The 287,090-nt window shown below is 32.7% G+C and overlaps 4 protein-coding genes across 8 annotated transcripts; 3 read left to right on the top strand and 1 right to left on the bottom strand.

Annotated features, from left to right (window-relative positions):
• Positions 1 to 20,187: 20,187 nt before the first annotated feature.
• LOC118190829 (putative G protein-coupled receptor 173) lies at positions 20,188 to 20,958 on the top strand. Its single transcript, XM_035361610.2, has one exon. The coding sequence runs from the start codon at positions 20,188 to 20,190 to the stop codon at positions 20,956 to 20,958; it is 771 nt and encodes a 256-aa protein (XP_035217501.1).
• Positions 20,959 to 45,557: 24,599 nt separating this feature from the next.
• Positions 45,558 to 63,577, bottom strand: Manf (mesencephalic astrocyte-derived neurotrophic factor). The gene is made up of 4 exons (XM_035361609.2): positions 63,281 to 63,577; positions 51,770 to 51,894; positions 47,456 to 47,597; positions 45,558 to 46,117 (listed from the first exon to the last, which is right to left on the bottom strand). Exons 1-4 carry the CDS (start codon positions 63,372 to 63,374, stop codon positions 45,951 to 45,953), a joined length of 528 nt encoding a protein of 175 aa, XP_035217500.1. The 5' UTR covers positions 63,375 to 63,577; the 3' UTR covers positions 45,558 to 45,950.
• A 422-nt stretch (positions 63,578 to 63,999) lies between these two features.
• LOC118190830 (nephrocystin-1-like) lies at positions 64,000 to 193,880 on the top strand. 5 transcript variants are annotated; one of them, XM_085808277.1, is made up of 22 exons: positions 64,003 to 64,160; positions 74,464 to 74,545; positions 76,551 to 76,645; positions 86,246 to 86,315; positions 90,210 to 90,240; positions 90,328 to 90,352; positions 93,110 to 93,152; positions 93,362 to 93,449; positions 101,204 to 101,298; positions 110,274 to 110,349; positions 136,922 to 136,974; positions 141,693 to 141,767; positions 145,083 to 145,152; positions 160,193 to 160,230; positions 160,342 to 160,421; positions 160,682 to 160,746; positions 161,001 to 161,100; positions 171,038 to 171,147; positions 172,226 to 172,299; positions 184,572 to 184,616; positions 188,077 to 188,193; positions 192,545 to 193,880. In XM_085808277.1, the coding sequence occupies exons 1-22, from the start codon at positions 64,099 to 64,101 to the stop codon at positions 192,680 to 192,682; spliced, it is 1,632 nt and encodes a 543-aa protein (XP_085664403.1). In that variant the 5' UTR covers positions 64,003 to 64,098; the 3' UTR covers positions 192,683 to 193,880. The 5 variants fall into 5 exon arrangements, with proteins under 5 accessions (XP_085664406.1, XP_085664407.1, XP_085664403.1 ...); XM_085808278.1 differs by having other exon boundaries at positions 64,004 to 64,160; positions 74,464 to 74,539; XM_085808279.1 differs by having other exon boundaries at positions 64,021 to 64,160; positions 74,380 to 74,545.
• Positions 193,881 to 230,175: 36,295 nt separating this feature from the next.
• On the top strand, positions 230,176 to 286,760 carry mtm (phosphatidylinositol-3-phosphate phosphatase). The gene is made up of 14 exons (XM_035370648.2): positions 230,176 to 230,614; positions 244,010 to 244,091; positions 249,497 to 249,594; positions 250,540 to 250,752; positions 250,847 to 250,930; positions 259,098 to 259,172; positions 265,844 to 265,918; positions 271,050 to 271,238; positions 271,347 to 271,631; positions 272,027 to 272,134; positions 274,133 to 274,225; positions 274,313 to 274,426; positions 279,265 to 279,444; positions 286,128 to 286,760. The coding sequence occupies exons 1-14, from the start codon at positions 230,384 to 230,386 to the stop codon at positions 286,257 to 286,259; spliced, it is 1,959 nt and encodes a 652-aa protein (XP_035226539.1). The 5' UTR covers positions 230,176 to 230,383; the 3' UTR covers positions 286,260 to 286,760.
• The last annotated feature ends 330 nt before the right edge of the window (positions 286,761 to 287,090 follow it).

Below are 287,090 nucleotides of genomic sequence, written 5' to 3'. Positions count from 1 at the left end.
AGCCCATCTAGCAGGCGTAGCCTGCCATATATGGCTATGAGGCGACAGGCCAATCCAACAACAAACGAACGTTAAATAAAGAAACATAACAAAATAAATGGTTAAATAACGCAATATAACAAACTTAATAAACATATCGTAATAAGTTCAAATCATACATCACACAAAGCGAACATAAAAACTCAAAAGAAAAAACGGGTTATAAAATAAATAAAATCACAACACGCAAAACATACACATACATCCCAAGCAATCTGTATGAAATCAATATATAGAGATATCGTTCCGTTTCTGTGGTCTTTCCTAAGTTTTAAATCTTTATAAGTTTTACTTTCAATTATTTGTTTGTAGAGTCATTAGTTTAATTGGAAGCAAACAAAATAAAAAACATGCAACCGCCTTCGCCGGGAATCGAACCACGGACCTCTGGAATACCGGCCCAGCGTGCTACCGTTACACCACGAAGGCACGCTAGGAAAGTGGGAGAAATACTTTTAATTTTTCAAATTTTTTTTTTATATTATCAAAATTCATCTTAAATTTATAAGATTACTTCAATCATATATGTTTTCAACATGATTTTCTGTTTTGTTATATCTCGATACCAATGTTCTTCTCATTCACAATTTGCCTAGTATCTCTTGCGGATTTTCTAAATAATTTATAGTTACTAAAAAAATCTTTAAACTTTGTAAATTTACATTTTCTTCTGCTACTTCCAGTCAGGCAACAGTCCTCGAAGTGCTTTGAATCACCGAATTTATTACAAACTTTAGATATATCATTTTCCTAGATGCGAAACCTTTTTAAGTAAGCAGGGAACCTTCTATGCGCAGTGAGAATTTAATTGACATCTACATCTCCTAAAATTCTCATTTTTGTTTTAATTTTTTAACAACTTGGATAATTTTTGTTTCTTTCAGAGAGATCATACAGATTTTCCAAGTGTTTAGTAAGCTTGTCTTGTATAGTACATGTCTTCTTTTTCGAATCTTGAATAGAAACCTTTTTGGTCCCAGCCCCCAGGGTAGCATCTTTTGCTAGTGTGTCCGCTCTCTCATTCCCATAAAAACCAGCGCGAGCTTTAATCCAATGTAAATTCCAAATATGCTTCTTTCGTAGTTCTAAATATATCTGCTTAATTTCATCAACAAATTTATTCTTTTGAAAAGGGTGGGAGAGCGCCATAAGTGCAGATAAGACATCTGAGTATAGATTAATGTAATACTCCACGGATAATTTCTTGATCCAATATAAAGCTTTTTTAATTGCCAGAAATTCTGCTTGGTAAACTGAATTTCCTGGTTTTAGAGTAAACATTTTACAATTAGTTTCAATAAAATACAATAAAATTCAATATAAACACAACGAAGGCACAGCCGACGCTCTCCTCAAACCCTGATCCGTTTGTATAAATTTCAATTTCTTCAGTTTAAATATAGTCTTTATCGTAGGATATACCGTAAGATTCGCTAGTGTGGCTTGAACCCAGATCATGCTCTAAGAAAGCCTCGCTGGTAATTGCTTTATCGTCATGCACTATTTTATGTTTTATATTATATCTCAGAAAGAATTTGTCATAAGTAAATTTAAATTGTAGGGAGAGGGGCGGTATACCATCCAGTAGGCATGCATCTTTTGTCGGGATTAAATAATCCTGTAATTGTAAGTGCCCAGGCCTTCTGCAATGAGTCCAATTTCTGCCTTGTCTTGACCAGCTCCCCTGCTCGGTCACCCCATGTGCCAATGCCGTAAGGAATTTTCGGTATAATAACATTCCTGTAAATATCTCTCAGGGTAGAGCTTTTGTTAGAGAGAGTGATCCAAGTAAAAGTACTTTTATAATAATTTAAAATTGTTTCTATATTATTTGCATTGACTTAAATTGCTGTATAATATTCAACTTATCGTTGATCACTACACCCAGATATTTAAACATATTCACAAATTTTATTCTTTTTTTACTTCCTTGTAGGAAGTAAAAAGGAAGTATTGTAATCGCGAAAAGTTTCAGGCAGCATATTTCAACGAAAATATCCATTTTGACCGCTATCGAATGCAATTTAACGATGTTTTTGCGTGATATCTGTACGTAAGGGCAGAATAAAATACTCTTTTCCTTCAAAAAAATTATAAAACTGCTTTAAAATTAATTCTGAAGAGAATTTTTCGTGGCGTCTGTACGAATGTATGTACGTACGTGCGTACGTACGTATCTCGCATAACTCAAAAACGAGTAGCCTCAGAACGTTGAAATTTTGTATATAGGACTGCTATAACATGTAGATGTGCACCTCGTATTTTGGTTGCAATCGACCGCACCAAACGTATATAAATATATTTATATATATATCCACTCTGTTACCCGGCTCAGTGATCTCAGTTTCTTTACTCTTATATGTTTGTAAATTGTACATTTTTTGCTTTAAAAATGATTGAATTATGTTGTTTTTATCTTCCGGTTAAGGATTTTATGCCTTTAATAAATCTGTGTGCAATATTTTTGGAATTATCAGCAATTTTAAAGTTGTTTAATTTCCGCTAATCCTTTTTTAATGGCGGTCATTGATGTTTACATTTGAAACAGGAGACTAGTGGATTTGTTGCCAATCTAGAGAAACTTAGCTTCGCAACAACAAAGATAACGCCTTCATTTATTATTTAAATCATGCTTAATCCTTTCTGGAATTTTTTCGAGGAAATAAGCGTTTAAGATTTACTTCGTAATTTTTAATATAGATATTTTGAGTTTTTATGTATTTTTGCCTTCTCGCGAAGTGAGAACTGAATTAATTAAATGAGAAATAGTCAATCGTCTGTGAAAAACTGTTTCTTTTTTGTTTTGTTTGCTTAATTTCTTTTATACATAATTCTAGCTTTATTATAGTATTTGAATAGAACATGTGGCAACGATTAGATAATTCTATTCTTTAAATGATATAAATTTTGTGCATTATGAGTTATAATATGAACGAAATATATAAGTTAACTGTTATATAATTATTGGATTATATAACAGTTAACTTAATTTCCGTTATAAAATTATTATATAAGTTAACTGTTATATAATTATTAATACTGTTAAGTGAATCTAGCGCCAGAGTGTCGCTATGGTAAACAAATACTAGAGTGAATTTTAAAGAATGCATTTATTCCATTGTGGTTTATGCGCTGTCGGCGAAGTAGATTTAATTCAATCCAATAAGTTTAAATGAAATGCAAGAAAAAATGCGTATAATTTAATATTCCAATACAAGGAAGTCATATGGTGTACACATCAGATTTTTTTATCATATTTCAATGTAGGGATTCTAACTCTTTTCCTCTCCCCGGGAAAAACATATCATTTGTTTTCTCAATATTAAATTCTACAGGCTGGTTCTAAATTGTTTTTACAAACTGAGAGGGGTGATAGTACCCATTCAGACGAGCAATAATTACCATAGAACATAGGATCGCATTCCACTGTGAGAAACAGAAAAGAAGAATGTTAGAATTCCAACCTGAACTTACAACAGTAATGGGAAAGCAAATGAAGAGACCAAAAATTGCACAACCAGATTTATTGTTTAGTGAAAAACTCACAGAAAGTGCTCAAAATGCCGACCACGTGGGTCGTTGCACAGTTGACATCGGGGAAGGAATGACTGGTGCACTTTCGCGAAGATTCCTAATGTCGTGTTAATTTTGTCTACGGCAATAATGATTCTCACCACGAGATCTTCAGCTGAGTCCACTGGCGACTCGTACACTAATGATTTCATGTGTCTCCAGAAGAAAAGTCCAGTGAGTTGAGTCCGGTGAGCGAGGACGCCAAGCCACAGGTCCGCCACGTCCGATCCATCGTGCAGGATATGTGGCGTTTAAAAAGTTACGGACCGTGGTGGAAAAATATGCTGGGGCTCCATCGTGCATACACTACATGTCTCTCTGGATGGGGAGCGGAACAGCCTGCAATAAACTGGGAAGCACTTATTCCGAGAAGACACGGTATGTTTCGCTTGTCAAACGGTCTGGCATAATGTAAAAGCTTACCAGATAATCACCCAAGAAACCTGTCAAGATGTTCACGGAAAATTTCTGCTGGTGTTTACGAGTGGCATTGCAGTGGGGATTGCTGTCAGACCAAATGTGTTGATTGTGCACTTAGAAAAGGCCTTCTCTGATGAACGTTGCCCCATCACTAAATAATAATGACATTAATGCAGGAAAATCGTTATTCCTCATTTCAAGCATCCACTGCACAAAGTCTGCCCGTCAGGGATAATCATCTGTGTCCAAAGATTGTACATTTTGCACGTGATAGGGGTGTACGCTTTCCTCGTGTGAAATACGCCACACCATTTGGATGAGAAATACTCATTTTGTATGCCACCGCTCGCGAACTTGTGGAAGGAGCAGCTTCAAATTTAGTCAAAACTCGCTCTTCTATTTCTAGCGTTCGTGCATTTCTCGAATGTCCTGAATTGGTTTTCGAGATGGCAAAAGAACCTGTTTCTCGCAGTCTTCGATAAGCAGTGGAAAAGGTTGGATGACTTGAATTCCGACGTGTTGGAAACCGCTGTTTGTACAATCTTCGTGCTTCGCGTCCATTTTTTTTTTTTTTTTGTTTCGCAGTATGCGAGGTGAATATCTGCACAATTCCTCGTACGTGTACTCCGCCATAGCATTCACGAAAAGTTTCGGACCACGTTATCAAGGTAATGCTTGAAGCGATGATGTTGTGCAGTTTTCAAGGACACCGTTTCCTATGATAGGCTTTCTCCGGGCACTGATTGGCTTTCTCCGGATAGGTTTCTCCTTCCTAAGAGCAAAATTCTGCTTCTTCCCAGCACAAATTTGAATTCGGTTAATCCTTGATAATCTTATAAATAATATAGCAGTATGGTAGACAATAGACTTATAGTAGACAATTCTTGATAGACTTGGTAGTCTTATAATTTATAGAGACATTGGGTATTTTGGAAGCAGGAAAGATGAAAAATGAGCAACGCCTTCGCCGAGAATCGAGCCACGAACCTCTGGAATACGCGTCCAGCGTGCAGACCACCCCACCACGAAGGCGGGAGAAAGACATTATAAATTCTTGATATCCTTGTTCTTTTTGAATGCGTTTCAATTTTCCTCTTTTCTGCCTCTCATAGTGCAATACGATCCTATTTTCTATGGTAATCTTTGCTCGTCTGAATGGGTACTATCACCTCTCTTAGTTTGCAAAAACAATTTAGAATCACCCTGTATATTTTGCTCAGTATTTCACATCTTAAAAACATTTTCAAGCAAGTTAAAAGTAGCCTCTATTTTTTCCAGGGAGTCTCGTGTAATAGTTACCATAATATCATCAGCATAACAGGTAATATTGTATCAGGCACATTTTCTTGAAATAATCTGTTTGCTATGAGACCCAGAACAGGGAAGCACTACATGAGCCCTGGGAACAGCCTTTTACAATTTAATAATGAAGATTAATTGTATTGGAGTTGTCCAGAAAAATTAATACTCTATTTTCCAGATAATTTTTAATCGTATCAAATAGGTTTCATGAGATGCCAATTTCTTTTAATACAGAACGCAGAAAGAACCAGCTAATAGAGTCAAACGCCCCACGGACATCGAAAGGAAACCAAGACCACGTGTTTACTTTGTCGCTTTTCTCTGACTTGTTGGATTACATTGTATAATGCTAGATCGGTAGACATATTCTTTCGAAAGCCATATTGCTTTGAACTAATAATATTATTTTTTTGTTAAAAAATCTGCATGTCTTTTTGTAATAATTTCATCCAGAATTTTCGCATGGGTCTTTAATAAGCAAATGGGTTTATGTCCACCTGTAAATTTAGGAACAAGAATCAATTTTCCAATTTTCCAAATATCAGGAAAAATCATAAAACCATACATTTAAGTAAAGTAATATCTAAAAGATGTTGATTTCCCAAAGAGAATCTTAATTAAAATAGTCCCATTTCCATAGAGTCCAGGGGCAGAGCCATCTCTGAAGCTAGAAATAGCATCAAATATCTCTTCATAAGTAAACGCCTACTCTACCTCCTCGCCGTCTTCCGTAAAAATATTTCGATAATCAGGATCATTAGAATAATAGAGATCATTAGAATAATAGAGATCATTAGAATAATAGCCTCAGAGTGTCTTTAATAAACTTATCATAGAATTTTGTGGCAGACGTGGATAAACTACAATTATCCTTATACAAAATAACTTTTTCCTTTACTTTATTTGTGGCATATTTATAAAACTTATCATAACAAATCTTATTTTTATTGAACAAATAATTTCGAAAGTCTCTTTTTGTCCTTTTAATTGCTTTTTCAATACAGCTAAAACTCTTTTATTTTCCTTTGTAATCTTGTCTCCACGTCCAGAAATCTGAGAACTTTTCTGTGCAGCTTTTGTCCTTCGTCTTAACTTACCTAATTCAGGGTTTACCAGGTTGTCCTCTGACTTCCACTCGTTATTTTACGTCTCAAAAATTTATCCATGTTTATTTTGATCTTTTCTTCTAGCCTAAGGATCATATTATTCAAACTACCTCTATCTCTAACAGTAACGATTTCATTTTCAAATTGCATAATGTCCATTCTTAGTTTGTTAACAAATTTTTTCGTTCTAAAAGAATGGTAAGAATAAGAAAATTCATATAAATTAGTTAACTCTTTTTCCGTATTTAAATCAATATAAATATATCTATGGTCACTCAGGGTAGGTTCATGTAAAATATTCATTTCCACAGAATTAAAATCTATGCCCGGTTATAGAGTCTGTCTCTCTTGTTCCACATAAACTAGAATAGACGCTATAATGACCTGGAGAATTCCCGCACAGGCGTGCATAAAAACTACTGACTCGGACGAAGGGTAATTATAACCCTTTATTAATACAAACTAGTTAACAGAAAGGCACGGACTTCGTGCATTACAAAGACACCGTCAACTTGCGGTGGAAACTAAACGTAGAATATAATACAAGTCAAACCTGAGATAAATAGTGCAAGAGCGCACTTAAGTTTACGCCTAAGAGGTGGACTCACGGAAATCTAGCCGGCGTGATACTAATCTGATAAGGGCAAGAGGCTTACTAGCGTGATTGCGAAATAACAACGAAACGTGCGCTTGGCTAGCAAAACACGCTCTGGAATAAGCTGAGATATTCACACGTTTAAACAGCACTTCACTTAACTTTAAATTTGCATCCTGGCGAGGGAATGTGAGGGGAAGTTGAGACGTCTAGAACAGGTATCAAATTTAAAATAAATTTGTTATGCAAAATAAGGCAAACCCTACATTTTCCCTTACCAGAATTTAAATATCGCATAACAAGGCTTTAAAAGCCTGGATAAGATAGCTAAATTCTAAATCTACATGTGAGTTCACCTTTACAATCTTAATCTACATCTTAAGTAAATTTAAGGTTTTACAGATGGACAATGTGGCACATTTTTACAATACTTTCCTTCTTTAGAAATTCTTGTTACCTGGAAGGAAAAAAGTTTAGTACGTGCTTAAACATAACTTACACTTGCCACACTTTCAATATGTTTTGTTTTTCTTTTAACAGTTCAACCTTTCCTAAATTTACTCATTTCAATCTTTCTATCCACATTAAGACTCTCCCTTGCTCTCCAGCATTGTGTACCGTAAAATGCGAGCGTGCGTTATGTAAAACGAGTACAACACTTACCGACTACCCCACATTTACTTATTAGAATTAAACCAAATAGACCTAGACAGACACCCTACAATCAAATCTCAGCCTGAGGTGCTAACCCTAGTGAAAATTAGTGTTGTTAGGCTGGAGTGTTGTTAGTAATGTTAGGCTGGATAGCCTAACATTTTACTTTATATTCATTTTCAATTTATCTTAACTTTCTTTTAGTACTTTTGATAAGTAACATAGACTATTCTTTCATTCGAAGCACAATTTCAAGCATACAAAATACTTTAAATATTTAAGAATTCAAACATTTTTACATAATTAATTTCTTACTTTACTCCGCTGAAAATAAGCATAGATTAATTACATGCATGAATTTCTAACACTTTGAGTAACGAAGTTCGTTTTCTTGATATCATAGACACATTTTCCTACCACAGTCTCTGCGACCAAAGTTAACATTTCGTTCTAAATCTGCGAAGATTATTTGCTAAACTTTCTTGCTTCTTATAAACATTTAAAGCTACTTGCTTAATACAAAAATTTTTAATTACTTGCATAATGCGAAAACAACTCTTTTTGGCTTTTTGTTAAACACAAAATTGTAAGCTTCTTACTAAATACAAAATTGTAAACTTCTTACTAAATTACACGAACATTGTCCTCTTCCCGAAGCAAAACTGAAATAAATATTTTCAACCAACTTCATACTAGATTTTCAAATAAATATAAATAGAATAATTTTGACTTATCTTTTGTTTGGCGTATTCTGTCATCCTCTTTTTGACGAAGTCTTCGCACGATAGAACTTGATTTAGCTGTCTCACTCGGATCCGCTGCCGGGACTGGCCGTTTCCGTTGCTCTCCGTTGCCGGTTGTTTTCTTTTCATACATCTATCCTAAGCTGTTTTCTTTCGGCTTTGGTCTACTACTGCGTGCGCTGAACGCTTGCCGGCTGTGGCCGAAGAACCTCTTTGGACTGGCCGGAGAATTTTTGGCTGGACTTCCGTGGGATTTCCTCCGTTTCTTAGATATTTCGTTTTGTTCAACGGTTCCTCGTCTAATAGACGTTTCTTCTGTGGATCTTGAGTTGTTGACTTATTCTTGCCTTCCTTCCTTAGTAGCTGGCGTCGTGAGTTCTGCTGTTTCAGTTTCTTTTCCTCTCCATTTGCCTGCTTGTCGATCTTGTGCGAGGTCTAGTTTCCCCTTCTTTTTTCAGAGCCGTATTTCTCTTATGGGGTGTTTCTATTTTCCGCTTGTTCATATATTTAGGCTCTTGAAGTCGAAGCTTCTTTCCACTCGGCTCCAAGACTCTGTCTTCTTTCCTCTTTGTTCCTGAGCGAACGATTTGTGCTGTTGAGGGACCTTCTCCTATGTTTGAAGTCTCCTGCAAAATATCTTTAAAAATAGGCATCTCGTTATGATCATAGTATTTTTTCACTTGGTCCACATTGGCAGTGATATTGCCTTCCTTACTTCATTTTAAATATAAAACTGATCCACAAATACGTTCAATCACGTAGGAGCCTTCAAATCTGGGGAATAATTTTGATACTTTCTCGAGCGGGGCGCAAGACAATGCATGGTTCTTTTTCAATACTTTGTCCCCAGGTTTCAATCAAAAATACTTTTTCAATACTTTATCCCCAGCTTAAAATCTCTTCTTTTCTTATTATAATATAATGATTGTTTTTCTCTGACTAGATCTGAATTTTTGATTGCATCATTAATTAACTTTTCGATATTTTTTGTTTAAGTTCTGAATCCCTTTTCTGGACAAAAAAGAATTTATCTAAAGGGGTAATTATCTTCCTCCCCAGAAAGAGTTTACAAGGGGCCTTTTCCGTGGTATCATGCTTGGCCGTTCTGAGGGCATACGCCAATTCATTTACACAGTCATCCCAGAGTCAATGATAAGTTTTCACATAGCTCCGAATGATTTTAACTATGTTTCTGTTTACGCGCTAGGCAATATTTCATTGCGGTCTGTAAGGGACCATCTTAAGATGCCGGATGCCAAGCCCTGCACATAGCTCCTCGAAAATTTGACTAACGAATTGGGGCCGTTATCTGATATTACCCTAAGTGGTAAACCATATTTTACAATGTATTTATTTAGAAAAGAATCGGCTACAAGTTTCGCTGAGGCTCTTTTAAGGGGCACTATTTCTAACCATTTTGAGAAATGATCTACTATAACTAGTACATATCTATTTCTATTACTTTCACTTTTTGGAAATGGGCCTAGTAGATCTATTCCAATTAACTCATTAGGAAAAGTAGCTCTTATACTATTTAGATACTCTGCCGGGATAAAATTTACATCGTTAACCAACTGGCATGTATGGCAGTACCTAACGTAATCCGTTATCACTCTTTGAAGTTGCGGAGAAAAAAACCGCCTCGAGCACTCTTTGTACTGTTTTCCGAATGCCTTGAGGCCAACCAGCGGCCGAGCAGTAAAGTCGCTGAACACTGGTAGTTCGGTTTGAGGTTCGAATCCCGTAAACGGGCTGGCTGCATGGACGTTTTCGTGGTTTTCTCCATGTGTAACGTGTATACGAGCCCGTTTCCCTTAGAAAGTCCGCCCCGAAGGCATCCCTCACTTTAGGCAGATAGCCCTCGAGGCTTTGCCATAATCACATACACACCCGAATGCCTTGATGACCAGTAGTAGCTGTGTCATGCAGTTCGCATAAAATACTGAGTCGCAGCCTGGCTAGAATGACTAGCCTTATTTCACTATTCTCATTTGTTGTTTTAGTATAAAATAATAGTTTATCGACTATTTCATAGTTTGCTGTTCTATTCCTTATGGCCACTATATCTGGATGTTCAAAATTATCCGGGTCTTGCAAGTATGCATAAATATGCCTAATATTACCTAATATACTCTGGATCACTTTTTAACTCAGAGATAATTATTCCCCTGGAATCTAATACTTTTGATGTTAATATGGTGCATTTTATTTGTTTTCCTTCTTCGTCCAATTTTATTCGAGATAATGCGTCTACCACGATTTTCCTTCCCCGGTGTGTGTTTAATTATTAAGATGAATTCTTGAAGTTTTAATGCCCATCTTATGATTCGCGAACTTAAGTTTTTGCCGGAGTGCCTTACCAAAATAAACTCTGAACTTCTGCACCGCTTAACGTACGGCCAAGGTTTCTCTTTCCGTTGCAGTGTAATTACGTTGCGTTTGTGTCAGGGTTTTTTAAGAATACGCCACGGGCTGCTTATTCTGCGCCAAAACCGCACCTATAGCCAAATCCGAAACATCAGCCTAAATTTCGAGATTTTCATTCCCCTCCGGGAATTTTAAGACTGGCGCTTAAATTAGCGTAGTTTTTAGTCTTTCATAGTTTCAGTTTTAGTCAAATGCTGCGTTTGCAAGCGGAAAATAGAAACTGCTGACCACGAAAATCTTTTTTTTTTTTTTTTTTTTTTTTCTTTTCAATTGTAACAGCGGTTCGCCTATCTGTGCAAAGTCCTTTATAAATGTTCTATAATAGCTACATATGCCTAAGAAAGAAGAGAGCTTTTTGGCAGTGTTGGGCGGTGGATAATTCTTTATCGCAGTTACTTTCTGGTCTTGAGTTTCAATTCCGCGTTTTGAAATCTTATATCCTAAAAGTACTTCAGTTCTTATACCCTATAAGTACTTCAGTTCTTATACCCTATAAGTACTTCAGTTCTTATACCCTATAAGTACTTCAGTTCTTATACCCTATAAGTACTTCAGTTCTTCTGCCGCGAATTTACACTTATTCGCATTTATTTTTAGGCCTGCGTCTCTTAATAACGTAAAAAATTAGTTTAAATCTTTTAAGTGTTCATCAATATTTTCACTTGAAACAATTATATCGTCGAGATAAACAAACGTTGATTTCCCGAGGACAGGTCTTAATATAATATCCATGATACGTTGGAAAGTTGCCGGAGCTCAACATAAGCAAAAAAGCATTCTAAGGAAAGCATAAGTTCCTGATTTAGTGATGAATGCCGTTTTCGGCACATCCTCTGGTTTCATTGCTATTTGGAAATACTTTGAGGTAAGGTCTATGGTGGTCATGTACTTGGTGGATCTAATGTTTCTTATCACATCCTCAATTATAAGTAGAGGATAAACGGGGTATTTGTTTAAGCTTTTTAGCTACCTGTAGTCGATAGCTAGCCTCTAGGCTTTAAAATTTGAAGAAGGCAGATCATTTTTTTCCCTACACAGCACGACAGGACTCGCTTGAGAGCTGCTTATTGGCTTAATTATTTTATTTTCGATCATGTGCTTAATGTGGTTCTCAATTATTTTTTCTTTCACTCTATCATATCTATATGGCCTGGCCTTCACGGGCTCCTCACTTTTTAACTTAATTTCATGATGCGCTATCTGAGTGAGGCCAGGTGTTTCAGAAAATAAATCAGAGAAATGTCTTACCAGTTCTTGTAGTTTTCTTCTGTCTTCAGATTTCACATGTTCCAGGTTGAGGTCCGGAGGTTCCGCAGCTTCTACTTCCCGCGGCTTCATGTTGAGTTGCAAAGTTTCATTCTGAAAATTAATTTGGGCTCCCGCTGTTTTTAAAAAATCAGTTCTCAATATTACTAAAGTTTCTAGATTTCGCACTACAAAAAATATGGATTTTTTAACTTCATTCTTTATCTCCACATTAAACGTCGCTTTACCTATACATGCACAATGTTTGCCCTGCGCTGCAATAACTTTGATATTTTAGGCCTTAAATAACTTATAATTTTTTTAATTATTTCGAAAGAAGAATTCGGACAGAAAATTTGCCTGCGCTCCTGTATCGACCAAGGCCTGTGTTGGCACAATATTTAGTCGAATGTGAATCACAGGTAAGGCCAAATTTTTTATTATCACCATATTCAGTTGAACTTTTGAGGGATTTTTATTCGAATGGGGTGACTGTACCCCCTTATCAGCATCCATCCGTCCTGGTTTAAATCCTTCTTAACTGCCCCCTTTTTTGAACCTTGCGGCTTATTTTGGCGATCGCCTTTCTTTTTATCTTGAAATTTATTACCGCTATAAGATTTTCTCCCTTGTTCCGCATATGGCATAGAAAACTGTCCGTTTGGTGTTTGGCCAAAACATCTCGTACGCGTACTTTCTCCTACCCTCCTAGTCTCGAATTTCACCGCCAGCTCGAACAATTGTTTCTAGAGTGCTGCGGTTTCTTACTTCAATATATTCCTGAACTTGCGGCAATAGTCAAGGCAAGATAATTTGAATTAGTTCTTCGTCAGTCTTTTTACCATATAGTAAATTAGCGACTTGGACCTTACGTAAGATGAAGTTAGACAACTCTTCAATTTTAAATTGGTACTTGCCGTATAATTCGGCATCAAACCTAGCTCTATCGTTAACCACGGGGAAAGCTTTTACCAACGCGGCTTTAAAATTGTCGAACGTATAAGTGGGGCTTCCAATTTACCTCAATCGAAATTTTCCAATGTCTTTGAACCAGCTTAAATGCCTGTCCTCGTAAGGCGGTCGCTGCTTTCGTGATCTTCTGTATTTCAGGAACAGGGTAAAGTAAAAAATGATTATCTAAATTTTCTAGGAAGCTAGCGACCGACGTTCTTCCGTCAAATGTCACTGTGGGTTTCATGGAGGCCCTTATTGTTTCAACAAAATAACTAAAGCCTTCCATCATATTGCCAGGAGCCAGTGGAGTTTGCAATATCGATGGAGCTAATTCAGTTGCACCCTTGTTGCTAGCCATGAGTTCGGAAAAATTCGGGCGCCACTTGTAAAATCTGTCTCTGTTAGTCCACATAAACTAAATTAGATCCTACAATGAACCTGGCGAATTCCCGCACAGTCGTGAATTAAATACCAGCACAGAAGGGTGAAAATAATCCTTTATTAATTCAAACTAGTTAACAGAAAGGCACGGACTTCGTGCATTACAAAGACACCGTCAACTTGCGGTGGAAACTAAACGTAGAATATAATACAAGTCAAACCTGAAATAAATAGTGCAAGAGCGCACTTAAGTTTACGCCTAAGAAGTGGACTCACGGAAATCTAGCCGGCGTGATACTAATCTGATAAGGCCAAGAGGCTTACTAGCGTGACCGCGAAATAACAACGAAACGTGCGCTTGGCTAGCGAAACACGCTCTGAATAAGCTGAGATATTCACATGTTTAAATAGCACTTCACTTAACTTTAAATTTACATCCTGGCGAGAGAATGTGAGGGGAAGCTGAGAAGTCTAGAACAGGTATCAAACATAAAATAAATTTGTTATGCAAAATAAGGAAAATCCTACACGGTGACCCCAGTACCAAGTCGGTCCAGCCAATTCTCACAGGGAGGAGAAATTCGGAGGCAAGTCATCTTTATTGGAAAGTTTCAAATCATAAATCATAATAAAATTTAATACTAAAATACCTCTTTGTTCCAGTGCCGTGGCACCCCAGTTAAAATTCTTAGAATTAAAATCACCTAAAATTATAAAGTTAAAATTGTACAATTTTAAAACATTTTCTAAAGCATATAAATGTGTTTTCAAATTCTCCGCCGGTGAGAAATAAATCGAAATAATCCCAGAGTTATTTCGACCAATAGGCGTGGAGACAGCCACAATACAATCTTGTACCACGTCCACCACAAATTCAAGTTGTTTCTTAGTAATAATGACAGCTGTTCTATCCATTTTTGCATAGACAACTTTCCAAGTACCTCGAATATGTGCAATTTTATTTTGAATATAGTAGAGCTCTTGTAAAGTAATAACATCAGGAATTTTTTGACAATGGTATCAATTGCAGAGGGCCTACGAACAGCGGCAACACAGTGATTTAAATCGCAGTTTAAAATTTTCATAGATAAAAAGAGTTCAGAGATAAAAAGGATATAAATATATAAAAATATGAGTTCACTACTTTGTTGCAAATAGTTTATACTAAAATTTGTATAATGAGGTAAAAGCTTTTATAATTAAAATCACAAAATCATAATCTCTAAACCAATTATATACAAAATCTAGAATAGCTACTGTGTGTAAAAGATCAAAATGGCAGGTAAGGGCAAATTCTTCTTTTTATAAAAATTCATCGGAGTGCAGAAATGTAAATCGCAAACAAGGACAATAAGTTTAAATGTCCCAGCCGACCAAAATAAATAAAATATAAATGAACTTTATACATCAAGATATTCTTTAATAAATCTAATTTCTTCCAAATACACAGAACATTCCTTAGAAAGAGCCTCATGTTCCTCATTATATTTAGTATTGAAATGTAGATTATATTCTTTGCAATAAATACAGCGAAAAAAAATCGGAAAAACACTTAGAACGCAGGTGATTCTCTGCACACAGTCCACAAATGGTTGTGTTTTTACAAAATCTTCTAGTGTGCCCGAACGCCAAGCAGTTGGTGCATCGTTGAAGACGAATATATAATTTTCTAGAATAAGATTTTCAACCGATTGTTATTCTCTGATCCTCCAAAATAAAATTTTGCAACATGAACAACAAAATATTAAAATTTTGCAACATAAAATTTTTCAACTCTCATGCAGCATGAAAAACTCTACGCGATATTTCCTCTTTTGATACTTTCATTTGATACAATGGGCGAACACAGTCGGCACCATATGAACATTTCATTTTTAATGCTTCTGTAAATACTTCTCCTGAAAGAAAATTAGAAACATTGTAAATAATAACCTTAGGTCGTATAAATGCTCTACATTTTGTCTTTACAAGTTTTTTTCACATTCTTTTCTGCTCTTCAGTCTAACCACCAAAACCCCATTTTTCCTGCAAAAAGAACCTACAACACCAATTCCAATTTGTTTTGGATCAATATTATTTTTTACCTCATCATATACATCAGTATCTTCCTTCAGGGGCCTTAAGAAGATTTCTTTATTTCTCCAAAAATCGGAATCTTCATTCTTCCTATAATTGTATGTTTCACTTGATTATTCTTCACCTCTTCCTCTGCCATTGTCTCTTTCTCGTGATCTAACAAATCCCGAATCTCACAAACTTCTTTGCAATAAAATCCAGTTTGTCTTCCTTATGTAGATCTCTTTGCATTTCGGCATATTCCAAATTCTTTTGCATAATCCATTCTGTGATCTTGTTAATACCAAAACTCAAAATTAAACATTTAGAGACACTTTTTTTTTTTTTTTTTTTTTTTTTTTTTTTTTTTTTTTGTAAAAGCTTCTACCGCTATGTTAATATCACATATTGTATTAAAGATATCATCTTTTGGACAGTCATGTGCAAATTCTTTTTCACACTCAATAGTAGTATTCTTAGATTCAGACAGCTTATCGAGTAGGAAATGGGACAAATACAGCAATTCAATACATAAAGATAAAAATTTCAATCCAAAATTTAGTGTATAAAATTTTATAAATTCTGTAAAAATTAAATAAAATCTTTAAACGCAAACAATCACTGAAGTAGACATGGAGAAGTTAAAATTTGAAAATACTTGTAGAAATATACCCCTACATAAAAGTACAATAAAATTCAAAAGGCAAAAACTCCTCATACAGCTGCAAGACAACTTTCAAATGTAAATAAACGGTCTTCTCGAAAGGCTTAGCTTTGTTCGAAATTTCAGATGTTCATAAAAACATAAGAACAGTATGAAAATTCATGTAAATTAATTTGTAGGTAAATAAAACCATGTACAATCATAAAAAAAACTCTAAAAGTTATTTTCATAATACCTAAAACTCAAAATAACGTTGAAAAGTACTCAATCGCCGCCACGTTAAGGCTAGCTACACTTAAAAGTAAGATTACTTATAAAATTCAAAATAATGCTGTAGAGACATTAGGTATTTTTTGGAAGCAGGAGAGATGAAAAATGAGCAACGCCTTCGCCGGGAATCGAGCCACGGACCTCTGCAATACGCGCCCAGCGTGCAGACCACTACACTATGAAGGCATGCTAAGAAGGCGGGAGAAATACCTTATAATGCATATAAGAGTACGTAAAATAGATAAACATGCATCGGAACATCTAAAATTTAAGAAAGTAGCATTCAAAACACTGTATAAAAAGAGTCTAAACCAAAAATAAGCCGAAAAATAGAGCTCACCATCTTGCGTGTGGTCTTAAAAGTATAGTCCCTCTCTAATTTTGAGGTACAGCAACCAAGCCGGCGGTCCTAGGGTGTCTCACCCCTCTTCCCAAACATCAACCTCTGTAAAGGATTTCGACTTGCCGTGTACTTTGAGTGGCCCCTTGCCGCACAGATACTATATGCTTACAAACATCCATACCTTATCCGGGATTCGAACCCGGGCCCATTTTTACGGCAACTAACTACTACACCGGCTATGAACAAAATAGTGAATTGTGAATCGTGCGCGATTTAAAAGTATGTTCTGCTACAAGCCTTCTTCGAGTTTGAGAGAAATTCATTGGTTGATATCAGCGAAAGGTCGATTTAAAAAGAAGGGGGAGCCTCATCCTCTCATCATAAGAGTCTTCGATATCTCTTCACAATTAATAGAATTCACAAAAAAATGTTATAAGCTCAGCCTTAACACATAGAACTTTATTATTATTATAAATTTGTTAGCCCACGAAATTGAACCTGTGAATATGAAAATATTTATTCGAGCGTGTATTAACAAACTTTTCTTGTAGACTATAAACAATTAACTGGTAAGGCAATTCAAAGCAACGGATTGCTACACTAACTACTATTAGAATTCTCAACTGGCGTAAAATCCGACAGTAAATAAGTATGTAGCGAGTCTAAAATGTTCAGAGAATAGTCCGATATTACAAAAGAAGCACAGACAAGTGAGCATGCATACATTTAGACATCCAGTGACATGTCGAGCTTCGTAGTGTGCACCATTAGGTGGGCGTCAAAGTAAATCCGCTGTGGGTAGTCAAACACAGTCAGTGTGAGAAATAGTATCACAGAGCAATGGAGCAAATAAGGAGTACAATTTCTGTTACAAATTAGGCAAAATGACAATGGAGCTGCATAGGCAGAAGCCACGAGCAGAAAATATGTTTGCCACTAATTCAAACGTTTTCTCAACGAAAATGACCGAGGTTGAGTCCATATTCGGATAGGCCATCGACAAGCAGAATTCCAGACAAGACCGAGCGAGAACGCGGAAGCTTTCAGAGGATTGGTGACTGACTCCAACTGATAATCGCGAAAACTTATGTAACAAGACCCGAAGAAGGGTTCAATTACGAGGCACATAGGCTCAGTGCCTTTATCCCCACATCATCAAAGATTTATTATTATTATCAAAAGAGGGTTCCGCAAAGAGGTAAATTTAGTATCGAATTGTCAAAATAACAAATGATAAACAGCCTTCCACAGTGAAAAAAGGTAAAAACACTGAAGGACTTAATTTAAAAATTTTGAAGTCGGAAAAAGGCCCAGAATCAATTTTGAAGGGTTACATCATGAATTTTGAATAGATTATAAATTTCCTTGATCAACGGTCTTTATGATGTTAACAACACGAGAAAGGAACCACTTTACACAATACCCACATTGCCAGTGATTAAACAATGGGTGTCAATCCCACTTCGCTACATCCATATCCCTTTTTAAATTACCAAAATCACCTCAAATAACTCATCGTCCCGTCAGCTTTCAAATTATAAGCATCATCATTCCAAGTAAAGGTTTATTATAAAAACTTGTTATTAATACATCAACCTGACATTTAAACAAACTCAAACGTTTAACAGAAGCAGAACTCTGGTATTTGCGAGTAATTCAGAACACACGTCCAAATTAAATTAAATGCAAAATGTAAAATCAACACGCCCTACTAAACCTTAACTCGGCTATAAGCGTTCGCGAAGCAAACGCGGTTAGCTGAAGCTGAAAAAGTAAATGCAGTCAGTAGGAAACTTAAGTATTACAACAATCGATGCGGCCAAAGCGCTTTCTGTCGGAACCCTAGACCTCTGCGCCTATTCATATTTTAACTAATTTGCATTATTAATTTGCATGAACTAATTTATACAAAGGGCAACTTAAATTCTGATGGAAGCTGACAAAAACAGAATTGAAAGAAGAGGCAAAATATTAATATATTCTATTTAACGTTTTAGTAGTTTAAAATATAACTACTGTGTGATATTGTGATAGTGTACGAATATCTGTGAGGAAATATTTCAGCATTTTGTTTTATTTCTTGTGATGAGAATAAATTTTATAAACTTTTCATCAGAATTGTGCATTATATCTATTACGAACCACGTTATGAATTCAATCTATTACAAACGCAACAATATATATAATAAAACTCGAAGTAAAAAATAAAAATAAAACATTATTTCATATATATCTGTTACAGCCTAATAAGTTTCCGAAATGTAGAAGGAAATTTACAATGCACCTTACAAATGGTATTAAAACTCAGTAAATGTTTCCGAACAATTTTTCATAGCTTAAGCAAAATACTGGCGCTTGAAAATATTAAGCATGATACTGAAGAGGAAAAGGAAAACACAATGCTAAGGGAGGAAAAAAGACAAAGATAGGAGAAATTTTAAAGCAATCTTTAGTTCAAGAAGAAAAGCTAAACTGTTAGAAATAGGCCTTAAAAATTAAGTAGTTTTATTAGAATTACTATAAACTAATTTGTAAATTATTTTAAACTGTTTAATTATTTTTAGCATGTTTTGCTTGAATTTAAATTCGTAGAAAAATTTTTAATTGCATAAATGCTGAAACATTTAGAAAATTATACGTGAATCGAAATTTGATCTAAACAAAATATTCGTATATTTGTGCTCGAGAGCGCGTAGAATTTCAAATATTTTCACCTAAAAGATGTTGTGTTAGTTGTACAGAAGGCTTTTGTCATAAACATATTTGAATCGAATGAAATAAATTATTTGACCTTTTACCACAAACTTGTCCAACCATAGAAGTTCTTACAGATTTGACAACAAACATTTGAACTTATTAGCACTGATGCAAAATGCAAATAATTGAACTTTCTTTTCACATTAATTCTTTTGGCATAAAAGCACTGCTAACGCATTTATCTAGAAATGACAACCAGATGGCGCTCGCAAACCAATCTTCTCCTCTGAAATCTTCTCTCCGCATCATTCTCCCATTCCACTCCGTCCTCTCTCTGATATTCTCGAATATTTTAAAGAAAAATGCAAGAAGATGTGGACTTTTTAGAGCGCAATGCCACTTCAAAACCTGCCGGCCGATATTCGGGGCCCCTTACACTTTTCCAGTTCATTTCTTTGGGTTTAATAGTGGCTATCGGAAGCGCTGGCAATTCCCTCGTTATATATGCCTTCGGCCGATACCTGAAAATAAGAAGATCGCCGTATATGTTGATGTTCGGTTTTGTATCTCTGGATTTACTGCGTGTACTTGTGTGTTTTCCAATAATTTTTATTACGGTAGTTCATCCCATACAGTCTGATTACGGAACAGAGCTATGTCAATTTATAGCATTTGCCCATGTATTTTGTCTAATCGGAAATAATCTCAGTATCTTGGGAATGGCTGTGGATCGGTACATCGATAATAAACACCGTGCGTTATATCGCCGTAAGTGTCGCGGCTCCGTAGGAACTGCGTTACTTCTTATCGTGTGGGGTATGGCTTTCATTTTCGCTTTTCCTACAGTGTACAGTGTACATCCAAGACAATATCGACTAGAAGCTCAGTGTACGTATCCACATCATTATTTCTCCAAAGGTGCGGATACGCTAGGCTTAATGGTAAGCTTAGCAACAGCTTTCGTTTTTACTAATGTTATTTATGTGAAACTATTTCTATTCTTACGACTCCGAAGACGAATGAGACCTATAGTTTATGAGCCAGCTGTCAGTGAAAACTGGGGCTTTTATGATCCTCGAGGCGGTATCTCAGTTAGGAATAGGTGGCTAGCGAATTCACTGTCAGATACACCTATCGCTGTTGTAAGTCGAAGTGTTTTTCAAAGTCATACTTTACCGACTAATTACGAATTAGCATTATGGAGAAGCAAAAAACAGAAGGAAAATGAAAAACTGACAAAATTATGCCTCGCCATTCACATCATTTTCTCCGTTATGTGGCTACCTTACACAATTGTGTGTTTTTGTTTCGCTTTAATATATGAGAGGCCAAGAGTTGTTATTCCAGAGTGGGTTGAACTCAGCGCAACGTGGCTCACTTATTTGCAAGTAACAATCACTCCATTAGCATTCTTCTCTTTGTCAGGTTTGACAAAGAAAAATATTGGAACGAGGAGATTTTCGAGTGCACTTAGCAGTTCAACAACATGATTAAGAAAAGTAGAAATATTCAGAAGCAATGCCTTCTGTTAAATTTTATAAATATTTGGTATGAAGTCATTATGGCTATTGTAAATATTCAGACAGAAAATAGATACCCGAAGAATCGCAAAAGCATGTTATATGGCGTTATAAAATGTTAAAAGAAAGAAAAAGTATCCAATGTTAAAGAAAGAAAAGTTATGAATATGTTGTTACAGAGCTGAAAAACATATTCTATGCTCAATATCGTATAAGGTACTCTTTATTATGAGCATTAGTTACTTAGATATATGTATCTTGGGAGCATATTTGTATTCTATGAGTATACATCGATTTTTTTGGGCAGAAAGAGAATTTCCTCTTTTAATGATAGCTAAAGGATAATCCTTTTAAATTTGTAATTATATTATTTCTTATTTCAAGTATATGTGAAACTGATTATTAATAATCCATTTTACATATACTTTGCGTATCTAGGTTTTATATGTATTAACTGCTTTTATGGTTTCAAACACAATAATTGTAAGACAATGATATTATGAAAGATGATTAATGCTATTAACTTTAAAATTGGAGCATACTAAACTTCTGACCATACATTTCCATGTTTATGGCTAGAAACAATTCTAATATTAAAATAAATTTTCGCAAAATAGTCTTTAAAATTAAAAAGATAGATTATTTCTCATATTTTAGCACATACGTTAAATATCTTAGGAGCACATCTACGCATTTAAACTGTTTCCCATTTGCCAAGGATGAAAAACTTACTTCTTTTGCTCTTACCCATTTTTCAACAGCTAGACGTGATTTAAAGGGCATAAATCAGCTTCTTCGATCTTAATGAATGTTTTAATAATATTCTGTGACATCAACATAATCAAAGCAATATAGAATAATGCTTTTATAGCAAAGTCCATTTAACTTCTTTATCTCATCACTGTATACTAAACTTTCTTATGCATACGTATAAACAGAATTTCACATTTCGCTAATAAAAACTGTATACTAGAAAATTAAGACCTCCTTTTTTGCTAGATTTTTGTTCTAAAATTTCGTAGGATCTTATAAACAGGTATTTTGATAAATGAACTTGCAAAGTGTGGAGGAAGGAGTTTAATTATCATACTGTATTTTAGAATAATTAGACTGTTTACATACTAAATAATTCATGTAAGTATTCACTGTATACATAAAGGGCATAACTCCCACTAATTGTTACACCCACATCTAGATGAATGGTTTTAATTTAGGCATACATCCAGTAGACTAGTCAAAGATATGCTTGAAAATAAATACTAATTTTTTTCTGTACCACAGTAAAATATTGTCTTTAATTAGGTAACTTACCTTTCATTCTAACCAGAATAAAATGAATCCTAATCAGAATTATCTCATCAAATATTCACCTACAATTTTATTTCTTAAAATTTTTCCTAACTATGAAACGTGTTTTATATTTAAAGGAGTCTTATTTACTAGTAAGTATGGCAAGTCTTATTTTACAGTAGTTCTACTGTAAAATTTCGCTGTAGAAAGTGAAGGCGACGTAAAATTTCTGACTACATAATTTAGTGTAGACACTGTTATTCACTGTGCATTAAAATAAAAATATTACTAAAAAAAATACGTATTGCATGTACGTGGATAGAAATATGTTATTGCATTTAAAAAGATTTTTGTCTCTCGTTCAAATTTCATTTTGTAAAATAGTTTATTTCACATATTTCAGGCGTAATTCGCAATATTCGAGGATTTATATTTATCGTAAATGAATTAAATGCTTACTGCATAAATTTATTTGATCAAACACTTAGGTTCTACGAAACCGATTAAATATATTTTTGCTCCAAGGACAAATCTATATCGCATGTATTATTTTAATATTTAACTTTTGAAAATAATCTATCTTGAATACAATTCAAGATACATTATTTAATATAACATGCGAATTCTAACTCATCTGTTGTGGAGCTATGTAAATGTATTTAAAATAAATGATCTAATTATGCTTTAAACGCCCGGTATTATTGCTACAGTCCCTCCACTCGGATTAGTTTTAAAATATTAATGCAATCACGCTGTTTGTACTTGTTATATGAAGCTACTAGAAAGTGTCTTTAAACTGATCTAACATCTAATGAATATAGAAACTGAAAAGTAAAACTATAATAAATGCTATTTAAATATTTTGTCTTAATTTTTAAAGCTTTAAATAAAATTGTACATGGTTATATATATTTCAAACTTATTTTTAAGTCAATGCTTTTATCTTCTAGTTTCAAATAATAGACTTTTAATTTTGTGCTTGTTTATTTACAGAATATCTTGTAACATATCCTGTAATGCAAGGAAAATTTTGATTTAATCTAGGCACATACTTAATTTTTCCATCCTACAGTCAAATATTTCACTTGTTAAAAGTACTCTTACTCTTTTGAAATACTTTTCTTTGTCTACCTCGTTTATTTCCTATTTTATAGAAAGTTTAACTTCAGCAAAGAAGACACATAGCATAGTAGTTCAGACCCTAATAATTTTCGGGTAGAATACTAAACTTCGTTTTGAAAACAAATTTTAATTAAACATGATGTGTCTAGACTGGTAGATGTATCTAGACTGGATGTGGAAAACCGTCAACATTTGTATTTCGTAAGTAAAGGAAATATTAACCTTCCCCCTTTTTAAAAATTAACGAGAAACTATGAACTCGAGATTATTATACAATTCAATACTCTCTCTTTACCCATTTTTATAACATTCTTCATGCATATGAAGGGGGAAGAAAGCCTTATTACCCACATTTAATAAATATCTTCTTTCCCATATTTCCCTTAAAGAAATCTTTAATACTCCTTCCGATTTTAATTTATAATCTCCTTTGATAAAATTCTACCTTTCTATGAAACAGATGCCCTGGACTACGTGTAATGTCCGAGATCTTCTTATATTTGTTTTTCTATAGCTTTGCTTCTTTTATTTGACACAGTGATATGAATCCCTATAAATATCTCTCTTTTCCAAACAAGTATTAAACTGTTAAACCACCGACAGATTTTTACGATTAATTTAATTACATTCGTAAAAACGTGCATGAAAGGGATATTACTTGCATTTTATATAAATTGTGAAGCAAAAATGATAAAAAATTAATAATACTGGTATTAGATGCAGCTGTTAATTATATCAAATATTATGTTTTCATTACAAGAATAGTGTAAATTAAAATTGTTTATGAGCTCTTTTCCAAATACATGAATACTGCATATTCAGGATATTTTATTACGAATGAAGCACATTTTATTCAGTGAAAAAAAATAAGCTCAGTCATTATGCAAAATTTTTCTCGGCCTTTTTCGACTCTAGTACCCATGAACAAAAATTAATCTGCTTAGACATAGCATAATCAGTTTTTCCTCACTCAAGTTTTCTCATATTTTTCTCTACTACACCCAGAATTTTTCAAATTTTGAACGAAAAACAGTAGAAAGGCCATGAAATATTGATCTTTAAACTTTTGTATTCGGAAGAGCTCACAGAACATGGAACTGTATCATGTAAATTTATGAAAAATATAGTAATAATATTTCGTGATTATTTTATTCACCATTTAGTTGATGACTTAGGCTTTTCTTCTGATCAGATGCCTTCTGATTATCCCTTTGGGAGTATTATAAATGGTATGATCGTATTAATTTACTTACTTTATATTACTTGCTGTTTAAAATTATTAATTTCCTATTAGTAATCTAAATTTTACAATATGGCCATGTACTGAAATAGGAACAAGATCACAGACCTCCTAACTGCACCTTTAGATTTTGGCTTCCCTGTTGAAATAAAAAATTACCCGTGTAATTCTTTATTGGTTGTATGGGTTTTCAATGTATTATAACTATAATAATCTTTTTTCCTTGTATGACAATTTTCTGGCTGTATTTATTAATTTTATATTTGCGCAGTGTTATATATATTACTTAATACTAAGGTTAATATCTTTCTAATCTGATGTACAGTTTTTAGGCTTTTGCTATTTTTCACGTGTTCATTTTCCAAAATTTTATCCTGAACAATGCATTACGTCATTTTATTATAATATTTATTTATATCACATTCTATTGTAATATTTACATTTTATTTTTTCATTCTGTCACATACCTCAGAGTTAGTGAGCGGCTTTTAGCACAACTAGGTTTAAGTTTATCACTATTTTTAATTTTCATATATTTATTTACAATTTCTTTGAAAAGTATGTGTGTAGTCAAAATTATTACAGGATGTAATTACAGTAATTTTAAAAATATCATCTAAACCTAATTAAATTAACTCGAACCACTAGATGTACCTGGTGAGATTGCTACAATAGAAGTTTTTCTTGAACACGAATTTCTTATGAACTTTGCATATTTTATTAAGCATGAGTGCTGTACTCTAAAACGTACAATGAATCAATGTTTTCCGTTTCATCCTGTTCTAAAAAAATAATTTGTTGAGACAATGAACATTACTTAATAACTGACAACTGACTTCTAACTCAATTTTATATGAAAGCAAAGTTATCCTAATAAAGTATAATTTTTTTATGCAATATCAGATCATGTGTCAGTCCTTAAAGTTTTAGCTGTATGTTGAGCAATTATTAAATACATTTCTTTAATATTATTAAAAATATTAATGTATTTTGTAGTATTATATAACAACGTTTTTATTTTTAGCTTCGATGTAATATAGTGTATCAGGAATATTTAATAGAATAGGATGAAATAGAGCTTTGTGGAAGGTCATCAGGAAAGACGAACAAAAGTAAATAAATGAAATATAAAATAATTAAAATAATAAAATAAGAAATATTAAAATAATTAAAGTTAAATGAAATACGAAGAAGTAAGTAAAAAATAAAAAAATTCCGTATCTTCTCTTATTCCGGCTTATCCTTCTTCCAACTGGAACCGAAATGTCATTCAAGAACAGAAATAGTGTAGTTGGCCTAGGGCTGAATTTAAACCTTGAATATGCAATATAACACTGCTTCAAGGGATGATAAAACAAAGATCATTTATTTTCTACCGCATTAATGAAAAAAAGTAAAATGGTTAAAGCTTTACGAATGAGAACAGAGAAAATATACGAAAGAATGTGAGAGTATAGAAAAGAAATTTAGTGAAGAACATGAAAGAAATTTTTTAAAAAATTAAGTGTAGGTAAAATGGATGAAACAAAAAAAGAAGAGACACATTCTAACCACGATCACCTGCCGATATAATTCTAGCTGTAGATCAGAATGTAACAGGACAAAAAGGTGCCTCCGAATCCGAGGCCTGATCTGATTCTGAAAATAAACAAAGGGTTCTGTGGAATTCACCATTTTCATCCCCCATATTTGGTTATATCGTTCTGAAAGATCTGCAGGTGCTCTTTTCAATGGAAAATCAAAAGCGGTGAACGTTTCTAAGACGTTTATCTAAGTATTTCACTATGTTCCCGTTATAAATTGGAGCCCATTTAGGAATATAGGCAACGATTATCCTTTCCCGTTATGCTGTAACTCGGGATTAACTAAAGGCCCCGATAACGAATACATGACTAAAGTGATCTTTTTTAGTACTTTTGAGACCGAAAAATTTACTTTTCCTCAAACAAGCTTCGAGTTTTTTGTACTTCCTGGAGAATAAAGTTTTGATATGTGAATTTTTCTTTCCTTAAAAGTCTCAAATTCCACTCGTATTTAAGGTTTGCATATTACTAAAATAACATTTTGTGAGATAAAAAAATTGCCTGCTCAAATTGTGCTTCAGTTTTATGTAAGAAGTGTTACAGCCCATCTTATTAGGATCTGGTGCGCTCCGGTTAGAATTACAATTTATCTCAAAAACTGAGAAGTACCAGACCCCGTGTTAGTCGGGTTAGTCGTCCCAACACAAGTATGGCTCTAAATAGCTTAATTCTGAATAGTAAATATACATCAAAAGTAAGTAATATGGTTAACTGATGGAGGGAAAACATGCAAGAAGTATCTCCTTAAGCGGAATGATGCATTCGTGGAGGGCTTCCTACGGAAAATTACTCGTATTCACATTATGCATGACGAATTCTAACGAAAATCTCTAAGCAGCGAGTCCGTTCATTGGTATTTAAAGGCAGAATGAACTATTGGACAGTTTTGAGCAGTCCAGCTAGTGACAGACGAGTAAATAAGGTTTTCTGTGGAAATTTCGGTGTAAATCATAGAAAATGCGTGTAAACTTCATTTACTGTCTTACATTTGCAAATACTTTCAAAATGCTTTAGACGAAATTTAATCATTTTTGTGAAAATCAACAGATTAAAACACTTAATAAAAAATTATGAAGTTTTATGTCCAAGTAGATATTTATTTCATTGGAAGAGCAATTTTCTAACAATGAAACTGAATTTAAAGAACTGCAAGAACTCATTTTATTCGATGCTACTGTAGGGGCTGGAAGATTTTATTCGAAAACTGAAACGTAACACCAGCTTCTAATATGCCTAATTCACGTTGGAGAATCAGTATGCATCGAAGGACACTGAGCTTCAAATACTATTATCTTTCAGAAGTCCTTCAAGCTATCTTGCCTTTTCTGATCTGATGAGTCGTCCGAACCAGCACTGGCTTAGCAGGTAAGATCAATGAACAGTTGTAGTTCACCCTGCTTTCGATTACTAGACTCGCTTCATGGTCCCCATCCCAATAATGTGCATCATAAGTGAAAGCTAACTTTCGATAAAACAAATAGCCTTCTAAGCAAATTCATATCCAAAATTGTATTTACATATATGAAATCACAGATTTCTCAGAAACTGCGAATTATAAGCTTATGAATTTGTGTGGAACGATGCATAACGTAATCAGAGCTGTAGTTGCGATTTTCAGCGCCCGTGAACAACTGAAGATTACGCTCCCCCAACCTGTTTATCAAGAATGGAAAACATTTAATTCTAAATTTCGTTACATCAATTAGATGCCGCCTGGATGCTGCGCCCGGGGACAAATGTCTTCCTTGTATACCCCCCCCCCGCCATAGTTACGCCACTGAACACATAAATGCAGAGTGAAAAAAATTCAGGAGCATTGCATATAATATACAACTGTAGTATGAAACAATAAATATGGTAATGATACATTGCAAATAGAGTTCAGAAAAATCCTATAACTAAGAAAAAAAATTAAGGCTTATGAATGCAATATGACATATGATCTCTATGACTTGTACACATATATGACAATGTGTTTACATGTTGGCAGTAACATTGTTAAAACCAGTTTCGGAAATTAAGTTCCACTCCTCCAGCAACGCGGTCTTTCAGATTTGCTTTGGTTTATTGTAATACGGCAACGCACTTAAAGCCTTACGGAAAGGATACATTCGTGGACGACTTTCTAAGGGAAACAGGCTGATATACACGTTACACTGAGGAAATCCACAAAAACGCTCATGCAGCCAGCCTGTTCGACGGGTTTCGAACCTCGGACCAAACTATACATGCTCAGCGACTTTACCGATTAACCGCTGAGGGGCTTACATCTCCAGGAGAAGGATGTCTCAGCGCAACTGTTTTTCCACTGCAGTCCCGCAAGTTCTCTATCTGGCTAAGCTCAAGAGATTTTGCTGTCCATGGTATTCGCTCAGTGTCGAGGAAGTCGTCAACGAGGTTTGCTCGATATGGACGACTATTATAAGTAACGACTAAATAAAAAGTCAGATCCATATACGCTTCTGAAATGTCTTATATAACGTTTTAAGACCTCATCACAATATTTGTAGCTGGTCACAGATTTGCTGTTGAAAATGTGGAGGTGGGCACATCCATGGATCCTTATTCCTTCCCATACCTCACATCTGTAATACTGAAACGGTCTAAGAAAGATTTTGTATTCCTGACTCCTTCCAGATGTAAACACGTTTAGAATCAGATTCTAAACTAATCCTTGATTCATCAACAAAGAGAACATAGGACCACTAGTGTTTACTCTAGTTCTGATATTCTTTATATCAGTAAAGGTGATCCCTCTTTTCTTGTGAAGACAGTGAAATACACCCTTGGCTTTATGCCTTTCTGCTTACAAGCTTAATCAAAAAGGCCTTTATGGCAAAAAGATATTTTTCATTTCCGTATACAGTTTGACGTGATCCAACAGTTGTGGCGGGTGCAAGCTCTGAACTTAATCGCCAAACAGTAGACTTCCTGTTAAGACGGGTAGTTATTACCGGATATCGATGAAAAGCAAATGCTATTCGTTTACGACTTTGTCCAGACTTTCTTCGAACAGTTACTTCCGAAAACTGTTTCTATACAACAGTGACTGTCTGTGTTAAAATATACTCACATCTCACTGCATTCATGATTGTCTGTCCTGCTTCTGGCCTATGATTCGCCATTTCACAAGATTCTTCCAAATAATACTTCGGAACCGCAGCAAACCGTTTTGACTCCTTAAACATTGAAATCAGACGCTACATTGTAGGAATTCAATCACGCAGAGCGCTTAATTCACCGTCAGATGAAATAACGCCTTGATTCGAATATCAGAAACCGCTTGATCACTTCTGATCGGATAATGCTAATTAGGTTTATCTTTCACTCATTCCCCCCCAAAAAAATGGATTACATCGATTGGACATTTTATGGAATATCATATTATACCGTGCTATGTAACCTGCAAGGTAATTAGCACAATTTGCAAATATAAGAGGCAGGTCGATACCAAAGAAAAACAGGAAATACTCATAAAAAAGTAAATCAGTCATAGTTGAACAAAAGCTTTCACATGCTTCTAAGACTGGTAGTACTAAAATTTGTCTCACTAAAATTAATTTTTTTAAATATGATTTCCATTTATTTGCTTTATAAAATTGGATTCCTGTATCTAAGTGACTAAAGACGTGAAAAACTGGTAGTAGAACCTTGGTTCCACACCAGGAAGTTGAAAAGACCAGATCTGATTTTTCTCACATGTACAAGCACAGGTCAGTTTCCTTCACGAAAAGTCCTCTATGAAGACGTCTTTTCTCATGCACAGATAGCTCTAGCATATTTTTTTATAGTTAAATAATCCAACTCCTTTACAGTTTTTCCAACGAAACCCTTTGCAGTTTTAATTATCCATTACCTATAACTATGATCTCAAAGTGTATCTTGAAATAAACGTTTCGTCACCATGATGTACCAGTACAAAGTACCAGTTTTCAGACACTTAGAAACATTGGGCCTCTAGTAAGCAATTAGTACAGCACTTTTCTAAGTTATGAACTTCAGTTTCACTATACATAATTGCCAGCATCATATTTTAAAAAAAATTAAAACTAATCCGTAATTTTTTTATAGCAGACAAATTCACAACCTATCCCACAACTACTAACCAAGGGCGATTGAGATTTCATTTAAAAAAATCCTGAAAATAGCAGAGGTGGAGGATGTTAAATGCATACAAAGGCATTATGCTCAAACAATTTCATTAGAGAAGCAAAAAATGCAGTATTTTTTATTTATTAAAAAATTCATTCATGTTTTACATCAGGCTTAATTTTTGGAAACTTTTGCGTTAATAGTTTTCTGCGCTAACTGGAAAATATATTCGTCTGAAATATAAATCTGAAACTATTGTATGACATATATGATCAGTTTTATTTTCTGACAAAAACTAAGTATTTTGTCCTGGTTTCTTTTCCCGGCCCCTTGTTTTATTTGTTGATTCGTCTTAGCAGGAGTAAACTGAAATCGATATAAGACGTAATAGTGTTTACGAGTAAAACAATGTAAAAAACAATTTTGAATGAAAAGGAAAGTACAATTTGAAAAATAAAACAAGTGATTTTTCTTTAATTTCATACCCACTGCTTTGAAAAGAAAAATGTAAGCGACACGGCACGGCACGTGCTGTAGAGAAGCTGACATTCGAGAAAGGAAAATTCTCTTTAAATAAGCTGTCAATTATTTACTTCTGATTAAAATTTAATTTTTCCGTCACACAATAGGACCAACATACTGAAACGAAATGTAGCTTTAAATGCTCTAATTAGTTCATTAGAATCGAACTGGATTGTCAGTTACATTCTGATTTTTCTAAGAAAAGGACATTCCAATCCGTGAATATACTCGAACCCAATTCAGAAGTCAAACAACAAAAATCAGAGTTATATTTTCAAATTTTCCCAGGACTAGTTTCGATGGTTTTACCGAACCACCTTCCTCAGCTGCAAAAGCGCAAATGAACGAGATAGGATATAATGATTAGATTAGATAAGGTAAGATAAGAAAGCCTGGACGTAAAATAAGCTAGTGGCGCCATCTGTAGATGAAACCAGAACTAAAACATAATTTCTTTAAAGGCCGAAGGCAAACATGGATTGGAATTAGGATCGTTAACTAGAACAAAGTTTTTTTAAATGTAAAATGCCTCTAGAAAATCCAGTTCTCCAATAGAAGATTTTTTTTGAAAAATTTTGGCAGCAGAAAAACTGAAAGTGTGATTTTCGGACCAACAATGTTGGGCAACAGAAGACTTCTCTGTTTTCTTTTTTTCTAACATATATCTCATGTTCCTTGACGCGAAATTTTAAGGCTTTCTTACAGGGTGATCAGCGAATAAGCCCTGATTTCAAAATTAAATATCTCTACAACAAAGATCGATAGAATTATGCGGTAAACTGTATGTTTATTAGCAAAACTAAAAATGGTGTACAAAAGTTTAGAAAATTTAGTTACGAAAATTTTTAACAGAAGGCGCTCTGCGCTGAAAACTTTCTCTGAAAAAAAAAGTAAAAAGTCTCTGAGTAAGAAAAAAAAATAATAAAGTGAAGCAGCCTTTGCAATCAAATACAATTTTTTCAAAATTTTCACCGTTTGAAACAATGAGGTGGCGTAAACGAACAATGAAATTTGACATCACGTCTTGCAATGTCTCAACGGAAATGGAATCACATGCAACACTAATCAGCGTTTCAAGCTCATCTAGAGTAGCGGGATTGTTTCGATAGACAGAGTCTTTCAATGCGCCCCCACAGAAAGAAGTCACAAGGACTCAGATCGGGAAAATATGCAAGCCAAGTTATTCCTGTGTCAGTAAATTGCGGATAATTTAACCCAATTACTCTATTCCCAAAGTATTTATGAAGAAAGCGAAAAACTTTCATCTGTTCGATATGGTCGAGCCCCTTCTTGCATGACCAGTCACTTGGTCGATCCTCCAACGCTAGTTGAGTGCTGAAAATTTGTTCTAAAATTGTAACATAACGTTCAGTAGTTATCGTTTCTCGTACAAAAAAGGGTCCGATAATGCCTCTGGAGCACACCGCAGTCCATGCAGTAACTTTAAGCGAATGCAGTGCTTTCTCTTCACACAAATGAGGATTTTTGGAACCCAAAATCTCCAGTTTTGTTTATTAACGATTCCATTCAAATGAAAATGTGCCTCATCTGTGAACCAGATGCAGCTCACATCAAACCTGTCGTTGCCGATCATTGTTAGAATTTGATTCGCAAAGTCAACCCTTTGTTGCACAGCTTTTATGGGTATGGCCTGATGACTTTGGATTTTGTATGGAAATAGCCGTAGGCTAATTTTTAACTTTTTTTTTTTTTTTTTGCGTGCTTGTGTACTTCAAACCTGTCTCTGATGCACTCCGTCGGATGCTTTTCCTAGGATTTTGCTGAACAATTCCAGAAACTTTGGCTGCATTTTCAGGAGTGACTACAGTTTGCCTACGCCCAACATTTCCCTTTCGATCATCAGCCACGCTGCCAGTCAGTTCGAATTTCGCGAAGAGCATGCGAATGGTTTTCGCATCGGGTCCAACTGGAACATTGAATCGGTTTTGAAAACTGCCGTAGGACTGTGGTCTAATCGGTGAAATTCAAAAACCAAAAAAACACGTTGTTCAATGGAATACATTATTTCACTTTCTACGCTATCCTCTTTTCACTAGCCAACAGTCGTACAGAACGGCTTTAGAAAATTTAGTTACGAAAATTTTTAACAGAAGGCGCTCTGCGCATGCAAGATGCCTCGCAGTTCGGAGCTCTCTGATTTCGAGAAAGGTATAATTATCGGGTATCACAAATGTGGTCGATCCTTAAGGAACATATCTAGCAATCTGAAGTACCCAAAATCCACAGTGCCCTATGTGATTAAGAAGTGGAAGGTGAGCGGTGATTGTTGGAATGTGCCCCGAGTCGGTAGACCAAAGAAACTGGGAGATAGAAACCAACAAGTGCTGTCCAGAGAAATTCGAAAGAACTGCACCCAACCGATGGCCCTCATCAGCGAGGAGTTTCAACAGCCATCCGAGAGTATTGTTTCAATGAATACCATCCGTAAGAAAGCACATCTGCCGGTTCGGAGATATTCGCGAGTTTGTGTTTTAACATTACGGCGAAAAGGCCCGGACCCCCCCCCCTGGTGAGCCGCGATTGTCGAGCATGGGGAGGAAGGCCGAAACCCTGTTAGGCCACGTTTCAAATTTCAAGTCGATCGGACAAATGCTGTGTTGACTTCAAAAATTTTAGATTCTAGAGATACGATTATCACTGAACTGAAAGCTGATCCTGAATTTGGAAATATCTATGGGGCTATTATCGTCAGATGCAAAAAAATCATCAGAATTTACAATTTCTTTTAAAGAAAGATATCTTTTACTCGACATTTCCTGGAAAAAAGGAAAACAGCTTTGGGCTCAGGTAAATTATTAGAATTTTCATAAAGAAGCTTAAAGTCCATTATCATCACTTTCGGATGGTCAGACATCTCCTCTTCTCTACCTCGCTCTGTCTGCAGGTGTGCAGGCAATGAGTTTTCCAGGTTTTCCCAATTTTCCAGGTAGCAGCCCGAGATATGGGGGGTCAACGTTTGGCCCATTTCCGTGACCATTGGGGCGGCCCCCATCGAAATTTCGGTCGCTTGCGCCGGGGTCAAAAATTGAGCTACGAGAAAACGCTTGCGGGGGATTGTTCATGTGTCTCAATGGGAAGCACTGTGTGAGCGGTTTGAAATTCGGTGCAACGGTTATAGGGAATAGTCGCGGCCGAAATGTGTCAAATTTCGAAACTTTGACCCTATGAAAGTCGGGTCCTATTGGGCCTGGAGACAAACTTTTTTTTTTTTTTAAATTGATGTACTCTTCGAGAGCAACATTTTGGCTATTTCGGATTTTTAAATTTCGCGATAGGAATTTCTGGACCGAATTTGGGTCACTTTCGACTTCGAAGCACATTTTAAAGGCTATCGATATGTCATTGCGATTAGAGCGCCATCTGTTAACGATTTTCATAACTAAATTTTCTAAACTTTTGTACACCATTTTTAGAGTTTTGCTAATAAATGTACAGTTTACCGCCTAATTCTATCGATCTTTGTTGTAGAGATATTTAATTTTGAAATCAGGACTTATTCGCTGATCACCCTGTAGTTTGGCAAATGTAAATTAAACCACACTGGCAAGGAATCCTATAAATACCCCACACTGATTTTTGTTGTATAACTTAGGTTTTTGATTATAAATGTAAATTATTATATGTAATTTACATTTATAAATTGTAATATAAAATGTAAATGATAAAATTGGTATGTACGTATGTTGATTATAAATAACGCTGATTTTTGTTGTTTGACTTCTGAATTAGTATTTGTTCGGCGTGTTTATTGTCTTAAATACTCAAACCTTTTTCCCCATTCGAATCCTCGCTAAAGGTATGGTGTATTTAATTATGGCAAAGCACACTGGGCTATCTGCCTAAGGGGAAGGGATGTCTTCGTGGAGGACTTTCTAAGGGATACTGGCTCGTATACACGTTACACATAGGGAAAACCACGAAAACACCCATGCAGCCAGCCCGTTCGCGGGATTCGAACCTCGGACCGAACTACCAGTGTTCAGCGATTTTACCGCTCGGCTGCTGATGGGCGAATCCTCGCTAAAGAAATCTTTATTTAGCGCTTTAACTCAAAATTTTGAAAGATTCTGGCACCCGACAGAAGAGTTCATTAAAAAATAGTGAGATTATTGCAATTTCAGTGTCGTCTGAATGACCACCTCATAATATACTGTATTAAAGCAAACACAGAAATTTGCCACAATCTTCACATAATCGTTATGCTGCAGTGTCTTGAAAATTGTCGAAACTCTCGATAATTCTGGATATAGATAAGTTAGTATAAATAGGTCCTGGATGTTGAAAGCAATTGCTGCTATTATATATAAACGCCACGTCTTTCATATAAATCCTTTCTCTAACAGCTGAACTATTCAGTCACAGCTGTTGAATTTTTAACTTAAAATATGTCTTTTTTAATTGCTGAGATAGTAAATCTCAGGTTTCAAAATTTTAATTGCACATTCATCTCATAATGTAGATTTACATTATTTAAAAATGTTTAACATTATGCACTTTTTTTTCCGTTATTCTTATTTGAAGGGTTCGTGATACCAGAGTTTCGAAGGAGTAGAGAATCTTTCAGGATTCGAACTTGTGGAAATTTATGATTTGGCTCTAGTTTTTGAAAATTGAATTTATCCAAAGGAGTATTTAGAAAGAGTTGAAATCATTAGCCCATCATAATACAAAATTGTATGCAGGTCCCATAAAATATAAGGCTAAAGGGAGCAACAAAGCAACGTGGATGATATAATTTGAATAAGAGTTTTGAGCCCTATTAGAAACTTCATGAAATCTCCGATTTGAAGAATAAAAGAAATTTCATGAGCCAAACGTAACTGAATGGCAGAATAGACGCGAATATCCGCCCGTGTGAAGAAAAAAAAAAAATTCACAACCGTACTTCAATTAGAATTTCTTATCGATGATACATTTAAGATATATGAATTAAGGTATTTTATGATTTATTATGGAAGATTTAATATAAAATATTGCTATTGTTTACATAGTAATGAGTCCCATCAGTGGCCCGAGTACTTAAAAGACCACTGAATACTGGGATTTCTACCCCGGCTCCAATGCGTAATGCGAGTACGAACCATTTTCACTTAGAAACTCCTCCACACAGACATCCTTCTCTACTTAGGCATATAGTCAAGAACTATAGCATGCTATGGCATGCTTGAGTAATCTAGCCCAAACACGTGGTAGTAGGAAGTTAGCCTTTGAATAATCTAAATGATCCAATCCATACAATAAATTGGATACTGTTGTTACTCGTATTATTCTAGAACCTACTCTGCTTCAAAGCGCATGGATAAATTATCTTCCTGCTTTAATATTAATTAATGATCCCAAGATATGTTTAAACATACACTACCGAAGAACGATATCTTATATAATGAAATATATGGCAGTTTACTGATGTTACCAATTAGTTGCAAAATAAATAGTTATATATATATCATGTATAAAACAGCATAACTATTTCTTACATTTACATTTTGTTCCCGCTTATGCAATACTCACAAATTAACTCACATCTTTGAGTATAATATAATAAGGAAGTTGGTCTGGCAAGTTTCCAGATTTGATGGCACCGGGCACAAAACTTCCGATTAGTTTTGAAAGATGCGCTTCGCATTTACCCTTGAAAGTGCTATATTGATGTAATATCCTATATATATGTATAAGATTGATGTCCTATATATATGTAATCCTTAACTGTGCATGTTTGTATAATTTGCAGCTGAAGGTTTAACACTCAAAATCAGTATCCATTTCAGTTCAGTATGGTTAGGCATTTTGAAATGACAAGTATTTGAAATGGAGTCTGCAGCTTCAGGGGTATCTGAGAAGGATTTCTCAAGCGCAAAAGAGAATCGTAGGCCAGGAGGATAAAAGCATAAACAAACGAGAAAGTGTGACACTTAGACGAGTAAAAGAAAAGGAAACAGACTGTAGAACAAATTATCAAAAGTCACAAGAATTTACAATCATCCACATTATAAAAAGAATGCGTCGAAACGTTTTCGTTTTCTCTTTGTCTGCATCTTTATCAATTTCCAGCTACATTGTCTAAAAATACTTGGTAATTGTAAAATTAATATAAGTTAAAGAAATATCAAAACTGCTAAACCTTTTGGCGACCCCCTGCTGCAGATCCCGCGACGCCTATGGGGGGTCGCGACCCACAGTTTAAGAAACTCTGGTCTAAAAAAAGGATATCATGTAATGTTGACAATTTTATTACAAGTACTGCGTTAGCTAAATTTTTACATTAAAGAAATATCTATATAACCAAAACAATAAGAAGAAATAGGAAAGATTCCCAAGGAAGCTAAAGAATTAAAAGTTGGAGAAACGAAATGTTTTCGCAACGGTGAGGTACTTCTATATGCACATCATGAAAAAAAAAAAAGATTTCGAAGAGCCCAATTTTGTTAATTTCTATAGAGGCATTGACAGCGAATGTGACAGCAACTCAAAAACGCTATGGAAGAGAAAGACACAAAAAAAAAACCGCATATTATTAATTTATATAATAATCTTAGACGATTAGTGGTATAGACGATTTGACAAAATGTTATATACGTATCTGGATGAACTAAGTAAAGTACTGGAAAAAAGTCACCTTCAACATATTTTCAAGAATGGTATTAAATTCGTATTTGTTATATAAGGAAACTATGGGGGAAAAAAGCACTCCAATATACACTCCTTTACAAAAAAATCGAAGCACCAAGAAGGATTTTTGCGATCATGGCGAAATTTGGTATGCAAAAACACCTTGATCGAACATGCAAATGATCAAAGTTTCAAGGCGAATGAACAGAAATTACGATCATAGCGCGCACTTCTAGTGCGCAATTCACAGAGTATAAAACTAGTAACAGAAGCGGAAAATTTATCTCTTTTTGTTGCTACCATTGTAATTCCGCAAAGAAGACACTAAAGATACCATTAGGATAATATTGAAAACCTTACAGACAACTAAACAACTTCGAACGTAATCGCATTGTAGGGTTGCGTGAAGCTGGGTGGTCATACCGAGCAACATGCTGCCACCTGCAGCATACACACACTGCTGTGCAAAGATGTTGGCAGCAATTGTTGCTACAAGAAAATTGCCGACGAAATGAAGGCTCTGGAAGGCCAAGGAGCACAAATACGAGGCAAGATAAGAGGACTGTTCGTCAAGCCCGAACCGCCCCAACGGTATCATTGTCGGTTATTCAACGCATTACAGCCATGTCTATACCTCCCATTGTACCGTCCATCATCTCACGGAACTTGTCTGAGGCCTTTAAGATGTTCGCCTCTGACCTCACAACATCGGCGGAGTAGTCTGGAGTTTTGTCGCAGCCAATTATCACGGCTGCCATCAGACTGGCATCAGCGATGAATCACGCTTCACTCTTGAAGCAGAAGACCACCATATTCGTGCCTGGAGAGGACGGGGGCAGTGGTCCCGATCAGCCTTTGTTTTACAAAGGTATACAGCTACACTGACTACCAATAAGTATTTGGACACCTGTGATAGAAAAGAAAAACTAACTTTATTCAAAATCAATAGTTGGTAGAGCCTCCACGAGAGGTAATTACAGCGTGGACCCTCCGGGGCATACTTTCCACAAGTCTTTGTATGACAGCTAGTGGTGTTTTCTTCCACTCGGCTTGGAGAAGACATAGAAGTTCCTTCACCGATTTTGCACGGGTAGTGCACTCCTGAATTCGGCGATGCAACTCGTCCCAGAGGTTCTCGATAGAGTTCAGGTCTGGACTCTGGGCAGGCCAGTCCATTCGATGAACTCCATTGGCACCATACCAAGCCTTGGTTAACGTCGAAACATGACAACTGGCATTGTCGTCCTGAAAGTAACAGGGGTCCAACCCGTAAAACTGCCACAACGTAGGAAGCACATTGCTATTCAAAATAGTGCAGTAGGCATCGGAGTTGAGCTTACCATGCATGGGGACTAAGGGTCCCAGCCCATACCAGGAGAAACACCCCCAGACCATAATTCCACCTCCGCCGAACTTGACTGTTGCACAATGCATTCTGGCAGGAGACGTTCTCCAGGTAGACGCCAGACCCAGACCCTGCCATCCGAGCGGTAAAGGGTCAACCTTGATTCGTCACTCCAAAGAACCCGTTTCCACTGATCTACGGTCCAATTTCGATGTGCTTTGCACCACATTAACCGAGCAGCGCGGTTGGACTTTGTGATCAAAGGCTTATGGGCAGCAGGACGACCATGAAAACCAAGCAGATGTGCTTCCTTATGGATGGTATTCATTGAAACAATACTCCCGGATGCCTGTTGAAACTCCTCGCTGATGAGGGCTATCAGTTGGGTGCGGTTCTTCCGAATTTCTCTGGACAGCACTCGTCGGTCTCTATCTCCCAGTTTCGTTGGTCTGCCGACTCGGGGCACATTCCAACAATTATCACTCACCTTCCACTTCTTAATCATATAGGCCACTGTCGATTTTGGGTACTTCAAATCGCTAGATATGTCCCTTAAGGATCGGCCACATTTGTGATATCCGATAATTATACCTTTCTCGAAATCAGAGAGCTCCGAACTGCGAGGCATCTTGCATGCGACTAAAGCCGATGCTGTTTCCTACACGATATATACCGACGGAGTCCGTGACGTACCTTAGGACCGCAGATATTGTCATTTGCATAGGTGTCCAAATACTTATTGGTAGTCAGTGTATAATCCCTGGTGTGATGGTGAAGGGCGCTATTTCTTATGGCAGCAAGTCATCTTTAGTCATCCTCCGTACATCTTTAACAGCACAACGATTTGTTGATACCATCCTGCAGCCGGTTGCATTACCCTTCATGGCACGTCATCCTAGGGCCATTTTCCAACAAGATAATGCCAGGCCACATACCGCTCACATATCTCTGGACTGTCTCCGTGCAGTTGATACCCTTCCTTAGCCAACAAGGTCACCAGACCTTTCACCAATCGAGCTTGTTTGTGACATTGTAGGCCGCCAGATTCGGGCATCACAAAATATCGCAGATTTGGAGCGACAACTGAAGAACGCCTCGTAAAATGTGTCGCAGAATGACATTTGGAACGTCTACACTCCTTGCCTCGACGAATTCAAGTATGCATTGCCGCCAGGGGCGGTTCGATCAACTACTAATTTGAACACTCAATGGGTGATTATGAGCCGTGAACAGGTACTATGGGCTCGATTTTTTTAATCATATTATAATCTGCGTATGAGCTATACACATATTCAATTTCATCAAAAACAACCACTTCCTTCGTTGCGCTTTGATGTTTTTGCAAAGGAGTGTATATCAAATTTAATTTCTGAAATGGAATATGAATGGTTGCCAACAAGAGAAGATGAATTCAACATAAGTGGGAAAAAGACATACAGATCAGAAAAACTACCAGGATGCAATTTGAGGCGCTGCGTAGTCTGCAGCACCAAAAATAGTGCTATTAGAAGGTCTAAGATTAATTTGTGTAGCATGCAAAATACATTTGCATGCTACACAAATTAATGTAGACCTTCTTTGACAAGCATTTCTGCACATTTTAATGATATTTGCATCTAAAAGTTAAGCCTGAAATTCATTCTTTTACCAGCTGTCTCATTACTTTACTTTTACCTAAAATGGAATGGTAACTATAAAGTTGCGCATCGATGGAAACCGAGAGTTTTGAGATTATCAGCTTTGCAGCCTAGAGCTGTTGGCACATTTTGAGCGACACAGAAGCGCAAAATCGCTCCTTGGCACTTAAACAATTAAACCTCTGTTACAACAGAACTTTAACATACATGCACATCTCATGTTTGACACTATCAACCACCACTCGTGGCAATGAGACTTAATGTAACAGTCAATTTCAAAAGTTAACAAAGTCTAGTAGTCAATGACTACAGAATTGATTTAACATGAAGTTGGCTCAAAATTTTTCATCAGCGTAACAATTTAAATATCAGCAATAATAACTCAAAGCCGAAGAATTACGAACTTAATACAGCTGATGAAAACTTAGTAACATGGCTTCAAGAGGCTAAAACCCACTTTGTCTAGCAATCCAAAACACTCGACTTAAATACTCTGATTTGCTTTCTTGTGAGGAAATGGGAAGCACAAGTGATAGTAAAAGTCTAAATCATATAATAAGTGGTAAATTAAATAATAAACCTATAAACTGATGAAAAAGTGTGCTGTTACATGATTTCTGCTTTAAAATCCAATTAGGATATTTAAAAAATAAGAATACTACTTATGTTAAGAAAGTTGCATTTAAGGGGCCAAAAAATCGTGTGTTGCCCACGAGGCGCAGTTTGGCCATGCCTGTTACATAATGAATACAGTCTGAATATATTAAAAATTTAGTAAACAATTAAAATTTTAGTATGAATAAATATGTCCCACATTAAAATTTTAAAAATTAAGTAATTTTCCTATCTAACCTCTCTAATAGTATGCTTGGAAAAGTTCAGAGCTATGTTATGTCCAAAATGCATTACCCCAGATTTTTGTGATCTACATGGCATTCATTTTGTTTATGCCCAAAACATTTCTGGGCCAAAATTCTGAGCTTTGCTCAACTGCCCCAAAATTAAGTCGCCAATGGAGGAGATGTATATATAATTATAGATTCTATAATATTCTAAAGCATAAATTGCACACAACTAGCAACATTAAGCAATACTGTGTTACTAATCTTCAAATTACATGAAAATGAAGTCCAAAGCCAAATAAAAATGAACTCTTGCACTTCATTTTTATTTGGCCATCATCAGCTGAATGGAGGAGTGCTTTATAAAGTAGTAGTTACCCTGTATTAATTTCCTGATGAATGCACTAGATGCATAGGAAAACTCTTATATAACATAAATACAAGCCAGTTCGCCTAAGAAAGTAACATATGAAGGCATCCCGCTAGAGGCAAGTAACTCTTGCATTGGCTTATTAACCAACTATGTATTCATTCCTATTTGTTTACTTGTAAATCACAAACTGCCCAGTTTTATTAAGCTACTGAAAATGAAAAGTCCTGCAGAATGTATAACATTATATTAGACAAGAAGAAAGCAAAAGTTAAGGGTTATACTTTAGTTATTGCCACATGATAAATACAAGCATGTGCAATAGCAGTTATTGGCCACAAGAAATAATGAACCAAAAAAAAAAAAAAAAAAAAAAAAAAAGGACAAAATCAGTTACGAAATCAAATACTAGCCATTCTCTCAGAGCTTAAATTCAGAAATACTACAAGTAATGAAAATAAAAATATTAATGAAATCGATAAAGGAACTGCTTCCTTACACATCATTGGCAGTGATTTGCAAGACTTAGAGCAGGGATCACAAATTTGCAAAATCCATTATTATACAAAATAACTTAATTCCTTTTCAAATGAGTCATCTGAATTTTTGGAACCAATCTCTTCACCAGATGAGACAAAAATTTGCACTATTATTCAGTCAATTTAATTTCTTTTGGGCTTTTATTCTTTTAAATATCAGAAATCTGATCTTTCCAGTTTAATATCCTCTTAGGTAAAATTATAATTTCAAATGTCCAAAACATCCAGACCCCCACTGTACGTATTTAAGGATATCATATGAAGACAAAGTTTAAAATCGACAACACATATAAACAAAAATAACTTTATTGCGAGTATTTCTCAGCTAAGTCAAGTGCATTACTTTTTTTTAATTAAGTACGGTTTATTCCTACTTTTTATCTAGCCCTGAAACAAAGGCTTTGAAAAACTACCAAAATGTTGGAAAAAAATTATAGATTAGGATGGTGTGTAGTTTACATCAGCGGTTGTCAATCCCAAGAACTTCACGGAGCACTACATATATAATTTAATGTTTGATGAACCACTAATATGAATTAAAAAACCCTTTCAATCAGACCTTAGAAACATTAATACACAAAACCAATATTCAACTTCCCAATACATGTAAGTCTAATTTTCAATTTTAAATATAATTTTCGAAACATTTGGTGTTTGGCAGCATGCCTTTATGAAAATCAGGCTACTCCCTTATTATGAGTAACAATTAAAACACTATTAACATATCACTGATACACATATTTCGTTCACATTGAAAAATTATATGAAAAGTACAAAAATCTTACCTTCTTGTGCAGAAAGCTTCACATTTCCATATCACTGAAAAGGAACTTCCTGAAAAGCAAGTACAAACCGCCAAACACAAAGTAATATCAGTAAACTGAATGTGTTATGCCACCAATTTTTAATTATTGCAAACATAATAATCATCACTTACTTAGCAGTGGTGCCATCGATCAACAGTTAGACAAAAAAAAAAAAAAAAAAAACTTCCAGTGATGCAATTATAAACAAGAATGCAGATGGTTCTCGTAAAAATCCATCAAGTTGCCTATTGACACGGTGAAAAACTGTTAATAACGACTACAATAGCATACAATTGTAATTAAAAAGGAAAGAATTCCAATTTGTGCAATTATTGATAACAGCAGCATATCCATGGATGCCAACTCTCACTTTCAAATGTTGCTAGATACACCTGCTAAAGTAGCTAAAAAGTCACTAAATTCAGAAGGAATTTCACTAAAACTTATAATTCATATTATGTCTTGTTACTCGGCATTTTTTAAACTGAATTTTAATAAAAATATAAATAATGTCTCAATTTTTCTGCGGACCATTAAAACATTTTCACGGACCACCAGTGGTCCATGGACCATCGGTTGGAGACTGCTCATTTACACAACGATCTCCGAATGATTCTAGTAAATCACACTTCACTTTATTCAAGATTCTTGGCAGAAGTCAAAATCAATACATCACTAACTTCTAGAATTTGGTAATCGAGCTGACTGCAAGTTAAAATTATTTGAAACTTGTAAAAGTAGATATTTAGCAAACAAAAATTAATTTTAAGTAACATTGTGTACAGAAATGGATTATCAGCTTCAAAAAACAGACTCAAATGTTGCATAAATATTCTCTTGACTAATAAAAGTCTGGAGGGGGACTTAAACCCTTGATGAGCATAACGCAACTATTAAATTTCCATGGCCTTTTATTATTTAATTGCAAAATAATGTCTAAGTAAGCATTTTATTTATTTAGAATAAAATTTTACTTTTAATACAATGTATCCATAAGAGAGATTAAATATAAAAAATCATAAAATAGTCTGTCAATAAACAGGCTCTAAGAATCTGAAATAAAATACTAAACAAAACACCTAATTAATAAGTTTCAATAACAAAATATACTTATTTATACCTAGAATGTCTAATAGCATACAGAAAAAATTCTGAATATATAAAAAAAAAATATTTGATACATTTTTTGCAACAAATTCCAAGAGAACGTAGTTTTGGCGACTAAAATATTTTTTTTGGGGGGGGGAGGTTCTGTTACGACTATAGGAATTTAGCACGCTTTTTCAGAATTTTCTTTCAAAATCCAGTTCAAGTACAGACAGCAATTTTATAAAAAAGCTGATGAAGTATATGATAAAACACATAAATTATTAGAAAACAGCAATACACAAACAATGAAACATTTTTGTTCATTTACAAGTATGAATTAATAATTTTTAAATCAGTGTGACTAAAACACTGAAATATATAAATCTACTATATCTGGCAATGCAGAGCTGTTTAAGAGATTTAACAAAATTTCAAAATTTGGTACTTTTCCGTTTCGCCGGCGCAAACGATAAAGTCGCCAATAATGGTGCAACTGATGCCAAACGGAATATATTCGCTGGTAACCTTTTACGCCTCCTTTTAAAAACACAAATAGCTATTTCTTACCAGATTGATTGTTTCTTTCAATACTGGCATACAATTACAGAGAATATTTAAGATAATATTCTCTGTTTAATAAGGTAATTAAATTTTATGCTTTAAGACCATTCGCGGTAATTAAGTCAATTCGATGCAATCACACCGCTCAACCGAAGGCGAAAATATAGAAAAAAACAAAATCAAGAATTAAATTCATCCATTCTAATGAGAATGCACTAGCGAAGTAAAGCACTACGGTTTTACATAATTTCTGAGCAAACTATTAGTACGAATTGAAATAATTCTTGCTGAACCATGATAACATAGTAAATTCTTAATGTTATTTTACAAATTTATTGCCTTTATTTATTGGCTTTTTACAAAATCATAAACCATATAAAAATGTTTATGCCTTCAAAATAAAAAATTCTTAGAACTAACATTTGTTAATATTTTTTCTGTGTATACTGTATGTTGTCGCCAACAATGTCTGCTTGGCGAGATTTGCGCCGGCGAAACGGAAAAGTACCCAAAATTTGATCAGAAAGTTCGCAATATGTAATCAAATTTGTCAGAAATTTCTTCATGGGAAATAAACTTTGTTTTAAACAAATTTTTTACGATTATCTATAGAATATTAACACCTTATTTTTTACTATTATTTCTAGATTCATATATATTTTCAGAAAAACTGTTCGACGTTACAAAATTTTCTCCGTTAGCATAAAAATAATTATTATCCATAAAAGTTCAATTCCTATGTAGCCTTAAAAATAAGGGGAAATGAATCAAGCTTCTACTGAAATAAATTCTTTTTGTATAGGAATTTTAAAAAATTATAGAGATTTCGATATATTTGTCGCACATAGTACATTAAATGTTAAAAAAATTGACAACATGCACAAAAAAGTTAAAATGCAAATGAATATTCGGAAGAATTTATTTTATTATACAAGTCTCCAAAAATAAATTACATTTACACTGAAATGCCAACACATTCATTAAAGCGCAGAAATGATATGTACTAAAAATATAACAGGAGATGTAAATAAAGTTCATTTTTTGACTTCAAAAGATTTATATACTAAAAACTTCATAAGAAAAAATTCCAAACTTTAAATTAAATGTGGTTTTATGCATGCACTGAATAAGATTCTAAAATAATGAAATTTGATAACTGATGAATGAAATATAATGCTGACTATCAAAATTCATAAATTAACATACAATAAAATTTACATTTATATCTTTTTGAAAACTAAGTGAATTCAGTTTCCAAGAGCAATAATTCAATAACATAACTCAAAGCCATTAATTACAATTCCTCTCTAGAATATAAAGGTTTTAGTTCTTCTATCCTTCTAATGAAATCTGTTTTTTCAATACATCCTTCACAACGTTCATCCCAATCAGAAAGGATTTTCTTCAAGTCCCTCACTTTCAGCTTCTTAAGATCCACAGTTTTTAAATCAATTGTTTTCTCTAAAATGGGAGGGGGAAAATTCTTAAATAAGCAGAACTTTTTGAAAAATTTTAGTTCATATTTAAATCCACATATATTAATGCAATGCAATTCAAGTTCCATGCAGTTCAAGATATTAATTGGAAAACAGATTTTTATTACACTCACTCAGTAATTCAAATTAACATTTTTTCTACTTTATTTAAATGCAAAATTACAAAAATAAAAAAAAAAAAAAAACTTGCAGAATTTTATAAAATGACTTAATTAAAAACAGTATATGAAGCAAGGTAATTTTGGAATCCAACAGTAACCTGAAAAAGCATTTATCTCTTCTGATATGCAACATTCTTTCAATAGACTTATTAAAAAAAAAAAAAAAAAAAAACTTTTATCACATTTAGTTTAAAGAAATGTAGCATTTCATTATGTCATAAGATATAAGGATATGTATTTCTCTTAGAATGGAACGTCTTTGTTCAGAAATTTCAAAAGGTACTAAGATGCACAAATAAAAAAGCAATGTATATTTACAGTACTTTATACTGTGTGAAAACTACAATGAACATTTTAAGACAAACTTTATATTAAATTATGTCTTTTCAAAAGAACAAAGTAAACGTGCTTTCTAAGTACACAAACTTTTTGTAATACATGCAAAGGTATAACAAAATATTAGGCAGTATGACATTCTTAAAATCACAAATTAAAGCACAAAAATTACACTTTTGTAAAGCTGGAAAATTTACTCAGAAAATTTCTGAAAAAATACCTATAATTTTACAAAACATAAAGAGAACAATCACAAGGAGTTATAAAATCTGAAACAGCAATTTTGATTGTGATTTAATTTTGCTATTGATTAGCAAAGTTGTTTTATGAGAAAAACGAATTGCAAAAACTATCCAAAGCCAAGCTTTTCTTCACAAAGCCAATAAAAGCTGCATTAATAATTCTTCTCCTTTTACCTCATATAAATTAAGACTTGACTAAAGCACATATCAGATACTGTAGTGATTTTAATTTGATTTACAAGAAGCTATAAGCAATACAGTTATATTATTTCGTAAAGGTATTGTTTTTCCCACTGTAAAAGTCATCCCATTAGGTGGCCATAACATGGAACAAAAAGCTAGCTAAAAAAATCTATTTCTAGCTAAAAATCCCTTTATGACTATTACAGTATTCATAAAGTTATTTTAGAGTGATGATTCAATAATTAGAAATATAATTTTCATCAAAGAAAAATTCTTATACCTTGACCTATATAAACTTATAAAGTTAGAAAAGCTAATAAAAATCAAAAGGAATGACACTTTTAAAGAGTTGAATATATTTATAAAGTATTTGGTTCTCACCATAACGTAGATCACAAATTTGGACATCTTTCTTTTTCAATTTTTCACATACTTTATCAACAGGAAGTCCCCAACTCAGTGGCTTACTCATTTCTGTGACAATTTTTGTAGCAGATTCTTCAAGTCCACCAATATAATAACACTAAAGCAAATAAAAACATATATGCAGTTTTCAAATATTTTATGTTAATATTTTTAAGTTAGAAATGCATTTTTTAACATTACATCTCCAACATTTAAGCAGCATCAAAATATAGATCACAGAAAAAACATAGGCATGGTATAATTTTAATAGAAGATGAGCAAAGAATTATTGAACACAAAATGTAAAAACTTCGACTTTACATCTTCTCAACAGAATGTACAAATCTCAAGTTTTTCTAAAGAAATGCGATGCAAGTTTTTAATAAAACAGCGTATGTAATTTTTCAAAACTCTCATATATTTATTATACATAAAAGCATTTTCTCTCAAGGATAACCTCAAGATTCCTGATGAATCTCTGATAAAACAGTAATTATGATTAGTCAAAATAATGAACTCTCTCTCTTAATAATCACTTTTCTTAAGTACAAAGAAACATCAATTCGTGAATTCAGTTCACTACTGAAGGATTTAAATCAACCGAAATGTTTGTAAACTGAAACCATTTCCCACATAAAAATTGGATTCATTCAATCCTAGACCATAAATGATTACTTATATAAATTTTACAATAGTACTCTGAGTACAAGTTTTACAAACCCAAATTCTAGCCAAACATAAATGGACATAAGCAAAATTGGAAATCATTTAATATAAAAAAACAGGCAAAACCTTAGATTTAATTCAATAAAGCTAAATTAAGTTACAAAGAATTGGACAATATTAAATGGAAAATGATAAGGATGATACTGTTAAGATGCAAAACTCCTTTCCATAAAATCATCACATCAGGAAATTATCTCATGTTTTTTTAGGCGCGTCTCTAAGCACCATTTGACTGCCCAAGATGGAGTATGCCTGTTCAAAAAATAATCTATGTGATTAGTTGTTAAGTTTTAGGACATTTCTAAAGTGAGATATGGCTTTGCTATTCAAATTGCTCATATTCTAGATTGGTACTGCTTCAGCAGGAGATAATGTTAAGTGAAAATTTTGCATAAACATTGCAGATCACAGAACTAAGATAATTTTTCTTTTTCTTTCTTCTTTAGAAGACATTTCATCCACAATCACCTTTTGTTGCTGCTCCTGAAGTTAGTTTCCTGCTGGGCTTTTTTTTTTTAGTCCTCTGGCGACCTCTTCCCATATTCATTGTTAAATTTCCAGCTACAGAAGAAAAACACCCCAAATGTAAAAGTGCTCAGTCTCTGCCTGCAACTTAATCTGGACATAATTTTTTCCAGGTTCTCTATTCATGTTATTATAAGTTGATGCCAGGCTCTTATAATGAGAGTAAAGCACCAGGAACTATTAAAATGTCTCCAGACATCCCAGAGTGTTAATGATGTGGTATATACTATAACCTCAAGATAGCTTTGAAAACCTCATGTTGCCAACTTGAGTGCAACTCAAGACAAAATTCATCCTCCAAGGCATTTTTTTTTGTTTTGTTTAGGTAACTTGTGCATGAACCAATTTGCTCATGATCTGAAGTTCCACTGTATACATTGTGAGTACCTGATAAAATTAATAATACGAGAATTACTGTTAACATGCAAACATCTCTATACATGATTTTATACTTTGAAAAAATATAAAATATGCTATCCTAATAGCTGGTATTATAAAACTAAATATTTTGTTACCATACTTAAGAAGAGTCAAGAAAGATCCTGAAAAATAATATAATTGTTAACTATGACAAAACATGATAACTTCATCAAAAACTCCAGCTTTCCAGATCAAAATTACCAGTAACTTTCCTGCACTTAATTTCAAGGCCTGGATCAATTCAAAACAGCAAATTCAATAAAACATATATTCAAATATACACAAGGCCAATGCAGTCTCATTTTAATATACAAACTGGGGAAACATTATTATTGCAAAATATCTAACTCTAAACAACTATTTATTCAGTAAAATGGTAGCATATATGGAAACAGAGAAATCTATATTATTGCAAAAGTATTTTAATGACAGTTATTTAAGAGAAAGAATGGTTTAGTGAAATGTTTTCTAATGGAAACCAAATCATACATCTAAGTCGACTTAAAAAATTAACATTTTATGTTATGTTTATATAGGAGTCGCTGGTAACAAATATTAAATAGTGTTACATTAAGATTTAAATAAAATACTGTTCAATATACATATAAATAGGCACACTGCACAAAGGGAAAAAAAGAGGAGGAGGAGGAAAAAAGACACTTCCCTACATCTTTCACTCTACTTGGTCAATTTGACAAGATTTTAATAAATTTTCCATGTGTTAGAAGACAGATGCACAACGTTAGACTAACATACACTTGAGACAAAAGCAGATTTTTTTAACATGCCAATTTCATGCCTTTGCAGACACTAATGTTAGTTTTGTGTCTTTAATGCGGCAACAAAACAACTTTTAGAATGAGCAAAAAATTTACACGTGTAATAGGCTTATTAAAGAATGTTATTTACAGAAGAGATGTTTTATTTAAGATCCAAACCTATTTTCAAATATAAATGATACTTTATAATATGTTTATTAGTCTCTAGAGTCCCTGATGGGCTGGTAATGCAATAGTTAATTTTGAAGTGCAAGTGAAAATTTTGTGGTACCTTTGAACAAGAACAAAGACGCATTCATTGGGATTTCTAAAATATGTAATAAATTAAATTTCTAAGCCAAGAATATGAGCTGTGCACTTCATGATACAGCTTGTCTTTTTATGAGTATTTTTAATATTCTGCTGCTGTGATCACATGTTAATGAACTGTTAATTCTCAAGTTTTATGATCATATCAAAAAAATTAAAAATCCGACTTGTTCAATCTTTGAGACGTCAGTAATAACTTAAATCACGATTTTGTAAAATAGAATTTTGGATGTATGAAAATTTCTGACCAAATGAAATATGTAAAATAAATTTTTTATCTTGGAAAGGTACATCCTTGAATGCTAACTGGAAGGTAAGTCAAAAGTTTTGAAATACCTTTCTGTTTAACAAGCTGCTGCAATAAACTAAATATTGAATACGAAATATTGGTTGAAAAGTATTAGTAAGAGGAAGGTTATGATTATCATAACCAGTATAATTTTTTATACCGCTATAAAATTGTCAAATAGTATAACAAAATACATTATGTAATACATATGTTTTGAAATCAAAATATAAGGTCTTTTGTCTTCAGTTATGAGATTGCTCACTTGTCTTTTTAGGGCAAGTAATATTAAGATTGTTAGTAATTTATACATGTATTTTTAAATTTTGCCTTTCACTTTCGTAAAATATAATGCACACAGTAAACTTTCAAATTTGAATAATTTTAAAACATTTAAATTAACCTACCTAATGTTCAGTAATTATACAGTCTACAGTTGTTAATGGAAAGCATTATGGGCTCTATATATAAGCCTTTTCTTCTGTTTAGTATAGGAGTTATTACTTAGCTGTAGCAAGTACAGTCAGCTCTCGATTAACTGGTATAGTATCAGTAGTGACATCCATAATTAATCCAAAATCATGGTTAAAATTAGCACAGCTAAAAAAGCATAAGTCTGAGAAATAATCATTATACAAGGCTATTGAAAATGATGTGCAGTATTTCAACCTACAAGTTATGTATAGGTTCTATACATAACATTCTTACATGTTTTGATACCAAGTGGTATTTAAGATTAAATATGGCAATGCACACTACAGCTAATTGCTAATAGCTACCATCATGACAGACATATAAGGAAAACCATAAAAACTCTTATGTAGTTGAATAGTTCTCTCAATGACAACAGAGTCAAGAGCTAACTCCATTGTTTGGTAGTATTTTGGCCATAGATGATGCACTTCTTACGACAAAATATATCGTTTATCGTAATATATTATTTTTTCACTGGACTATATTATTTATTTTCTTTACTTAAAATATCACAGGCAAATTATTCCACAAATTGATTTTATTAACTTCAGCCTAAAGATGCATCTGCCTACATCATAACACACATCTATTTACTGAAAGATTAAAGCACCATAACTGATCAAATTGAAGAAAAGTTAATGCTTGACATTTTGAACAAAATCTAATGCTTGACATTTTGAAGAAAATCTAATGCTTGACATTTTGAAGAAAATCTAATGCAAGCTTTATTATAACTTCAATTATTCAATGCAAAAAATTTCTAATACTTACAAATCTGTTTTCAGATTTCTTAGCAGATAAACAGAACTCTCTGAACTTTGCCTCTATCTTTGGTGCTGAAGATTTCTCTGCATCCATTAAAGTATTTAATAGTTTGTTCAAAACACCAACACATACTAGAACAACAACATAAGTTAGATTTCTTTAGAAAATAATTCTAAAAATAAAACAATAAAAGAAGAAATTACATTTAAGGACTAAATAGTTTAAATGGTATGAATACACTAAGAAATACATATAAGAAATTATTTGCATAAACAATTGTCAAAAATGAGATTAAAAGATTTTGTGCTAGTTTTGCATCAAAGAAATAAAGAACACAGTCAAATACTGAAAATCTGCTGACCTATAATCAGCATAACCTCTTAAGATGTAAATAGTTTGTAGATTCAGGAAACCATAACATGGAGAATGAAATACCAAAAAAAAAAAAAAAACAGATATACTTATGAAATAATGTCATAATGGGAATATCTCCCAAATCATTGAGACCATGAATAGGTTTTTAAATATGGATGAGACTGGACATTTTTGGAAATGTTTGTCACAAAGACATTTGTACCACACAAAGAAAGTGCACCATCAGGGTTGAAAGAAGCTAAAGGTTAGGTTATTTAATTATAGCAAAGCCTAGAGGGCTATCTGCCTAAGGGAAGGGATGCCTTCATGGAGGACTTTCTAAAGGAAACTGGCTCGTATACACGTTACACATGGGGAAAACCACGAAAACACCCATGCAGCCAGCCAATTCGCGGGATTCGAACCTCGGACTGAACTACCAGTGTTCAGCGACTTTACCGCTCGGCGGCTGATGGGCGAAAGAAGCTAAAGAATATTTTAGCATGCAGCAGGAACGTACAAATGTAAACCAATGCTAATAGGTCAGAACACCAATCCCAGAATTCTTAAGGAAGTAAAATCCTTACTTATGACATACAGGAATAATAAAAGTTCCTGGTTCACGAAACAACTTACGACCGAATGGTTTATTGAACCTTTTGTTAAAGAGGCTAGAAGGTACTGTAACGATGCGGGATTACCATCAAATTGCAAGATTTTACTATTGTTAGACAAGTGCACTATACATCCAGATGCAACCATTTTAAGGTTGTCATGGCCCCTTTTCTTTGCCCCCTAATACTACATCATTGATCCAACCAATGGACCAGGACATAATACACAGTATTAAATATCACCATAAATTCAAGTTTCTAAAAAAATTCTTTCAAAAGACCATTCCATTTTATTTTGTGATTATTTATATATATATATATATATATATATATATATAAAACAATCAAAGACTGCATCTGTTTGTTAGCAGAATCATGGAATTCCTTTTCCCAAACAGCATCAGTAAATGGCTGGCATAATGGCAAACTTCTGTGTTTTATTGAAACCGAGAGCAATGATGGACAATTTTTTTGGATTTAGGGTCAATGCAGCAAAGGTTAAAAGAAGGGGAATTGGTTCTGTATTTGAAAGAACAAATGAGAAAACTTTGCAAGAAGATGATATCACTGAATGGACAATGTGTCCAGATGAACCAACACTGGTATACCAGATGACCAATAATTAAATTATTGGTTCTATTTTGAATTTGACACAGCAAGAAAACTATTCTGACACTAGCACAGATGGTGAATTTAATAGGAGTGAGAAAATAGCTTTTGATGAAAGTTTGGAACATGGTTAAAAATTTTAAAACAGAGCAACAAATTATGATTTTATACAATTAACAAAAAAGAATTTGCTCTGGAGCACCCTAAAGTTTTAAAACAAACCTCTATCAGAAAAATGTTTGAAACATGTAAAAAAATGAAATATTTTATGCTAAGTTAATAGCCCTTATTTTCATATGTCTTTATTACATATATCCTTAATGTCCTTATTTATTTTGCACTTTAGTCTAAATATTACAGTTCATCATTTCTATCCTGAAATACGCAAAATCCTACAATCTGCAAAACCTCCGAACCCAATTATTAAGGATTTCTGGTATTCTACCATATCAATTTATCAACTGTAAAGCTAACACCTTTGCTGATTGAATCACTCTCAGAATCACATGAAAACTTATTCATTAAACTATGAAATCATAATTAAGTTGCATACAATTAAATATTTTTAGCAACTTGAACATAGCCGATACATTTAATACACTAATATAATGTAATATAATATGGCAATGGCTCATATTTATGTTATGTAAAAGATCATCAAAGAGCCAACTTACTTAAACCTGGGTATAATTCACCAATTTATAGCATGAAAAGAACTGAAAATAATTTACTGCTCTTGCAATTTTTAAATGAGGCATAAGCAGATAAAAATAACATGATATTTTTAAGGCTCAAATTTTCATATTTTCTTAAGGCTCAAATACAGTACAAAGTCCGTAATCTGGATGTCCATTATAAGGAATAATCTATAATCTGGACCTTAAAGCCACAAACTTTTTTTTTTGTATGCTTTACGCATGCCCGTATACGCACTATACATTTACGCATGCGTGTTGGGAGGATGTGTCTCCAGATACGTTAAAAAATGCTTGGCATAATTTATGGCCAGTTGCCATATTTCATTGTGAGTACGATGAAGATGATAGCCGCGAATTTTAAGGTTTTCAGACATTGCAAACTAAAGGTGAAATTTTCCAGTTATTGGATTTTGTAAAGAAATGTGGAGAAGTGGTAATAAATGAAGATGATATAACAGAGGTTTTTCATTGCGACGACAATGCCCCAATCATCAATCAAATAACGGACAGCGAAATCTGTAGTATGGTTCTACATTCAGAAAATACCACTTCCGAATGGTGGAACTTTGTAACTGAACAAGAAATTATGTCTGTTTATAAAATTAAAGAGAAAGTATTAGTACAAAAAAAGAAGCAACTTAAACAACTTACATTGAAAGAAATGTTTAATAAAGTAAACAAATAAATATTAAGCTTTTTTTTCTTGTAAATTTTGATACCCTTTTGATCCTAATTGCTCTTTATTTCGTAAACTGTGGTTTAATATTTTTAATTGTATAATTTCTGCATGCCATCTTACAAGATTTAAATTGATGATCTAAAATCCGGAAAAACCCCTAATCCGGAATCGCTGAAGTCCTGATGAGTCCAGATTACGGACTTTGTACTGTACAAAACTTCCCATACCTATAATAACAACTTAATTAACTTCTGGTTAAATATCTCAATTCCTGCTTTTCTTCAGGACAGTCCCTTTCCCCTCCTTCCAATCTTTCTCAATTATCACCGTTTTAATATTCCGTTCCTTTTAATACCAAATTATTTTATTAAGTTACATTTACGCCTACAACAGATATAATTTTAACCTATTATGACTTATTAAAAACTGTATGTCAGGTTTTTTATTTGATAGTTTATCAAAATTTGAACTTAAATCAATTAAATGCATAATTATGTGAATATCTAAGTCTTTCACGGATCACTGCTTGACATTGAAAATGCAACACCAAGAAGAAGTGGTCAGAAATTTATGCAAATTTTAGAGTAGATGCATGTCACCGAGTTATGCGAAATGCACAGCTCTCTGATGCACGTGAAGTAAGATATAAGGAAAGGAACATGCAAAATGGGCAATATTCATGTTGTTACTTCTGCCAGACGAATTATTAAAGAAAGTTGGTTTTTGTCCCGGAGGATATATGTAACAGGAGAGAATGGCCAGGCCGGCATCAACGAAGGCACTTCCACCAGATAGACGATTTTACGAGGGGTATGGTGATTGGACTGAGAAGGGCGGGTTGGTCCTTACGTTAAATCGCAGCTGATACCCACATGGATGCGAGCACGGTGCATCGGCTACGGCAAACATGGTTGGAACAATGAAACGTGGGAAGAAGGAGGGGTGCACGTGCAGCCAGAGTGATGTCAGCACGCGTGGATCAATGCATATGCTGACAAGCTGTGGCAGTCCCGCAAGTCACTTGTACTGCGATTCTGCAGCATGTGCAAGAAACCCTGGATATTCCCGTGTCGACTAGAGCCATTCCCCCATCGATTGGTTGAACATGGCCTGCACTCCCGATGTCCGTTAAGACTGCCATTGACCCCACAGCATAGACGCCAATGTTTAGAATGGTGCCGGACTGGAGCGATGTGGATGACAGAATGGCGAAACGTTGTAGTCTCAGACGAGTTGCACTTCTGTTTATCCAGTGAAAGTCATCGCATAAGTGTGTGGCATCGACGTGGAGACAGATCTAATTTGACAGTAACTGTGGAATACTCCACCACACGACAACGTGGCATAATGGTTTGGGTTGCTATTGCCAACGATTCCAGGTCACCTCTAGTTCGTATTCAGGGCACTATGACAGCCCAACGATATTTGGATAATGTACTGCAGCCCGTGGCAATCCCCTACCTTCAGGGGCTTTCTAATGCAATTTTTCAGCAGGATAACGCCCGACCTCAAAGTGCTCGCATCTGCCACCATGCTCTGCAAGGTATACAGATGCTTCCTTGGCCACCATAATCCCCTAAACTGTCACTAATCGAACATGCGTGGGATGACATTGGATGCCATTTGCAGACTCTGCCCCTGCCTCACTCAGAAGATGAACTGTAGCAAATGGTTGAATGAGGGAGAGCCATCCCTTAGGACACCATTCGCACTCTTACTGCCTCTATGCCTAGACATGTTTCTTCGTACATCGCTGCCCGCTGTGGTCCTATATCCTCTACTGAGCCGACGTCATTCTCACTCTGTATTCTATTATTTTGAAATAAAGATCACTTACTGCTGCTTGCTGTCTAAATGAACCGCATTTTTTTCTACTTAGCACGATATTACTTGCGTAATCAGAACAGCTTGGTTTAATGATTTGTTTCTCTAACCATTCCGAAATCCGCTTATCAATTTCACACTGCCCTGCCGGGAGGGGGACATCGCAGTGCACTATGAACTGGAAGTTACTGCTTGCTGTCTAAATGAACCGCATTTTTTTCTACTTAACACGATATTACTTGCGTAATCAGAACAGCTTGGTTTAATGATTTGTTTCTCTAACCATTCCAAAATCTGCTTATCAATTTCACACTGCTCTGCCGGGAGGGGGACGTCGCGGTGCACTATGAACTGGAAGTTAATCTGTCAGCACTATCCTCATCTTCAGGGCAGATGTTTTTATTTTATTCGTTACTAAATGTAGTATTTCATCTCGATGTACTCCGTCTTTGATACGATTTAAATCAAATTCCTCATCATTATAAATATCACGAATACACATCAAATAGTTTTCTGGTTGCAATTTTCTAATTTCGACTATGAGTAATGATGCTTTACACGGACGCGTGTTGAAAGAAATGTTTAATAAAGTAAACAAATAAATATTAAGGTTTTTCTTTGTAAATTGTTATACCTTTAGTTCATAATTGCTCTTCATTTCATACCAGATTTAAGCTGATGATCTATAATCCGGAAAATCGATAATCCGAATCGCCGAAGTCCCGACGAGTCCGAATTAAGGACTTTTGACTATAATATACACAGACGTGATATGGTCAAATTTTGTGATAATTTCTATACACTTTAAAAATTATTATTTCTTTCGAATAACTTCTTGCTGGAACCAAGGAAGGCTAAGTTTTGTTTGACTGAAAACTGAATGGCATAGATAATTCTTTCAATAACATTGCACCAATAGTTAGTCTCTTTTTTTTAATAAATTTTGAAATTCTGAATCAACAAGTTTATTCTTTCGTAATCATTCTAAGAAATCAGACCAAAGATGTACATTCCAGAAATGCATTTAATTGTTTTCACGAAGTTTTAAGTGCTCATTTAAGTGGTTATAGTCATTAAGTTCAGAACCACTTAGTTTTACGTTGCTGAAACTGTTAAAAATTTAGCAACAAAAACAAAAAACAGAAATTTTTTCAGCAGAATTTAGCAGCTAAACCCTTTTAACTCTCATTGTTTGGCAAGATTCGACAAAAGTACACCTAAAAAAATCCATGTCCATTTTTGTCTTTCGGGAAAATGAAATTCGAAACCAGGTTATCCAGGACCATTTTCTATTAAGGCTTGAACAGTAATGGACTTTGGCATAATCTGGAATCATCAGGCACAGGCAAATGCATACCTACTACAGAAGGTGCAGATTTCACTAGTATTGCTTCTGTTTTTTCTAGCGGCTGCATTGAAGTTAAAGGTCATTTTCGGGTGAAAACACTTTCTAACTCTTTCTGATTATTAGATTATTCTGGTAATTTCAATGGTAGCCAAGACGTTGATGGACAACTAGTGCTAGTAACGTCAGCTGGGGTATTCCCTGGGCTTTGGAAAAACTTGAGTAATTTTAAAGTTCTGGTTTATTAAGGATTCCTCTTACTTTTTTTTTTTCTTCATTGCATTCCGATACTTTTTTTTTTTTTCCGTTTTTCTCCCAACATCTGAAGAAAAATGAAAACAGAAAAAGCAGAAGTAAAAATAAAAGTAGAAAATAACTATTACAAGAACTGTTACGTAAAACACTTCTTTTTAAAAACACTCGGAAAGTCACTGTTTGAAATATTTTACCTTGCTTCTGAAAAACTGAGTATATCTTAGATCATTGCTTGGAAAGTATATAAACTATTAGATCAATACCAAATAATTCAAGGAGGTGGTACTACTCTTTTGTTTATTAAAGTAAATCTCAAATTTAAAGTATGTATCTAAGACATAATGAAATAACCAAACATTTTCCTTCAGTTTTCCATATAACTAAAAATCAGAGAATGGCCTGTTTTTGATTTTAGAATACCTTGTATATTTATACTGCTTCAAATCTCAAATAGGTATATTTTAAATTCAGTGGTACTCCGTAAACATGTCAATCCTTTCTTCTTGAAAGGATAATAATTTTTAGTTTAAAAAACAAATGGTTCATGTAACAAAAACATTTTTCGAGTAATTATGATCAAATTGTTGCTTTTCTGAATTAAAAAGCTAGCTTAAGTTTAACAAATATGTAACTGCACTTAACTTTTTTATGTAGAATTTCAACAACAATCAGTCACCAAAAAAAATCACAAAAGACAAATGTTGCACAAATTACCACCATTGCAACAGTAGACACAAAATAAGGACTAAGCAATTTGTCAACTGAGTCTACAGCGCCGGCCTGTACCCTTACATACACGTACAAATCCATACATATACACACATATACATTTACAAGATCAGCTCAACTTACGTAAAAACTGCAAAAAGCATTAACTGATAAAAATCAAAGTGATATGAATAGTATATAGATCTTACGTATGAACTGCAGTTTTGCAATCTTTTGGAAGAAATGAAGCATCGCCAGTTGAAATTCTAAGCTATACCGTTTTCAACAATATAGCGGCATACATAAGAGTATTTTGCATATATCCCTAGATATCAACCCTACAGCATTTTTTAATCACAGTTTTAACCTTGTCATAAACAACGCTGCGAACAGTTTATTCAGTGCAAACTTATTAGATATCGACATTAATTTTGGCTAATCTTTGGAATATGATAACAGGTAGTTTGGCGACATTTTGGTAAGACGATAAAGGTTACTAGCTAGGACTTTAGCAGTGTACGTGGATAAAGTCAAGAGTATGCCGCAATGTCATTTTTGTGCAATTCTGGGATTCTTTTTTTAAGTGAAAATAGGTCGACGTGTACATGGATAACATGGATACCGTGTATGTGCAATTCTTAAAAACGCGGCAAGCAGTTTGTGATTCTCCACTTTCTCCCAATTTCGCACCTAATCTTCATCATGATTAAGCATTTTTGTTCCATAAAAGTTCTAGCATAAGCGTAATTCGTAGCAGACTGTTGAAAAAAATTTTGAGTAAAAAAAGCAAAAAAAACATGCCTTTACTTCGTGAAAACAAAAACTAGCAGGTTACTGTAGCAGGGTTGTTCGCCAAATTTTCACCAAAAAATTGCCAAGTTACCATAATCCAGAGATTAAACTTAATTTGTTTTTAATTTTAAGATAATAAATAGTGTTCAGCAACATATTTTTTTATCCAATGCATTTAGTATATTATTTCGCTTCGCTTGCAGTGTTACATTTTTATAGCATGTTGCTGTTGTTACTCATGCTCACTTGTCAGACCTACAGTCAGCCCAAGCCCACGAAATTCCTCGTGACAAGGAGCGCATGATATGCCTGCTATTGGCAACAGCCTTGAGCACCTTACAGGTGACAGTGTGACTAAGCTCATTTTCACCCCCAATTTTGATGGAGAGAATCCTGGGGGAAGGGACGAGTCTGAGCATCTCCCATCCTCTTCCCTTACCACCAACCTTTCGAGAGGACTTTCACCTCGCATATTTAGAGTGCCCCCATACCACACAGACACTATACATTTACAAACATCTATGCCTTCTCAGATATTCGAACCCGGCCCTTAAGCACCATAGTCGGCAACGCTAACCACTATACCAGTTGGGCAGCTTTTACAACATAAATGTATGTACAATTCAATAAATATGTTTGAGTGTGAGTTTTAACAAAGCAAGAAATGTTTGCATATTTAGACAAACTAAAAGATAAAATGTAATTTTTTTGGTTTTTCATATTATGTTAATAATACTTCCTTTTAAATGTTAACCATAAGCAAAAGACTGAGTATACTGCATAAAGGCGCTCGCTAGACATTTGCACGATGGCTCCGATTAGGCTTGGCGCAGGCCTACCAAGGGGTACTGTAAAGTAAATTTTAACCCAGGAAGTTTTTTATTAAGTAAGCACATTTTTTTAAATAAAATCTATTCACAGTACTTCCTAGTCAGATTAATGAAAAAAATGCTACTTTACGTCAGATCATCTTAAACAAGAACTGTCATCTACAACTGACAGATTTTTAAAAAATAACTATCTGATTGCAGAAATTCAAGACAGTTATTTTACCAAAAATTTATATCATCATAAAAAGCAGTGCATTATCAATCATAAGCTATTGCATTAAAATAAAAATATGATTATTTGTAAAAACTGCTGTTACAAAAATCAACATTTTAATAAAACCTTTGGCAACACATACGGGCACATTAATTATTTAACCTTAAAATTTTCACGCAATCTTATTCAGAATATTCATTCAACACAGTCTGCATGCAAAATGAAAGAAAACATTTCAGTTTATAATTTCCCCCTCAAAGTTTCACTTAATTTGGCTTATGTGTAAAATTCAAATGCACATATTATTTGATAAATTATCAAATACACCCATAACAGATTTCTAGATCTGCCAAACATTCTTAATTATACAAGTCAATGACTTAATATGAGTATTATAAAAAAAATAATTTGATAAAAACATCCAGATTGTCTTTGAACTGTTATGAAAAATTGAACATAATTTACAAATTTTGATTTATAAAAAGAACATCTATTAAGACCATGGTAATTCTGATCATAGCCCATTTTAAGAAGTCTAAATTTGCATGCTTTAGCAACGAAAACACCATGAGTTTACCTCATGCTACTAAAAAGGTGTTTTTTTTTTTTTTTTTTTTTCTTTGGGGAAGAAAGAATGGAGTATATAATATGCTGAGTTGACATATGAAAAAATGTCAAGACTCATGTGATGTAATATTAAAAGCATCAGTTTTAACTATTAAATTTTGGCTTTTTTTAAAATATTTTAAATGTTGTGCTTTACTAACATGAAAGTAACTTTAAGAAAAACATGCAGTTTATCCCTCCTGCCATCAAAGCTCTGATAACTACCAAATTCGGTAGTTACGTGGGCAGAAATGGCGGCATGTTTTTCCAGCTCAGTATTTAGGGTTACCATAAATAACAAGGTTATCATAATTTTTCATTTATCGCGCCAAAAAATTTCTCGCCAGAAAGGACTAATACTAAAGCTGTGCCAGAAAAAATTAGCATTATAATGACATAACACTCATTCTATCCCACACACACTTACTGTATCATTTTCCCAAAGCAGAAAATCAAACTGCAATCAAAACATGATCGTCACATTTCTTGCAATTAAGAGAAGGCATTCTAATTTTGAAGCTTCAAGTGACATCAAAAAGTTTTCTGAATGCAAGTTCAGATTCACAGTTTTACTGGAATTTAAGGTTATTTCATTTTCTTAAGATTTATCCCATTATATAACTGAAAAATTTATTAATAGATGAGTTTTAAGTAACTACATATTAAAATCTGTAAAGGTTTACTACAAGAAATTTATGCTTCCAGTTCTGAAAGTGTTAATATCCTAAAACATTCTTAGGTATGTCTTTATACCCTTTCGAAATGAGTTTTTAATATTGCAGGATACCATTAAATAATTTTAATAGTAGCAATAAATTATTACAAAATTTAAAAAGCATACAGTGACACCAATACTAGTTAAAACTATAAACAACAAACACAATTCAATCAAAAATAATTATCAAATTAATAATTTCTAAATCTTACCGCTCCATTGATAATAAAATAACTTCAAAGAAAACTCAAAAGATGTAGCGATACTGCAGGGCATGAAGTGAAGTGAGAATAAGTCCTTTGTTTACATTTTGAAAAAGCCCTTTAAATATCACATCTGTGGAGCACTTTAATAAAACTCCTTAAATATTAAAACGTCTACTTCTTCGATTAACTAACATGATATACCATCAGAAACAGAACAGACTACACTTTTTTATGCAATAATTAAAAAAATTATCATATATTGGTTTTACTGATCCTTTTGAGACAAAGTAAATATACATATTTTCCTTACTAAGCGATTAATTTTTTCCGATTCAATGTACCAAACGATCACAGTTAATTTGAATGACATTTCTGAAGCCTATGCAATCATGGCTCATGCTCATTTCGAAAAATGAGTTTTCCAGAAAGGGATCTGTTATTTATATAATCATATCTTATATCAGGCATTAATTATACGCTCATGTCCCTCCGTGTATGTGTGTGAGTATGGCAAAGCCTCGAGGGCTATCTGCCTAAGAGGAGGGATGCCTTCGTGGAGGACTTTCTAAGGGAAATACACGTTACACATGGGGAAAACCACGAAAACGCCCATGCAGCCAGCCCGTTCGCGGGATTCGAACCTCGGACCGAACTACCAGTGTTCAGCGACTTTACCGCTCGGCCGCTGGTGGGCCTCCCTCCGTGTAAAAAGGGTGTTTGTTACATATTTATAAAACATTAAGTAACGCCTCCTTCTAGAATAATAAACAGTTTTCAAGACATTTAAAAACTTTTCTATATCATTACACAATTAGGATAATAATTTAAAACATGGGAAATAAGTATACGTAAATGTCACGTTAATAAAAGTCAGAAAAGTAACACAACATAGATGTTTTAGGCCATAACATTTTTCTTTAAATGCATTACTGCAGTCTTGTAACGTTTCTTTCCTAGAGTTTCTATAACCAGCGCGTATGAAATATAAAACTAAAATAACTTCACCAACAATACTCCAGATAGTCTGATATTTAAAATAAATATAAAGTACATTATACGTCTCCTTACCTTCACATTCACCCTCTTTCAATGCTTTCGTCAGCAGAATCTGTATAAAGATTATCGGTAAAAAACATTCTAAAATATAAGTCAGTTTAGCCATTGTGGCACTTAAGAAAAATACGCTTCAAAACACTCAACCTTCAATAAATCAGAATAAAAGATACTTCTTGTTTTTTTTTTTTTTTTTTCTTGGGAACAAAAATATAAGAAACAGACCCAAACACATTCACCGGTAACAACTTAAATAACACGACACATTATTTAAAAACCAAAAACACGTAAAGTACGGACCAATGCCAGCTGTCGGAGCGCGATTGGTTTACAACAGAATGCCAGATCATTTACATTAATTCGAAAAAAAAAAGGAGGGGGGGACTCAGACTTGTCTTGAGTATTAATGCTTCCATTTCAAATATGTTGAAACAATAGCTATTATGAGCTCATATTTCTTCTTCGTTATTACAACAAATTTAATTTCTCCATCCCTTGCACAGCATTGCACGAAAAATTCTCAATTTTATATTTAAAGAGTATGTTAATACAGTATCCAGCATAATTCATGCAAGCATTAATTTTTATGTTCCATTCATTCAGCAGCTATTCTATCTTCAAAATGCAGTAGAATGTGAAATAAATATATTACATTGTACTATATGATAGACCGCAACAAAGAAAGTTCGACCCCTGAACCGTGACTTTACCTTTTGCTATCTTGTTATTTGGCAACGTGTTCTTTTTGTTTATATTTTAAATCGTACTTTTAAATCAGGATTTAGACTGGCAAATGTTAAGCAGTTTGTTTACCGATGTATTAAATATTAATCATGTCAGTGGTAAAGGAAGCACTTAAAGATGATGAAGCTTCATTTTCAAAAGAAAATAATGAGTAATTTAAGAGTTTTTATTTTCGTGAACAGTCGTTTGTTTATTCTAGCAGATTCTTCTGTTTCTTAAATTTTACAAGAATTTAATGTCTTCGCACCTCATCTCTAAAACTGTGCGAAGTGCATCATGTAGCACTGAATATCATATTATATGGTCTTGAACAATGGTTTACCTTTGAACAACCTTTCTTGCACATTTCTTTCACCATTGCTAGATGATCATTCACTTCCTTTCCAAAATTCGAAAAATGCATTTTTAATGTGTTTTATAAATTAAGGGAAAGTGTAGAAAATATTAATAATTACCAAAACTTGAATAAAGTATTTTTTTATATTCATAAAACGAAAATAAACCCTTAACATGTAAGCAAAAGATTGGCCGCATTCCAACCCCCTGAAATTATGAAATTCCTCCTGGTCTAAAACTAGCACGTATAAGTTGATCAACTGTTCTATTTGACAAGGTGAATAACTTCTAAGAAATGGCGAAACTACTCTGATATGCGCCCTCAAGTTGCCAAATTTCTTGCCAAACATTTTTGGCGAGAAACTCCACGCTGCCATATTGCTGTCTAAATTTTTTGTCTACGTTTCGAACTTTAAGCCTAAAATGTCTCCCAAAAACACGGTTTTCGCAAATGCAAAAACCACGTTTTGAACACACAATTTAAGCTAAAAATCCGAAACAAAAAACAAAATAAAATAACTAAAATAAATTTCAAACAAACAACAATAACGACAGAAATTCATACTAAAAAAACAATGAACATAACATTCTACAAAATAAGAACAAGAACAAAGTAAAATGCACTTACCATGAATTAATGCTTTTTCGAACGGCAGAAATACCAATTTCATACTGCCTTTAACATGCTGCCACGTAATCACTATCGTATTTATATGACAGCCAGACACACTATCCAGAAAATTCATACTATGGTTCACAAATAAATAAAATAACAAATAATCACAAATCCCTACTTCTAACATGCACAGCCACTAAAAATAATCTCTCAGACCCTCTTTCCACACCTCCAAATACCCATGCCCCTCAACAGGATGGCCACGACGATATTTCCTTTTGCCGAACTTCAATTCAACAACTTCCACCATTTTATCTTTTCCCCCTAGCTTGATGCAAACCAACTAACTCCAGCTAAAGATTTTTCAACATCAACAGGGTTGCCATACAACACGCAATCGTGCCAAAAACCAGCGCAGAACACATATAGCCACATTTGGTGAAATTAGGGCGTATATCAGAGTTGTACCGAAATGGCAATCGTTTATTTCTTAGTTTACATCACCCTTTCAAGCTTCAAATTAGGAAAAAAATATTCCAGCAAAATTTGGTAGTAAAGAAGAATAATAATCATAATTTGTATGTAAAAGCTTTCATGTCCTTTTTCAGCAGAATTTAGCTATTTTGCTATTCATGGAAGATAATTTGATAGTTAATTTTGAGTGATATTAGTATATTATGGAAAGGTAAAGTGTTCCTGCTATTGGAAAATATGTTTTGATTTTAATAATCTTTTGTGCTTTAATTTTTATCATTAGAAGGTATTGTGGTTAAATTTAATTTAATTTTACATTGATGGCATTATAAAAGATGTTTGTGAACTCAGCGATTAATAATATGCAATTAAGCTGCACTAATCGATCAACTCTGGGTAAAAATATATTTCAAGGTGCTCCTTGGCAATTTTTGGTGATTGGCCAGCAAACTGCTGTATCAAAATGGCCACTACACAAAACCCAAATAACAAGTCAAAGAATTGCACAAACTCGGTGTCCATGAACACATCGATCTATTTTTACTTCAAAAAACATCAGAGAATTGCACAAACTCGGCATTGCACACTCCCTTGACTTTGTCCATGTACACATCGATTTATTTTGACTTAAAAAGTCAAAGGAGCACCCAATTCTACACGAGAGCCAAACAAAACAATATATATAATCTCAATAAACTATGTTTTAAATCAAAAAGGAACTTTTTCTTATAGCATCTGAGCACTTACCTTATTTAGAAATTTCCATGTCTGCAGTTTGTGGCTCACAAAATTCCTTAACATCATCCAAAAACTTTCCTCAAACCATGTTCCCTTTCTAATGGAACATTATATGGTGAGCATTTGAGCCTTTCTTGCAAGAAATCCATTCAACCATACGAATTCCCTTTGTACAAATAGGACACTTATAATTACATCCAACAAAGTTACTTTTGTCCTCAACCACTTAAAAAAAACACCTCCTGCTCTCTTGTTTTATACCACCAGATACTCACTTTACCACCGGTAGCCATTTTATGATGTACAACAGGCAATATGTGATGTGCTTCCTAACTGACATCCAACAAATATTTTCCCATCAGTCAAATTCACTGCACTCACATCATAACAGGGTTTCTATAACATTCAACTACTCAAGTTACCATAAATGAAACAACAACTTTGCGATAATCCAAGGGGCACTCTTAAATATAAGTTAAACCAGCTCTGTGATATATGCCTAACACTAAGACGTTTAAGTAGAAAATACAGCAGTCATCGTAAGATTGCTCCACTTATATCAGAAATGTCATTGTAATTGTTCTGACTTGCTGAAGAACTTCTTGATTTTCTCTGCCAGGTGCTGTGTGAAATTCAGATGCTTCATAGTATACTAGATAGGATGTAATACCTATACTATACTGGAAAATAACATGTGCTAATTTAATATGACTACTGCTCTTAGTGTACTTTCTAACAAATTGAAAATGTAAACCATTAAAATGTGTAGAGAAGAATTATTATTAGTTACGTATAAAGTAATAATGAGGGTAAATATGAATAAGCAACATATCGTAATTTTTATATGGCACTCTAAGTTATGTGATGTGTCAAGCACAAGCATTATAACAATCACATTATACACAATGCACGTATAAATAATATGAATTATTATTGCAATATGCTCTATTATGAAAATAACAGTTTCATTCTCTCCATCAAATAACAATTTATTTTTGCTTAAAAATATCAGAGAATTGCACAAATTCAGCAATGTGCATATTAAACATTATATTATATCACAGAGATTGTGGTTTTTCTTTTTCTTTTTTTTTTTTTTTTTTTTTTCCAAGTTTGCTGTAGTGTTTTCTAGTAATTCTTTCTATGAGCTTTATCTATCACTGCAGTTCCTGCCATCTAGTTAGATTTAAAGCCGATGTTTACATTTGATGCAAAGGGGCACCCTTTAATAAAAAAGTACCAGAATTTTATGCCTTAATTAAAATAATTCTTACACTAGGAATGATATTTTTGGTCCCTCCTCCGATCTATATATTATATTCCAAATGGATATTTTTTGCTAGTGCAAAACTAGTTAATTACAGTTCAGTGAATTTTAAACATATAATTTTCTTTAATTTATTCTTTTGTTTTATAAAAGTAGTAATTCATATTTTTGAATTTCATATTTATTAGTCCAAAGGGCCAATTTGCCCAGAAGGACTATTAATTTCATATTGGCATTTTGTGTTGATTCACTATAAATGTCAGTTCACTTTTCAAATTGTTGCCACCAAATATTAGAGCCCTGTATTATATTTAAATAAATTGGAACTACTCTTATATGTGCCCTTTCAAATTTCTTGCCAAATATTTTCGACCAGAAACTCCACGGTAACATATTACTATCTAAATTTTTTGTGTACATTTCGAACTTTAAGAACGAACTCTAAAATGTCTCCAAAAACCCGGTTTTTTGCATATGCAAAAACCACGTTTTGAACACACAATTTCAGCTAAAAATCCTAAACAAAAACAAAAAATTTAGATAGCAAAAACATAAAGTTTCTAACCAAAAATATTTGATAAGAATCCATTTACACAGCAGTATGTTTTAACTTTAAAAAAATCTATGAATTGTACAATCTAGCCAGCGAAGAAATCTACGAACTACGCACACCTTGCTTTAATAAATTAACATAACAACAATAAATTGCAAAGAATACCATGTACACAGCATTCTGTTTAAACTTAACATCTAAGAATTGCACAATCTAGGCATTGCGCGCAAATCATCAAAATAAACTAAAGTAACTAAAATAAATTACAAATAATTCAAAAAACAACAATAACAACAGAAAGTCATAGTAAAAAACAATGAACATAACATTCTACAAAATAAAAACAATAAAATAAAATGCACTTGCCATAATCGATGCTTCTTCGAACAGCATAACATAGCTTTATCATGCCGCCACATACTCTCTATGGTATTTATATATGACAGCCAGACTCGCTATCCACAAAATTTATACTATGGTTCACAAATAAATGTTCAAAATCTTGTTTTCATAAATCCTTGTCAGATTTCCAGCCATCCAAAAAAAAATAGTTGCACAAGGCTCATTCCATTCTTTAATACACTGCATCAGCGTTTCTTTACTTCTATCATGCACAGCCACTAAAAATTATCTCCCAGACCCTCTTGCAACCACGTCTCTCATTGCAACATATACCATTTCAAAACACGCACGACACGAACCAACGAGCAATTAAACCGCTCCAGCAAAAGAGTTTCAAAGAGAGAGCAAAAGAGTTTCAAAGAGAGCAAAAGGGTTTCCATACAACACACAATCGGACCAAAACCCAGTGCAGAACACATATTGCCACATTTAGTGATCTTTTGGTACATATAAGAGTAGAGCCAAGAAATTAAATAATGAAGAATATGTATAAATGTATGTATGTTTCTTGCACTGATATAAAACAACGTACCTAGAGCAATCAAATTTTGAATAATGCAAGTTTCCACCTGAATATGGGCATCTGGAAGCCCAAATTTGGAATTTGTTTTATTATCTATTTCATATTTTGTAAAACTTTAATTAATTTTTTATTAACAGACTGAACGATTTCAAAGTGACACTGTACAGAAATAAAAATCATTTTTATCTCTAGCGCAAGAGACTGTATCGGAAATACTAAAGATAATGTTCAGATTTAAAATTATTTTGTGATATTGCTGTCGAACCGAATTTTATGGTTTAAGTGCGAAGAGCATGATATTTAATACATAAAGGTGACACACAAAGCATTAAAAAAAATGCCCCTTTGGGTGCAATGTAAAATCTGAAATCTTTCATATTTTATATTTTTTGTTTTAATATTTTATTCAGAATTTCTCACCTGTTTTACGTTTTGGTATCTGCTGTTCAATAATGTTTTTCTCCTTAAAATAATCTGTCAGCCTTTAATCATCCATATTAACTTAGCTCTTAGCTAAAAGTACGTTTTTTTTAATCCATCTGTCTGAAGAAACTTGTATATTTTTTCTTATATACAAGAAAATTAAAGTTTCTAAAAATGTCATAATTTGCATATTGGGAGATGTAGCATAAATGTAGGTCAGTTTCCTTTAAGTCTTCCAGCTGGTCAGCTGCAAATAGTACAATTGCTAAACTTAGGTTCAGATCCTAGTGAATGAGCTAGCTGCATGGGAATTTTTATGGAATATAAATATGAGCCAGTTTCTCTTAAAATAGCCTTCACCTAGGCATTCCTTCCATTAAGCAGCTAGCTCTTGCTTGCTTTGCCATAGTTAAAAAAATCTAATCTTTTAAGTCTTCTTCGAAATCATCCGTCTTTTAAACAGATATTCCTCTATATTTTAACTATGATCCATCAAACATTCGACCATTGCTACTTGTCTGAGGGAGTAACTTGTGTTATAGACACACCTTCACTGTTAATTTTTTTACTGAACTTATTTTTTATGCTGAGCAAATTATAATTGATGTAGAATTTGCATAATAGATTTTAAAAAGAAAAAAAAAAAAAAAAACTTTCTAATGATAAGTTTAAGGTAAAGATTTAGATGATGGTGGGGGGGGGGAGGATAGCAGCAAGTTGTATGTACAAAATATTCAGCATAAAAGTTGGCCACACATTTAAGATTAGATAATTTTATGCATATTTTGTAATTCTGATTCTTAAGTTGTTCTCTTATGTGTAAGTGATTCATGCATCATTTTGTTGGAGGGAAGGAAGGATTTCAGAAGAAAAAAAAAAAAAAAAAATGTTTCATGAGTCATTTGGAAGGAAAAGATGATGATCATGGGTTACATTTTGTGTTGTATCTTTGAGTGCATAGTTTCCCAATAAATTTGAAAAAGAGGAGATTTCTAGCAATACATTGACAAATTTTTTGAACTGGAAAGCTGTCATTTCCAATACATGTTGCAAGCAATATATGTCTCATGAATGTGTATCCACTCTATCTATGTTATGGGATCACATAAGTGAACACTTGTATACTATATTAGCCAAAACATAAAGCAAATTTTTTTCCTGAAAATATCCTTATGAAAACTGAACCTATTTCATACGCACAGCCTATCAGCTAAAAAGTGTATTAAAATAATTTATCTTTTACATTAGAAGGAAGCATATTTATGTAGTTTCTTCTCAAGTTTATTTATTTATACTATTTAATTATTTATTTTAAAAAACACTTTCAAAACATTAAATTCATATGTAGAAAGGTGTCTTAGAAAAAAGTCTTGAGTATCTAGAATGCCTTTAAAAATGTTGAATCATTTTAGACATCCCAAATTTGGGCCAACTTTTGATGCATCATGGTTCTAATATAAAAAAATTGTAAATTTTTTTTTCTGTCTTGTGTTATTCCTGCTAAATAAACTGCAGTTTTTAACATATTGTTTAATTTGTGGGCTTATGTGAACTTATTATGGTCAATAATCGTTCTAGCATTTTATGTGTATGTGCAAAAGTGTGCTGTGAATATTGCATAAACTTTAAAGAGTCTGAAGAGCTGTACTTCTCCAACCTGTAATTTTCACGAAAACCTTGAATGCGCCACTTTTTAACACTAAAGTTATTAAAATAAACCATTAATATACCACTAAATTATATATTTCTGAAAATATTAGTGTTGGGTATGAGAAATATTTATTTGAAAATTATCAGTATTTATTTAGCTGCTATAAAGAGAAGAATTCTGAATCTACCTCGGCACATCTGCTGCTTTTTCATGATCATTTTAAGTACTTTCTAATGTAAAAGTGAAAAAAAAAATAAGTAAATAAAAATCTGAAAGCTTTTAGATTTTATATTATGCTGCCCGGGGGGGCCTTTTTTTTTTTTTTTTTTTTTTTTTTTTTTTTTTTTTTTTTTTTTTTAACATTTTGTGTGTTACCTTTATTTATTAAATATCATGTTCTTTGCACTTAAACCATAAAATTAAATTCAACAACAATATCGCAAAATATTTAAAAAGTACATATCTTTAGAATTTCTGATACACAGTCTCGCGTGCTGGAGTTTAAAATGTCTCCGTATGGTGTTGCCATTGCTGGCTTTGAAACTATTGAGATTGTTAATAAAAAATTCATTAACATTTTACAAAATATGAAATCGATAATAAAACAAATTCTAAATTTGGGCAGGACTACGCTGTTCAAAATTTGGTGTCTTTAAGTAGAGTTGTTTTTTCACAATGCAAGAAACATACATACATTCATGCAGATTTCTTCATTATTTAATTTCTCTAAATATAATGCAGGGCTCTAATATCTGGTAGCAATACTTTGAAAAGTGAAACACCTTTTTATAGTGTACAATGCAAAATGCCAAAATGAAATTAATAACCCTTCTGGGCAAATTGCCCCTTTGAGCTACTTTGCTACTTTGAGCTTTTTACGGACAATTTTCACTTATTAATAATTTTCTTTAATTTTTTATGGTTTTCTGATTCAAATAAAATAGATAATAGGTGCATAATGAGTCAGAAAAAGCAAGCAAATATTTTGCATTTCTTTTGTAAAACTAAAGATAGAATCACTAATGAAAATACTATTACTTCATTTAACAGAGAGTTGATCAAAGCATCCACATTCCTCATCATGGTCAGACAGCATTAGAAAGAATTTTCAACCTGGAGGCGCAAAGAAAAAAAAAGCCAAAAATAACAAGAAAATGTGATTCAGACTAATTGAAATTTTGATTTATTCTGGAACCCAGTAATTAGCTGAATTCACTGCCTTTTGATATTATCTGTTCCCAGAGTTTATCTAATGAAACCTTCAAAACTCGACAAAAAAAATATGTCCAAAAAAATTGCGAAACTATGTAAAAATAAGTAGGCACCTTATATGGTTGCTTAAGATAAATCCCTATCAAAGGCTTTCTATCTGAAAGCACATCAAATATAGAAAAACAAAAGGCATATATGATTTGCTGCTGAAAAATAATCTGGAATTTCAAGAACTCTTGTCTGATTTGAATGGGTAGCCAAGCTTGTATACCTGGCAGATGGTTTTCCTCTGTTAACCGAACTAAACATATGCAAGGACAACTTAAGCATGTGGACAACTTAGAGTGCCATATAAGCAAGTACAAGTAAAATAGATGCTTTTCAAAAAATGTGAATGTGGCAAATGCTGTAGAAGGAAATCTACAAATTTGTATAAATTTTAATGAAAATATGTGAGAGAACGTTCTCAACCAACAGGTGGTATCCATTATTAAACAGCACTTCCAGTCACTGACAGAATGTTTTGGTTTTTATTACCAAAAGTTAGAAGATCCTAGGCATGGAAAAATGTGGATAATAGAGATTCATTTTCAGCAAACACTGAAGATAGCAAATTAAGCATGAATGAAAAAGAAGGGCAGATAAATCTGTCTTGCGAGACAGTTCAATAACTAAATTCTAGTCATCTTTATAAAGATTTCATTATTGCCTGTCTATAAAAAATGAATACCCATAACTGAGTGGAAAAGCTATGAAAATTTTAATTCAATTTTCAGCAATATATTTCTGCGGAAAGACATTTTTGTCTGTAACAGTTGTTAAAACTTGGTACAGGTCTCGGTTTGAAATAAACATGGCTCTTCGTCTTGCAGTGATATCACTCTAACCAAAAATCCGCAAACTGATTTCAAACGAACAGGAACAAATATCATGCTAAAAATGTGCAATATTTAAATAAACCTAAATTTTTCATTTTTTTAAATAATTACTCTATAACTCTGTTACCTTTAATGGGTGCATTTCACATTAATAAAATAAAAATTTTCTGATTATTATTATATAAACATAGTTACCATTTTTTCTAAACTCATTTTAGTTGTTCATCTAATACGAAATTGCAGATTTAGTGGTCCATGAAGTTCTAAAGGTTGGCAGCCGCTGGTTTAAATCATATTTTGGTCGTCAAGAAATTTAGCGAAAATTCTTGAATTTCATTTATCATTTTATGGCAAACATGTCACCACTGCCTTCACTGTTCAAAAATGTAAATTATACTAATTTTCTGACAAATATTTATAGTTTTGAAATGCCATAGACATTTTTATTCAATCTTGAGGCTGCAACTGCTAAAATTATGTCCATTCTTTAATTTCAATTATTAATATTTTTTTCCTATTTCTGGACATTTGATTTTTATTGCGTTGACTGCCCAACACGGAATAACTCGTATTAGCGCACTTCTTCTGGACGCCCAATATGAGTATCTTGTAGTTTCCTGACTTGCCATTTTTGTGCCGCTACGAGTTACTTGCTTACCGCTTGTTTTAGCTGTACTAAGGCAACAAGTCGAAGCATGTTGTACGAATCAACTCGTTGTGGGCTTCTGCAAAGAGCTTTGTCTAACAAAAGCCGACAACAAGATAATTCGTAGGACCCTTTTTTCTACAAAAAAAAAAAAAAAAAAAAATCAGCCTGTAAACTTTTTAATGATTGTTACGAATCATAATTAGTATTTTTAATAATATAATATGATTAAATCGATTTGGCTTCTCAGACCGGAATCTGAAAAGTGCCGTGGCAGTCAACGTGTTAAGTGTAAATCAAGAATTGGTCATTTAGCTGCCTGTTCATCATCAATGTGCCCAGGGAGCACCAGAGCTAGGTAAGGCCAATATTATACCTTCTAGAATATGATAGACAACTGCAAATTACCAGGCCTTCTCTGCGATATGATTCTGTGCCTATAGTATGGCAACCAGCTCACTTATTAGTATTAATCAATATATAATGGTTAAAACTTAACTGTGTTTAGAAATCATACATTTGAATAACCTTTTTTATAATTAATGAAAATAGTTTTAACTGAAATTATAGTTGATTTGTTTATCTTATTATTACCTGTAATATCAGAGCTAAAATTTGTATTACCTTTTCATTTGAAATGTTTCATTTTAGATAACCTGCTAAAAAATGGAATTTGAATAAAAACATTAATTGAACTGACTGATATTGCTTCATTTTCCATGAAAATTATTGCAGGTTTTCTACTGAAAGTGGATCTCAGATTACAGAATTAAGCATGAAAAATATCCATCAAGAAACTCCAGAGAATTATGTGAGTGTATGTAAACAAAATATAAATCTAAATATGCATATTGATGTCTTTAAATAAAATTTTTGGTGAATCATTAATGCTGTGCTCACTGTCAGCAAATTTAAACAGAATTCCTTGACTTTTATTGCCATTTTTCAACAGTAGTGTTACTTATATCATTACTATTACAAAACCTAACCTACACCAGCTTTCTGCAGATTTATTCTTACTTTTTCTAAGCATATGTTTTTTTAGCATTATATCATTGAGGTGTAAGGAAGTTAAAAAAGTTAACATTAAAAAAAAATCATAGTGTTCCTGAAGATGGAACACTATGATTTTAGCTATCTATTCACATATTACTGTTTGGCGGACAATATTACATATATCATCTGCAGAACAGAAACTGAGCAGAGGCATTTGCCATAATTAACTGAATAACTTCACAAATTAAAAACACTCCCATTGATGGCTTATACACTTTTTAAATATAATCTACAAAATATACTAGAAACTTCTTTTTGGTATTCCTGTGGTACATATATTCTGTAACATAAAATTTGAGGTTTTGCTTTTCATTTCTGTAGTGCGTAAAATTAGGTATTGTCGTAGCTGAAGTTTTTCCTGATCTAACTCAAATTCAGGAGTCCAGCAGAATCTTGCTAGTTCAAACTTGTAGAAATTAAAAAAGCTATGTAAATTACTGAAAATATCCTGGAAATAGTTTGTTCATGAGATTGCATACATTCAGATTTTATATCAGTTAGCTGAAATTTCATGTTATCCTGTTTAAATTAACTATTCACTGCTTCTTTATAAGTGCTAATCTATTTACTAATTTAAATATTACTGGAAGTACATGCTTTTCTTAGCATCTGTAGACTTAAATATTTGAGACAAGGAACATCAAAATGATTTCTACATCAGTTCAAATTTCAATTGTAATGAAAGTGCAGAATGTAATTAATCAGGAATTTTAAACCTGTGTACATTGCAGGTCAGTTTTAAAAATCTCAGAATTATGCCTTTCATGCTGTAGTCTGCATTAGATAATCTTTTTCATATTTTAAAGATATCTCAATCAAAATTTATAAAATTATTTTAGACCAAAAACAGTTTACTTCAGTGGCGTAGCGAGAGAGGGCAAGGGGGTGTATGATGCCCCAGGTGCCGCTCGCAGAGGTGCACCAAATGGTCTCCAAACAAGATTTTTCATCATATCACTTTGTTTTTTTGGGGGGATGGGGGCACCAAAAAGGTATTTTGCCCTGGGCGCCAGTTATGCTCACTACTCCACTGGTTTACTTTTGACAGAATGACTGAAAGCCATACCAAAACTTTAAGTAATATATTGTTGCCACCATTGACTAATTTGATTAGATAATTATACTCAAAGGTTACTCACCCTGCCAACTTGATACTGTGACACATGGTCGTCACTGTACCACATGTAAACCATATTACTGTGCCTCAGAGCTATACTATTTGCTAATGTATGCTCTGTCCATTCACACAATCCTGGTAGAATACTATTGAGCATCAGAGTGATACAACTACCAATCTTCAAGTCTAGTTACTATAGCTCCACAAGAGGCTATATTAAAATATAAGATTTAGAAATGGGCTGATTGTTACTATCATCTTTAAGCTGAGGCCGAAGCATATATGCATAGTATTTAGTTCTTGGCAGGTACACTGGCTGTATGAGGTTATAATAGTTTTTCATATGTGTTGCATAAAGTTATTCAAAACCAAACAGTCAATGATGAGGTATGAAAATTTTAACAGAAACCTTGCACAAAATAAACCCTTATTTAATATTTTATGAAAATAGAAGTATAAATAATTGTGCATGAACTAGAAAACATATCAAAATTTTTAAAAAGAAATTATCTTTCAAAAAACATTTTACATAATGTATAAGATTAAATTTTGTTAAAGGTCGGCATTTTTTTTTAATTTTAGATTTTCTATAATCTATCTGACTAATTTTAAGTTGCATATTTATTTAATTACCATGGTTTCTTTGTAGGGTTTTACTTGTCATACAGTGTGTGATTTTCCTGGAGAAGAAGAAGGAGATCTTGCTTTTGCTGAAGGAGAAATATTAACTGTACTTGGAATAAGGTGTGAATATTTTTTTACATTTGCCTTTTTTTGCATTAACACACCAGATATGAAGTTCATTAATGCATAGCCTACATACATTATTTGGTGTAAAATATGTATGGATGTGTCATAATTTTTGTAAATTTTATTATGTAAGTATCTAATTTTCATTCCAGTGAAAAAAAAAATGTTTTCTTGTATTAATGTGTATTTGAAAAAATTACGTTTTGGAATCTGTGGTAATCTCCTTTCTCAAGTGGAAGGCATGAAATTTCATATACGCCAAAAAATTGTAGCTGGTATGTAAGGTTATACCAAATAAATCATACAAATTTATTCCAGAAAAGGAATTGTAAATACAATAAATGTTAATGGAAATTTTCTAGAATCATGACAATACACTTCTATTATCTTTGAAAGTGAAATAAATGAGGCACAGTAAATTTCCCTTGTAACTGGCTCCCAGTTAATCAGCAATATCAAAATAACTTCACTTTGAATGGTCTAAATTGAAATTTGAAATTTAGGCCCATGAGTATGTAGTGGGCTAACAGTCTGAAGATTTAAATGTGGAAAACATTTGCATTGTATTTCTTCTGCCCAGTGTTACAAACAGTGTAACAAGAAAGTAGTTAAGTTCTGTTTCCTATAACCCTTTCAGGACGGGCGTCCCATATGCGCATTCCCTAAGAACGTCTCTTACAGCCGGGCGTCCCATCCACGCATCAGTAAAGATCGCATTCAGAGGACGGGTGATGCGTATATGCATTTTAAGGTGGAATGTTTTTCTGAAGGCCACTAGATGGCATCCTGTGTCCATTACATTTGAAATGAACACAGTTTTAGGTTCCTGACCTTGAGTTTGATATATTCTACTTTGGTATTTTACTCATCAGCTGTTCGAGGGTGGGGGGGGGGTGGAGGGAAAGCATAAACAGAGGTGGGCTCTTTAAATCGCTGCATGCTAATGAAAACATTCTCGTATCTGATTTATATCCAATCCTTTTTTTTATTCTATTTTTCCCTCTACTATGTACGGTCTTTTAGGGTTACTGTGTGGAGTTACTGTGCATTTTGCATTCCCTTCAGATATATTTCCGTTCCTTCTTTTTTTATTTAGGAAAGCCTCACCTCCAGTCTATTATGGAGGGAAGGTGCTATTTATCAGAGGAAGAATACCCTAGTATGGTTAGTGAACCATTTACTAACGCAAATGAGAATACTGATTCATTTTCTAAAGAGTTAAAAAGTGGTACTTTTTCTAAGAGTTACAAAGTGATACTTCTCTGTGCTTCGAGATTTACCACACTCGTTTTCATTTTAAATTTTGTTACTTCTTACTGTAAATAGTCTTTATTGGGTTCTTTTTATTAATTTTAAGCTTTATTGATGGATTTTATCAATTAAAACATTGGAATAATTTGAATAGCGCTTCCGAAAATTATTTTAGAAGATAAGCAATTTTTTAAGTATATTTTCATGTAAAATAAAGAAAAAATTGTTTTAAGGGCTAATTTTAACATATATAAGAGCTTAAGTAATAATCTAAAATGATACCAAAAATTACGATGCTAGAAGCGAAACTTTTGTTTTTCTGATTTTTGTTATAAAATTAGGCTTAGCGATGCAAAACCTACGTCCTGTATTGTGACTGCCTTCGATTCTCTTCCATCCCGCACGAGCATCTTAAACAAAGGTGCGCTGTCGCAAAAAGGTTAAACTTCTGAGTCGGTATAACTCTCAGGTTGATTATACCTTGACTTTGAATGGTGACAGTTTCAATTTGAAAGCAAGCAGGATAAGTCATTTGACAGTCTTTATGATTATTTGAAGTGCTTTTGGTATTAGAAAAAATGTATGTATTTTGTAAAAGTTTATTCTCATTTTAAAAAATTGAACACAAGATGCTTGGTTCCTCTACAAAGTTGCCTAAGGTAATTTAATTTCAAAGTTGGAACAAGAATGCTTTACAAATTGAAAAGTGAAGTGTTTGCATTTGTCCTTAATTAAAAAAGAAGTATGTATCAGTTTATAAAAATGTTTCTGATGCTAATGGATTAAAGGACGAGCATCACTATGAAGTCTATCAAAAAAAGTAGTGAAAAATATAAACCTTGTCAAAAAGGGGATTTTATTCACAGAATCTTACAGTATTCTTGTTATAGATAACATTAACAGGCATCGGTATTAGCATATATCCAGCTTATTGTATACATTATTTGCATAAATAAAAAATTTTAAATATTTATACTTTAATGATATTTTGTATGATTTGTAGAATTATGATTTTAAAGCAATAAAACTGCATGAGAATATAAATAACATAATATTTGCATTTGAAAACTTATAAATCACAATGTGCATATTTTTTTTCATTACAAAATATATAACAAAATTATAAATTAAAGAATGTTCCACACTAGTAAATTACAAAAGAATATCGGTAAGTGATATTAAAAGGGGGGAATCAGCCTCAAGTTATTCTAATTTATTTTTAACTGACCCCTCAAGGCCGGTTAAAAAACATCATAAGAATGCCAAATTTTAAAATTAAATATCTCAGTCAATTTTTGTTGTAAAATGTTCAATCTTTTTGTGTTTTATTTTATAATTATAAATTTACAGACCAAGAAATCATATAAAAAGTTGGATTTCATAATTTTTACAAAATTGATTTTTTAAGTTTAAAATGCATGAAATTTAAAAACATGAATATTTGTGCCATTTAAAATGTTTTTTATAAATGGAAATGTGTTTATGATCAACAGAAAATAAAAACTACATATGTATTTTAATGGATACTATGAATATGATTGTCATTTATTACTAACTTATAAATTTTTGTAGTGCTTTTGATTTGAACAATGTACTACTTTTAATATTATAGTGGCTATTTGAATGTTTATAAAGGGCAATCATATAATTGGTTATTGGAAAAAAATAATTCTTTAAACAGGAATGATGCATTTATTCTTATGTTTACCAACTATTCACAGTTCATTTTTACAGCTATTATCCTCCTAATGACTCAACTGAGTTAACTCAGGTGTACTGAACTAAATTATTTCTGCACACCCGAGTAAATACATTCAAGGATTTTTTTTTTCCACATATGACTACAACAGAATATATCCATTAAAGTTTTGAATTAAAATAAAGAATAAAAAAAAATTGGCCAAAAAAAGACTGCTTTCTGTTTTTTAATTGATCATTAAATGGTTAAAAGAATTATCACTGGAAAGATAATGAGTCAGTTAAAACAGCTCAGGAATCTTGTTTATTTGTCACCTTTGAAGGACTAGGCTTTTTGATTATATCAATATATTTGCAAGATGAAATTGCTCACTTGCTCAAGAGAAGTACATCTGATAAGATGACGTGTGATTTCAGAGCTGTGAGTTTTATATGTACGGAACTGGTCAATGATCACGTAAATTTAGAATTTTTAAGCAAATGCTAATGTAATATTCATAATGTATTATTTAAATTCAAAGTTATATAATTTCCATAGTCTGAGGAGACGAAAAATATATCGGAGGTGTCTGTAATGTTCAATGAATGAAATTAAAAAGCAAACAAAACAGAACATACAAACAAATTGCACTTACTGGCCTTCAAAATAAATACCATTAGCCCTAACAGACTTTTGGTAACATTCATAAAGCATTGAAAAATGTCTTCTAAAGGCCTCTTTGGGAATCAATTTAAGAACAACTGTCACATGTTCTTGGATGATGAACGCATGCACGAAATGTACACCTTTTATAACCAACCGTCTTCAAGCAAAGAGAAAGAAAGAAGTCAAGTTTTGTCATGGGTGAAACATTGTGTAAAATTGAAGTATTTCAACAGCTTCTACCTGCTAACCGAATTCCTACATGATTGGAATCCTTAGACACACCATACCTCAATGACACCCTAATTCAAAATTTATATCTGATAAAATCTATACCATATTTAAACTTTAAACGTGTTGTCACAGAACCTAATTTTCAAATAATTTTCATTTTAAATATACTAGCCCTTTAATTTTTCATTTACAACACACAAGCTTTTAAATTTTCATTTACGATACATGCTATCATAGTTATCTTGCTCATCTCCTGTGAGGAATCTTCCATTTTCATTCTTAATATCTTAATTCATTCTTAATATCTTAACTGGTTCTCCCCGTACAGTGTACAGGTTACTAATATTTGGCCACATCGTACGAGCAACAATATTTTCTCCGTTCTTGTTTTGATTTGCCCGTATTTTTAATTGACTGAGAGAGTCTTTAGTATTAACATATTTCAAGCAGCTTGTCCATGTCATTGAAAAGTATTCAAATTGTTTTTTTCCTTTGTTACCGAAGTCTGAAATACTTGGCATTGTTTGTTTTTGATATTTTTGTTATAATTGATGATAATACTTTATTGTTAGATGTTTCTGATGAGTTTGATACAAATTCAGAACTGTCTTGTAATATTCTGGATTATTCTTCAGCTGACTCATGTAGTGAGTTCAGCTTCGATGAAGATTTGATTTCTGCTAGAAATTTTATCGAAACTGATGTGGAAATCCACCTCCTCCATGTCCCCGGTTTACTTTTACTGGTATTCCAGCCATAAATGTACAATTTGATGATACTTTCGATGAGCTACAGTTTTATAAAACTTTTATTGCTTCTTGTCTAATGACTAAAATTGTAGAAGAAACAAATAGGTATGCGAAACAGTGCATCCAATCAAGCATTGCAGGAAAATTCTCAAGAGGTAAATTTTGGGAAGAAACGACTGTGGAAGAGATGCATATATTTTTTGCCCTGACTATACTCTAGGGAATTATAAAGAAGCCTGGAATAGATCAGTACTGAAACAAAAGACATTCCACATAAACACCCTTTTTTTCTCAAGTAATGTCTCATCATTGATTTCTTCTTTTGCAGTGGTACTTACATTTTTCTGATTATTCAGTATTTGATGCTCAAAATCATGAATGCCCAAAATTAGTGAAATTATGGCCAGTTTATAAATATCTGAATGAGAAGTTTCGTTCGACGGTGACACCTGAACATGATGTAACGATAGATGAAAGCCTTGTACTTTTCAAAGGAAGATTAGGGTGGAAGCAATTTATTCCTCTAAAAAGAGCAAGATTCAAAATAAAATGTTTTATGATGTGTGAATGCATTTCTGGTTATGTGTGTTCTATAACAATTTATACAGGTAAAAACATGATTTTGAACCCAGAGTTTTCTAATGTATGTATTTCCTTACACGTTGTTATGACAATGATGCAGCCTTTACTTCTGTCTTATAACTGATAGTTGCTATTCTTCACCGGAATTAGCTGACAAATTAATTTTGTGTCGAACGGATACATATGGCGCTCTGAACCTAAACAGAAAAGAAGTCCCAAAGGAAATGCAAATGAAGAAACTAAAAAGAGAAGAAATTATGGCATTTCAGAGAGGAAAAGTTACTGTGATGAAGTGGATGGACCAAAAAAATGTTTCATTACTGTCTACAATTCACAATACTGAAAGGGTATAAATCCAAGTCTGCTCTGAAATGAAACAGAAACCAAAAATTGTTATTGATTATAATAACACAATGGAAGGAGTAGACTGCATTAGAAAGAGAGAGAAAAAATGTTACTGAAAAAAATTTTTTCCACATTTTTGGTATTGCCATATGGAACTCATATGTCATCTATTGTAAGAAAGGAGGAAGAAAAATGCAGTTACAGTTCAAACTTGATCTTGTTGACAGAATTATTGAGACATATAATTCTGGAATGAATCTCAAATGTGGATGACCTGGTTCTGAGCCTAATCCTCTGAGACTGACAGAGAGACATGTAGTTCATAGATTTAATTATCTCTTCACTTATTTGTAGAGTGTAAATGGATATATTGTTTTCTATAGTCGATGCTAAATCGTCAGGCATTAAAATCAAGAGAAGGAAAATTTTTCTTTTTTCTGCATATTACTACAGATTTATCATGTGAACTGTTCATAGAGATTATTATTTTGTTTGTCAATATGTCCAAAATGTAGCCTTTTATGGTCTGTTCTTTATCATTGCTGTAGGGTTTTGCTCTGCTTGGTGTTATCTCCTGTTTTGATTGAGTGAGTCATACCGTGTTAATGCTAAATTGCCAGGCATTAATGCTAAGCTATCATCAAATAAATCAGGAACATTTCTTACCAACTTCCCCAACTCTTTGACTTCTGAATTAGTATTTGTTCGACATGTTATTGTGTCTTAATTCCCCAACTCTATTAGAAAATCCTTCAAGTTGAAGCTCATGGCTCTTCCTCTTTGTCCCTTATACAAATCCACCCCTCAAAGCATGCTTACCTGCTAATTTCTGACCATAAAAAGCTTATGCTTTTGCTCCTTAAATTACACAAATTCACACATCCTACATATTCAGAGTGTTTTGCTTGTGCTGTTATCATCTTTATTCCTGTAACATCAAATAATCTGTATATTTAAAATTTTTTCTAAAACACTTTTCTACCGAAAAGCTACGCTGTACCCCTGTGTCTAATAAGGTGTCTGACGGAATTCCTTTGAAGACAGTTTGGATATTTGGAAGGGAGATGTTATTAATTAGTACCAGATTTTTATTGAATGTGAGAGGAATTTTCCCTTATTTTTTTGGGGGGGCTGCCTTATCTTCCACAGCATCCCTATCTAGTTTAAAGTTCTCTGCATATCAACACTTGCTTTTCTTATCTTGGCAATCACTATTGGCAGATGAACGATTTTGCCAGCCACTAAACCTTTTTCTTCCATAAAATGTATGACCTCTTTTGGATACAGAGTTGAAAAGGTTTTAAAGTTTCCATTAAACCTTACACCAAACGCACGCTTATGTATATTTGCTGGCACAAGCCGTTTTTCATAATTCACAGCTAATTCAAAAAGTTGTTTTAACGTACCAGGGTTTCTCAATTCCACAGTGTTTTGGATATTAAAACAACCTGTGCTGTATTATTTCAGTAACTTCCAAATCAGGTTTTTCCCCAGTTAATAATTTTGCCACCTGGACACTTAATATAATTCTCACTTTCTGGTTCAGCTTCAGGTATTTTCCCATAGTCTTGTACCAATTCAATTCTTGACCTTGCAGTGGTGTGAGTGCTATGGTAACCTTTTGAAATTTTGTAACTAGGGATAGTAGAAAATTTCTAACTTTTTAATGAAAGTCAAAATGGAGTGTCTGCCATCAAAACTACTGGATGGTTTGTTTCATCAGTGCATGCATTGTGTCCAAAATATACCAAAATCCTTCCATTGGGCTTGTTGGTGTAGAAACTTGGAGTCTTAGGTTGTGGCAGGCTAAAATTTGCATCATTACCAGATATAGTTCTTAAAAGAGTTGGCTACAAAATATATTGATCTAAATGTATGAAAGCTTAAATCTTCATATTAAGCTTAGTCCTTCAGATCCTACGAGGGGCAAGCGAATTATCACTTCAGTCTGAATTAAGATGACAAACTCCTGTAAATGTTAAAATACATTTTTTATTAAATCTTTAAATTAAACATAAGGCTCACTTGTGTGTACAAGCAAAACTCCATCACTTACAGATATTTAAAAAAACATAAATTGGAATTCAGTTTCAAGTAACATAGTTGATCGCTACACAAAATTGTCTACTTAAGCTGGCTAAATATTTTAAATGGAGTGCTTTTAACGTCAGCTAGCAAAATGGTTAAAGCTAAAATAATCACTGGCAGAGCTGGTAGTTATTTCAGAATTATGGTTACTGGAAAATGTTGCTTTAGTCTTTATCAAGTGCTACTAACATAACTACTTTAAGAATACATAGAATGCATGAATTTATGTTTACATTTGCTTTAAGAATACACAAATATATATTTATTGCTCTCTTTCACCAGTCTTTCCTATGAGACCTTGTAATTGAATGCTTGAAAATTTTTGTATATTTCTTCTCTCTCAGCTTACGTATATCACATCACAGATCAAGCAGATGCTATAATCATTTCCCGCCATTATTGCTGTTTTGTGAAGAAATTTTTGCATTTTACATTCATCTTCCATGTAATTTTGCTTGATGCTTTGATCAGCTTGGTTTTTGGATTTGTGATGGAAAGTTCTATTTTATTTATAACATGTTATTTTACTTTTTTGTTTTCATAAATTTCTATTCATTAGGATGATATTCAGATCATTAAAGAGAAGAAAAAAGAACATTTTGAATAATGAAGTAATACACATCAACCGAAAACAGATTCCATGTCCAGATAAAAGTGGTCATCTTGCTCTGTGAAACTGCTGTTTGTACTGCTGTGAGCTACATATTTGTGGATGTCTTTAAACAATCACTGTAGATAAACAAAAAGGAATTGGTAATCTGTTGTTAAAATAACACTGCACAGCAAAAATTTATAGCTGTAGTTAAGCAAAAGGGAATGTAGATATTAGTCAAATCCTTGTTAACACATGAGAAATATAAATTTTCTATACCACTCACAGAGCAAACTCATTCTTGGAACTTCAAAAATGCATTTTCTCAAAATTTCCAAAAAGTTAGCAGGAATTGGCCAACTTAGTAGCATTTTTTGTCATGAAGGCCTGTCAAGTTCATTTTTGCCCCATATGTGTGATTTTTTTAGCTTTTCCATAATGTAAACACTGTTGACTTCAGAATCACAAGATCTACATTTCTATACAAGAAATAAACATTCGTATACAAAACATGTGGCTACAAATTTAATTGAAAAAAAAAAAAAAAAAAAAAAAAAGAAAATTATTGTAAATGCAAAATTTAAATATGTAAACAAATAGAATGTGCACAGTGTTACAATACAAAAAAAAATGGCAACAAGTAGATTTAAATAGTTACAGAAATTTGCAGCAGTATCATTGAGGTGTTCAGCATATCATTAAAAATTCTGCTGCTTGTAATCATTCTTCAGATGGAATTCCAACACATTATATAAAGTCTGAAAATTCAAAATTACATTATGTAGTAATTGCATACATGATTGAATTGTATTAAAGTAAATCAAAACTATTTTTTAAAAAAAGCAACTTAAGATGAGTTAGGTTTTGAACAATTTTAGATTGGCAGATATTTGGAATATGATAGTCATTCCTTTTGATTGTTAAATACACAAATATGACTGTCAGCTAAGTGCATTTTAATTCCAAGCTATGTACACTAATGTTTTTAATAATATTAAACTTCCAAAAACATAATGTCTGTATGAAACATATCTGTATGAATGTACTTCCTTGTAACATACAGTTGTTAAGAGTTGTGTTGACTGGAAAAGGTTTTTGGCTTTTAGTGTTAAGTTATGAAGCAAACTTATGAAGAAAATATACCATGTATCATTACAAAAAATAAATGCAAATACATGTACATATTTATGTTCATTATGCATTAAGTGTTTAGATTTAAAAAGATGCATGTATCATTTTTATTATTATTATTCTGTTCTTTGTATACAGTGTTTAGTTTTTAAAAAAGTAATCTCTTGTGTATTTTTTTTAAAAAGTTCTTATGTTCATTATATAATAAGTGTAGTTTTAGAAAACTAATCTGTTGTATTATTATTATTATTTATTTTATTATTCTTTTCATTATTACTCAGGGATGATGGTTGGTGGGAAGCAGAAAATGCAGATGGAAAAAGAGGGCTTGTGCCATCAAATTTTTTAAGTGTATGCTATTTTCTTATTCAAATTAATGGAAATTGGCTCGCAAAATAGCAAGCCTGTAATTAATATTAAATAAATTTTCTTTTCTTCTTCTAAGCTTTAAATTTAATAATGGGTACTTTAAATATCTTGAGATATATTATTAAATGCTCTATAATTTGTTGAGGTTATTTCATTGCGCACAGTTTTGTTCCAAAAGTGGTGTGTGCAAAGTACTCTTGATTTAGAAAAAAATATGATCCTACTTCATTTTTTAGAAATTTTACATTATTTTTATTTCATGAAATATATGTAGATTGAACTGAAAATTTATATATATGTGTGTGTGTATACTTTGGCTATTCAAGCATAAAAATTTTAGGCCAGTTTGGCATATATCCTGGATTGTTTTTATAAAAATTAGTGTATGCTGTATATAAGAGCACTGTGAAACATAAAAGTATTCACATCATCTGGATTCAAGGATGTGATTAATCGTAAAGTTTGGGAGGAGAAGGGGTTTGGGAGGAGAGAGTATTTTTCCTAAACCTTCATAAATTTTAACATACTTATTCATCCAAATTGCATACAAAAAAATTTGTACTTTAGAATATAAATTTATCTTACAGAGATAAATGCATTGCTCATCTTCATGTAATGGTTTTTTAAGTAGTTAATAGTGAAGAAATCTTTATTCTGTGCCTTTTTTTTTCCTCAGTTTAGGCAACAGTTATCTCCATTTTCTATCCAAATTTCTGTTGATCAATTGATGCAAGAAGTTTTTGTCATTCTTTGTTTTCTTGATGAGCGAAAAGAGCATATTTTTCATATATTTGGTTTTCATGTAAAAAATATGTAATCATTAGTATTTCCTATTCCATTATATCTGTATTTTCTGTTTTATTGTCTTCTAAAAAATCTTCATTTTCATTATCATTTCATCTGTTTCGTGTAACAAGTCACTGAGCTTTAAATAACCCTAGTCTAATACTATACCTACTATATCAGTACACAGCTGGTTTTTTTATAATTAGAATAAATAAAAATAAATAGTGCAGTAATTATTGTTGGGAACATGAAAAACCATGTTTAATAAATCTCTACTTGCATATGATGTGAAACAGGTAGATTTAGTACACTGTGGCGAATGTTGCGAATTAGGATACCTGCTGTGTGATGTCATTATGAAAGAAGTAGCATTGTTCCTATGCATTTGGGATATTGATAGTGTTAGCTAAAATGAAGTGCCTAAAAATTAAACTATGCTAAAAGTCTCACTCCTCCATTAAAACCCTCCAAGTGACATAATCAGCTTTATCCTGTCACGAGATTTTTTTTGTCTCTTGGTATATATTAGCTTATAATTTAAAATATTTAGGTTTCTTTCCTTCTTTAATTATGTTAGTATCATCTTGATGAGTGCAAGTTTGTGAAAACTGTGACTAAAATTAGTAATGATACAAATTTAGCTAATAAATGCTGTTTAAATACAAGTCTTCATGAACAGATCCAAAAAGCATGCCAAACAGACAGTTAAACTGCTTTTTTCTGATTGAAGATACTAATGGTCATCACAAATCATGTTCCTGAAGATGCAAAAATATCTACCACCACCAACTGGATTTATGAATATTATGAAAAATATTAACTGGTGCATTTGTAATGGCTGAATACAGAATGAAGACAAAAGAATTGTTCTACTTTACCAAATTACTTTGTCTCTTTAGGTGAACAACAGGAAAAATATTTGGTCAAAACTATAATGCTATTTAGAAATACCATAATGTATATACTAGCAATTTTCCCCCTAATCTGGGAACTCTGTGATTTCTACAAGTAAAGCATGTTTTTCAGTTAGATAGTTATAAATAAAAAGATACTGAAGAGGCAAACAGATATATTTCTGAGCAATAAGTTATTTATTTACATGAAATATAAAACATAAAATGTTTAATATGTTTCTTATTATTTGTTATCATCTTTATTAGTTATTTACAGGGTGATTCAAAACTATCTGGCAAAAATGCAAACATAGGTAGAGGGGAACCAAGATGAGCAGATTTTCTAATGGAATATGAGTACAGAAATGGCACATTGAAGTGGAATGGGTGCTGCTGAGTGATAGATAAAAACGTAATTTACTGGCATAAATCATCATTCTGTGTTCAGATTTCAAGCAGTATCTGTTGATACATGAGCATAGAGCTCTCCGACAATGATTTTATCCTTGCGGCTGCTCAAAGGAGGCACTCGAGAATTCTTCTCTGTACCTCCTTTGAGTAGCTCTTCCTTTTATCTGGTGTCCCATATATAAAATGCATGTCAGTGAGTTTTGCATTTGTATGACACTGAACGCTACTCAAAATAGGCTCAAGGAATAATGATTTATGTCAGCAGAATGTTTTTACCTGCTGTTCAGTGGTGCTATGTACCACTACAATGTGCCATTTCTGTACACATAGCTCATTGTAAAATTTTCTTATTTGTGTGGGGACAAACAGGATAGTGGTAAATGATGCTGGCTGTCATACTGAAGGCCCCAGGCTCAAATCCTAGAGAAGGCATGAATGTTTATAAGTGTATAGTGTCACTATGGTAAAGGAGCTCTCAAAATATGGGGCAAACTGAAAGTCCTCTTGAGAGGTTGGTGTTAGGGGAACAACAGTGGAAGACCCTTGGACCATTCTCTGGGATTTTCTCTTTCAAAATTGGGCCAGAAGTTTAACAGTGAGCTAGGTTCAGCAACACCTCAATCACCTCTGGTACTTCTGAGAGGCTGGCCTAGATTTTCATATGCCTTCTTATTTGGGTCCCCAATACCTGCCTTTTATTTTTGCTATAGGAGGAAACTCAAATAAGCAGATATTGTAATGTGTATGTAGAAATGTAGCATTTAGATGGTAGATAAATTCCAGAGTAGATAGTTACCAAATCACCAAATATTCAAGTCTATTAACCAGAAGCTATGCAACAGTAGATTATTCCTATACTTACAGGTGTGATATAGACAGATGAAGATATCATAGAACTCCTACAATAGAAGAAGCTGTAATACCTATACAGCATTGGCAGTGCCTGCGCATGCATTTTCCACACTGTGCATGAAACGAGCACGCACAATTCTGAGCATGCTCTAAAAACTGTTGAATTGAGTCTTTAGATTTAGTGTCAATGATTACCTCACACAATTCATTCTGCATGTGCAAAGTCATCATTACAGTTGACCTCTGAGACCTTTTTGTTTCCTACATATTTTCATGTATAATTTCTTCTTATTCTTTTAAAAATTTTAGGTCAAAAGTAAAACTAATAACACTGGTTCAATAATGAAAAAAGAACCTGCCTAATAGAATTATCAGAGATTTATCTAATTTCTGAAGAAGTCAAGGCAATAACTGTAGCTGTATGCCAAAAAATTATTCTTTGAAAATGGTGATCAAGAAAACATCAAGGAATGGTTGGAGGGTGATTTGACTGAGCCAGGCTTGCAGTACTTCAAACGGTGTAGATATAATTTCAAATGTCACAAGAACAAAAGAGGCAAAGAATGATACTAAAAATACAAACAAAGAAGATACTGACAATTAAATTATTCTCAAAATAGCAAAGACTTCTGTAGAAACTCCATTGTACTTCAAGCATTTGGGCTTGAACATTTCAGTAAAGAAGCATTTTGGGCAGCATTAGTTTTAAATTAATGCACCTGTAGAAACTCAATTCTCATGTTATGTATCCTGCATATTCATAATTACTTGAATACAGTGATAAATATTTCTATAGCCTCAATGACTAATTGATCTTATATTTTTCAATGTAAATTTCAAAGTACTTGGTAAATTGTATTTATAATTTAATTTTCGTGCATAGATTTGCATTAAGATGATAGATATTATGGATTTTTACTTTCTTAATTTGTAGGTTCCAGAACCAAGGAAAACTTTGATAGAGAGTAAGATATTTCATAGTTACATAAATTTTAATGTATTTGTTCATATTTCATTTCAGACTTAAGACAAACTATTTTATGTCTTTTTAGGTCTTTTGCAAAGTGATAAATCTCAGTAAGTGTATTTATGTAAGTTTAAGTGAAATTTAATTTAAAACGATTTATTTAAAATGTGAATATTAATTATCCTTTATGTAAGCATTGCATATTTAGATAAATGCTAATTATACAATAAATTCTGCCAATCTTTTATGTAAATTTGTGTGCTTTTATTTTTTAATTAGGTATTACCTAAGCAAACAAGTAATTATAACATATTTATGAAAATTTGAAAGTAAGTATAATTTGCATGTGTAATGTGCCTGCACAAGTGTACATGGGTGCATGTGTGCATGCGTGTGCTAAGAAATTACTGTTATTTTTAAAAACTCTGTAGTTCACAACATTGTAGTTAGATTTATGTCAATATTTATTTCATTTAGAGAATGTGTAATCATGAATATTATTTCTTAAAAATATCAAATAATTATTCACACTTTATGATCAGAAGTGCCTAGACAACTCTGTACTCTGTTTCTCCTTTAAAGAAGTGTAAAATTAATTTGGTACAGAGACTTTTTTTTTTTTTTTTTTTTTTTTTTTTTTTTTTTTGTCTGCGATTTAAATTGCTTCAGTGTTAAGAAGGCTATCCATGAACTTTTAAAATACTTTTTTTGGAACAACTTGCCTTCCTTCCAAGAGAGCACTGGTCCTTAATTTTACCATTTTGGGTATTGGGGCTTAACTCGCAATCATCTCTCAGATTCATGTCTGAGGTGTTTTATTGAGTTTTTGTCCAGACTTTGAGTAGGCCAGTCCATACTAGCATTGTGCTTTCATGTAGCCATGTTAAAATGAGAATGGTCTGAAGCTGAACTGTTGCAAGCATGAGTCTCTGGCAATCTGAACAGAAAATAAGGGGAATAAGAAATTCTACTCCAAGAAGCTCTTCCATCCTCTCAGGGGAAGCAGGCAATTCCTTATCTCGCTATGGAATGACAATTGAGAATGTCAGTGGGAGAGACAGAACAGATGAATCCATTATGAGTACTAGTTCTGGGAAGAGTACAGCTGATAGTTTTATATTTTCTAGATGAGCATCTAGTATGCGACTGTGACTTTCATGTGGGTAAAATATTTTGAAGATTTTTTCTGCTTCAAAATGGAGGTGCAACCGTTACACAAATAAACACTGTATGCATAAAGGATAAAATAAATGATACAGAAGTAATTTATTCATTGTTTTTGCATTTTGAAGATTGAATTCATTGTTGATAAGTTTATTTCATTCTTTGTAGAATGTATTTATTTATAGATTAGGTTATAGAACTATTCATAGGTTAGATTTAGTATGCAAAACGTTGTAGTTTAATAAGCAAAGTTAGACATTTTGTTCATCACATTAATCATGTATGTGATGATCTTGATCAGGTTAAGGAGTGTCCATCTTAGAGAATAAATGCTGGTCACTCAAAGAGAGGTAGAGAGCCTTGAGAGGGTTCACTGTACTTGAGAATTTAATGCATTGAGGAACCTCCTTCTATCATTCTAATGCAAGCTTCAGCACTATTGTAGCTCCTGTCTGTCAGCAGGCATAGTCAACTAAGTCAGTGTTGTACTGTAATAACCTGTGCACATTTCCTTTGCATGCTTACATCTGTAATGGAGTTTGACTTATGCAGTATAAATGATATGTCATAAACAAATTTTCTACTGTAGTTGTACCAGATCACTTTGCCAAAGTCATTAAACTGGCCTATATATCCCATGCAATTCATAAATTATACAGCATGGTTTATGAACTTGCCTACATCCTTTTATAACTATGTAAGCTTATCCTGTGTGTATATGGGTCTTGCACTAATTAGAATACAATATGAATACTTTGTCACATGTAGTATATTTGTCCTTATTCATTAATTCATTCATGTAATTATATTTGTGTATTTGAGCCTTCATTTATATTATTTGCACTGCCTTTCTGTGAAATTGCCTCACCTTCAAAACTTGTTTGAATGCAAAACAAAACTAATAGTGCTGAATGGTGTAATAAGACAGTAGTTTTAATATTTTTCTAAATTTAAAATATGGTCTAAAACTCAAATTGCTCACTGGCTACATCACGCTCTAAAGAGAGCTGATGGGACTTTTTTTTTTTTCTTTTCCAAAATGAAATTATTAGCAAAATTTTTAAAAATTTGATAACAGAATTAAAAAATATTTTTTGCTTAGTAAAATTTTGCTTAATAATAATTTTCAAAACATACACAAATAATAATAATAATATCACAAAAAAATTTCAAACTTAATTTTTTGTCTGAAATCTGAAGTTTGGTACCTGCAAGACATTTTTGTTTACTATGTTTTGTAATTCAAATATACTTAAAGTTAAATATTAAATATTTAGATATTAGTTTATTTAAAGTATTTTTAATATGTTTAATTAATCATTAAATAACTTTTCTGAGAACATTTCCCAAGTAGGTCAAAACCTGAGAATAAATAATGACAACTTAGTCTTTTTCTCTTATTTATTAAATTCTTCTTCAATGTATAATAAAAAAAATACATATGTATGTAAATAATTATAAACTCCTTTTATTTTTGATGCCTGATCGTGTTTCAGTTAGTTCAAAAGTTAGTATCCTTGGAGAGAAATTACTAGTTTTTTATACTGATCATAAAAGTAGACAGCATCTAAATCTAAACATAAGCGAGATTTTAGCTCCTTTCTGTTTCAGGCCATTTGCTGTCAGGGGTGGCAGTTTCAGTGGAGGGTGGTGTATGTTTAATATGCTTCTGTGTTAGATGATTATTTTTTCTCTTAATTAAGGAGGACCTCTTTTTGGAAACATCTAAGAAGTACTGACAGAGAAGTATGTTGTTTTATATTTTGCACGTTTTTAAATATTTTAACAATAAAGATTGTTGCATGAAATAATTTAGTTTTATTATTATTGTTATTATTATTATTATTATTATTATTGGGTTAAAGATGCTTATATTTTGCCATTAGCTAATTGCCTTTTATAATATAAGGGAAATAAATGCATGTATTCATTGATGAAAAAATATTTATGTGTAGGCTCAAGCTCTTGAAGCAGCTCTTAAGAATTCTGGTGCCTATCCTATTGGTTTCTGTTATTCAGTTCTTGCTCATTTGCTCAAAACAGGTTAAAGTCAGTTTTTCATTTTTTAATCTTAACTACTTGTGTAAATAATTTAAGGTGCACAATCTTATTTTCTGAGATTAATGCATATATATTGATATGTGTATTTTAGATGAACTTGGAAAAATTCTGATAGATTTTATGGATTATCATTTTAAAATAATTCCTTAAACCTAAAAATGGGGTTCATATGGCCCTTAAAAGTCCTTGAATTTTTGTGAAATGGGTTTTGTTCCTTAAAAAGTCTATAATTTTGCCCAAAATTTGCAAACAGTCCTTAATTTTGCTCAGCTGACACTTCACCCATTTTCTGTTGATTCTCTCTCTTGTGAATTAACATTTCAGATGAATATAGAATTCAATCCATTTGCCTTGTTGACGGAACCATCACAGATTGGCATTACAAAGAATGAGGAACAGTCAGCCACCCTAGAATGAAAGTTTCAGGGTGTTTGTTCTTTTAAACCAAATAGATATTATCAGCAAAAATACTGTCTTTGTTGAAAAATAGTTCTTGGATTTCGACTTTACAACTATGCTCAAATAATGTTTCTTATTTCTTTCACTATTGAATTCATTTTTCTACTTCCTCCTACATTTTCAGCTCTCCTTTCAAATGTATATGACATCCTTAAAAGAGTCTTGTACACTTTCCCCCAACCGGTTGCTAGTCACAAAAACTCACACTGCCCCACCAATCAATATAATGTTTGCAACTTCGGCTGCTCCCATTTCTTGACTCTTTCTTTCACAAGCATGCTAGATGAAACCACCACTGACTTCTGTACAATAATGGTTGACCTTGAAAATCTTTATTTTATGAACACTGGAAAATCCAATGACTGTTTCACTGAGTTTTGCTGTTGCTTGCTTAACCAATATCTATGCTATAAGAACTAAAAAAATAACATTCGGTAGGGCTAGGATAGCTGGCGGAAGCAGCCCATTAACAAGAACTCAAGGAATTTTTCAGTTTAACGGAGAACACCCCCCAGGGGAGATTGATTCAGGGGTTTTCTACCCTTATCACCAGACCTCTCAAGAAGATGTACAACCTAGCAGTATATTCAGTGCCCCCACTGCACAAAGATACTGTATGCTTATAAAATCCATACCTTCTGTTTGCCTAGGTCCAAGACTGTGGCATTCAGCCACCTACTACCAACCATTATAGCGATGTTTTTAAACTTATTTCTTATTTTATGTTAAATATTAGATTGTGTTTAATAATAATGCATTCTACATGTTTTTATTTTATTCTTAGAACTGTATTGTGAGAATAAAAGTGGTTACATAGATAATTTTTTCAATTCAACTTGTTCAGAGGTCCTAAATTTTGTTCATTGGTGGTCCTTAAAAATCCTTAATTTCCATTTAAAGAAATGTATACAAATCATGTAAAAAGGTAGTATAACTTTACCATTCATTTCCATTTCAGCACATGATAAAATTTTAAAATATGTACAAAATTTTCAAAGAATTTCATTCGAATCTTTCAAATTCTGATTCAAAGTCAAAATCCGCAAATAAATCCTGAAATTCTTTTTCAGTCATTAGTGAGTCATCATAAATTTCATCACAGCTAGTGCCATTATCGTCACTTAGACAGATTGCATCGTCTTCTGTGCCATCCAAGTGATTGAAAATGCAACAGTTTTTGAATGATTTAATTATTTCAGCTGGGATCATTTCCTAAGTGTCTTTTGCCCACTATGCAATTAAAGTTATGTCCGGCTTTCTAATACAATAGAAGTCCAGAAATTCGCAAAGAACCAGAGGTTCTGCGAATTTTAGGATTTTGCAGAGTTCAAGACAGAAAAGATAAATCATAATATTCAGACTAAGTGTGCAAAATAAATAAGGCATATTAGATACATTTAATTAGATTATTGTATACATTATTACAATAATTTATTATATGCATTAAATTATTATTACATATATAAATTGTTTATATTATATTATTCATTTACATTAGGCTCCTCTGTTTTTAAATCAGCATGAATCTGCTTCCCTTTTTCTCTCAGGAGCAGTCCTAAAATTGGTACCCCATCACTTCGCTGCTGCCATCACTTGTACAAGACGGCATTGATGTTTGCCGATTTTGCCTTATGTAAAGATTTCCAGTTTCGGATTCCGGTGTTAGAATCACGGTTGCTGTAAAATTTCAACAGCTTTTCTTTATTTTTCCGTATATCATACACAGGCCGTGTTGCAATTCCATACGATTCTGCTATAAACCGAGGTGTAGCACCTGCCTCCTCTTTTGCAGAATTTCCGCTTTTTGCATTATCGTCAATGCAACGTGTTTACATTTTCAACGTTGCAAGCAATAAAATCATGAGTGTGTTTGTTATCTGTCATTGTATTAAAAAGTGCTGAAATTTAAAATATTCTTAATTTATCCACAAAATATCCGGATAAAAATAACGACAGCACTAAACAATCTCGTGAAATAACAAAGCTCAGAAAGTAAAACAACGTAAATTGTGAACTTGAAAGAAGAGGTAAGTGAATCGTCTGTTTTTTTACCTTGATGCAGATTGGAGGGAAAAAAAACTTTTATCATGATATTAATAATTTGGTATTTCCTTGATGACTCATTGTTATTCGGTAATTATGACATCAATATCCCGTAAGTATTTTTTTTTTCGATATTTCGTACTCCATGTTGCGGTTTTCGGAACCTATAAACTGAATGTTTATATTTTGAGAGGCAACGCGGATTTCAGGTCTGCGGATTTTCGGTATTTGACTGTATTGTCACCTTTGGTTTTAGTAGGCAAATCAGGTTATAGCCATTCTGCCCAATAGTTGCACATATTCACTTTGAACGGCTTATTTATGCTGACACCCAGTCGTTGTAAAATGGATGTCAGCCCTCCTGGGATCATAGAGAGTGTTGTTTATGAACTTTCTGCATCCTTTTTTACAACATCTGAATGATGCGGTTGAAACATATCCCAAATTAAAAACGAAGGTTTTCCTAAAATTGCACCTACCTTTTTACACCATACATTTTGTAACCAATCAATCATAAGGGTTTCATCCATCCAACCATTTTTCTGGGCGTGAACAATAACACCTGCCGTAAATGCAGTATTTTTCGGTAATGTTTTTTCAAAAAAATTATGGGAGACAACTTATTGCAATTTGCTAAACAGGTGAGAACTACTACGAAACGAGTTTTCTTATGGCCATTTTTTTTTAACATGAATTGTTTTTTTCCCACCCTTTTTATCTATAGTGAAATTTTCAGGGAATTCAAAAGACATGGGGGGGGTTCATCCATGTTTCCTATTTGGGACATTTCAAAATTAGTTAATTTTCTTTTTTTAGTTATGTACTTTTGGAAGTTTATTAATTTATTTTCAAGTTGACTTGGCAATTTCTGTGAACTTTTGGTATGATGGCTTAAACATAGTCCAAATATTTTCATGAATCTCATGCAGCAATGTTGTGATGCAAAAAAAAAAAAAAAAAAGCATTATTTAGAGAAGCAAATGTTCCATCTTTTGCTAGTTACATGGCTCGCAAATGTATTGCAGTTCGAATTATGACATAACTTTGCCGTGTGTTGCCTAAAATCCAGTCACTTAAAGCTTTTCCAGTTCTGGGAAAGATGCCGATCCATGACGCAGGGCCTTTTTAGATTTAGGGGTTTTCTTTAATACAGGCACATTTTCCCTTTAGCCACAAATCATCTTCTGATTCACGCCGAACCTATGTGATGCAGTACAGTTGTTCGTACTTTCCACAAATGAAGCTACTTTGAGCTTGAATTTCACAGTGTAAGACATTAACTTTTGTTTTACACAACTCACTGCAGGGAGTGTGTGGCTCTGAAAGGAACCGTTTTTTTGTAGCTTCCATTAAATTAGACATTATGAAAAACAGGAAAAGTAAAAAAGCATGAGTATGATCAAGGTAAATAGACAGACATTCAGTATGGTTACAGTTACTGATTCAATGCAGTTATAATAATCAAAGAGTGCCTCACAGATATTGTACTGACTGAATTGCTCTGTGATGCCAGATAATGAAATGAAATGGGGGGAGGACTTTTCTAATAAACAGAAAATAAAATCAAAACAAATTTAATTTAAAAAAACTAATAAATAAAATGGAAAGAGTAAATAAAAATTTTGTGTTTTTTCTTTTGAGCGATTAATCAAGTTTGCCGATGTGTCATCAATCGGCAGCAGTTGATTTTTTTTTTTTTTTTTTTTTTTTTTTTAGGTTTTTGCATATAAATCAATTCCCTACTTCAAGGTTTGATTTTTTTCTTAAAATTGTCAACTTATATGCAGGTGTATACAGTAGTAAATATTCTAAATAGATTTTGAGAATAAAATATTGCAAAAATTATTTAATGACAGTAATTGTGCATGCAAAATTTCAACTTTTTGTCAGTGATTGTCGAATATTTTATAAATATATAGGGATGTAAACTAGCATAGATTTTCTACAGTTATTTCTAATTTTACAGTTGAAATTACATATATTATGTTAATTTATATACAGTAGAACTCCAATTATCCGAATCAATGGGGACCGGACCCCATTCGAATAATCAAAAGTTTTGATAATTGGATTTTTTCCAAAAAAAGGGGTCTACGTACACTTTTAATTAATTAATTACTGTATGTTGAAAATGGGAGAAAAAACTATTTTTAAAGTAAAAGTGGTTTTAATTAATGAAAATGCTAAGGCAACACTTTTACATACATGTTATATAGCATACTGTAGAGTACTTAAAAGTGCTGAAATTTATTGTTTGCTGAACATCTCAGTCAAAGTAAGCTGTTTGACTGTCTTCATCTGTTTTTGGGAAGTGAAGTCGCACATCCACTTGACAATAAGAAGTTGCATGTGGCCACACTCTTAATTTTTTTTTAAGTCTTAATTTTTTTATTAAATTCTGAAAGTGATTCAGATATTCAGAGCTTGGGTAATTGTAGTTGTACTTTATATATATAATACTATATTTATTAATAATCAGAATTTTTCTCATTGTTCTTTCAATTTCCTATTTTTATTGAAGAATAATAGTTTAAGTTTTTCATAAATATAACTTATTTATTCAATACTTTCAATGGGATTTAAGTATATGGATCATCTTCATATTTATTTACTTGTAATTTATTGGCATTTTATCTTAAGTCAGATAAAGACAGGAGGTTTTTCTACATTATAAAGATAAATGTTATGTAATTATAAATCAATAAACATGAAATTAATTGTTTGATGAAAAAGCATTTAATAAACAATATTTTATTTCTGAGAATATTTCAAAATAGAGGAGAGGTTTTACTGCTTGCAAAATAATTTCTTGCTGTAAAAGGGCTTTTCTTTAGGAAGAGATTAATCTTAATGTGTTAGGCCTTTATGCAGATATTTTTTAACCCCTTGGGTACATTTGACGTCTGAGACACATCATTCACTTCCCCCCCCTAGGAGCGGATGACGTGTCTAAGACGCCAAACCAAAAATTAAACTCTTGGGTACATTTGACATCTGAGAGATGTCATTCACTTGTTTTTCCTAGGAGCAGATGAACGTGTCTAAAACGTTATTTGAGGTTAAGCACAATTCTGTTCATTTCATTGTAGCTTCTATCAGTCATAATAGAAGAGGCAATTACAGTATTTTGGTGAACATTATTTGCGATACACTGCCTCATTATATCAAAAACAAGGAATATATTTTATGATAATGATAGCAAAAGTGACTTTTAGAAATCTAAAGAAGAAATGTTAAGTGATACTGAAATTGACAATTATAATGAAATACAAAGTGAAGGTGATGAAGACGATATTGAACTAGAAAATGATGACAATTGTAATATAATATCAAGGTTTTGAAGACGCACAAGACATCTATCGAGCAGTGATAGTGAATCTTCTCATGAACCAGAAAATGAAGACAATTGTAATATGAAACCAGGGTTTCGAAGACGCACAAGAGGTCTATCGAACAATGATAGTGAATCTTCTCATGACCAGTATCAGAGGAATGGATTTGTGAAGAAGAAGAAAATGTGGCCGATATAAAAAGTTTTTCTGAAATATCTGGAATTAATCCTTTGAGCCTGCGTAATAAATGAAGTAATGAATGAATGCGTCTTGAATGAAGATTTTTGAGACACTGTAGTAGAAGAGACAAATAGATATGCCAGACAAGTAATAGAAAAAGAAGGTTGTGTAACAAAAAGAAACCAAAGGTGGTTTCCTGTAAGTTCTGATGAAATGAAAGCTTATATTGCATTATGCATCTTGATGTTGCAAATGAAGAAGCCAAAAATGCATATGTATTGGTCAAAAAGATATGCAATAAGTACTCCAATTTTTGCCAGCACTATGCCATGCGATAGGTTTTTTTTATATTTCAGGCTTTCTACATTTTACGGATAATGAAAAGGAAAATAAAGATGACAGAATAAGAAAGATTAGAAATATAGTGGATTACCTAAATAATAAATTTTGTTGCCTTTATACTCCTGATAGTGAAGTAGCTATTGATGAATCACAACCAAAAATTATATCCATTCCAGATGCAAATATTTTCTCAAATAAATCCGTACCCAAGGGGTTAAGTCAACATATATCATTGGAATGGTTAATTTTATGCTGCATGCATTCCAGCTATGGAATAAAGCTTCTACAACAGATCTCTGCGTAAGTTCTTATACTGTATTTGTTAGTAAAGGCTTGGAGAAAATAATGACAAGGTATCTTTTAGACCTGGAAGACCACAACCCATGATCATCATGTATTTCTTTTATCCGTCAAGTGATATGAAAACATTAATGGGTTCTATTAGATTCAAATAACACACTGAATAAAGCTGAAACCAGGGATATATTTTTCACCTTTCCTCTGTGAGCCGGTGTTTAATACCTCTTTGTATTGCAAGAAGTAAAAACTTTTCAAGCAAGTAAATTCTGCTCTTCCTGCCACCACCCCTCTATTTAGCATTTTTCAGAGTAAAGAAAAACTAATGTGAATAAAAATGAAGTCATCTTTTTTAGCTTAGCTGAAATAGAAAATGTTTGGATTTATACAAATGAAAATATTTTTTGTTCAAGTTTAGTTCAGTGAAACAGATGGAAAGAATTTTGTGTAAATAAAAATTAATACTATTCTTTTAATTTAGTGGAAATGTAAGTGCATTGCATATATATGCAAATAAAAGGTAATTTTATGTTGTAAGTTTTTCAAAAAATGTGATAAATGAAGAAATGAAAATCTGTTTACATAAAATATGTGCTCAACTGCAGGGAGAGAAAGAGAGAGGGAATAAAACTTTTTGAATTTGTTTAGTATTTTGATGAGATCAGTCCATTTCAGTCTGGATATTTGGAATCTGGCATGCTACTGTAGCTTCCTTGTAATTCAGGCCAGGTTCGAATCCCAGTAAATGGGCTGGCTGCATTTGTAGTTTCATGGTTTTTCTGATGTGTAATATAAACACAGGCAGTCTACCTTAAGAAATTTCTCTACATAGGCATTTCTTACCTTAGGCAGATAGCCCTCAAGCAAACCAGCTGACTTTACAAAATTTTCAATGTAAAATTGCCTTTTCCATCTTATTGTAAATTATCACTTGTAATATAAATTATTACTTAAATTAGTCCTAAATGCTGATTAAAGCCCTGTATCAGATTAAATAGTTGCAATTAATTCATTTATGCAACCAAAAAAGTATAGTTTTAACATTTGTATAATTACATATTTTAAAATTATATTAAATTTCAGATTCGAATTTTACTATGGAATCTGCATTTAGACCCAAATTAAATGACACAGGACTTGCATTTGAAGATTTCTTTTGGGATACTCCTCCTAGGAATGTAAGTTAAATTTGATTTCTTCTAATATTTTGCTTCATTTTTCTCTTTGTATAAAAATGTCAGTGCATGTTTTACACATGACATACATATAATGTATTTCAATATTTCATAGATTTTTCTATAGTGTATTGTTATTTATATGCATAATTTGAACTCAACATTTTTACATTCTTGTAATGTCCTATAAGTACCCTATAAGTGCTATCATCTTTAATTTTCTGAGTTTCAGATTTTAATAGTTAGATTTCATTCAGAAGTCAAACAACAAAAATCAGCGTTATATTTTTCAAAATTTTCACAGGACTAGTTTCGATGGTTTTCCCAAACCACCATTCTCAGCTGTAAAACCGCAAATGAACAAGATAGGAAATAATGATTAGATAAGATATGAAAGCCTGGACAAGAATAAGCAAGTGGCACCATCTGTTGATGAAACCAGAACTAAAACATAATTTCTTTAAAGGCTGAAGGCAAAGATGAATTGGAATTAGGATCGTTAACTAGAACAGAAAGATTTTTTGAATGTGAAATGCCACTAGAAAATCCAGTTCTCCAATGGAAGATGTTTTTTGAATAATTTTGGAAGCAGAAAAATTGAAAGTGTGATTTTCGGACCAACAATGTTAAGCAACAGATGACTTCTGTGTTTCCTTTTTTCTAAGATATGCCTCATGTTCCTTGACGCGAAATTTTAAGGCTCTCTTAGTTTGGCCAATGTAAATTAAACCACACTGGCAAGGAATCCTATAAATACCCCAGGTATTCATATCCGGAATGGGGTCCTTGAGTAGGGAACTTGGAATTTTATTGATGGGAGAATAAACAACCCGAAAATTAAATTTCTGCAAAATATGTACAACTTTATAGCTAATTGATGAAAAGAAGGTAATGACAACAGAATTTTTATAATCTCCTAAAACAAGAGTGTGCCTTTTAGTGTGTTGAGATGAGAATTTTTTAACTGCTTGATTAATAACGTTGGGTGAAAATCCCCTGTCAATAGCTATTGCTTTTAAATAATTTGGTTCTTCATCAAGGGCTAGTTTGGAGGAGCAAATTTGAAGAGCACGGAAAACATAGGAATGAAATGAAGCTAACTTTTGTTTAGTCGGATGACATGATTTAAAGTGTGGTGGAAGGCAAACGGATGAAGGTTTACGGTAAACCGTAGTGCTGAAATTGGATGTGTTACGTGTAACCAGAATGTCGAGAAACGGGAGAGAATTGCAATTCTCAAGATGAAAAGTGAATTGAACAGCAGGATCAATAGAATTCATTGTTGAAAGAACTTTATTTAAATCATCTTTATTACCTTCAAACAGGGTAAAAGTATTGTCTACGTGACGGAACCATGCCGGGAAGTTTAAAATTTCAAACAATTTGGATTCATAATAATGGACGTACATATCAGCCAAAATGGGACTGAGGGGGCTTCCCATGACTAATCCCTCAGTTTGCTTGTAATATTTATTTTGGAAAACAAAATGTGTTTGTTTTAAACAGAGAGAAGTTAGCTCATGAATTTCGATGCAAGAAAAATGAAATTTGCAAAGTCTGGTTTCTAGACATCTTAATGCACCCTCCACTGGAACATTGGTGAATAATGATTTTACATCCAAAGAAACCATGAGTAAATTTCTAGGAGAAATGTTTTTAACCTTTTTACAAACTCTATTCAATTTTTTATGGTATAAATGTTATTGTCTAATAGAGTTGAAAATCTAGAAACTAAATATTTAGCTAATGGATATGAAGCAGTACCTAAATTTGATACAATAGGGCAGAAAGGAATACCACTTTTATGAATTTTGGAAAGAGCATATAATCTGGCACAATTCGCAACAGATGGGATAAGCGAATGTTTTAAGTTGCTTGAAATGATTTGTGAAAATTTGATCGCAGATTTTATTTTTGACAAGTCCGAAGGTAAAGGATCTTTAAGGATTAGATTATATGGTCCTTTGTTTAAGAGTTTAGTGACACCATCGATGTAAGTGTTCTTATCCATTACGACTATCTGTCCACCTTTGTCGGCCTTTAAAATGATAATATCCGGGTTAGAATGAATTTCGCGCACTGTCGCTCTTTCTCTCGCAGTTAGATTTGGTTTCAAAGGTTTATTATTGAATTTCACGTTATGAACGATAAGATGCCTAATCATTTCTTTCTGTGAATCTGAAAATTTACTGAACTTGAAAGTTTTTTCGATAGGAACCAGAATCTTTGGAATCGAGGGTTTACAGTTTTGTGAGAAGTTAAAATTATATTTTAGAATTCTCTCTTGTTCTTCTGAAAGACTAACATTAGAAATATTAACTATTGGTTTGATGTTTACAGTGGGAAGATTTTTTGAACTACTTTAACTGGAAGACTGTAAAAGACGTTTTTCGAATTTAACTGCAAGAGTATTTTTATGACGGTTAACTGCATTCTCCGTTCTAGACCAAGACTTTTGTTCAAGGGCAGTGAATTTTGGATATGAATTAGCGAGTTCCAGATTAAGCTTATAGAGTTCATGTTCAATTTTGGACAATTGTTGACGTGATGGACTTATGATAGACCGAAGTAAGGCAAGCTTACAATTTAACAGAATTCTTGAAACGCGACTGGAAGGTTTTTGATTAGATTTGATTTGAATAAAATTGGGGATCAATTTTTTACATTTAAGTAAAAAGTCAAGATGATTCAGGAATTTTTGCCATTTCAGGCGTAATTTAGTGAAACGATTAACGGATGAAGGCATGATAAACAACGCAGAAAATCAAACTAAATTAACTAAGCAATAATAAACCACACAACTTCTTTCAACAATGAATTCTATTGATCCTGCTATTCAGTTCACTTTTGAACTTAAGACTTGCAATTCTTTTCCATTTCTCGACATTCTGGTCACATGTAACACATCCAACTTCAGTACTATGGTTTACCGTAAACCTTCATCGGTTTCTCTTCCACCACACTTTAAATCATATCATCCAACTAAACAAAAGTTAGCTTCATTTTATTCCTATGTTTTCTGTGCTCTTCAAGTTTGCTCCTCCAAACTATCCCTTGATAAAGAACTAAATTATTTAAAAGCAATAGCTATTGACAGTGGCTTTTCACCCAACATTATTAATCAAGCAGTTAAAAAATTCTCATCTCAACACACTAAAAGGCACACTCTTGTTTTAGGAGATTATAAAAATTCTGTTGTCATTACCTTCTTCCCATCAATTAGCTATAAAGTTGCACATATTTTGCAGAAATTTAATTTTCAGGTTGTTTATTCTTCCATTAATAAAATTCTGAGTTCCCTACTCAAGGACCCCACTCTGGATATGAATACCTGGGGTATTTATAGGATTCCTTGCCAGTGTGGTTTAATTTACATTGGCCAAACTAAGAGAGCCTTAAAATTTCGCATCAAGGAACATGAGGCATATCTTAAAAAAAAAGGAAACACAGAAGTCGGCCAAACTAAGAGAGCCTTAAAATTTCGCGTCAAGGAACATGAGGCATATGTTAAAAAAAAGGAAACACAGAAGTCATCTGTTGCTCAACATTGTTGGTCCGAAAATCACACTTTCAATTTTTCTGCTGCCAAAATTATTCAAAAAACATCTTCTATTGGAGAACTGGATTTTCTAGAGGCATTTCACATTAAAAAAAAATCTTTCTGTTCTAGTTAACGATCGTAATTCCAATCCATCTTTGCTTTCGGCCTTTAAAGAAATTATGTTTTAGTTCTGGTTTCATCAACAGATGGCGCCACTTGCTTATTCTTGTCCAGGCTTTCTTATCTTATCTAGTCATTATTTCCTATCTTGTTCATTTGTGGTTTTACAGCTGAGGATGGTGGTTCGGTAAAACCATCGAAACTAGTCCTGTGAAAATTTTGAAAATATAACGCTGATTTTTGTTGTTTGACTTCTAAATTGTATTTGTTTGGCATGTTATTGTGTCTTAAGTTAGATTTAACTTTGGCTAACAGATGGCTAATGTTAGAATATTATCTGGCAGAGCTGTGCAAAAGAAAGTGAAACTATGAACATTGCTGCTATTCCTAAAGCATTCAAAACCCTCACCTAAAGTATATGTAATTCATTTGCATCCTGGTGAGGGCTAATGAAAAGGAGAATAGCATGAATCCAAATGATAAAAATTACTTAATTAACACGAAATTTCTTATAGAATTTAAACTATTTGAAAACAAAGGTCGTAGTGACCTTGGATTAGAATTTTATTTGTGAACCTAAGCACTTGTGCCAACCTTCTACAGAATCTCAGTTAGCGTTATTTCTTAGACTATTTAACATTTATCATTTCTTCAAACAAAAGTTTCACTCAGGACCTTTTCTTTGACTTACATTTCCATCCAGATTCCTGGGAGGAAACTTACTTTAGCAAAAATGTACCTTGAATCATACTGTATGTAAATACAAGAATCACCTTTTAAGGTTTTAAATCATTTTTACAGTTCTCCTTTTATTCCCTTAACATCTTTTTTCACCTCTGTCCAACTTTGTAGTGGGTGAATAAGTGTGTAACATTTGTAGTGTAATAGCAACTTCTACCTCTTAACTGAACTATACCAATTCAGAAGTCAAACAACAAAAATCAGTGTTATATTTTCAAATTTTCAAAAGATTAGTTTTCGATGGTTTTACCGAACCACCATCCACAGCTGCAAAAGCGCAAATGAATGAAATAAGATATAATGATTAGATAAGGTAAGAAAGCCTGACCAGAAGATAAGCTAGTGGCACCATCTGTTGATGAAACCAGAACTAAAACGTAATTTCTTTAAAGGCCGAAGGCAAAGATGGATTGGAATTAGAATCGTTAACTAGAACAGAAAGATTTTTTTTTAATGTGAAATGCCTCTAGAAAATCCAGTTATCGGTGCTGCTTTGGTAGACGGTTGCACGGATTTTTGGCGCGATTTTTACAGTTGTCAGCCATCTTGAAAAACGCTGTTTTTACGCATAGTAAAGTATTCGAAACTTAAAAAAAAAAAAAAAATATCGTTAAAAGTAATGGATTAATCTTTTGTTGAAAATGTTGTTTTTTAAGATGGCAGGCAAGTGTAAATAAATACATTTACTATGAGTATAAAATACTAAAGTAAGGCTATTTTTACTTTCATATAGCAAAAAAAAGAATAAAAGCACCGCTATAAAAAACATTGTGCCAACGTTTAATTAGATTAAAATATTACTGAAATTGAATATCGAATTAAAAACCATCCTACCAACTTTTAAAAGAATTAGAATATTATTAAATTCAAATACTTTAAAATATGTTATATAAAATATAATTAACATTAAAACATATGTGACAATAATTATCTCAGCAATTTTTGGAAATAGTGTATTAATTTTTTTAACAAAAATTGAAGTATACAATTATAAAATAAAAGAAAAATATGTATTTACATTTTTTGAGCAATTTAACCTCTTGTTTATTGATAAGTACCACAAAAAAATCGAAATCATAATTGAATCGGCTCTTTTAACCATCTTCATCTGTTATCCACATATCTCGCACTTCATTGAAGAAGCAATTAGCAAAGTTTCCTCCAAAAATTTAAAATAAATTTCCTCTGATGCTATTAACAATTTATAAATAAATCTTTGATTAGGAAAGACAGGTTGGCCAAAATAAGGTCTCAAAGGGCAATTTTTTTATTCCAATACCAATAATTCTTGGTAATTACCAATAACAACATTCATCTTCGAAACGAAGATATCCATTCCATTTGAAATCTGACGAATTCGAAGAGATGAATAATAAAATTTTAAAATGCCGTGGTAATGCACAAATATTCAGTAACCAATCAGGGAGCTGATTACATAACGCATAGAATTAAAATTATTTAAATAATCATTCATAGTAAAATCATTTTTAAAACAAATGCAAAATTAAATTGTATTTTAATATTTAACAGCCATAAATAATGTTTAAAACATTAGATTAAATTTATAGATATTAATAAAACCAATTACTTTTTAAGTAAGGTGACGTCATTAATTACATCATCAACAACATAAAATTTTATAAAATATTATAAACAACAAAATTTTTATTTCAAGTAAAAATGTAAAATTAAATTGACTTTTAATATTTAGAAGCCATAAATAATATTTAAAACACGGAAGTTATGCATAATAAAACGCATTATTTTTTAAATAAAATGACAACAAAGTATCGGTTACCATAAATAACCTATCCAGCAATGGGTTTACCATAAGTTGTATTACTCGCCAAAAGAAAAATCGCCAAAATCCATGCAACCGTCTACCAAAGTAGCACCCAGTTCTCCAATGGAAGATGTTTTTTGAATAATTTTGGCAGCAGGAAAATTGAAAGTGTGATTTTCGGACCAACAATGTTGAGCAACAGAAGACTTCTGTGTTTCCTTTTTTCTAACATATGCCTCATGTTCCTTGACGTGAAATTTTAAGGCTCTCTTAGTTTGGACAATGTAAATTAAACCACACTGGTAAGGAACCCTATAAATACCCCAGGAATTCATATCTGGAATGGGATGCTTGAGTATGGAACTTGGGATTTTATTGATGGGAGAATAAATGACTCGAAAGTTAAATTTCTGCAAATTATGTGCAACTTTATAGCTAATTGATGGAAAGAAGGGAATGACAGCAGAATTTTTTTAATCTCCTAAAACAAAATTGTGCCTTTTAGTGTGTTGAGATGAGTGTGTTTTTCTAGATGCATTTCACATTCAAAAATTTCTTTCTATTCTAGTTAACAATCCTAATTCCAATCCATCTTTGCTTTCGACCTTTAAAGAAATTATGTTTTAGTTCTGGTTTCATCAACAGATGGTGCCACTAGCTTATCTTCTGTCCAGGCTTTCTTATATTATCTAATCATTATATCTTATTTCATTAATTTCCACTTTTGCAGCTGAAGATGGTGGTTCGGTAAAACCAAAGAAACTAGTCCTGTGAAAATTTGAAAATATAACGCTGATTTTTGTTGTTTGACTTCTGAATTAGTATTTGTTCGGTGTGTTATTGTGTCTTAATTATGAAATGTACTAACTTTTCATTTTTCATTTACAATGCTTAAGCTTTTACAATACACGCTATCAAAGGAACATTTGTGCTTTCCATTAATTATTAACATCCATTATTCATGCATAATACTTACAAGGTGCTAAAATACAAAACATTTGATTTACTTACTATAAATGTAGAAAATGCATAAATGCACACTTATGTGCTATTATTTCAAAGTTAGCAATAATAGTGTGTGCATACCTCTTTTCTTCCCTTTTAAAATGCTTGATCCAGGGAACCATTTATTTCTATTATTTATAAGTTAGTACATAACAAATTTTTTAATATGTAGTGATAAAATCCTCATGTATAACTTCAAGAACCCATTTTTTTCACTTCTGTTTATAGCAGTTGATTAATTTCCTTTAATTGTTGATTATACCATTAAAATTTTTAATAGATTTCATAAAAAGAGTTAAAAAATTGCCTAAAACCTTTCTTTCCTCATGGTATACAAAACAGGCTTAAATTTATGGCCTAATATCTGTACGAAAGTTTCATCTGGGTAACAAAATATCAGAAATGAGGATCAAGAAACTTCTCTAAAGACTTCTGAGGATGCATTTTTTTTTTCAGCTACTGGACTAATTATTAAAATTTGGTACTTTGCCGTTTTGCCGGCTATAAAGTCGCTAGTAAAGGTACAGTTAATGCCAAACAGAATTTCCTCGCTGGTAACCTTTTACGCCTCACTTTCAAAATAAGTCACAGCCATTTCTTATCAGATTGATTGTTTATTTCAATACTGGCATACAGTTACATAGAATTTTTACCAGATAGTTCAATTTTATGCCCTAAGGCCATTTGCGGTAATAAGTCAATTAGGATGCAATCACACCGCTCACCTGAAGGCAAAAGTATAGAAAAGGCAAAGTCAAGTGTTAAATTCATCAATTCTAATGAGAATGCACTAGCGAAGTAAAGCACTGCGGTTTTACATAATTTCTGAGTAAGCTATTCGTACGAATTGATATCATTCTTGCATTTAAACTTATATTCCAAATTAAGATTCAACTTGAAATTAATGCAGATAATTACTGTGAGAATTAGATTTTTGTAACATAGTTTACGTGAGATGAGATCACTTGGGGTCAATTGATATGATCCGGAAAATCAGGATGTTGAACCATAAAAGCATAGTAAATTCTTAAATTAATGTCTTTTTACAAATTTATTGGCTTTTGACAAAATTTTAAATGATATTAAAATGTTTATGCCTTCAAAATAAAAAATTCTTAGAACTAACATTCGTTAAAATTTTTTATTTGTGTATATTGTATGTTGTCATCAATAAAGTCTGCTTGGCGAGATTTGCGCCGGCAAAATGGAAAAGTACCGAAAATTCTTATTCAGAAAAATCTAGAATGGTGCCTTGTTTTTCTAAAAAAATTAGTTAATAATATATTTAAGCTTTTTCAATAATAGCTTTTTGCAGTAATATTATATTTAATTTTTACTGTTGAAAAATGGTTATGAATGATATATTGTATTTACTTCAGTAAAAGTAACATTCTTTCAGTAAGTTTCTAGCATTTGAAATATATTTATTACAGGTCAGCTTTTTCAGCAGATTAAAAATGAGCAGAGCAATTTGCTGGATACTTATAATTTTTTTAATCTCTTACTTGGCAAAATTTTCCTAGGGCTATTAAATAAAATCTTATCAGATTTGGTTTGAACTTTTGGTTAAGCTAGCAGCAACCTAAAGGATTTTTTTTTAACGATCTCTGACTTATGCTTATTTCTCTATCCAAAAGTGTTAAGCATTTGAAATTACTGCCTCTTGAATGTCGTTGAAAATGTGTTATTTGTGTAATTGTAATGTTGTGGCTAAATGTTTCTTTCTTTGAAACTTCTAAATAAATGCTTTTCAGTATATTTATTCATTATAATAAATGCTTGTTGCAGTTGGCAATAAGACACACTGTGCTTCAGAAAATAATTCATTTAGTTGCCATACGACAAGTTATTCGTCCACCTCCAGGTAAATATATGTATATATATATCTTTTGGATGATTTTTATTAAACATACTTTCACTGGTAAGTTTACTATCTGAAGGAAATTTGTATAGCTATCAGTTTTGAATTAAATTAGAGTAGAAGCAGTGAACTGTATTTGAAGGGGAGTGAATATTTTTAGATTTTTCAGTTTCAGAAGTAACAGTATTTTTCAAATCTTGTTGCTCTGTATGACTCACTAACAATAAGGAAGCTAAATCTCTTGGCAGCTATCATTTTAATGCAAACTTTTGACCAAAGAATTAAATGTATGTTTTTAAAATGCCATCCTTAACACTGTCTTGAAGTTTAAAATTTTAATTTAAGTTAGTTTTCCTGAAGTAAATTCCATGTTAGCTATCATAATAAATTTTTGTACTTGATAGTGCTCAAGAAAGCCTTATTACTTGCATGATTGTAATGCTGAAATACCTCATTTAAATTGAAAAAAAGTAGAAATTTTGTATCATCTTTAATAGAAGTAGAATGAAAAATAAAAGTATTCAAGAGTTTTACAAACTTAAATTTGATTGTATGTATGCAAATGCATCTCAGAAAGTAGTTTTACAGTACCCGCCACATAGTAACCTCACAGGTTAATGAATTAACCTATTCCATGCAAATTTCCAGGGATCAAAATAATTAATACTAATCAGTAAAAAAAGGCCATTTATTAAACTCACTTCATTGCTTATTAAACTCAGATTGGCAAAAGATAATTCTTCAGTGCCAGAATATCGTACTTGTGCCTATCAAAGCATTTTATAGTTCATTTATCAATAATGCTGTAAAAGTAATGAGAAATTGTATACACCCGTATGTATTCGTTACTTTTGGTAGAATCGAGTACTAGTATGAAGCATCATATTGCCTTGAATCACGTGAGCGGCTGAGCCCTGTGGGAACTGAAGAAATTCAACCAATCAGAAAAGCAGTGCTGTGATAGGGACTTTTGTGTCACATTTCTGGGTAGAAATAATTCAATTTGTTTTGGCTGTTATTTTGTACACTGATATCAGTAAGTATTTAGTTTGCTATTGCTGTCAGGGCTTAATTTCTAAAATCAGAAGTGCGGAGCCCTATGGAAGGTCATCAAGAATGTAAGAAAAGATAAAAAATAAGTAAATAAATGAAATAAATATTACAATAATAATATAATTTGTAATTAAAATAATAAAAAAATAGTTATTAAAATAATAATAAATTAGTGATTAAAATAATGAATAATTAAAATAACGTAATAATTAGCAACTGAAATGTAAAATACTTGTCTTTACAGTTTTATTGAATTAAAATTCAATAAAACTGTAAAGACTAATTCAATAAAACTGTAAAGACAAATAAAAATTTAATAAATTCTTAAATTTATGATGAATAGTTAAATAGTAAAATAAAATACTAAACCTCGTCTTATTGCCTTAGTACCGTTTCATCCTTTGCAGTTTCATCTCCAGCTCAAAAAAGTGTCCTTTTGCCTTCCCCCACCAATTCCCTCTTTCCCGTTTCATCTGCCATTTAAAAAACAGGTGTTCACTTTACGATAAGACGAACACCTGTTTACTTCAATTAAAATGATTTAGAGGAGATGACTGCTTCTACTTAGCTTTTGATTTCTAATATTATATAATATTTTATGTAGACAATATATGCTGAGCAAGATAATGAATTTCAGACGTGTTCAAGAGGTGTGTATCTGAATGTAATAATATTTTTGATATATCGTATCCATTTTTTTAATTTCACGCATTTCTAAAGAAACAGAACCATGGTATCAACATTTGACAATGACCCACACACACACACAAAAAAAAAAAAAAAAAAAAAAATGTGTAATTAAGATTAATGTTATATTCTTTATTAAAAGTTATAGGTCCTCTTTAAATGCAACCATTCGTATTTTTAGATGATTTTACATGTGGGGGGTCTTAAAAGAGTGATGGTCACTACCAATGTTTGTTTGTGTTCTCAAAAATACAGGTAGGTGTCTTTTAGAAAGTCACCTCTTAGAGATGTCGTCAATAAATTATTCACTATAATTATTTTCTAATAGATAATGGAATTAATGTCAATTTTAAAAATGGCTCTTTATATTAGAGGTTTATGACTCTAATTTTTCTTTTGCAAGTAGCTGTTATGTAAGAATTGTTTTCTTATACGTTTTATTGTGAAAATCTGAAATATTTACTTTGAGACAGGCATACAGACACACACACACACAGGTAATAACAGTAAGTCCTATATACAGTCAAAAGTCTTTAATCCAGACTCGTCGGGACTTCAGCGATTCCGGATTATCGGTTTTTCCAGATTATAGATCATCAATTTAAATCTGGTAAGATGGCATGCAGAAATTATAAAATTAAAAATATGAAACCGTAATTTATAAAATAAAAAGCAATTATGATCTAAAGGGTATCAAAATTTACAAAAAAAAAAGCTTAATATTTATTTGTTTACTTTATTAAACATTTCTTTCAACGCGCGTACGTGTAAAGCATACATTACGCATAGTCGAAATTAGAAAATTGCAACCAGAAAACTATTTGATGTGTATTTGTGATATTTATAATGACGAGGAATTTGATTTAAATCGTATCAAAGACGGAGTACATCGAGATGAAATACTACTTTTAGTGTTAGCTTAAATCTCCGTTATCAATCTCAGGACGGCTAGGGATAAGTCGGGCTTTCACTTTTCATTCAATCGGGATAACTCTTGCATTTTATAAATGCTTTATTATTACAATAAATATATACATATATACATATCATTATGGAACATTCTTAACATCAATCCTATTCTCTTGCTTCCCGATTCTCGATTGATATCGTGCGCCCCCTATCGGCGGCTTTTCTACAATGCCATCTATCGCCTGATAACATTTGGTCATTCTGACCTGACAATCATCCCGATTGTTTGGAGTACAAATCAATTTTATAATTAATACAGTTTTCTACTTCGACTCTTATACATAATACTAAACATACATATTACTAATACACTAAGAAGAATACACATTATACTAAAATTTGATATGATAATAAACTTAGTAAAATATTTTCACATATTTTTATACATTAGCATAATAATCGAAAATTTTCTGTAAATCATTACTAAATACGTGATGTATATGAAATAACTCAAATTTTTTTTCAGTCCTAAAATGATTCAAAATGCACTAAAGTCTTTCAGCTAATGTTCAAAAGTTCAAAGTCAATTAATGTTCAAGAGTTCAAAGTTTATAAAGTTTTCTATCAGCAAACATACGTAGATAAGCACACACACAAAAAAAGGAAAGGTCTCACCTTAATCACAGAGTGGAGCACTTCCATCAGTCCTTACGAACAGATCTGATTGGATTCCGTCGAGGAATTAAGCTTGATAACTGGTCAGTATCTTCATCGTCGCCGTCGTCATCATCATCGTCAGAGCTGGGATCGCACCTCCATGGCTTCAGCTGGCTCACATGAACAATGGTAGTAAAGTAATGACCTCAATTCTTCGCTTCTAGTTGAGTTATTCTGTAGGTATCGCTAGGTAATATTTCTGTTATTATAAACGGCCCTCGATATTTCGGCAGTGTTTTGGTAGGTTGACCTGTAGACTTAAGAGCACATCTCATCACAACTATTTCTCCTTGCTCGAATATTAGTGTATGACACCTCTTCCCATTGAATCTCTTTTTCATTTTCACTTGCTGTTCCTCAATTCTTCCTCGCGCTTGCTCTTGGATTTCTCGTGGGTCTTTCCATGCATCTGAATCTTCATCTGCTAATTTCCTAAGTATTCCATCATTAAATCTGGGAGAATACCCATGTAGCATTTCAAATGGAGTCTTATTCATAGTTTTGTTTACCATGTTGTTAAGATTTCTTTCTGTCTCTTTTGTTTTTGAATCCCAATCTCTGTGTTGTTTATCCATCAAACTTGTCATTATCGTTCCTAAAATTGTTCTGTTGATGTGCTCTACCATACCATTGGCTTGGGGGTGTTTGGTAGAATTCAAAGTATGATGTATTTCGTTATCTGCACAATACTGCTTAAATTGGTGAGAAGTAAAACAAGATCCTCTATCATTTATTATTCTTTCCAGTAGTCCAAAATCATTAACAAAATTCTTCAAAGACTGTAAAACATTTTTAGCACTAGTATTCTTAACTGCAAAAATTCTCACGAACCTAGTTATGTTATCACTAATAGTTCTTGATTACCTCTCGAACTCTTTACGAAAGGACTCAAGTGATCCATGTGAACAATAGCAAATGGTCTTTTACCAGGTTTTATGGGATGTAATAGTCCTTGTTGCTTGCCACATGTCGCTTTATTCATAAGGCACTCAATACATGCTGATATGTGTCTTCGTTCATATCGTTTCATGCTTGGAAACCAATATAATTCCTTAATTTTGCTAACTGTTCTATCCACAGAAAAGTGACCAAAGAAATCATGAAATTTCACCACTACACTCTTCCTCATGCTTTTTGGAATCACATAGAGTAGTCTTTCCTTTCCGTCTACTACGGTTTTCCAAAACAGTCTATTCTTCTTAAACACGTAATTCATAATTACTTTTTCTCCTCAGCAGTTCGTTCCTCTTGTTTCTTTTTGAAAATTTCGATAATTCTTTTCAGGTCTTGGTCAGCATGTTGTATCATTAGTATTTCCTCTTCTTCGGTTAGGGACTGGCAAACTTCAAAATTTTCAGCTATTCTCGTCATCGTGTCATCAGCTTCTGATACAGGACCTCTTCTCAAAGCATCAATATGTGACAGTCTTTTTCCTGACCTATGCTTTATCTCAAAATCGTATTCTTGAATCAAACTACACCAATGAGCTATTTGAGGATTTGTAGTCTTCTTCGCATTCATATATATTAGAGCTTGACAGTCAGTAATAATTGTAAATCTTATGCCGATTAAGAACTGTCTTAACCTGTCCAACGTCCATACGATGGCCATTAACTCCAATTTGCTGGAATGATACTTTCTCTCTGCTTCTGTTGTTTTCTTACTGACGCAATAAACAAGATGCCATTTTTGATCTTCATCACGTTGCATTAGCATTCCACTCAAACCTTCTGCACTTTCATCAGAATGGACTTCAGTATCTGCATGCGGTTGATAGTGAGCTAATATGGGCTTATCAGTCAGTTGTTTCTTCAATAGTTCGAACGCCTTCTTTTGTTCTTGCTTCCACTCAAAGTCTCGATTCTTCTTTGTCAATCTGGTCAATGGTTCGCTCTTTAATGCATACTTCGGCACAAATCGTCTGAAAAATCCAGTCAGGCCCAAAAATCTTCGCGTTTCGTGCACATTCTTTGGTTCCGGAAATTCTGCTATGGCTTTTATTTTTCTAGATCCTGGTCTAATACCGTCTTCGTTTATAATAAAACCTAAGAAATCTACTTCTCTTTTCCCAAATTCACATTTAGATAATTTCAAGGTTAAATTTGCTTTTCGTAGGCATTCTAATACCTCCTTTAATTTGAAAATCATCTCTTCCCAAGATTTTGCAGGAATAAGTATATCATCCATATAACACAACACCTTAGTATTCAACAAGGGGCCTAGGACATATAACATTAGGCGCTGAAACTCAGCAGGAGCATTTACTAATCCAAATGTCATCCTTTCGAACTGTCCTGTTTCATCTGGAGTAATGAACGCCGTCTTCAATTTAGCTTCTTTACTTAAGGGTATTTGCAAATAGCCATGGGCTAAATCCAGAGTAGTGAAAATTTTGCATCCTCTTAAACATTCTAAAAGATCATCTATTCGAGGCAAAGGGAACTTATCCTTTATCGTCTGACTATTAAGTCTGCGGTAATCAATTACTAGTCTGTATTCCCCTGTTGTTTTCTTTACTAGTAACACTGGACTAGCGTAAGGCGATCTAGTTTCGGAAACTAACCCATTATCTTTTCATTCCTTAACAATTTCTTTTATTGCATTACGTTCAGCTGCATTCGTTTTGTATGGGCAAGAAGACACAGGCCTACTCCCGTCAATTTCTTTGATGTCCATTTTTATTACATTCGTGCAACCTAATTCATTTAAATTAAGAGCAAAGCAATCCCTAAATTCATTTACTAATTTTAAGATATCAGTTCTTTCACTATCTGTTGTTGCCTCATCAAATTTTATATCATCTGTCTTTATTCGGTGAATATTTTGAGAAATGGAAAATACATGGTTTTGTTCTTCATCTTTGTTTATATTGGGCTTGTCTATTTCCTTTAATTCCCAATCTTCTGTTATATCTATTACCCTGCTGATACACTGATTTTCTTTTAATCTGATGTTATTGTGTCTTATGTTCATAACTGGGACTGTTACCCTACCATTTGTAACCTCCATTACTGAATCCGGACTTCCATGCTTGCTTTGAAATAAAATCAGTCCATTATTTATATCTGGGGCTACAGAATGCACAAAGTTTATCGTGTTACTTATTTCTATTGGTTTCTCAGAATATAATTTAATGTGCTTATGCTCCATTTCGTTTATCAATTGCGTGAATGGAATTTTATTAGCATACCATATATTAAACGAATCCCCTATTTTCCCATAAACCAACATCTGATCGTTTAAAATATCTCTTCCAATAATTAGGTCATATGGCTGTACTTCATCGTTTACGATAAACAAATTCACGGTTGTTTGGATTTCGCCAATTCGAAGTGAAACATGAACTTTTCCCAAGGTCGTTGTAGATGCGTGATTTACGCTCCCGATTCCAAACAATTTTTTTGGTTTCCGGTAGCATTGGTAATCGTAATTTCGAAAAGACCGAAAATCTTAATATACTGACAATGCTTCTAGTATCAACCAAACATTCGATTGGTTCACTTTTGTTAATTATTGCTTTCTTCAAATACTTTGAAACGTCAGATAATCCATCTTGATTCATCGCGACACTATTTTGATCTTTCATTTTGTCATTCTTCATTCCTTCGCGACTCTCTGTCTGACGCGGGAGGCATTTGGCGTCACAAATCAAGCTAGAATGTGTATGCTTACATGTCATGCAGCGCTCTTTTGATTTACATAAGTGGACCACGTGAAATTTCTGGAAACAGAAAACATCTCGTGTTTCATTTTAAACTTTCTAATTTCTGTTCGCGTTTTTTATCACAATTTTCGGAACTGTGCTCAGAATTATTGCAAAAAATGCAAATTTTCTTAAATGTGCTCAGTGCAGTTGCGTTAGGAATTGAATCTTGCTGCTTCCCTTTAAACTTCTGAAATCTATTCCATTTTTCCGAAAATTTATTAACTGACAGTTTATAGTCTACGCTTTTAAGTGATTCATTATTTTCCCTTGTTTGTTGAAACATAAATGTTCGTTCTCGTGTTTCTATTTCTCTTCTAAGAAATTTTAATAATTCTGTTACATTCCAAGAATCGTCTTTTTCATGCTGTCTATAAAAATCTAGCACAATGGAATCTGGAATAAGTTTGGTTAGTAGTGGAAACAACAAACTTCCATATGAATTCAGTTCGAAACCAGGAGTTTGTAAACCCCGTACTTGGATTTCTATTGTATCGTATAACTCCCTTAACTGTTTCAAATACGAAGCTGATTTTACTGCACTTAAATTTAACAAATGGTTAATATTAGATCTGACAATAGTTTCTTTTTTCCCGTATCTTTCTTTAAGCAATTCAACTGCTAAATCATAATTATTTTCCAATACCAATAGTCCTTGAATACTAATTAAGGCTGGTCCTTTCAAGAAAGCTTTAAGATAATTATATTTATCTACTTTAGATAAGCGTTCGTTACTGTGAATCGCATTATCATACTGTGACCAAATTCCTGAAACTTCTCTAAATTACCCTCAAACGGTTCTACATGAAGTTTCGGCAAATTTATTCTTGGTTTGTCTGGTTCACTATTCGAAATAAATGAAGAATTATTCTTCAATGAAAAATCTCCCTTATTTCTATCTGAATTCTGAAGATAATTCTTAACTTTCGATTTCGCGTAGATGATACGTTCTCTGTATTCCTGATTATTCTCGAATTCTGTTTCCAGATCAGATACTTCAGGAATTAAATTCTCAATTTCTAGATCTAATTTAAATATCTGATCTGCTTTTTCTTGTAGATTCATATCACATTCTTTTAATGATTTTGTATCTACAATATCCTGTTCTAATAATTCACATATTCTGTTAATTACTACAATAAGTTAAGAGTTGTTAACCTTCTTAACGTTTTACGTTTCGTTTTTGCTTTATCTAAAGCTTTCTTTGTATTCTCATCCATAATATTACCTAATAATATAATTCTATACTTCTAAATTCTGTTAGAATTATTCTACAGTTCGCATGCATTCAAATCTTTAAAAATGAAACTTACCCCTTCTTCGACGTTCTTGGTACGCGAGTCATTCAATGCGTACTTACATCAATCATCGCGCTTCTGAAATGTTAGCTCATCTGAAATCTCCATTATCAATCTCTGGATGGCTAGGGGTAAGTCGGGCTTTCACTTTTCATTCAATTGGGATAACTCTTGCAGTTTATAAATGCTTTATTATTACAATAAATATATACATATATACATATCATTACGGAACATTCTTAACATCAATCCTATTCTCTCGCTTCCCGATTCTCGATTGATATCGTGCGCCCCCTATCGGCGGCTTTTCTACAATGCCATCTATCGGCTGATAACATTAGTAAGGAATTATAAGCCAAATAAAATAAAAACATCTGCCCTGAAGATAAGGATAGTGCTGACAGATCAACTTCCAGTTCATTGTGCGCTGTGACGTTTCCCCCCTTCCCGCAGAGCAGCGTGAAATAAACAGATTTCAGAATGGTTAAAGAAACAAAGGACATGCCTTTATCCATTTTTTGCAGCAATTCCACTTTTTGTTTGATGGACATTGAAATATGCTTTCGCTTTGTAGATCCTTTGGCGGCTCCAGAATCGGAAATTCTTTTTGACATAATCGAAAGTTCAAGCTTACTTTTATAAAATTGCTCTAACAGTCTGCAAAAAATAATAAGCCGGATCCAATTCGAAGATTAAGGAACAATGCAATCTGCACCATTAACTGAAATAGATAATTAGATAATTTTAACTTAGCTTATACCGTCCGCTATACATTAACCGTGCATGTGTAAACGCATTATGCATTTACACATGCGCAGAAAGTTTGTAGCTTTGAGGTCCGTATTAAAGACTTTTGACTGTATATAATAAAAAAATGCAAAGAATATTCTCTGTTACATTTTTATTTCAGCACAGCAGATTTAAATTATTTTGAAAATTAATATGATGTCTCTTTTTGAAAAATATTTAAAATGAAAATTTTCCTTTTCAAAACCTTTTCTCAACTTATATCATTTCGTACTTTGTTATAATAATAATGCATATGTACTCAATGAAATTCGTCCGAATACAAAGAATATCTTTGATTACATTTTTTATTTCAACACAATGGATGTAAATGATTAAAAAAAGCAATTCCTTTTTCAGAATATTTTTTAGCATAAATCATCCACTTTGTTCTTTTATGTGTGTAGGCCAAGCAGTAAAGTCGCTGAAATTTAGTAGTTCAGTCCAGGGTTTGAATCCCGGCGAACGGGCTGGCTGCACAGGCATTTTCATGGTTTTTCCTATGTGTAATGTGCATATGAGTCAGTTTCCCTTAAAAAGTCCTTCACAAAGGCATCCCTCTCCTTAGGCTGATAGCCCTAGTGTTCTTTGCCCTAACCGAATAAACCAAAACAAAAAAGAGTTAATTGATGGGGAAAGGCAACAACAAAACAAAGCACTTTTTTTTAGCTGGTGATGAAATGGTACTAAGCCTTTGAGATTAGGAGGACAGTGGACAAAAGCATTCTTCTGCAGGTGACAGGCGAGGAGAGAAAAATTGGACAAAACGTCATTTTAGAACAATAGTCTACATAACCAAATTTCTATCCATACTGTGGTAAACAGTACATTATCTGCTCATCCAGGGCCTAAATTTAGCTAATGCTCAGCTTAGTTCATAAGAAATTGCAATTTCAGCCATAGCCCCCAAACAAGACAATGTCTGGTATTTTATTTTATTACTTAGCTAGTCATTATTAAGTTAAGAATTAATTAAATTTTTATAAGTCTTTACATTTTCATTGAATTTCAACCATTATTGTTTAATAATTTAGTTCCTAATTATTTTATTATTGCAAAAGTTATTTTATTTATTAGCCCAAACGGCATTAGTCCAGTAGTGCTCTTAATTTTGTTTTTGCATTTTGTGTTGAAAATTTTATGTGTTGGTTCACTTTTCAAACTGTTGTCACCAAGCCCTGTATTATATTTAAAAAAAAATAAATAATGAAGAATCTGCAGAAATGTATATATGTTTCTCGCATTGTGATAAAATGACAGTACCTAGAGCCATCAAATTTTGAATAATGTACGTGTTCACCAAATATGGGCATCTGGGACCCCAAATTTGGAATTTATTTTATTATCTATTTCATATTTTGAGAAACTTTAACAAATATTTTATTAACAGACTCAACGATTTCAAAACAAGCAATGGCAACACTGTACAGAAAAAAAAAAAAAAAAAAAAGATTTTTATCTCCAGCGCATGAGACTGTGTATTGGAAATTCTAAAGATATGCTCATTTTTAAATTATTGGGCGATATTGCTGTTGAACTGAATTTTATGGTTTAAGTGCGAAGAACATGATATTTAATAGATAAAGGTTACCCACAAAACATTTTTAAAAAAATGCCCCTTTAGGCATAATGTTAAAATCTGAAAACAGAGATTTTTTTTTCCCCTTTCAATCCACCCTGATGGCCTTTCCGTAGGGCTCCAGTACTTCTAATTTTAAAAATTAAGACCGGACTACAACCAACAACTGTGAAAATAAAAGCCGAGTAAGGAAGATGGATATATATATGTATATGTACTTTATATCTAATTATAATTTATTTAATGTGTGTATATATATATATATACGTTTGGTAGTATTAATATTGCAATAAAAAAGGGAGGTGCACATGTATATGTTATAGCTGTCCCATATACAAGATTTCAATATTGTACAACAAATAATTTTTTTTATTATTATGCAAGATGTGTACATACATATGTACCAGGGTTCATACGGTCCTTAAAAGTCCTTAATTTTTTCAAAAATGATTTTTGGTCCTTAAAAGTCCTTAATTCTGGCCAAAATGAATAAACGGTCCTTAATTTTGCTCATTTGACATTTCTTATCATTTCTAATGATTGCCATTCTAAGTGTGAATTACGATTTCTCATGAATATGGAATTAAAATTACACGGCTCTTAACGAATCTGTTGGTGGATTTGCGTTGCAAATGGTTAAAAAAAAAAAAATTAGCTACCCGAACAAAAGTATTGGTGTCTGATTGGCTATTCACCCAATCTTTCAAAACAGGTGTTATCCATAAATTTAGGCAGATTGTGACAAAAGCGTGAAGCCGGAAGTTGTTTAAGAGGCGAAAGTGATGAAGAAGGTGCTCGAGAAAAAAAAAAGGGGGGGATTCTGAAAATATTTGCTAAAATTAGAGCAATCCCAACCTGGAAGGCCACAACCCTTCCGACGCCAATAGGAACGAGATGCTTGGAAAGTGCATTTTCAATAAACTGTGGCTTCATCAAGCTGACTACAAAGACTGGATATTGATGGATGGCAATCCTTAAATGTGCTCTTTGTCTGAAACAAATTGAAATTTCTAGAATGGGAGAGTAAGCGCTGAAAATTCACATGAAAATTAAGTTTCGTTTTATCATTTCAATTTGTTTTTACACTGTTTTGCTTAGCTTAATTTCTGTGTTTGTTTCAATTAAGCCATAAATTAATTTTTTATCACCTTCTACAAAGTTTATTCTCTTTTGCACATACTGTATGTATGGGATATCAGGATTATGAGTTTATTTCTGCAGAGGGTCTGTTATCGATTTCACGGGAAATCTGTTGGCTCCATTTCCATTTTAGGTCACCAAGGGCAAATTCGGTAATGCTAGCCGAGAAAATGTGAAGTTCGGAAATATGTTTTGAAGCTTCAATAGACAATTAAGTATTTGGTTTAAACCTATGTTGTTGATAGTAATGCATAATTTTTGCTAATGGCGATACAATTATTAGTTGAAAATAACTAATTAAAAATTTTTTAATATTTTTAAAGCTGAAAACAACTAATTAAACTAATTTTCATGAATTAACTAGACGCAAAATTAACTTTCATGAATTACTAAAGTTATTGGGTAGAAGTTTAACTGAAAATATACATTCTGTATTATATATACAGTAAGACCCCGCTTAACGCGGGGGATACGTTCCATCAAAGTAGAGCGTAATGCGAAACAGCGCTAAATGAGGCTATCTGTACATGTAAATATTGGGGTTAGGGGAAGATGGCTAGGAAATTGGTTAGGTATTAAATTTAAAAAGTATGTTTTTTTAATAAAAATAAAACCAAACATTTATTTCTTAAAGCCCAAATTAATACCACATTATTATTTCTTGCAAAAATAAAAACAAAATATAAATAACAAAACGAATATTCTTAAAAAAAAACAAATAAAATTCTCAGTCATATTTAGTTAGCCTTTCGCGTTTTCAGTGTTCTGCCTTTTTGTGACAAAAGCATCTAATGTTGTTTGCCTTTTTCTTTTGCGTTGTTCTCTTAAAAGTTCTTCATAAACGGATAGAGCATCTCTAACACCACGCCTTACTTTTGAGCTCCTGTCAAAATTCGGATCATTTTCAATGAATCGATCCAGTATTTCAGTTATGGTAGACAAACTCCTTTTTACAAACACCATCGAAAGTTCTTTTTGCTCTTCTTCTGAATCACTGCTGTCAACATTTTTGTTTTCTTCTTGTTCAGTTAATTCCTTGAGCTCATCATTAGAAAGACTAGCCGCTGCTTCTTGAATTATTTCTTCGACATCTTCCACATTTACCCCTTCAAAATATGTCTGTACAATACCGCACCAAACAAGAAATACAAGTACACTCTTTCAGATATGTATTTGAAACCTATCGCTGCATAATATTTCTGGGAATCCCCGTATGCTGCGAGCGATTTCGTGGAATCCCCGGGTTGAAATAAAAGAGCGCTAAACCGAAACAGCGTTAAGCGGGGTCTTACTGTATATATATATGTATATTATATATATATATATTTATACAGTACAAAGTCCGAGGTCTGGACTTGTCGGGACTTCGGCGATCCCAGATTTGAGATTTTTCCGGATATTAGATCATTTTAAATCTACTAAGATGGCACGTAGAAATTAGAAAATTGAAAATATGAAATCGTGATTTATGAAATAATGAAGCATTTATGATTTAAAGGGTATCAAAATTTACAGAAGAAAAGAGCTTAATATTTATATGTTTACTTTATTAAACATTTCTTTCAATGTGAGTTGTTTGATTTGTTTTCTCTGCTAATACTTTAGACTAATACTATAGACATATAATTTCTTGTTCAGTTCCCTGCTAAAAATGCCCCGTAGAAACCCATAAAATTTTTTTACGGGGAATTGGCCTACGGGTACCCGTACAGCTCTGCGGGTACCCGTAGGCCAAATCCCCGTAAAAACCCATAGACAGAAACCCGTACAACTGTACGGGTACCCGTAGGCCAAATCCCCGTAAAAACCCATAGAAAGAAACCCGTACAGTTGTACGGGTACCTGTAGGCCAAATCCCTGTAAAAACCCATAAAAAGAAACCCGTACGGGTACCCGTAGGCCAAATCCCCGTAAAAACCCATAAAAAGAAACCCGTACGGTTGTACGGGTACCCATAGGCCAAATACCCGTAAAAACCCATAGAAAGAAACCTGCATGGCTGTACGGGTACCTGTAGGCCAAATACCTGTAGACAGAAACCTGTACAATTGTACGGATACGAGTAGGCCAAATCTCTGTAGAAACCTGTAGAACTGTAGGCACTATAAACAAAATCCCAGTAAAAACCCATAGCCAAAAATCAGAACTTTATATGCATATCCATTGGCCAAATTTCCACAGGTATTCATATACAGAATCCCTATCAAAAACAATACACAAAAATAGAACTGTAAATCAAATTTCCATAAAAACATAAACCAGCAGAAGTACATAATTAGCACTGAAATGTACAGAACTAAATGGCTGAGAAAGCATGTAAAGTAATTTTAAATAAAATTCAATGCATATAAAAATTTTTAAATACCTAGAAGCCTACGAGATTCTCTTTACAAAATTTTAAACTACCTTTATATAATTTTGAAAATAAAATGAAGAGAAAGATAATAACCAAAGTCATGATTCACAACCATCGAATGATATATGTACATATATGTAAGAAAAATAAGGAATAAGCAAAAGATTAAGTTAGCAGCATAAAATTAATTTTCCTTCTCTATTCTAAAAACAATAATCTTTCTGCACTGCATCACTTCGAGATTAATTCATGTCATATGACTCTTACATAATTTGATGTTGTAAAAGGAACTAAAACTCAAACAGCCAATAGTAATTTTATAGCAGTATTAACTATCAAATACGAGTAAAAATGCATCGAGAACCAAAATTAACTCGGTCTGAATTAAGATTTCACCCTTAACATAACGTATTTGCTTTTTACGCTTTGGCCTAGGTGGATTGCAGTCTGTCTGCTCCTTGTTTCTTACTACACATTTATCAAAAATGTTAATTTTTGGAATAGGCATAAATAATGTGCCAACTTGTTTGTGGTTGCAACATATTTGCTGAAAGAAAAGTTGAATTAAATCTACCTCGAATGCCAAATTTCTTATTCATTGTGGATTGGAGTTTCAACATCTCTAAGCCGTCAAATTTCTTGCTGTTCATTACGGATTCAGCTGCTATATATATATATATATATATATATATATATATACATATCATTCCATATATATACATATCATTTCATTTGATGGTTGCGAATCGTTACTTTGACTGTATATATATTATTGATTTCATTACAAATATATACATATAGTATCTCACTGCATATATTTGTATTTTAGTTCTTTAATTGGGAAATTAAACAATTGTATTTAATCACATCAGCTTGTTTAACAATTTGATACCTAATGAGAAATGTATTGCCAAAGGATGGTACTTTCTAGCATCTGCTTAAATTTTAAGTTACCTACAATGCACTAAACCAAATTTAAAAAAAAAAAAAAAAAAAAAAAAATTAGAAGAAACCCAGATTTTCAGGAAAAGAAACATTATTAACAAGCAAGCAAAAAGAATACGGGACTTGCAAATTAGAAACTTAACATAGAGTTCAAATTTAGCATACTTGCTATCCCCTTAAGGCTCGATTACCACTGATAGTAACACCCTACAGCTTATTATGACACGCATACACATAGATGTTTTGTGTGGAAGAAAGGATGAATTCTAGAATATAATGTAGTGAAGAAATAATAATGGCTAATCTTTGGAATATGGTAACAGGTAGTTTGGCGACATTTTAGTAAGGCGATAAAAGTTACTAGCTAGGACTTTAGCAGTGTACATGGATAAAGTCAAGAGTGTGCGCAATGTCATTTTTGTGCAATTCTGGGATGTTTTTTTAAGTGAAAATAGGTCGACGTGTACATGGATGACACCCTGTATGTGCAATTCTTAAAAACGCGGCAAGCAGTTTGCGATTCTGCGCTGTCTCCGAATTTCGCACCTAATCTTCGTCATGATTAAGCATTTTTGTTCCATAAAAGTTCTAGTATAAGAGTAATTTGGCTAGCAGATTGTTGGAAAAAATTTTGAGTTAAAAAAAAAAAAATGCCAGTTGATCTTTGGATTATGGTAACTTGGCGATTTTTTGGCAAAAATTTGGCAACCAACTCTGCTACAGCAACCCTCTATTTTTTTTTTCCGCCGCCATTTTGTCTTCACGAAGTAAAGACATGTTTCTTTTCTTTTTATTTACTGAACACTTTTTCCAACAATCTACTAGCCAAATTACACTTATACTAGAAATTTTATCTAACAAAACTGCTTAATGATGACAAATATTCACTCCAAATTGGGAAAAAAGTGCACAATCGCAAAATCCTTGTGCGTTTTTCACAATAACACATACACATAAACCATGTACACGTCGACTTATTTTTACCTAAAAAACATCCCAGAATTGCACAAAAATGGCATTGCGCACACTCTTCACTATATCCATGTACACTGCTTTTTTCTCATAAATTAGAAAAATTTCACGAAAATGCATGACAATTTTCCGAATCTTTAAACCCGGTAAAAAGAACATATATGAAATTACCTGATCACGAAAAAGTATATACCCTTTCCAAATATGAACATTTCGACGTATAAAATAAATAAAATATCCAAAAACTTTTACCTCTAAATTATCTATTATATTATAAACGTCACCAACGAATTCCTACCGCAAACATTACAAATACTTAGTGTCAAATATTTAAATTATTTCCATGTACGTTTACTTCAACTAAAATGTATACCAAATTCCTACAAAGATAAAATTCACAAAATAACTATCATTTAATTAAAATATCACTAAACCATGTACACGTCGACTTATTTTTGCTTAAAAAAACATCCCAGAATTGCACAAAAATGGCATTGCGCACAATCTTCACTATATCCATGTACACTGCTTTTTTTTTCATAAATTAGAAAAATTTCACGAAAATGCATGACAATTTTCTGAATCTTTAAACCCGGTAAAAAGAACATATATGAAATTACCTTATTGCGAAAAAGTATATACCCTTTCCAAATATGAACATTTTGACGTATAAAATTATAACGTTGCGCGCCTCCAACTTGCACGCAACCAAGAGGTGACTGTGAAAACTTGTATAAAAGATAGAGTCTTGTAAAGGGTTTAAGACCCTTTTTATTCAACGTAATAAATTACAATTGCGTCCTCTTGACGCTTACAGACGGTGCCAACTTGGCAGTCAAATAAAAATACTAACCTGAAAAGAAAGTAAAGACAAGATTCTAACTACGAGGCTCTCTAAAATAACTAACTCACCGCGTTTTACAATTCCGCTGCTAATTCAGCAGACTTGAAGCTCACTGGAACAATTACCACTACTTCCCGCCAAGCACATAGGCCGCAATGTGGGGTTCTTCAATTCTCGCTATCTACCTCCGCGCTCGCTACGTAAAGATATCACACCGAACTCGTTTCCTCTCTATTTAAATCATACTACTTCCGCTGATAATTTGAATCCTTGCGCGTTCTACTCAAATTTACATATTCTGGCATTGGCAGTTCCAGGGGAAAGTAAGGCTTGACAGGAAAGATAGTTTAAACTTAAAATAAATGTTAGTTAAAATAAATATAAACCCTACAAAATAAATAAAATATCCAAAAACTTTTACCTTTAAATTATCTATTATATTATAAACGTCACCAACGAATTCATACCGCAAACATTACAAATACTTAGTGTCAAATATTTTAATTATTTCCATGCACGTTTACTTCAACTAAAACGTATACCAAATTCCTACAAACACAAATATCGTATCCATACATACGGTATCCATGTACACATCGATGTATTTTCACTTAAAAAAACATCCCAGAATTGCACAAAAATGTCATTGTGCACTCCTTTGACTTTATCCAGGTACACATCGACCTATTTTCACTTAAAAAGTCAAAAGAAAATTGACAAAAATCCATTTCTTTTTACTTTAGTAAAAAGTACCAAATAAATAAGTAGGTGATTATGCACTTTACCCGAAAAAATATATAAAAATACCATTTACCTATATATATTAATAATTTATTATTACACAAGGTTTTTCATATATCATCTCAAAGGAACATAAATTTAATTAAAGTGATGCATTATTGGATTAAATTTAGTCAGTGTTTTAGGTGTAAGTTATTTCGATTTCTATTGTAGAAAGAATACTTTAGAAAATGTATAGAAATATTATTTTGAACCATAAAAATTCTAAAGAGTAAAATTTAAAGTACTGAAAAGGTAGCTAATGTTTTTGACAGTAGATTATATAATATAAAAATACCTCATGCTGAGCATTTTCTGAAATTACAATGCCAAATGAAATTTATATAGTGCAGTATTTAGCAATAATAACTTTTTGTAAACAAATTTAGCTATATTCGCTTAATTGTAATGACAGTAATTTTAACTGCATTTGTATAAGGCTGTACAGAAGATTTATTTATATGGGTTTTCATCCGCAGAGAGCAACCGGATTCTCTGTGGAAGTGCTTCCGAAAATAATGTTTAAATATTAATCTAACTATATTTGAAAGCAATGCTATAACAGTGCCCTTATAAGACTCATGATCCGAAAAGCTTTGGTTTTAATTGTCTCGTAAAAACTTTCAATTACCTCTGTAAAATTCATACCCACGTAAAAATTACTACACCGAAGATTATACAGCAAAACGTTCCTAAAACAATCAACTCCACAATTCAAGATAATGGCAGTTTCCTGTAGTCTGACAAAACCATGAGTGATTTTTTAAGTCCTGTTATTTAATTATTGTCCTGACAAATGTGCCATTACCAGAGGTGGTCATTTAAGAAAATAATAACTATGAGGTTTCAACTTAATGTAATTTTTTTCAAATAAATAATTCACTTTTTATACTCCCAAAACTAGTACATTTAATATTACATAAATCTTATTCACAAATCTATTTCTATTTCAAAAGCAATTTATGAAAAACACATTTGAAATTTTCTTCATCAAACAAATAATAATGAAAATTAAAGTACGCATAAAAATGATTATATGTGTTTTAACAAAATAGCACAAAATATTTAATGCAAAAATGTGGTTCTAGTCTCATACTTGTAAAGAAAAATAGGAATAAAAGAAAAAACAATGTAAGCTACTATGATCATCTAAATTTTCACATAATTTTAGTAGTGGAAAAAAGATTCCTTAAGCTTGTATGTCTTGTCTACCCCATTCAATAAGTAATAAACACATTAAATATTTCAATGTTTATTTCATTAGTAAAACTTACCTTTTTTGCTCGCAAAATATAATTAGTACATTTTTTAAAACGTAAAAAACTATTCTTTTTGCTCGGCCACATCACATTAGTCGAAAAATTGAAAACTGAATCATGCAAGATCATTTTTAAGTAAGGTATGCTCAAATTTATTAGTACATAATATTCAAATGATAAAGCATTTACATGAACAAGCTTTAAAAAAGTATTTCTAAACTGTAATCAAAAAAATAAATTTTCCAAAATACAATTTCAGTAGAATGCAAAAACTATATTTCTGCATCTGATCACTGAACCAAATTATCAAGTCTGAAATTATAACTTTTCAGTCTTTAAGCACATTGTTTTTCAGGATAAAAGTAAAGATGGAAAATCAATTACACGCTCAGAAACTCCATTTCACAACCAGTCAGTTATCAGCAACGTTCTCTCAAACATTAGACACGATTACACGTGCATGGCTTTAGTGGTATATTCATAGTCAGTGCTGGTATTTTATTATTTATTATTAATTTCTAAACAGTAAAACATAGTAAAATTTGTAATACAGTAAAGCATAGTAAATAATATATTGCATTACTACAACCACGAAGAAAATAACACCACCATCGCACAACAATAACTAGGGCGGCGCCATATTGCTTGTTTGGGAAACTTCTGAGAGTGGGGGAGGGAGGGGGAATTTTTTTCTTCTTGTCAGCGTTAACAGAGAGAAAAGTTTTGCGATTTTGAATGAACTTGTTCGCGTTAAAGAGATGTTGGTTGATACCGGTGTTTATTTGTAATATCAGAAATGTAAGTGCTTATGTGTGTGTATTCAGAGAACCAACTCGTAGCAAAAACCACCTCCCTAAGACGACCGCCTCTGAAAGAGACCAGTATTTCTGAAAACATAAGTATACTTTGGCATTGAATATTCCCTCTGTAAGGCGACCATTCACAAAGAAAATTCTGCTAGTGTGGCTGGTCGCCTTAGAGAGATTCATTCCGTAGATGCAATCTCCCTAAGACGACCGCCTCTAAAAAATAACCGTATCTCTGAGAACATGAGTATATATTGGTATTGAGCATCACCTTTCTAAGGCGACCACTTTCAAAGATGAATTTTTATTTGCGGCTGGTTGCCTTAGAGAGACCTCGTTGTGTGTGGTGTATATGATTACTGTTATTGTTTCCGAAAAACAATTTTTAATCAAATAAATAAGCATATTTAGTAAAAACCCTCTCTAAAACGACCACCTGCGTTTCCAGGTTACTCTGATGGTCTTAAAGAGATCATATTTTCATTCTGTTAATTTTATTGTTTACAAGAAGTCTATTAACGTCAGATAAAAAAATAGCATAAACCCATATAAACCAACAGAAGATTTATTATTATATTGATACCAGTAAAAGTCAATATAAACCTATACAAACCAGTACAAAGTTCTGCCATTGATGTTTGTTGTATGGGTGTCAAGTGATACCAGTAAGAAAAACCCACAGAGATCAATAGAAACCAGTAAAAACCAGTAGAAAGTTTTACTGGTTTCTATGGGTCATTTTGAAACCAGTAAGAAAAACCCAGAGAGACCAACAGAAACCAGTAAAAGTCAATAGAAACCCATAAAAAGTTTTACTGGTTTCTATGGGGCATTTTTAGCAGGGTTATTAAGTTCCATTGTTCAAGTCCTGTAATTGCTGTGTCGAGAATTTCGAATAACTTGTCAATCAAAATTTTTTCTCGTTCAGTAACCTCTCTGTTACTTTCTTCACTATCGGTAGCTGTATTTTCTGGATTTAGAACCATACTACAGATTTCGCCCTCCATTAATTGATTGATGATTGGGCATTGTCATCGCAATGAAAAACTTCTGTTTAACTTCGCTAAATTCTGCCGCCTGGTGCGGCCATGCGAGCTCTCGCGCTGGTTCTGGCTTTATGTGAATAACAAATCAGTTATTCTTAATTCAAATAGCACTAAATATAATCGTTTGTCCTATGAGTATCATTAACAAAATCTATTTTTAGCATAAGGAAAGAAATTTCTGCTAAATCTCCCCTTGTCAACATTTTAGCGCATTAAACTTAAATCTGTAATTGGATAATACTCTATTATTTGGCGTCGCTGCATGATTCATCACTCAAGTTGTCATCCGTTGATAAACATGCGGTGATGAAAGCAAAATACAATAAATAATGATTCGCGATTTCGGCATCTAGGATATAAAATATTAGTTGGTATAAAATTAACAAATGTTTCAGTTTGAGACTATGCCAAGCAGATACGCAGCTGTGGAGTCAAGTTACTAATCACACAAATTTATACTAAAATAATTATTTCTTCAATAATGAGATATTTTATTTAGCGCCAAACTGAGATTAAGAATCGGGATTTCCGACATGTTTTTTTACGATGAGGAAAAAAATCTAATGTACGTGCATAAAGCATACCCCTTCCCTTCAAAAAAGCCCTAAAAAATTGGTTGGCGGTGGCTTTGAGGTCCGGATTTTAGATCATTCCAGATATTGCATGTCCAGATCTCGGACTTTGTACTGTATATATATATATATATACATCTTTCAAAATATAACTTACCAGTATGGATTCACTCTTTTAAAATAATTCTACTTTGATTAAACTTAGGAGATAATATAATCAATTAATCAATATTACTTAGGAAATAAATTATATATATATATATATATATATATATATATATATATATATAGTAAAAAATGTATATTTTCACTATTCAAGTATTCACTGTGACAAGTAATCTTATCTTGTCACATGAACAGGCCTCTGTGGAAAGGGGCTTCTCTGTAAATAAAGCAATTGAAATTGAAAATTTAAGTGACTCATCATACATTTTTCAATGCACAGTATTTGATTACATAAAATTTTCTGGGGGTGTTTTTAATATCGAAATTAATAAAAAAATGAGATCAGCAGCAGCTTCTGCAAGAAGTGGAGTTCGTTATTTAGAAGTTCAGTATTTAGAAGAACAAAAATCTTTAACTAAATCTGAAAATTCAAAGAGGAAAAGAAATATTATTGAAGAAGAAATTGATTATATGAAGCAGAAGAACAAATTTCTTCAAAGGGACATTAAAGATGTTAATGAAGAAGTAGATGCTTTAGCAGATGAAGCTGAGACCAGCAGGAACATTGATTTGTTTATCAAAGCAAATGAACTTAGAAGAATAGTTAAAGAAAAGGAAATAGACATAAATAAATTAGATGTTAAAATAGCTGAAAAGATTTCAGGTTTAAAAAAAGCACAAATGTTTTGTATCTCTTATTGTACAGTTTATTATTCTAGTATCTTTCAAAAAACCAAGGAAATAAGTTGTATGTTTACAAATCAGTTATTTTAATCTGCAAAATATTCTTACATTGTGATTATAATAGTAGTTGACTGTGTTTAAATAAATATCAAATAAGTTAAATAATAATCATGTAAATCTCTAAAATAGTGACTGTTATTAGTGTAAAATACACTTATACATGTTTTTCAAGAAATTATGTCCCTAATTTAATGTTATCTACTTCATAACTTGTAGGGAGTTAGTTTAATTTTCAAAATTGTTTTATGGTAAGTATTAAATTGAATTTAATAATAGTGCATAATACACACTTCTGTTAGTTTCTTAAAGTGAAATTACAAACCTGAAGTTGGTTGTATGGATAATTGCTTTATTCTATTCATTTCTTTGTTTGCTTATAGGTCCTTAATTTTTTCTTTGATGGTCCTTAAAAGTCCTTAATTTTCATGTAAGGAAATGTGTACAAACCCTGATGTACGTACATGTCATAAAAAATAACTTTTAAGTCCATTTAACAATCCATTTTTGGGATAAAAAATCCATTATTGTGTCCATACATACAAACGTCACCCAAAAAATAATCCGCATGGATTCGGTAATGGTCAAAAATGGATATTTTCATTGAAATATGATACCCAATATTTTTTTCGATTTTTGGCAGCTCTGCAAAGCATACAAGAGCTTTCTGTCTAAGGATGCCATAGTGGAGTACTTTCTAAGATAAATTGGCTCATATTCACATTACACATAACAAACTATGAAAAATCCTATGCAGTCAGCCTGTTCATCAGAATTTGGACCTGAATCAAACTATCTGGATCTGACGATCTTAGTTGCTCAATCACTGATAGGCTCTCTATTTTAAAATATAGCTCTTAGTCTTATTATAAATGTTATATACATTTTATATTTCTTGATTTTATTTATGATGCAAAACTGCAGTGGAAGCTTTTAAAGCAGAAGAGAAAAGAAAATTAGAAGTTAATCAAATATTGAGTATGCCTTTAATTGAAAATTACAATTTGGAAATTTTCATTTCTGGCAGTAATTTTGTTAATTTTTATCCTTATTCCTGATTTTCATTTATTATTCTGGATTTTTTCCATGATTTGGGTCACACTGGTATTAGCAAGCATTGCATAGCTTTCAGGTATTTATTTTGATGTACTTGCTATGCTGCAAGATTTTTTTATTTAATGAAAATACAAATGTCCTCTATCTTATGATATTATGCTGTTTAGTATTATCTAAAGTTGTAAATTATGTATTGCATTTTCTGCATGAAGAGACTAATAATGAAAAATTTTATGTACACTGCTGACCTCCCAAATTGCAACACCAAGAAAGACAAGAGATATCACAACAAAATTTTTTTAGTAAATAACATGTTGACCAAGTATCAAATGATTAAATTTATAGACTTCTGTGAAGTGTGGTTCCTTCCAGAGTCAGTAGTCAGAGTAGCCGCCATTGTTGGAGATCACCGCTGCCACATGCTTCGGCATTGATTCAAAGAGACTTTGTATGTGTTCTTGGGGTACAGCAGACCAAGCAACTTCCACACGTTGCCAAAGTTGATGTGGTGTGGCAGCTTGGGATGTAATCTGGGTCAATCGTTCAGCAACAATGGACCACGTTTTCTATCAGCAAAAGATCCGGAGAGCGAGCCGGCCAGGAAAGCAATTCAATCTGGCAATTGACAAAGAACCCTTGGACAATGCGTGCCACGTGTGGTCACGCATTATCTTGTTGAAATATGGCTGTGGGCAAGCCCTGAAGGTAAAGAAGGACAACTGGCTCCAACACCTTGGAGATGTAGCGCTGGCTGTTTAAAGTACCGGCAATGTGTACTAGTGGAGTGCGAGAGTGATATCTAATACCGCCCCATAATCTTGATAAGATAATCTTGACTCTCGGTAGGCCACTATGCTTCCTCTGTCAAACTCAGATACTTGATCAAACGATGATCACTGTTTACTACAAGGCATAATTGATCTTTTTTTCTTTTTTTAACCACAAGAAAAGCACAATTGCTGAACTTGAAATCGTTGAAAACTCCAAGCCTTAAATAGCACTTTGAAGTGGTACCACAGGCGCGTGTGATGTGCGTCTGCGCTGAAATTCTAATTATTTGCATATCTCAACTCCGCTAATGCATGTTGTGAATTTCATGTTATTTGCATGCTTCCTTTAAGGTGTTGCATTTGCAGTGGCCAGCAGTGTAGTACCTAAAATATAGATGAAAAAGGAATACATTTTCTGAAGTCACTTTTGAATTTCCATAGAACTGATGCTGTTTGTTAGGAAATTCTGTGATTATATTTTGTATGCACTGTATTTGAAGGGAAATTATCAATTGCCTTTATTACTTGGCATTGAATAATTTTATAAGGGGCACTGAATAATTTTGCATTTTTAATTTATTATTTTTTCTTATTAATTTGAAATTCTCATTTTAATTTATGAATTGAAATAAAGAATAACTCTTATAAAAATTTAGTGAAGAATTAAGCTGAGATATAGCAAAGAATCACTTTCACGACTAGCAGATATCAATATTTTGTGACTAATCAGTAAATTTGAAGTTGGTTTTTGGTAGACACTGAGTATTTTATGTACATTCTTTCCGGTGCAATTCCATACTTAATTTCCTAATACATGATTTTCTTCTACATATATTTCTAAAATGCACTTTAATTTGGTAGAGTCATCTAAAAAATTCATTTAATTAATTAGATTAACAAATATGCTTGGTTTGAGACATTAAGGATGTTCAGACAAAAGTTTAGCAAACCTGTGTACACTTTTGCATAGCCTTCCCTGTTATTCCAGTTCAGAGTGTGTTCAGTATTATAAGTGTATTGCAAAAGCATTCAGTAATTATTGAAAATAGAAAAATAAAACATTCTCATTGAAATACAGTAAAAGTTTGACTATCTATAAAGCTCAGGAAATGCCGAATTCCAGATATGTGAAAATTCTTAATAGTTGAGCATATCCAAAAGAGAATTCATGTTAGAAAAACCAAATCATTTGGGGAAAATTCTCCTGTAAAATTATAAAAACAATCAATCTTTGTTACCAACTTGAATGTCAAAAGCTTGCATTTGATATTATATATTATTTTGAATAAATGAATGTATTTCAGACATAAAAGCCGATGTATTTCGTAGGCCATAAACATGAAAGTAAAGCATTTGATCCAATTATGAAATCTCTCCGAACATGAAAGCTGGCGAAGATTTTGGCAATAGTTTAAACAAACATGCTGATCTTTATCAAGTTACATTATAAAGCGATACAAATTATTGGTGTAGCATGTAAAAAACTTAAATGACTTATTCATAATTTTTCACATTACATAACCATTGTTTATCCATGTCCATAATCGCATATCGTGGCTTTTGTTGATGCCGGATCCAGTAACTTAGAAAATATTCCACTTCATGCAATCTTAAATATTAATCACTTTTGGAAATGTGAGGAAAAATAGAACTTAATCCTTCTTAAACCAGCTTATCGAAAATTAATCGAATTTATATTAAAATGGAACAAACTTCATAATATTGTGTTGTCACATCATACTTATTCATTATTGGTGCTAAATCACCTTATCTGGCAACAGTGTATACATATTAATAACATTACAAGCTTTATAATACTGGTACATCTCTCTCATTTACTAAATGTTTCTTTGAAAATTTTTTTCCCTGAAATTCTGAAATTGTTGAATGCCAGATAGTCAGGCTTTTACAGCATATAGAAAATTCTGAAACATCTGATAGAAGTTTAATATATTTATTTAATCTGCTTTATTTCTTAGAATCTTAGAACTAGCATATTATTACTTAAGGATTTAGTAATCGTTTAAAAAAAATCTGATATTTTAGTATTATGATAGATGTATGATAATTATTTTTGCAATGAGTGTATTCTAAAATGTAATTTTTTTTTTAAACTTTTACCACTGAGTAGGCTATTATAACAACTGTTGTACTGTTTTTTGCATAGCAGTTAAACTGCATTTATTACTCCGTGATCTACTGCTAATTTACAAGAAAGGCTATTTAAAATGTATATTAGCAGTTTTTTGAAAAGCAGATTTTGAGGAACCATTTAATCACAAATAATAATGTGAAAATACTGTTATCTAAATTTAAAGAAAGCATGATGCACTGAATTTCTAGAAATATTTTTTTAATCTTTGAAATGAATATTTTTTTTTTTTTAATTAGGGATGCATGTAATTAGTCGACATGTGAGAATGTGCCATCATGATGGTCATAAGGTAAGCTTATTTATTTATTGCTTGTAGTAAGCTGTTATATCTTTTTAATAGAGTCTAACAGCTTCAAATAAAAGTTAAGTGTGTGTTTGTATATATATATATATATATATATATATATAATTTATTTCCTAAACAGTATTGATTAATTGATTATATTATCTCCTAAGTTTAATTAAAGTAGAATTATATATATATATATATATACAGTTCAGCATATATATTCATGTATGTATTCAGTTCAGCAAAATTTTCAGAAAATGTCAACAACATTTTCCAGCTACTAAAGTACAAATCTCACCAGCTTTCAAGTATCAAAAACCTCTTAGCAAATTGTTAATTAACCACCATGATCTAGCTTCTATTGATACTGCAAAGAGCTTACAAAAGACAACCCAAATGAATTTCATAAACATATCGGATAAAAGTTTACTATTGGGTGCCCCTTGTTTTTTGGCGATTCTTTTTTTATGCCAAGATCGGCACCAGGAAGGTACAATTTCATGATGGCCGCTACACAAAACCAAAATAAGAGGTCAAAGAATTGCACAAACTCTGTGTCCATGTATACATCAATCTATTATCACTTAGGAAAAAACATCCCAGAATTGCACAAACTAGGCATTGTGCACTGCCTTAAATTTGTCCATGTATACATCAATATATTTTCATTTAAATAAAATCAAGAAGCTAAAACAAAGTTAAAACTATCATGGTAACCAAAAGTGAGGTTTCATCGCCAAAATTTAAAATAAAGTGTCGTGAATCGAAGGGGCACCCAATTCTTCACTAGAGCCACATATCATTGCTGGCAATTTAACAATAGTTCAGAACCAGCTTTTAAGAAATTTAATGAAAAAAAGGAACAAAATTTAGACCAGTACTGAAAATTGACAAAAATCACGGTTTTAGAAGTTTGAAATCTTGAGTTCATAGTTAAAACTAGTTACAAATTAAATATTCTAAATTCTGCCTTTATGGCTTGGAAACAGGAAGTGTTAGAAGAAATGAAGCAAAGAGTTCGAAGGATTGAATTTAACAGCAATTTACCATGGAATTTTCTCAATCCTCTAATACAAGATTTGAAGTAAAAATTCGTGATCACCAAAATTGATAAAGCCACTAATAATTTCAGCATTATTTGAAAATTTTTTTGTCTTACTAGTTGATACTGAACTGAGTAATGCCATTACTTACAAACTTACCAATACACAAGAAAATGTCATTGCAAAAAAAAAATTAAAGCAATTCATAAGAAACTACAAGTTACACAACTATCTAACTACAATAGATTGGCAAATCTTTATGCTCTTCCTAAATTTCATAAATCACCATTCAAATTTAGATTTATAGCAAATGGTAGAAACAGTTATAAAAAGAATATAGATTACATATTTGCAATTAAACTTAAAAAATCTGTATTTTAATTCATCGTCAACTAGTTAACAAGCAACACAACCATTGTTGGATTATTTATAATAATGCTCCAGTTCTCAACAAATTTAAAAGTTTAGAAATCAGGAACGGTAACTGCTATTGCTTTGAAAACATTTATACTTCTCTACCATTGGACAAAATTTATACTAGTTTAATGCAACTCCCACAACTTTTTCCTGACATGCTAAGCATCATCTGAATTGAAAGGTGAGAAATTTACCTGCTTTGTGCATTATTTAATAACTGCATTAAATTCAATAATAAGATCCTTCAGCAGGTGAAAGGAATTCCAATGGGAGCAAACAGTTCTACACAAATATGTAACCTATTTCTTTTTGCTAATGAATATAAATTCCTGCTAAGTTTGAATAAGAATGAATTAAAGTTATTTGCGAATACATTTAGATACATTGATGATATTATAACTTTCAATAATAATTCTGCTTTTGAACACTTCAAAATATACCCAGATAGTTTAACACTTAATAAAACTAATACAAATCAAGATAATATTGAATACCTAGACCTGCTCATAATTAAACACAACAAAATTAAATTATATGATAAAAGGAGGACATTCCAGTTTGAAACTATTAAATAATGAATTGGAAATCTAATATCTCTAAAAAAGTAATAGGTAACACTTTTTATATCCAAATAATTAGAATCAAAAATATATGTGCTGAAATAGAAAACCTGAAGGAAGAAATAATAAAACTAATTAATGCTCAAGTTAATAACCAGGTCCCAACACAATTTATTAATTTCTATATCAAAAAGGCAGGCATTAACTTTTCTTTTTAATTTTGATAATATTACCTTAACTGGAGGGTAATGGAGGATTTTGAAGAGTTAAAGGATTATACTTGTAAATGTCAATTAATTATTTGTAAAAATGTATATTTAATCAATACTGGATTCTTTTCTTTTGCTATCGAAAGGCCAACTTTTTTCAAAAACATTTTTTCGGATTTATACTTCCTTAGCAATTTTCACATACAGATGCAGTTTAAAATTTGTTACACATTTTTACAATGCCTGAAAGTTAGCAACATTTTTGCACGCAAAACAAGCATTATACATTTTGCGTTACTTAAAGTTTACAGCGTAGGTTTTTACAATAGTTCTCATTGGTAGCAGCTTAACACTCAACTTTACATTGTATCCTCTATTGATACAGCTAGCAGTACAAACTACTCAACCTCACTTAGTTTTGCAATTGCTAATCCACTCTCAGGAATTCAAATGTGTAGCTCTAGGTAAATTAAATTAAAACTTGCTATTTACTCAGCCTTTTTAGTAATATTTATATATTTTGATAGATTGTATATAGTTTATTTTAGGTTTGCATGCATATTCATGTAAGGGAAGTTTTCAATAGGCAAGAGTTTCTAAATTACTTTGGTTTTTCTCTCTTAATTATTTTGACATTTAATTAATAGTTTAATTCCTAGTCATTTACTTGCTAAATTTCTCAAAATTCCTACTGGTTTAAATTTCTTTTTTAGTAATTCACAACATTTGGCTTTGCTTTTGGTTTTGAAATTTACTATACCCTTGCCTATATGGATGATGAAACACAAATTGAGTAATTGAAGAGTTAGGTTTGGAGGCAACTTTCCCTTGATAAGTCTGTCTCCTGCCTGCTCAACAATTATTCACTTATGTAATTTAATTTGGTCTTAAAAATTCATTAAAAATATTTTTCTCGATTAATTTTTTTGAAATATTATATTTTTCATGGTTTTAGACATGTGCACTTAACTTACTTATGCTCTTAGAATTTAAATTATATTGTAAATTACTTCGCAGCAATAATTAATCTTTTGTTTTTTTATTTTTGCAATAAAAATTTCTTAATTAAATTTTAATTTAAATTAGCTTTTTACAAATAGAGAATATTTGTTAAATTCAAATATATATATGCATGAAGAAATAACTTAATTTTAAGCCAAAATGACTATGGAAGCTTATGTCAAGTAGATATGGGCAGAAACTGGCACAGAATTGAAGAATAAACTGATTACAATAATATAATCATGACATTTGCATGTATATATGGCATGGGTAAATTCAGAAGTGAAGAATAAAGATTTAATTATGGCTTTAAATTGACTGAACCTACTAGATTATTAATAAATACAAAAAGGCTTCACAGTTATTTTCTGGTAAATAATTAAGTCCATAGTAATTTTGGCTTAAAATTAATTTTTTCCCATACATTTATATACTTAAAATAAATTGATATTGGTGCACATTACAAAACCCATTTTCTCTTTGCATCTTCTTAAGTCGCAACCATCAAGCTGCTTCTACATATGTCTTTATGGTCGCATTTCAACCCAATGCTGTGTTTGAAGAGAGTATCAATATCATTTAGAGGATGCCATGTTTATACTATAACAAACAGGGCACAAACCACAGAAACACAGAAAAAAAAATCCTGTGTGTGTCTAAGAAGCAGTACTATATTTATTTTAAGGAGATGTAATTACAACTTCCGGCTTGTAAGCATACATGTAGTCTCTGCCATTTTCAAACTGCAACTGTTAAACTCAAATCTCTCAATTAATCCAGTCAACACTGCATTTAAAATAATGCATGAAAGCATGCTTAATTTTCCACCCTTCTTTAAATATTTCAACTAATGTGTTTCAAAATCTGAAATCTGGAATTGCAGGTATAACCTATGATTTTCTGTTATGTCCTTTTTGAATTTTGAGCTCCAATAGATAACCAGTATATTTCATAATGAAAATAGTAAGAATTATTAGAGATGACCCATACTTTAATATTTTTATTTGGTTCAGTTCATTATATCAAAAAACTTAAAAGGGATTCTGTATGTGTTGTCTTTATTAGAAGATAAAAAGTCCAAATTTATAATCAGAAATGTTGCACTCCCAAGTGCTTGGCAGTGCAACATTACATAACATGTTGCACTCGAGTTACTTGGGAGTGCAACCTCCCAAGCAACCCAACTCCTAGGAAATCGCATCCGAAGCAGACCTAGCAGCTATGGGTCTCACACCGGCTCTGGGTAACAGCCCCGATCAGGGGGACTTGCTGCAGAGTCAACCTCCAGAATGCTCACTTCTATGCACCACATTTTCCAACATCCAGAGGGTGTGGAATTCAGCAATGGGGTCATCCCATTTCGCTCGCCACTTCTAAGGGTTTGCTTAATTTTTATTATATTATTTTTGATTTGTGTATGCTTTAATCATTTTTAATGCTATTATTTCCTTGCCCAATAGACTAAGTCTTTTTAACTTTACTAACAGGTTCTTAGTAATATTCATACAGTTAAAACAAAATGGGATGCAAGAACTCCAAACTTATGGACATTTAATTCAAAGGTAAAAAGCTATAAAATTGTATTTGTATTTCTCATATGTAGCCTGTGCTTATTTCGCACCATTTATGATTAATCTGTCAAATTACTTTACATGATTCAAACTAATTTACTCATACATAGTAAATTATCATACTTCAGTTAACCATTATTTGCCTTACATGATTAAAATTGATTAAAATTAATTTACTTACACATAGCAAATATTCAGGTTTCTCCTATTATATGAAAAATGTTCCTTTCTGTTAAGTCTTTTGCTAAACCAAAATGAAGTAAAGGAACAGATTTGCAGCAAACAGTTCTAATTTTGAGATGATTCTTTTATCTGCAGGTAATGGAGGAATAATAGGTAGTTCTGCCTCTGTACCTATTAAAACCTGGGTGGCTGATTCTTTATCGCTGACAGCCCTTTGATTCTTTGTCGGGACAACTCAGCTCCCCCCTTGTCCCTCTATCGTCAATGAGATGGGGACCTTGTTTTCCGAGGTGTTTGTGATCATGATGAGAAGCTACATGGTTGTTTGCACTTAAATGACCTGTCACCGAATGTTTTGTGATAGTAACAGATATCACTGAATGGTTCTTGATTTGGATTGAGTACGATGATAGGGCAGCTGCGCCGTTGTCTGAATAAAATAGAAACTTATAACCTAAGTTCATTGATCTGTTTTTGTAAGCTTTCAGGGAGTCCTTTATTTACAATTGTGGACAAAAGAGTGACTGTTTCGTAAAAATTAGGATTTAATTCCAAAATTTTATCAGCCATTGTCGACATCTTCAACAAATCTTCACCTCAGAGATAATGCTACCGATAGAGGCTAGAGCCACAATGTTTTTATGAAGGTATCTGCTACATTGGAGCCTGCCAAATGACACATTTCACACAGCAGTTGAAATGGTTTTGGTCACTGATTTCTAGTTCAGTCTGTAATTTTTGAGTTTTTTTAGTCTTCGAGTCTTCATATAATGAAATTAATCTGCCCTTAATTGTTTGATATGTACCATCTTCAGGTAGACTTGTAGAGACATTAGGTTATTTCGAAGCAGGAAAGAAGAAAAATGAGCAACACCTTCGCCGGATTTTGAACCACCAGCTTCTCGAATATGTGTTGGGCCTACTGACCACTACACCACGAAGGCATGCTAAGAAAGCGGGAGAAATACCTTATAGACTAAGCAAATATCAGGCTCGATGGAACTTATCACATTATAATACTTTGTTTGGTCAACGGTTATTTTTGCATTTCTAAATTGTACTTTGAGTTGGAGGAATTATATTTTTGGTTCTGGTTTCCGAAAAAGAGGAGTATTGATGCTTAACCTGGTGACAATTGCAGTTGTTTCATTAACTTCAGTGTCTTTATTTTATCATCATTAGCCATAGCAGAATTAGGCGTAATGTTGCTTTTAGAAGTAAGCTTAACAGATTTACAATTATCATTATTCAATTTAGCTTTTTTTACATCTTAAGCTTTTCTTCAAATTCTGCTAAAGATTTACAACCATAAAGATTTATTTTGTGCAGTATCATTTATACCATTAATAACATTCTAGTAAAGCAGCATTTTCAGTACTATATTTAGAACACAAATTTTTAATTACTAGAAAGTATTCTCCCTTCTTTTCTTTAACCGAGCAGAGTTGATTACCACATCCATTTAATAGTAAATCCCAAAGTGCATTCTGCGAATTTACTTTTGTTTCACTTTCAATGAATAATTTTGCTTTTCCAGTTAAAAGATCACCGTAAAAACTAGATTTTGTAGTTTGTTTAGTTTTAAAAGATTTGACGCATTCTCAAAGTTTTCAATAGATTTATCAACCAATTGTATACATTACCATCAAAGATACAGTAGTTAATTCATATTGTGATGTAGAACAAAATTTTAAGTTTTAAATTTGACTTACCCATTTCTGAAGTATTTCAGTCACACATATGCTAAGAATTTTATACGTTTCAGATGAATAAAAACAATCAAACCATCAGTTCTTAATGCAATCCATGTAAGCACAGACTGCAAAATCGAATTTGTTACTCCATCCGCTGCCAAGCTCTAAAAAACTGTGGGGCTTCTTTAACTTAATCAAAAACTTGATGATGATGCAGTAAATCTATGTGATGAAAGCAACAGTACAGAAAGTATTCCTTAAATATTTCTACTAATGTGTTTCAAAATCTGAGAATAGGAGTAGCATCTATTGTGGTAAACTATGATTTTCTAGTGTTTTTTTTTTTTTTTTTTTTTTTTTTTTTAATTTTAAGTTCCAATAGAAGTCCAATATATTTTGCAATTAAAATAATAAGAATTATTAGAGATGACACTATAGTTTTATATTTATATTTGGTTTAAATTTATTACATCAAAAGACTGAAATTGTGCAGGTTTCAAAGAAAAGGATTCAAGATAGTTATAAGGAAATACAGTGATGCAGGAAATGATTCTATTTTTTACGTATCAAAGTTCAGTTGACTATCTGTACACCTCAACATTTACATTTTAGACTTTTCATTTGTATGTTTAAGATAGAAGCCTTAAAGTACAAAATATATTTAACTGTGTAGCTGCAGTCTTGTTTTTCTGTTATGCAGTTATTTGTATGTACTGAAAGCATCGTGCACTACTACTTAAACTTATTTGCTCTTTCCCTTTACAGTTATTCTCTTTGTATAGTCTTTGCGTAAAACAAACACTAAATTTTATATTGCTTTTCATCATTTTGCATTAACAAAAGTTCCAATTAGATTTCTTTTGGTCAGCGAAAATAAGTATTGCTGTTAGTCTGTCCCATTATTTCAAAGAAGATAAAGCTCTGTTTAACATCTTTCAAGTAACATGGAGGCTAACTGATAAGTTTTCATTCATCTTTCATAGGGTAAATGTATCAACGTTAGACCATGTATTAATAGTGTACAACCAATTTTCAGCATTAAGAGAGTGTCAATGTTGTTATACAATTACCTTTTCATATTGTGTATGAAATTTATCAACTGTGCTTGATAGAGCAGTATATGTTGTCTGTCTGCCCATAAGACATACTGAAACATTAGTGAAGATAGAAAAATTGGACCATTAATATTTGTTTAGATAACGCTGAAATATTTACAATAGATTTTTTGTTTAATTATTGCATGAATCAGGTATAAACTAGATTTAAATGTGAATTTTTTAATGGAGTATCGCCATAAAGCATTGAATGTTGTAGTTTTACCAAGTCTAACTTCCTTTGTGAATATGTCTTCGTACATATGTATGTATAACTTGTCTTGTAAATATGTGTTTGTACATATGTATGTATAGCTGTGTTCTTTTATTATAAGGTTTCAACTGAATCTTCTTTAGAAGAGGGTCAAATATTCATCAGAAGTGACAAGTGTTTTGCAACTTCAGGTAAATAAAACTGCTTCATGTATTCTTTCATTGTTGGAAAATTTACATAATCATCTTCTAATGGATATAAATATTAAAGGGTATAATTTCACCCCCCAAAAAAGCACTTTTGTGCAATTCTATGTTCAATTATTTTGAACCTTGTTTTAGAGAGTTTATCTCATGTCTTCTTTCTCATTTCATCATTATTGATGAAATAATTTCCAGATACTTTTTTTGCTAAAAATATCAGCTGAAGTAAATTAATACAATAATTTTATAACTTTGATCAGTGTCTAAGCTTTATGTTTGAAGCTTCTGTTTACAGTTGTCAAAAAACTATGACAAACACGCTGAAACAATCATCAACACAGCGTACAGGCTATCAGGGTGAAGACAGCTTCATGTCAAAGCACTAGAGTACAGCTCCCAACACTGTTCGTCATTCCCGGAACTTGATGTACTCTTGAGACTCTCCATGCTACAACTCGTGATGCACTCAACACACTCGATTGCCTCAATGTTGCACACTCGTGATAAACTGATGAGACACTCTCGTGATGCACTAACTTGCGAAACACTGGACAACCAACTTGACTCTTTAGACTGAGGATCAGCTTGATAGACTAAGTGAGATACACCCTCTCCACATACCAGCAGGATTTATATAGTTTTTGGCCTGCCTTCGAGAACATTGGGGAGCAACCCGGTAGGTATTCATTCTAGTAGGCTCTTCAGTTGTCTTGGCATATATGTCCAATTTTGTCGCCAAATGGGTGATTTCCAATGACTTCATATAACAGGTAGACGGCTCACCCACAGAGAATTCGTCTGCTAGGGTGTCTCCAACATATACCACGTGACTAAAGCTCTTGGCGCTCTTGGGGAGTGATAGCGTAGGCTGTTCATCGCCAGTTTGGCCCGCTTTTGATATGGCAGGTAGTGCTTTTTATTTCCGTCTCCTAGCAGTCAGCAGACAACGACCTCGAATTAGGTTTTTCGATTTTTTACAATTATATTTAGATATAACTTAACCCCTTTTTTCCTGAATATTTTATCTATATTTTTAATAATCGCTTTAAATTATTTGCACCATTGTTTAAGATGTTTAGGTTAAATAATTTTAGGAAGAAAATCTTAAATAAATAATAAAAAATTGAGATGGAAACTTTAATTTTGAATAACGTTAAAAAATTAATTGCACTACTGTTATAATATTTGAGAAGGTAAAAAAATCTCGTTTAATTTTAATGCATTGCATCCTAAAGAGAAAAAGAAAATCACATTGTATTATATGTATTTATGCCATTGATGAAATATATACTTACAGACTGTTGACTTTCAGCTGGAACTATAAACCGTTACTATCCAAACTTAATATAGTTTATGATACAAAAAGATAAATTATACTGAATTAATTAATTAAAATTATGTTTACTTAAATATATGAAAGTAAAATATTAAAGAAAAATATTTTACTTTCGTATATTTAGGTTTGTTAAGTCAGAAATAGTTTTTGGAAGAATTTCATTTACTTTTGTCCTCTCGGTGTTAGCAATAGTACTTGCATTATGGAAATGTACGATAGTAAAGAATTTTTTATTTTTAAAAAGATCTTTATTAAGTAATTGATTATGCCCATTTTATTAAGTTACTTGCATATTAAAGTGCTTATAAATTCAACAATGTCCAGAAAATAATTTCAAGCAAACTTGGAAGCTACTGCCTTAACTGTACATTAAATTTAGTAAGATTTCATATTTTGCAGATCAGCTGTAAAATGTACATTTACAAAATAAAATTTTCTTTCTGAATTATAAATTCAAACATGACAATACATATTCTATTTTATTCCTATATCACAATTAAATAAACACATTATGAAAATGTGCATTTAAATATAGTATTTACTATAAAGTAAGTGGCTTAATTACAAATAAACACTCAAAAATTAAGTAAAACAAAAATATACTACTTTGTATGAACACTAATCTTTTAAACGTGAGCAGGACGCACATTTTGAATAAAAAGTTTTCGCTCTTCACCAGCTGCAAAGGATCCAACTTGCATCTGATGAAGAAATAAAGCTTTTCATTTGAAAAGCATGTCCTGCTCATATTTAAAAGTTTGGTGTTGGTTGGCAATCTTAATTACTGATTTCCACACTCATGTGTCCACATGGGGGGATGAATACATCTCATTAACTATAACAAATATTTTATATTGAATATGTATCAAACGGTAACAAACTTCAACTCAGTATTATTAGGATCAAAACGATATTACAGTTAAAAATTCTCTCACTCTCCTTTTTTTTTTTTTTTTTTTTTCACATCACATTTTTTTCAATTACAATAAATTTCTAACAGCATCGTAGATGAGACAGAATTATAATCCAGATTATTTTTATTTTAATTGATTTTATAGAAAATAATGATACAGCATTGAGCTTTATAAAAGTAATCTGATTTTTAAAATAATGCTGTTTAACTGTTTATGTTCAATGTTGCATGAATCAAGATCTTCAGCTTTTTTTTTTAACAAAGTAAACATATCGCACAATCTTTTCTCAATAATTTAATGCTAATAACAGCATTTTTCTTTTTTTATCGCAGGCAGTAATTGTTTATGAAATCAAAATGCGTACGACTTGGTGAAAAAAAAGTTAACGCCAATTGGCGCAGCTTTCTATTTCAACGGAATACATGGAAAAAACATATAAAATTCAATTATTTGTAAAGGGTGATTCCAGTAAATAGTGTCACAGTATTTAATACATTTTGATGCTAATAATACATGCTGAAAATGTCATATACGGCGGCAATTTTCTTATACTATATGGCTGAAATTTTCCAACCAATTCAACAGAGATAGTAAAACGACAAAAATACTGAAAATAAAATAATAAATCATGCAGTTTTAACTTACCTATGAAAGGTTATAGGTCCTCCTTTCACGAAACTTTCTTTACATCCGTAGGCGCTGCAGCGAATAACCATTTTTACTTAAATTTTATGTGACCAAGCAGAGCAGCAGTCTTTCGTCCCATAGAAAGCAATGTAAAGTATTTCCGGACTTTCGGAATTCGCGCAGCAGTCTCGTGACACTAATGTTGGAACCGGTTGAAGGTTGCAATACGCTCTCTACCACTATATTATCTTGTTGGTGATTTCATGCTAGATCTGGCAACCCTAAACTTGCTTAGCTAGGAAGCTATCTTATCGCATGTTAGACATTTTGTAACACTGCCCCCTTCCAAGGACTGCACATTCTGAGCAGTTTATCCCTATTCAGAAGCCAAATTCAATACAAACAAAATTTACTAAAACAAACAAATAACATAACTAGAGTAACAAATATTTACACTATGTACAAGTTACATACACAAATTAATCACATAGCAATTTGAAATTATAAATTAAAGTTTGGAATAAATTTCAGTCTTCTGATTTTCATTAAGTTATACCTGGGTCAAATATTCTTTCACTGCAGTTCTCAGATGTATTTCTGTTTGGCATATCACAGTCTCAAGATTCAGTTCTTTCAGACTTTTTATCCGTAGGAAAATCTGAAACAGTTTGCTCACCACTCTGTAGTTTATTCACATCATGTGTACAGTTAACCTCAGTATTTTTAGCAGTAAGTACATGCTTATCCTCTATTTCCTGAAAACCAGTTCCTGTGTTAGCATCAAAGTTATGAATAATATCCTATCCTTTATACAGACAGAAGTATCTTGGTTTAGAATCCAGTTTATGTCTGTACAACTTGTATAATGAAACACACAGTTTGTGAAGTGTATGTATCTTCCTGTAATACTGGAATGCTCTGCTTAAGCTGTACATCAGCGTCTCCCATCTTTGCCTCACATGAATTTTCAGATGGTCAATACTTGCTAATTGCAACTTTACTTCACTATCAACATAACTTCACTATCAGTTTCTACAAATGTTAACTGTCGCATTTTCACTTTCTTCCACTTCTACTTCAGGCACTTGAGAATTAAAGCTTCTTTCCCATCTTTTTCTTCATCATTTTGTTCTCTTTCTTCAATCTTGTTAAATGTTTCATCCTTTATTTCTTAATCTTTCTTGGACACTTCACCAGCTACTTACTTCATTTCTTCATCCTTTGATTCTTCAGACACCACTATTTTGATTTTCACATCTTTTTATTTTGGCTCCAATTTTCTCTCTAAAATCCAGGATGTCGCTTTTAATCATCTTTTGCTTCACTATTCATGATTTAATGCCATATCTGGCAACCCTGCCTTCTCTTGCCATTTTCTGGCAACCCTAAACCTGCTTCGCGGGGAAGCTATCTTATCATGTGGTGGACATTTTGTAATAATATAATTCCATTTTTTTATCTCAGCAGCTTTTAGAGAGTAAAATTCCACAAAAGCCAATTCACCAGTCATACTATAAAAGCTAATACATCATTCCTTAAAGAAATGAAAACTGTTACTTGGTGTTGCATATGTTCCTTTTCAACATATTCCTCCAAAGTTCTCTGGATTTCATCTATGAATTTACTATTGTTTAGGCACACTGAAAAGAAAAATATTTTAATGTAAAACTACTATAATTGATGCAATCATCAATTTAAAAAAGCATCAGCAATTTAAAAAAAAATAGAAACACTTAGGTCCCAATCACGTTATCTTTTAGCTACGCTGGACTTGATGTCGAAAGGGGCAATTCTCAGAACCCGCACATTTCCAGGAAACCCAAGTATGCTAGGTTACCGTTTTCACTTACTACCAAGACTTGAACACCAAACAGCAATCGATTATTGCTCAGACTGGGATCATGTGATCCTTCAGAAGCAAAACCTTCGTCTGACTGGTTGATCTGTATGCAGGACAGAGCTCCAGCCGAGACATTTTCGGCGAAGTTTGAAAAAATCCCGCCTAGTCGCAACATCATTTCTCCATAGCTAGGCGGGACTTCGCTTCCAGCAGGGCTCTCTTTTCTAGGAATCCTCCCATTTAAACCAATGCTACCAGAATCTCAGTTCTCAGAAAAGTCCCGTCGAGCAGGGGCTGTCGCTACATGTGATAACCTCTTTAGAAATACTTATAAACTAGAATGAAGTGATTAAGTAATAAATATTTGCATTTTAAATATTCATTTAAATGGCCTCAGAATCATTCTAAAAATGTGTTGACATCCTCTGTAATGACTAAAATTTATTAAGGAATGTAGTTAATTATATTAAATAAAATATTTTATAATTAATTTTTTTCTGATGTTTCAGTTTGGAAAGATTTTAAAAAAACCTGAATGTAACTGACTATGTTGCTACTGGGTTGCCACGCTACCTGGAAAACCGGGAAAAGTCAGGGAATTTTAAAATTGACCAAAAAATTCAGGGAAAAGTCAGGGAATTTAAGTATTTTTGTCAAAATCTGGAAAAGTCAGGGAAGTTCATACAATGATCCCGCCAAAAAAAGCGATTTTTGCGCCGACGTCGGAAGAGATAACTTTTTTGACGAATTGCCTATCACGTGAGTGTCTGCTGGCATAGAGCCAATTTTCGCTGCTCCAATTTGATTGCCTTTTAGAAAGGCAAAGCAAGCAAGTTTCCCGCAACTTTTGGTTTCGAGTATTCTCGAGAATCGCATGTGCAGTGCATGAACTAAAGAAAGTACCTGTTCTCGTATAAAACAAAATGGGTTTAATCTTAGTATACGGTACCATGGAGGTTAGAATCAAAGAATATGTATTGTAAAGAAGGAAAACCTCTCTGCAACAGACGTGGCTCCGTTCCATCATAGAGGGAAACAGCTGTGCATGCGTGATATATCTGCCGCCAAAGCTGGAAACCGGTGTCGAAGTTCGAAGGTCACGTTATCAAGAGTTCATTAAATGAATATCCTTTAAAATTTCTTTAACCACTTGCGCTAAAAAGACGTGCCACGCACGTCGAGATGTTTTTGTCTCAAACTGCGAGCGACGTGAACACCACGTCGATAAGCATTTATCGCAAAAATGAAAATAACATGGTGCACACGTCGCCTAACAACGAGATTGTTTATTTCTCGAGTTACAGCTCTGGATTGCACTCGCAGATGCGGAGCGGCGTAACTGAGACACTTTACCACTTGCTATATTGTAGCGCACGGCACAAGAAAATATTTTTTGGCGCAAGTAAATTAATTCATAGGTTAGTAATTTTCAGGGGGGGGAGAACTACGAAAATCCGTTTTTAAAATTATTGCGAAAAATCCAAGAAGAAACGTCCTATGATAAAACGTTTCTTCTTGGATTTTTCGCAATAATTTAAAAACGGATTTTCGTAGCTTTCTTTTTGTCAAAGAACGTTTCTTCTTAACACGTTTCTCAATTTCCGGTACACATCGCGGAGAGGGAAATTCTGGCCGCCAGGTTCCGTCGCCAAATCCCTTGGCAAATTTTCCCTCCGCATTCTAGCGGCGTAATAGCATTTTACTTGTATGGAAAATTTTCTTCTTTACATAGACCAAAGAATTAGAGATTCTTTGCATAGACGTTTTTTGGTTAAAATAATCTCCATGTATGGATTTGGCGACATGATGATGCGCAGTAAACGGGTCATTTTGGTCTTGGCGACAACTTTCAAAATCGTGCCAAAGCCTTACCGTATACTAGAATTTTACCGCAAAATCTTTTAAAACTTTTCTTTTTAATAAATACCTTGCCATTTTGCAGTAAAATAAAAAATAGTAATCTGTCATCTAGGCTAACCATGTAATATAACTATATTCGCTAAAATATCGTTGACTATTCTAATTCAGTTTTTAAGTAATTATCTTTATTTTTGTTATTCGTATAATTTAATGATGCTTCTTCCCTCTAAATTTATTAATTATTAGTAAATAATATTTCTAAATTTCAGGAAATTTTCTCTGGCATAATCTTGAAATTAATTCTAGCAGTATGATGACATACCATCACGAAATTTAATGCACATATTTTTTTTCTTATGTATGCTGCGAACTAAATATAAAATACCTCAATTTATTATAATAGATTTCTTTGTTTCGTTTAGCTGCAGAATGTTTGCAAAAAAAGCCTTATTTTATTCCAGATTGGGAAGATTCTAATCTCAATCTTCAATGGAGAAAACAACAACTATTATAATTATATTTGTGTTTTCAAGTGTTAAGGTGCTTTTTAAGAACATACCTCACACAAATTAAATTTACCTAAAATCTAACCTAACTATTTAGCATTGCGTTGTGATTTATAAGGACCAGATTAGCCTCGTGTTGAACTGGTGATGATCATGAGTAATAATTAAACATACATTTGTTATCCAATGTATATATCTTAAATTTTATTAAGTTTCTTAAGTGGAAAAGTAAACAAAATTATCAAACAAAGTATACCAAGAATGATTAAGAATAAATGTCCTCTGGGATTTATTGAATAATTAAGTGAATTTGCTACACAATACAAGTAATACCATAATTTACCTCTTAGCATAGTCAACGTACATTACGCGGATAGACTGGAATTTTCTTGAAACGCACCTGGAAAACCTGGAAAAGTCAGGGAATTTCATTCTCCTGTTTGAGTGGCAACCCTGTTGCTAGAATTGTATTTTATAAAATAAAGCTTTTCAATATTACATTCCATTTTTCTTGAATTTCTAGTAACTTATTATTTGGACAGTAAACATATGTCCTTGTGTAAAAAAAAATTGTTTGAAATGTCTTTAACAGATATTATCTTTGGAAACATTATTGGATTTTATGCATTCACAGGAGTGTACAAAACACCATTTTATGTATGTAAAAAATATATAAAAGAGAATTAATTATTTTAAAATGTGTATTTGAATCATATTTTAGAAGCAATAATTATCAAAAACTGAATATGTATTATAACTTTATGTTTGTAGTGGCATGTTCATGTCTTTAGAGAATATATATGATTTCTTTGAGAAATGCACAGAATAAGTTCATATCTGCTTCACTGAATAGAAAATTCACCGTAAAATTTTAAAATTATATGGAATTAAAATTTAAACTAAAATATTAAAAATATGTATATATATCTGTATGCAGGTAAACAGCTTATCTGAGAAAGATAAACATTCTCCACAGCATCCGTCCAAGTAAATACATTCTGAGTGATCTTCAAAATTTATGAACAGTTTTGTTACTTTCCTAAACTGCTTGGCTGCCTCTTTGTTAAAAAGAGTTCAGCAGAAAAGTGGAGGATGAATTCTAAATTTCGATGTAATTCTAAACAAAACAATGTCTGCGTATTTTTCATTTACTAATTCCAACATCTGTTCCTTTTCACTTGCTGATAAGGCTTCACTTTTATACAGGATGATTCAGAATTCATCATCAATATTTGGTGGGGAGGTAGAGAATAGGAAAAGAAGGAGATTTCACATAGGAATGCATGGGCACATATGCCATGTAGTAGGGCAAAATGGCCCCAGTTCAATGATGGAAAGAACACATAAGAAGGAAGTAGTAAGAAAAAAACATTTATTATCTTACATGTAACATTTCTGTGCATCAGTTTTTACAGACTTACAAGAAGTGCTCGAACTTCTGACCGTGTGCTAGAATGCATCATTCACAACAGCATTGCATGGACAACCCGACCTTCTGGAATATGCCTGGCATTTACATGCATATCTGCAAGTTCATTCCATGTATACCAGTTGATATTACTTTTGCAAAGTCACCTAATCGAATGACTGGCTGGACATGTCAAACAGCTGTGCTTATGTATGGAAGTTGTGTACACACAGCGCCCTCTACTCCACCATGCGTTTGTCTGCACCCATGCTTTCCTATGTGAAATCTCCTTCTTTTCCTATTCCCTACCTCCCCACCAAATATTGATGATGAATTCTGAATCACCCTGTATTTTTATAATAAAATGCACAGTAGAAAACATGCTGACATCAATGCTTCACATTGTGCTTTAATTTGTTTAATTACAGTGCTTCTTTGCATTCATTGTATGATTTATTGAGATTTTATTAGCTGTTTTCAAGATCTTTCCAGTCTTGAACAGCTTCAGCAATGTTGCAATTATCCTTTTAGATCCAAAGTGACAGAAATCAGTTTCATACAAAATAAGACATCTACATTTCATTTGACAGCCATAGTAAGAATTTTAGACTGAATATTTTTCTCTGTTGCATCTTGATTCTCTTCTGTACAATTTGCATGAAAACTGGGAGGGATCGCATACTCAGCTCTGACGTACTTCAGATGGCATATTTAAACCAGTTCCACTGTATTCATTAAATTTGGTTAGTGCAAGATGGTAATTTTGAAATATTTTGATTTGAATAGCATGCTCAGTTACATTTGATGTATTTAAATCTTTGGCTAGTACATAAACAATGAGATAACTAAAAATTGTTTTTTAATTATTTTCTCATTTTTGCCATATTTACTGCATTACTGGATACAAAAATATGAATTTTACATTTAAATTTGTTTACAACTTTTTTAAGAGCATCAACAGCAGGGACAAGTAAATTTTCAGTTGTATGTAGTGTTAATGTGGTTCCAATAGTTTCTGCTAAATGTATCAGTTCACTTATATGGGATTAACTGTCTAGAATCATACACATTGTTTGATTATTTAAAGCATTATTTCATTTTTGTATTTGATCTTCATAAAAATTGTTTAATAATTTGCCACTTAAGCAGTACTCTTTTAGATAGGGGCTTATGTCCATTAATTTTATGAGATGAGACTTTAATAATGCAAAATACTGCATTTGTAGCATTAAAAAAATGACCAACTGGATTTAGATTTTTTGAGAAGATGGTGTTTTTACAACAGAGTATTAACTTATATACCCCATGTGTTTTGAATTTGTGCATTCATCATCAGATTTGTGTTTGAGTGTAAATGGTTAAGAAATTAGCCTACTTTCTTGCACTGTACTAGCATTGCTTGTTTAAACATTTCAAACAGTTTTACTCGGTAGAAAACTTCTTTTTTTTTAATTTAATCAGCAATTAAAATCTGTTTAAAAGCATTGCAGATTATGTTATTGTTTGACTTTTAACACATTTTCTGTCATTTAAAAGGAATGGGAATGAAACTGGTCTTAATTATTTTTTTAATCAGTAGATTAAAATCATGACTACCATGACACCTTGCATTATTTAGCAACTGAAAAGGTTTATGTGACCATTTCTCTTGGCCGAAAACTATCAAAGGAAAATCATTGTTACAGCATGCCAATTCCTGATAGTTTCCCTTCGATGACTAAAAAGTTTTTATTTTCATCTGTAGAAATTTAATAATTAATATTAACTTAATAGCTTTCTTTTCTGAATGAGCAGAATCATTTATATTTTCCACCATTTTTTTTTTTTTTTTAAGTTTCCGTAAGTGAAGTGTTTCATTTTTATTTAAGCATTTTCGATAAAGCATTGCAGTTTTTTGTTACAAAGCAGTACTCATTTAGAAGCACATAATGTTAAAAAAAATTCCTGCTGAATGAATGTAAATATGAAAATGAAGTGCTAGTTTGGAAATTTTAGAAAATTTTAAATTTCTACCCAGTGCTTTCAGAAAATTCACCATTGTTAATCAAAACTCTCTATTTAATAATATTTTGGATTATTTATAAAATATTAGCAGCTTTTTTCTGTCCTGTTGTGTATTTATACATGAGTAGATTCATATGTATTTTGCTGGGGAAAATTACTAATTAATAGTTAGAAAAATGAAAGGCTTCCATTCAGAGAACTCTTGTTAAGTGAGTGTACAGTGAAAAGCACTTTAAAGTCAGGAATTCTCGAAAAATGCATTGTGTTTTCCCAGAGCTGAACATGGATCTTCGATGAGCTAAACCGGTGTGATGCATTGGAACACAAAGAATATGTGGATCATGCTTAATAAAGGTTACTAGTCATTCAGCTTATTCCCAGTTATCCTATCCTAGTCAGGTGTCTTATTCTCTTTTTCTTGTATGGGTGCCAGACAGAGAAACCCAGAAGTTAAAGGAGTTAACATTAATTAAAAGTAAACTCAGGCTGACACAGGATATTTGGCATGCCAGATCAATATGATAATCATTGTGCCACTGAAGTACATGGGAAGTGTGTTAACTTTATTTAAGTTAGCATAATTATTGTCAGATTGATAAAACTGTAGTGTATATTCATGCTTTTTCAATGTTTTTATCAGTAACAGCAGTAGTACGTTTAAGCTTATCTTCAGTTGTAAATATCCCACCAGCGGTCAAATGATGAAGTTAGTTGAATACTGGTCATTCAAACCCTGGCAGTTTATCTTACCCCGATATCTATTTTTGTAATTTTATTCTTAAAAACAATTTACACCACTACTTGATTAATGATGTTTCATTCTAAGTATTTAAGGATCATATTTAGATGCAAGACAGAAAATGTTGTGAATTAAAAGTCAAGCATTTACTGAAAACTTAATAGAAATGCATAGCCTTGATTAACCTAAGATAGTAGACAACATAGAATGATACTGGTTTGTCAGTAATGGTTATAATGGCTGTAAGTAAGAATAGTAAATTGCTAACTTGCTTAGTTAATGGATGAAATTTCAGATAGCTGATACCTTTGTTGTTGAAAACTGGACAAGGCACCAGACTGATGTTTCACCAAATATATCATTCAAAAATTAAGTTCTTAATCGATATATCAAGTATTTCGCATTCTGTTGGCTGAATTCCTTCATTTGTTGTTCTACATCTGTAGTTTAACTTTTACAAAGAAAGAGATGTATACAAGTTGAGAAAGAGGCCTACTTCTACCCTCTTTTTTTATAGCCTTATTGATAATCAAAATCCTTCCTAGGCAATGTATAGCACCACTTCTTAAATTACTATCAACTACTAATTAGAATAAGATTTCGTATTACCGTAATTTTCAAAAGAAACACTGCAGCATTTACGTGTTTAAAACAAATTTTCAGCGGGTGCGCCGTTTCTACCCATGCGGCGCTTAAGGTGCACTGAAAAAATATTTCCTATGATATCATTGTGCGTAGTTTGAATGCCCTTGTTATTGTACATAGTTTGGATGACCTTATTATTGTACATAGATTGGTCCTGTTCCCACACAAAAGACCTCTACGAACTTTATTTTGTTTACATTCCTTCCCTTGAATGGACTTACGTGCCTTATTCACCCTAAACGGGATCTCAGAACAATAACATTCTTCCCTCTTTCAAATCAGCATTTTCATCAGTTTGAATAGTCTCTCTTCTCTGCCATTCGATGAATCTTCCAGGACCCATCCTCTCCCCACCCCTGCCTTTTCCATTGTAAATCTACTGCAGTTTTTTTTCAAAGGCGGACACCACCTGCATTGTAATAACGAATTCTGGCGTATTTCCCCTTCAGCATGAATCGATTTTTCTTGGAATTCTGCCAGACACATATCCCATCAGTTTGGGTACAAGTACTTGTTGGATACTTTTTAAGTAAGAAGGGAGTGGAAAGTTTTTGAAAATGGTACCTAAACAGCACAGAAGCTGTACTGCTGGTTTTAAGCTTAATGTAATTTCACGTGCTGAACAAATTAGAAATAAAGCAGCAGCTTGAGAGTTTGAAGTGGATGAGAGATGCACTCGACGTTAGAGAACTGAAAAAGAAGAACTTAAAAATATGCCACAACAGAAAAGAGCCAAAAGAAGTGGTACTGTAAGGTGGCCGAATCTAGAGGATGACCTTGCAAACTGGGTAAAGGAGCAACAAGGAAAGGGAATGGCAATTTGGATTGTAAAAATTTGCTTACAAGCCAAATTTATGGCAAAACAAATGAACATAAATGATTTCAAAGGAGGGCCTTGCTGAAAGAACGCCATTTACATGTGTGTTAGCTTGTGCCTCAAATGGTGACAAGCTAAAGCCAATGATCATTTTTAAAGGAACCCCATCTTGTGTTTGGCACGTTATAATCATCCTTGGTTTTGCGCCATAATCTCTCACTCACTTATTTTTAAAGGAAAAACTATTCCAAGGGGAGATTTTCCTAATGTTGAAATTATTTTTGCAAACTAGAATGGATGAATGTGCAAAACAATCATGAATGAGTGGCTACAAAAAGTTTGGCAGTGTCATAAGGGATCATTTTTCCAACCAAAAGGGTTATTGATAATGGATTCCATGTGTGCTCATTTACTTGAGTCAGTGAAAACCAGATGACAAAAACTGTCTACGACCGTAGCAATAATTAATGGTGGTTTGACAAAAATCTTACAACCATTAGATTTGTCAGGTAATAAATCCTTCAAAGCTGAAGTCCAAAAGTGGTGGGAGTGTTCGATGAGTGAAGGATTGCATACGTATACCAAAAGCGGAAAAATGCATAGAGCATCTTATGAAGAAGTTGCAAAGTGAGTAGGAAGTGCATGGAAATCAGTGAAAACATCGTCAATAATAGCAGCATTCAAAAAGCAAAAATTATATCCTCAGATAAAGAGACTGTAAACCAAGAGGATGAATGTGACGATCTGGAAGACTTGGACTTAGATCAGGATATACTAAATCTTTTTAATTCAGATAGTGAAGAATCAGATTTTGATGGCTTCATTTGATGTACAGTTTGCTGTAATTCCTTTGTAAGTAAAATTTAAAATTTTCTTTTGTCATCCAAATTTAATATCTCGTAGTTGCAACATTTTTTTATAACATAGTATGAGTATCACAAATATGGTTTTCTTTAGTGGGTATAAGTATATTCGAGAACATAAATATATTTTCAACATTTCTTACCTTTAATTTATTTTTGATTATACAGTCAAAAGTCTTTAATCCGGACACGTCGGGACTTCGACGATTCCGAATTATCGATTTTTCCGGATTATAGATCATAAGTTTAAATCTGGTAAGATGGCATGCAGAAATTATAAAATTAAAAATATGAAAGCGTAATTTATAAAATAATGAGCAATTATGATCTAAAGGGTATCAAAATTTACAAAAAAAGAAGCTTAATATTTATTTGTTTACTTTATTAAACATTTCTTTAAACGCGCGTATGCGTAAAGCATACCCTACGCATAGCCGGAATTACAAAATTGCAACCAGAAAACTATTTGATTTGTATTCGTGATATTTATAATGACGAGAAATTTGATTTAAATCATGTCAAAGACGGAGTACATCGAGATTAAATACTACATTTAATAAGGAATTATAAGCCGAATAAAATAAAAACATCTGCCCTAAAGATAACGATAGTGCTGACAGATCAACTTCCAGTTCATAGCGCGCCGCCACGTCTCCCCCCCCCCGCGCAGAGCAGCGTGAAATTGATAAACAGATGTCGGAACGGTTAGATAAACAAAGGATATGCCTTTATCCATTTTTATAGCAATTCGTTTTTTGTTTGATGGACATCGAAGCATACTTTCGTTTTCTAGATCCTTTGGGAGCTCCAGCATCGGAAATTCTATTTGACATCATCGAAAGTTCAAGTTTACTTTTATAAAATTGCTCTTACAGTCTGCAAAAAATAATAAGCCGGATCCAATTCGAAGATTAAGGAACAACGCAATCATCAACATTAACTGAAATAGATAATTATATAATTTTAGCTTATACCATCCGTTTTACATTAAACGCGCACGCAAAAACGTATTCTGCGCTTGCGCAGACACATATGCGCAGTCGTAAATGTCTTGCGTGCACGCGTAAAACGCCTATGCGCATGCGTCAACGCGGCGCATGCGCAGAAAGATTTTAGTTTTGAGGTCCGGATTATAGATCATTCCGGATTATGGGTGTCCGAATTAACGACTTTTGACTGTAGTTTCATATCATGCATTTTTATTAACTGATCTGTCATATATCAGGACATAGGTCAAGATTTTGCATCTATATGGTCCATGACGATGTCACATGTGATTTAATCTATTGCGGTGTTTATGCTGATGTGGCGTTTCTGCGTAATTTAAATTTTTTCCCCGCCGTTTTTTTCGAGTGCGGCCTTTCTTCCGGAAATTACAGTACTTATATATATGGAATTCATATAAAAGAGCATACATAATTTTGTTTTTGCATATACTCAAATATTGATCAAAACTGGATTTATTTCAGGTGTTTTCTTCGAATTGTGTATATCTCATAAAAAAGAGGTAAGTTCTGTGTCATTTGTCTTCTTGGAAGTTGTTCTTACCATATATATATATATATAATTTTACAGTTAAATATAGTGAAGTTATTTTTTTTCCCATTATGTATTACAGAATTCGGAAGTTGTAGAAATGAGTTGCGGATGGGCATATATGAATCTGTTTGATGATATGGGAAAACCTATTAATAGCAGGTATTAAACATTGTCATTTATCCTTTTTGAGGGGCTTTTATGATATGTTAAAATATGTTCACTAACATGATTGCATATGAAGAACAGATTAAACATGTTATAAACAAAAGAATGATATTGTTCCATTAATTCTGTAGAATAATATTCAGTGATCCAAAGTTAGAAAATTATATGTCAATAAAATTAGTACTGTCATTTAATAAGTCTAAAAATCAAAGAAATTTATAAAATATATCTTTCTTTCACATGTGAATTTGTAGGGCCAGAGTTTTGAAAGTGCACAATACTGTTCCTTTTGCGATCCACCACGAGACTTCTCATCCAGGTAAAAGAAATTTATATGTTTTTTGCACCAAATCAACTATGTATCACCTGCCTGAACTTCAGAATGTTATTTTGTAATTAATAGGCCTTTTTCTTTTGCATTAGAGAAGCTAATCTCAAATAGTTGCCATTGCCATAATACGTTGACTGATATCTGAGAATTGCATGGAAATGTGAATGGTTAATGAATTTCTGTAATTTCTGTGGTAGTTTTTTTGTATCATTTTCTATGTATCCTCATTTGAATTCTTGCAGAGCATCCAAGTGTGCTGAAGAAATTTAGAAACAGGAGAAAGCTTCCAAGATTGGTTGTTTCAATATTTAATCCAGAGCAAAGCCTTAATCATCAACTATGGTACACAGAATGCATTTTCTTAATAATTAGTAAATGTGTTTATTGCTTTTGTAAGTAAATATGGCTTATAACGTACGTGTGTACGCAACATATGGGAAGACTTCTGCCCTGTCGTTTTGCATTAGAAGTGTCTTTAATGAGGTGCTTGAGAATTAATTTTTTCATTGAAAACAATACAGTGTGTCAGCCATTATACATGTCCATTATAATCAACTCTGTGTTCAGATAGCCTGTATAACAATATTTATGCTCACTATATTGTCATATAACAGATTGTACTCAGTATATCAGTATATTTTAGCATGTCCCTTGGTCAGTAAATAATAATAATGATAAATAAAATAAAGTCACAAGAGCCCTGTGAATCAACAATCTCGATTAAACAATGTTTAAGCCAATATGTCAGCAACTTGTTCCTCTCCAAGTATCTGCTGTATAATAATTTATTTTTATAAAACTTTCTCTCATTTGAAAATGTGCACATTCACTAACTGCAATTAGCTCTGCTTCAGTTGTCAAAGTTGCAACAATTAACTGCCTTTAGCTAATCCATGATAAAGTTCCACCATTATACAATATCACATTATGTAATACCTTTAGTAAGAGAGTGTGCTGTGTATCTAAATGCATGTTTCACTTTGTCTTTCAAAGGGACTTTCAACATGAACTGAAAGAATGCCGACACGGTATCTGATCTTGTATCCAACATAAGGTACATTAAAGCTCTTAAAGTCTCTCTATCAGGAACATTTTTTTGGCTTATCTTCCTTTTTCTTTTCATTTGGACTATGCCTCAGGATGGGAACAGATACTGGTTTATAATCTTCCATCCCCAATTTTTGAAGAATTTTTCTTTCATAAGCTTGCTAACTACTTTTAATACAGAAGCTTATCTTCAAGATGCTTAATTTCAAGTCCAGGAATGCAAGTTTCATTGTGATTCTGAATTTCATCTTCAATTACCTGATGAATGTTTCAGATTCTTATAGATCTGTTGATGTGACAAAACCATCATCTACATATAAGCACAGAATTAGCTTTTTGCCATGTTTGTTTCCTGTATATAAGCTTAAATCAGCTTCAATTGTCTTAAAGCCAGACTGCAAAATAAGTCCTCAAAATATTTATTCCAGCAGCATGATGCCTTTTTTCAGGCAATGCAAATGGTGTTTTATCTTACAGACTTTTGTCAAAACTATCACGATATCCTTGCTACATGTATATGGATTCTTCAAGTCCATATAAGAATACTAAACAGACACAAACTGAGTAAGATTCATTTTCTTGTTACCTGCAATACTTAAAACTGAACAGAAAGTTCCCAGTTTTGTTACTGGGCTAAATATCTGATCATAATTAGCTCCATAATGTTGAGTAAAATATTTATGTAATAAATTTATGTACGCAGTATAATGTCATTTACTGATACATGTTTTGTGATGAGCGAACAATATTTATTTTATGCCCAAAATGTTAAATATTTCGTAAAGGCTACTTACTCAGTTTTTTTAAATTCCCAAGTAAATTACAAATACAAAGGTTGTGTGCAAATGGGTTAATTTAATGATTAGCCTAATGCACAAAAACCTTTAAGCAAAAAGTCTAGGCTTGAATCAATATATCCAGCAGAATTCCTTTTAAACTTATAAATTCATTTGCACAGCATAGCTTTAGCATCTTTTGTTTATTTTCTATGTTTCATTTTCCATCAGTGATATCATCTCTGAATCTATAACTTCATTGCAGTATACACCTTGTTTACTTTTGATTGCTTCTTAAGTACTAGGCTCTTCAGAATCAGCCATAAAATAAAAATTTCGTTATATATTTTCAAAATGCTTTGTTTTCTCAATTTAGCTATATTTCTTAAGTATCTTGACTGGGCATTATCTTCCAAATTAATATCTTCACATCCTTGTTCTTCAAAATCTTGCCCCAAGTACTCACTGTCATGAGTACAGGTGTGACAGTCCGTAGGTACTTTAGTCCTTCAGTTAAGCACTGTAGCAGATTTAGCATTACCCAGGGTGCATCACTTGGAGGCCTGCTACCTTACACCCCTCAGATTGGAGTCAAGGATTCAACTTGTTGCCCTCTGTGTCATCAGGGGGATATGGATGGTGATCACGTCAAGAACTGCCCGATTATTTTAAAGTTAATTACGGACAACTATATGGAGGCTAATTTTTATCCCTTGTTTTTACACTCATCATTTTATTGGGCTTCTCATCGACTAATGGCAGAAATGTTGAAGACAGGCGTAGGATAAAAAAAAAACTTTAGTCCTTCAAGGGATCACCCTCTTGGTGAGAGGGGGGGTCAGGATCCTGGGGCCCTGGTGATGTTCCTCCTTCCTTTCCTTCTTCCTCTTTTCCTCTTTTCCTTCCTCCTTTCCTTTTTACCTCCTGTCCTTATCTGTTCCTTTTTCATTTTTTCCCTCCCCGGTGGTTTCCTTTTTGGAGGTTGGGGCTCAAAATGAGATTCTGTAACATCCCTTTGTTTCTCACAGAGAGAAAACTGCCTATGCATATGCCATGTGTTGTGATCTTTTAAGAAAGGAGGGTTCTGGTAGTTGAGGGTGAGGTACTGTCTGTCCCCTATGCTCTGCTTTGGCCTCTGCTTCAGATCGATACAGATGTCACTTAACTATTCCTCCTAGTGTCAGTTGGCTGGTCACTAGCCCTTATTGTCAGTGGCTTGGGATTAAGCTTTCAGGAAAGTTGACTGCAGAGCATCAGATTACATATAGACCCAGTTAGCTGTGATGCATGCATCCCCATGTTGACTCTGTGATGGGTGAGCCATCAAGTCCAAATTTCTCTTATTTTGCAAACATGGCTCTTTCTAAAGCCTCTCAATTATTATTAAAACAAAAAAAGTCATTTAACTAATGTCAAGGAAACTTCTACCAATCTGTCACATAGGTTTCTTACTTTGTGCAACACAAAATGGTGAACTACTTAAAATGGCACCATTCCTAATAAACTAGTACAGTCAAAAGTCGTTAATTCGGACACCCATAATCCGGAATGATCTATAATTCGGACCTCAAAGCTAAAAACTTTCTGCGCATGCGCCGCGTTGACGCGTGCGCATAGGCGTTTAAGCGTGTGCGTAAGACCTTTACGACTGCTCATTTGCGTGTGCACAAGCGCAGAATACATTTTTGCTGTGCGTTTAATGTATAACGGACGGTATAAGCTAAAATTATCTAATTGTGTATTTTAGTTAATGTTGATGATTGCGTTGTTCCTTAATCTTCGAATTGGATCCGGCTTATTATTTTTTGCAGACTGTAAGAGCAATTTTATAAAAGTAAGCTTGAACTTTTGATTATGTCAAATAGAATTTCCGATATATATTTACTAATATGTAATTTGTATCTACAAAGCGAAAGTATGTTTTGAAATCCGAAATCTGTTTATCAATTTCATGCCGCGGATTGGAAGTTGATCTGTCAGCACTATCCTTATCTTCAAAGCAGATGTTTTTATTTTATTTGGCTTATAATTCCTTACTAAGTGTAGTATTTCATGTCGATGTACTCCGTGTTTGATATGATTTAAATCAAGTTCCTCGTCATTATAATTCGCTTCCGATAGTGAAGAAAGTGACCCAGAGGTTATTGAAAACGAAAACATTTCGATTGACAAATTAGTCGGTATTCTCAACACAGCAATTATAGGACTTGAACAGCAGAACTTTGTAACTAAACAAGAAATTATGTCTGTTTAATAGAATTAAAGAGAAAGTATTATCACATGAAACGAAGCAACTTACATTGAAAGAAATGTTTAATAAAGTAAACAAATAAATATTAAGCTTTTTTCTTTTTGTAAATTTTGATACCCTTTAGATCATAATTGTACTTTATTTCATAAATTACGGTTTCATATTTTTAATTTTGTAATTTCTGCATGCCATCTTACCAGATTTAAACTGATGATCTATAATCCGGAAAAATCGATAATCCGGAATCGCCGAAGTCCCGACGAGTCCGGATTAACGACTTTTGACTGTAAATGGAAAACCTACCTAAAACGCACACTTTTTCATAACTACATTAAATTTCAAAATCAACTTTTTAAACAAGTCAGAGGTCTTTCAATGGGGTCCCATTCCAGTACATCGCTGTGTAATACCTTTTTATTTATCAAAGAATTTAACTTCCAAAAAAATCTACAACAAGAATTAAATTACTACAAGCACACTTACAGATATATAGATGTAATTGTAATAAGATTGTATACTCCGAGATTTATCCAAATTGCCTTACACTTAATAAAACTAATAATTCACAAAATAGCATTGACTATCTTGATCTTCAAATTATTAACTACAAAAAAATTTTACTTTTTGACAAAACAAGAAACTTCAGTTTCAATACTAACAAATTAATAAATTGGAATTCCAACATATCCAAAAAAGTAATTAACAATACAATAATAAATCGAATACAACGTATTAAAAATATCTGCACAGACACGATAGATCTACAATGTGAAATTTTGCTTCTTATTAAAATTCTCAAAAATAATCTAATACCTAATCAATTTATTAACCATTGCCTTAAAAGAGCAGGCATTGAATACTCACTCTAAATCATTTAACTGATAGGGATATGATAATTTGTTCCTAAACCTGAGAAGGGAGTATAAGTTGGATGACTGTCAGTTGAAGGATTTGTACATAATGTAATTACAAAGCTGTATATAATGTAAAAAGCTAATTGTCTTTAGACTTATGCTGTTACTAAAAAAACGGGCCTATTTCATAATCTTTAGTCTGTCAAATAGCTCTTTGACAATGAAAATTCTTTTTTTTTTTTTTCCTAATTTCTTCCTCATTACAACACGACAATTAGCCAGAAATTAATTAATTTCCATTCACTAGTATATTCAAAATTTTAACAGATGGTTTCACTCACATGAGAACTCCACAACATACGTCTCTCAAGCATTCCTAGTCACTCCCTCTCCCATAAATTACTTCACACAAGTTTCTCTGCCTGAAATAATTCAAAGCCCCCGCTGCCGATAAAGAATTTCGGACACACAACTCTTCTGAGTAAGACGCGAAGAAAACACTTTGCCCACTTCCCACTAGAAAGAACATAAAGAACTTCCCACTAGAAAGACATAAAAGGCCAGAAAAAGCATTAATTAGCCACTAGAAAGTTAATTAATGCTTTTTTCTGGCCTTTTATATCTTCATGCACATTCCCTTTTCTTATGATATATATTTTTAATTTAAATTTTTATTTTTTGATTTGTTTGTGCAAAGATAGCATTATATTTCTTATATTTCGTAATTTTCTAATGTTTATTTCAATTACTTTGAGTTCTATTTCATAATGCCAATTTCCAATGTTTAATTTTTTACAAATAGTTTTTGCATTAAAATGCATAAACACGAGGGTGTTGGGGGACAATTACTCAAGTAATTTATCAATTTTACTGCATAAATTGCTTTTCACTCAAAATTGAATTAGCGAAAATGCTTAATCAGAATGAGTTCTTTGGTGCTCTGCATTGGTTCTTGATCCCTTCAATTCACGGAAATATTTGGCCTAACTTAAATTGCCAGTTTGGCATCACCTATTACTTGAGTAAAGGATGAAACACCTTCATATTTATTTCTTAATTATTGTTCATTGAACAGGAGTTGGTTTGTTCCCCTTGAAAAGTCAACTAATTTCCGATCAATAGCAATGATTACTTGCTTTTAATTTAATTTCTTTTTACAATTCAAATTTTGTTATTCATGATTTAATTCAAGTCCCCGTTAAACATTTTTAACAATTTACATTCAAGTTACTTTAAAACAATTTTCGGAATTAAACTTGCTAACTATGGATTCACTCTTTTTAGATAATTCTACAAAAATGAATCTTAGGAGATAATATAATCAATATTTCTTTAGTAAATAAATTATATATATATATATATATACACTGCTGGCCGTAAAATTCTACACTGGGAAGAAAAGTGAATACCAAATTTATTGTATGTATACAGTTTAGCTGGAGGAAGACAAAATTAAATTTGCAGGTAATTTGAGAAACTTGTGCTGAATTCAGTACACAGATCTGCCACATCTGGCAGTAACGAGCTGTAATCTGGCTGGGTATTGAGTCAAGCTGGTCTTGGATGACAGTAATGAGTATCCATACCATGCGGCTTCAGATCTATGTTAGAGTTCATCAGCTGTGGCTAGAGACAGACGATATGCTCTGAAACTGATTCAAAGAACCAATTCGCTTTACTGAGCAAGTGATCTCTGAACTAGCAAAAATGAAACAATAGTTCTTCAGCAGTTCATGGAGAGCTCTTGTTGGGAAGTGTGCCAAAAACTTAATTCCTCTTATGTAAACACTAATAGTCTTTCCTTTATTATTTGGAAACATCTCAGACCTTTTATTTGTGTGTGTGTGTGTGTATGTGTGCTTTTGGTTTGCTTATGTTCTGTCTGGTATTTAAAAAACAAATCACTAAACTTTCCACCACCCCTGTTTGCAATTGGATGGAGTCACCCCCCTCCCCACCTGACAGTGCAAGGAACTGTTTAAAGTGCATAGATTATAGGTGCTCAGTTCCTCCTTGGACTCCCAGCTGTTATCGCTCTGCTGCTGCTTCTCTAGTCACAGATCTTGGTCCTTTGGGGTCTTGATTATTTGCTCTTTCAATCTCTCTTTCTCTAGCTGCAGATCTGTTTCCTACAGAGTCTTCATTATTTTCTCTTTTCATCACTCAGACACTCCTGCTCTAGCCGCAAATCTGGCTCCTGCGGAGCCTTGGTTATTTGTTCTTTTCTTTTCCTCATAGCTCTTCCTTTGAATTTCATTCAATTCTTTAGGTATGACCTTTTATCTGCACTATTATCGCAACATTTATATAAAATAATAAATTATATAGAATAATAAATTATATTTTTATTTATTTACTTATTTTACTAATGTCTTGTAGTCAAAGGCTATAAATTTCTCTTTAATATTCTTTAGAATTAATATATATTTATAAACATAAATTTTTCTATCTGATATATTTTTTCAATGTTGCAGAACAAAATGCTGGCCCTACGGGCATGGAAAAACTTTGAGTGATATTTACTATCATTTTGCCAAATTAGCTAAAAAGGGAAAATGTCAGCATTATTAACAGACAATTTCCTAGTCTTTGGGATCTGTTTCCAATCTAAAAATTTATTTTAACACTGTCTTTTGTAGTAGCAACAAAATATTGATTACAGTAATAAAATTATGTAATCTATAACAAAACTGAGTTTAGTTTTCACTATTTTTTAAATTTTCTTAGCATTTTTTGTTCCAGAATTTTATTATTGTTTTATATAGAAAGGTGTATTTAGGAAATCTCAGAAGTGCAATTGAAAGGAATCAGTCCAGGGAGTGAGCACCTTTATTGTGTAAATTCCAATGATCCTTGTTTGATTCTTTCTGCTTTTCTCCCATGCTCTTGCTCTTGATCCGTGCCTGTTCTGAGCACATTCATTAAGGTCATTGTTAGTGAGTAGTGAATGATTAAAAAGAACTAATTTACTTCAAAGGAGTGGTTTTGCCCATTCGTAGTGGTGGCATGCCAGTTCCTCAGCAACAGCATCTCTTGTAGAAAAATGCAACAATGTACACCTTGAAGATAGGGCACAGCCATGGGCGTTAGCATGTTAGAAATGTAACAGCAGCTGTCCATATGATTGGCTTTGTGAGCAAGAGGTGGCTAGGATATGTACCCAGTGGCACTGTGTCTGTGTGAAATGACAAATACAGGCTTTAAATGTTCATTCTCCTCGGTGCCTCCACACTAAATGCATTCATCCTGATGCTGTATATAGAACTGGGATTTGTCAAAAAAGACAACATGGTGCAATTCCTGTGTCTAGTATTGTCAATCATTGCACCACTGTAAGTACTTCTATCCCTGCTGCCCTTTGTGCTACAGCAGTGATCACTGCACTGATTGTCCACACTGCTTCAGTCCATGTAGCAGTGTGCACTGTCCATGTAGACACTTGTCCTGCACATGAGCTGAGTTCTTGACTTAGAGCATGTGCCATGCCTATATGATCCCGCAAGGCCAAAGGGGAACCATGTCTGTCCTCTCAGCTATTTTCGGCTTAGACCATTGAGATCTTGCATGGCATTCACTATGGCTCTTCAAGGTCCATTGATTCCATACTCACTTAACAGTCATGTGATCCCAACCAATATAAGCAATGTCATGGAACAATAAACCTCAACCCTGATAGCCCACAATCCTGCTCCATTCGAATTCCAACACATGCTGGTAAGCGTTTCTCCCTACATGAGGCATAACATGACGTTTACACAACCAGTGTTCAAATACGATTTACAATTGAGAAACCTGCTGTGCATTCTTCCCATTTATACACAATTTAGATGGTGTTACTCATATCTGCACATGCATTCAAATTTGCATATCCTTTCATTCAAATTTGAAGTTTGTTGCATGCCATCTTTATGGTCAGTTTTGTGTAGATTAAATAAAATTGTAAAAGCTCCATATTCTGAAAACTTGACATTTCTGAAATTGAAACCAGTAAGAAAGAGGAGTATCTCGTTTATCTTTTTAAATAAAAATGATATTTGCAGTTTCCCATCTAACGTAAGAGATAGTTACCTATGTATATGTATGATGGGTAAATTAAAAAGGATTGTAAACAATCCAAATTCTACAAACCAAACTTTACTGAAGTAAAAATCAGTAGGGTGGAAAAGTATTTTTTTTTCTCTTTTTTACATGCAATCTTTTATCTAATAAAGTCGTCTTTATTGGCAAAATAAAATTTGGAAAAAAAAAAAGAAAAAAGAAAGAAATAGCGAGATATTTCCAGTGTATATACTGCTGAAGAATTTTACTATCATTGTTACTTTTTTCCAGTTTTTGATTACTATATGTAGGTAGGAAAATTTAGAATGAAATTCTGCAGCCAATATAGTGCATGGCATTAGAAGTGTGTTTTGTTCTTTATATTCATGATGTAAATATATATGGGAAAAAAAACTAATATTCAAAAACACAAACATTCTGTTAGGAAGTAAAATTGAAATTAATGTAAGCCAGGCGAACAGCAGATATTTTATTAATAAACTTGCTACTGAAAAATATAAAAATAATATTAATAAATATGGTTTGTGACCAGTTTAACTGATAAGCAGCATATGTTATAATTTAAAAGACAGAAGATAAATCTTATACGTTATGATTTGGCAAAATTTTATATGCTTCTATCTAATACAGGCTATTTTTTGTAAAGTAGCAGTACTACTTTCAGGCATAGATAGAATTTTTAACATAGTATTACTGTAATTTAAATACTTGAAAAAAATTAAGCTTTTCCTGAATTCTACATGGTGTTATATATCAATCATACTGGATTAATAAATAAAATATTTACGGTTATAAAACTTGTGGGCGAAGGAAATTGCCAAATGAAGATAAGATATCAACTAAAAAGACTTCTGCTCCAATTTTAGTTCTTAGTGTCATAGCATCATATCATAATTTTCTCACAAGTTGTACTGATTAATATGTTTAAACTTTATATTCTCAGAAAAAGAGTATTAAACTCCCTAAATTGAATTTTGGCTGCCTAAATTTGGGTTTGTTATTTGGAAATTCAAGGAAAATATTAACACTTTCTAAAAACATTGTTTACCTACCTTCCAAATTCAACAATTCAACATTAAATAATTTTATTCAGAAGAATTTTTTTTTCCAACTAGATGTAATTCTTTGCATGTAATGATTTTTCAGAGAGCCAGATGAAATTAGTTTGGAGTTCATAAGAATTTCTTTTATTTGTATTTTATATGCAAACTATTAATTTCTTGGCGTACCCTTGTATTTTCTTTTGTTCACCATTTTCTTAATGTGCTTCCTGTGTTTTTTCATTGTTTTAGCACATTGCCGACCTCATTGATTGGCCCAGTCTGTAGCATTCCTATACTGTCTTTGTACCGAGAAATTACTGCTGATGATCTGTTGGAAAGGCCTTCATCTGATAGTACTCGTATGTTTATTTTGATGTCTCTAATATAATGGTATTCCTTATTTTTTTGTGAGTGAATGTGTTTAAGATAAATACACTCTAGAAAAAAATATTTGATTTAATGTTTATCTTAAGTGCATACACACACAACTTTGGAATTAAAAACTGGCCGACAAACTTGCTGAGATGAATAATTCACCAAGGTATGTATGGAGATTACATAGGTATGAACATTCTCAAACTCTTCTAACATGCATTTATCTCACAAAAATATGTTCATCCTTTCAGTTTATCAACTTTTATTTGAAAGAAAAGTTTTACTGATTATCAAAAATGTCTTCTGTTCTTCAACTTATTCATCCAACTTCCCTTTACCGATCCTACACATTCCTCTGTAAGTTATCACAGATACATTTGGGTAATGAAAATGGCTTTATTTTGATCAATTGATTTTTGTCTCTCCATTTAAGAATTGCTTTTCATTGTGTTTTGGACATAGGTAGAATTGATTTATCTGTGTACACTCCTGCTAAAAAAATAAGCAACAAAGGGAAAGCATAGAATAAAACAAAACCAACCCAAGTAGTGAAATAACAGGAGTGGCAGATTTTTAAAATTTAGGTGTCTGTTGGTATGATTTAGGATCCACAGATTCTGCACCAGGTGGCAAAATGTGTACCACCAGTCCAGAATGTAATCTCAGACACAGAACAGCATTTGTACTATTGTACTAAGTCTAGTTTTAGGTTTTTGCAGTATGATACTCAATATGAAATAATTAAAGCATTGTTTAGAAAGCAATGTATTTACTATTTTCTATTTGAAGTCTAATTCTGCATTTCATATCATGGCTGTATATATGTAAATTTACTTAACTGTGTTTTATTAATAGTACATGCACATTTAACTGAAGAGTCATTCTGTTTTACAGCATTTCTGGTGGTTCAACAAGAATCAAGTTGCTGGATTTTAAGTTCTAGTCTGTGCTCGCTAATATGTTTAAGATAATTTTTTCTGTATAATGAGTAACCTATTCTAATTCTTATTTTATAAGTCTTCTATATCTCTTACTGATGATACATCATATAATTTTGTTTAGAGCAGATCATGTCACCGTATCTTGCCACTTTTTCTCGAATATTCAATGAAGTAGATTTTGCTGATATTCTTCGGGTAAGTGTATTATTAATAGCCATTTTGTGTAACAAGCTGTATTACATGTATCTGTTATTTAATTGTGAGCATTTTCATAACTGTGGGAAATGTTTAAGTAAGTTAATTTTCTTCTCAGAAGGCAACAGAGCAGAAATAAACATGCTTAGTGAGCTAAGACAAGACCTTATCCACAAGTCTGCTCTATTTCAACAATTTTATTCTCTAAATTGAATGCTTAAAAATTTTCAGTGAGATTCAAATATAAACAACTCGATGACCCACTGATATTTTGTCATATAAACAATTTTCATAGCATTTGTTGTATGAATAAAAACATTATCACTCTGAAATTGTTTGTTCCATATCCCCCTAGCTTATCAACCAATAGTCATTTGTCCTCCAAAGTACATATATAATGTTTCAATGTTTAATGAGCTCTGGTAAAGACTAGAGTTATTTGGCTACTGAAGTTCAAATTCCTTTCCTCGTGTTACATTACAGTAGTATGTTTCATGGCTTTCAGTAATTTCAAGGTCATTGCAATCCCCCCCCCCATATCTGAGATTAAGAGAATACCATTTTGACCAATAAGAGATGCAAATACAAGACCATTCTAGTTTGTAATTTGTAACAGGGTCTCAGAACAGATTTCTTTCTAATTTTGCTGTAACTTTACATAACCTTGAGTATAAAATCTAATATGTCAGTCATAAAATGTGAAAATTTTTTACTGTGCTTCACTTTTATTTTTTAATGTTTGCTAAAGGTTTTCAACAGCATATCAGATAAAACATTTGCCAGTTTGCCAGTTTAATGCAGCCTAAACTCATCTATTCTGTTTGATTGATCTGTTTGATTGATGTACACATTCACAAAAGACCAGTTCATTGTAAAAATGCTGCTCAATATCATTCAAATCAGAGCTTTTTTAAGCCAACTTTTCTACACTTTCAATACTACTCATGTCTTTCTATTTCTTTAATCGCAGTGCCTTGGAGGGCAGGTTAAATCCAACTCTTTGTTCAATATGTCTAGTGTAATGAACTTTCTTTTACTATGTAACAGTGTTCCTGCTAATTTTTTATTGCTCATACGCAACTTTATTTTGATCTTTGCAACTTTTTTTGCTACAATTATTGTTTCATTTGCTTCTATTTTTCACTCTTAGTTTCATGTTTAAATTAATTCTATCTTATTTACATTCATTATTTTCAAAAACACATATATTTTAAAAACTATTTATTAAGTATAAAAATTTATGCATTTAGAGGCTTGTAAACATAAAATATGTACCTGCACATAATTTAACTCTAATAGTAATAATGTTCAGTTTTATGAAAAACGGTGCTATCTTTGTAGAAGTGTATAAAAATTTCTCTTCTATTTTTTAAATTTAACCATTCAGCATATATACAATCCAAGTTTATTCTGTTTCTCCTACTAAAATATATTTTTTGTCTAAGTTGATCTTTCAAATGATTTCTTTGATTATCTTTTATTGAATTCATTAAACTGAAACATTGTTCAAACTAGAGGCCAAACATGTTCCACCAGTATTCTTTCAAGAAATCGTTCATTCTTTAATGAAAGCATTACCATGTCTGAAAAATTTGTCATCAATTTACGCTTAATTTTTTCACATGCCACAAGTTTAAAGTCATAATATTGTAATGCAATTGTTTTATCTGTTAATGTGTTACTGTATTTTGCATATAATTTTTCAACTAGTTCTATGCCATAATTGAAATCACATGCACTTAGTGCTATGAAATCAAATCCTGCCCATTCTTGTACTTCATTTTCAGAAATTATTTCTTCTAAATGAAAGCAAAGCAAATTTATAAAAATTTACATAGAATTAGTGTCAATTTCAATAGAGTACAAAGTCTGAAATCTGGATGTCCATTATCCGGAATGACCTCAAAGCCACAACCTTTTTTTTTTTTTTTTTTTTTTTTCTTTTTGTATGCTTTAGGCATGCGCATTTAATTTTTCCTTCCATAATAAAAACTTGTGGAGATTTTCATATAAAAATTCCGATTCTTAATTTCACTTAGGCGCTAAGTAAAATACCTTATTATAAAAAAACATTGTGTAAGCATAATTTGTGAGATTAATAATTTGGCTTCATAGCTGAGTGTCTGCATGACATTACATCTCAAACCGAAACATTCACCTATTTTATATCCCTGTTCCCAACCTGGCAAGTCATTATTTATTATATTTTGCTTCCATCACCGCACGTTTATCAATACATGACAGCTTCAGTAATAACTCATGCAGTGATGTCTAAACCTTTTTTTTTATATCAGTAATTGAACAACAAGTGTAAGGCAACCTTTTCTACTAACATTATGCTTGGTGATGATTATAGATTTTTAAATGCTCTAAGAAATGTTCACGAGGAAAAATTCAATAAAAATTTCTTTTTATATGCTAAAATTAGATTTTGTTAATGAAACTCATAGGCAAAATTATATAATTATCTATTTCAGTTAATGTTGCAGATTGCGTTGTTACTTAATCTTCTAATTGGATCCGTCTTTTTTTTTTGCAGACTGTTAGAGCAATTTTATAAAAGTAAGCTTGAACTTTTGATTATGTCAGAAAGAATTTCCGATTCTGAAGCTACCAAAGGATCTACAAAGCGAAAGCATGTTTCGATGTCCATCAAACAAAAAGTGAAATTGCTGCAAAAAATGGATAAAGGCATATCCTTTGATTCTCTAATCATTCCAAAATCTGTTTATCAATTTCACGCTGCTCTGCGAAGGGGGGGGGACGTCGCAGCACGCAATGAACTGGAAGTTGATCTGTCAGCAGTATCCTCATCTTCAGGGCAGATGTTTTTATTTTATTCGGCTTATAATTCCTTACTAAATGTAGTATTTCATCTCAATGTACTCTGTCTTTGATATGATTTAAATCAAATTCCTCATCATTATAAATGTCACGAATACACATCAAATAGTTTTCTGGTTGCAATTTTCTAATATCGACTATGCGAAATGTATGCTTTACGCATGCGCGCATTGAAAGAAATGTTTAATAAAGTAAACAAATAAATATAAAGCTTTTTATTTTAAAGTAAACAAATAAATATAAAGCTTTTTTTTTTTTTTTTTTTTTTTTTTTGGTAAATTTTGATACGCTTTAGATCATAATTGCTCTTTATTTCATAAATTACGGTTTCATATTTTTAATTTTATAATTTCTGCATGCCATCTTACCAGATTTAAACTGATGATGATGATCTATAATCCGGAAAAACTGATAATCCGGAATCACCGAAGTCCCGACGAGTGCATTTAGTGCTATTTTAATTAAGAATAACATATGTTATTAACCGTAAACCCAGAAGTGATGGCAGAATATGGCCACACTGGACAGCAGAATTTAGGAAGACAAAATTTTTGGAATTTGGGGAAGCACCGAGTGGCAAAATTAAGCAATGAGAAGTTTTTTATAATTTAGGGAAAGCACTGGAATCTAAAGTTTAGACATGGCAAAAATTTAGAACTTAGGAAGGTGCTTTGTAGCAGAATTTAGCAGGGCTGTGAAGTTGGACTCATTGAGTCAGAATCGGAGTCAGGTAGATTTTTGGGTAAAAGGAGTTGAAGTTGGAATCGCTAACAAACACGTCGACTTCGACTCCAGATTTTATTGAACAGTTTGAATTTGAAATGGATTTAAAGTGAATTGAAAAAAAAATTAATGAAAAACTGAGTTAATATTTTTATTTATGGATTATATACATTAATAAATATTTATTTTCTACTTTATTGACATATTAGTAAGTAAATATAAGGGAGCAAGATGGACGTGATATTTGCCATTAGTAATTAAACTGATTCATTTAGTTACTAATCTCATTGGTGAATTTAGGTAAGCAGCGAGAACTCCCAAAATTGATGCCATTCTTACGAAACAAGCAGAAAAAGGAGCAACGCAATGGAGAAGTACATATTTAATGATATAGGGGTTGTTAGGATTAAGATCGTTTTCAGAAAATGTAAATAACCCTAATATTTCACTAGCAGAAAACTGTGGAATGATCTTGCAAAACTGGAAACCCTTCTTTCAACACCATATATAGCCATAAATAAGCTACAGTCTGAAGAATTAACAGGAGACTAGAATGTTAGAAGATGTAGATAACCCTAATGTTTCACTAACAGAAAGACTGTGGAATGATCTTGCAGAATTGGAAACTCTTCTTTCTATGCCATATATAGCTACCAAAAAGCTACAGTCTGAAGAATTAACAAGATTCAAGACTGGAAGAATGTGATGTTTGTTCTTTCTGAAATGGATGGTTTATTGCAGAAGGAATCATTTCTTTAATGAAGAAAAGAGAAACTAGTTTGCTAGACAATAAGATCATGCTGGGTCCAATATATGTAGATCCAAATCGTTTGGATGACAAACAAATTAAAAAGGCAAAGAAAGCCATCTATGAACTTTCATTAAGAGTGAAATCATTATCAGAACAACTGGAGTATTCAAATCAGGACAGTCAGACTGCAGATATTGTAACTGAGTCTTTATCATTGTTTTCCACTGATGAATTAGATTTTGAAAAATATTTGGATAATTTTGAAAAGGCTAAGGCAAAGCGAATGAAAATAAATAACCAAGAGCCTTTAGATATAAAAATGAAAAAATACAAACAAGATTTATACACGACCTTTGAAGAAATAGATAAATATGATTGCTCTTGCAAGACACCTCTTTTAGAACTTATGAAAATCTATTCTGAAAAGTTAAAGGAAGTAGCCCTAACAGTAACAGCTTTTCTTCCTACTCAAGTCAATGTTGAAAGACTCTTCTCAGATCTGAAGTTTATCAAATCGCAACTATGGTCCTGTAACAAAGAGGATCTTGCCAAAGTTTTACTGTTTCTTAGAAATTACGAATGCCAGATTTTCCATTTCATAATAAAAGCTAATTAATATAAAAAATTTGCTATGCATCAATTTTTTTCTGTAGCATCTATTACTTCTATATTAAAAAAATAAGCTGTACCCATGTATATATGTTTACATATATACATGGGTACAGCTTATTTTTTTAGGAGTCAAAGTTGGAATCAAGAGTTGGAGTCATTAAAATTCCAGAAGTCGGAGTCGGTCATTTTCCCTACCAACTCCACAGCCCTGGAATTTAGAACCCGCAAAGACTGCACCAGGCGGTGCCTTGTGTCGGCCCTACATAAAGCCTTAAGTATATGTGGGAGTTTATTTAGTCAGCACTCAGATTAGTTTTAAGCATGTGCAAGAAATAAATGTAGGTATAGTAAATAACTAAACTAATACAATTCAGGCTTAATTCAGTACGCAATAGGAGCAAAACAAAATTTAGCAGAACAACTTGGCTTTCGTCGCCAATCTTGTGATACACAGCCAATAATATATAATGGATGCTATTAAGCTAGGCTAAAATTATCTTAACTGATTCTAAGGTGTTTCAGTTAATGTAGCAGGCTGCGCTGCTCCTTAATCTTCTAATTTGAGCCAGCTTATTATTTTTATATTACCTCGGTCTAATGGCTGAATGACAGAAGTAGTATTCGTAGAAAAAATACTAATTTAATGTTTTTCAGAAGGGTGTGCAGCACTCATTTTTCATTCCTCTGTCCCACTTCAAAAGGAAATTAGTAAAAATAGTGCTTGTAATCCATGAGTTCTTGTTATAGTAAGTTAAAGGTAAATTATTGACTCCTTTTAAACAGTGGGGTTTTCTACTCTTTCCAGTAACTACTGGCATCTTTTTAACTGTTGCTTCTATATTGTGCATTAAGAACACAGTAACTTGTTCTTTTAATTTCTTAAAAATCATCTGCTATTTCATCTTGCCTTTTATTTGCCCAGCGTCTTTTATTCATTTCTTAGATAAATGATGATCTGCTTCTTGCTTCTCACCATGTAGTTTCTGATAAACAATGCTATTTCGCTCTTTTCATCTTGTGAGACATCCATCAGTTGGTGCAAAATTTTCTCCAAGCATTTTAGTGAACCTATAGATTTTGTTGTCAAATCAGCTCTAGAAATTGGAAAATTTTTTAGTCTCATGGCTTGAAACCATTTTAGAAGAGGAGTTTCATCGTCTCTTATATTTTCGATTTTTTTTTTTTTTTTTTTTTTTTTTGTGCTATTGTGACATTTGCATTTTTACTAGCCCTTTAACAATTGAATTTCTTCATTTAAGTAAATTGCAAAATGCTGTTTGGGAAATTCCTGTTTTAAAAGCTGCTTCTCTTTAGCTGCATTATCAAACATACTGTTATGAATTTTATACTTAGATAGGTAATTTTAGCAGAGTTATAAGTAAAATTGTTGTATTTTTCTGTGTAATGTACCGCAAGACAAATTTTAAGAGAAAGCTGTGCCATAAAAATATGAATACAGGGGTGCGTGCATTTAACAATGAGTAAATGCGTATCTTAGTGATTTGTATTGAATTGAATAAATGTAACTGACAACTATGTTAGCTGTAAGTGTAATATTGCTCATATTGCTTTCCAGTAATTTTGAGAAGCAGGACGTACTAGAAATATCTCGCTGCCCATTGAAAACTATTTAAGGGTGAAGAGAGAGCATCTGATCACAGTTGTTTAGTTAGCTGCTGTTGTTATTGTTGCGAGTTCAGCATGAGATCGGATTAGCTTTTTCTTTAGATGCACTTTGCATTGCATTTTGTTTAATGTTCTTAGTAGTGTAGCTACTGAAAACACTTGTACAAAGATTTCTGGAGAAAATTCCACAGATCTGAAATATTTCTTTATATAATATTATTTCTTTCCTTATAAATTTTTTTTATTAACCTATTATGGAACTTGTGCACTTAATCTATTACGAACCCATATGCACGCAACAATATCATAATCTTTCAGATGTTTATCATTTTCTTTCAAGCATAAATCTTTTCATTTAGGTAATTTCAACATGTTAGAAGTCATGCACACAGAAAAAAAAAATTTCCAGTGGTTTATTGTCCAGAGTAAATTTAGTGTCATTTTTTTTTTTTTTTACTCCTGTTATTCACTTGTGTAGCTACTTTGTAAGATTCTCACTAGTGTAAATCTCAGTTACTGTAGAAAGTGACGAATCTTAAGAACTAGTTAGTGAATAATCGCTTAAGTTCGTGTGACAAAAAACAACAAGATGGAAGGGTAACTAACCCTTTATTATTCCAGTAAGATTTAACAAAACTCTGTCTTGGAGTGTACAATCAAAGCCGATACTTGGGCTTGAACTTAAGAGACTAAAAATTAAACTAAACCTAAGATTAACTAAAGAAGTATAGCTGAAGCTATAAAGATTCTGGACTAGTTGGCCCCTTAACTCTATTTGACTATGAAGCTTATCTATGAAGCTCTATTTGACTATGAAGCTGAATACGGCCTAGCATAATAACAGCTTTGAGAGAGAGGGTAGCCAAAAGACAGATGCACGTAAATCAAAAACTCTGATTCTCTCTCTCTAAGACTAAAGAACTTCGTGGTTAAATACTACTCTTCCTCATTATGTATTCAGATGTGATTCTAAAACTACATTCTGGCCGGAAGTAGTAAGTTGAAGTTAAGAATTTGACAGGAAAGGAACATTAAATTAAAATTTAACTGTTAATAAAATTAACATAATCCTTACAGCTTTAACACTTCCACTCCAAAATTTTTTCATTAATTCTACATCAATCAACATAGTTCTGACAGTTTTGTTTATTAGTAGGATTAAAAAGCTCAGCTGTTCCATTACTCTTTGGAGAATAAGCCATTGTAAGTTCATGTTTAATTCTCATTTTTCCAAAAAATTCTTTTATTCTTTTAGCTAAGAATTCGCTGCCATTATCACCACAAATTCTTTTTAGTTTCTTTCCTGTTTGTCTTTCTTTCTTTTTAAATGATAAGCTTTATTAAAGATTCTGGAGTTTCACTCTTTTTCTCAGTTGTAATCACAAATATGGAGTTACTGTAATCATCTACCACTGGTAGAAAATAACTTCCATCTATTGACTTCTCGATTGGTCCAGCTAAGTCTGTATGCCATAATTCTAAAATAGCTTCAGATTACTTGAATTTCACTCTTTTAGAAGTTCCTTTCATTTTTCTTAACGTGCATGGTTTGCAATTGTTTTTCTAATTGTACATTTTCTAATCAAGTGACTGATGAGTGGTACTTCACTTCTATTAATCTTTCATAGTTTAGGTGAGTTATTCTTTGATGCCACAGTACATCATTAACATTACTAATATTAACATCTTAGGTTTTCTTCAACTTCAGCAAATTTATTTATATTTCTGTCAGCTATATACAGACTGTTTCCATGTTTATTGATCATTTGTGCTTTAGTTTTGGTTAAAATTTACTTTTAAATTATGATCAACAATTTTTGGTACTGACAGTTTCATTTAAATTAGGTACTTGTAGAATATTTTCTACTCCCAAAAGGTTCTTATTTCTATCAGTTTGCATGTGAATCAAATTTATCATATTATATGCCATATTTTTTCTTTTATAATTTATGTTCACAAATTATTATATAAATCAGATTTATTTCTTAAAGAAATCAATAATATTCTTACATCAATGTTCTGTATGAAAATTATCAGCAAACCAGCTAGCATGCTCTCCTGCCAATTGTTAATGGTTTCTAAATGTTATATTTTCTAAACAACATCTACTTCGATAAGAAACATTAAAAATTAAGGCATAAAAAATACTTTATTAAAGAACAATTATCATAGCAAGAATATCACATTCTATTTATAAGATTCGCAACTGGTATCAGATACATTAGCTCAGTCTTTTACAATCATTAAAAAAATTAACATTGCCAAAATATTAAGACTTAAAATTATACTTTTATAAACAAATATCATTAGTGCTTCAATATCTCTCATCAACTACTTTTGAAGCATTGACTGATACCCAAATTTTTATGATATGAACTAAATGTGGGATATTTTCTTTTAGTTTTAGTGATACTCCCTTTATCTTATCTAGCATAACAGCTGCGTCATCAGAAGTAGACATAATCATTTTTATAAATCGATATTATTTTCCATATAAAATTATTTTATTACAGAAGCAATTGAAAAAGCATCACATAATTTTAATTGAGTTATTCCATCAAAAATAGTTTTTTACTGATTATTCTGTTGATATGTAAATTTTACATACAGTGTTCAGCATTTGGCTATTGAAATATCAATACTTTCGTTGAAAGTTAAAGTGTGAAAATTAGATGCCTTGAGTTTTTTTATCATGTCCGTTTTTGCCACAGAATTAATAATTTACAATAATATGAAAGCATAATTCTTAAGTCACCGATTTTCTGGAATTTTAACATATTTTGGCATATGATCATTTATATTCTAGGTAGAGTGCAACAAAATGTTCATTTTTTTTGCTAGTAATACACTATCAATCAGTATTTTCACTTCTCAAATGAATGTTTTACTTCATCTTTCATATGGGGGTCTCATTTAATAAACTTATTAATCTTGTTACCGAAGGATGCCTTGTTGCCAAGGGATGTTTGCTTCTTCATCTCATGGACATTTTTTTAAAGGCCAGGCACTTTATTTAATAGCTATCAGCCATGCACTACTGCAACGGAAGTATTGGCTATTTCATCATGGAAGCACCTAATAAAGTGGCCACTGTTGCCTCTATTAACGGACAGACACTTACAACCTTGCCTTCTCCAGATTCGAACCTGGGCCCATCAGGCCCACTGCCAAGGTCAGGGTCCACTGCCGGCTGGGCAGTGAGATTTACTATTTAACTACTGTTTAAAAAAATCCAATTTCCATTCAATCTGTCCATTTTTTCCCACTAACATGTTCATCACAATAGTAAATGCAAATAGCTCCATTTTTGTCACATATAAATATTTCTGTAATGGAATTTGTAATTTATTTTTATTTTGGGGAGTCTTTGTTTCAAATATTTCATTAACATGGTTGCTGCCAACTACGAGTTATCTCTTAGGTTGAAGTTTGTGTTTAGGGGCCAGCTACAAGTTAATTCGTAGAATGTTTTTGTTTTACCTATGCCACATACAATCAAACTCATAGTATTTTCATGTTCTTTGAAGATATTTGGCTTTGGGGATTAGGGGGAAAATCACAATTTCATGCAATCCAAGAGATTTATCATGATTAATAAAAGTATAAGTAATTATAAATTAAATAACATAGGAACTGTAAAAATAATCAAGCAACTTATAATCTGTTATAGTAATTGCTTGCTTTAAAAATAATCAGTCTGTTATAAGCAACCACCAACTAAGAATATACACGTAGTTGGCACTGTCATAAAACATTTTATTGCATGAGTTGCAAATGCTCACCTTATTCTTCAGTTAAATCCTGTTTTCTATTCTTGGCAAGAAAATACATTGTTGAAACAAAATTCTTGGACAGAATTTAAAAAAAAAGCCAATATACAAAATTTCAGCTTGGGAAATTAATCATCTAGCACAATCTACAAGTTTATTTTTTGTTCTAAATTAGAAATTTGGATATACAAAGTATTTTATCTCAAAGATATACACAATCATATTTCTTACATCACAATAAAAATATGCCAAGGTTCTAATAAAGAATTACTAGACCAAAATAAAAAAATTCAAGCCTTTAACTTGCTTCACACAACAAAATTTTCAATTTGGGACCCTAATACAAGAGTTCAAATTTCAAAATGGAAATACTCAAATATTACTTAATAAATCTACTTCTTTAATATAAGAGCTCAAATTTAGAATATCATACTATTAGTTGAATTTAGTAATAAGATGAAACATTTTCATAGAAAGCACTGTATTCATAAAAATGCTGCTACTTACGTGCCCTGCATTACTTTTCTTTTTAACCCCTTCCAGATGGCTGCCTGATCTACTAGCCTCTTGCTATGAGATTCAGTGCTGGGCTTCCATGATGTCTCCGCAGAACGGCAGGTCCTCGATCACTAACCCTAATTTTGCTAAAAAAAATCCATCAAAAATGCATTTTTATTCGGATTTACTCAAGTTTTTCAAATATTTCAAAAAATGCATTAATCTTTATGCTTGGTGACTTGCAGAATTAAATACTTATAAATTTTGAAGCTGTAATGATATATATATATAATCAAAGAGGAATTTTAAAACAAATGTTCAGTATGTTTTAAACTACAATTAAATTATTTAATGTGAAGCAACAAACGTACACATGGCACATCCACACATGCACATATATATTTACAATGTAATTTAAAATTTGTTTTCTCTGTAATATATTTTGAAGCATGGGTTCACGCAGAGTCCTTCATTACAATCTTTGCATTCAAAGTAAAATGATTTTCCCAAAGCTCGCTTCCTCTGCATAGCTTAGGAGCAAACAATGCATCTTCTCATTTTCTCCTGTTCTCATTAAGAATTAGAAAAAGCTTTTCTGAAAGGTGAAATGGCATTATAAATATCACCTTCCCTTTTTTCATCTTAACGGGAAAAAATCCCAAAAAACTTACATTCACACAAAAGACAGAATACCCTACATTACTTACGAAAAGAAGAAACTAAATAAAATTTCGACTTGCGCCAGATACTCTTCCCTCACAAAGCCACTCAAAAGAAACCAACAAAAATGCACATGCGTTGACTCAGCACTCTTGTTTACATTACTGAATCCTGCTATCAACCTTTCAGAATCAAATGAAACAGTCCAATGTCAAAATTCAGGCATCATAGTTCCCATTTATCTTGGTACCATAGACATAGGGCACCATTTGATAGAATTTAAAATATTTACATCTCATTCCATGTGGTTGTCACATATACATTATAGCAGTCTAGCCAGTCACTAATCCTTTGAAATCCAAATGTTACACCTGCCATTGATGAACTGAATGCTACCATGGCATATACAACACACCCATGCGGAAAGGGTTAAACACAAAGACTAGCTTCAATTTTCAATCTCAACAACCACTACCAGTTATCTTAAGACTAAAATTTCAGACAGACGTAATGAAGTTTTTAAAGAATTTCACCATATTAGTCAAGCATCGACATTTTTATTTTTAAACCATATATCACTTACAAAACTAAAACATTTTCAAGTAGCATAGCAATGCAAAGATTAACAATTAATGCTGTGTAACAATTTTATTAAAATTATTATTTGTCATTAGATTTAGGTTACCTTGAAAGTTTGTTACTTGGTGAAATAAAATTTATGTTTTATGCTGGATAACAAAACTTTTGTGAAGCAGAAGTAAATCTGTAATGTTACTTCTTTATTTTAGATACTATGGACAGAAAGGGTAAAGAGTGAAAAACTGAATGATCTTGTAAGTATTCAGACCCCTCCAACATATTTATGTAGGTTTTCTTTATATATATAATGTTGAAATGTGGCTGTAATTTTGATTTATTGTCTACTTAGTTTTGTTGGCTTATTGTTAAAAAAAAGTGTGTGGTACATTTTAAAAATTTTTACTTAAATTTTCATAAAGAAAAATTTTAATTTTAATTTTTGTTATAAAAGTTTATTATAAGATGCTGAAAAGATGGTGTTAGTTTTTGCCCTTAAATTGTAATAAAATATTTCTTTAAAAAAAATAAAAAGGAAAATCTTTTGTTATAAAATAAAGCCATATAACTGTCAATTAAATTTTTGCTTGGTAATTGTAGGACAGAACTACAAAGAAACAGACTCTGTTACTGTTGACTTGAAAAATTGAATGAGATACTTTGAAAAAATATTAAAAATGCTTCTTTCTAAAATGTTTGAGAAAGCAACTAGTTTCGTACTCGAAAGACAAAAACAGTATTGAAATTTACTGAATTCCCAATTATCATTAAGAAAATGATTTGTCTTTAAAGAAAGGATTAACATTGTAACAAATGGCCAGATTATTCAAACTTTAATCTCTATTCTTCTGTAGATTAAATTATTTCATTGTGGCAAAGAATGCTAAGGCTATCTGCCTAAGAAAAATGGATGCCTTCATGTGGGACATTCTAGTGGAACCTGGCTTTTATACATTTTACACTCTGAGAAAATAATGAAAATAACCATGCAGCTAGCCTGTTCACTTTGATTTAGATATAAGTCAAGCTACCAGTATTCAGCAATCTTATCCACTCAGTCATTCATTTTTCTCTATCTCAGCTGTGAGTTTCAAGGAAAGAGATTATGTAATAATTCAATAGATCTGACTCCAAATAGAAATGCTCTTTTTTAAGTGAATAATTTCATTATTCTTCAGGATTAATAGTTTTGTTCTTCTACTGTAGCATTACCCACATGGCAGTGGAAATAAAGGCAGAAATAAGACTAAAAACCTAGCAGCAGCATTTCAGTCACTCAGTAGCCAACTATTACCTTCAGTAGCTTGGTTCTAAGTACAACACTATTCTATTTAAAAGTCTTTAAAGTGCACGCTGTGCATCCTCCCGCTATGCCAAGCTGACAATAATATTTACATGAATATCCTGTTGCATCCCCCCTCTCTTGGAAGGAAGAAATCCATCAGAAATAAAAATTTAATCATATGAAATTAAACTAAGATGCTGTTACAAACTTCCAAATTTCTGAATAATAAAGTAATTACACTGGTCTCCTTAACATTCAAGAAGTAGTCCTTAAAGTGCAACTACCTACCTAACCATATCATTCTGTGTGAGTTTGACTTTCCTGAGTGTCCACATATAGTGAGATAACTTCCCATCTTGTCTTAACATGACAACACCAGTTTTAAATTCATGTGCCACATCGATAGGAGTTGCATAACAAACACTTTTAAAGGCAGTAGATAGACTTTACACCGCAATTGCCAAAAATTATTCAGCAAACCCTGACATATCAATACATCTTCAGTATGATATTTCTACTACAGCTAACTTCACTAAAATGTGAATGAGGCGGGGAAAGTCATGGTACGAGGGGCTTTCAAGATTTGGAAGTAAGAAGGATTTGAAGCTCAAAAATAACTATTTTGTTGAATTTAACCAAAGTGTATGAGAAACTTTTTGAAATAATATAAAATTATTTCTTACCGTTGTATACTGCTTTCTTTGTAAAAAATATTTATGCATTAAATAAAATTCCATTAAAATATTTTATGTTCAATAAAAGCATGCATTAAGAGGTACTGAGGTGTTAGTATTAAAGATTTTAATTGTTATTATTGGATCTGCAGCTGAAGAAGAAGGTTCTGTATTTAAACCTTTGAAATTTGTTCAGCAAATTTATGAATATTACGCTGATTCTTGTTGCTTTAACTCTTCCAATAATCATTATTTGGCATATTATTTTAACTCAAATCTTAATTAATTTAAATATTTTTAAAGTGTGTTTTCCTCAAAATGAAGTTTTTGTGATATTAGATTTTCAAAATGCTGCGTGCACTTTTAAATCCTTTTCAAAACAATTATAATTTGTAATTTAGATTCTTTTTTTATATATGTTAACAAAATTTATATTCATTTTAAAACGTGAATTTAAAAAAGGAATAAAAACTCAATTAATGGGTATTAAATAGTAAAATTTTGTCCAAAATTTTTATATACATAAAATTTATAGTCATTAAAAACTAATGTTTCATGCAGTTTACAAATAAATACTGAGTTCTGTTTGTAATGTATTTTTCAATAAAAATAAAGCGAAAGTAGCAAGAAATTTACAACATTAATAATGGAGCATTTTTTAGGGGGGATAATCTTAATTTTAAGAAAATGTTAAAATTGCAGTTAGGGAGAAATTTTTTACAAAGGTATTTGATATTTATATGCAAAATTTCATTCCTCTCTGCCAGAAAGTTTTAAAAAAGTATTTGAATGTTCACTCTCTCCTTAAGATCACTGAATGCTGGTAATTCAACCTGGTTTGATCTCAGGCGAATGGGCTGGCTGTGTGGTTGGTTTTCCCTGTGTGTATTTATTTTTGAAGTAATTTCAGTTTTGTTTTGTTTTTATTTATTTATTAGTATTTAATTCGAAGGTTTAATTGTAATGTGAATATCAGCCCGTTTCACTTAGAAAGTCCTTCACGAAGGTACCCCTCCTCTTAGGCAGATAGCCCTCGTTCATATAAAATATTCAAATAACCTAACTTAATCAGTTATTTAACCAGAACTCTGTATCTGTGAGCAATCATTTTGCAATATTTACTCTAGCAGTTTTTGAATGATTTATTTAGAAACATTATATTGCTACTTAAGCTATGGCAGATGTCTATGTAAATCACCACACTTTGATTGAAAGGAAAGGTTTGCATCATTATATTTTGCCTTTAGCAAAGCAGATTTGCCTTGTCAGCCTGCAGGAAAGAATGCCTTTGTGTAGAAACATTTAAGGAGAACTGAATATTTACACTCAAGGAAAATGCAAAACCATGAAAAATTCTTACAGCCAGCTCTTTCAATCCTGCAACTCAGAATTATTTTTAAGCAAAATTGTTTTTTAAATTTATTTAAACTTCTCCCTCCCTTCTGATGGTTTTGACTGCTTGTGATTTATTTATTTCCACAATTTAAAGTGATGAAATTTAAATTTATCTGGTATTTGATCTAAGATTTTATTTTATTTTATTTTAATCAGTATATTTAGCATCCAGATTATTGTATGGAAGTTTCTAGCATTGCTCAACATAACTTTGAAATTTTTTGTCGTGTTTTTATTTATTATATGGCAGATTAATGGAACTATAGTTTGTTGAGATTTGTATTTATTTAGAATGTTTTCTTCAGGAAGGAAGGTGATTACTGACTACGTTGTTTTTATTGATATCAGTATTTCTTTTGATAGAAAAAAAGTTCCTACAGGAAGAAGGTATTTCGAGAAATGTATATGAAAACAGTGTTTATCATGTCAAAGTGCTGCAACCTGGGAACATTTTCTGTGGAAAGATCTTTATTTGATCAAGTAAGAATAAAAATTGAATGTTCTTTATAATGCATTAATGAAACTTGCTCTTAAATTACGAGGGTAAGTTGAAAAATGAGTTTCCCCTGTCGATTGTGGTCAGAGTTGTGTATGAAAGTCAAAAAATAGAATGAGACATTAAAGATATGACATACCTTTATTTTTCCACATAGGTACCAAGTACATTGAGACATTTGTCATATCGCTTGATAAGCTTCAAAAAGCCTTCCAGGAAAAAATCAGGGCTTTGCATATGGAAGAAGCGTTGAACGGCTATGGGCGAAAGGCGACACAGCAGGAAAACACGCAAGTCACCGATACACCATTGGCTAGAGGTCGCTGCAAATCAAGCAGATGGCGCTGTTGCAGTGCCTGCACAAAGCGGAGACCAGCCTCTCATTTGAGCCCCAGTAGGTATGGAGAGAAGGTGCGTTTTGAATTTGTGGTCAAAGGAGGAAGTGAGAGCGGTTATCCACTATGAATGGGCATGTGGAGTATCAGGAACAGAAATTCATAACCACCTCGTGGAAGTCTATGGGCCAGGTGTGATGTCGAAGCAAATGGTGCGGAGATGGTGTCGCACTATCAGTGATGGACGTCAGCAAGTGGAGGACATACCGAGAGCTGGACGGGCACGCACGGCCACTACAGATGCAAATGTCAGGAAGGTGGATGACATGATTAGAGCGAACCAGTGTATCAGCATCGATGAAGTAGCAGAAGAACTTGAAATCTCACATGAGCGAGCTCAAAACATCATCCACGACATTCTTCGATACAGAAAAGTGTCAGCACGATGGGTGCCCCGACAATTGACCTCGACACACAAGGAACGACACATGGGGGTCAGCCTGGAACATCTCGTGCATTACCATGAAGATGGCCATGACTTTCCGTTTCGGATTGTGACGGGGGATGAAACGTGGGTCCACCATTTCACGCCAGAATTGAAGGCCACATCTATGGAGTGGAAATATCCGTCATCACTTGTCTGAAAGAAGTTCAAGACAACTCCCTCTGCAGGTAAAGTGCTCTTCACAGTTTTTTGGGATGCCCAAGGAGTTTTGTTGCTGGACATTTTGGAGGTTGGAACCATCAATGCTACGTGCTACTGTGACACCCTGTCGAAATTGAAAGAGGCGATTCGGAAAAAGCGGCCTGGTTTTCTCACATCTGGCGTTCTGCTGTTGGATGACAATGCCAGACCACATTCGGCGATGACAACGCAAAACCATATTGCAACTCTTGGTTGGGAGCGCCTACACCATCCGCCATACAGTCCTGATCTCGCACCAAGCGACTTCCATCTGTTTCCGGCTTTGAAGAAAAATCTCGGGGGAAGGCGCTTTGGAAGCAATACTGAAGTGAAACAAGCCGTTCAATGCTTCTTCCATATGCAAAGCCCTGATTTTTTCCTGGAGGGCTTTTTGAAGCTTATCAAGCGATATGACAAATGTCTCAACGTACTCGTACGAGAATAATAAAATAAAGGTATGTTATATCTTTAATGTCTCATTCTATTTTTTGACTTTCATACACAACTCTGACCACAGTCGACAGGGTAAACTTATTTTTCAACTTACCTACGTATATTGAGCCAAGTATTAAATATCTAGTTACTGAAAAATATAATAATTTTTAATTTTTAATTCATTCCTTTTTAATAAAATTGTTTGAAATTATTTACTACACATCACGTGTCATGTATCAGTTGAAATATAAGTAAATTTGGAAAAATCTTTAGTTTTTATTCATATTTTTAGACTTATTTTAAATTATATAGCACATATATTTCTGGAAACTGTTTTCTTCTTCTGCCAAAAATCCAGTAACTTCTGAGAAATTTAGAGTATGACACAGCATAAACTGCTTACAGTTTGAACTGGTATTTCCAGTTATGAAATGTGATTTCAGCTGAAGAAATTTACAACCAATTCTATTATAATGATAATTTCTCTTTAAAATGATGCTGAATAAAATTCACATTTGAAGAATTTTCTGTTGTTGTGTTTTTCTATAAAACGCTTTTGACAAAAATTAATTTTTATAGCTACAAAGGTGCTGTTAGTCTCAAACCGCACTTTTTTGCCCTTATCACTTTTAAAATGATGCCATCAAATATTATTACAATGATTTTTAAAGAAAAAATATAGTCGATATAAAAAAATATGGCAATACAAATAAAAGGATTCTGGCACCAAATGTTATTGCCATATATGATTTTTAAAGAAATAACGTAGAGAATATAAAAAATGTATGGCAACATTTAACAGTTTATAAGGAGTTCGAAACATATCCAACACAAAATACTTTTAAATTACACATGCCAGTTTGATGCTTTTGGGTGAAGCATAAGATATTTAATTTTTCTTTTACATTTAATCTGCCTGATACTGATTAACGAACTAACCCACTTAAAAGCAATAAATGCAGTTATCTCTTTTATTAATTATTAGTTGGATTTATTAAAAGCGTTACGTATATATATACACACAATCAGACAGAAAAAAACAATGCACCAACAAGATATAAAGCAAATTTGACACAAATTGATATGCATACAGGTTTTGATGTAAAATGCAAAATTTTACGTTTTGGCTGCCAATGAATGAATGGTTGTCGCCACAGCGCATCTGGCAGGGTATTTAAGAGGATAAATTACGATTCCAGGTCATAAATTCTTCATGAATTTCATTCCATGTACTTTGGTAGACAGTAACTATGCCTAACATACAGGTGCGCGAACGATATGCGCAGATGTCAGAATTTGAGAGAGGTCGTGTAGTTGGGCTCAAAGAATCTGGTTGATCTTATCGGTGAATAGCTCGACATATGAGCAGGAGCAATGCCACTATTAGATGATGTTGGCAGGAATGGGTGAACCATGGCAGCACATAGCATCAAGAAGGAAGCGGTAGGCCTAGAGAAACGACAGGAACGTGAAGACCGAGCAATACATTTGATGAATACATTTAATTCATCCATTTTCTATGCCTAGTTCCTTCTGTGTTGAAGACTTGCTGCCATTACATTAATTTCTTATTTCAAACTTGTTTATTATTATTTTGTGACTGTATTAGAAAATAAATCACTTTTGCATTCATTTATGTACGATTTTCAAGCAAAAATGTCACTCATTCTTAAATTTTGGACATGTGTATACAGCAGAAATGTTATTTAGAAATGAACAGAAAATTTCATCTCTTAGATTTTGTGAACTTTTCATCAAGGTGGAATCATTTTGTTGATCAATATATTAAAATAAATATTTAACATTTGTGAGTATATCTGTTTTCTAATTTCTTTTAATGCAACTCTTATACTGGTTGGTCATAAAAAAACTTCTTCGATATATGAACCCCTAGCAGCCTATCTGCTCAACCAGGCGAAATGAAATTTTATATATTGTTATTTGAAGGCATTGTGGTGATTTAAAACAATGGAACTCTCTCGGTTACAAGAACAGTAAAAAAAATTTAAATTTTTTAATAGTAGCACCTGCTTTTTCCTTTGCAATTGATCAATGCATTGAAAATCATAAATGATGTTGGAAGATACACCTATGACAAAAATTGCCAGCATAAAACAGTTTCTAAGAAGATCATTATAAAGGACTAATGACAACACAAGAGAGGAGGGAGGAACTGTTATTGGAATTCTTGTTGGAAGTCTTCAACATGCACACCTTTACAGACAATAACATATTGCATGCAGGAGATTGCTGACAACAATACTAAGCATAACATCGGAGGAATAATCTGTATAACTTAGCGTTTTGTATAACTTTGCATCTTTCAATTCTGCCAAATCTCATGGATTGATGTCCCAGTACCAGAAATCTATCAGAGTGAGGTCAGGAGATCGTGATTAGATGTGAAACTGCAAAGTTATTAGACAGGTCTGTATCTTGAAATGTCGCACACGTTGAAAGCTTGTAATTCTAATAAAAGTTTTTTCCAACTCTCCTCACTTGTGTTGTCATTGACCCTCTACTGTACTCTTCTTTGCAAATGTTTTATGCCAGTAATTTCCATCAAACATGTATCATTCCAATGTCGTTTATGTTTTTTCGATGCACTGATTAACTCGTGCAGCAAAAAAGTGGGTGTTTTCCATTAAGAAATTTTGGAATTTTTTCATTGTAATTATGATAGATTTATTGCTTTAAATTATCACAATCTCAAGGTCCACATTCAAATAGCAATATCTAATTTTTTTTGATTGGTTGAGCATGTAGCCCACTAGGGATTCATATATCAGGAAAGTTTTTTGATAACAACCCAGTACTTTTGTAACATTAGTGTAGATATATTAAATAAAAAACTAAACACTTGTAAATTTTAATTTTCAGGACCGAAGTACTGAAATCAGAAAGCTTATGAATATGTTTCAGGAATCTGGCCATAAAGCTATGGTTTTGTCACCTGCAATAGAATTCAAGCCATTGTCAATAACTGATTTTTCTGTAAATGTTATTCCTGAATTTTAATTGACTACAGTTTGAAATTTTATCTAGTTAGAACTATGCTTATTGCTTTCATTAAGAAATAAATTTGGGAATGTCATTAGGAATGAAAAAGGATCAAGCTCTGACACATTACATCAAGTAGATTCTAAATCCGAATGACTCCGTACATTCCTAAAAAAAAAAAAAAAAAAAAAAAAAAAAAAAAAAAAAAAACTGGGTTATATAGCAATAAAATTTTGGTGAAGCTCAGAGGTATTGTGCAATCAATGTTACCTCAAAGCTTCATGTTGATTTTATGAAGTGGTACAGGTGATTTTATTTCCCACACAAAACAACCAACTGCAAGGACATCTACCTTCAGATACACATAAATATCCATGAAGAGAACTTACATCTGATTATGCCTGAGATATATTGTAGTATTTTCTGCACTTCCGAACTTGAAAGAAAGTCATACCTCATGTGATGCTTGCTGTTCAAGTTTATAGTCATTTGAATAGGAAAGTATTTTTTCTCTGAAATAAAGTGCATACCTTTCTGCATACTTCAAATGATTAAAATAGAAATGTAAAGCAGCTTAACCATTCTTCTTAATAACTGATTTGGAATAAATAATCAAATCATGAATTGCTGCTGTTTGTATCTTGCTGGTGATAAGATCCTTAAAAATTATAATTTCTGGGGAAAAAAAAAAGCTATTTTTTGTTAAACTACAACCAACTTATTTTCATTGTAAATTATTTGAAAAATATTTGTTTCAATAAAATTCAATAACTTATTTTTTAACATTTTTCAGCAAACTGCCTTTTTTAAATATAGTTAATTTTATTATATTATGAACAATGTCTAAAATGTTAAATGCTTGTTTTGTCATACAGTTCTTCACACTGAGTTGCAGTATTATAACAAGTCACTCTTGGCAGAAAATATATCTATTACTTAAACACTTAAGCACAGAGTTTTTAACAAATACAGCAAGGGCAAAAACAGATTCATACACTATGGATACAAATTTTTAAGCCAATTTACTTTATGCAAATTAGCTTACAACTTTCAATGTGTGTCAAAGTATCAGAAAATTCAGATGCTTAAAACTAAGATATTTTCTGTAAATATGATAAACTAATGGAAAAATACTTGTTAAAACATCTAAAATGTTTAAAATTGTAAAGGAAAAAAGTATTCTTACCATTAAAATGCTTGTCTTCTTGTAAACAAATTTCTTTTTATAATGTCAGCAGTAACCATGGCATTATGTAATCCATCGTTTACTTTTGCTTGTTTTACAAGTTGCTTTTGTAAATATTTGGATATTTTTTGTATAAAAATGTGAATCAACTGAAATGCCAACTTAGAAATTTCAAAATCCTCATTATAGAATTGCTCAAAAATGGAAAATTTCAATATGACATGAAAAGGAATTCATCTTACTGTGCAATATATTGCAAATAATTTTAAAAAGATGGAAATTGTAGAAAGTACCTGTTGGTACTTTAAGTATCATTCTGAGAGAACATTGAAGCTAAGCAAGAGAAATGAATACATTTTGAAAACAGAATTACATTAAATCCTTTTTAAGTATTTCTGAAGTTGAAGAAACTTTATCGGAACTTCTTCAGCCTTTATTTCTTCAGCTTTATCGGAACTTCGGGAAACTACTCCCAATAAAAAGTTCATTCTAAAATAATTAAAAATTTGATTTGAAAAAAAGGTCTGGATATTATGCTAATAGTTAAACAGGAACCATTCATAAATAAAGCTAATATAATGAAGGTATTAGAATTTGCAAAAGAATTTATTAACAAGTTTTAAGATTTTGGCACCAAGTATTTTTTTTGAAGGAGGGTATAAAAGTAAAATTAACAATCAGCAAATCAGATGGGTGCAAGTTATTCAGAAGGAAATTTGGCAAAGACATGAAAAAAGAAAATATAGAAGCAATGGTAAAACACAGTGATAGAAATATACATCATAAAATTGTATTGTAAAAATATATTTACACACCATATTTTGAAAATTACCATAATGTGAAGGAATCATGGGAATGACCTGGAACTTATAGGAAATGCAAATCATTATAATTTCAGAGTGATAGCACAAATATAGGCTTCCCTCTAAACTGTTATGCTAGCCATAAAAATAGGGGACATTAGTAGAAAGGTTAAAAGCAGTATTTCATTATCTGTCAGCAGTAAATGTTTCATGACAAATCATTATACTTTATTGATGAACAAAGGGCCCAGTACGAGCAAGTATGCTGCTTCAATGGCAGCTAATGCTTGGTCTATAAGAAGGAGGATTTTTCTTTCCTAAACTTGCAGGTCATATTTTAAATAATTCCTTATCAGTGATGCATGTGGGGAAGTAGTGGGTTGGACAACCTGGCATTTGACCTTGAAATATTATGTGAGTTCAAGGTGACAATGATGGACCATGCAGCTTCATCTTCACAACTGGTGCAATTCAGGAGCACTGCAGCAAGTGCAATGTTTTAAGCTTCAACAGTTCGCCAGTTGCTGTGCCATGAATTGCATGCATGTATTTCCCTTGCACAAGATTCCCCTGATGTAAAACCATCAACGCCTGTGGCTACAATAGGCTTACCAAGAAAAGCACCTGGCATACCAATTGGTAAGAGATCTGATGGACTTTTTACTTTTCCAACGAATTTTGCTTCAGCTCAAATAGACATGATAGGGGTGAACACCATCTTCTGAAGTGCATGACCATTTTCTACCATGCATATGCAGTGCAAATATCTTTAATATGGTATGCATTAAAAACTACCAAATTGAGGGAATGAGAAAAACAGGCACCCAGACTGCTGAAGGAATTCCATCTCTCATTTTAGCTTGTTGCACTGTTGAATATCCCTGACGTTGTTGCAGTATCATCATAGCCTTGACCTCTCAAATATAAGCTGATTGATATGAAAGTACCTATAAAATGGCATTAGCCTAATCTTTGCATTTCGGCTTTATAAATAGGATTTGTAAAAATTTCCTTTCACGTTCTTCTACATGTCACACGCAAATAAATATTTGGTCTTGTGAAGAAATATCTGTAGTTTCATCAACTATAATTGAAAATGTTCGCTTCTTCAACAATCTTTCTGAATTGCAAGCATTTATGATTTCATTTTGTATTTTGGGGGAAATATACATTGTGTTATTGCATATTGCTGGATTCTAAATGAGTTTTTTAATATGCAGTTACCTGCATCAACTCAAAATCTGAGGATCTGATAGTTTCTTTCATTCTTACGAGATTTAGCCATTATCATAATTTATATTTATTTGCCCATGATCATGATGACCTTGGAATAGAAATCGATTTTTCCATAGAAGATCACTTATTTTGGTAATAATAAGCGTTCTGCCATTATCTTTTGCTTGATAAGTGCTGGCAACATGATTTATGGATTGTGTATGGTCTAGAATGATATTTTAAAAATTATCAGCAGACATATGGGATGCTCATGATATTTTTTTTTCTTTTCATGGTCAAGGAATTCCCGTTAGATTTTTTTTCCACTTGCGAAAAGACTCAATCACTAATAGTTATTCTAAAACTTAATTGACATATATATCCCTGGGCTAATATTGTGCAGCAGTTATAAAGACAACTGAGTATTTCTTCAGTTAATTTATGATTTGCAGAATCTTGTATATCAGATTTTTCATCCGAGGGAAGGAATTTAATTTCAACTAAACAGCAGATTTCTGAATTAGAATTGAAAGTACTTGTAATAGTAGAACTTTGTGGAGGAGTTCCACTTTCAGCTTGCTGTTGAGTCTTTGCATTCATCACTTAGTGCACGAAACGTCTTTGCTTGCATTTCATTTTTCAGTGCAGATTCGTGACAGTTAAGATAATTTAAGGGAGAATGTTGTCTGTTCTTTTTTATTTTTAAAATTAGGTGATCAGTTCGGATTCCTGACTGTCTCACTCTGCCTGGATTGCTCGATCAAAATATTAATGATGATTAAAATTCTTGAATATGGTTACTCTTCACTAAGTCTACAAGTTAAAAATAATTCGAAACTGGACACTAAGTCTAAACCAAACTACCACCTCATATTCAGAAATGTTGTAACCTGAATAGCAGGAAAGAATAGTCGATGTCATTTAATTAAGGATAGCACAGTAATATTTTCTTCAACAACAGATGGGACGAGAGAAATGGAAGCATTACTGAAGTAACAGAGCATAAGATTCTAGAGGAATCCAAATGCTGTTTGGTTTTTTTTTTTTTTTTTTTCCCAAAAGTTGTTTCGGCAAATGAGATCTTATATTCGGCTTGGGGCTTTACTCATAGGTTCGCTTCAAGACCCTAGCTAACTCTCCATAGTCCTGCAGTATATTTTAGATTAGGATGGGAATATGGTTAAAATTGACGCACCACATTTCTTCATGGAGCGTTCTTTTAATAAATATGAATAGTAACCAGGGGCGTAGCTAGAGGGGGGCAAGAGGGGGCATCTGTCCCCGGGCGCAGAATCCAAGGGGCGCCAAACTGATGTTATGACATTCTAGAATTAAATGTTTTCCCTTTTTGGCAAGCAGAAGGGGGCGCGAAATCTTCAGTTGTCCCTGGGCGCTGAAAACCCTAGCTACGACTCTGATAGTAACTTCCTTATCCACATTCAGCCATCTTTTGACATTCACTAGCTTGACCACTACGATACATATTCATCCACTGTTTAGTAATAATAGTGATAAGCGTGTGTAATCTTTTCCGATAAGCATAACCCAAAAGGCAACTCAAAAAGACTCCTTTCAGTAACCAAACTAGCAAAATAATGTCACATTTAGTTATTTTTTATACAACACAATTTTGGGTGGTGCATATGCAGGACGCTGGTTTCAAGGTTGTATCAGCTCTCTCAGTTTGTAGTCGTTTTCATTGCGCGGCATTTTTTTCCCCCGACTCATTTAAACAGAATTTATTTTTTGTCCGTGCGTGCTTACCAATGCCCTATTTTGCAGGCTCGTAGCCAGGGGTGCCTCAGACACCGAACCCCACCTATCGCCGAATACATTGTAGACTATTGTAAAAGTTATAGTATTTAAAAAAAAATTCTGATGGTTAAAAATTATAATCTTTTGTAAATATCAGAAACACTTTTTTTAACTATGTTGGCATAAATTTGATTGATTAGCAAGGATTTCACAGAAAGTTATAAGGCTTTGTGTTAGTTATAGAATCTAAAAGAATAATTAACGGCAAACAAGGCGCGAATCCAGCGGGGCCTGAAATTCTGATCTTCGGAAAAAAGGGGAGAGAATATCCTTTTGTTTCACGACACTTATAGGGACATAAAAATGTAGTCACTTCCAAAATTTCGAAAGGGTCCGTTGTCTTTCTCGTTTTCCTACTGTCTTGAAAAGAAAATTTAACATTATGAAATTTAGTTGGATCATTCATCAGGGAAAACAATATTTTAGAAGTGAAAGAGAAATCGTATTTACACAAGTTTTGGTTAGGTAATTTTTATTGCATTAAATCTCTTTCGACTTTAATTATGCCCATGAAAATAAAGTACAAACAGATTATTTTCATTTAAGCGAACAATGTAAGTTTCATTTGTTTTAGCTCGTCGAAATTTATTTTCTCCTCAGATTTTTGAAATATTTATTTTTCTTTTCTTTCCCTTCTTATGATTAAATCTTATCATATAGTTTCACGTCATAGATATTTAAAATATTAAGACTGTCCTTTGTTTACGTTGGTAAAGAGATCCCACAACGAAGGTTTTTAGAGTTAAAACTTCACTAAGTGTCATGCATGTTTCTTCTAAGCCTTTTATACGGAGCATGAATTTGCAGTAAATAGATTTGAATCAATAATTTAATTATAATAAAAGCAAGAAAAATATTTGTTTGAATACTCTGATGCGTAATAGTTAAGTGCATAGTAGTAAGGTCATGAATGACTGTATTTCTTCTGTATAGTTTAATGTTTTAAGGAAAATGATATGAATTTCGGGATCGAAATCAGAAAGAGCTATGAGTGTCAGTGGCATCATTAAGGGTATGCAAGGAATGCAGCCACATAGAGGCACAAGGCCTTAAAAGGCCCTTAAATATTCTGTTGAACTAGGTGTACAATATTGAAATTTTAAATTAGAAAGAAAATAAAAATACACTGGTTATTTTTGCTTCCATAAAAACATATTGTTACGAAATGTACAGGCGCGGTAAGATGGCTTCCCCGCAAAGCAGTTTTAGGGTTGCCATAAAATGGCAAGGGAAAGCAGGGTTGAAACATTTGGCGACAAAATTGGCAATATACCATGGACGGATGGAGAACATTTTGGAACGAATTCTTACCGGTTTAGCCTAGAATGTTCTTGAACACAAGCCGAAAGCTATATAAACCCTGCCGGTCCGCAGTCAGTGTGTGCCTCGTCTAGCGAGCTGATAGTCTGTCATTGAGCAAGTGTCTCCAAGTCTAGCGCCGAGTTGGTCGTCAAGTGCATCGAGAGAGTCTTTTAGTGTATCGTCGAGTTTTGTCTTAGACTATGCTGAGTCGAGAGCTATTATACTCTTGTGTATCGCCGAGTGCATCGCGAGTTGTCGCGTGGAGAGTCTCGAGAGTACGTGGAGCTCCTAGAACGACCGAGCATAGTCGGGAGCTGTACTCTGGTGCTTTGCAGTGAAGCTGTCTTCACCGTTATTGCCTCACAGTGGGAAAGCCTGTGTCGCTGATTGTTCCAGAGTGTTGATAGTAGATCTTCGACGACCGTGAAAGTGTTTTGGAGCTGTCCTGAGAATATTGGTAAATGAAGTGTGTTTCGATATTTCATTAAGTGCTGTCTTCGTTATTCACTCCAAATCCACACGAACCCCGTACGAACGTGAAGGAAGAAAACAACCTAACAACTGGTGTCAGAAGAAAAACGCAACAATATATATAATGTTCTGGTAGAAGCAAAAGCAGAAGTTTGTGTAGTTAGATATAAGGAAAGTATAACCACTTAAGCTGCTCTTATTTCAGCATCTTAAGCCTTCGTTTTTGTGTAGCTCGAGATGGGTCGTATCAGGAACTGCCTGAAAACAAAGCTGCACAATTGTCAATTGGAAGAAAATTCGAATATAAAACAAGTTGCATATTGTTCTCATTTCTTGCGACTGGAGCACTTTCAAATCGTAGATGATGAAAGCCTGTGACAAAAGCTGCTTATAGGAAGGGGTGAGAAATTAGGACCCTCTGTAATTCATTCGATGTCTATGTAAGGAGATCCAAAAATGTTTTTGTATTATTACCGCATGTCAAATATTTTCCCGTACTCGTTAAAGGAGTTAGTTAACAGGACACAATGTTAACTACATATCCGTTAAAGCTTTTGAAGTGTCGTTGAATAATTAAATTATTTACGTTCCTCTCATGTAATATAATATTGGATAAAATTTTAAAAATAAACACATAACATATTTTGAATTTATCCCATTTTTTCTTTTGTTTTGAAAATCTAACTTTTCCTTTCGACAGTTTCTACTCCCCCCTAATTACTGGAATTAACCGGTTAGTTAGTCCCCCCCCTAGTTACCAGTATAGCTGATTACGGAAATTTTGTGATGCACCGTAATTTCAATATTTATTTAAATATGTTTAATTTTATGAAAATGGCATAAGTTCTTTACTAAACAGCAAACATATTTTTTTCATGATGACGAAATCGTATTCGATATGATAAAATAATTAACAATCGAGAAAAATATGTTTTTATAATTTTTATGCCGATGACGCTCACGTTTTTTTGTACCGGAATAAGTGGGTACTGGTAATCGATTACGGATTTTATGGAATAGGCATTACAACGAATATCGAATGTAATTATCCTTCCAGTGCGCCTATATTAGAAGCAAGATACACAGAAATCCCCTCCAAAATTAGAGAAAAGTTAAAAGTTCAAAAATCAACTGTTTAGATAAATATTGTAGGTTGTTCTAAAAAATGTATAGAGCTAAAAAGATATATTTTAAAAATCGAGTAATTTGTTTATGAGATATTTTAATAGCTTTAGAAGTTTTGCATACATGGTATAGCTTAGAAGAAATTAGCTTTAACTCTTTTAGTTTGGGTAATATTCATGAATATTTAGAGATTTTTCATTTAATAGTTAATTGACTGCATGATTAATGTTAATCTGAAATGTAAGTTTGGTATTAATTACTGAAAAATTATAATGACAATGTTCTCAGAAAGAAATGCGAGTTCCATGAATGAAATGGAAATTTTTATTTCATTTCTATAAATTATAAGACTTTTTTGAAAGGTTAAAGTTTCTGGGGAATTTTATGTAAAATTCAATCACAACCTAGATTCCTAAATTAAAAGCATCTCTCCAACAGTCAAATAGTTTCCCTGTTCTAACTACTGTATTTGAGAACTTCTGCATGTATTCTAAGAATTTCGTATTAACTATTTTGGAATCTTACATTTTGTTTAATTAGTTATTATCTAACGTTATGCATTAGAATTTAGAACGCTTTCACACATAATAACATTTTACGGAAGCATATATATTTCACAAGGTAATTGGAATCCTTATGGACATGCATTTTTTATGCCATTGTCTTTTCGATATTAAATGATAAAATAGATAATATAAACTAAGATTTTGTGGTGATAATATATTTCTAATCAGGGGCGACGCTAGGCATTTTGTCGCCCTTTGTAATATCTGAGAGTCCTAATAATACCTCGTATGTTGTCCGATGCCTCACTAAATTTTTCCGCCACTAAATTCTGCTGCCCAGTTAAAAATTTTGCTGCTTGGTGCTTCTCTAAATTCAAAAATGTTAACACCCCTGAATTCTGACGCCCTGTGCTGCCGCACTTAGTGCACCCCTTCTGGATTTAATACAAATTCGCAAAGTGATACATAATATGGTCAAAGTTCTTATCATAATTACTGCTGTGTATAATTGGAAAGCGTAGTAACGACTATAAACGATCCATGTCTCTCTGAAAATTTTATACTTTTTTATAGAAACTTCAACAAATAATCCATTGTTATTATATCATGAGATAATTCCGATATGGGAATTTTCCTGAGGCAACGGAAGTGGGGGGATGGGGAGTCTGTATAATCTTTGAAAGCCTAAACGTATTTGAGGAAAGAAGAATAGCAAGCGCTAAGATAATTTGAATTAAGTAAAGTGATCGGAAGCATTTCTGTTTTAAATATGATAGCCTACAACAGTAGAAATGCATTTGATTGCTCATTAAGAAGGAAACTATTTTCTACTGAAATCCTGAAAAAACATTTTCATGTGTTTTTTCCTGGGTAGTGCTCCAATTTTAGAAAATAACTGATTTCATTTTCAACATTCTTTATTTTTCAGGCAAATTTACTTTCTTTTTACCAAAGTGAATTAAAGAATTCTTTAGTTTCTATATTCTGAATTAGTACCGTGATCCACTATGTAAGTCGAAAGAAATGCAAATTTTACAGCAAAGGTACGGAACTTTGTATTTAGATTAATTAGAATGTATTGAATATTGTATTAATTGCATATATTACTCCATGGAGGCTATATAAAATGCTTTATCTTGCTACTTACACAGTCCACTCAATCACTATGCAGAAGTTGTTGATGAACAATTACCTATAATTTTTAGACATTTTATAAATGGATGCAATGTTTAGAATCAATTTTTCGAGTATTCTTTGCTATACTGTAAACAAATCAAAATTAATTTATACTTTTTCCATATATCGTGATGAAACTCGAAGATTAATATCCTGCCTGTACAAGGTTCAATTTTTACAGGCATGAAAAATGAGCAATGTCCTCACCGGGACTCGAACCACAGACCTCTCGAATACGCGCCGAGCGTGCTAACCATTATATCACGAAGGCATGCTGTGATGTATGGGTGACGCCAACCAACAAGATGCATAGAGCGCGCTGGCTCTCAATCTGAAGGCGCCGAAAGTTTAGTTTCCAAGAGGGAGGCCGACAGAGAGGTCATAGGGAAGGCTCGTGGGAGCCATTAATGAAACCGAAATTAACTTGTATTACTTTTATATATATATTTCAGTTATTAGTATTGTAGTTTTAGTAATAGTTTTGTGTTTGTGCAATAAATATTCAAAATACAAAAGGTTGGAGTTATTTCTCTATGAGGCGGAGGATGAAGAAGGGGGTGATATTACACATGCTATGAAGGCGGGAGAAATACCTTATATACTCTCCCTTTTAAAGGGCAATTGGGGATAAGGGGCCTCAATCGCCAAATCCTGGTAGTGGAGAATCATCATCCACCACCTTTTTTAGTTCGGGCACCACTATAGAAATATTATATTATTTCGAAGCAGGAGATATGAAAAATGAGCAGTGCCCTCGCCGGGACTCGAACCACGGATCTCTCGAAAACGCGCCCAGCATGCTGATCATTACACCACGAGGGCATCCTAAGAAGGCGGGCGAAATACATTATAAACTTCCAAAAGAGAAATACTTGAAATTTTTATAGAATAATTGCTTTCATACGAGAGCAAATATCAAATCAGTCAAATCTTTCTGTTCTCGAGAATTGAACACAGGTTCAATTAATAATTTTCAGCAACTCTTCTTACTCAGCTTTCAATTTCCGGCGAACGGGCTGGCTTCTTGGAAGTTCTCGTGATTTCCTCATGTATAACGTGGATACGAGCCAGTTTCCCCTAGAAAGACCTCCAAGAAAACATTTTTCCCTTAGACAGACAGCCTTCGTGTGTCCATCAAGTAATACAATCTAGTCTTATTCAGGCATCGGTTGCTGAGTATCTAGTCAACTAATGCTCTGTAAAATGAATTGAACAAGAATGCACAAAATTTAGTTTATATCAATATAGTAAAGCACGCGATGGCTAATTTACAAAGGTGAGGTTTGCCACCATGGAGAGCTATCTAAGGGGATCTAGCTCTTTTTCAAGTTACACATAAGGGAACCATGAAAACCAACCATGCAGCCAGCCTATTCACTTGCGAGCGAACGATCTTAACCACGGTATTCAACGGTCTTGATCATTCGAAATGCATAAAGGAGCTTAATTTTAGTTTGCTGTATACTTAGTTTCACTCAAGCTTGTAAATGAAGTTCTGATGATAGAAAAGTGGCGGATGTCAAGGAAATTAATAAATGATTTTTCAGAAATGAAATTAGCAAGATGTAAAATTTTAATAAATCAGGATTATTTTATTATTTATTTATGGAGACCTCTCAGTTTTATGCCGCTCAGACGGTATAGTGGGTAGGGGAGGTAAACCGCTGAGTTGGCTTCCGACCCAGGTATAGATATATCCATGCAGAATTGGTTACCAACTCGGCGGGAGTCTACCACTAGTTACCAGGCTGCAGCCTCGGCTGAGCAGACGACATTTATAAAATGCAAAAAAGAGATATACATGTGCATACAAGACATTTGAAGAAGAGTACAACAATGTACAAAGAAATATATACATGTGCATGCAAGGCAATTGAAGAAGAGTACAATCATAATATATGTATATTGATATAAATACCAACTCATATACAGATATATACACACTTACATGCATAAATATTCCGAAAAAAATAAAAGTATACATACTCTCACTCATATTGATATATACATCCATACATATACGTTATCATGATAGTTAAAGTTTACAAGAAGCATGCCATTAAGGTACGCGTGATCCTTAGTATAAATTAGGTACCATAAATAAAAGATATAAACATGTACAGATACATTACAGCATTCAGATACAGTATGAACTTTATGTATGAGAACCTGGCACAGCATAAATACAACATTACATATTACATACTCTGTTGCTGACATATTGAACTAGCTTATATAGACTTTTATGACTACTATCTTCCAGCGTCAGAACAGTGATTGCTAGTACAGTAGTCAATTATTGTTTTCAGTTTCTGCTGGGCAACTCTGTTACTTTGTAGATTCTGGAACCAATTTGGCCAGAATCTGCATAGATTGCTTGAGGCTGTTAAGTGATGTGTGTGGGCAGGAGAACACAAAATGGTCTGGATGACCCTCCTCCCCACATTCACAATTACCATTCTCTCTCAAGCCAAAGCGGCAGAGGTATGAAGGAAAGGGCCCGTGAAGTGGTTAGGGGAGCCTGACTGCGATACCGAAGGGCCCGGGTTTGAATCCCGGAGAAGGCATGGATGTAAAATTGTCTGTCCCTTCTTAGGAAGCAAAGGTGGCCCACCTATTAAATGCCCCATATAATAAAGAGACCACCACATCTGACCTTAGGAGTGGCCGATGCCGGCAAAGGCAAGCGCCCGCCGTTGAGGAAAAAAACCACCAGTTTTATCAATCACACTGTAAAATTGTTAGTTCTGTCGGTGCAAGCAGTATGAAAAATAAACGTTGCCCTCTCCAGGATTCGAACTCCGGATATTCTGATAGCAGCCGGACGTGCTTTCCACGAGGACGCGGGAAGAACATAGAAAATACCTTACGACATTAGTTAAGCTATAAGGTATTTCTCCCGCATTCGTGGTTGGTCTGCACGCTCAGCGCGTAATTGAGAGGTCCGCGGTTCTATTCCCGGTGAAGGCATTGCTAATTTTTCATCTTGCCTGCTTCCAAAAATACCTAATGTCTCTACAAAGCACAGTATTATCATAATTACCAAAAAATTGAAGCTGATGGAAAGAAGAAGATTAAGAAGATTGATGCACTTTTGTGTGTGATTATGTTGAAGTTTATCAAAAGGAGATTTAATAACGAATCTGCTGTTTGAATATTTTACCCCAAAAAGTTTTGCGGTTACATTTGGCAAAAAGCCTTTGCAGTGAAATCGCTGAACACTGGTACTTCAGTCCAAATTTCGAATCCCGGCAAACGGGTTGGCTCCATCAACGTTTTCATAATTTTGAGTATGAGTAACGTGTATGCAGTATATTGTGAATGCATACGTAAAAAAAGCGGGCGCAGCCCGCACAAACCGCTAAACACTGGTAGTTCGGTCCAGCTTTCGAATAAAGGCGATCGGGCTGGCTGCATGGGTATTTTCGTGATTTTAGGTATGTTTATCATGTATGCAGTATTTTCTGGAATTATACGCGAATAAAGCGGGCGCAGTCCGCGCTGAACCCTGGTAGTTAGGTTCATCTTTCGAATTCCAACGAGCGGGCTGGCTGCATGTGTACTTTTGTGATTTTACGCATGTGTATCGTGTACACAGTATCTTCTGGATGCATATGTGAATAAAGCGGACGCAGCCCGCGCAAACCCGCTGAGCACTGGTAGTTCGGGCCAACTTTCGAATACCCGTTAAAGATATGTCTCTATGGGTATTTTCGTGATTTTACGCATGATGCATAAGTGAATAAAGCGGGCTCAGCCCGCGCGAAACCGCTTAACACGGGTAGTTCGTCCCAACATTCGATTCCCGGGGTACGGGCCGACTCCATGGGTGTTTGCGTGATTATACGCATGTATATCGTGCATACGGTATGTTCTGGATGCATGCGTTAATAAAGCGGGCGAAGCCCGCGCAAATCCGATGAACATTGGTAGTTCGGTCAACTTTCGAATCCCGGGGAACGGGGTGGCTGAATGGGTGTCTTCGTGATTTTCCGCATGTGTAAGGTGTATGCAGTACCTTATGGATGCATACTGGAATAAACCAGTTAAAATCGCTGGACACTGGTAGATCGGTTCAACTTTCGAAAAATGCGAATTTTAATATGCGAACTCTTTCAAAAAAGAACAATGCAAAGCGGGCTTCAGCCCGCTCAGCTGGCGGGCTTGCCCGCTAGTCTCTATACTATTAAAATCTGTGCGCGTCTGTTTGTTTGTTTGTAACCTCATCTTCTCCGAAACGGCTGGGTGTAGAGCTTAGCGGAGCATACCGTTGGATTCAGGACGTCCGTAGCTCGCCATTTTGGCCATTCGCATCTTCGTGCGACTTTAATTAGCAAAGATGGTAATTAGCCCGAAAAATGCACAAAAAATCGGTATCTCCGGAACTTACCGGCCGATTTCTTTGAAACTTTGAATTTTAAACCCGCGAGATGATGAAACGACGGATGGAATTGATTCTGCACTGATTTGCGAATTAGGAGCCTAATTAACAGGGTAATTAAAGACGCCCTAATACCCCTTTTTCTTTCCTTCCAATATCTTTGTGGACAGGCTGGGATTCGAAGGCGACGGGTTTTGAGGGGTTGCAGCTGTATCCGTTTTCCAGCTGGAATCGTCAAGGCCATTAGCGGGGGACGAAATTAACGTAGTGGAGAATTTTTATTCATTATGCTAATTAATATTCTAATTTGCCAATCTCTCTAGAACAAAGAGCATCCTTCATTTGACTATCTATGAGTTGTAAATTTCTAAATTTGGAGCCGATCGCATTATTTGTTCCCAAGATATTAATTTTTCTTAATTAGAGAAATTGAGCCCAAAAATGCACAAAAAATCGGTAAATCTGGAACTTACCGGCCGATTTCTTTGAAATTTTGAATTTTAAACGCGCCAGGGGATAAAACGACTGATGGAATTGATTCCGCACTGATTTGCGAATTAGGAGCCTAATTAACGGGGTAATTAAAAACGCCCTAATACTCCTTTTTCTTTACTTCCGATATCTTTGTGGACAGGCTGAGATTCGAAGGCGACGGGTTTTGAGGGGTTGCAGCTGTATCCGTTTTCCAGTTGGAATCGTCAAGGCCATTAGCGGGGGACGAAATTAACGTAGTGGAGAATTTTTATTCATTATGCTAATTACTCTTCTAATTTGCCAATCTCTCTGGAATAAAGACCAAACCTCTTTTCAAAATTTGGCAATTATAAGATTGTAAATTGCGAGCCGATCGGACTGTCGGTTGCCGAGATACGTATTTTTTGTGCATTTTTCGAACAATTCGTGATTTTTGGATCTGAATAAGAAAAGCAACTTTGAGTAATACAAATTAATATGTCTAATAGCTTAAATCAGCGTGCTCATTTCTGTTTCTGAGCTACGTAATCAGTCACTGCTTTTGTTATTATATATAAGTGCATTAATATAATGTCTCTGTTCGCATAAAGCTAATATTAAATTAAATTTTAATTAAGAAATTTTAATTGCAAAAAATAATAATTAAACTATTTATTTAAATTCTGATTAATTTTTTTTTCGTTCAAGGTTTTAAATTGAATTTCTGTTGCTCGGATATGGTATATGGAAAGTTTTCTTATTATAAATAATTATGATTGATTAATTACATTAATATACATATTGATGCACCTTTGTGTGTGATTATGTTAAAGTTTATCAAAAGGAATTTTAATAACAAATCTACTGTTTGAATATAATACCCGAAAATTTTTGCGATTACACTTGGCAAAAAGCCTGAGCTGTAAAATCGCTGAACACTGGTAGTTCAGTCCATTTTTCGAATTTCGGCGAACGGGCTGGCTCCATAGGTGCTTTCGTAATCTTCCGTATGTGTAACGTGTATGCAGTATATTGTGGATGCATACGTAAATAAAGCGGGCGCAGCCTGCGCAAAGTGCTAAACACTGGTAGTTCGGTCCAGCTTTCGAATAAAGGCGATCGGGCTGGCTGCATGGGTGTTTTTGTGATTTATCATGTATGCAGTATTTTCTGGATGTATACGCGAATAATGGGTGTTTTCGTGATTTTACACATGTGTATCCTGTATGCAGAATCTTCTGGAAGCCTACGTGAATAAAGCGGGCGCAGCCCGAGCAAAAGCGCTGAACTCTGGTAGTTCGGTCTAACTTTCGAATACCCGCGAAAGGGCTGGCTGCATGGGTGTTTTGTGATTTTAGGCATGTGTATTGTGTATGCAGTATCTAATAGACGGATACGTAAATAAAGCGGGGGCAGCCCTCTCAAATCCGCTGAACACTGGTAGTTCGGTCCATGTTTCGAATCCGAGAGAGCGGGCTGGCTGCATGGGTGTTTTCGTGATTTTCCGCATGTGTATCGTGTATGCAGTGTCTTCTGGATGCATATGTGAATAAAGCGGGCGCAGCCAGCACAAAACCGATGAACACTGGTAGTTCGGTCCAACTTTCGATCCCGGCGAACGGGCTGGCTCCATGGGTGTTTTCTTGCTTTTACGCATGTGTATCGTTTATGCAGTATCTTCTCCATACATAGGTGAACAAAGCGGACGCAGACTGCTCAAAATTGCTGAACACTGGTAGTTCGGTTCAACTTTCGAATAACGGCGAAATTACAATGGAAACTCATGAACATTGAACAATGAAAAGCGGGCTTCAGCCCGCTCAGCTGGCGGGCTTGCCCGCTAGTTATTATTATTATTTGTCCACTGGCCCAAGAGAGGCCGCTACCAGCTTTCTCCCTCTTCTCCACTAGAAGAAAATTCGGACTGGTTACTCTGTTCCTGGCTGTCGTCAGTGAAGCACGCGCTCACATCTCTTCCGCTTCACTTTCATGATTTCTTGCCCTATGTGGACTTGTTAACTATAAAAGTGCTTATCGCAGGGGGGGCCCAAGAGCGATGCGCAGTGCAGGGAGAAAGTTATGCCACATACGCATGACGTCATGTGGGTGACAGCGTTAGTTCTTGGCGTTTATTTACTTTCGTTGCATCAACAGTTTGATTTGATTTGTGTTGTTAATTTGCTATTATACCTAAGCGGAAGTGGCAAATTGTGCTATAGCGTTGTGTCAGAATTATACACGTTAATACGTTTTTTGGCGGAAAACACTTTTTACAATCAGATAAAATAACTATTTTTTAATGAATTTATGTAGTTTTCATACATAACTGTGATGTAATTTTACATTTATTTTTCATTTTACTGCTATTTTACATTTAAATTGAAAAATTTCTCATTTTAAATCATTTTTCATCATAATCTTCATTTTGTGTATGAGACTTACATCGTAGTGAGATATTTAAACTCAGTGTCATGTTTACCAATACTGAGTACCTAAATGATTAGTTAATAAATTTGCGTATCCAACTTCATTCACATGTTTTGGTTACTTTCTTTACATCCCAAACGTAACTCTATGTATTGAAGCAGCGTCTGGGTTAAGCTTTGCGAACTAAGTAAACTGATACATGCCTCACCGTGAGGAAAGGACAATTTCTCGACCACACTATGCTGCAAACATCGAATGAGTGAGTGACATATTTCCTTCAGTGTTATTTAACTGATGCATACAGGTATGTGTGATGTAATTTAATTGATATAACTTACACATGCTTGAACCTAAAGGAAAACAAATCTGTGTATAATGCTAGAATACAAATAGCGAAAGAGAAAGTAAGATATTCTGTTCAGTGTTATTTAACTGCTGCATATGTTTTAATTTTGATTCCATATAACTTGTTTTTAATTATAAGAGAAAGAAAAATAATTCAATATTGAACACATATTTCGAGTATAACAAAAGTATTTTAAGAAACAAGCTAATAAAAATACATTAGTGATTAAAAATATTGAATTTGTGTACAGACTGAATTGAAATTAAGATGTGGTGGTGTATTTAGTTATGGCAAAGCACACTAGGGCTATCTGCGTAATAGGTGTGATGCCTTCGTGGAGGACTTTCTCAGGGAAACTGGCTCGTATACACGTTACGCATGAGGAAAACCACGAAAACACCCATGCAGCCAGCACGTTCGCGGGATTCGAACCGAACTACCCAGTGTTCAGCGACTTTACCGCTCGGCCGCTGGTGGGCCGAAACTAAGATGTAAGGCAAGTTTATTATTATTATTATTGTGCGTATATGTGTAAGAAAATGTATTTTAATTGTTCCATTTTTAATGTATGAAAGGAAGAATAGGATACCAATATCGAAGATTATTTACTATAGCAAATAATCACGTCAGGATAAATGTTATATAGAAATCTTGGGAGTGTAAGGGATTATAAGAGTACTTTTAGATTATACTGAAAATATACGCACTTCTGCTAAAATCTGAAGTGAATCAGTATGAAGTGACTTTTCACTTTAAAAAGAATGTGATAAGTATACTATTTAAAAGTATAATGACGGATATTAAGAAATTTGTAGAATTTTATGGCATTTAAATATGAATTTGTTAAGTCAAATCTTTTTATATATATTTTTGCTTGAGATATGTAATTTAAACTGAAAATCACGATCATATATTTCTCATGGAAAGTGCATGAGCAATGAAAATAAATAGAATAATACTTTTTGATTATGTTTTTACCATGGTCTTAGCAGTTATGCCATCATGTGTTCTGTTCAACAAGATTTATTTAGTGCAAACAATACTACGAAAAAATATTGAAAAATACCTTGTTTTACAATATTTATTTCCCTTAATTAACTTAAATATCGTTTTTCATTTTCTAATGCTTTCCTTTACGAAAAGAATTTAATGTTTACAATTATTTTCAGCATTCGTACGAATTCTGTGCATAAAATAAACATTTTCTTTAACAAAATACTTAATCGGAAAGTATATACCCGGTATTTCCGGTATATCTACCACATATAAAATGATCATTTTGCTTTAGTTTACATTTTTTCCATTACCAAAATCATGTAGCAGACGCGTCGGCCGATGCGTCTTGTCTCCCGGGTGACGTCACTACCAGCAACCAATGGCACGCTTTTTCCGTTCCTGGCCTAACCTTAGTATATTAAAGAACCTTGTGCTTATCGTGCCTGTATTGTGACCATCGTGACTGTGTATCAGTGAACGTGTGTTAAAATATATACCTTTTTCTAGTGTTAAATAAAAATGTTAATATTACCGAGCCAAGCTACCATCGTTATATCTACAGCAACAACTCACGCGAACAAAAATAGCATCCATAGACGAAAGCCATAAATGATGACCCGTCTAGTTAATGAACACGTGCCTCCTGCAACCTGCTTGCATCGTCAATTTCTGTGCTCATAAAGTGCTGTGAAGTGAAAATGTCGTCTGTTAACGCAAACGAATATCGTAATCCATCATTATTTTTGTGTTATCGTCAAAATAGTGTGAAAAACAGTTGTGTCTCTTTAACAACGTGCTTGTGAATGTGCCTCGTGCAAAACGTCAAAGTGCTTATAAGTGATTTATATATATATCCTACAACGTGGTTACATATCACAAAATAAGTTTTTCGGAATATTTTTCTATAAGTGAATTGTGCTATGCGGAATCTGCCGCTGACTGAGCAAATATTTCTCGTATAATTCGGAGGTAAGCCACGCAAATTCTTAGTTAGTAGTACTTTAAAATGTATGCTTATATTCGGATAGCACACCTATAAAAAGTGTGTTTCTCACTTTAATGCTTGCATTAACTTTATTTATCTTACACTAGTATCGTATGTGAACTTATTAGTGACTGATTTTTGTGTATTTATTTATCTCACACTGGGCAATATATATATGTTTTTGTGAATCATGGCTCCACCACAAACCGTCGCAGACGATCTTAATAGCTCACGTGTTTCTGTCAAGCATTCCCCATTTTGGAAGGTCAATCCCACTTTATGGTTTGCACAACTGGAGGCCCAGTTTGATATCGCCGGAATCACTGTTGACTCCAAGAAATTCAATCATGTGATATCGTTTTGCACCCACCAGTTACTGGAAAATACGATGCGCTAAAAACACGCTTAATTGAATTGCATTCTAAAAGTAAGGAGACGAAGATCCGTACACTTCTTCAGGGGCTAGAACTTGGCTGTCAACGCCTTTCCCAATTATTTTGCCGTATGCGAAACCTCGCTTTAGAGACCGTTGGAGAACCCTTGTTGAAATCTCTATGGATGTCCCGTCTCCCGCAAAATACGCAGAGTATTCTTGCTGCCTTAAGTGATGATCTCCCAAAACTCGCAGTTGTAGCTGATAAAATTACAGATCTCACAACTCTCCCTAACATAAATAGTGCTGCTACGTCATCTACTTCTCCAATTGAACAGCAAGTTGCAGAGCTGACGAAGCAAGTAAATGAACTTTCTCTAGCCATCAAAAACAGCCGCGAGCGTTCCTGTGAACGAAGAGACAATCATTCCCAACGCAACAGAAGGCGTAATAGATCCAATGGACGCTATCGCCAGTATAAAGAACCGTGTAACAACATTTGTTTCTACCATACTAATTTTGGTTCAAATGCACGGAAGTGCGTTTCTCCATGCAATTTCCGGCAGTCGGAAAACTAGATCGGCGATCGTTTGTCGGTCAACGTTGCGATCGCCACATTCATCGATTTCTTTTGGCCGATCCATCGTCAAAACTCGACTTTTTAATTGACACCGGAGCCGATTTATCTGTCATTTCCAAGAGTTACAGTCAGCACGCCAAAACCCAGCTGACTTAGTACGCTTTGCTGCTAACGGCACCAAAATAGCAGGGTATGGCACCAAACTCTTGACCATCAATTTAAACTTACGTCGCTCATTTACTTGGTCTTTTGTCCTGGCAGACATCAATCAACCCATCATAGGTGTTAACTTTCTCACGAAGTTCAACTTACTTATAGATGTTAAAAACAACCGTTTAATTGATGGACAAACAAAACTATATCCTTGTGGTAGACTTCCCAATGTGAACCCGCTCAGTACTAGCATTCATATTTTGATGGGTAACTCAAAATTTGACAAAATTCTTGCCGATTACCCCAGCTTGACAAATCCTTTGACAAACTCTTGAGAGAGCGCCAATGTCAACAAATTTCCATCACATTGAAACTAAAAGACCCCATATTTTCTCAAAACCTAGAAGATTATTTCCAGATGCAAGCCAAGAGTTTGACTTTCTCCTATCAAAAGGCATCATTCAGCCTTCAAAAAGTCCTTGGGCAAGCCCCCTGCATATGGTTCGTAAAGCAAATGGCAACCATGCGGGGATTATCGTCGCTTAAACGCGGGTACCCTCCTGGATCGATATCCCGTACCCCATATTCAGAATTGCACTCAAATGTTTTCAGGAAAAAACATATTCTCAACTCTTGATTTAGCCCGTGCCTATCATCAAATCCCTGTTAACCCTGCAGACATTCCGAAAACGGCCGTCACTATACCTTTTGGTCTTTTTGAATTTTTGGCTATGCCGTTTGGGTTACGTAATTCAGGCCAAACTTTCCAACGTTTTATACATGAAGTTTTATTTGGATTGGATTTTTGCATCCCTTATTTTGACGACATCCTTATTGTATCGGCTAGTGAAGAAGAGCACATCCGTCATCTTCGTCAAGTGTTTGATCGTTTGAAAAAACACGGTTCGACCTTAAACCCTAACAAATGCGTGCTAGGAAAACCATCTGTTTCCTTTTTAGGTTGCCTCATTACTGCTTCAGGTGTAAAATCCCTGCCTGAAAAAACAAAAGCAATTGCCGACTTCTCAAAACCTAACTATCCCCCACCGAACAAAAATACAGCACATATGACAGAGAGTTATTAGCTATTTATGCAGCTATAAAATATTCCAGGCATAATCTCGAAGGTCAACACTTCATTATATTTACTGATCACCGACCTCTAACTTATACATTCACATCAAAATCAAATTCTGCTTCCCCGAGACAAATTCGTCATTTAACTTGCATAGCTCAGTTCAGCACAGATATTCAGCATATATCAGGCTCCAGCAATGTCGTTGCAGATACTCTCTCGCGTATTCAAGGCATTGATGCCAATGCACCCCTGGATTTCACACTTATTGCCCACTCGCAAGCCACCGATGAGAAGTTAAAACGTCTGAGTGAAGACTCAAACTGCTCATTGAAATTCCAGTCATTACAACTTACTCGGGATCTCCAATTATTGTGCGATACCTCTAACAACAGATTGCGACCTTATGTACTACTTGACTTCAGAAAAAATTTTTGGCTATTTCCACAACCTATCGCACCCAGGTATCCGAGCTTCCAAAAAGCTCATACAAGAAAGATTCGTTTGGCATTCCATGCTAAAGGACATTGCCAATTGGACTCGTTCCTGCATCATGTGCTAACGTTCGAAAGTTACCCGGCACACACATAGCCCTTTGGAAAAAATCGTGATGCCCTCCAAACGATTCGACCATGATCATATAGACATCGTCGGTCCTCTGCCACCATCTGACGGTTACCGATATCTACTCACCTGCGTTGACAGATTTACTCGTTGGCCTGAAGCTTTTCCCATTCAGGACATCTACTGACTCTGTGGCTCGACAAAATATCTCCGGTTGGATTGCACGGTTTGGTGTACCATGCATTGTGACTACTGATCAAGGTCGACAATTCCAGTTCCAACTTTTCGGTTCTCTGACATCTATGCTTGGAATACGCCGAATTCGCACTTCGCCATACCATCCTTCCGCCAACGCAGTGGAAACGACGGAACGTTTCCACTGCGACCTAAAAGCAGCTCTAAAGTGCCATAATGACACCCGTTGGACTACATCACTCCCTCTTGTGCTTCTTGGTTTACGTTCTTCCTTCAAGCAAGACCTCGCAGGTAGATCCGCTGAACTTGTCTACGGCACACTCCTTCGATTGCCATCTGAGTTCGTTCTTTCAGCCATCCTCTGCTCCAGTCGATCCAGCATCCTTTCTCCAGACTTTCCGAGAGGCGATGAAGAAGCTGTCTCCGACTCCTACATCATGCCACAACAAATCCACCCCATTCGTACACCATGCACTGAGCACTTGCATTCACGTGTTTGTGCGAAACGACGCGGTAAAACCATCACTCACTCCTGCATACGATGGACCATTCAAGGTCTGTGCACGTAACAAAAATCATTTCACCGTTCTCGTGCGCGACAAGAAAACCGTTCTGGGAATAGACAGACTGAAGCCTGCCTTCTTCGAAGCTTCAAATACTCAGGTTCCGGTGACCAACGATCCTCCTGCTTCCCCGGACCCAACTGTTTCTCCAGATGCTCCTCCTTCGATCGACCTTACGCTTCCTCCCAGTGCTCCACCAATTGTCACACGATCGGGAAGACGTGTGAGCTTCAACACCAGATATTTGTGAACTGATTTTTTCATCGTACCTTTGGTACTCGGGGGGGGGAATACTGGGGAAACCTCTTTATTATTATTATTTGTCCACTGGCCCAAGAGAGAGCTCTACCAGCTTTCTCCCTCTTCTCCAACTAAGGGAAAATTCGGACTGGTTACTCTGTTCCTGGCTGCCGTCAGTGAAGCACGCGCTCACATCTCTTCCGCTTCACTTTCATGATTTTTCACCTACGTGGACTTGCTAACTATAAAAATGCTTATGGTACGTGTATTGTGACCATCGTGACTGTGTATCAGTGAACGTGTGTTAAAATATATACCTTTTTCTAGTGTTAAATAAAAATGTTAATATTACCGAGCCAAGCTACCATCGGTATATCTACAGCAACAACACACGCCACCAAAAATGGCATCCACAGACGAAAGCCATAGCTTTTTAAGCATCTAAAATCACAATAGCTATGGGAATTGAGAATTGAAAAAAAAAAAAGGGGGTTATGGTATTTCATTTTTAAGATTTACTAATTATTATGCAAATATAGCGCAAGAGATGGGAAAGAACTCAGTAAAGTAATTTTCTGTGACTGCTTTTTACATTAATTTCAAATTTCAGTTAAGTGAATAAATGTAGTAAAAATATTAATTTTGGGGGCAGGAGGAATAATAGAGAGAGCATGTCAACTTCGAAGTTTTCAGTAAAATAAATTTTATTTTGTTAGTCATCCAGTAATTTATGTCCTTGTTATTTAAAATGATTTAATGCAGCAGTTGTTAAATATGCAGATAGTTTATCCACTGCCAAGTATCTTATTTTATTTTATTATCTTTACTACATTTATTTATTTGCTTTGCACGCGTCTGTGTTTAAGACAAATTATCAGATAATTATGGAATAAAATCCAGTGTTAAAAGGAGAAATCAATAGAATGCAAAACGTATATCGACCATTAGTGGGCAGAATGTATAAAATGAACAGTGCTAATTTGACACTGGACGGACTGTCTACATAAATACTTTTATGATTTTCCTTATGTGTAATTTAATGTAAATAAAAGCAATTTCTCTTAAAAAGTCCTCCATAAAGGCATACCTTCCGACAGACAGGTAATTTTCGTGTGCTTTGACGTACTCAATTAAACAAACAATAACAATATGTATGGAATGCTAATTATAATGATATAAAGTTTCGCGTATTTTTAAGTTCATATACATCATCGATATATAACTAGAACCACGAATCAATAAAATCACTTTTTCGACGGAAATAATTTTGTTGCATGGGCTTGATTTTGCAAAAATCAATGTTTTAGTATAGTTCTTACTATAGTTTTAAGAAGTTTATCAAAAACAAATACATTATACATTTTGATCTTGATGCAAGACAGAAAAAAATGCGTTGTTAATATTAAAGTTATTAATATTATTATTACCCATACCCTCGGACAGGAGTGCGAAAATATTCTTCATTTTTTGCTGGATTCATTTACATCATATTGTTACGAATTGTACATATATGTAAATAATTCTAGGGAAATTATGTGGAATTGTAGTAATTTTTTTATAATGTATCCTGAAATATTTGAAAGAGAAGAAGCTATACGGGGGAAAATAGGATTACAGGAGCAAGTCAATTTAACATTGAGGTAAATGGCTGTCTCGCTAAATTCGCGAGATATCGCCAAGCTGACGATGGTTTTGGCAACTACTTTTTGTCACCAAATTTGGCGATAAATTGCGAACAGTCGCCAAACTTGGCGAACATTACGGTCCTGTCCCTGCGTAACTGTGATTGGTATTGTAATTGATTTCTATATGTAACTGTAATCTTCTCCGGCTCTCATGTTCCTTCCAGTAGTTTCGAGAAGTCGAAGGTGCTAGAGATTTCTCAGCAGCCGGGGAAAAACAATATAAAACTGGAGAGAGCATAAGTTTCTCAGTTGTTAGTTTAGAGCTGAATTCGGAGTATTGAGATATCCGTAAGAGCTTCACCTTTTAGATAGTCTTTGCATTGTGTGTGTTGTGTTAACTTTTTTAGTATTTTAAAGTGTAATTACTTATTGTCCTCTGTGATATAGAGAAGAGCGCTATACGGGTATTTTTGTGGAAACTTCCAGAACTGTAAAGTGTGCATTCAATCCAGTACGAACCTATACGCACGCAACAATACAATAGTTTAGATTCATGTACTAAAGTATAAAAATAATAGTTCTTTTTTTTTTTTTTTTTTTTTTTTAAAATTCTAGTTGGTATTTATTCTTAAAACTACTTTTTTCCCAAGTTTTAAAGCTTTTATTCATTTTAAGCAAAAAATAAACATCCAAAAGTAGCACGAAAATGTAGGCACATTCTCTTTAGACACTTCTGATTAAGAACAAAAGTGTGCCGACGAATAGAACCGAGGCATTTTATTAAATTGCGAGAATTCACTACAGGGCTTAGCCAACTTGACTATGAGGAAGTGAAAAGTAATGGAATAGATATAACATTTTCGGAAGTTACTTATGTTTTCTCTTAAAAATTTGTTGTGCCTTACTAGAAATAATGCTTTAATTTGTATTCAGTCAATCTAAACCATTTAATGTGGGACATCCTGAAAAAAAGAAGGCATAAATTAGAAAAAAATTGTAAAATACTTGAGAGTTTCATTTCTCCAAATAATTCTACATTTTCTAACGAACTCTACCGCCAACAATTCTCTTTAGAAAGAGGTTAGCAACTTTGATTTTCATTTGGAAATTGTGGCTAGTATATAATTATAATTATTATTACAATAAGTAAAAGCACATGTTATGTTATTAAAAATTCTTGCAGTATGTGCAAATGTGTATTTGTCTAAACTGAAAATTTCAATTAGGGGTAAATTTATTCAATTACTAATTACCTGAGGTTATGAAATGTACTCTAAATATTTCTTTCATTTGCAGTAATCTTAATTTTATTTAATTATACTATTCAGAGATGTTTTCATGCAGATAGTTCCTGGTTCCAAGTTGTGCGGTTAGACGAAATCATTTTCTGAACAAAATTATTTTTTTATTGTATGTTATTAATAAGGGGACAGTTATTTTAATTCTAATTAAAAAAAATTTCTTTAAAGAGCAGTCGATCACAAATAAATGATTGATTTAATTTCCTAATAATGTATCAACTTTACCGATTTTACAGAGTTGTAAAGGGAAAATGTCTTATACTTATCCATATGCCGAGACATTTTCATTACTCCTATATCCCAGGAGTTGAATTTTTTAATCACTTATGCTTTCTTAAAAATTATAAGAAATTTGAGGACCATTGTGTTAGTGATGTGAGAAAAAGTATAAACATTCCTTTCTAATTCTTTAACATTGAAGAATTAACTGTAAACAAATTATAATCTGTGCTTCTTCTGTCAACTCAAAAGATCGGGTCTATCTGTAATTTGACTTATTGCTTTTGAAAAAGTTTAAATGTGATCGAGCATATCTAAAGGGCTATAGAAACCATCCCAAACTTCTAATTCATAAATTAATAAACACGGAAATAATATAAGAGTTAAAAATGATTTTAAACTTAAATGATAATCCAGTGTCTTAAAAATAAATTAATGAAAAATTATGATTTTTGAATTTTTTCATGTATAATAAAAAAAAAAACAGTAGAAGGCAATCATTTTCATAAGATATCGTTATTGCTTACTGCTACATAGCGATGTACTCGAATACTATTTATCAGGAAGAAAATATATGTTTCATTTCCTGATTAAAAAACAAATTAAATATAATGAATACTCTCATAGTGACCACTCCTCTTAAAAGATCATTTATTAAAGTAATTCGTATTTCTGAACCACTTTTTCAGAAAATCAAAAATGTCTAAAGGTGATTCACAGTATTCAGTACATGCAAATTACACAAAGCTAAAATGATTAAATAATGTAGCTAAAATAGATTAATTTTATACTTAAATTAATAAATCGTTTAAATGAAGATGGCTAAAGAAAAAAACTGTAAATCCCCCAGGATATTAACTAGAACAAAAAAAAAAAAAAAAAAAAAAAAAAAAAAACGCAAAATCGCAATCTATAGCTTAGCATTCGTTAACCCTGTCTTGCAGATAAAACATTGCCTAAAATCCACTCTTACCTAAATTGAAATTATTGCTGTAAATTAAAAGCCTTATTATTTATTTGAGATGAAGAATGTGAAGTGATTCTATCATCCGATCAGTTTTAAATACTGTTTTCAGCATTTTTCTTATACTGTAATGAATATATTTCCTCTTCTGCTTACAAAATTATTATTAAATATCTTAATTTTAAGAGTAAAGTGTATAGCTAGGTTCAAATATAAGTATATTTGTACCTTATTGTGTTTTACATTTTGGTAGTTAACAAATATGCACTTTCGGTACTTCAAACGGTAGGGTACGAACTGCGCGAAATTTCATCGAAGATCCTCCCTCCCTCTTATCTAATCCACGAACTGCGCGACGTTTTCCTGTCCCCTCTTTCTAAGAACTTGCATTCCCAAGTAGATTAGGTGCTACAAAAAGTCATTTATCGCCATTAATGGGACATTTTATTGAGACTGCAAGCCTCTATTTTCGTTTATCAATATTGTAAAAATTGTGCATACAAAACAAATATTAATTTGTATATATATATATATATCAAGTATGGCTTGTGCTAAAGTAAAAGCACTCATTTTAAAGTTTTATGATGCTTAAAAAAATTATAAGCCAGATCTTTTTTATTCTCCGTAAGAATTAAAAACTTTCAAAGTTGTAGATTTTAGTCGCTGATATATATATGTATACTCGTATATATATATATCAATTTTGAATAATAAAATTTATAGATTAATGACATGCACAAAACTGATACATAATCAATCTATCAAATATCGGATTTGTAGCGCACCTTAAATAAGTTTCTTGTCTAGATAAATATTAACAAATCATCTTAGATAGCAAAATGGTTTTAACTTTCAAATTTACCATTTTAGGTAAACAGCTCTAATTTAATTTAAACAATTCTCTTTATTAAATCTAAAAATTGGATTTCTTAAGTGGTTCTAAATTCACGCTAATATTATTGCAATATATTGCCGTATTGAAATTTCGATTTTTAGTCATTGAAGTTAAAATAACTTCAATTCCATATTTTAATACTAGAAACGTTTAAACATTTATTCTGTTTTCCAGTTACTGTACCTGATGAACTTTGGCATATATTTAATTTCTAATACACATTTAATTAATAAATTGATAATTATGAGAGTCTGCAGAATTTTCACAATAAAAAAAAAAAAAAAAAAAAAAAAAATTGAACTCCCTTATATTCATATCTTGGAATTTTCAGTTCCCTTTTTATCCATTCCTTTTTCACATATTGTTGCACTGTATTCAAGTTTTCATGTATGTAGAATTTATATATTTTGTATTGTATTTATGCCAATTTATGTTTAAATGATATTTTTTAGAAATTCTTGCATTATAACGCTTATTAACCGAAAATATTTCTAACACCTTGGTAACACTTAACCTTCAGCATGCAGCTGATTTTCCAACTTAGTTTCAGGCTGAATTATTTGTAAAATTAATTATTTGAAATTATTTGTTAACAAATATGGTCGCTAAATCACGCTAATAATATTTCTAACTGTTGTAATTTATAATGCAACGAGTTCACGTGATTTATAATATAGTTCATTTATAATTTGTTCAGCAGTACCGAAATTAATAGCAGATATTGATAATGCCTTCTTCACTGATGCTTTTATGCTACATTCCTAATATTTCATAATGGCATACAGATAAGTTTAACTCATTCACTAAACATGTAAATCTAATTCAGCCCAGTTTTGTTCTTACGTGTGTTATATCTTCTATTTTCTTTAATATATTGTTCAGCCTAACTTCAAAAAGTCTTATGATCAAGCGGAAAAGTCACTAAACATTGGTAGTTCGATCCGAGTTTCTAATCCCATAGATCCCCCAGCTCTTTCTTTTTTTGTACTTATTTCCTGTGTAAAAATGCATCGTAAAAATTTCAGTTCATAAAGTAAAAATACTTTTTTAATTTATTCTTTAAAAATATTCCAAAAATTTTCACCTTTACCTTAGCATATCGTTTTACAAATCCCTCTAATAAGAAAAAATAAGGCAAGAAATTAACTCGCATTCTAAGATTGATAGCTCGATCCAAATTATATGTATCCTTTTCCAAAAGCATAGAGATTATATGGATATCAATAAATTAAGGATTATTTCTCCATCTAATTTACTTAACATGTTTATTCCAGAATTTTCTTTTCACACTGTAGCGCTTAACTTTATGAGTTTTCTATAATCATTCAATTTCTGTAGCTATGGTAACTTTGCATACCTTCTGACAAGCAGTTATATTTTTAACCACTGTATTTTAATTCCTGTGGACTATTAGTATATTATTCACTTGTTTCACAAGTGCAGATATTTATTTTATACGGAAATCTACGTAAAATAGCAATTAAACTTCAGTTATGCGGAGCTCCTGATCGATTGCTTGTTTTAGATTGAATGAAATTAAGCTTAATGTTGCTGTTAATTAGCTTGTTATTAATTCAATTATATGTTTTTGATTAATTATATGTTCAGATATTTCCAAGTATATTACACAAACTTTTGCATCCCAATTTTTAATTTTTGGTTTAAAAAAAGTTTCTATTTATTGAGAGGCCTGATTAATTATATTAATTTGCAGTACTGTTTATCTAATTCTTTTCTTCTAGATAAATTTTAGAAAAAACTTCTTAACATAATAATTTAAATGTATTTACAATTTATACGTCAGTGTTCCAAACGCATAGTAATGTTGTTATAATAGATTTCATGCTAAGCTTTTTTTAAATTTAACTATGAATTTCTGCAAACATTTACATGATTACTTTAATTAACGAAAAATATTTCTTGCACACTTTTAACACACTTTGATACGGATTAATCTTTTGCACGCCAGTAAACTATATTAAATTTTCCAGTCTAGTTCAGACATCTTGACTATTATTGAAGTAATTTATAAAAAATATATTTGGTATGCTTTATAATTATTTAATTTATGATATTATTATAATACTCTTTGCTCTAATATTGTAATTAATGAAAGATGTTTGTAATACTAATGTATATGTTTACCAATACCTTTTATTTTCTTTGTTAGCTCTCGCATTTTTATCTGTTATTCAAGCAATTAGCTTGCTGTTAAATATTCTTTACTTCTTCTTGTGATATGTAATTCTATTTCTTTATTTTAATTTTCCTCTTGGCTACAATTGGCTTCGAAAAGTTAAATTGTAACCCTGTAGGCAACGGAGGAAAGAAATTTTAATTCGCGCAGTTGGACTCTAGCAGGACCGAGGGGAGATTTTCATTCGCGCATTTGGAGCCTACCCCTTTAAACCCATATGATCGAGTCTCTCTCCAAAGCAAGACATTCTATTTCCTAGATAACGTTTAGTTATTTCTAATTGAAAACTTCAAAAAACATTGCATATATTGCTCTTTAATGCTCTTATTTCATTATGCATAATGCTTTATAAATAAAATAAATATTTACAATCAGTTAAAAAATAACGACTTAATAATAATAATACAAGTATCCAAAATTTCGGCTATGTCATGTTTTTTTAACTTCCGTTATTCTATTCCTATGTAATTTTTAGCACTGAATGGGAAAATGCCGTTCATTTTTTTTTTTTTTTTTTTTTTTTTTTTTTTTCCCCCAATCGCGTCAGGACTTTCGGAAATCGCAACTTTCAAAATTTGTAAAATGTCGAAAAATTAAGAAAATGTGAGACGTTAAAATAGACTTAACACGTTTTTTCTTAGAATTTATTCTTTTGTTTAGCTTAGACAAAGTACGTAAAATATACACTTTTATTTCATGCGTCGAAGTTACCGCGGACCGCTCATACTCTGCTACACGCTTTTTCTTATATATTTTTGACACGATTCATTTCGGTGTAGCTTCCAGCCAGGGCTTAATGTCTAAGATTAGAAGTGCCAGAGCCCTGTGGAAGACTGTCAGCAAAGAGGAACAAGAGCAAATAAATAAATAAAATGACTAATTAAATTATCATCAAATTAATTAATAGCCAGTCCGTTCGCGGGATTCGAACCTCGGACCGAACTACCAGTGTTCCGCGACTTTACCGCTCGGCCGCTGTTTCATCAGGAGGAATAAAAACGTCTTTAGGTGACATCCCCACACATCACTGGATAAACTCGTCAATCTTCAAATAATTCGATTGAGAAATCATGGGATTCTCCGTTTCTGATACGATACGATGTTTTATAACGTAATTTAAATTTATGCAACCATATAGTCTAAAACCAGTCGTTCTTCACTTTAATCTGCAATGATATCATTTTTGTCTTTTCTGTTAACCACAAGCTCAATTGATGGTGTTTGCTGGTGTACACGTCCAAGTGTTTTCTCTTTGAACACCTAAATTCTTTGAAGTATCCTGAAAGTATCTTCAAAAGCGTCCAACTTTTTGAAACATCTTGGTATGTCTGACAGCCAAATTTCCCTACAAATTTTTGCTTACTTTTCTCCCTAATTTTCTTCTTTCCTTCTACAGTTATTTTCAGTGCTCACACAAGGAAATTAAGATTTTTCGTCTGCTAGACTTCCATAAATTTTGCATTCTTGTCAATTTTTTTAAAATATCAATTACATGAATTGCGTTTTAAAGTTTAATTTACATTTTTGGTTATAATTAAATTTCCACTTTGAAATGGTCATAAAAGGAAAACTACTTGACCAAATGTTATCACACTTGATAATCGTGTAAAGGAGGTTATGGGAATTTATTTTCCGCGAAAAAAAAAAAAAAGAGTTCAAAACTCACCACCAGGTTTTCTCCCTTACACGGATGGCGCACTGGACTTTTATCGAATTTAACGCCTTTAAATGGTAATTTGCTTACTTCAAAGTTCCTTAAGGGTATACAACATATTAAACCCGTGTAACAAAAGGTTAAGTTAGATTCCGACCCATATTTCGTTTAACAATATTGCATACAGCGCCATTCCCTCCTGGTGGTGAGGTTTCGAACTTTCTTTTTTTCGCGGAAAATAAATTCTCATGACCTCCTTTACACGGTTACCAAGTTTGATAACAATTGATCCAGTAGTTTTCCTTTTATCACCGTTTCAAAGTGGAACTTTAATTATAATCACCCTGTATATTATTAAATTTTAATTTGAAGCTATGCGTTATATGTATACTATGCGTAAGATTTTTGCTTTTATGGAAAAAATAAAGAATCGAAACAAATATACTTACAATAATGGACCAAAACTGAAAAAGTTTCCGCTCCCTCCGAAAATAAAATATTGAAACTTCGACTTTGAATTTATTGGATTATCCGAAATATTCAATTTGACTTATCTTCTAAGTCCTAGTTCCGACAACAATTCCGTCAAAAATTCCGAATTACTGAAGCTGAAGTAAGAGGTTTTGTATATATTCACTGTATGTTAATAAAGTAATCAGAGTGTAATAAAAATAGGTTATAGCATTTACGCTAATACAACTTTTTGTCTGAATGCACAACATGTAATGGAAGAGAAGGCTTGTAGAGATCTGTTTTTGACATGCCTCTAACAGTAGATGTCATACTCCTTTTGTCTCTTTAATGTCAAAAAACTTTCGTTTGAAAGGCAACTTTAGTTTTTGGGAAAGAAAAAAAATCACAAGACAAATTTAAAGAACATGCAGGACGATTGAGTACACATACTTATTTTCGGAATACAAGCGGTTCGCTGATTGATTATTGAACAATGAAAAGATGCATTGTCATGCAATACAAAACATTTGGAACATTTGACTGAATAACGTAAGATTGAAAGTCATCTGCTTAATTCACAACCATTTATTTACAAGTCAACTACTCGGGCAATTGCAGAATCGTTTTGATTCTGAGCTTTTAAGACAAACTTAATATCACTGGATTTAAACACTTCTTTAATCTTCCGAGAACATTCCTTCCTTAGCTCATATTCCAAGAATATTAAGTGAATACAATTATTTCAAAACAAATTGAATATTCATTTGCACTACGGCTTGGTAGTTTACTAACGAGTTAACAAAACTTAAATTCTGCTTTTTGTGTTTAAGAATACAACAATATTTTAAATATTAGAAAATAAAATATTAAATTGGAGCCTCACCAGTTGAAGATTGTTAAATACTAATTGTTTGTTGCGAAGTCTAACCCAGGCTTGCATGGTTGGTTTTCGTAGTTTTTTAGGTCCTCTTTACAAAGGTTCTGTATGAAAGCATCTTAACCAAATAGCTCCCATGTTCTTTCTATGTTCAAATAACCAACTACCCTAGTTTAAGCGCGATGTAGCTTGCCAATCGGGAGTAGCATGAAAGATACGGTGCTAATAATTGAATTGCTGTTACGGTACGCTGTTTCTAAACTTAGATGGTCATTCTGATTTGTAACTTCTACTAGAGTTGACGGTAAGAACTGAAGTGCAAATAAATAATATCGTGTGCAATCTTGATTAATATAAAATTAGAAATATTTTCATTCAGACAGAAAGTTTTTTGAAATATTTGCAATTACTTTACAAAAAGGATTTATTAATAACCGTAATTACTTATTATATTAATTATGATTAGAATTCAGTTCTTAACAATTACATTCTAAAATAGAATTTTAAGGATATAATGAAAATACGCTACAAATAGAAATACATTTTAGGATAAAAAATGAGTTGATTTTTTTTATGTTTAAAAACTTCTTAGATTCATTTAATAAACATCGTACCCTCGTTGTTAATTGAATCCAGAATTTGGGTGTTGTTTATATAATTATTCTTACTTGTCCACAGAACCTGCTGACTTATCCAGCCATTAAGTAGCTGCAGATCATTTCTACATAACCATTAAACTGCCATTTATTCGGTCTCTAGAGGGTTGTATGTTTATATCATAGTTTGACTTTTATAAAAATGATTATTCTAAATCTTATGTTTCTATAAAAATATACTGTGCCTTAAAAATATGGATGATAGTATCATCCGCTCTTTCAGTCACTTCATAAGCAACAACTTGTTTAGAAATAAATTATGCAGTTAACGTCATAAAATATTTTCGCAAAATTCAAATAAACATCGAACGAAAGTTCTCAGTTTTAGACAATTCGATTTAAACGAAGTTAACTTAAAGTAGCAGACGATAAAACGCCGAAGATAAAAATTTACTCTTACAAATATTTTTTTAAAACAAGGAAGAAAGAGAGAAATTAAGAAAAATAGTTAAAAATTTGAATAATATCATCTATAATTTAAAAAATAGCTTTTCATATAGTATTAATAAATATTTATTACGCATCATTGAGGGAAAAAATTTCATATAATTAATTCTCCGTAAAATTTTACTTGAAATTTAAGGTTAAAAATAGCTGTGGCAATTCAGTGTAACAAAAATCCATAAACTACATTTGGCGTTATTGTCGCTCAAAAAAATATGCCAAATTTCAAAACGCGAAAATATGTAAATTCGTGTATATCTTAGAAAATTTTGAATAAAAAAGTAATTTTTTGCAGGTATGCTTAGAAATACATTTACTTTAAGATGATTGTAAAACTTTTATAGGGTGCAATTCATAATTTTTTTCGAAAAATTTATGAAAATTATTTAAAAATAGAAATTTAAAAAATAGAACACAAAAAATAGGTAAATTTTATTTGGAATGAGCCTAAATTTCGAAATGTGAAAGGAAAAATCAAAAACCTTTATTAAAAAAAGAGATATTTGCCAAATTCAATTAACATTGAGGAGCTAATATTTTAAAAATTACTCGTACGATTTTTACAAAACTTGGTATACTGGCATAATTTGAGTCGTAGAATCGAAATTCGGAAAAAAAAAAAAAAAAAAAAAAAAAAAACATTGGTATGTTATTTCAGAAAAAGTCCGATTTTGTGTCAAAATACCTATGTTAGAATAGTGCTATATATAAATCTATTATATATCCTAAGTCGCGCTTTCGAGACATGAAGAACGCAATTTGAATTTCGTGAATCGCCCCAGTAGAACGGGAGATATAGTACTGTCCCGTTTCTTTTCTTTTTTTTTTTTTTTTTCAGTGTACAAGTGGATAAAGATCTTTTGGTAACATAACTTTTTTCACTTTGTGAGTTGAATTTTAGGCCGTTGATGGTAGGTTCTGCAATGATAACAGAAGACATGGGACGAAAAATTAGCCGAATCAGTCTGAAAGCTCAATATAGCTTTGAAAAGCTCTCACTAAGGCATCTGCTTGCCTAAGCTCAGGCATAACCTTTTTGAAAGCTAGTAAGAGAATATGCTTGTTATGCTTGTCTACCGCATGGTCGCAGGAGATGTCAATCAAACATTTTAGAGTGGAGGAGAAAATATCTTCCGTGTCAACGCTCTCAGCTGAGGTGACTGCTGGGGTTACAGCTTTTGTTTTTGCTGTAACAGGCAGTGTTGGATATCTGGAATCACGTACGAGCTTTTTAGTTTCATTCCCTACCGCCGCTGCATAACTCAGCGGATTAACACCACTGAGGCGAGCATGCGTGGGACGTATTGGAACGGCGTTTGCCGAGGGAGTCGAAGGGCCCTGAGTTGGAGCTGCCGGGGCAACGGCCCCATCCTTAGATATGGTTTTCTTGCCACGGGTCCGTTTATTTTCTAGGAAACGTGGACAAGATCTATAGTTAGCTGGATGATCGTCTCCACAGTTGCAACAAGTAGCAGGAATATCCATAGGCTTGGTACATTCCGTGGCTCAAATCATATCACACAACGGATTGATAAGGCGCAGACTTCCAATGAATGGAAGAAACACTGACACCGAAAGCATTGAATAGGGCCCTTACGGCCGCGATAACGCTCAATGCTGACCTCTGTGCCCCCCCACATGTCATGGACAGCAAACAGATGGTCAATGAAGGGGTGAAGGAGTACTTGTAAATATACAAGTGGCATTGGATCTTTGGAGCGTGGCTGAGTCAGCCGAACGCACTGATGCACTTTAGAGCCCTTCGACTGCATCTTTAACGTCATCGACTTCAGTTTCAACCAGGAGGCTTCTAATTACAATTTTGATTGGCCGGTCCTGCTGTAGGTCTAAAGTCTTATACTGGGTGCCAGCATTTTTCATCCAGCGCGTAATCTTCCGGAATTCAAGTTCGGTTTGAATGAACAATTTTAGGTAGGGAATAGTGTGTCTGCTCTTAATATTCGGTGTAATCTCACGCAAAAATGACATTTACGTCTTCCACTACTTGACTGATTTCGCGTGAATATTATTTGATTCCTGCGGAGTGTGGAGACACTTCTCACATGCTCGCTAGAATCATTACTTGTTTCTCCTCTGTTTAACTCCTGGTTGCCAGGGGAAAAGAAAACCTCAGCTTTGGAATTTGGCTCTTTGTCAGTGTTCAACAATGACTCTTTTATTGCCTGGAACTTGTTTCTACTAGTTTTCACCTTTGAGCTTTGGCCAGTAGTAGGCCAGTTCTTTGACCTTTCAGTAGATGCTTTTGAAGTAGTAGATTTAGGGGCCATATTGGATACATTTACATTACTAACATTTGAAGTTACACTTTCACAGTCATTTACAATTTCAATATCGTTACTTAGGTCAATAATCAGAGGTTTACCTTGCTTCCTCGAAGATGGGGGAATAAATCTCTCGTTATCAATTTTCTGCCCTTTGCGCTTTCGCGCGGAATTTGGCTTACCAACAGAAGTACTCTGTTTAAGTCTTTCAAGTCCCGGTGCTTCTTTCTCTTTCAAATGAAGCTCTTTAGTTAATTTTCTTTCTTGATAACATTTAGAAAATCATCCTTGGTTGAGGGAAGATTGAATATCTGAACATCAAGGTCTATTTTAAAGATAAGAGTTTTATCAACACGGTCGAATTGCTCGAAGCCGGCGGCGTCCAGTGGCGTTGAGGCCCGCTTCATCCATCGCTTTTGTCGTTGTATCTCCTCATATTGTTGTTTCAGTTCGTAGAAGGTAGCAATTAATCCAGATTTGTCGTCACATTGCACAGGAGGAACTTCATCCTGTTTTTGATCTTTAATAACATCAGTTTTGAGCGAAATATGCATTGAAGTTTCGTTCAAATCACAAAATTCCGTCGAATTTGGCTGAGTCCGTCGAATTTGGCGTGTTTGGGACGCGTTCGACCTCGTTGGCGTCCATCCTCGGAATCCGTAATGTTCTCAAGTCTTAAGTTTGTTCAAAATTCCACAAGATGCGATGATATCGTATTTCATATTTTAACTGTAAAAATTAAAAGATTCTGTATTCAAAGGTACCTCAATCTGAAGTCAATAAAGAGCCTAATAATATGCTCTGTATTTTATCACGTATATACTTCTATTTAAAGGAAGAATAGATTTTAAAACTAATGATTAAATTCATAAATATATTCATGAGTTCCTTTACGCTACCTTCCTTAAAGAGATCGTTTTTAAGCTACGAGGGATTTTGTACCATCAGGAAAGGACAAACAGACAAAGTAGACAGATGTCTTGTTTTGGAATTGTGTTGCTACCGACATGGCAACAATCATGCAATTAAATCGTACGTAACAGGAATGTTTGTCTCGCGGAGTATTGGTTTGTCTATTTGAAGTTTGTTTAATATTTTTTGGCTTGTAGGCATCCAGGTTGCGGTTTGATGTAAAAATGTTTTTGACTAGTTCTTGCAATCAGCAGAAATACCGTATTTTTTTCGTTGGTTTTAATTTTTAAGTTGCATATTATTTTCTGTGATGGAACCTGATCAGTATAGAGAAGACTTAGACGTGAATGCTGGACGTTCAGTTACTGTTACGTCCAATTCGACAGGCTCTGAGTCAAAATCTAGCTCTTTAAACTCGAAACTTGAGCATGAATCTGCTGAAAGTCAAAGTTCTCGGTCTAAAGGATCACATTCACCCTCTAAATCTGTTTGTTCATCATCTTCAACTTCTTCCGAGAACATCCCACTTCAGGAATTAAAAGTATGTATTTACGCCCTCGTAGTATTGATCTTTATGTGATCGGTTTTACACTTGATCATCGAACAGGAGAATTATTATTTCGCAACCATGAAAAATCATAATCATCAGTGTATGATATATTTGTGAATTTGGTGACTGATCCTAACATGAATTGCGTATTTGTCATCTTTTAGTGTGCAGAAAGCGAGAAAGCAGAATGTTGTTTGTATTGTTATAGCGTGTAATGTTATACTTTTAATGTAAGAAGAATGATATGTTTTTGAAATTGAGCTCAAAGAATTTTCAGAAGTGAATTTTAACTGTAAAGTTCTTTAATAAATACATGAGGCAGAGTGCATCGGATGGATAGGCAGGCAATGATATAACCTTATATTGTGAAATTAACATAGTAGAATGTGGGAAAGAAGTTTTCTGCAATCTAGAATACAATAAAAATACTTTTTTCCGAGGTGGGAGCTGATCATTAGTCGAGTATTAAGACTGCTGAATGCTAGTAGTTTGACCTTTCGAATCAGCTGTCTGCAGAAAAATTTCGTGATTTTCCCCGTGTGTAACACGATTATGAGTACCAGTTTCTCTTAAAATTATTTATATGAAAGCATCCTTTCACTTTGGCGGATGCTTTGTTAGCATATATGCTTTGCTGTAATCATATCCAAATCCATTCTGTATAAATGAAAGAATGTAAGCTTCATTAGCATGTAATTTGAGCTGAATTTTCATATCTGCAAACACTATAGGCAGTGCATATAGTTAGGCTATCTAAAAAGAAGCTGAAGATCCGTATCATTTTTTTTTTTTTTTTTTTTTTTTACATTTTAGTCAAAGTTAATTTTCATTAAGTAACATTTCTAAGTGATTTGCCATATTTTAAATCTATTGCTTTTAGTTTCAAAGATTGGTACTACATTTTTTCTATATTGTATTTGTTAACTTTTTCATTTATATTGTATTATAATTTGAGTATGTGAAATCTGTTTATAAAAAGTGATATTTTAAATATAACGGTGATTTGTGATTGTGAATTTAAAAACTAATGTAGCTGTTAATTCATATTCTGTTTGTAACTTGTAAGTCTGATTTGTCAGCTTTTATAACTGTATAAACTGTATAAATCAATTATATAACTGTGTAAATCAATTATAGCGAATTTAGGCATAACTATGTTGCAGCATGCTACTGTCTTGGTTGCTGGAGTTTAAATGGACGAAGCATTGAGGAATGAAATTGAATGCACTAAAATGTCAGGCAATTTTGTATGAATATTTTATTGTACATTTGATAAGTGCAATACCAAATTTTCCTGTTTGCTTACTGCAGAAAATTTTACTTCCATGTAGTTTTCGTAACCTTCTTGTCTTTTCAGTCATTGAATAATTATAGTGGAAGCATCTCTTCTTTTGTGTAATGTGTAATTTAAAAAATTTTCATTAAACTCAGGCACAAAATGGGTCATACAATCTTTTAAAAAAATATAGTAGAAACAGAAGTAATAGAAATGAATCATAAAATTTTCATTTCAAATTTCACTCTACATAGTAATGTACTTCATACCTTGTATTTTTACTGAAGGTATGTTAAATGCAAACTTTGCCCTAATACTCATGAAGTTTGAAGATGGTAATGCCAGAGATACATTTTACCATGGGTAAAATTCATGATTAGCCGTCCGGCTGGTGTAGTGATTAGTGACCCTGCCTACCGTAGTGATGGGCCAGCGTTTAAATCCCAGAGAAGGCATGGTTGTAACTGTCTGCCCTTCACAGGAGGCAACAGTAGCCACCTACAAGGTGCTTCCATAATGAAATGGCCACTAGTTCCGGCCCTTGTAATGGTGCAAGGTACTATTAAATAAAGTGCCTGCTTATTAAAAAAAAAAACAAATCATGATTTTGTTATTCTGTTTTCATCTGTCTTTTGTTTTATTACCATATGGTAGTATTTGTAACACTGATTTTGAATTATTCTAACTTTGTTATGCTCATTTCTCATCCTGAACCCATGGAATTACTTTTGTTTAATGAAGAAGATTGCCAAAGAGGTTATGTTATTATGGATTATTTATTATCTGTTGCTTTTGTAGCCATGCCTCTAGATAGGACCAGATTAAGGATTTTAGAGGCCTTAAGCACTTCAAAGATTTTGGTACATCCACATACATTTTATGCAAGTTTTTTTGCCAGTTCTTTCTCTTTTGCTCTTTGGTTTAACTGCATCATATATTCTATGATTAAACATGTTACATTGTTTTAGTAAAATGTGTTCATATTTATCTGAAAAAAAAAAAAAAAAAAAAAAAAAGGCTGTTTCTAGGGGACCCACCAAGAAAGTTTATGAATAAGTGCCATAAGCTGTGAATTTTAAAATTAGACATAAAAGTAACCTTATTTTGGTGTAGATTTTAAAATCAATTTTGAGAGTAGTCAGACATAGTTCTCTATATCTCAGCAGTGGGAAAGAAAATTTCAGTAGTTGGAATAGCAAAATGATTTTATACAGTGAAGAATGAGTGGAGCAAAGCGAAAACGAATGTGACATAAATTGGATTTCTGTGAACCCTTTCAGATTAGCCCTCTGAGCAGCCAGGGTTTTCTCTAAGAAAGCACAAATTTCCCAAAACTTCTATCAAAACAAATGATTTTTTTTTACTTTAATGTAAAAACTCTTCTGGTATTTCATACCTACTTTTGTGTACTTTTGCTGTATCGCCTTAATTTCTTTGACATATTTTAATATGCAAGTATATATACGTTCTTACAGATATCACAAAAAATATTCTTGTCGCTTAGAGGGTTAACAAAAAAAAAATTTTTTTTTCTTTAGTTAACAACATTAATTTTTCAACACTTTTAAAATTCTAATATCTTAGCTTTTTTTATGCTTCATTATTATTTTCCATAACAGATCATGATACATTTCTTTTTGCTTTGTTCCACTCATTTCTTTAAATATAAAATCAATCGTTTAGCTCTTCTAATTGCTGAAATTTTCTTTTCCACTTTTGACCAAGTGGTAAAGTTGCTGAATACTGGTGTCTCGGTCCAGGTCTCAAATCTCAGCAAACAGGCGGTTGCGTGTCCCTTTTTATGGTTTTCCCCATTTTTAATGTATATGCAAGGCAGCTTTCTATAGAAAATCCTCCATGAAGGCATCCCTTCCCTAAGGTGCTAACTGCTTTGGGTACTTTTCCGTTTCGCCGGCGCAAGCCTTGCCAAGCAGACTTTGTTGGCAACAGCATACAGTATACACATAAAAAATGTTAACAAATGTTACGTCTAAGAATTTTTTATTTTGAAGGCATAAACATTTTAATATGGTTTAAAATTTTGTAAAAAGCCAATAAATAAAGACACTACATTTGTAAAAAGACATTAAGAATTTACTATGCTTTCATGGTTCAATATCCCGATTAGCCAGTTCATATCACATGACCCCAAGTGATCTCATCTCATGTAAACTACGCTACAAAAATCTAATTCTCTCAGCAATCACCTACATTAATTTAAAGTTAAATCTTAATTTGGAATGCAAGTTTAAATGCAAGAATTATTTCAATTCGTACGAATAGCTTGCTCGGAAATTATGTAAAACCGCAGTGCTTTACTTCGCTAGTACATTCTCATTAGAATTGATGAATTTAACCCTTGATTTTGCCTTTTCTATATTTTTGCCTTCCGGTGAGCGGTATGATTGCATCCTAATTGACTTAATTACCGCAAATGGCCTTAGGGCATAAAATTGATTTCTACAAATTCTATGTAATTGTATGCCAATATTGAAAGAAACAATCAGTCTGATAAGAAATTACTGCGACTTGTTTTGAAAATGAAGCGTAAAAGGTTACCAGTGAAGATATTCCGTTTGGCATCAGTTGTACCATTATTGGCAACTTTATCGTTTGCGCCGGCAAAACGGAAAAGTACCGTGCTTTGCTGTAATCAAATAAATCAAACCAAAATATACAGACTTATATTTGATTTTCGAAATTGATTTCAAAATATATGCCAAAATGAGGTTGCTTTTCTGTCTAATTTTAAAATCCAGATTTCTTTACCGTTAAATAAAGTCAAAAATATGGTATTTATTCATAAACCTTCTTGTTGGATATCCCAGAAACAGCCTTTTTTTTCAGATAAATATGAAAAATTTTACTAAAACACTGTTGCATTTTTTTTTTTTTTTTTTTTTTTCTCTATATGTGCATGTTGTCAAGGAAAAGTGCTGTCGAGTAAATGTCCTTGTCAGTTGAATGTCAGTCATCATTCCAGAGAACCCATTTGCAATGATCAATGGTCCACTGTCAACTTGCTTTGCACCACATTAACCGAGCAGTACGGTTTTGTGGGTCTGCCAAGTTGGAGCACATTCTGACAATTACCACTCACCTTCCACTTTTGAATCACATATGCCACTATCAATTTTGAGTAAAACCTGTTAAGGCTCAGCTGTTTCTATAATACCTGATGATTTTATCTTTTCCAAAATCAGATAACTCAGCAATTTTTGCCATCTTGCATGTGACTAATGGCAATGTTGATTCCTACATAATATTTAATGGTAGGGGACGTGATTTATATCAGGACCGCAGATTTCAGCATTTGCATGGGTGTCCAAATACTTATTGGTAGATGGTGTGTATAGGACAGCTGTATGAAGAATAGTAGCCTGAGCTCTTGATGCTCCATGGTGAAAAATCTGCACTTCTTAACTGAATTTGCAGGCATAATTTTCTGAGAAATCAATATGTAGAAGAGCTTCATTCAATTCAAAATTATTTTTGCACATTGTGTAGACAAAGAACTACTGATTAATGATAAAGACATGTTTTCTGAAACATAAAAATCAGCTCCAAACATTTCAGTTAACAATCTAATTGATCCTTTGTTTTTCTCTTTACATATCTTTTGAACGCATATTTTTTTTTTACCCGTAATAATTTTTTTCTGTCAGCTCTTTTCTTTTCCCCCATGAATATCAATTAGTGATATCAGTTTTGTTATCTACTTACTGCCACTCTTTTATCACCACAATGTGTGCAGTTATTATACCATCCATAGATTTTAGAATATAATTACTTTAAAATAATTTTTCTCTAATGCCTTTAAACTAATGAACTTTTGTGCTTTTAACATAAAATATAGAATATATGCTTTTAACATAAAATATAGAATACATACATGCACATGTATTCTTGTTCTTAGCACTAGGTGTAAAGGCATGGGAAGGATGAAATCTAGTAAATGTTGTTTAAGATATAGTCAAAAGTCGTTAATCCAGACACCCATAATCTGGAATGATCTATAATCCGGACCTCAAAGCTACAAACTTTCTGCGCATGCGCATATGCGTGTACGCATGCGCGTTATACATTTACACATGCGCGTTTAATGTATAACGGATGGTATAAGCTAAGCTAAAATTATCTAATTATCTATTTCAGTTATTGTTGCAGATTGCGTTGTTCCTTAATCTTCGAATTGGACCCGACTTATTATTTTTTGCACACTATTAGAGCAATTTTATAAAAAGTATGCTTGAACTTTCGATTATGTCAAATAGAATTTCCAATGCTGGAGCTGCCAAAGGATCAACAAAGGGAAAGCATGTTTCAATGTCCATCAAACAAAAAGTGGAATTGCTGCAAAAAATAGATAAAGTCTCCTTTGTTTCTCTAATGATTCCGAAATCTGTTTATCAATTTCATGCTGCTCTGCCGGGGGGGGGAAGGGGGACGTCGTGGCGCGCAATGAACTAGAAGTTGATCTGTCAGCATATCCTCATCTTCAGGGCAGATGGTTTTATTTTATTCGGCTTATAATTCCTCACTAAATGTAGTGTTTCATTTCGATGTACTCCGATATAATTTAAATGAATTTCCTCGTCATTATAAATATCACGAATACGCATCAAATAGTTTTCTGGTTGCAATTTTCTAATTTCGACTGTGCGTAATGTATGCTTTGTGCATGCACGCATTGAAAGAAATTTTTAGTAAAGTAAACAAATAAATATTAAGCCTTTTTTTTTTTTTTTTTTTTTGTAAATTTTGATACCCTTTAGATTGTAATTGCTCTTTATTTCATAAATTACAGTTGCATATTTTTAATTTTATAATTTCTGCATGCCATCTTACCAGATTTAAACTGATGATCTATAATCCGGAAAAATCGATAATCCGGAATCGCTGAAGTCCCGACGAGTCCAGATTAAAGACTTTTGACTGTACTAAAAAATCTGAATTTTCACTAAATATTTTTTTTTTTTTTTTTGTATAGATTTTTCTTTGTATCAGTCCAGGCAAATAACATTGGTTGATCTTTACATTATGGTAACTTGGCGTTTTTTTGGCGAAAATTTGGCGACCAACTCTCCTACAGCAACCCTCTATATTTTTTTTCCACCACCATTTTGTCTTCACGAAGTAAAGACATGTTTCTTTTCTTTTTATCTACTGAACACTTCTTCCAACAATCTACTAGCCGAATTACACTTATGCTAGAAATTTTATCTAACAAAACTGCTTAATCATGACAAATATTCACTGCAAAATTGGGAAAAAGTGCACAATACCATACTCCTTACGCGTTTTTCAAAATAACACATACACATAAACCATGTACATGCCGACTTATTTTTACTTAAAAAAACATCCCAGAATTGCACAAAAATGGCATTGCGCATACTCTTCACTATATCCATGTACACTGCTTTTTCTCATAAATTACAAAAATTTCACGAAAATACATGACAATTTTCTCAATCTTTAAACCCGGTAAAAAGAACATATATGAAATTACCTGATCGCGAAAAAGTATTTACCCTTTCCAAATATGAGCATTTCCACATATAAAATAAATAAAATATCCAAAAACTTTTACCTCTAAATCATCTATTACATTATACACGTCACCAACGAATTCATACCGCAAGCATTACAAATACTTAGTATCAAATATTTAAATTATTTCCATGCACGTTTACTTCAACTTAAACGTGTACCAAATTCCTACAAACATAAAATTCACAAAATAACTATCAGTTAATTAAAATATCACTAAACCATGTACACGTCGACTTATTTTTACTTAAAAAAACATCACAGAATTGCACAAAAATGGCATTGCGCACGCTCTTCACTATATCCATGTACACTGCTTTTTTCTCATAAATTAGAAAAATTTCACGAAAATACATGACAATTTTCTCAATCTTTAAACCCGGTAAAAAGAACATATATGAAATTACCTGATCGCGAAAAAGTATTTACCCTTTCCAAATATGAACATTTCCACATATAAAATAAATAAAATATCCAAAAACTTTTACCTCTAAATCATCTATTACATTATACACGTCACCAACGAATTCATACCGCAAGCATTACAAATACTTAGTATCAAATATTTAAATTATTTCCATGCACGTTTACTTCAACTTAAACGTATACCAAATTCCTACAAACATAAAATTCACAAAATAACTATCATTTAATTAAAATATCACTAAACCATGTACACGCCGACTTATTTTTACTTAAAAAAACATCCCAGAATTGCACACAAATGGCATTGCGCACACCCTTCACTATATCCATGTACACTGCTTTTTTCTCATAAATTAGAAAAATTTCATGAAAATACATGACAATTTTCTCAATCTTTAAACCCGGTAAAAAGAACATATATGAAATTACCTGATCGCGAAAAAGTATTTACCCTTTCCAAATATGAACATTTTCACATATAAAATAAATAAAATATCCAAAAACTTTTACCTCTAAATCATCTATTACATTATACACGTCACCAACGAATTCATACCGCAACCATTACAAATACTTATTGTCAGATATTTAAATTATTTCCATGCACGTTTACTTCAACTAAAACGTATGCCAAATTCCTACAAACATAAAATTCACAAAATAACTATCATTTAATTAAAATATAATTAAATTCAAAAACACTACTTATAATATAAATGAGCACATACATTAAATTAATACATACATAAATACCCATTTCGAATTCACTTTAGTAACGGCCATGGGATCCAAAAATTCACGAACACTGTTTCACACAACACAGAATAAAGCCAAATACAAAATTTCCAGATTTTATCCCGATTTCCCCCCTTTTCCGATTAAAGAACCGTAATTCGTCCATTAATATCACATGACATATCCCATGATCTCTCATTTCCCTCACACAAAATAATGCGTAATCGGAACTGAGTACTGCTCACATTATTACCAAAGTGCCAGGTAGTAACCTTTATCGCCTCCAAAATGTCGCCAAACTACCAGTTACCATATTGTATAGATCAACCATAACATTTCTCTCATTTCTCCTTCTTCTTTGTGCATTGTAGCCCTACAAATATCGTCACATTGTGACTTTTATCACTTGTCTGTCAGTAACTTCAGAACAAGTCCACGAACTTCATCATGGCAATGAGTGCAAGATTGTGCCTGTCGTTGGCAGGAGCCTTGAGCACCATACAGGTGGCAGTATGACTGTGCTCAGTTCCACCCCCAATTTTTCTTCTTAGGCTGCAAAGATCCTATACATTTACAGACATCCATGCTTTTTTCAGGATTCGAACCCAGGCCCTTCAATACGGCAGTCAGCGTTGCTAACCGTTATTTCGTTTTGGCGAGAATATCCTCACGTTGAAAATATTTTGAAAATAATTTTTGCTAAAGCCAAGCTCTTTTTATTACATGTAGGTCTAATAGTGCAATTTGATGCTGCAAGATGTGCACTTAGAAGATGGCATAAAAGTTTTTTTTTAATTATTATTTTGTTGGTTATTATCTCTTCAATTAATCTTTTCTTTTATTACTTATATTTTTGTATCTGTCTTGTAATGTTTATTAGAAAACATTATGTAAAAATAATTGATGTGGATGATTTCTAGTTATTTTTCCTTTAAAATATTTTTCTGTAGTAACTATGGTTTTGTTTTTGAAATTAGTTGCTCCTCTGGTACTTGATATTTGCCTCTTTCATTCATTTGTGCTCTGTTTTGCCTTTGCCCCTTTTCTTATGCATCTGGATCTGATGCTTTAGTTTTTCATTATCTTGCTGCAAGTTCAAGTTACCTTTAGCAGGTGTGCATCGATTTCTACAAACATTCTTGAATCCTCTTCCCCCCCAAAAAAAATCAACATTTTCTTTAGAAGAATTAGATTCAGTCTGTTCATTTTGAATTGGAGTTGTTTTTAAAACTGATGACTGAACTTTCTGCAAACAACATTCGGCTTGCTTTTCATGCCAGTACTTTCTTTGATACCTCTGACTTCTCACTGATAAGTCATTGATTTTTTTTATAATTTTTTTTCTTATAGACTAGAAAGAACTGTTTTAATAATTTGTAATATATGAAGTAAATATGAATTTATCAACATTATGAAGTTATTTTGTCCATTACATTTTCTGAAGTGATTACAAATATCATTGATTAAATATCATAATTAAAAATAATTTAGCTTTCTTTATTTTTGTTTTTGTCTTGTTTATATTTTTCTGAATTTTGTTTCAGCATTTTTCTGTAGGGCCATTGCTTTTCTGCTAGTGTTAAAGCCATCCTGGATGCTAAAATAATATTTATTAATGACAGAAAATAATGTCAAGTGTGTTAGCTTCTGTCAAATCAAAGCATTAAAAAAAAGGCTGGCTTGCATAATTTGTAATTTAAATAGTAATACAAATGTCTTCTAAAAGTATCTAATAAACAATATTTAATTTTTTTATGGCAGGCACTAGCTATTTTAGGCTTTGGCCACCACCAAGGTGAGAAACAGTGGCCCTTTTATTATAAGGGCACCTAATAGGTGGCCACCATTACCTACTTCTGAACTGACAGACAATTCACATCTATGTCTTCTCCGGGATTTGAACTGGGGCCCTTCATTATGGCAATAGCAGTTACTAATCACTTTCCCATCTGGGTAGCATATATTTAAATATAAAAGTGAAAAAGTACTGTTTCTAATATTAAGAATTTTAACAACAGACTTGAGAAAGGAAAAAAGTACTAACTCGTAGAAAGCTGATTCTTACCATTACTGCAATGCTTCTCAGCTGAAGGGAAAAAAATGGCTAGAAATATTTGCTTGACTGGTTTAACTATGTCACTGAGTATGTGCTGCATCTTTAGGTGGTTTACTAACAAATGATAAAATAAACTTCAGGTAATGGACTTGATACAGATTGGAAGACAAATTATTTTTATTGATCTGCTAAAGGAAAACAGTTCTGTAATTAATTTTTATCATGAATATAACATACTAGTAGCTTGTATTTAAAATAATTAAAACTTCTTTATTTGGAAAAAAAAAAAAAAAAAGGTTACAAAACAAACAGGTTGAATTGCAAAAGCATTGAAAGGAACAGCCATTTTGGCCTACAGTCCCATTTTTTTAAGATTTATATCTCAAATATTTCAGTTGATTTTTAATTGTAGAAATCTATTTATAGTCTTCTTCATTGCTCAAATAAAACTTTAAATATTGTTACGGATTTTGTATATATGTAAATGACTTTAGTAAAATTATATATAAAATTGTAGTATTTTTTATATAATGTAACATGAAATGATTGAAAGAGAAGAGGCTGCGCTAGAAAAATAAGATTACAGGGGCAAGTGTAACATAAAGGGGTATCTCGCTAAATTGGTAAGATATCCCCAAGCTGGCTATGGTTTTGGGTGCCAATTTTGTCGCCACGTTTGGCGTAAAATCTCCAAAAGTCGCCAAGCTTGGCAACCATTTAACAATATTTTGGTTGAGGGTCTTTATAACTAACTCATACACGAAAAATGGAAGAACACATCTGCTAAATCACAGTGCGGGCAAAAATGTATGTTGAGTGATTATGAGGGACAATCATTGAAGAGGAACGTCATGAAAAATAAGAGCTGCAAAAGTGACTGCTTCACTGAATGTCGCACTCGCAAACCCTGTCAGAACCAAAACAATATGAAGGGAGTATAATAACAGGCCAATAACAGGCCATTTTTGGGCAGGCTGCAATTAAAAGGCTACTCATTAGTGATTAAAATGCCTGTAAGAGGAGGAAATGGTATGAAAAATCGTAAAACCTTGACTGTGGAACGATGGAGGATAATGATTTGGTCATATGAGTCTTGCTTCACACTGTTTCTGACATATGGGCGAGTTTACATTTGGTGAATGCCATCACAAGCATATGATAGAGACTATTTGCTACCAAGAGTGAAACATGGCAGGGATTTGGTCATTGAGCAAGCATATCATGATATTCCATGGGACCCATCATTACTGTGCAAGGTCACAGTACTGCCAAGGATTATGTGACCATTTTGGCTGATCATGGCCATTCCATGGTATACATTTTGTTCCCCAATTGTGATGCTGTTTTCTAAGATGATAGATTTCCTGTTCACTCAGCTCACATCACCCAGGATTGGTTTTCTGAGCATGAGGGTGAACTTACATCTACCATGGCCACCGCAGTTACCAGATATTAATATTATTGAGCCTTTGTGGGCTATTTTGGAGAGAAATCTGCATGAGTACTATCCACTGGCATTATCGTTAACTGAACTTGACAATGTTTAGAGGAAGAATAGGGCAAGATTCCCCTACAAATCATACAAGACTTCTATTTATCCACTTTGAGGAGACTGCAAGCTTTTTTTAATGCCAACAGTTTTCCTACACCGTATTAGTCACAGCGACATGTTTTTATTTCAGTGTTTCCATATTTTTGTCCAACCTCTATGCATTACATGAGAGTGATGTTATATATCAAATTTATATAATCTGTGGTTTCAGGTTATCATAGTAGATCTGGAATATATCACTGTATAGGCATTATTGTATAAGTAATTTTGCTATTAAACTAATTTAGTTGTTTGTGTACTTAATAAAGTGTACTTACTTATTATCCCATAGACCATCAGAGTAGTGGAAATCTTACCAAAGTTGCACCTTATAATTATTATGTATCTTAAAAAATATCTTTTAAATATTGATAAGGGTCGAAAATGAATGCCACATCCGAGTAAAATTGAATCGCAGGTTAAGTGAACCATTAAGCTAGCCACTGATGTTGTAAAGAAAAGCTTCTAAATTGTTGAGAATAATGAACTTTGAAGGTAATCATTTCAATCATAATTATTTATTGAAGAAATTAATAAATAAACTGTATCTTATAAGGGACATGTCGTTATCTTGAATACCCTGATTTTATCCTCTCTGCAGTTATATAGTACTTTAAAAGCAGTACATATACGAGTGCTTGTGTACATATCTCGATAATGAGCCAGAAATCAGTTGCAAATTTCCTATATATTGTTTAAATTCATGTACTTCTCATGTTCTTCAAGTCTTCATGACAGTAATTACCTGAGAGGATTATAACTAAAAAGTCAGTGGTTTAAAGCCCTTGAAGATATTAGGTTTGATATATTAGAAGTCAGTTAATGTTCATTTGTTTTACATAATAATGTTATTTGTTAGCATTTTTTTTTTTCAGAATATTTTGGAAGAAATGTAAAATATGAGCTAAGGGATAGTGCGACATACAATAAGTTCACCTTAACTTCACACGTGTATTGGGGACTTAAAAGCAAAACATCTGTAAAAATGGAGCATGCACTTCTAGGAATAAGTGAGGAAATTGCATCTAAAAGTTTAAGAAATATAACATATTGTTTAAATTTGTTTGGTTATTAAAGCTTCTAGTGCTTAGCAGGATCATGGGGTTTGATTGAAAAAGTTTTCAAAACCCAAAGGATGCGAGTCTTTTTGTGTTATTTTTAACATCCCCCCAAATTCATTATTTTAAAATATTTAAATTTATTTTGCACATAATGAATGAAATAAACTTTTTATGTTATTAACTTAAAGAAATATGGAAATCAACTTTGTAAATTTCATTCTTCCTTATTATACATATTTTTGTAACAAATTAAAAAGGTAAAAAAATTGAGAACTTTACCTTTTAATTTTTCAGAAACGAAAAAAAAATCATCTCATACAGAGGTATTTTAAAAATTTGCTTTTGTACATTATTACTAAGCTTCCGAAAACTTTGAGATTTAGGAAACTGAACTAACATAAAAATTCTTGAGAACTTGAGATTTGATTTTCTTGCTTATGTCTGAGAAAACTTTGGATAACCATCTTTTGCTGCTTTCATCTAAACAGTGTTTTCTGAACTAGGCTTTTGAAAATTCGCTATTAATAATATCTCCTATAATTGTGCACAGTTTTAGTAAAATGAGTCTTAAAGTAACACACTTCTCTTGAATCGTAGTCAGGTAAGTCACACAGCTATTATAAATGTTTGAAATCTCTTTTCTTTTCTCAGATATTGAATTTAAAGAAGTAATTTTACTTTTACATAGGCCAAACGAGAACTTCATGTTCCTCACAGAAGTGATGAGCCTCCACTCCTGCCAGGGGAAAAAATTCCTGGAAATTCTCGTGGTATATAATTATTGCATTAATCTTTGTTTTTCAATTTTTGTTTGATTTTTTTTGTATTTAAAATTTACTTCAGCTGGCATGTTGGCATGGTGATTGGTGAGCTGGCTGTCAAATCCTTGGGCCTGGGTTTGAATCCCTGAGAAGGCATGGGTATTTTTAAGTGTATAGAGTCTTCGCAGCATAGGGGGCCTGAAAATAATTTGAGCTGAAAGTCCTCTAGAGAAGTTGGTGCAAGGGAAAGAGGGATATTAAGACTCCCAGACCCATCCCCCAGGGGTTCTTTATTAAAAGTGGGATGGATTTTTTTTTTTTTTTTTTTTTTTTTTTTTTTTTTGTAAGTATAATTTGATTGCCCAGGATACCCATGGCACATTCTGCCATTGTTCTCAGTGGTGAGATGACTGAGTGGCTTATGGCTTTATCTGATCCGAATGAATGTTTAACTAGCAAGGTGTCCAACCATTGGGGAGGTACTTTTTTTAATTTAACTTTTTGTGGGAAATACTTTTATTGATAAAGAATTTCTCATTTATTTAAGATATTGGTAAAAGCTGTAAAAGTTTCAAAAGTGATTTTCAATTAAGAATTTAAGTAAGTATTCTTGAATTTTAGTCAGACCTTTTTGACTTACGTTGAATGAACACACAAATTTACTTATATGAACAAGAACCCAATCAGGATTTATGTTGGAGTGCTCTTCAAAATGCCAAGTAAATGCTGAAAATGGTGTCTTTGATAGTTTTTTCAGAATCACTGTTTCTATAATTGGGTATGCTGGAATTTCCTGTAAAAACTGCAGAATGATAAAAGTAGTTTTAAGTATTGAACTTGTTATTTTAATGTTGCTTTTGACTGTCCGAAAAATGCAGGAAAGTTAGAAAAATAAGCCAGCATAACAACACTGATATGCAAAGTTATTTCTCTTTTATGGCCTCTCTTCATCATTTGTATGAAAAAATTCTCAAATGAGCATAAATAAACTGAATTTGTATTATTAATTAACATGAAATTTCATGAATTAACATGAAATTTTTGGGTTATTTTCTACCTTTTGTTTTCAAATAGCTAATAAAAATGCAACAGATGCAAAATTCGGTTGCTTTCTCATGCATTAAATTGTCCTAATACAGATTTAGTGTTTAAATGATTTGAACAATTTATGATATTTTGATATTGCTATATATACATTTTAAATAGTCTGAATTTTTTTGTTTTGTTTATATTAGTTCTTTTTCAAATTGAATGAAATTCAGTTATTTTTTAATCCACACTTTTTTTCCCAGCAGTAGTTATAATTTAGCTATATGAGAAGAATTAAAGCAATTTTTTTTAAACTGAACTTTCAAGCAGTTGAAATCTTGAATCGGTGGGTTATGATCACAGTTTAAAGCATATAGTGGTTAGGAATACTTGTTAAACAGTTATGTTTATTTCAAATCCAGGAAACTGAAGGATGTCCAATATCCTTGCCAGGATTCATACTCCAGATTTGCTTTTCAAGTACATCGTGAAGGTGTTAGTAAATTATGTAGAGATAGATATTTTAATTATTTGCTGCACAGCTGCTGCAATAATAACCTGAAATTGGATGAAACATAAATGTTGACCATGTACCAAAAAAAAAAAAAAAAAAAAAAAAAAGGTACAATATCTTCATGTGTGAAACATGTATTTATTAAGAACTCTAATGTTACAGTAGAAATTTAGATACATATTTGGTCACAAGAAAGCTAGGTACCACTAGTCACACAATGACATTTTCGAGTTCATCATAGAAGAATAGGACATCAAAGGAAGTGAAACCTTATAACTTCACAAAAATCACTAATTAAATTTCGATATCATGCTTAGAGAATGCTTCAGGACTTCATAACTTAAGGTAAATTGCCGTACTGAATTTACCATTAACTTCAATTCTGAATTTGCAAATTTTTCTTTCTCCTAGCTGTGTGTGCAACAAGGGCAAAATATCTTGATGGACGTATATGAAACAGGGTTATGAAAGTAAGTAATTATATGAAGGACTCCCTAGTAAAAACTATGGCACTGAATCAGTATGAGAAAAAAGTCACTAGACATGTCTTGCAGCCTTCATTTACATGTGCGATCATAACAGTAAAAGGGCTAAGTAAGAAGGAAGAGAGTGAGGTAAATTTCAAAACAGGTCTGTTTATAGATTTTATAGCCAGTATCCATTGTCACGTTTGAAATGGAATTTAGAGTGAAAAATGTGGGGGCTTGCCTTCCCATTCCCTCTGGCCAATGAAGAAAAAGAATATGCAAATGGCAGCTGTGAAAATTTCAGTTATTTATGTAGCACATCCTTGTAGAACCAATCCTACTGTGAATTCTTATTTTAATTTTGATTTGTAGATGTTATGTTAAACCTCTTATACATGGCTGGAATTATTAATATTGTTGAGGCATTGCCTTGCTTTGTATCCACTTTACTTTTAACTTTAGACACTTAAAATTTATATATGTATATGTAATATATTTGAAAATAAAGTTTTTCTTACTCTTTAAAACAGGGTTATCATTTTATTATATTTACTATCAACAGTTCAGTAACAACATACCTACAATTGTTTGAATCATGTATGCAGCATTTTTGCTATTGGCCATACATGTTAAATAGTTTCTTAACCTGCCAGCAATGAGCCAAAATAGAAGAGAATATTAAGATTTGATTCAAGAGTGCCTTAACAATCTAAAATTGGATAAAAATAAATTGTTGACTTACCCATGTATTACCTAAAAGGAAAGCATAATATCTTCACCTGTGAGACATGTATTTATTCAGAACTTTTATTGCTAGTAGAAATTTAGGTACATACAGTGGATGGACAAAAATATGGAAACACCTTGTGAAATGCATGTTTGAAAAGAAAGATTGATTTTAATGAAATATGTAGGTGGCGCTGGCGTTTTTGAGTACTGACGCCACCTATACAACTTCGTAAATGTGCTAAACAGTTCAGTTGTTGTCGGAGTACTGTTATGTGAGGTTGTCATTGCATTATGTCAGAGTTAACAGGCTTCGAACGTGGGCAAATTGTTGGAGCACGTATGGTAGGTGCTTCCGTAAGCAAGGTAGCCGAGGTGTTAAGTGTTTCAAGAGGTACTGTATCGAAGATTTATTCCGCATATTTGAAAAGCGGAAAAACATCATCTGCTAAATCACAGCGCGGACGAAAGTGTGTCCTGAGTGATCGTGACAGACGATCATTAAGGGCAATTGTGACGAAAAATAAGAAGACCACAGCTGCAAAAGTTACTGCTGAAATGAATGTTGTGTTGCCGAACCCTGTGAGTACCAAAACAATTAGAAGGGAGCTTCATAAACAGGGAATTGCTGGCCGTGCTGCACTTGAGAAGCCACTCATCAGTGATGCTAATGCCTGTAACAGGAAAAGGGGGTGTTTAAGTCATAAAGCCTGGACTATAGCGCAGTGGAAGCGAGTAATATGGTCTGACGAGTCTTCTTTCACATTGTTTCCCACTTCTGCCAAATTTATGTCTCGAGAATGCCATCTCAAGCCTATAATACAGACTGCTTGTTGCCAAGAGTGAAACATGGCAGGGGTTCTGTTATCGTTTGAGCAGCCATATCGTGGTTCTCTGCTAGCCCCATGATAACTGTGTCAGGGCACATGACTGCCAAGACTTATGTGAACATTTTGGCTGATCAAGTTCATCCCATGGTACAAACTTTGTTCCCCGATGGTGATGGTGTCTTCCAAGATGCCAAAGCCCCTGTTCTCACAGCTCACATTGTCCAGGACTGGTTTTCTGAACACGAGGATGAGTTGTCCCATCTCCCCTGGCCACCACAGTCACCAGACCTGAATATTATCGAACCTTTGTTGTCTACATTGGAACGGAAAGTGCGTTCTCGTTATCCACTGCCAACATCGTTATCTGAACTTGCCACCGTTTTGCAGGAAGAATGATATAATATTCCCTTGGCAAACATACAGGAACTGTATTTATTCATTCCGAGAAGACTGCAAGCTGTTTTGGATGCCAACGGGTTTCCTACACCATATTAAGCAAAGAAATATGTTTTTTTAAAGGTGTTTCCATATTTTTGACCAACCCCTGTATTTGGTAACTAGAAACCTTGGTAACACCAGTCATGCAGTCGCAAGTTCATTGTAAAAGGTGGAAGTGAAATCTTGAAACATTGCATAAGTCTGTAATTAAATTATAGTGTCATTCTTGCAGAATACTATAGAACTTAGTAGGAATGAAAAACGTCCAGCTATTTTTCACCAAAATGCACTGCTTGGTTAACCTCATGACTCGAAGCAAAATGACATAATGAATTTGTCACTGGATTCAGCTCTGAATGTATGATTTCTTTCATCCTAGCAGTGTATACAAGGAGGAAAAAAATGTCAAAATGATGGACAAAAATTAAACGTGTTCTTAGGTATCAAAATAAGTAATTATATGAAGAAGCATGAGGACTTGCTAATGAAAATTGTGGCAGCTAATCAGCATGGGAAGAAATTCATGGCATGGCTTGCAGCCTCCCTTTACATGTGCAATCATAACAGTAAAAGGCCTAAGTTAGAAGGAAGAGAGGGGACTTCAAAACAGGTCTGTTCATAGGCTTTTTATAGCCAATGTCCATTGTCACAGTCAGAATGGAATTCAGAGTAAAATATATGAGGGTTTGCCTTCAGATAAGGCACATGTTAAAGAGGGAGAAAGGCACATGTTAAAGAGGGAGAAAATGCCTCACATACTCCCACAAATTCTGGTAGTGATGAATTATCACCCACCACCTCTTAGTTTGGACATTTGTTGTATAGCCGTTAGGTTTATTTCAAACCGGGAAACCGAAGGATGTGCAGTGCCCTCACCAGGATTTGAATTCCCATTTTGTTGCTGCATGTGCTCTCCAGTTACACCAGGAAGGTACACACTAAGCAGAGAGTAAATATTAAATGAATTCTGTTAAATCTAGAGTTAGATGGGTGTGAGCAAAATTTTGGACTTATTTATTATTTTTATAGTTTTCAGCATTAAAAATATGCATATATGGAAAATTATATAATATTTTGCTGTATCATACTGTATGCTATGAATTGTGAAATGGAATATCATGGACTATGAAAAAAGAGGTGCTTTAGCTAATTATATTCACTGGTTAATATTGTAATACTTAAATTTCAGATTTTTCAACAAGCAAATATTTAGTTTATTACTTACATTTCTCAGAATCACTAAACATTATCATTGTATTGCCTTCCTAACTGGATTATTCTAGTAGTAATCCATATGGCATCTGAGAGAATGCAGGGAAAACTAATAAATTTATTCAACTTGTAATTTTTTTTTTTTGATTAGTATTGACTTTTTATATACTGAATATTTTTTTTTCTGCCCCTTTAAAGCCAGGGATGTTACATACTTGTGTCCCTTCACTGGACCAGTACGAGGCACACTTTTTGTTACAAATTACAAGCTCTATTTTCGCAGCACTGACAGAGTGGTGAGTATTGTTCTTACCATAATGTTTATTATAGCATCTAGGTAATAGTGTTATCATAGTTATCTCATTTGCTTTGAATTTGTGACAGTACTTAACAACGAACCATGCACCGAGTTTTATTTTTGATTGTAGGGCTGTAATGATTGTTTTATTCACTTAAGTGCAAAATCCTGATTGTTATAGTATTTGAAAATTTTGATTAAAATTTATTCACATTTTTGATAATTTCTATAAGCATTTTCTATAAGCATCAAACCTATTTAGCCCCCAAAATTTTATGTCGAAATTTTATGCACTACAACAGAAATATTTTAAAATCTTATGGTAATTACTAAAACACATTTTGTACAAGCCCATAATTAGGAGGAAAGTATTATTTTCGGATTTGAGTACTTGAACTTGCAGGTCTTTTATCTGTTGCATGGACTAGATGGGAGAGTTCTATCATTACCATAGTTTCAGCAGTTCTCTGAACCTGGGATTTACCAGATAGTGAGGTACACGATCAGAGTAAATTAAAAATGATTCCATCATACATGATTCAGATATAGTGATTTGAAAACTTAATTATGTATTTTAAGCTTACATTTTAGCATGTTTTTGCTTGAATTCAAAATTCAGCTGAAGATGATCAGTCTAAAATGAATTAAACCGATCCTAACGGAAACATATCTCTATGAAAGATAATAGAAGCAAATGCAAGAGAACTTTTTCATTCATGTTCATAAATGAATTTTGCTAAATTAAAGCTAGATTATAGCTATACTAGATTTCTTATACTACATAGACTATTTTTTTCATTGCACTGGACTTTTTGTGCTTTATTAAATTTTAAAATAGAGAATTTAATTCAATTAATTCTTTTTCTTCTAATATTTCTATTTTTTTTTTTTTAATGCAGCACTTAATTTTCCTGTTAACCCCTCTTTTTTTTCCTGATACTAGGAACCACCGTTTATTTTAGATGTGCCTTTGGGTGTCGTTAATCGCATTGAAAAAGTAGGGGGAGCGAGTAGCAGAGGAGAAAATTCATATGGTATTGAACTTTTTTGTAAAGACATGAGAAATCTTCGTTTTGCACACAAACAGGAGAATCATTCCAGAAGGGATGTATTTGAGAAGCTTCAACAGTATGCATTTCCAGTTTCTAATAAGCTGGTAATAATTTAAATTTTATTAATAAATGAATATATTTTTAGAAATGCTAAATATTTTTTTGAGCAGACTTCATTAAAATTTTGGATTATTTCAGCCACTTTTTGCTTTTGAATATCTTGGAAAATATGCTGTGAATGGATGGTCTGTATATGAACCTATTGCAGAATATAAGAGACAGGTGAGAACTTTATTATATAAAGATTATATATAAATATATATATTTTCAAAATAATAAATTCCAAAAGTAAATAAGTTAAATGGACTTTCAAATCAATAATCTAATACTAACACAGCTAATATTTAATTTAAATTAATTAATCAAATAATTTTAAGTATTAGAATTGGGAATAATATTTTTGGAAATGCATGGTGTAAAAAGTGAGGGAAAAACTTTTTTTTGGGCAAAGTAATAAAAAATAACTACAGTGGAAAACTTGTATTAGTAATTAAAAAAAAACATGACAAATACTTAATTATTTTAATAAATTATTGATGATTTTATGATATGTTGACTCTCCTGAAAAGTGTATTTAACTTCCAAAATAATAAATAAAGAACCTAACTAGCTTTCAAATAATCAAGAATAACACCTCTGCATCTCATCAGGATTCGAATTTCATATTAAGATTTAAAACTTGTTTAAGAATTGTTTTCCATAGAATAGTAAATATTCTTCAAAGGTGAAACAAATTAAGAAATTGAAAAATTAAAATAAAGAATGACTAAAATTTTTAAAAAAGAATCTGAATTGAAGTCGCATCATTAATACAGAAAATAATTGCAAATATAAGCAAAACATTACTAGAACAATTGTCTTCTATCTCATAAATAAAATTTTCAGAATGGTTGCTAAGACAATAGAGGTATGGTAATCCTTGGTGAAAAACTGCGCTTCTAAAGAAGCAACAGTGTTAAATTTAGGGTGCAAGGTAGGGAAGATTTGTTTTAAGAGTGAAATGAGGTTGTTGTATTAAAAGCTGAACTTCCATAAATGGTGATAAATCCTCCGTCAGTCAGAATAAAAAAATCTTTGTACAGAAGTTTCTTAATTGCAGAAGGAAATAATTTTACTTATTAAAACTTTAATTAAGGATAATGTTCCCCCCAAAATTATAGATTTTTTTCTTTAAAAAGTTGGTGTTAATTGTGACTTTTAATCTGTAATCTTATTACATAATGATTGCAATATTCCGAATGGCGAGATGAATAGGGCAGGGTGAGTTAATTATTGTAATAATTGTTTGACTGTCATTAACTTTAACAAGTTGCTGTAAATTCTTTTCTGGCATCTATTCTGTGACTAGCAGGGCCATTTTCATTTCATTAAATGTTACAATAGGCAATTTAGCATGAAGATTATTTACTCTTGTCTTTCTGTTTCTCTGTTTCCATAACATTTTGCCAGAAATTAATATTATGTTGCATTCAAATAATTTCAGCCATTTTGTACCATTTTTCTTAAACTACTATGATAGTAACACATTTTAAGAGCTTGCATTTGACAGTAAAGTTTGTAGAAACAAGAATTTTTACTTAGGTAACCCTATTCTCAAAAGCACATAACATTTCCTTCTTTCTTACAAATATTTAGCAGAAATTTTCTTTAGTAAAGGAGTTTTTTTTACCAAGGATAACCCAAGCTGACCTTCTGGGGCAACCTTGATCATTAACATGTGTAGAAACTCATTTAGTTAATTTCAGCCATTTTCATTCATTTTGCATTAACTACAAGAGCAGACATTTTATTGAGAGGCATGGCAGCTCGGCTTTTAATACTTCAGCTGTATTTCATAGTTAGAACAAATGTTTCCTACATTGTATCTAAATTTAGCACTGCCATTTCTTTAGAAGTGTAGTATTTCACCAATGAGTGCTATAACTACGTATATAGCAGTTATTTTGAAAATTTTATTTATAATTAATGGAAGACAATTGTTCTATTAATTTTTAAGTCCTTTTGCTTTTACTTGCAATTAATTGATGTATTAATGCCATGATTTTAATCTAGATTAAAAAAAATTAAACAGTTCTTCCTTTATTTTAATTTTTCAGTTTGATTTGAAGATTACACTATTTCTATGGGGGGATTTTAAACACTTTTTAATCTCGGTAAGAAATTGGAATGAGGAGGCATGGGGTGTTATTCGTGATTATCTGAAAGCTAGTCAAGTTCTTTATAATTTTTGCACTTAAATATCCTTTCAAGTAATTTTGGATGCACAGAAATGCTTAATCAGAATTCCTTACGTATTGACTGGTGGTATGATAAGAAGTTTAACAATCCCTGAAGAGTCAACCTAATATCATAAAGTCATCAATAATTTATTAAATTAATTAAACATTTGCATTTTTTAAAATTGCTGGTACAAATTTCTTTCACCATTGTTATTTTTCTATACTCTGAAAACATTTGTTTTTTCGCTTTTTAATATTGTATTTCCAAAAAAAAAAAAAAAAAAAAAAAAAGTTCCTGATTGTAATAATCAAAATAATTTTATATTTAATAAATGTGTATGTGCATATATACATGCATGGGTTGGTGGGGGAAGGTACCAATTATTTTTCAATCTTGGCCAGAGTGGAATGAGATTAAAAGCTAGCTGAAATACTGATGGCATAGTAGATGACTGGAAGTGGTGGGCGTACTGGTGGCTTCTTAGCTAGATGTAATACTTTGATAATCACAACTTCAATTTATTTTCATGAACATTCTTGTGGTTCACATCATTCTTGGGTGTTTAATGCAACCCCACATTTATTGTATATACTGCTTACATTTTAAATAATGGAGAATGCAGCTAACCAAAGAGTTGCCATTTAGTAGACAAGTGCAAGCAACAAAAAAGAGTGCATACATCATAGCTGGAGTATTTATGAGCTTGGTTCCTTTATTTGAGTTATGAATGATGATTGGGCAAGAGCTTTCCCATTGCTGTCTTCTGCAGGGAAAGAATGATATCAATTACGCAGTAGAGATGCTTTGAAGGGGTTGTATTAAAGTTAAGGAATTTGAAAGGCTGTTGCCAATTAAGTTCGTAATTTGTTTATAGTTCTCCTTCAGCTTTTATATCTTACATAGGTATATATTGTCATGGAAGTAGAATAAAAAGATGGTCCTTCTGCCTGTCTGGTTGAAGTTTGGCTTCCCTGCAGTGTAGGGAGGTTTAGCACTTTTGTTTGATTCCAGTGTATGTTTCATTCACAACATATCAAAAACTTAGAAATTGGATGATCCGTGGATGTTGGAATCTAAATTGATGAATTATTATATATCACTGTCGTACTCTTAAATTAAATAATGTAGGATAGAAGGGGGAAAAAATAATAAAACAGGAAATGAAATCAAATGGAATAAAAATTAATTTTACAAATGAAAATTAATTCTTGTGGTGCGACTTACTTGCGATATTTAATTTAATAGTTTTTAGTGGCAGTGGGGAAAAGTATGCAATATGCACTGAGGTGATTGCAGAAATTTTATAACAGTTCTTAAAACCCATTTGTATAAAAAAGTGGCTATTAAGGTATGACTTAAAAGATCCAGAAAACAAGGATAAGTATAGCATTAATATTTCTGTATGTTCATTTATGTGATTACAGAAAAGCCTCAGGGATTATATGCTTAAGGGAAGGGATGCCTTGGCAGAGAACTTAGTAAGGGAAACTGGCTCATATACACATTACATACAGTGTCTCACAAAAGTGATGGGAAACTTGTGCTTTACAAAAGGAAACTGTAATAAAATTAATTAAAAAAACATGTAAAAATTTTTTGTGGGTGTGTTTCATACTTAAATTTAGTAACAATTATTACATATCATACATTTTCTCAAAATATTAAAATATTAATTTAATGAAAATACAATTGTTTAGAAAGAAGCAAAAAATGGCTCACATAAGTAATGGGACACTACGTACTATGCAACAAAAATCGTCTGAAGTAAGCAATAAAAATATCTTTTGGGGTATTTATTTTTACTCAGAAGCAATTGCCAATAATTTACAAAATCGTCTGCAGTATTTCTCTTCAGTTTGTTTTGGAATTTTTGTGTTTTTTAGCTCTGTGCAGCCATGAATGCTAAACGAAAGGAAACTTTGCCTGAAATTCGAAAATTAACATGGAAAATCTATTAGAGAAACTGCTGAAACAGTTAACTTCAGTCATTCAACAGTTTTCAATCTCATTAAACGATATAAAAAGAATCATATGATTCAGGATAAAAGAAGACCTGGCCGACCATCAAAACTATCCAATGGAATAAAACGAATTATCGTTCGAAATATTTAAAAAAATCTAAGAACGAGTGCTCCTAAAGTTGCTGCTGATTTACAAGCATTATATGGAGTAATAGTTAATTCTGAGACTATTAGAAGAGTAATTTGATCTACTGGATATCACGGTAGAGCAGCCAGGACAAAATTCTTCGTAAGTGAAAAGAATAGAAAACTCAGACTGGCTTTCGCAAAATCCAACATAAAAAATAAGAATTCTGGTTACTGGAATGAAGTTATATTTACTGATGAGAGTAAATTTAATATATTTGGTTCTGACGGCAGATTGGTGTGGAGAAAACCCAGGGAAGAATTTCGCAAACAGAACTTGGTGCCAACAGTAAAACATGGTGAAGGAGGAGTTATGGTATGGGGCTGTATGTCGTACGCTGGATTTGGTAATATTGTTTTTATTGATAGTATAATGGATCAGTACAAGTATATTGACATTTTAAATCAAAATTTGAAATCTTCAGCACGAAAATTGAACTTTCATAACGATTTTAAACTCTACTAGGACAATGACCCCAAGCACAGTTCTTTGAACGTTAGACTCTGGCTGCTGTATAACTGTCCTGAAATAATAAAAACACCCCCACAAACTCCACACTTAAATCCCATAGAGAATAATTTGGCAAGAATTGGAATCAAGAATTCGCAAACACACGATTTCTTCAAAACAACAATTAAAATTGGTGCTTCAAGAAGAATGGGGTAAAATCACTCCAAAAATCACAAAAAAATTAGTCGAATCCATCCCAAGAAGATTAAATCATGTTTTAAAAGTAAAAGGAAATCCAACAAAATATTAAAACCTTTTAAAAAGTAAAGTTTTTGGATAAATATTTGATGGAAAAGTAAGTGTCCCATCACTTATGTGAGCCATTTTTTGCTCCGTTCTAAACAATTGCATTTTTATTAAATTAATATTTTAATATTTTGAGAAAATGTATGTTATGTAATAATTGTTACTAAATTTAAGTATGAAACACACCCACAAAAAATTTTACATGTTTTTTTAATTTATTTTATTGCAGTTTCCTTTTGTAAAGCACAAGTGTCCCATCACTTTTGTGAGACACTGTATGAGAAACACCACGGAAATGTTCATGCAGCAGCCCATTCATGGGATTCAAACCTCGCATGAACAACTACCAGTGTTCAGCAACTTTACTGCTCGTCTGCTGATGGGCCCCAACATGTTTGGAAATTATTTAAATTTATAAAAGCAGCCTTTTATAACCTCTGTATGATTCACAGTGTTCAGTTAAATAATTGAGAAAAAAAAGAACTTTAATGTTACTAAAGTATATTATTATTAAATAAATATTATTAAAATATTTTATGATAATTATTATTATTATATTTTTTTCTTTTTGTACCATTTGCCCTACATGCATAAAACATGTATTAAAGTGCATGTAAATTAGAACTGTTCAGCAGCAGTATTTAACTTTTTTTTAAAAAAAAAAAGCTATTCTAACCTGAAATAGACTAAAGGCCCGTCTACATGAAGCGATTTTTCTCGGCCGACTTTCTCGTAGAGCAACAATTTTAAGGATGTGCGCATGTGCCAAAAATCGGTCATGTTCTCTGCCGTGATTTCAGATTTGGTGCTCACTAGCATACAATAAAATCGGAGTCTCTAGCCAATAAAATTGCTTTGAGTGATCACGTGCTTTTCTCCTCATTTGGAATAATAAACATGGCTGTATTTCGTTGGAGCGAAACTAAAATTTTTCAACTAATAGATTTCTATGGAGAAAATGTTGTGGGACACAAGTAATGTAAATTTTAAATTTAAAAAATTAAGGGATTCTCATATTTTGGTAAGCTTTGTCTTCCCCATTACTTTATTTTTCTATTCAAGGTGAAAATTATTTTAACTCCCCCAAGAAAAGTTCCAAAAACTATTAATGATGCCATGTCATGTGTACTAGAAGAAAATATTCAGAAACTACTTGAAACTGTGGTCACACTTATTGAAAAAATTCAGAAAGCAAAATCTCCAGTCGAGAATTTACGGACCGGATTTAAAGCAGAGCAAAGACTCGTTGACTTCGCCGAAAATGGGAGTTAATCAGGTGACGAAGTATATAGCTTTTCTGACACCTCCTAATACAAGCTATCATAGTGGTAAAGAGCAGAGCAGGTGTTCTCTGAACATCGAGATCGTGCTCTCACCTTAATTTTGGACTTTCTGCGCCTGCAAGGACGTTTTAATTTTGTTTCTCCATCACTCAATTCGAACTGCATGACTTAAAAATCATTTATTATTTTTTTGCCTACTGTGTGGTATTTATTGAATTTTAACTCCTTTCTTTTTATTTTTCGAATGGCCTTTGGCATGTGTTTTATATCTACTGGTAAAAACTTTAATATTTGCATACAGCTCAAAAGAAAGTCACAAGTACAAACTCAGTTTTGTGTTTGATAGAGTCATATAATCATAGTTTTCAGACTATTAGTTATTTAATGATGCTGATATTAGTTTTTTAATGTTTAATAACTATACTACTTAAGCCTTTGCACCTTTGTGATATTTCTTATTTGAAATTTTTGCACTGAAATTACGCTGTTGCTTTGTCATATAGTAATCTTTATTACTACTTTTTACTTATACTGGTTTGATTTTCATAACATTACTGTTTATTTATTCATTAATAAAGCTTTTAATTTAAAGCACAGTAGTTACTTATTTTTTCTGAAACATGTTTTTTTTTTTTTTTATTATTTCAAGATTTAAGTGCACAAGTAGGAGAGCCAGAAAATGAAATTTAAAAATAAATAAATAAATAAAATAAAAAAGGAGTAATATGTGTACTCAGTACACAAAGGAAAAGCATATTTTTTAAAAATTTTGCTGCAAACTAAATTTAGCAAAAAATCAAAATCACGTGGCATCATCCGTAAATATTTTAGGAATTGTACTGTGTCTTCAATACCCAACTCCCGGAGCAGGGTATTACGCTCACCATGAATTTCTCGTTGTTTGACCCAATTTCTGGTTCAAACGCATTTTCTTTTCTTTTTTTTTCCCTTTCTGTAACAGTAGCTAAGTTCAAAATTGTAGCTGTATCTATAGTAGCAATTTAAAGTAATATAGTCATCCATTATTTTGACTATTTGATAAAACCATAAGCATTGTTTACAAATCGTAGATAGTGTGACGCTGTAGAGGGCGGGAACACTTCCTTTCACAGTGATTGGCCGAGTGAATTCCTGCACTAACAAGAAAATCGTTCTGTGTGGACAGGTGAGCTGTCTCAGATATTGTCGGTCAGCTAAGTTGGCCGAGGAAATCGCTATGTGTAGACAGGCCGTAAAGCATTAATTACAGCGCAAATATGATTTTTGATTGAAAGATACCTTTCAGAAATTAAAAATCTTATCACAGTTTGAATCATTTGAAAATGAGCTTGTGTAAATCGACAAGATATAGTATATGATTTTAACATTAATGCAGAAAACTTTGTTAGTTTAAAACCAGATAAAATCAGATTACAAAAATTTCTTTAAAATTAAAAAAAAATTTAGAAAGACATCCACTTTAAAACTACTCCGAGTGTGTGAAAAGTAATAGCATTTTATTCCATTTAGAATGATATGCAACTTAAATAATATCTGACATTGCTAATGCTCTGAAATGCCGTAGGAAAAAATTATATGCATTTATATGTATATATTTGATGCAATCAAGAAAATTCTACCTACAAATTAAAGTTAAATAATTAAACTTTTTGAAAATCAAGGAGGGGTGTCTCGTTACTTCAAAGCATTGCAAGGGGGAGCCAACTAAAATCTGTTCTTGTCTTCCCGCTTTCATGATAAATATATATATTGTTTGTTAAAATTTAAACTTGTATAATTCTGATTTATGTCTAAAAATATGAATTTGTGCTCTTTCTCAGTTTATTTTTAACTGAATGTGTATTTGATGAAATGTATATATTTATAATATAGTAATATTTCTGTTCTTTTCAGTGTATTTTTTTTTTCCCATTTGATGTGTATTCTTGTTACTAAGAATTGTAGTATTTCTTCCCAAAATTTAAATATTTTTATTTTCTTAGGGTTTACCCACTGAAAGTTGGAAAATTACGAAGATCAATGAACATTATGAACTTTGTGACACATACCCTGCTATAGTAAGTCATTACAATAATTGTAACTTGATCCGTTTGCTAATTAAGGTCTTATCATGTGTGTAACTATTTGAAACTACCTGCTGTTTAGAATAACTTTTCTAATAAATTGCACGATATGCCTTTGAACAAAGTGTTTGTTTCCCCTCTGATTCAGGAACACTTGCTTGTGCTTCTTTCAGCAAACTGTTTTGGTATGACTACTTTCTTCACCAGTAATCTTCATCAGTAAGGGTGGTTTCTACCACCTTGCCAAATGCACACACACACACACACACACACACACACACAAAAGTTTTTCTTCACTCGTTCAGGGAATGATTTTGCTTTTTTTCAACTAATCAGTAATGAAGACATTCATTATCATCACTCTAAACATAGTAATACAAGCTATAAAACCACTTTCCTTTACATGTTTTCTTTCATGGTTTATTATGCTGCATCATATGACAAAAGTTGAAAAGTTTTTTCAGAATTATCTTTGTCCCAATGTATCTCATTATCTGATAAGAGCTCAGTTTTGATGAGGACTGTGGAAGTCCTGATTTGTGCAGACATTGCTGGAAAACTCATAACAGGTGGGCATCTCTTGTTACCTTATGTTCTAACTACCATCAATATGAAACTAGGATGGACTGTTTCTTGACAACTGCCCCAGAAATTATCAAACAGCAGTGCTTCATTCATAGTAGTTCACAGTCACTTCCCTGCTATCCATAGTAGTGTCAATAACAGACCTTTGGACACTTGGATGCATTTGCAATTGCTGATATTGCAGTTACAGAAGGTCAGCTTTGATTTAGAAGAAGCTGCCAGTTAACATTTTTTGTAGTTAACGTTGAGAATAACAATTTCGTGGGACATTTACCATTTCTAGAGGATCATCTTCCACTTCCAAACTACTGCTATCTACTTTTGAAAAGGTTAAACACAACTTTAAAGTATCTTAGATCTGTGTCTGTATTTGATGCTTATGAAATAGGTTTTCACTGATTGGGAAGAGGTGCAATGATAGAAATTGTAGATGGGCATTAAGTATTAGCACTTTCTCTACCATTTTGTGGTGTTAGCAAAGAAAATAACATGAAAATCAGGCCTGTCTTTGATAACTTGGGCAAAGAGAAAAGATCACATTTGCTTCAACAGTTGTTTAGAAAAGGTCCAGTTGCAAGTGATAACAAAAAGGGAAATTGCAGGTGTTGGTTAGAAGTGAGAAGTTGCAAGTGATGGTGAACTAAAAGTGTACAGACATTTCAGAGTAGTTTTTGGAGTGTCTAGTAGCCCCTTTTTGTTAGGTTCTACCATCCATTACCACTTGCAAACTGTACTTGAGAAAATTCAACCTGGTAAGTCATTCCTATCCACTATGTATAACTTAAAAGCTCCTGAATAATTTTTAGGTAGATAACTCCATTAAGTGTCAAAAGTAAACTAGAATAAACCTATTCATCAAAATATCAACCAGAGAAATGGTAGAAAGAAAATCTGAGCTAAAGGGTGGGAGTGCATTGATCCTGATGCAGTGGCTTCAGCAGGTTCAAATATCTTAGGTATGATGTGGGACAGAAAATCTGACAAAGCACATAAACACTAGAAATTTAAAAGAATTATGTTTTGCAAAGTTGACCAAAAAATAATCTTGTTTGCTGTTTGACTTGTCTTACCGAAAGCATAATCCTGTCATATGCTGTGTGATCCTGTAGGTGTAATTTGTCCAGTTATTCTAATACTTAAATTTTTACTTAGACAGTTGTTTCAGATACTAAAAGTAAGCTTCGGAGGTGGCTGACTAATATTGCTTATCTTGTAGATAAAAGTATTCCCATGTATTTGGATGTCGACAGCAACAGTGAAAATTGTTTACCTCATTTCTGAAGAAGTTCTTTTTCTTGGTCAGCATTTCTCTAAAACCAGTTCAGTGCTTGTGTCCACTTAAAATCTTGGTCAGTGATCCCATTGTAGAACACAAACTGGTAGTCCAAACAGCAAGCCACAAGTCTTCTGAAAGTACTATACCTGAGAGAAATTTCTCTGCAAACTCCATACTTGAAGTTAAGATATAGATGAGTTGTCAAGGTGCCCCAGAGACTTGATTTGTGACGAACTCTAATTAATAGAACTGAGCAAAATTATTGCACTTATATATGTTTAAAATCTTTTAATAGTATTCTTTCTTTTCTCCTTTTATAACCCATTATTTCTTAGTGGGCAACATTTACTTCATCATTGTAAAATTCATTCATGTTATTTTATTGATGTTTAGTGTATTGTATATTGTTATCATAATGTTATGGAAATCTTTTTAATATCGTATATGTTACTTTGAGGTATAAGTTAACTTAGGTGGGAGTATGTTGGCACTATGGCAGAAAAATACACTATCAGTCTTTTGGCATATCATGTGATCATGTAGGAGGATACAAATTTAACACCACTAGTAGCAGATTCTGGCAAAATAAATACATATTTCATTTCTGATTTGATTGACTTGTGTGTTCGTTTATGTGAAAATAAAAGTCGTGTTTTTTTCTGACATGTTTCAGTAGCATATACTATTTTCCTGAATTCTTTCCTTGAATAAAAATTTTCTTTAATGCAATTTTTTTCCCTTTTTTTCTAAGCATAGATTTTTTCCTTTTTTTCTAAGTATAGATTTTTCCCTTTTACTTAGTTTATATTTTGAAATAGTACATCACTTTAATATCTCCTTCATTACTAGCTTGTCAGCTTGGGCCAGCTTGGATGAATTTATCATTATTTTTATATGTGACATGTAAGTCAAGTAGATTTTTTGGGAGAGTATTTAAACATAAATGTGTTGTTGGAAAATATGGTATTAATTGACTGATAAAAAGGCTGTTTGGTTAAATAATTAAGGCAGGGGAATTACCTGCCTAAGAAGAGAGCTGCATTTATGGAGGTTTTTCAAAGGAAAACTGGTTTGTATTTACAATATATGTAAGAAATCTACAGCTAGCGAACATTTGAAATGGAATCATTAGCAGATAAGCCATAAAATGGAAACAAGCAGAAAGTAATAAGGAAAAAATATCTAGCAATGAATATTCAGTATTTCATTCTTTAGTTCCGATTGTACACTATAGGTTAAAAAGTTTATATCTCTAATTTTTTAGTCAATGAGTTTAGGAATTTGTAAGACACTTATTAGTATATAGGTGTCCATGCATTGATGTGTTAACTACAAGACTTTTTTTTTTTTGGTAAGCTGCATTTATTTCCTGGCTTTTCCCATTAATCTAAATATGGAAAGCAGAAATTAATCTAGGAGGATACACTCTCCATTCTCGTACACAAGGATATGTGTGGTGTATATTTAATCCCTCCATCGCTACCCATTTCTTGAATTATTATTGCCAGAAATATATTTTGTAGAGTGTATCTACATAAAATACCATTTTTTTTTCTTTCCACATTCTCACTTATAACAAAAATGAAATTGCTCAAATTATATTCATCATATTTAATATTAAAAATGTAAATTATTATATTAAAATGCAAAAAAAATTAAATAATAATTTTATTATTTTCCTTCTTTAAAATATAATTATTTTTAGATTATAATAAGATCATTAGATTATTATCTTTTTTCTATGCTTGAATGGTTTATTATTTGCATATCTTCTAAAGTAATGTTTATAGTATTTTCATTAAAATTTATGTAAAATTCTGTAAAATTTAATAACACACACAGAAAAAATATTGAGATTAATTAGAAAAGTAAATTCAATCAATATATTATAAAAATTCATTCATATGTTATAAAATGTAACCAAATATTGCTATTTTCTGATGAATTAATATTTTTGACACTTTGAAAAGACATGATCTTACCATAAGTTTCATTTTGTACTCTAAAACAATTACATTTAATTTTTAGGAAGCAAAAGTTGAAGAAAATCCAATTAAAAACTCTGCGCATAAGTTCAAGAAATTCAAACTTACTTGAGGATGCACGTGAGGTAAATTTGATCCCAAAATAATATTTAAAGTAATTTAGCAAATAAACTAGGAGTTTGAAACATGGTCTAAATAATAACTTCTTAAGAAATGAAGTGGCAGTGAATCATGGTTTAAGAGGAGCATTCCATTTTATGGAGTTGGGATCAAATAGACCTCGTGTGCATGCTTGTGTGTTAATTTAAATATTGGCTATGAAAAACTGATTTGGAATCTGCAGTGTGTTGGCCATGTGAATTAAGTTCTTAGGAGTTGGACTGGTTCTGAAGATGAAAAGTTAGTAAATGTTCTGTAAGAAATAACAAACCAAAATAATAGACTAGAGTTAGAAATTATAATCGTATAATGTATTATTTTTGAAAGCACTGAGGTACTTAAATCTTAAAATATCTGCTTTGTTATTCAGATTAGACAGGGCAGCTCATTCATTTATAAAGAAAAATAACAGCTGCCTGATGCATAAGTTTGAACAAGGCTTGAACTCTGGCAGCAAAAACAGTCTTTATCACTACATTAAATGTTAGTGTTCCGCAAGAATGCACTTCCTTAATGGGAAGAATACCATGACAGTTGATGTGTTAAAACGTGAAATCAATCATCTAAAATCAAATAATTTTAACTTTGTCTCTCTAAGATGAATATTTATTTACCCAAATGAAGAGGAACATGTGAATGTAAAATTACACAAAAAAGAAACTCTGTATAAGGATTATGTTAATTTTATTAACAGTCAAATTTTGAGTTAAACCTCCTTTCCTGTCACTTCTTAATTTCAACTTACCACTTCCGGCCAGAACATAGTTTTAGAATCATGTTTGGATGCAAATTGAGGAAGAGTGGTATTTAACTGCAGAGTTTTACTGTCTTAGGGAGAGAGAACCAAAGATTCTGGTTAGCACGCATCTGCCTTTTTAGGCTACTTTCTCTTAAGCTATCTATTATTACACTTGGCCATACTTTAGGCTCTTAATAGCTTCACAGTCAATTAGCGTTAAGTGGCCAACTCCGTTAGAATCTCGATAGCGTCGGCTATATCTTTTTAGTTAAGATTAGTGTAGTTTAGTTCTTAGTCTCTTAAGTTCAAGCCCGAGTGTCGGTTTTATTGTACAACTCCAAGACAGAGTTCTGTTACACCTGATTGGAATAATAAAGGGTTATTTCACCCTTCTATCTTGTTTTCTGTCACACGAACTCAAGCGATTATTTGCCTATTAGTTCTTAAGCTTCTTCACATTCAACTGTAATTTAAAGTACACAGTACAGAATCTTTACATCTGTTTTGGCATCGATTTTTGAATAACACTCATAGTTTTATTCAAGATCTTTGCCATAATAATTTGTTTTTTTCTTGTCTAAGTTAAAATTTTTCTTATTAATTTAGTACTTTGTATTCATACATGGAAACTTTTTTTGTGTGTTAATGGTATGAATGATATTTGCACAAGCAAAACAATTAATAAGGGCATTCCACAAGGCATTAAATTTGTATGAGAGATTGGGAGTTGTTTATTCTGGTGTGTCTGCAGTAAAAGTATTCTAACATAAGAAGCACTTCCAAAAATTTAGCATCTGTTACTGACTAGTTGGTTAAGTGCAAGTTGGGAATTTTGTTTAAGGAATACCTTTGTAATAAAATTACAATTACTGCTTTATCTTTGAAATGAGGCAAAATACTAGAAATTACCTTAATTTTCTTATAGTGACAGATTTCAATGGAGAACATATTGTAAAATGAAGACATTAGTCACTTAACCCTTTGTTGCATACAAATAATCTAGAGAAGTTAAACGAAAATGTTTGTATTTTTTCTACTTAAAATAACCTTAGTAATAATAATAAAAAATTTTTGTTCACATTTTGTTTTAAATAATTGCTACAGTTTGTTCACTGCAGTGTATAGTATGCATATACGTACATGCATACAAATCTCTTCCCAACAATTTATGGTCATTGCATTTGAAATCATTTCTTGCCTTGTTTACAGTGATCATTACCATCTTCTAAATGGTAAATCTACAACTAACATGTACATACAGATCCTCCAGAATACCTTCATTTTGTCGATTGTGATTGAATTCATTTTGCTATGATTTTGAAACCTGTACCTATTGGATTCAGATGTCAAATGTTCTAGAAATTCCATGCCAAACAAACATTTCCAGTGGTGTTTTGGCTTGATAAGCAGTACATTTGGGTTTCAATTCACGCTTTTTAGTAGATCTTTATCTACCCACTCCACAATTTTCTCAAACTGACATTTAAAATAAACTGTCTAAAATTACTAATTATGAATAAAAATAAATGGCAGTATAAGAAAATGTAAGCAATATTATATAATGTTTACTATGAGAAATTGTACTAACTTGGAAACAGAAGTAGCAACCATTTTTCAAATAGCGATGCTTTACTTAGTGATGCTATACAGCCATCTGTGATTGACACTTGAAAGTTCTAATAATGTAGAATGAATAAACACAGGAATGGAATCTGTTAAGGCATTTACAGAAAAATAAACAAATTTAAACTTTTATCTACTAGAGTGGACATGATGCAACAAAGGGTTAACCATACAATGGGAAATCCAAATTTGATGCATATGTGAAATTTCTCAAGAAAATAACAAGATATATCACTATAGTTAGTATTATTAGCTTTTCAAATTATTTTTTACAATTAATCTTTTAATCTATTTTTAGGTTGCTGTTCCTGCTGCTGCTACAGATGAAGATTTAAGAGCTGTAGCAAATTTTAGAAGCAGAGGTCGAATACCTGTAAGAATTTCTTCATGCTTTTATTCACCTTTTTGTGTGTGTGTCTGTGTTAAAAGTTTAATTTGTATTTTTTACCCTTAAAAATAATGAGTATGAGTTATAGTGATTAATAAGTGCTGAGAGCACTGAGGCAGAATGATAATTTGAGACTTTGGTGAAATTTGAATTTACTTCTTTTTCAACATTTGCATGTATTAAGATTTCAACCAGCTATCAGTCGTGTTTAATTGTACATTCTAGAAAATTATAACCTTCTTGCACACAGTCATGAAATTTCTGAATTTTGCACTTCAAGGTACCATAAAATTTCTTTATATAATTTTAAATAATTGAAAAGACAACCCCCAGAGAGTATAAATCGATATGCATAATGCCCAGTGTGCAAGAATGCTTTGGTTCAACAATGCTGGAATGCATAGCCATAAGGTAAAATGTTGTGTTAGTCAATGTGCCCATAGCATATATATTATCTTTCTAACTCAAAAATCCATCAGTATGTATCAGATGTGGCTAACAAGTCGATGGTGGTAGACAGGAGACGATTTCAATATGCAAATACAATTTAGTTGTGACTCATAGAAACAAACAGTTGTGGTTTCTTTAACATCATAGTTGTAAGATCCACTTATGGCCAGTGTCGTGCCTTGTTTTAATGACACCCGGATTAATCTTTTTTGTTTATAACACACTACATAGATTCTATATATTTTATACAAAAGGAAAACAATATTTATTAGAGCAGAATTGCTGATTATAAAACCACTGCACTGAACCAGTCTCCTAGCAGGGTTGCCACGCTACCTGGAAAACCGGGAGAACCGGGAAAAGTCAGGGAATTCGAAAATTGACCAAAATATTCAGGGAAAAGTCAGGGAATTTAAGTATTTTTGTCAAAATCTGGAAAAGTCAGGGAAGTTCATACAACGATCCCGCCAAAAAAAGCGATTTTTGCACCGACGTCGGAAAAGGTAACTTTTTTGGCGAATTATGTATCATGTGAGTGTCATTCGGGTAGCTGGAATAGAGCCAATTTTCGCAGCTCCAATTTGATTATCTTTTAGAAAGGCAAAGCAACTTTCCCGCAACTTTTGGTTTCCAATATTCTCGAGAATCGCATGTGCAGCGCATGAACTAAAGAAAGTACCTGTTCTCGTATAAAACAAAATGGGTTTAATCCTAGTATACGGTACCATGGAGGTTAGAATCAAAGAATATGTATTGTAAAGAAGGAAAACCTCTCTGCAACAGACGTGGCTGTGGCTCCGTTCCATCATAGAGGGAAAACAGCTGTGCATGTCTGATATATCTGTCGCCAAAGCTCGAAACCAGTGTCGAAGTTCGAAGGTCACGTTATCAAGAGTTCGTAAAATGAATATCGTTTAAAATTTCTTTAACAACTTACGCTAAAAAGACGTGCCACGCACGTCAAGATGCTTTTGTCTCAAACTGCGACCACGTCGCTAAGCATTTATCGCAAAAATGAAAATAACGTGGTGCACACGTCGCCTAACAACGAGATTGTTTATTTCTCGAGTTACAGCTCTGGATTGCACTCGCAGATGCGGAGCGGCGTAAATGAGACACTTTACGGCTTGTTATATTGTAGCGCACGGCACCGCAACCGTGAAGTTTAGTCTTAGCGCAAGTGGTTAATCTCTAAAGGAAAAGAAAATATTTTTTGGCGCAAGTAAATTAATTCATGGATTAGTTATTTTCAGGGAAAAAAAAAAAAAAACTACGAAAATCCGTTTTTAAAATTATTGCGAAAAATCCAAGAAGAAACGTCCTTTGATAAAACGTTTCTTCTTGGATTTTTCGCAATAATTTAAAAACGGATTTTCGTAGTTTTCTTTTTGTCAAAGAGCGTTTCTTCTTAACACGTGTTTCTCAATTTCCTGTACACATCGCGGAGAGGGAAATTCTGGCCGCCAGGTTCCGTCGCCAAATCCCTTGGCAAATTTTCCCTCCGCATTCTAGCGGCGTAATAGCATTTTACTTGTATGGAACCTTTTCTTCTTTACATAGACGTTCTTTGGTTAGAATAATAATGGGATTTGGCGACATCTTGATGCGCAGTAAACGGGTCATTTTGGTCTTGGCGACAATTTTCAAAATCGTGCCAAAGCCTTACCGTATACTAGAATTTTACCGCAAAATCTTTTTAAACCTTTTTTTTTTCTTTTTAATAAATACCTTGCCAGTTTGTAGTAAAATAAAAAAATAGTAATCAGTCATCTAGGCTAACCATGTAATATAACTATATTCGCTAAAATATCATTGATTATTCTAATTCAATTTTTAAGTAATTATTTTTATGTTATTCATATAATTTAATGTTGCTTCTTCCCTCTAAATTTATTTATTATTAGTAAATAATATTTCCAAATTTCAGGAAATTTCCTCTGGCATAATTCTGAAATTAATTATAGCAGTATGATGACATACCATCACGAAATTTAATGCACATATTTTTTCCTTATGTATGCTGCGAAATAAATATAAAATACCTCAATTTATTAAAATAGATTTCTTTCTATCGTTTAGCTGCAGAATGTCTGCAAAAAAAGCCTTATTTTATTCCAGATTGGAAAGATTCTAATCTCAATCTTCAGTGGAGAAAACAACTATTATAATTATATTTGTGTTTTCAAGTGTTAAGGTGCCTTTTAAGAACATACCTCACACAAATTAAATTTACCTAAAATCTAACCTAACTATTTAGCATTGCGTTGTGATTTATAAGGAATAAACACATTCAGATAACAAAAGACCTGGTGCTTACAATCCAGCATTATGTCTACTAATCTGATACTTGTTTATTAATACTAAAAAAAGAAAAAAAAAAGCATAAATAATTATAACATTTGCCTAACAAAAAGGCTTAACTCTTTAATATCCTTAAATGTAAACTTCAAACAAAGTGGTTAAGAATATTACCCTTAAACTTCCTAATTGGCACAACTGTCTAATTTTTACGGCATTACAAATATTACTTAGTATGGAAATATCTTGCAATATATAAGCTGAGTCAATTTCCATTAGAAAACCCTTCAGAAAGGTTTTAGTGAGATTTGTTCTCATCTGCTTTAATCAGTTAACCAAACCTATAAAAAACTTATTTAATTATTATAAATTTAAAAATAATTTTGGATAAATAATGGAAAGAAAAATCAGTATCTTATATTTTATATAATTTTTAACTCATTATTATTATTTATGATATATATTAATGCATTACATTTATGTAAAGTATCAAATGACAAAACATTGCATTTGTTTGAAAATAATACCAGCTTAAAGCAAATTAGTTTAAAATTTTTATTGTGTTACCTGCATTCAGTTTGAAACTCAAAGAAACAGAAAAAGCACATAAAGGTGGCAGTCAAAAATTTTAGTTCTGCATAAAGCTGCACTTTTAATAGAATGATTAATGTGGGTTTTAATCCCAGTGTGGCTGTTCTGCATTGGTGTTTTTGCAAGTTTCACTATGAGCATCAGCTTCCTTAGCTCCCATATGCTTTGCTGAACTGAATTAAATAGATAAACAGACCCAAGGGATAATTACTTTCTTTACAAAAGAGGTGGAAAAAAAAAAACTTTAGAAATATAAAAATTTAGCTTTGATAATGAATATATTAACAGAATGTGAATAGAGTAAAAATGAAAGGTTGATAATTATGTTGTCAAGAATTTATTGATAAAAGAAATAATTTTTCAAAAAAAATTGTTTTTCATTGTAGAAATCAAAGAAGCGATACATGTTTTTATCGCATAACTCACATACGGAAATTAAATGCACATACGGAAATAAATTAATCTTTCTAGATTAATTTAACTAGTGTAAAACTATTTTTTTATTTAGATAATTTAAATGAAGCAGCTCCTAATTTAGCACTTAAATATGCTAATGACATAAATGCTGTACATATTTCATTAGAAATATCTAAGAACTAATTGGACACGAAACAGCTTCGAGTTTTGATCTTTCAGAGGATAATTCTCAAATACAATTAAGCTAAATTATATTGGAATTTGAGAACTGCATTTAAAATTTCCAGTTGATGTTGCTTGTGCAGTTGCAGTTGATGCTTTTGAGAGAAATTTCAATAAACTTGAATAATAAAGAATTGTTAGGAAATTTAAAAAAAAATCAAACATGGCTGCCTATTTTTTCAATAGGACACGAATTAAGTGAAGTAGTAGATTTAAAATAAAGTATTGATTTTGCTTCATTTAAAGCATAAAGATTAGTGCAATACTTTAAATACATTGCTATTACTATTATTTTAGGGTTATTTGCTATTTGCATTTTTAATGATAAAATACTTTACTATAAATTACTTATATCGTTTTCTGAACATGATAAGCAATGGTTAAAAATATTTATGATTTAAATAATTACTTTAAAAATCTGAAAGTATATGGATGTGATTCAGTTTAATTGTATGCAGAGTTCACATTATACCTCTTTGCCTTAGGTGAAAAAATGATATTGAACGTAAACAAGTATGGTAAAAATTCTGTCTTCTTTTTCACACCAGGTGATATATTGCACATGTTTCATTGCAAGAAATAAGAATTTTTTTTATTTATAAGACTTACTTTAGCTTTTCAAAACACCTTTGGAACTAATAAACATTCTATGGCAGCTAATGATCAGACATATCAGAAAGTTGTACTGGGAAACTGTGTTACATGTAGATTTATCATTTGATGAAACTAGAAAGTTAATGGAATTAGCATTTGTTTTATTATTGTATTTACTGTGGTTGTATTTTGCAAATGAAAAATTATTTTCATACTCTCAACTTTTAGTTTGTACTTTTAAAAATAGTTTACCCCCATCCCATTTTTTTTTTAAAATTAGTGATTGCAAAGAATATAGGATTTGCATTAGTATTGTTCAATTTAGCCTAGTTTTTTTTAATTGATAATTTTAAATACAAGCATCATTATCAGCTTCTATTTTCAAGAGTAGATCTTCCTTAAATGTTATCAAAGACACCTTTTCTTGCAGCCATATTTTATTTGCTAAGCTATTGTTAAAAATTTTATTTAATATTTAAAATGTGGATAATTTTGCAGTACAAATTTCATGTATTAAAGATAGGTTATTTATTTATAAATGCAGGTTCTGTCATGGATTCATTCTAAGAGTCAAGCTACGATAACACGTTGTAGTCAGCCTTTGGTAGGTGTAAGCTGTAAGCGTAGTAAAGATGATGAGCGATATATCCAAATGATCATGGATGCAAATGCCCAGTCACACAAAATATTTATAATGGATGCTCGGCCAAGTGTTAATGCTGTTGCTAATAAGGTAATCGATGTTCTAATTTTGAAATAAAATTTATAACCACTTACATATTAGTCTTTTCCTTTTGATATATTTTGTTTTGTATTTCCAGCTGTGTTTTATGTCTTACAGGCTCGTGGAGGTGGCTATGAAAGTGAAGATGCTTATCAGAATGCTGAACTGATATTTTTAGACATTCATAATATCCATGTAATGCGAGAAAGTTTAAGAAAGCTGAAAGAGGTATGCTTCCCATCAATTGATGAAAACCATTGGCTTGCTAGTGTTGAATCTACTCACTGGCTTGAACATATTCGATTCATTATGGCTGGAGCTTTGCGCATTGCAGATAAAGTTGAGAGCAATAAAACATCAGTGGTTGTGCATTGCAGTGATGGTTGGGATCGGACAGCCCAGGTATTAATTTGTTTTTGGGTGATGACAAATGTCTTCCTCCTTTGATTTCCAAACCAAGATTTAACAGAAAATTTTCTGATTTAACAGAAAATTAGCTCCAAATCAAGGAGCTAATTTTCTGTTAAATCAAGATTAGTAATAAAAACTGAGAAAATATATTCGTGTGGAGAATTTTCAAATTTATGCAGTTAAAGAAGTAAATTAATTCTTTTATTATATGTAAGTAGCAGTGTTTCTTACGGTTTTAAGTGGTTGAAATCTTAAATGATGTTCTTGTGACTGGTGCAAATTATTGAGTTTTTAAAGTAAAACCATTTTATATGAATTATGGAACTGATAACATTCATTGCTTTTATACTGGAAAACTTTAATCTAATTGTATTTATTTTATGTAGCTCACAAGTCTTGCCATGTTGATACTAGATCCATACTACAGAACACTTAAAGGTTTCGAAGTTTTGATTGAAAAAGAATGGATAAGTTTTGGCCATAAATTTGCTCAGGTAAATATGTAACTTAAAAAAAATAACTGTTCCCTAACATTTGCTTATGCTTAATTGAGGCTGGATTTTCCACAATACAAGGCAGGTTTTGTTGAATGAAAAGCTTTAAAAAATTATCTTTTTCAACATAAAGATGTATATAAAGTGTTACTTACAAATTATATTGATTTTTCCAGTGTTTTTTGATTGGTTACTTTTAATTTCTCTAAAAATATGTGCTTAGTTATTATAGAATTTAATGTAATGAAATCAGAGAGAGACATATAAAAGTTATTTTTATTGCAGCATATTTCATGGAAGTTTTATGGTTTTAAATGAAGTATACATTGTGTTTCAGAGAGATCTCATTAATATTTCTGAATAATTAATTAATCATTGACCTTTGGTTCACTGTTAAGAAATGAACCAGTAGGTTCAGTAGATACAGTAGGTTTTATAACAGTTTCGGTCATTTAAAATAAATGCTTACAAAAAGTCATTTATTGGAACTCCTTGAGGAAAGTTCCTGTTAGGGAGTTCTATATTCATGTCTTTAAGGAGAGGCATAAGTCTTTATTAAGTAAAATAAGCATTGAAAATTTTTTAAAAAAATTATATAATTTGTGGTGCTTTAAATTTTCACCATAAAGAAACATTGACATAGGGGCATATAAAATTAAATAATTTCACTACGAACAAAAATTAAAGTTTTAGCCTTTATTCAAATGGTTGTTTAAAACCAATTCATCTAAATTAATGTTGTTAGTGTAAAAGGTATCTATAAATATGCATTTCAAAACAGCTTTTAATGGTATATGTATATAGGCTCCGACATTGTGAATGATGGTATCTCGCATTATTTTTATTATATGAGAATTTTTTTTATTTCACTAGCACATTTTTTGCAGGATGCAGCACAGAAGTTTAAATTTTGTAGATTTTTATTAAAACCTATAATGGGACTTACGATTGTGATAGTCTGAAGGCTTATTTTATTCTTCTTTTAAACTGTGACCATCAGGTCACACATTTCCAAGTTTGATATTATAAAATTATATCGTCTTTCATAAAATGTATGGAAGAAGATTGGAATACTATGTTTTTAGCTTAGTGCATTTTAAATATTGTATAATGCATTTTAAATATTGTATAATTTGCATTATTTTCATACATTTATATGTAATCATCTAGAAATAAAAAATTATTTTTTGAAAGCCTAAGCTCATAGATTTTCAGTAGGTCATTTTCTAAAATTTGTAAGTACTATGAAACCTCTCATTGAAAGCTTAAATAATCATCCTATTGCATATCATTGCATCTTTGAGGCAACATCTTCTCAGAAATCAATGTCAACTATAATCATGTATGGTCATATGAGGAAGGTTTCTTTGCAGTTTAAGATGCTGATATAAAATTGTTAAACAGTAATTTGCACATCATTAACTAATGAAATAATTAAAACAGTTATTAAATTACTAGAAATAATAAGTATTATGATCATATTTTTATAATGTGCAAACATTATAAAAATAGACCTTTTTATAATGTTTGCATGTATTAAAATTATATTAGTATAAAAAGTTAACTTGCTAAAAAAATACTGGTACTCATTTTTGCCAATGGATTTATATGAAGTTGTGAAAAAAGCTCTAGCAAATATTTTGTTTATTAAAATTGTCTTTGAATTAAGTTTATAAGTTCTGTAGCTGATGTTTTGGTTGTTGAAACTGTCGTTAAGTTAGCTTTCATTTTTTTATTTATGTGTGATTCATCAGTGTATAAAAATTTTTTTTTAGAGCAAAAGTATGTATATCGATTAGGACTCAATTCTAGTGTAGGAAAATAGGGCTTGAATTATGCAGTTGATTTGAGAATATATCCCTTCAGTTACAACCTACCTGTGTTTCGCATTTTGGCACATTAAATTAATAATTAAAATATGTAAGCTGTGTGTTATTTGAAATGTTCTTAAAAGCGAGTTTTATACTTCTTTGTGTAAAATGTTTCTATTTGTTGTAGCGTATTGGCCATGGTGATGACAAGCATTCTGATGCAGATCGTTCACCTGTCTTCCTTCAGTTTATTGACTGTGTTTGGCAGATGACGTGCAAAGTAGCTATTTAAAATTACTAGTTTGTTTGTTTTTCTAGTATTTTCGGTTTCATGAAGCACTAAATCTTCATTGCATTTGTTTTGCAGTTTCCCAATGCCTTTGAATTTAATGAGCATTTCCTTATAACAATTCTAGACCACTTGTATAGCTGCTTATTTGGAACTTTTCTTTTTAATTCTGAATGTCAGAGAGTTAAAGAGGTAAATATAATGTTTGAATCATATTACTGGAACTTTCTTTTTAAAAAATGGAAATTGATTACATTTTTTTAAATGATTGTTTGATTATATTTTATTTCTTACTTCATGCAAATATTTTTCTGATATTTTCTGATATACAGTACAAACTCTGTAATCCGGACTCGTCGAGACTTCGGCCATCCTGTATTAGGGGTTTTTCCGGATTATAGATCATCAATTTAAATTTGGTAAGATGGCATACAGAAATTATACTATTAAAAGTATGAAACCGTAATTTATGAAATAAAAAAGCCATTATGATCTAAAGGGTATCAAATTTTACAAAAAAAGGCTTAATATTTATTTGTAAACATTTATTTTAACGTGCGCATGCATAAAGCATACGCGCGTAATGTATGCGCATTCTCTACATACATGCGTTAAGTTTGTGGCTTTGAGGTCCAGATTATAGATCATTCTGGATAATGGACGTCCGGATTACGGACTTTGTACTGTACATGTATTTAATGTGTTATTCCTGACTCAGTCCTGTGCAAGATGTTTAAAATGTTATTTCCTCATTACTTGGCATGTTCACGGTGAGGTCATGTTCAGTGTGCTACTGTTTAAACTTGCACTTTTTGAATAACTTGAAAAGATTTTTGTTTTTCATCGAATATTAATTTGTAATAGAAATGAGAAGTATGATATATAATACAGAAGAAATACTAATGTAGGCGTATCATAAAGTTTTGTTATTACGTATATGATTGATTGTGGCAAAGCTCTAAAGAGCTATCTGCGTAAGCTGAGAATTCCTTCATGGAAAGCTTTCTGAGAGAAACTGCTCATCTTTACTTTACACATAAGCAAAGCCATGAAATCTTGATCATGATGCAAACCATGTTAAGTGTTTTTAAAGTTATTTTCCTGTTAATGAAACTAAAAATTACAGAAGATTTATGTGGACAACATCCTACATTATGTTCAGTAGACAAAGTAATCAGCAATTGATATACATTGTTGTTCCAGTTTTATGTGATTAGCTGAAATTTATAAAGGTGCATTCGCGACATGCGCAATAGCAATCCTTTCTCAGTGAGTAGTAATAAAATATAACAAGTCCAGTAACTGTAATAACTGATGGCGAAATTACCATTCCTATCACTGATTATCATAGCACTCTTTAAATTAAACACTGTTTGTGTGAGATTTAAGACAGCTCTCTAAAATTGGCTAATTGGATGATACTATTAAAAGGCATGAAACCAACAAAAACCAAGTCTTTCTATGGAACCTGGTTGAAAAAAAGAAAGACCTGGTTGAAAAACAGAAAGACCTGGTATGGAGCTGTGAGGAGTATTTCTAATCAAGGAGTTGGAATTTGTTTTTAAAGAAAAATCAATTTAAAAGAATTTTAAAATGAAATTCTTTAAAATCTGAACATTTGAAAGTATTGAGCATTCAGAGTAATGTATTTATTATTTAATAAATGAAATACTTAGAAAAATATGACAAAATTATGAATGTAATAGAATTCTAACTTGCACATCAGGTAGTCATAACATTACTCATAACAACTACACAAAGCAGTAATTATGCTTTCTGAAAATATATACATACAAATAACATAAATTAAAAAAGCTCAAAAAAGTCTTCTTCCAAGTAAATTTTCAAACGTTATTATCTTTTCGGTGGTTTTGAGATTAAGCAGTTCTTTCCCCCCAAATATGGACATTATCTGTCTGTTGTAAATTTATAATGTGAGGAAATTTATAAGAAGACTTGATGCTGCCTCCAAACCTGTCCATAAATTTAGCAGTTGACTGCTGAATTTAAAGAACAGGATCAGGATTATCTGGGATGTTGAGAGAATACCAAAGTAGTGTATTCAATGACTCAGAACACCATGCGATTCATTAAATCACACTTAATGCTGTCATTAAAAATATCAGGAATGTGGTCCATAGTCACCTTATTAAACAGATGGAAGTCTGATTGATTATTTTTATAAAAGAATTGTTGCCCCTCAGAGATGGAGCACTACTGTGTTATTAACTCAGAATCTGGTCTGATAAAAGTGTTTATTCCTAAAAGTGAGTTTTGCATGTATTAGGCACAAATTGCCTCAGTTATCCAAGGCCCTTAACTATCTTAATTAGCCATTCATGGTTTCACTGTAAATGCACAAATATTCACAGATGTGCGTTTAACCATTGAGTCAGTGTATAGTATTCGTGAGATCAAACAGGTAGCTTTTATAATTTGTGAAATCCTGAAGATGAATATATCTCGAATCTGATAGGATTACTGATAGAAGTGTGCTCAGAACTATCTCATGACAGCTTTCTATCCTCCCTTTTTTTTCCAAGTACACAAAATTTTATATTTTAATTTTGGCAGATAATTTTATAAATTTAGTTTTAATTTTTTAAAACTAACAACACATTCCAGAGCTTACATGTAGAAGTGAGCTTTCATGGGCAACAAGAGGCAAGATTAAATGAGATGCAGATGCATAAATCTCATATTTTAATATTTATGACAGTTTTGCTCTATGACGCAACTTCGTAGGATATAAATTATTTGCAGCATGCCAAGAAAAATAAGCTACACTATCACATCTATCAGTGTAATCATGTGTTAGGACCAAGATTTTAAATTTGTTAAATAAATGATTAGAACATTAAAGTATATTCACTAAATAATTTTTTAATAATTTGATATATTAATAGCAGTAATATTTGTAATTAGTATAATAAAATATGCCATTTTAAGATGAATATTTTTTTTGGCAAGCTTATATGAGGAAAATATGAACCATATTTTCAATGAAATATTATACTTTGTCTCGACTTATGTATTAAAAGATTAGTCTCTTTTCTTATTTGAATGAGCTACTAATTTTGTAGTTGTTTGTATCACATATAAAAATATTTTATATTATTTCTGAATTGTTTTATACTTAAAAAAATATCAATACTACTTGACACATTTTTCTACAACATACAGTTGTAGAAATAAATCTACAACATAAATCTACAACATACAGTTGTAGATTTATACTCTGCCTTCATATTTGCAGACAGGTTAACAGCATTTTGCAATAGCTAGCAAAATGGTTGTCAGCTGCAAAGAGAGCTTCTTGTGGCAGCAATTGGATGCAGGATGTCAGCTAAAATTGTCTGTTGTTGCCTCTGCAATAGGCACATTTCTGAATTCTAGATAGTATTGTAGAGACATTAGGATTTTGATGCAGGAGACATGAAAAATGTGCAACTCGCCAGGACTCAAACCATGGACCTCTCGAATATGTGCAGTGTGTGCTGGCCATTACACCACAAAGGCATGCTAAGAAGGCGGGAGAAATACCTTATATACTCCCCTTTTTAAAATGAGACTGGGCATTAGGGGACACAATCACCAAATCCTGGTGATGGAGAATCATCATCCACCACCTTTTTTAGTTCGGGCGCCACTGTAGAGACATTAGGATTTTTTTTTTATGCGGGAGACATGAAAAATGTGTAGTGCCCTCGATGGGACTCAAACCACCAACCTCTCAAATACGTGCAGAGTGTGCTAGCCATTACACCACGAAGGCATGCTAAGAAAGTGGGAGAAATACCTTATAGTGTTTGTGTTTCTTTCAATGACTGTGCTGAGGAATGCATACCTTTTTCCTTTAAGTATCCAAGTGTAGTTAGTAGATGCTCCCTTGAAATCAACTGAGTATATGTGTGATGCATTGTGGCAAAGATAACATCTTCCGTTCATTGTTCATGAACTAGATACTATTCTTTGTAGAGACATTAGGCATTTTTTGGAGCAGGCAAGATGAAAAATGAGCAATCGCATTTGCCAGGAATCGAACCACGGACCGAGGTTCGATTTTTCGAGCAGGCAAGATGGTTAGGTTAGGTTAGGTTATTTAATTATGGCAAAGCCTCGAGGGCTATCTGCCTAAGAGGAGGGATGCCTTCGTGGAGGACTTTCTAAGGGAAACTAGCTTGTATACACGTTACACATGGGGAAAACCACGAAAACACCCATGCAGCCAGCCCGTTCGTGGGATTCGAACCTCGGACCGAACTGCCAGTGTTCAGCGACTTTACCGCTCGGCCGCTGGTGGGCAAGAGCAGGCAAGATGAAAAATGAGCAATTGCCGGGAATTGAACCACGGACCTATGGAATACTGGCCCAGTATGCAGAACCACTACAAAAATGAGCAGGCAAGATGAAAAATGAGCAATCGCTGGGAATTGAACCACAGACCTATGGAATACTGGCCCAGCATGCAGAACCACTACATCACGAAGGCACGCTAGGAAGGCAGGAGAAATACCTTATAGTGTTAAATATAGCCATAAAACTTAGGATCATGTAGATGTGCAGAGGTTTTAGGTTTTGAATGGAACCACAGAGCCAGCTAATTGCAATTAAGTTACCACATTCTACGTTTTCATCTTGTACAGATATGTATACTATTATGCAAGGCATTTGGGCATTTAACTATAATATCACATGAAAAATAGTTAGCATGTTCTATCACATGTTTTTTCTAACGATAATCAATTTGTGCTGTTATTATACTTCTAAATATTTTGTGCTCAAGAATATCACATAATATCTCTTCCTTCCTTTCTTATGTTGAACAGTGGAATCTTATTCTATGTATGAATGCTAAACACTCAGTATATTATATAGGTATTCAAGTGTGAGATGAGAAATTCATGTATTTGCTCTGTTTTATTGATTTAACAGCTACTCTGATAATATTCTAAAGGAATTTTTTTTTTTTCTTTTTCTGTGTATCTTTAACTTTTTCCATGTATTTTAATTTTTCTTTTCTCACTAAGGATGTTAAAAATAGAACTGTTTCTTTGTGGTCATTCATCAACAGCAATCAGAGTGATTTCATAAATCCTTTGTATACCACTTACCAAGAGCAACACGTTCTTCTTGCTGTACCTAGCATGCGGTGTATAGAGCTTTGGAAGAGTTATTATTGTCGTTGGAACCCACGTATGAGACCACAGGTAATTAATTATGTTTGGTTTATATCGAATGCGTAATAATTTTAGTAAGTCTTGTTTTGTCTTTCCAGTTTTGGGGATATTATTATAGTAACAGGGCACTTACACATTGCTCATGAGGCTTAGCAAATAACTAGTTCTTAGGATTATTTCCATTTGTTATGGCATAAAAGACCTTTAATTTATATTTTAAATTACAACCATAGTTTCTTTAAAGATTGAGTAATTTAAAAGCAATAAATGTATTTTTAAATAATTTATTATATATTCACTAGGTAATTCTTACAGACATTTGCATCATCATTGTAATAAATAAAAATATTTTTAATGCTATATATATCCTGCATCCAGAGTAATCATTTATACCTTGACTAACAATGTGTTTTTTATATTACGTTCAACTACACTATCTGAACAATATTTTTGGCAAGAAAATTAAACACATATATAGAGAAACATTCAGCATATTTAATGCCATGATCATAAGTGTGATGAACTATTTACACAAGGAAAAAAAAAAGTTCTGTCAAGTACAAAGTCCATGATCCGGACTCGGGACTTCGGCTATTCTGGATTAGGGGTTTTTCCGGATTATAGATCATCAATTTAAATTTGGTAAGATGGCATGCAGAAATTATAAAATTAAAAATATGAAACCGTAATTTATGAAATAAAGAGCAATTGTGATCTAAAGGGTATCAAAATTTACAAACAAAAAGCTTAATATTTATTTCTTTACTTTATTAAACATTTCTTTCAATGTAAGTTGTTTAAATTGCTTCATTTTTTATGCTAATGCTTTCTCTTTAATTCTCTCTTCTATAAACAGATATAATTTCTTGTTCAGTTACAAAGTTCCACTGTTCAAATCCTGTAATTGCTGTGTCGAGAATACCGACGCTTTAAATAACCTCTCTGTCACTTTCTTCACTATCGGAAGCGCACATGTGTCAACGCTTTACTGGCTTTACATGAATGCGTAGTGGACTCGTGCATCAAACGTGCATGCGTAAGTCCGTGGCATTGAGGTCCGGATTATAGATCATTTCGGATAATGGACATCCGGATTACAGACTTTGTAATGTATTAGATTGGTCACAATCTGAAAAACACCTTGGTTGGTTTGACTACAGCAAAGCACATGAAGATTAGTTGCCTAAAGCCTAGGATGTTATCATGGAGGGCTTTCTAAAGGAAAAAAATACCCATTCACCAGGATTTGAACCTGGCTCAAAGTACTAGTGTTCAGTGACTTCACTTCTTGGCCACTAGTGAGCTGATACATTCTGAGAGGAAGCTGATATGTAGCAGTTTATAATCTTGCAGAATCCATATTAAGGCTGAATTCAAATACAGAAATCATTTCTGAATGTCCTGACTAAGGGAACTTCATTGACAAGCACAGCTTTGTGAAATTCTTGAGCATTTGAAAAAAAAAAAAAAAAAAAAAAAAAAAAAAATTAAAAAACATTAAGTGCGATAAATTTTCATTTTAAAAATTCACATTAACTTATTCTTCCATCATATTTCTTGTAGCAACGGGAAATGAAGTCATATAGTAAAAATATAGAAAGCACTACTGTCTTTTGTATTTTCATATTATCACTTTCAAATACAATGTTACCATTTAAACTTTTACAATTTCAGGTTAATTAATCATTAGTCTGGAGAAGAAAATGAACGCATTATAAGTATTTAATTAATTTTCAAATGTTCAGGGAGTTGTTATTGGTTCATTTGTCTTTCTGATGAAAAGGCAGTATATGGTAATAAGTATGTACACTGAATCTTGATTTATATCTGTGAAACAAATGAACATAAAATTCTTACACAGAGTTTAAGAACATAAAGTTCTTGATGCATTTCAACCTTTTGAAGACTGCATCAAGAACTTTGCATTCTTGATAGCGTGCAAAAGGTTGAAATGATATATTCTGATGTACAAGATTAAGAAGAAGACACAAACCATTGGTCATTTGGCATGAAGACCTACTTTTGCCACATGTATGAGAAGTATTTTAACCTTATGTGGTTTTATTTTGGTAGTTGGATAGCTTAAAAGAAGACTGTTATGGTTAAACCTAAACACCTGATACTGTAAAGGCCCTTATTTTCGCGAGCCTGTTGTAATCGCGAAAATTTAAGCCTCGCAAAGTACTTTTTTCCCCCTGCCTCAAATAATAATAAAAAATCAGAAATTTTTCACTTACCCAAAATTTAATAATTTATTGCACAGTTACAAGCTTTTTCTTGAAAACTTTCTTTCTTATAATGACTTTTTGAATAATATACAACTATATTTCTCGAATATAAAACAATAAAATTAATTGTAGGCAGCTCATTCACTTAGAATACTATTTATACTATATAAAATTCGCGAAATCATCGCTATATTCATTTTCGCGAAAATAAGGGCCTTTACAGTATGCAATATTGCTTGGTACTGGTACTTAGTACCTTGGTATGCACAAGCAATGTTAACTCGGAAAAAAAAAAAAAGAAAAAAAGAAAAAAAGGGAACCTTCATCTGCCTCCAGATTACAGCAAAAACCATTTTCACTCTCTTCGGTTAGCAAGGGCTCGGGTCCATTTTACTATATTGAGAGGGGGCAAGATTTCAATGAGATTTTGACCAATCATATTGTAGTACAGAAATACTACAATACAGTATAGTAATGTAGTACAGTTCCAGTAATGTTTTCCTCCCTTTATTTCTCTGTGGGCAGGTGTTGTCATTATGCATAGTCTATTGCCCCATTAGTTGTATGAAATCAAATTTCAGTTGTTGCTGCTGTCTACAAAAGAAAATATCAGTCATATACTTATAGAAGTGGTAACGTGTTTATGTGCACTACCACTGCATTAAATATTCTAAAAAATTAATAATTTAGTAAAACATTCATTTAAAAGTTTATTTTTTAGGTATAATGAATAATATTGGGAGATAAATAAGTTTTTAAGTGCATATTTAAGGCATATACAAAATTATTTTAGAAATATATCAGGTGGATTATTATAAGTAACATCCTGCACTGAGAAAGATGCTTAACATTTACAGTATTAGAAAACCCTGAAAGTATCCATATATTTTTAACCCTGAAATTATTTTATTTATTTGTTTATTATTTTTATTAATTTATTATTTTATTTATCCTAGATTTTTTTACCCTGAAAATATCCATAGATCTATTTTATTGCAAATATTGACACTATTTTCAAAACCTATTCATTTGGCCACTAAAGGATTATATGCTGATATTATTCTTAAAAAATAATACATTTTGGTTTAGAGAACCTGAACTCCAAGGCAGGGTATTATAAATTATACAGCTGGTTATACATACATTGATTTTGTAAAAATATTATCCATTTCCTCAATATTTTCTATTGATAGCCGCAGTAACATAAGAAACTGCTCTACTAGTAGTAGGCTGACTGACTGGCAGACAGTGTTCATTTCCTATGACCTGCTGATAGGATCCATAAGCAAAAAACTGTAAAGCACAAAGTATTTAAAATTATGACATTTATTTATTACTTATGTAATTGTATATAAAATTAGAAATGATGATGAATATATATATGACATTTATCATATATTTATAAGTGTACAGGATCTAATGAGTCCAATGAATTTAAGTTGATAATGTATGTGATTAGCTTGTTAAGTTACTTCAAGGAAATATTTTGTATGATATATTATTCATGTGAACTTATTATGATTTCAATCAAATGACAAAGTTTGATGTTTACTACATTCCATTACAGTTCTCCCAGATACAGGGAGAAGCTATAAAAGTTAGTTGTTTTGACAGTTAGTAGCTCCTGGGTCTAGGACTCTTCGCTGTCAAGACATATTTTTCTTTAAATGACTGTATTTTATCTTGCCGTATTACACTCGTATTAAATTTATTTAGTTTAAGAATTCTGTTTACCTTCTGTATACTTAATAAAGAATTATGTGTTCATTTGTTTCACAGATATAAATCAAGATTCAGTGTACATACTTATTACCATGAACTGCCTTTTCATCAGAAAGAGAAAAGAACCAATAATAACACCCTGGATATTTGAAAATTAATGAAATACTTATAATGCGTTCATTTTCTCCTTCAGACTGATGATTAATTAACCTGAAATTGTAAAAGTTTAAATGGTAACATTGTATTTGAAAGTGATAATATGAAAATACAAAAGACAGTAGTGCTTTCTATATTTTCACTATATGACTTCATTTCTCGTTGCTACAAGAAATATGATGGAAGAATAAGTAAATGTGAATTTTTAAAATGAAAATTTATCGCACTTAATGTTTTTAATTTTTTTTCAAATGCTCTAGAATTTCACAAAGCTGAGCTTGTCAATGAAGTTCCCTTAGCTTAAATTTTCGCGATTACAACAGGCTCGCGAAAATAAGGGCCTTTACAGTATCAGGTGTTTAGGTTTAACCATAACAGTCTTCTTTTAAGCTATCCAACTACCAAAATAAAACCACATAAGGTTAAAATACTTCTCATACATGTGGCAAAAGTAGGTCTTCATGCCAAATGACCAATGGTTTGTGTCTTCTTCTTAATCTTGTACATCAGAAGATATCATTTCAACCTTTTGCACGCTATCAAGAATGCAAAGTTCTTGATGCAGTCTTCAAAAGGTTGAAATGCATCAAGAACTTTATGTTCTTAAACTCTGTGTAAGAATTTTATGTTCATTTGTTTCACAGATATAAATCAAGATTCAGTGTACATACTTATTACCATATACTGCCTTTTCATCAGAAAGACAAATGAACCAATAACAACTCCCTGAACATTTGAAAATTAATTAAATACTTATAATGCGTTCATTTTCTTCTCCAGACTAATGATTAATTAACCTGAAATTGTAAAAGTTTAAATGGTAACATTGTATTTGAAAGTGATAATATGAAAATACAAAAGACAGTAGTGCTTTCTATATTTTTACTATATGACTTCATTTCCCGTTGCTACAAGAAATATGATGGAAGAATAAGTTAATGTGAATTTTTAAAATGAAAATTTATCGCACTTAATGTTTTTTAATTTTTTTTTTTTTTTTTTTTCAAATGCTCAAGAATTTCACAAAGCTGTGCTTGTCAATGAAGTTCCCTTAGTCAGGACATTCAGAAATGATTTCTGTATTTGAATTCAGCCTTAATATGGATTCTGCAAGATTATAAACTGCTACATATCAGCTTCCTCTCAGAATGTATCAGCTCACCAGTGGCCAAGAACACTGAACACTGGTAGTTTGAGCCAGGTTCAAATCCTGGTAAACTATATATATATTAAATTTTCTTTTAATATATATAGTTATTTACAAGAATGAGATATAAAGAAATTACACATAGTTGGAAAATTATGTCGGAATCAAAGAGAACTGGGGCTAAACTTCTGATATAACAGAAGTTATATTATCGATTTTTAAAATTATGTGGGTACAAGATTTGTCAAAATTTCTTGAAATTTTAATTGGGTACTTCAAAGAAATCGCTCATACAAGCAGGAAATCACATTTTTATGAAATTTGAATGGAAAATGGAATTACTTTGAAATCTTGTCAGCACCTAAATCTCTTTAAAAAAATTAATATGTCATGTGTAATGGTGTATATGCATAAAACTGTACACAAAAACATTTTGTATATTATTTTATATAAAACATTTATCAAATAAAATTAAATAATTAAACTGAACAGAGTTATTAGTTTAAATCAGCTTAAAATAATACGGTAAGATATAATACAGTCTTGTAAAGAAAAATATGTCTTGACGGCGAATAGTCCCATTCCTGTAGCGTAAAGTTTCTCCTTGCTGAATTAAAATTTGAATTTACGAAACAATTAATTACCAATGTCTGTTTTGCACATAAATATTGTATTTCTATCTTAAGCTGCACCTTTTCACCCATATGTAAGTGTCACAACCAGATATTTCCAGGTTCTTTATAATGTTAATTTCTTCAAAGTAATTAATTTTTCTCAAATGCTAGTTTAAATAGGTATACCTTTTTGATAATAAATCAAAGCTGGTTATTAAAAATACTTGTTAAATATATTTCAATGTTCCATTTTATTTTTTATTTTGCATCCTTAGATTTGGTCCTTTTTTTTTTTTTTTAATCCTATCCTTTGATGATACTGAAAAAATATAATAAATACTGCAACTGAAGAAATATAATATGTACTGCATTTTGTCCTTAACTTAATTATGCACAATGAACATTTTACTAACAGTATTGAAACTGATTTTATTAATTTTTGTACCTTGTTTTAAGAGGCTCACCAGTAGCCGAGTGGCAAAGCCGCTGAACACTGGTAGTTTGGTCTGGATTTAAATCACTGTGAACATGTTGGCTGCATGGTCGTTTTCATGGATTTTGCCATGTGTGTAACATGTATACAAGCCAGTTTCCCTTAAAAAGTCCTCCCCTCTCCTTAGGCAGCTAGCCTAGTGCGTTGCCATAATCAACTAAACCAAACCTTGTTACAAGAAACGTTGTAACTGGAATCATGTCCAAGAGCAGGATTTAAGGGAAAAAAACTCCTCTACGTTTCTCTGAACCCTGCAAACATTGAAAATCTTTGATCTTTTCATGTACCTGTAATACTGAAAATAATAATACATTAAGGTTGAAACTAACTGTTGTCTGTTTAATTTTCTTTAGGAGCCTATACACATTCGTAGCCGAGAACTTCTAGCTGTTAAAACTCAGCTGCAAAGAACAAAAGAGGAACTGAAACGTGAACTGGAAGCAAAAAATGCCCGTAACCTTGCTTCCTCTCCTGTGACAGTGTAATGAATTCTTGTGATCTAAAACTGTTTAGGCTATTAAGTATAATATGGGTATGACAATTATAAAACATGGCAGTATTAGAATTTTATTTATGAATATTTATTCTTAAAGCATATTTAAAGTTTCGCTTAACCAGTTATGCATATATTTATTATGTAAACCTGATTGAGAGAAATTTTGTAAGCAGTTGAATGCAATTTGCTGTCATGGCCAGTATTTTTTTTTTAAATCTTGGACTAATAGTTCAAACTGTAAATTCTGCCTTTTAGTTGTAAATATTTTCGTTATTTATAAGTGTATTCTTCTGTGAACTGGAAAGCACATAAACTCATTTTGATATGAAACATATATAAATTGTATAAATATGTGATTTTTATATGTCCTGAAGCTTTTCTTTGATAGAAATAAATTATATTTTAATGAAATTGTATTTGTTATACGTTATACGTCAGTATATACGTTTTACCATTATATTTTATAAAATAAATCATAATTTAACCAAGATTATTTTTCAGAATTTTTCTTTTATATGGTTAGTTTTCAGTTAAAACTTTTCGACAACCTTTCTTTATGAGCTAATTCTATATTGGGGGAGGGGGGAAAAATCTCTTTTACGAAAACGTTTTGCGTATTTTAGCTCTAAAATACATGTAGATTTGAAATATGTACCGTATTTGACGGCATATAAGACGCACCCTTATTTAGACGGCCACACACAAGGAAAAAAAGTTTCAATAACGTGGTTTCTTTTAGTTCTCACGTTTTGTAAAAGCCAAATAAACAATTATTGAATGCAATTACCTTCACGTATAAGATGCAGGTAACTTTTTTGAG

The sequence above is a fragment of the Stegodyphus dumicola genome, chromosome X1 (genome assembly GCF_044657685.1).
Source record: "Stegodyphus dumicola isolate Sdum_Otavi_A_Nest chromosome X1, ASM4465768v1".
Classification (NCBI taxonomy): Eukaryota; Metazoa; Arthropoda; class Arachnida; order Araneae; family Eresidae; genus Stegodyphus; species Stegodyphus dumicola.
Note: the sequence above shows the minus strand (reverse complement) of the source record. Positions and strands in the feature narration are given on the sequence as shown.

Bases quoted from the DNA above. Each gene is read 5' to 3' on its own strand.
- LOC118190829 (XM_035361610.2), top strand. From the start codon at position 20,188: ATGGCTGTGGATCGGTACATCGATAATAAACACCGTGCGTTATATCGC.
- Manf (XM_035361609.2), bottom strand. From the start codon at position 63,374: ATGGCTAAACTGACTTATATTTTAGAATGTTTTTTACCGATAATCTTT. The intron at 47,598-51,769 runs GTAAGTATTAGA...TATTTGCTTTAG, and splicing joins AGAAATCTGAAAACAGATTT to TGTTATTATATTGGTGGACT. The intron at 46,118-47,455 runs GTGAGAACCAAA...CTCCCATTTTAG, and splicing joins AATTTGTGATCTACGTTATG to AGAAAACAATTGATTTAAAA.
- LOC118190830 (XM_085808277.1), top strand. From the start codon at position 64,099: ATGTCAGTGGTAAAGGAAGCACTTAAAGATGATGAAGCTTCATTTTCA. The intron at 90,353-93,109 runs GTAAGTGTATTT...CTCTTAATTAAG, and splicing joins TTGCAAAGTGATAAATCTCA to GAGGACCTCTTTTTGGAAAC. The intron at 188,194-192,544 runs GTAAGAATAAAA...TTTAATTTTCAG, and splicing joins AAAGATCTTTATTTGATCAA to GACCGAAGTACTGAAATCAG.
- mtm (XM_035370648.2), top strand. From the start codon at position 230,384: ATGGAACCTGATCAGTATAGAGAAGACTTAGACGTGAATGCTGGACGT. The intron at 249,595-250,539 runs GTGAGTATTGTT...TCCTGATACTAG, and splicing joins TTCGCAGCACTGACAGAGTG to GAACCACCGTTTATTTTAGA. The intron at 271,632-272,026 runs GTATTAATTTGT...TATTTTATGTAG, and splicing joins GTTGGGATCGGACAGCCCAG to CTCACAAGTCTTGCCATGTT.